The sequence below is a fragment of the Saccostrea echinata genome, unplaced genomic scaffold (genome assembly GCF_033153115.1).
Source record: "Saccostrea echinata isolate AGI-Se365-2 ecotype Australia unplaced genomic scaffold, CSIRO_AGI_Sech_v1 ptg000002l, whole genome shotgun sequence".
Classification (NCBI taxonomy): domain Eukaryota; kingdom Metazoa; phylum Mollusca; class Bivalvia; order Ostreida; family Ostreidae; genus Saccostrea; species Saccostrea echinata.
This window is the reverse complement of record NW_026889751.1, coordinates 31,860,230-32,148,587: the sequence shown is the minus strand read 5'-3', so window position 1 is coordinate 32,148,587 and position 288,358 is coordinate 31,860,230. Positions and strand designations below refer to the sequence as shown.

The following is a 288,358-nucleotide window of genomic DNA, read 5'->3' as shown; positions in this document are numbered from 1 at the left end:
TAACGAACAGTATTCAAGCTCAAAAGTCCATTAAACAATACAAAATAGGAGCAGAGCAAACACGGACCTCCAAAACATCAGAGGTGGGATCAGGTGCCATTGAGGAGTGAGCATCCCCTGCCGACCGGTCACACCCGCCGTATGCTCCTTATCATGATCTGGAAATAACGGAAAAATCCGTCGACATTTCAGTGTGTAAATAATGGCCTAACAATTAGTATGAAAAACATCAGTCAGCATTTGACTCAATGATAAATTGTACTTCCTGACAAGGTCATTCTATCGACCATAGAACTTACGAAATGATGACTTTAAACGAGACTGCTGATATTCTTGTTTCATCAACTTTTTTGTCATTAATTTACCTCGTTTTAGAAATTGTACATACGTAGAGCATGCTCTTGCATATCAAATTAACTGAGACATATAATGAGTGGTGCTTCTCGCGTAATTACGCGATAATTAATTCCTCGCGTATATTTAGGAATCTACAGTATATTACACTATCGTGAACATCTTTTGTTCAATATTGCTTATCAAAATATTTCCACTTTTGGAGCGATAAAGAGTCAAAGATTTAGCATATGCACCTTACGGCCACTAATTACGTAATAAAGGATATTTTTTTCCACTCTATCAATCCAAATGGTTAAATGAATATTTTTTGCTCAGTAATTTTTCAGCATTTTTTTTTATCGTTGAAGAGTTAGAGATTGAAGTCTTTTGACCCGTCTGAGCCCTTAATTTGAGGGACCATCCCCTTTTTCTTCTGTTCGAATGAAAGGGTTTGTGGTTTAGATTTTTTTTTTTTTTGGTCAACAACTAATCAGAAATTTCTTTTCGTTTTCGAAATATGTGGAACATAAGTATTAAGGTTCCAGCCGTTTTTCAGAAGGTGAAAAGTTGTATTTTATTTGAAGCATTATTCTGAACATATTTTGTTCAATATTGTATATCAAAATATTTCCTCTTCTGGAGATACAAAGTTCAAAGATTTGGCATTTTGGTTCCTTGTGGCCCCTTATTACGATATATCATGAGAATTTTATAATATACTGGTGAACATTTCTGCTTCAGTACTTTATAACAAAATATTGATCCTTAAAGAGTTATAAATGAAAGTCTTTTTTGCCCCTTCTGAGCCCTTAATTAAAGGGGCCAGCCCCCTTTTCTTCTTTTCAAATGATAGGGCTATTGATTTCAAAGATTTTTTTGTTGAACAACTATTCAGAAATTTCTTTTTCGTTTTCGAGCTATGTTTAATAGAAATATTTAGGGGCCAGCCCTTCATGTCCTTAATGGGGCCGTTTTGCAAAAATTTAAAGGTCGCATATATTTTAGACCATAATTCACAACATAGGGTGAGTTAACCATGCATCGGACACATACCTTGCTTCGGACAACTTGAAGCAATAAACGTTCACTGAACCCGAGTCTCCCCGTGTTTTTACTTGTTTCGGTCCTAAAGGTGAAGATTTAAACTTTTTAATGATGCCGATTTTTATTTTCGTATTGTGATAAAAATACCACAAGAATGGCCTTGAAATTACGTCATATTTTGCATCATCATTTACGATTTTGCAATTTTTAGAGTTGTCTATCTTTTAAATAGACGTCAACGGAACGGGTCAGACCTAGGTAAAATTTATCAATGATTGATAATTTTACAGAAATTTTTCACAAATTTTACTTAAATGTTTGTATAATATTTTTTAGAGTTGTTTTTAACTAGCATGTTTATTTCACCGTACATCGGACACTAATTAACCATGCATCGGACACTTTCCGATGCATGGGTAATCACTTCCATTTTCATATAAAACCCAAGTGACAGCTGTTTTTTACGGAGATAGAAAATAGAAACTCTAAATTTTCAGTGAAAATAGAAATTATCGGTATATGTCGCCTAGAAGTGGACTTAACTTATTTCTTTAAACCATGTAAACTGGATGATGATAATTCACGCGACAAAGGCGCGAGTTGCCATATTACTAGCATTGTAAATCTTTTCTAAGGCGATGTGATGCAACTAAATATCTCTTCACATTTGTGGATCGAAATAGTCATTCAAATTTAATTAGAAGGTTAATTTTTAAATAGAAGATAAAAATGTTTCGATATCACTAATTTTAAAGCACCAAGATCAAGGTATGCTATTTTTCTGGTTTTAATATCGTATGTCCGATGCATGGTGAATATTGTCCGATCCATGGTGAATTCTGACTTATTTCGAAAAAATCGGTTTTTAATGGTATTTTCTCGATAAATAGGGCACGATTGTGTCAAAAATTTATACTTTAACCACATACTACACGTTAAGTTCCATTTTGATAACATTCGGTCGGTAGCGATATCGCTAGAACTTGTTGAAGTGCGAGGGTGTCCGATGCTTGGTGAATTCACCCTATTTCATTCGCAATCGCTTATTTATATATTATTTCTTTGCTGAGATATAAAGTTCAGAGATTTGGCATTCGGGTCCCTTATGGCCCCTCATTTCAAAATATATGATCAGAACTTTATAATATATTGTTGGAGATTATTAAGATGAACATTTCTGCTTCAGTATTGTTTAACAAAATATTGATCGTTAAAGATTTATCGAAAAAAGTCTTTTAGCCCTTCTGATCCCTTAATTTGAGGGATCAGTCCCTTTTTCCTCATATCTATAAAAAGATCTTGTATTTCTTAACACATTTTCTTCTTTATGTTTAAACAAAATGTTTACAGGTACGGAGATATGATAGCAAATTTGTCAAACTTTGCGAGATATTTGTGAGTCTATATTTTTCTGAGAATCCGGGAGAACAAAATTGGTTGTCAGAAAATAAAAGCAGGAAGTCGTTGGAAAAGAAAGACCCTAATAATTGCTGTGGCTATTTTATCCAGGATTTGTTACTCTAGATCTGCAAGAATGTATTTGAGGCAAAGTTATGTTTGATTCGCAAAACATTATTTTTACAAAACTTCCGCATCTTTGCTGGGCAGTATAGTGCTGGATAAATGCTAACAGTACATATAACAGCTAAACAGAGTTAACGTACAAAAATCACCCGCTTTCAGATAAATGCCTGTAATTTCACTCACATTAAACTTTTTCCCTTTTCTCTTCTTCATTAAACCTGGCTATCACGAGATGAATTTTTCATGGTTAAAAATATATACTAAGGAAGAATTTTGATTATGAAAGATATATTTTAACCTGTTAAAAATCGAACAAAAACCTATTATGCGTAGATTAAATGAGAACCTATAGTGATTTACTAAATTTTTGAGTTAGAAATCCTTCGGTTCATTTATGGTTTTGTGAAAATTTTATAAAAATATTTATTCAGATATCTTTTGTGTGTGTTATTTTAAGAATGCTCATAAAAAAATTCTTTTACCAGTAATATGAAGAAAAAAAAATCAGTATTTTTTTCCCGATGAATACAAGTTGTTATCGTATAATCTGGTAAAAACTAGGTTGCTTATTATTTAATGGATATCGAATAATGCAACCCTTCTTCTCAAAAATTAATATGGGACACTGATGCAATTTACAGCTCGAAAAAAAAAGTAGAAATTATTAAACTCTCATTAGACCCTTTTACATGAGTCCATTTATATACGGTATGCAAACTTTACAGATATAGTCACATTTTGAAGCGTGCTCTTTTTTGGCGCATGTGATTAGGGGTAAAGCAAGATTTACAAAATGTCATGAGTAATATATTCATTTTTTAAAATGTATATCTTGTCAGACCTTTTACAAATAAAAAAAAAATTGCTCCTAGTATATTTTCAACAATGTGACGTCGTAGAAAAATCACACACATCTGCATATATTGCAATTGTCTACATAATATTTCATTACAATGTTACGCTTGCATAGAACAATTGTTGTGTTGTGTCCATAGGTTAAAAAAACTGTAAGTAGCAATTGAACAAGAATTGTGAATATAAGGGGAACTGCAGGGTGAGTTGAAGAAACAAATCTTCCTCTTGGTACATGTGCATAAAATATGGAGTTGAAGGAGAATTAATACAATAAGTAAATGCGAGAGTCAATCTAAAAGTAATCCCTAACAAAAAAAAAAAAAACTATAGTTACAGTACAGCTCACGAGTATATTCCGGAAAACACCGGCCACGGTGGACCCTTGGTCCACGCTTTTGCGTGGACTTTGAAAAATGTCGGTGTCTTTGATGTTTCGTTTTAAGCGCTAAGCTGGCACACGGTGCGACACGGTGTGTACACGGTGGGACACGGTGCGTTTGCTCCGTGGAACTCCGTGCTGGTTAATCAACGTTAAGTGGTATGAAATGACTTTAATATAATTCATTGAAGATTTTAGAATAAAAAGCATTGAAATGCATATCATCCGCAGCGTGCATTTTCCTACTTTCGATATTGTACTGACGTGTCAATGAATTTAACAAAGACGGAATTTTACAATCCAGTCAGCAATCTTGTGTTATTTGGAAGATATCTTCTTAAAAATTATTTTGTTTGTAAAACAAAAGCTAAATTCTAAATTAAAAAAAAAAAATAAGAAAGGAATATTCTGCATTTGTACTGTGCTCAGGAAATCCATGTGGAATTGTCAATTGATTATCTTATCCGACGTACTTTTTTTAAAATTATAAATTACTGTAGAAACTGGTGTATATGTAAATAATTACTACATCAAATTACGACACAGGAAAAATATTGTTTAATTTAATTTGAATCGGATGAAAAAAAATAGTTATGAAAAGATTGACTTAAATTTCCGTCCCGTAATGGAACCCATATTGAGATGAGACCCGATGTAGTCTCTGTGTAATGAGTAAATCTCTGTCCAGCCCATCAGAAAATATGAAATGTTGATATTCAGGTATTGAAGATGCCCCACTTTTTCATCTGTGTCTGTAATTGTTCAGAATTATGTGTAAAATATAAACCTTAATATTTAACTTGCATTTTGTGTACAGATCGAAGCATTATGGGCACAACATTTCCACAAAACTTGTCGCCAAGAATAATCACAATATGTAAACAATAAGATGTGAAACGTTATTAATAATTATGCTCAACAATTGTCAATGACGTCCATATTGGAAAAAATTTCCAATGATACTATTCAATGAAAATGATATTTCTGCAATATGTTCTATGTTAAACAATGATGTAAAAACTAAAAAGCCAAACAGTTTTCTTCCGTAACGTGTATGGAAAAAAAAGTCTGCTTTAATTGTTAATAGGTTCACTGCCTAACTAAGCATATGCATAGGAGATATGAAAAACTAGATTGAAAATTTTATATTTTACTAGTACGTAGCGGAGATTTTTCAAACCATTAAATAAAAGCAAGCATACTGTATATGTGCTCTCCCTACATGTAATAACAGCCCCCCTTTCCATAATGAGTTTTATGGGTAATTTCTACACGGACATGTTAAAAAAAGAACAATATTTACATATGTCTATTTATTGTATTACCTGTCCTTTTTAAGGATTTATTCTAATCCTTTTCAAAAATAACATTTTAATGATAAATAAAATCAACGAAAGAGAGACAATTTTACGACATGGAGAGTTATGATTTTTTTTTTCTTCATTTCACCAGTAAGTTATGTTACAGTACATAACGACTTTATATAAAACCAGTTGATTAATATTCGAATAATATTCGTTTGTAACTGAAACTTGTTTTTTTTTTTTTTAAATAAGTTGCTGTACTAAAAATTCTCTAAACAATTAAATAAATAGTTGTTTATTTTTCAAGTTCCAATTAACTTCCCGACACGTGTAAGTTTCGAAGCCAGCTGAGGTGTATAGTATACACTCGCCTAGAGTTAATAATGTCCCAAGGGCCACAGCAACTGAATGTCCCAATATATTTTTCTTCTGAACAGGTGTGAAATATATTAGCCAAGGGCGACTCCATACATACACGAGAAGTTTCTGCATTTCATCGATATCCGGTATTTGATTGACAGGTGGAGCACGTGGATTCCGTGTGTGATGCGTTGAACTTGTACCTAAATTGCACCGATTCTATTTCGTTTCGATTAATAAAAACTGGAGGTGAACTATGATTTCTTAAAAAAAATAAAATAAGAGAGATACATTAGATGTATATGAGAGAAAAAAAAAAGAAGGATGAACCTGAAAGTAAAATATCTCTCTCTCTCTCTCGTATCTTAACATTATAAAATATGGAATTCAAAATAATTTTTAATTATTATGAAAAAAGTGAATAGTATATAATTTGTAAAAGAATTTTTAGAATGTTGCATTGGCAGTTCAAGCGATTTTTTTTTACTTTTCGTACTGATCGTAGAAGATTAAGTACGTAATAAAAAAGAATATCCAGATAGAAATACTGACACTTTACATATTCGACAGAAATAAACGTTCAAACATTGAATTTTTTTTACATTTATGTCTCTTAATGTCAAGTTTAATCAATGGATGCATACAACTGCTTGATTTTCATGTGAATTTGTCGATTGTACGACTACCAAACTGCGTATAAGATTTTGTAGTGAATGCTACGTGTTTTGCTTTTTTTTTTTTGCATGTACATATACTTTTTCTTCCTCACATGTAGCAACTTAGTATCTTCATTGATAAGTGGTCTACTTTTTTAAATTTTATTTCTGCAAAATAAGACTTAATTCATATACCATATGAATATCATAATATACTGACTCGACATTTTTTTTTCACTATTATTATTTAAGATGTAGTGATCAGATGATGCTAAATTAGTTATCTGATATCATAGGTATTATTTGTAAATGCCTTTACTGTCAATACCTTTAATACCATATTATTTCACAGAGAAAATAACAACTAAAATTATCGATCCGTATCTATGTTTGGCATTGAATAATTATTAAGTTCAAAGACAATGTACTTGGATTTGTACCTGCTCATTTATAGCATACGTCAGAAATGTATTAATTTGCACAATCGACATGTAGTTGTTTTTTTTTTCAAATGAATATGAAATATAACAGAAATCAAAATATATTTATTTAATTGATATATACATGTATACCGTCAACGGTGAACCAAAGTCTACAGTGAACGCCGCTGTTATGTTACGACCTTACATGTATGATAGTGAGATGTTTGAATTAAATAATTTTTCATTTACTATTTCTTTCTAGCAATTAAACCAACATACCTATGATTTCAATTCTAAAATTTATTTTTATAAACAAACCATTTTCTTCCGTAATTTTCTTGCACGGTGGAACACGGAGGGTCACCCGATGAAATGGTAATGTCCACGGTGTAACACGGTGCGTTTTTGGTGTAATCGCAATATACGCACACGGTGGAACTCCGTGTACACGGTGTAACACGGGGTATTTTCCACCGTGTGTTTTCCACGGTGGGGTGGAAGAAACTCGTGAGCTGTACTGTAACTGTAGTTTACTATAGTTAACTATAGTAAATCAAAGTGTCAAAATTATCACTATAGTAAATCAAAGTTTTCAAAGTGATCACTATAGTGTCAAAGTGATCACTATAGTAAATCAAAGTTTTCAAAGTGATCACTATAGTGACATAGTTATCATTATAGTAAATCAAAGTTATCACTATAGTAAATCAAAGTTTTCACCATAGTAAATCAAAGTTTGCACAGTGATCACTATAGTAAATCAAAGTTTTCATAGTTATCACTTTAGTAAATCAAAGTGTTAAAGTTATCACTATAGTAAATCAAAGTGTCAAAGTTATCACTTTAGTAAATCAAAGTTTTCAAAGTGTCAAAGTTATCACTATAATTAAGTATAGTTAACTATAGTAAACTATAGTTAACTATAGTATTTTTTGTTAGGGATATCACAACTGCTATAAAAGTTTAAATAATCAAATGTTGTCAACAAAATTTGACATACTAAAACCCCTGTCTGTTTTGATTTTTGCCATAAAATCTTTATTAGAAATACAAAATACTTTTAAAATATTAAGATAAACTACACATTAAGTTTTGACGGTCGCTGCACGGCAAGAATGTTACCAACGACGTTATGACGTTAGCTTTTTGGCATTCATTTACAGTTCATCCACTTATCTTTTTTAATCTTCTCACTTTTCTTTCTAAAATTCTTTACAGCTATTTTGCTATAAAAAAATTCTTGCTTTGAATTGTAGCATTAAATTATTTATTATTATTAATTATTATATAAATTATTGTAACAAAATATCCATTCTTTTTTGCGCAAATTTTATGTATCTTCAAATTCAAAATGAGTGTCTAATAGAAACGTCATGATGACGTCGGTACATTCTTGCCGTGAGGAGATAGACGAGCCTCAAAGTTAAGTTTATTCTAATATTTCATGAAGTATCGCATAAATCTGAATGAAATTTAAGGGCAAATGTCAAAAAAGTTAGAGGCATTAGTATATAAAGTTTTGTTGAAAATTTTCGAACGTAAGAGATTTTATAGCAGTGGTGACATTACCTTTGAGTTACCTTTCAGAATGCTTAGAAGGTACTATAAACTGATTTTCACCAGTTTCCTGAGAACATATCGCAAAAAGGACATTTACACAGCAGGGGTGAAGTTAAAGTTACAAAGTGAGTCAATATCATGCGTTTCTTTTAAGATAATTGTTTCATAAAGCTAAAGATTTATGAGAAATATGAATAAGGCGACGTTTTGAGATCTTAACTGCACGGTAAAAGCAAGAAAGACTGTAAAATGTAAGTGCCGGAAAAAGAAAAGTTGTATCTATGGCGTGGTTGTTATCGTCACTGTCAATAATGTCAAGGTATTGTGTCTATTATTTTTGCGTGAAACTTGTAAACATCATTGAATTGGAGCAATCAAAAGTGAGGAATACGTTCTGATCATCTTTTTTTAAAGATTTAATCAAAATCCTCGGTCATGCGACATGTATATCTATGGAATTGACACCATGGTAACTTTCTCAAACTTTCTGCACATGCGTGCCTTAAAGAGGAAGAAGTGAAACAATATTTTCGAGTTTGGGCAAACTAAAATTATTTTTATTTTTATTTTCTCCATAAAATTAGATTTTTAGGTTCTGAAACCTGTAATTTTCTTAAACCTAATACTTTCAAGAATTGAATAAAAATTGCATGTGTCTTGCAAAAATTCTGCTTTTGTCAATTTTCCCGTTTTTCCGTCACAGTGTATCTTTAACATTTGCGTACATTTTACACTTTTTAAGTAAATGGCTGAATGGCTGCATGTCAATGGCTTCTGAAACCTTAAGGATGACATTTACTCAGATATCAAAAAATTCCACTGATACATTGTAAGAATGAAAAACAACCTACTGGACATTGTAGACCAATAATTGTAGTATTATTATTCACTTTCAAATAACTAGGTCAATGACCTACATTTCATTCTAGTGGTCCCTGAGTATTTCTCGGAAAATACCTCAATTTTTCACACTATGTCTAATATTTTCTTTACTCACAAAATATTTAAAGCAACAAAACCCTTTAATAACGAAATATAATAGGAATGGAATAGCTTTGTTATATATACAGAAACAATTAGAGTTTGAGCCATAACCTTATTAATTATTACAGTCCGAATTTTCTCTATCAGTTTTTAAATTTTTACCCATTTGAATCAAATATTACAAAAAATCTGAATGATAAGAACTCTAAATTATTTATAGTCTTAGTTTACTTTTGTTGCCCTTATTCTGCTTGAATAAAAAGAATATGAAGTCAATGATCGAATAATGACTGAAATATGTTTTCTGGAGTGGTTTTTGTTCATGTTTTTGAAATTCTTGATTGCAAGTCATTCAATTATTTTAAAGAATACTTTAACACTCACAATATTTGCAAAAATATGTTTAAAAAACACAGAGAATCTTAACTTTGTGAATGACATTGCAAGAAAAAAATTGTGACAAAAATGAAAAAAAAAAATTCATTTAGTCCGAATTTCCTCTGCATCGCGAATATATTTCACATTTGTTTTTGCATATTTTCTACAAATAATAAAATATTTAAATCTTACAATTGATATTAAGTTATAACTTAGTTATTTTGTCCATTTAGAACAATTTTTTTATTTAACATATTGTACTTTATAGTATTCCGTTTTCGTCAGCTAAAAGTCAGAGTAAACCTCATCCTTAAATAACGACATTCAACTTGGCCGCTATTTTTTTTTTTTCTACATCAACTTTTAGATTCACTTTTAAGCATAATCTTAAAGTAACATAAATTCACCTTTTCCGTGAAATTTAAAGATAACGAATAGACGTCATGCTCAAAGTACAATTTCAAAATACAAATTGTGAGCAAACACCGGCCTCTGGAAAGATATGCAGGATCAGGTGCCAATAATTTTTGCTTAGGAAACTTTTATGTTAAAAGCAAGTCATGATTTTATGAAGTTTTCTGGTAAATTTCAAGAAAAAAAGGCCAGGTTCTTTGAAATGTGACTGAATACTACAGAGATCATCAAAACCAAAGATAATGTTAAATATTTCTATAATAAGATTTACCGTATCCCATTCTTGAAAAACCTGCCAGGTAGAATCCGTACGCAGTTTAAGCATCTGTAATGAAACATAATACTCGCTTAAAAATATCATAAGATAGAAATCACGAATTCATATAGCTTCTAGGTATTTATCCTTTACAAGCTTTACAAGTCCGCGTCTACGCTGCTCATCAGAATAACAAACCAATAGCAACTGAGAAATGAATCAGACCTGAACTGACAATATGATTCGGAGATTACACTCCTATTTATTTCAACATTTGTAAAAAAAAAAAATCGTTTTCGTCGTTTTTGTTGAGCAATTTTCTTTATTTTCGTGGTTTAGTCAAACCAAAAATTAAGGTGATCAAATTGTTAATTTAAATTTAAGCGATTCTAGTACAAAGAAAAATTTTATTTTAATTTTTTTCAAATAAAAGTTAAGCATTCAAATAAGATAAGAATGGTTCACTACTGCATGCAACTTCAGGAAAAAAATTAAAATCTTTATACAATCATCATTTTATTATCTTAACAAATTTTTAGTGCCTAACAATCTTAAATGGTTACGTACAAGTAAAAAAAACAATCTTCAACACCTGTAGGTGATGCTCATGAATATCTTTAATTTAAACACGTATACGTATCTCCGCTTGTAAAATAGATCCAGATCGTTTGAACGCTTTTCTTCAGATATTACAGTGGGTATCCATAGTGATAAAGACAATGACCTTCAACGTGTGTCGAGATTTAACGTGACATATATCACTTACCCTAAACCCAAACCGGCACTATGTCTAGAAATAATTATTAATATGGAGATAACGAACAGAAATCGGGCTCAGAAGACCATTAAAACAATACAAATCGGAAGAAGAGCAAACACACTCCACGAAAAACATCAGAGGTGAGATCAGGTGTGATGAAGGAGAAAGTATTCCCTGTCGACTGGTCACATCAGCCATGTTCTCCTTTTCATGATGTTTCAAACGTAAAAAAATATGTATTTTTTTTTTAAATGGCCTAACAATTAGTATGAAAAACGCCACTAAACATTCGACTTAATGATAAACTGTATTTGCTGACAAGGTCATGTATCGCCATATTACTTTCAAATGAGGACCTTATGATAGACTGTATTTACTGTCAAGGTCATGAATCGACTAATAACTTGCAAATGAGGACCATAAACGAGACTCTTTATTCTCTTTTTTCATCAACTTGTTTGTAGATAGCTTGATTCGGTTTAGAAATTGTTTGCACGTAGAACATGCCCTTGCGTATCGAATCAACTGGGAGCCATAATCCTCATATGCACTTGATAAAGGTGAAATGAAATATGAAAATAACAAACAATAATCAAGCTCTAAAGTCCATTGATTGAAATATGGAGATAACGAACAGTAATCCAATTCATACGTCCATTTAAACAAATGAAATTGGGAGGAATGAGCATCCCCTGCCGACCAGTCACACCTGCCGTTTGCTCCTTGTCTTGTTCCGGGAAAAAGACAATTTAGTGTATAAATATGTGCCTAACAATTAGTATGAAAAATATCAGGCAGCATTTGACTTAACGATAGATTGATTGTATTTTCTGACAAGATCATTGTATCGACCATATAACTTGACAAATGGTGACTTTAAACGAGACTTGACATCCTTGTTTCATCAACTTGTTGGTTAATAGCTTGTCTCGTTTTAGAAATTTTTCGTGCGTGAGCATGCTCTTACACATCGAAACAACTGGGAAACATAAACCCCGTAGGCAGGTGATAAGGGTTTATTGCTACGTAAATAAGGGAAGTTGACGATAATATAATTGAAGTTATCACGTTTATTATAAAGTTTTGTTGTTAGGTTACTAATGTCTTTTTTAGTAAAATATCCAGACATAAAACAGATGTGTCAGGATTTTGGTGTCTTTTATTTCAAGTTCACTGGGATAATTCAATCGAAAAATGAATGGAAGTAACTGTTAATGGATAATCCGCCGTCGATATATTAAATGTCGTGTTGAAGGTCACTGCTTCTCGTGTACAAGATTTTAAATAAATCCTGCTTTATTTGAATACAAAATAGGTCTGCTAATAACGGGGCGGAATTGATATCCATGGAAATTCTGACAGATTGTTGGAAGACCTGATCTCCAAAAGCTACAAAGATTTTGTCAATTACACAATTAGATACAAGCATCAAAAGTAATTTTACAAAATTTAAATATACATCGATCAACATTTTTTATCATTTCTTTTTCTTTTGAAGAATTTCATTAAAAACTACAATTTATTCCCTTTCCTCAATGTTTCATATGTATAATTCTTAACAAGATTTTGTATTGTAAAAGCTTGATCTGTTCCACTGTGAAAACGAATAGAATCATAGCACAAGTCACAGCATTAATAGTGATATGAATGTAACCGGTGCGTGCAGGTTTACAGAGAGCGATACATGTAACAGAGAGCATGCACATATATCAAAATGGTTACAAGATAAGTGTGGCAACTCAACAAAACCAAACTGGTGGTGGTTTTGCTCTAACATTTCGTACAGGAGCATACATGTGTAAGATAAATGAGAAAAGTTTCGAATTTGGAATTTGGAGGCTCATTTTTAAAAACATTACCGTGTATACATGAATATGACTTTAGAATTTCTTCTTTACTAAGAATTTATTTTATACTAAAGTGTGAATCTTAGAACAAATTTTGAGTGTTTTTAAGAATCCTAGCCTGGTATGTTTGAAATATACAATAAAATGTATACAGTAAAACACTTCTTTCCCCTTTTTTCAGCGGAGTCCAGTTTTATACTGTTTTTGTTTATGTATGAGATTCTCCATAATCTTTTCTAAATAGCTGTGACTTGATTTCCAATATTGAAATGTAGTTACATGAGTTTTAGTTTTAAGAGCCAAAACTCATGTAAGTTTAAGCCAGTTTGTTTTAATCTTAATACACCGGCACATTAAGATGTCGTGCAATATTTCAATGTTAGTGTAAATAGTAATGGTAGTCAAATAGAAAGTTTCGTAAATTATTTAGCCAAAAACTTTAAAGTTTGCATGTGCGCAAGTAATTTGTAATATAAAGGGGACACATTACAAATTATGTCGAAAAGAAAAAAAATATCTTTCATATATTTCCTGGATAACAACAATACTCGACACGAAATTTACTGTTTATTCAAATACATGTATTATCCTTATGATTATATTTCATATGTTTTGAATGTAAATCTCATGAGGTCGCTATTTACAAGTGTAAAGTAAGTAATGAGATATGTGGAGATAACGAACAGAATTCGAGCTCAAATGTCCATTAAACATTACTAAATAAGAGCAGAGCAAACACGGACCTCTAACACATCAGAGGTGGGATCAGGTGCCATGGAGGAGTGAGCATCCCCTACCGACCGGTCACACCCGCCGTGTGCTCCTTGTCATATGCAGGAAATAACGAAAAAATCAGTCGACAATCCAATGTGTAAATAATTGCCTAACAAATGGTATGAAAAAAAGTCAGTCAGCATTTGACCTTATGAAAGATTGTATTTGCTGACAAGGTCATTGTTTTGACCATAGAACTTAATGACTTTAAACGAGACTGCTGATATTCTTGTTTCATCAACTTGTTGGTTAAGAACTTACCTCGTTTTAGAAATTGTTCATACGTAGAGCAGGCTTTGGCGTATCGAATCAAGTGAGAGATATAAACCCCGTTTGCAGGTGATAAGGGTATATTGCTGCATAAGTAAGGGAAGTTGACGATTGAAAAGTTAAGTCATCACGTTTATCATAAAGTTTGGTTGTTAGATTACCATAAACGTCTTCTTCTAATAAAATATCCAAAAATAAAATAGATGTGTCAGACTTTCTGTTATCTTTTATCTCAAGCTAACCGGATATATCGTGTCGACATGAGAATGGAAAAAAACCATTGTTAATTGACAATACGTCGTCCATATATCTTAATGTCGACTTGAAGGCCACAGCAAGTGTTTTTTTTTTCTTTTCACGTTAAAGATTCTGAAGAAATTCTGCTTCATATGAATACAAAAATAGGTCTGCTAATAACGGAGCGCAATTGGTATCCATGGAAATTTCATTAGATTGTTGGAATACCCGGTCTCAAAAAACAACATGTACATATATTGTCAATCAGAAACTCGAGCATCTTTTAAATGTCAACTTCAGAGTACTTGTGTGTACAATCAGAATGTTTCTTGACAAAGTAATTTTGCAGATGACCAATGACAAGGTAAGTAAATTTACGAGTTCCATTTTTATTGAAAAAGCAGCTGTCATCGATGTTAGAAAGTCTGGACATTAATTTATCGTGGGAAATAGTGGTATATAAGGTTGAAAAGTCGTAATATTTTATGTTGTTGATTTTGGTAAAATTTTGCGATTTCAAATGTTCCAAAAGTTCCTTGGAATTTTTTAGCATCCACATCAGATTTACACCACTTCTCAAATATATTGTTGCACAGTACTCTTGAAGTTTCTCCTTCACTACTGTTAATATCTTAGTGAGGAGTAAATAAAGAGGCTTGGTTGAACATTTACTGGAACCCGCTTTCTATCTTTTTTGTGAGGATTTTTATGAAGTTTCGGAATCCAATATAGATATGGTAATTCAAATTCATTTTGGCTGCTGGGAATATTAAAAATATTCAAAACTGACATATGATTTTGAAGAATTTCCTCCTTAGAAAGGGAGCTATAGGTATAAGTTGGATTACCACTTGTAGAATTAAATCCTAGTTCCTCTAAAATACAATTATATAATGAGCCTTACAAACAATGTTGTTACCTGCTTTGTCAGCAGGGACCAGTACGTACTGATCGTGTAATCTACCTAATTCTTTTTTCACTTCTGTATTATTGAATACAGACGGATAGATGGTTCTCATATTGCCCCTCAATCGTTTAATGCGAGATTTTAACATATATCTAATACATTTAATCCATTCTGACAATGTGTCAAGGTCTCCTTTTTCATGTCTTACCCAACGCCTGACGTAATCCTCTACAGAATCCAAAATATGAATGACGCGTCGGTTGACAATGGTTTTCCTTGGGATGTCAATTTCAACTGTTACCCTAAAAAACGTGCACTATTTATATACTGTTAACAGATAACAAAATACTACTACGTATAGAAATAAGTACATTTTTTCTATAGAACAAAGCCTGTCTGTGTAAAAGCTGAATGCAAGTATTTTTACAACTCTCAAAAGGAAAACTTAACAAATATATATAACGTTATCTAATCTATACAAATATTTTAGAGTTTTGGCCACGTGTGGTCGTGAAAATAATGGAACCCCCCCCCCCTTCTCCATATTTCTTCATTTTCGGATAAATTGATAACATTAATTGAATTATTCTTGAAATTATCTTAATCAAAGAACTTGTACTTAATATACATAATGCATAAAATACATATACTAAGATATAAATACCCGCTGTGTTGCAGCACATTAAAGTTCATGTTCGAAGCATGTTTATGTCAATATACCGTTCATTTCGACTTCAGGGTCATGAATGAATTTCGCATATACTGTACTAGTGTAGATAAATTGCTTTTCCTTCTCACATGTTTCTGCATTTTGTGAAATGATGAACAAAATTCCTATGAACATTAATGTCATTTCTTAGATATTTCATATTCTAATCATGAAGATATCGATAAACTCTCTTACCTTCAATATGAACTGACTTAAACTAACTAATCTACACTAATCTTTTATTATGTATTATAAAATAGAGGGTTGGCCCTCTTTCGTAAACCCAACATTGCAAAAATATTGGAACAGAAATTGAATCTATGATACATATGAATAAATCTAATTGTTTCCCGGTTGTTCAAGAGGAAAGTTTTTAAAAGATTTTTTTTCTACAGGTTCCACTATAAAACTTCGACTCTTTTATGTGGCCCAATCATAGCCCAACCTGGGTCATGATTTGAACAAATCTGACTACACCTAACTGAGAATGCTTGCAAGTGAAACGGACTTATAAGGTTGTTCTTGAAAAAATAATTGAAAAAAAAAATTTCTTTTACATTCGAGTTTAAGGCTTTGGCATCCTATTTCCGTCACATCCAAACCCTAGGAACCATGATGTAAATCGGAAAGGTAACGTACAGTTATCAATCTCTTACAGTCCCTGAAACGTTCTACTTTCCCATTTTTCCGTTCGCTCGCCGTTCGTTCACCGTTCGTTCAGCGTGCGTTCACCGTTCGCTCTCCGTTCACAGTTTTGCGTTCAGCGTTCACCGTGCGCTCGCGTTCACCGTTCACGAAGCGTTCACCGTTCGCTCTTCGTTCGTTCACTTTGCGTTCACCTTGCGTTCAGCGTTCACTTATCGTTCAGTCTCCAGTGTCATTCGGAACTCCGAAGTGAAAGGACTTATCTTTTTTATGTAAGGATTTACAGGTTTTGAATTTAATAAACAACATACCGTGTTTAAAGAATCATTATTTCATGGGGAAAAAAAATTATCTACAATATTTATTTTTATTATTCTAACTTAGCTGTTAGGTTATTTATAAAATTTATCTGGAAAATAAATGTCGTTATAAGTGCATGTATGTACCTATGTAGAACGATGCTGAAAAATTAAATTTAAATACGGGCAAAATAGTGATACTTCAAGCACTGTAACATTTTGTTGTTATGTTAAAGACGACAAATCGTTAATGGATAGATAATAATCGAAGTCAATTAATTTACCAACTGCAGCAAAAATACGAAAATATTTATTTCTATCACATTTTTTTCAAATAATACAGTAATACATGTTAGAACTTGTTCTGAGAATGATAAACAGTACTGCGGATATCCAATTAATTAAATATCTTTAGAGCGAATTAAATTGATACTGTGGTTAAAAAAAATATTTGTTTAAAATGTTATACATTAAAGAATTTTTTTCTACTTTACATATATAAAGTCTTTAATTAGAGAGAGAGAAATGCCTTTATAACATGATTATCATTTATATAACCAAGGTGATTCTCCAGTAATGATATTTTTCACCGTAACTTTATATGTTTGTCATTCAATATTATTAAGAGCCCCCCCCCCCTTTCCCCTAAATCGGTTCCTTAGTTAGTATATCCAGTACATCTTAATTAACATTTAAGAAGATGTTAATGTGTTTTGTAGCACAAAAATTTCAGTCTCAAAACAAACAGGCATCTAAACAGAGTCATTAAACAATAGTAGTTCAAAATATACATGTGCCGGCGGTGATATTTTAAATTGGCAGGGAGTATGTTTCAAATTCAAGCGGCTTAATTATTCCAAGTATTTATTCCCAATGTATTTTATTCATTTATTTATTTCTTACAAATGAATCAGATCTAGAAAAAATAAGAAAAATGTTCAGTAAAACTTCTTAACACTTTGCCTTCGGTGTGACGAGATTTTCACACCTGCACAGTGCCGAATGATTTTGATTGACAGGTCAAGCACGTGGACTTTGTGTGAACTTGAAGCAGGAAAATATAAACCGATTATGACTGTAAAACAAATGGATTTGTTGATAAAAAATGGTTACTTTCACTGCCTAATATATTTAGAAAAAATTTAGAATTTTTGTTTGATATTTGAGGAAGGGGGGGGGCTAAAACTGAATATCTCTCTCTCTCTCTCTCTCTCTCTCTCTCTCTCTCTCTCTCTTTCTCTCATTTGTCTATTTAATAAAAACTATGACAGCATACTACTTAAATATCAAGTTGTGAAAATTTAATATATAACAAATAATATGATTGCCTCTTTGTATCATCTTGTCCGAGTATAATCACGGCCGGGAAATGTCTACAGATAGATGTAGAAATCTGCTCAATAAATCATCATAAAAAATAAAACTGACACATAAATATATTACTGCATTAAAATTTTAAACTACGAGTGTATTTATGCAATACGTCCACATATCTTTGTAAAATATTTTTTTTCTCACTATTTTACACGGAATCGCCTTCTATGGTTGTTACAACCGTTGTAATTCATTCTATAAGTCCGTAGTTTTCTCGTCTAAAATCCACATTATTTGTAATGGTTTTATATATCAAATAAGAATAAACATATTTATTTTACAACTAGATGAATTTCATCTGTTATACTACAGCGTTCGGTAACAATTACAATGTTTTACAGCGATAAAAATCGTGTCATCAAAAAGTTGAATTTAAACATCGTACATATGTGCAGAAAAAATTGTAAGAAACTCAAATAATTTTACTTAATGTGCATGTATCGTCTTTCTTAGGACAATTTTCATTGATTTGTTTATTTATTTATTTTTTATTTATATTTTTAGCACCAGGCATTCGAATACAATAGAATAGTTGCAATGCAAGGAAAAGATCAGAGGCATTCCGAATAAATCGTTCATCTTGCGTTCACCGTTCGTTCACCGTTCACTTTGCGCTCGCGTTTGCGCTCCGTTCGCGTTCTGCGTTCGCTCACCGTTCAGCGTTCACACATCGTTCACCAAGTTGCGTTCAGCGTTCACACATCGTTCACTCACCGTTCGCTCTGCGTTCGTTCAGCGTTCGTTCACCGTTCGTTCAGCGTTCACTCACCGTTCAAGTGGGAAAGTAGAACGTTTCAGGGACTGTAAATATAGTTGGCAAAACGAATCGAGAACAGGAAAAACCACGGACTCAGCTACGTTTAGGATCGAGGGCATGAGTTCACAGTCGTGATGCACGATATGGTAAAAATATCATTGTGACATCTTTAAAATTTTAACAAGCAACCAAAATCAATGTATTCTCATGAAGATGTGTAATAACCATTTGCGTACAGTTATTTATTTTATCAATTATTTATAAAAGCAGAATTTCTTCATTCGAAAATAATACTGCAAAGTAATAAGAAGCAAAAAATCTTGTGTCATAAATGACGTCACTAGCCTTGATTTGATTGAATGTATGTCGTTTTACTTCCCTTTCGAGAATTTTTCTCTCATATAGAAACGTCACCATATATCGATGAAGGGCTTCAAATTTAGACCTTTACTCGGCACTCAGGGCCAAGGAGCAGTGAGCGTTCTTTATCGTGCCAACGCCTAACGTGACACGGGGTCTCGGTTTTTAGGTCTCATCCGATGGACTCGCAACTTTCACTTCAAAGTGCCGAGCGCTTGGCTAAGAAACAGTTGCTACCTATTTTTATCGACTTAGGTCAGTCGCGGCTGAGATTCGAACTCACGACCTCCCGATCACGGAGCGAGCGCTCTAACGACTGAGCTACCGTGATCAAGCCTTAACTTGAAACAGTATATGATCTAGAGGAGTGGATCCATTGACTTAATAGTTAAATGATTGATTGTATGTTGCTCTACTTCCCATTCGAGAATTTTTCATTCATATAGAGACATCACCATATACCGGTGAAGGGCTTCAAATTTTGACATTTACTCGGCACTCAGGGCCATTGAGCAGTGAGGGATCTTTATCGTGCCAACTCCTGCCGTGACACGGGGCCTCGGTTTTTAAGGTCTCATCCGAAGGACCCGCAGCTTTCACTTCAAAGTGCCGAGCGCATGACGAAGGAACAGTTGCTGCCCATTTTCTTTTTATCGACTTAGGTCAGTCGCGGCTGAGATTCGAACTTACGACCTCCCGATCACGGAGCGAGCGCTCTAACGACTGAGCTACCGTGAACGGTCTTAATAGTTAAAGATGCTTAATGAAATATGAAATCATAGTAAATTCTAATCTAATCAATAAAACTAAAACAAAATCATCTAGACAATAAAAAAAGATCTTCATAAATATTATGAATTCTGTGGAAGATTACGCCAGGCGGTGGGCCAAATATGAATGAGAAGAGCTTGACTCTTTGTCAGAATGGATGAAAAATATCAGATGGATGTCGAAATCTTGCATTTAGCAATTGAGGGGCAATTTGAAAACCATCCTTCCTCAATGCATAAGTGAAATAAGAGGCATGTACTGCCCCGACCCCCACCCCATTCCCCCAACATTGTCTTTATTTGTAAGGTTCATTATTTGAATTGTATTTTATAGGAACTAGGATACAGAGTAATTCTGCAAGTGTTAATCCAACTTATACCCGTAGCTCCCTTTCTAAGGAGAAAACTCTTTAAAACAAAAAGTCAGTTTTGATTTATTCTAAACAATTAAAATAAATGTGAATTACCATATCTTTATTGGATTCCAAAACTACTTAAAAATCCTTATAATTGCAAAGAAAGATACATAGCGGGTTCCAGTAAATGGTCTACCATGCCTCTTTCTTTATCCCTCACTAAAAATATTTACAGTAGCAAAAGAGAAACTTCAGGAGTACTGAACAACAGTATATTCGAGAGGTGTTGCAAATCAGATGTGGATACTTAGAAACTCCAAGGGACTTTTAGAAAATTTGAAATCACATTATTTTTAAAAAAATCAATAACATCAAAATTTAAGGTACGACTTTTCAACACTTTATAAAACCATTACCCACGATACATTTAATTCCAGGTTTTTGACATTATTGACAGCCGTTTTTTCAATGAAAATGCAACTCGTATACATACTTACCATGTCACTGGTCATTTGCAAAATTATTTTGATACAAAACATCTGAATTGTCCACACAAGTATTCTAAAGTTGATATTAAAAAGATACTTGAGTTTCTGATTGACAATATCTACGTCCTTATGGGACTCTGATACCATTTCTAACTAGAATAAAATTAAACATTATTAATTTTAAAACATTTCATTAGACTCCGTTCACAAAAACCCATTTATATACGGCATACCGATGTTACATATATGCATATAATTTGCAGCGTGTTGTATTTTGACGCATGTGAATGGGTGATACGCAAGATTTACACATGAGAATTAGTCCTAGTTTGAAATTAACTTCTAATTAGACCTTTTACAAAGACAGGTAAGTCAATTTGCTCCCGGTGAATTTTCAACCATGTAAAGTCGCGGAAAAATTACACAGTATATCTATTTTTATTTTCTACATAATATTTCATCATAACAATGTTAAAAATTGCATCATTCATTACATAGAACATTCTTCTCTTTTTCGTCGATTAGTTAAAATAAAAGTGCCATGGAAGATTGCTAGGGAAACCCTTATCTTAAGGTAGAGACCGATAGCAATCACGTGATAGATAGAATTCACATATTAGCACGTGCTGTTTTTCCGGATTCCTTAACGCCGCCAGATAATTATTCTCATTTACACATTATTGTCTATTGATACAAGATGGCCGACGAGGCAGACGATTCGGCCTCGCTAAAATTTCCTCGTTTAAAAGGCAAGTTTTCTACCCAGATTAAATCTTGGCGGTCGTATAGATTGAAACATTTTAATAAGAAACGAAATATAAGTGAAATCAAAGAAGACCATGAGTATACTCTTGATGAAAATACGCCTTGTCCACCAGCTCCACATTCGGCGCCGGTATATATAACTAGTGTGCCTGACGTGGCTTTGAATATAGACGTCAAAAACAATGACACTGAAGATATTAAATGGTATGATGGGAGGAGAGTGATTGAGATCAGACACCTTGCAGATCAAATGTATTGTTCGCAATGTCAGGCACATCTCCATCTGTCAGATATATCAGGTGAATAATTACAATTTTTTGATATAGAACAGAACAGAACATTTATTTTCAAATTTAGAGCCCATAACAGACAAGTATGAATTTATTACAATAATAAGGAAAAGTTATGCCAATGAATAGTATAACAGTTTGTAAATGGCATTGCTCATTTCAACAATAATATTGTACTATTTCAGTTAAAAGGAATACAATATATAGAAGTGTATGGCTACTATAACATGTTATCATTTATGAATTTGCCAACAAAATTAAGAGTTTCCTTGTCTTTAGTATTGAGTATAAACCAAAAAAGTTTTTGTTCATCATCTAATGCTGAGAAATTTGGATAATATGATATACATGTGCAGTATGTTATGTGGTGATATAAATTTGTGTATTAATTTACAATGTATTTTATGTATTTAAATGTAACCAAATATTTCAACTTATAATCCATGTACATATACAATCTGATGAAATATGGTTTAAATGGTGCACATGCAGTTTTCAGAAATCCCATTTGTAAATATAAATATATTTGTTATTGTATTCAATTTTAAACAGATAAAATAAAAACTCAAATAAATACATGTATAATACTACCAGGTGAAACAAGATATGGACTAGGCAGTGTGTTCAACATTCTCTGCAGAAATAACCTTTGTGGCCATTTAAATAAAGTTTCATCTGGAAAGAGGAACAGCAAGGGCGCTTTTGATATTAACACCAAAGTAGCCATTGGTTTGTATTTCAGACTGAATTTGTTTCCCTTCTTTTTTTCTTTTTTCATTTCAATAAATTTACTCTTTTACATGTATCAGGGAAAATCCAGAATTTTTTTCCAGATTGGGGGGGGGGGGGGGGTAGTACAGTAGTAACTCAGGTTTGTAATTAACTTGAAATTTAATGAGGACTTTAAGAAATTTAATTGTATTAACCCTGACCATTCTGGATAACTTTAAAAGTAAAGATTTTACAGAAAGAACCTGTGGGGATTAGATGAGTCAAATGCCCATGCCAAATTTGCAGCTAGGCAGGTATGCATATCGGAAATATTTCAGTTGTACAAATTGACATCTAGGCATTTAAATGTATACATTGCTTGTGAAAATGATGATATCTAGATTCTAAACAAGGTAAACACTTGATCTTGTATTTTCCGCCACAGAAACAGTCTAACACGGGAAGTGATCGACTTCTATTATCTGTATATTGAGTGCATTGTTATGTAGGCATATGGCTCAGCTTATCCCCGATTTTTTATGCTTCATTATTAACAATTACTATCAATAGTAGTATGTATATTTTATGTTTTTAAGGACATGCTAGTCTTGTGGGGATACATACAGGAAAAATAATTGACTATGATGTAAGGAACAAAAAGTGCAGCACATGCCAATATTACTCTGGAAGGATATGACTCAACTAGCTGCGTATGATGGCAAAGATGAATTCAATGTTTACATTGACCCTCGTCAGCCGATAAGCCAAAAGGCAAGCGAAATAACAGGTTTGAAGTACTGTTTCCAAAAGAATCAAATGTATCTTAATGGAGAAGAGGTCAACAGCATCAACATCCACCATGCGTTGTTAGATTTCTTGGATTTTCTTAAATCAAAGAAGTGTCCTGTTCTTGTCGGCCATAATATTATTTCATATGACATTCCAATTTTGTTGAAACTACTGGAGGAGTTTGGACTCCTAGCCTCATTTTTACAATTAATCTGTGGGTGCATAGACACTTTGAAACTAGCCAGAAAAGTTTTCCCCAAAAGTCAGATTAATAACTACAAACAGACCACTCTAGTCAAGACATTTCTTGGTTTTGAATATGATTCACATAATGCCTTAGAAGATGTGAAAAGTTTACATCGACTATTTGAAGAGAAACTTTACAGTCATTGCAAAGATTCTGATGTATTTCCCTTTCATGTGAGGAAGTTGGAGAGCAGCTTCACAGAAGTGATTCAAGAAAAGAAAATTTCAAAGACTGTTGCAAGACGAATTGCAAATTCTGGACTGGGGTTGAAACACTTACAACTTGCTTTTAAGAGGGATCCAAATGTCGGGGTCAAAAGTATTCTCCAGGAACGAGGTTTTAGAGGAAAGACCATTCATGCCATCAAAACCATCCTTGAGGACATGTGTACTGAGGAATGAAAGTGTTAAGAGGTCATAAATGTATTATTACAGCGAGTATGCAATGTTGATTCCCATACTAACTAATAAAGAAAAATATTTGTTTATATTTACATGTATATCTGTACAAATAATCATTCAAAAAAGGATTTAGTGTATGAGATATTGTATTATTAATATTTACATCATTGTACATTTCATTGATGAAACAGCCACTGCTCAAGAAATATGTAGTGGTGAAATGCTTAGCAGTATTCACTGACTGCATGCATGATAAACAGCGATAGTTTTCTTAAGAAATAAAGGAGATAATATTTAATGGATGTAAATATTTCAAGTTTAGGTCAATTTCGTAAAATAATATACATGTAATATTTTGTTCATTTTTATGTTTTTGATGTTATCTGATTATATCAAATTATACCTAAAATTGGAAAAACTTGTAAAGTACCTTGATGATGTTTGATATATTGGTACAATTGTAACTAGTTTTAATTTTTGATTGTGAAATATGTGACCATGGCAACTTGCATATTATCGAATGTATTCACTTAAAATGTTTGAACCATATATTGAGTTTAATATTTGTACATAATCATATATGACAGTTTATGGTGAGATGGGATGTTTCTCTATGATATATAGTATTCCAGAATGATTTCATATTGGATAAATTTAAATTGTTCTCTGGTCCAGAAAATAAAACTATGTGAATCCCTATATTTAAATATAAACTATATAAATGAATTTTGACACAATACAGTTATGACTTTTTAGAACTGTGGATTGATTCTGTTTATAAAACTTCATATTCACTGGATTTTTCTTATATTTGGAACAATCAAGAGATTGTTATTGAAAAGTATATATATATATATATATATATATATATATATATATATATATATATATATATATATATATATATATATATATATATATATATATATATATATATATATATATATATATATATATAGTTTTTTATATATATATATATATATATATATATATATATATATATATATATATATATATATATAATTCAAATAATTTAAGCCATATCTTGGATATGAAAAAAGTTTATATCTTTTTTTGAATATTAGTGCAAAAAGGTCAACAAGGGCAATATGTGTCTAGAATATATAATTATTTGCCTTTGTGATGTAAAATGTAATTAAGAAGATGATATTACAAAGAATTTGCACATTTTCTGCAAAAACCTTTGGTGAATTCTTGATAATCTCTTTAAGTAACTGTAATCTTCAAAAGTGCATCCTTTGTAAAGGAAGGGGGTAGGGTAAGGTGTAAGATAATAAACTTGTGACACGTTGAAATTAAACCCCATTATGTAGTATGATTTTTTCCTGAAATTTAAGATACTTATTGACTAACTATAATATGCAATAAAAAAAGAAATTTGATGGGTAATTTTTTCACAGTGGAAGCAGAAGTGCGAGTCTTTGAGCAATGAATAGGCAATATTTTAACGTAATTTGACCATGCATCTTGGTGAATGTAATTCTGTTTTTCACTTACAATGCTTGATAAATTTAAGATTGATGTCAAATATTAATTCATATAGACAGATGTTTGAATTCATATAAGGCAAATAATAATTGATATAACAATAAAAATTTTATAGCCCTTTTCATATCTTTTTCTTATATTATTTTACCCTGCCTTTTTAGGCCTTCGGTGGATGATGAAGGCTATGTTAAAATTATCAAATTTCTCTTAAGCTAACCCGATGACCTACCTTGAATTTTTAATATGATTCAGAACAAAGTCTCAATACAAACATATATAAAATCCAGAAAATTTCAATGGTTAGTTTTTTTGTTGACAACCTATCAATCTCTACCTTAAAAGCAAGTCACGATTTTGTTAATGACGTTTTTTGTTTAACTTCAATTTAAAAAATAGTCCAGGCCTTTTGAAATGTGACTGAATACTACAGAGTTAAATTATCATCAAAACCGAAGATAGTGTATTTAATGATATGTATTTAATGATAATATTTTAATATTTTCAGTAACATTTACCACATTCTTTTCTTAAAATACTTGCGAGGCAGAATCAATATGCAGTTTGAGTACATGTACATGTATCAGTAATGAAAATGTAATACTCGAATTATATACTAGTCTAGACAGAAGTCACGAATTCTTATAGCTTCTAGGTATTTAACCACTACATAAATGTACATGTAAGCTTACAAGTCATCCTCTACGCTGGTAAAAGTAACAAGCCAGTTACAACTGGGGACATATTTCAGCTTCAATTTGTAAATTAATATTTCAATACTCTTATACTATTTATTATTGTATTATTTCCAGGAGGTTAAAATCGTCTTAATATAGGCATGACAATTCAGCTCTCTTAAGGTTGTACTATTAATCTGTTTAATTCTAATTCTATATTGAATAGTCAGACTTTAGAATTTCTTATCCAACTGATCTTATTGCTTCTTTACTGTGAAATATATGGAGATAACGAACAGTATTCAAGCTCAAAAGTCCATTAAACAATACAAAATAGGAGCAGAGCAAACACGGACCTCTAAACATCAGAGGTGGGATCAGGTGCCATGGAGGAATGAGCATCCCCTGCCGACCGGTCACACCCGCCGTGTGCTCCTTGTCATGATCGGGAAATAACGGAAAAATCCGTTGACAATTCAGTGTGTAAATAATGGCCTAACAATTAGTGTGAAAAACGTCAGTCAGCATTTGACTCAATGATAAATTGTATTTGCTGACAAATACTTCTTTAGCCTGTAGCGGAATAAAATACATGCATGTCGGGAAAACACTCAACTCAAGAATTTGATGAACACAAAAAAAAACTACAGACATGGATCATAAATCACTGGGAGGAGAGATTAAAAAAACAGTTTCAACATACCTTTGGGCCATTATAAATTTTCCAGTATTAAATTTGTATTACTTGCTTGATAACTATCTGATCGCATTCTAACTAAGCAAAGATGCTCATGGATGTAATAAAAACTAAATATCGATTGAAATGTAAAAAGAAATCCAATCTTGACCACTGTAAATGATGCTTATAAATATTATCAATCTTTAATTGAACACGTGTACATATCTCCGCGTGTAAAATATATCCAGATCGTTTGAAAGCTTTTACTTCAAAAATTATACCCGGGGTATCCAGAGTGACACAGACTACGACCTCAACGTGTGTAGAGATTTTTTTGTGACATATACGACTTACCTTAATCCCGAACCGGCTATATATATGCTTAAAAAAATGTACTATGGAGAATATGAACAGTAATTAGACTCAAACGTCAAATGAAACAATACAAATCGGGAACAGAGCAGACAGGGACCTTTAAAACATCAGATGTGGGATCAGGTGCCATGGGAGAGTAAGCATTCCCTGTCGACCGGTCACACCCGCCGTGTACTCATTTTCATGATCGGGCAAACGTAATAAGACAATTCAAAGTGTAAATAATTGTCTAACAATTAGTATGAAAAAAACGGCAGTCAGCATTCGACTTAATGATAGATTGTATTTGTTGACAAATCATTGTAGCCACCATAGATCTTGCCATGACATTAAACGAGATTGTTGTTATCTCTGTTTCATCAACTTGATTGTCAATACCGTATAAGCAGAAATTGTAGCGAAAATTCAAATTTTGGCACATCTAGCGAGGGTGTTAGGATCGCTTAAGCTAAATATCGCTAACATTTTGTTCCGCATTTGAGGTAACAGTTATCTATTTATACACCATAAAATCGCAAAAAATTTTTCTCGTTGAAAGTTATATCTGATTTTGAAAGACAAATCGTCAAATTTGCGTCCCGCTAAAGATTCCACTTATACGGTATCTTGCTCAAGTGCAAAAACGGACCTCTGAAAACAAAGGTGGAATCAAGTGCCATGAATGTGCTATGGAAGAGTAGGCACCCTTGTCGATCGTCACATTGGTCTTTTTCATGATCGGGTAAATAGAGTAATCCATAGTCGATTCAGTATGGAAATAATGGTTACCAACTGAAATGCATGAAATATGCCAGTCAACATTCCACCTAACTGTGTTGTATTTGCCAACACAACCTGAAATTTCGCTGACTTTTAACAAGATTGTGGAAACCTTTGTAGCAACAACTTAGTTGTAAGTATTTGACAAGATTTCAGGTGAACAAGAGCGTTTTATCGTCAATGAAATACTCTAAAACCTCTATGATGTAATGTTTTTAATTGGTTTTTAGATAAAATCTAAATGATTCTGTTTTGTTTGAAATTAATGTCATTGACCTCTGTGAAAGAATGTCATTTTTTAAATGAACTCTTTTCCAGAGTACCTGTCTCCAAGACATATTTTACTGGTCACTTTTTCCCTTCAAAATCAGAATCAAGATACAGGGCATACTTTCTATTTGTAAGAAAATATTTTTATAAAATTAAATACCGGTATTAAGCATTTCTTTAAAATATAAGTTCCATGAAATATATGGAGATAACGAACAGTATTCAAGCTCAAAAATCCATTAAACAATACAAATTTTGGAGCAGAGCAAACACGGACCTCAAAAACATCAGAGGTGGGATCAGATGCCATGGAGGAGTGAGCATCCCCTGCCGACCGGTCGCACCCGCCGTGTGCTCTTTGTCATCATCGGGAAATAACGGAAAAATCCGTTGACAATTCAGTGTTTACATAATGGTCTAACAATTAGTATGAAAAAAATCAGTCAGCATTTGACTCAATGATAAATTTTATTTGCTTACAAGGTCATTGTATCGACCATAGAACTTACGAAATGATGACTTTAACGAGACAGCTGATATTCTTGTTTCATCAACTTGTTTGTCAATAATTTACCTCGTTTTAGAAATTGTACATACGTAATGCATGCTCTTGCATATCGAATCAACTGAGAGATATAAATCCCGTATGCAGGCGACGAAGGTATATTGCTGCATAAGTAAGGGAAGTTGACGATTGAGTTTATCATAAAGCTTGGTTATTAGATTACCATTAACGTCTTTCTCAAGTAAAATATCTAAATAGGAAACAGATGTGTCAGACTCTGTGGTATCTTTTATCGCAAGCTCACCAGGATATTTCGTATCGACAGATGAATGGAAATAACCATTGTTAATTGACAACACGTCGTCGATATATCTAAATGTCGAGTTGAAGGCCACAGCAACTGTTTTCTTCATTTCACGTATAAGATTTTGGACAAATTCTGCTTCATATGAATACAAAAATGGTCTGTTAATAACGGGGCGCAATAGGTACCCATGGGAATTTCAATAGATTGTTGGAAGACCTGGTCTCTTTGTTGAGAACAACTGCGTACATAATACCATAAAAATATAATGAGAAATCCCGCATAAGAAGTACTTTTATGAAAAGGGAAATTGATAGACTAATCGCACAATTCTTTATTTCCAAACAGGATATATCTGAAAACTGCACCAATAGTATTGTTCAAATTTTTTATAGTTAATAAATTCCATTTTTGGACTTCCTCCCACCGATTTCTTTTACCATACAGATGAAACCCATAGCTGCGAGACCATTTGTAATTTTGGTTATACAAGACATCCCCATGTGGAAAGAAGAAACAATGATGTTCGAATACATGTATATGCTGTGGATATTTTATGGAAAGCTTCCTTGCTATTGTTACTGAGTTAGCTCCCCAAATGTTTGGATCGTAGGAACTGTAACTATCAATCCAGATATTAATAAATGTAGTATTTTTTGCTGCAAATATCATTGCGCTAGCCACTGATCCAGCATGCGCCGTTGCCATAGTGAAATCCTTGTTTCTGAATTCATTTAGCGATCTAAGAACATAATGGTCTGTGTCAAGGTATATGCCACCATATTCTATTAAAAAAAAAGTTCGATGCAAAATGAAAAAAAAAAACTTTTAAATTTGAGCCAGTAGAATCTAATAAATTTGAGGTTTTTTTCTGTAAAATAAGGAAAACTTAATCAGACTTGATAAAATGTACCTTTTAATATTCTGAGTCTCAAGATATCGGGACTTGTGCTGCACCCATTTGATCCTCTTTCCTGAAATTTCGGTGGATGGTATTATTTTTACATACACAATATTTCTTACAATTTTTGAAAGTATACCCCACCATTTTCCAGAAGGTAAAACATCATAATAAAGAAAAAAAAGGGTTTTGGTTTTTGTGTGTGCTATAAAGACTAACAAAATAAATGAACTCAAATTCCTGCTTTCCAATCCATATATAATGAACGATGTTTGGAACAGGGAGATGGTCTGTGCAGATTTTCGTAATGACTCTTTTAAGGCATTCATCTGGAAATGTAAAGACAGAAGTAGTTTTTAAATGCTTCTTTGTTTCTAGATACACGTCATTGTTGGAGCATCCAGGAATCAGTTGTTCTCCTTCTTCATTCGACATAGTAAAAGTGGTTTCATTTACATCCATGCAATGAACAGTGCTTTGAAATCCCCAGTCCAACCCACCAATTGGTGTAAAATCTGAAAGAATTAAGTAATTACAGTGTATATGCAACGCACACGAATTGATTTTTTTAATGTTTGCATTTTCCTTTATATTTATTTCTTCCTCTTTAAATAGCTTTGATTTTGTCCGGCGTGATTTTTTTGGTCTTTTTTCAATTAACTACATTTTTATTTTGTTATTTTTTATTTTTTACTTAAACTAAACAATATTTAGATTCGAGTATAGCAGACCATATATTTATTGATTAATAAGTGCGTATCATGTATGTATAAATAAATTTCTATAAAACTCTACAAGACCTAGAAGACTCAATCACTTACTGTTAAAGAACTTGGTTTTTTCCCCTCTGTGAATAAGATCATTCTTTTTAGATTCAATGTCACAGGAGTCCTCTCTAAATGCAAACTTTCTTAATTTCCTTTTGGCCGATGAATTTAGATTTTTCGTTGTTTCATTGTCAAGCTTGACCGTTTTTTCTTTCACATTTGGTTGGTTGTTGAGAGGTTGGTTTGTTGGAGTGTATCTCATTACCTATAGCTCTAAATCCTCCACCAAATACATAAAGATCAAAACACAAACAAATCCAAAAAGCATGGAAAGTATGCTAAAAAGAAAATATTTATGCTTGCCAAGTAAATTTGTACTTCATATCCTTATAAGGGATGATAATTACATAGGTCATACATAAAGCTGTACCTATTCAGCTTGTTTTTTTGATCTAATAAAAGCTCATTTGAGAAAATTCTTCATTTTATACAGATCATCACAGTAGCTCAGTCGGTAGAGCTCTCCCTGTGTGATCGAAAGGCCGTGGATTTAAACCCGGGCCGCGACTGACCTAAGTCGATAAAAAAAATATGTAGCAACTGTTATTTCGCCAAACGCTCTGCACTTTGACGTGAAAGTGCGGGTCTTTCGGATGAGACCTAAATAAATCGAGGCCCTCTTTCACGACAGGCGTTGACACGATTATTCTCTCACTGCTCAATGACCCTGAATACCGAGTAAAGGTCTAAATTTAAAGCTCTTCACCGGTATATGGTGACCTCTCTATATGAGTGAAAATTCTCAAACCGGACGTAAAACAATATGCAATAAATCTATCAATTTATATTAAACGTTGAAAAAAATGAGTAGACCCATATGTAGAAATAATTAAGGTAAGGTTTGCGAACCCCTCCAATTTTTTTGTTTAAATTGTACATATGTTATATATCAATTTAGCAAAAATAGCATCATCATTTAACATGATTTCAACAGATATTGCCCGTCCCGTATTTTAAGTAAAAACGCCAAATTTGAGGTATTTGACCTATTACATTTAAATTACTTTCAATGAAAAAAATTATTAAGTTTATAAACTATCATATTAGAATAATAAAAATGGCATGAATAATTGTCTTAAATCTATTAAATATATATTAAATTTTTATTACTGTTATTTAAAATGTAAAAAAAAAAATGGGGAAAAAAAGGATTTTTCAATTTTCCCTAATAAAGTGAAACCGTTACCATGGCAACAAACAAGTAAAAATCACCATTTTCTATATCTACGAAAATCAAACAACTTGTTAACTGGATTATTTTCATTACAATGAACTAAAAAAAGGTAAGTCTCCAACTCTGTTTCCATGTAAACAGAGGCTATACAACAGGTTTTGTACTTAAAAATAAGATATTTTGCATTTTAAAAGTAAACATTGATACGATTTTAATTAAAATGGCACGAATAATTGTCTTAAATCTATTAAATATATATTAAATTTTTATTATTGTTATTCAAAATGTAAAAAAAAAAAAAAAGGGAAAAAAAAGGATTTTTCAATTTTCCCTAATAAAGTGAAACCGTTGCCATGGCAACAAACAAGTAAAAATCAGATATTTTGCATTTTAAAAGTAAACATTGATACGATTTTAAGACAGTGTCCTCGTCAAACTAAATTTTATATGAAATTGGGTTTTTTGGCAGAAAATTGACCACAATAACACTCCCTCAATGCTACAAAATAATTAGTCAGTTTATGGAACGACCCTGGGTATACATGTCCTACTTAAAGCACCTTTACAATATTATTGATCAAATAGTCAATGGAATTATGTTTCAACACCTTTTAGAAATACATGTATTTATAAACATGCTTGAGGTGTATACATGTACATGTATTTGTTCATCATGGTTTCTTGGTATGCTGCTGTTTGAAAACAAGTTAAAGTAAACCAATAAAAGCTTTTTGACCTCATGTTGATTTAATCATTCCAAAACATTTCAACTACATGTAGTAAATTGTAGGTATTCTTAGCTAATTTCTTTACTCTATGACTGGTGAGGCTTTACATGCTATCATTTGAATGAATTGAGATCCCTTGCATCGTTCACTACATAGAACAACAATCGTCTGTTGTGTCGATAGGTTAAAATAAAACTCAAAGTAGCATTTGAACAAGAAATTGTAAATATAAGGTGACCTGCAGGGAGAGTTGAAGAAATGAAAAAAAGGTGAAGATAACAAAGAGTGATCGATCTCATAAAAACTTTAAATATAAATCCAGAAGTTGGATCAGGTGCCTAGGAGGAGTAAGCATCCCATGTTGACAGGTCACCCTCAGTGAGCCCTATGTATTGATCAGGTAGACGGAACATTTCAAATTTAGTATAAAAGCAAAGGTCTAACAATTGGTAGGAAACAAGTCAGCCAAAATACGACTCAGTGATAGGTTTAAGGTTATTACAAGAAACATATTGAGGCGAGCGTTAAAAATTGGCCGCAAACCAATTGTTCCTTTTATGAGGCAACAAACTGAAATGCGTGATCTGCAATTAATATATCTTATATTAATCTGTTAATTTATCCCGGTGAAATAAACAGTGCATGCGACATTGCAGGCGCGGATTTTATTTTTCAACAACTTAATTTTCTTCACAAACATTTGGGAGTCCTCTCTCTCTCTCTCTCTCTCTCTCTCTCTCTCTCTCTCTCTCCAAAGGACCAAAGGAAACCCCCACAACCCCCTCTAGATCCACTACTGCAGTTTCTTTGTTTTGGTGTTGAGTTGTGGCGGGAAAATGCTTGGCACATTGTAAAACGCGCTTTATCATCGTCTGCTGGAGCAAAAATCTCGTAATATTCTGTCTTTTTAGAAATTAAAATTTAATCACATTTTTAAGAAAATTCCCATAGGAAATGTGTATAAACGTCATTTTAAAACAAATACGATAATTCCTGTTTAAATAGAGAAAGTAATATTGATTATATATATATATATATTTATGTATCTCGGTCTTTGCTTTAGATAATGCCCAATACGTGTGCTAATATTCTCCACAATATCAGAGTTCGTCAATCAGGATTCGATCCGATAAAACCTTTACCCAATTATTTATTCAATTTTAATGTTAAAATTATTTTGTTACACATTTAGACACTCTTTATTAATATTTTACATGAATGTTAAATACTTTTATATTTTTAACTCCGCAGAAACGCACGACTACTTCGAACTTTCATATCAAATAACCGACCGCCTCCAGGCGGCCGGTAATAACGATATTAGAATTTACGGAATTCTGACTTTTAACGGGGTTGTTGAAATCCCTGTCACATCAACTTATGTGTTGAGTAGCCTGCCTCGGTCTAAAAACTGGTCGTACCCTGAGCATGCTCCCGAGTAGCGAGTAGCGAATAAGTTGGGAGACATAAACACCATATGCAGCTGATAGCGGAATATTACTACATAGATAAGGAAAGTTGACGATGGAAAGGCTGATGTCATCTCGTTTTTCATACAATTTAGATGTTAGAAACAATCTTCATCTTTGTACATGTGCACGAAAATATGGAGTTGAAGGAAAATTAGGGCAAAAAGTACATACTAGAGTACATACTAGGGTACATACTACAGTACATACTACAGTACATACTAGAGTACATACTAGAGTACATACTACAGTACATACTAGGGTACATACTAGGGTACATACTACAGTACATACTAGAGTACATACTAGAGTACATACTAGAGTACATACTAGAGTACATACTAGGGTACATACTAGAGTACATACTAGGGTACATACTAGGGTACATACTAGAGTACATACTAGAGTACATACTAGAGTACATACTACAGTACATACTAGGGTACATACTACAGTACATACTAGAGTACATACTACAGTACATACTACAGTACATACTACAGTACATACTACAGTACATACTACAGTACATACTACAGTACATACTAGAGTACATACTACAGTACATACTACAGTACATACTAGAGTACATACTACAGTACATACTAGGGTACATACTAGAGTACATACTACAGTACATACTAGAGTACATACTACAGTACATACTAGAGTACATACTACAGTACATACTAGGGTACATACTAGAGTACATACTAGAGTACATACTAGAGTACATACTACAGTACATACTAGAGTACATACTACAGTACATACTAGAGTACATACTAGAGTACATACTACAGTACATACTACAGTACATACTACAGTACATACTACAGTACATACTAGAGTACATATTAGAGTACATACTACAGTACATACTACAGTACATACTACAGTACATACTAGGGTACATACTAGGGTACATACTAGAGTACATACTAGGGTACATACTACAGTACATACTACAGTACATACTAGAGTACATACTAGAGTACATACTAGAGTACATACTAGGGTACATACTAGGGTACATACTACAGTACATACTAGAGTACATACTAGAGTACATACTAGAGTACATACTAGGGTACATACTAGAGTACATACTAGGGTACATACTAGGGTACATACTAGAGTACATACTACAGTACATACTAGAGTACATACTACAGTACATACTAGGGTACATACTACAGTACATACTAGAGTACATACTACAGTACATACTAGGGTACATACTAGAGTACATACTACAGTACATACTAGAGTACATACTACAGTACATACTAGGGTACATACTACAGTACATACTAGAGTACATACTACAGTACATACTAGAGTACATACTACAGTACATACTAGAGTACATACTAGAGTACATACTAGAGTACATACTAGGGTACATACTACAGTACATACTACAGTACATACCAGAGTACATACTAGAGTACATACTAGAGTACATACTAGAGTACATACTAGGGTACATACTAGAGTACATACTAGGGTACATACTAGGGTACATACTAGAGTACATACTAGGGTACATACTAGGGTACATACTAGGGTACATACTAGAGTACATACTAGGGTACATACTAGGGTACATACTAGAGTACATACTTGAGTACATACTAGGGTACATACTAGGGTACATACTAGAGTACATACTAGGGTACATACTAGAGTACATACTAGAGTACATACTAGAGTACATACTAGAGTACATACTAGAGTACATACTAGGGTACATACTAGAGTACATACTAGGGTACATACTAGAGTACATACTACAGTACATACTAGAGTACATACTAGAGTACATACTACAGTACATACTAGAGTACATACTAGAGTACATACTACAGTACATACTACAGTACATACTACAGTACATACTAGAGTACATACTACAGTACATACTACAGTACATACTACAGTACATACTACAGTACATACTACAGTACATACTACAGTACATACTACAGTACATACTACAGTACATACTACAGTACATACTACAGTACATACTAGGGTACATACTAGAGTACATACTAGAATACATACTACAGTACATACTAGAGTACATACTACAGTACATACTAGAGTACATACTACAGTACATACTAGGGTACATACTAGAGTACATACTACAGTACATACTAGAGTACATACTAGAGTACATACTAGAGTACATACTAGAGTACATACTAGAGTACATACTAGAGTACATACTAGGGTACATACTAGAGTACATACTAGAGTACATACTAGAGTACATACTAGAGTACATACTAGAGTACATACTAGGGTACATACTAGGGTACATACTAGAGTACATACTAGAGTACATACTAGAGTACATACTAGGGTACATACTAGGGTACATACTAGAGTACATACTAGGGTACATACTAGAGTACATACTAGGGTACATACTAGGGTACATACTAGAGTACATACTAGAGTACATACTAGAGTACATACTAGAGTACATACTAGAGTACATACTAGGGTACATACTACAGTACATACTAGAGTACATACTACAGTACATACTACAGTACATACTACAGTACATACTACAGTACATACTACAGTACATACTAGAGTACATACTACAGTACATACTACAGTACATACTACAGTACATACTACAGTACATACTACAGTACATACTAGAGTACATACTACAGTACATACTAGGGTACATACTAGAGTACATACTACAGTACATACTAGAGTACATACTAGAGTACATACTACAGTACATACTAGAGTACATACTAGAGTACATACTAGAGTACATACTAGAGTACATACTAGAGTACATACTAGGGTACATACTACAGTACATACTAGAGTACATACTACAGTACATACTAGAGTACATACTAGAGTACATACTACAGTACATACTAGAGTACATACTACAGTACATACTACAGTACATACTACAGTACATACTACAGTACATACTACAGTACATACTACAGTACATACTAGAATACATACTACAGTACATACTAGAGTACATACTAGGGTACATACTACAGTACATACTAGGGTACATACTACAGTACATACTAGAGTACATACTACAGTACATACTAGAGTACATACTAGAGTACATACTACAGTACATACTAGAGTACATACTACAGTACATACTACAGTACATACTACAGTACATACTACAGTACATACTACAGTACATACTACAGTACATACTACAGTACATACTACAGTACATACTACAGTACATACTACAGTACATACTACAGTACATACTACAGTACATACTACAGTACATACTACAGTACATACTACAGTACATACTACAGTACATACTACAGTACATACTACAGTACATACTACAGTACATACTAGAGTACATACTACAGTACATACTAGAGTACATACTAGAGTACATACTACAGTACATACTAGAGTACATACTACAGTACATACTAGAGTACATACTACAGTACATACTAGAGTACATACTACAGTACATACTACAGTACATACTACAGTACATACTAGAGTACATACTACAGTACATACTAGGGTACATACTACAGTACATACTAGAATACATACTACAGTACATACTAGAGTACATACTAGGGTACATACTACAGTACATACTAGAGTACATACTACAGTACATACTAGGGTACATACTACAGTACATACTAGAGTACATACTAGAGTACATACTAGAGTACATACTAGAGTACATACTACAGTACATACTAGAGTACATACTACAGTACATACTACAGTACATACTACAGTACATACTACAGTACATACTAGAGTACATACTAGAGTACATACTACAGTACATACTACAGTACATACTAGAGTACATACTACAGTACATACTACAGTACATACTACAGTACATACTACAGTACATACTAGAGTACATACTAGAGTACATACTAGGGTACATACTACAGTACATACTAGAGTACATACTACAGTACATACTAGAGTACATACTAGAGTACATACTACAGTACATACTACAGTACATACTACAGTACATACTACAGTACATACTAGAGTACATACTACAGTACATACTAGAGTACATACTACAGTACATACTAGAGTACATACTAGAGTACATACTACAGTACATACTAGAGTACATACTACAGTACATACTAGAGTACATACTACAGTACATACTAGAGTACATACTACAGTACATACTAGAGTACATACTACAGTACATACTAGAGTACATACTACAGTACATACTAGGGTACATACTACAGTACATACTAGAATACATACTACAGTACATACTAGAGTACATACTAGGGTACATACTACAGTACATACTAGAGTACATACTACAGTACATACTAGGGTACATACTACAGTACATACTAGAGTACATACTAGAGTACATACTAGAGTACATACTAGAGTACATACTACAGTACATACTAGAGTACATACTACAGTACATACTACAGTACATACTACAGTACATACTACAGTACATACTAGAGTACATACTAGAGTACATACTACAGTACATACTAGAGTACATACTACAGTACATACTACAGTACATACTACAGTACATACTACAGTACATACTAGAGTACATACTAGAGTACATACTAGGGTACATACTACAGTACATACTAGAGTACATACTACAGTACATACTAGAGTACATACTAGAGTACATACTACAGTACATACTACAGTACATACTACAGTACATACTACAGTACATACTAGAGTACATACTAGAGTACATACTAGAGTACATACTACAGTACATACTAGAGTACATACTAGAGTACATACTAGAGTACATACTAGAGTACATACTACAGTACATACTAGAGTACATACTACAGTACATACTACAGTACATACTACAGTACATACTACAGTACATACTAGAGTACATACTAGAGTACATACTACAGTACATACTAGGGTACATACTACAGTACATACTAGGGTACATACTACAGTACATACTACAGTACATACTAGAGTACATACTACAGTACATACTACAGTACATACTACAGTACATACTACAGTACATACTACAGTACATACTACAGTACATACTAGAGTACATACTAGAGTACATACTACAGTACATACTAGAGTACATACTACAGTACATACTAGAGTACATACTACAGTACATACTAGAGTACATACTAGAGTACATACTACAGTACATACTAGGGTACATACTACAGTACATACTACAGTACATACTACAGTACATACTAGAGTACATACTAGGGTACATACTACAGTACATACTACAGTACATACTAGAGTACATACTACAGTACATACTACAGTACATACTAGAGTACATACTAGAGTACATACTACAGTACATACTAGAGTACATACTACAGTACATACTACAATACATACTAGGGTACATACTACAGTACATACTAGAGTACATACTAGAGTACATACTAGAGTACATACTAGAGTACACACTAGAGTACATACTAGAGTACATACTACAGTACATACTACAGTACATACTACAGTACATACTAGAGTACATACTAGAGTACATACTACAGTACATACTAGAGTACATACTACAGTACATACTACAGTACATACTACAGTACATACTACAGTACATACTACAGTACATACTACAGTACATACTACAGTACATACTACAGTACATACTACAGTACATACTAGAGTACATACTACAGTACATACTACAGTACATACTACAGTACATACTACAGTACATACTAGAGTACATACTACAGTACATACTACAGTACATACTACAGTACATACTACAGTACATACTAGAGTACATACTACAGTACATACTACAGTACATACTACAGTACATACTAGAGTACATACTACAGTACATACTACAGTACTTACTACAGTACATACTACAGTACATACTAGAGTACATACTAGAGTACATACTACAGTACATACTAGGGTACATACTACAGTACATACTAGGGTACATACTAGAGTACATACTACAGTACATACTAGGGTACATACTACAGTACATACTAGAGTACATACTAGAGTACATACTACAGTACATACTAGGGTACATACTACAGTACATACTAGAGTACATACTAGAGTACATACTAGAGTACATACTAGAGTACACACTAGAGTACATACTAGAGTACATACTACAGTACATACTACAGTACATACTACAGTACATACTAGAGTACATACTACAGTACATACTAGAGTACATACTAGGGTACATACTAGGCTACATACTAGAGTACATACTAGAGTACATACTAGAGTACATACTAGGGTACATACTACAGTACATACTAGAGTACATACTAGGGTACATACTAGGGTACATACTAGGCTACATACTAGAGTACATACTAGAGTACATACTTGAGTCGATCCAAAAGTAATGACATAATTGCTATAAAAGCTTAAATAATCAAATGTTATCAACAAAATTTGACGTATTAAATTCCCTGTTTATTTGCCGCAAGGCAATAATGTCACCAACGTCGTTATGACGTTACTTTTTGGCACTCATTTTTAGTTCATCTATTTAACCTCTCACATGCTTCTTTTAATCTTTATTGACATTTAGCTATAAAGCTTCTTGCTTTGAATTGCAGAACAAATTTTTTTTGAACTTTGTCCAAGTAAAATTTTTAAATCTATTCTTTTTGTGCAATTTGTATGCATCTTCAAATTCAAAATGAGTGTCTAAGAGAAACGTCATAACGACGTCGACACATTCTTGCCGTACGGCGATAGACGGGCCTCAACTATGAGTTTATTCTAATATTTTATGAAGGATCGCATATATCTGAATGAAATTTAAGGGAAAAAATCAAAATAGATAGATGTCTTAGTATATAAAGTTTTGCTGAAAACTTTCGCTCATTCGATCATTATAGATTTTATAGCAATTGTGACATTACTTTTGGGATAACCCTCGTATTTTTAGAATGCACGGCAGGTGCCTGCTATTATAAACTGAATCATGTGAACATATCGTAAAAAGTACATTTACACAGCCGGGGTGAAGTTAATATTTGCGTAAAATTTACGCTTTTAAAGTAAAGTCGGAATGGGTGCATGTCAATGAGCTTATGAAACATTAATTAACGACATTCAACTTGGCCGCTTTTTTTTCTACATCAACATCTAGATTTAACTTTTAAGCATAATCTTAAAGTACCATAAACTCACATTATCTGTGAAATGTGAAGGTAACTAATAGTAGTCATGCCCAAAGTACAATTTTAAAATACAAATTGTAAGCAAACACAGACCTCTGGAAAGAAATGCAGGATCAAGTGCCATGGAAAATCGCTAGGGAAACCTTTATGTTAAAAGCAAGTCATGATTTTATGACGTTTTCTGGTACATTTCAAGAAAAGAAGGCCAGGTCTTTTGAAATGTGACTTAATACTACAGAGATAAATAATCATCAAAACTGAAGATGTTAAATATTTCTTTAACAAAATTTACCACATCCTATTGCTGAAAAGCCTGCAAGGAGAGTCCGTACGCAGATTGAGTATCTGTAACGAATCATAATACTCGCATTATAAACAAGGTAAGATAGAAATTAAGAATTCATATAGCTTCTAGGTATATATCCACTACATAAATGTAGAAACATGCAAAACATTTGTCTCAAGATACGTCGCCATTTCAGGACCTACCGTGTGGAACGAGGTACCTCCTTACATACGAGCTATCAGCGATTTTAACGTTTTTAAGAGACGTTTAAAAGCTTTTTATTTTACAAGTGCATTTAATTGACGTTTTAATTATAGGTTAACTATATAACTTTGTTTTAACTACAGTTAAAATAGTTTTTATGCTTATCTTATTTAGTTGTGTAACATTGTTTAGGTCTTTTTAATTGCATGTACATATACAGCGCCATTGATTGCATTTTATCTGTAAAATTGTGCGCTTTATAAATGTTACATGTAATTATAAAATAAAAAATAAAATAAAGAAATAAATGTACTTTTAAGCTTTTCAAGTTCTCGTCTACGATGATCAGAGTAACAAACCAATAGCAGCTGAGTAATGAATCAGAGATTGCACTCCTATTTATTTCAACTTTTGTAAAAAGGAAATAGTTTTTCATCGTTTTTGTTGAGCAATTTTCAATGTTTTTGTCGTTTAGCCATACCACGAATAAAGGTGATCAAAGTATTCATTGAAAATCAAACCACCCTCCAAAGCGATATTCATGCCAAGAACTGTTTTACTTTAAAGTTTGTTTTTTTAATAAAAGTAAAAAAAAAACTCAAATAAGAAAGTTCCACTACTGCATTTAACTTCAGAAAAGGATTTTTTTTATTCAATCATTATCTTATAGAATTTTTAATGCATTTGTATCTTAAATAGTTCCGAACAAGTATTTATATCCTATGAAAATAGTCAACATTTGTAATCCAAGGTGTTAAGCTTACTTATGAATGTAATAATTAGAGGTTTGAGTTTTGATTTATTTACTAAAGATACCCGCTTTTAATCAGATTTCATAAGGCAGGCAATAAGTGTACTTGTAATTACAGGTTTTTTTGAATAGGAAAAAAAGAACAATAAAAGCTTCACACTGAATCTAGATAACTACATAAAGGTTTCTAATTAATTTTAAAAGTCACCACAAAGATACACAACACATATATCTCTTTTTTCTTGTATGGTTGAGAGGTTGAGCATTTACCGGACTCTTGATTAATTTACAGAGAATTCTGAGAATTTGCAAAAAATAAACATGTATTTATCATTTAAAAAATGAATTTTGCAAAATAATTATAATTAAGTTAATTCTATGCTTAAAAAATTTTGTAATCTATTCAAGAAGAACAAAAATATTGTAATTTAATTGTAATTTAAAAAGAAATGCTTTTTAATGTAATTGACTCACATCCCTTCAGCACGGTATCTTTTTTTAAAAAATCAAATTGCTATCTCTTTAGCCTTTAGCCAGATATTAACACATGTTTATCAGGAAAACACTCCATTTAAGATATTGATGAACATAATAACTACAAAAATGGATTATAAATCACTGAGAGGTAGATATTAACAAAAAAGTTTCAACGAACTTTTCCACCATCATTAATTTGCCAGTATTAAATTTGTATTGCTTGCTTGATAACGATCTGATCGCATACTAACTAAGTAAAGATACTCGTTGATATGAGAAAACTAAAATCAGAGGTTGGATCAGGTGCCATGGAGGAGTAAGCATCCCCTTTTGACCAAGCAAACGAAATAATCCGTAGACAGTTCAGTGTTTAAATAATTGCCTAACAATTAGCATGAGAATCGTCAGTCAGCATTCGACTTCATCGAATGATTGAATCTACAATGATATATTGTATTTGCTGACAAGATCATTGTACCGACAATAGAACTTGGGAAATGATGATTTTCAATGGGATTGTTGATATCCCTGTTTCATGAACTTGTTTTTCAATAGTTTGCCTCGTTTTAGAAATTGATATTGTTCGTACATGTACTAAGAGCATGCTCTTGGGTATCAAAATCACGTATCAACTCGTAGACATAAACCCCATATGCAGGTGATAAGGGTAATTGCTACATAAGTAAGGGAAGTAGAAGTCATCACGTTTATTATTATTAAGTTTTATTGTTAGGTTACCATAAACGTCCTTTTCTTTTTCTAGTAAAATATCCAAATATAAAACAGATGTGTCAGACTCTGGTAACTTTTATTTCACGTTCACTGGGATATATTGAGTCGACAAATGAATGGAAGTAAATATTGTTAATTGATAATATGTCGTCGAATAAATTCTGCTTTATAGGAATACAAAATTAGGTCTGCTAATAAAGGGGCACAATTTTTACTCTTGGGTATTCCGATTGATTGTTGGAAGACCTGATCTCCAATAACTACGTAGTTATTGCCAATCAGAAACTCAAGCATTGTGTTTACAATAAATTTTTTAACAAAATAATTTCGCAAATGACCAGTGACAAGGTAGGTAAATCTACGAGTTCCATTTTTATTGAAAAAGCAGCTGTCCATGATATCAAAAAGCATGGACTTTAATTTGAGGAATAATTTTATAAAGTGTTGAAAAGTCATACGTTTTATGTTATTGATTTTGTTAAATTTTATGATTTCAAATTTTCTAACAGTTCCTTGGGTTTTTTAAGTATCCACATCTGATTTACTTCATCTCGAATATATTGTTGTACAGTAGTCCTGGAGTTTCTCCTTCACTGCTGTTAATATTTTAGTAAGGAGTAAAGAAAGATGTCTAGTAGAACATTTACGGGACCCCGCTATGTATTTTTCTTTGTAAGAATTTTTATGAAGTTTAGGAATCCAGTATAGGTATGGTAATTCAAATTCATTTGATTGTTTGGAATATTAATTTTTTTAAAAAGGACATATGATTTTGAAGAATTTTCTCCTTAGAAAGGGAACTATGGGTATAAGTTGTATTATGACTTGCAGAATTAAATCCCAGTTCCTTTGCAAATCGCTAGGCATTTTGAAGTGAAAGTTGCAGATCCTTTGGATGAGACATTAAAAACCGATGCCCTGCGTTGCCGTGATAAAGATTCCTCACTGCTTATGGCCCGAGTGTCGAGTAAAGTTCTAAATTTGAGGTCTTTCATCGGTATATGGTGACCTCTCTATATGATTTACAGTAAAGGGACGTAAAACAGCATAAAATCAAATCACGAGATTCTTTGAGATTTATTCCATATAAATATTAAGTACTCACACTATTTCCGTTTTTAATAAAAACATAAGTTACGAATCGTCTAGGAGGAATAAAGTTATCGTACAATGATTTACACAGCAACGCTTGAGACATTTTATTCCCAGTAAAATTGTTTTGGACTGACTATTCATTATAAGATATTGATAAAAATATGCATGATTCATGGATAAGAAATCATTGAGAGAGAGAGAGAGAGACAAGAAAAAAGTTTCAACAAACATTTCTTCCATTATAAATTAGTTCTTCCGGTATTAAATTTCTTGCTTTATTGGTTACGGTGAGTGTACTTTATTTCTAACCGACCAGTTTTGTACATAGTTTACATATATGTATCTGTGAATTAATGTGTTTTGTAAGACACCTTATGGATTCAAACCACCAGTTTTATGTAATACTTCATTTTTCCTAACATGACAATTTGCTTCCTTTTTTTCCAGTTTTTCTGTTCATGTATCTTTTAACATAATGTGTCTTGATATCATTGTAGTTTAAAGGCATGCGTAGTACAAAGTAGCCATAAGATGAAGTTTAAAAGAATCGCCAAAGAAACACAACTGTCATAAATTGGTCTTGATTGAAACTCTTCATAACCTCAATCCTTTTTCACAAATAGTACAGATCTTATCAATAAGGGGTGAGAGGGATGAAAAGTACTTCTTGTAACTAATGTTGACAAAGGGTTATCAGTGTTTGTATGTTTCTAGCTGCCATGACCTTTAAAATTCGACCATTTGTGCCTGATCAAAAAGGGGGGTGTCCTTTTTACAGAACTGAAGGACTAATTCAAGTGTTCCTGCTGTAGAGTAAATCCCAGATGTGTACGTACGTGCGTATAATACATGGCCGTTGGAACCGGGTTGGGTACTGATCATGTAATCTATCTAATTTTTTTTTTCACTTCTGGATTATTGAATTCAGAAGGATAGATGGTTCTCATATTGCCCCTCAGTCTTTTAATTATTATGTTTCAGATAAATGAAGCCTGTATACATTCATACAAAAGAGTTTTCATTCTGTGGTATTTTATACGTAAACGTAGTCTGATCTGAGATCTAAAATAAAATTAATTGAAATAAAAAAAACTACTCATGCGTTGTTTGCAAACTGAATTGTCTGCGGGTTTTTCCGTTTTTCCAGGTCATGGCGGGGGCACACAGCAGTTGTCTGCTCATCAGGGAATGCTCACTCCTCCATGGCTCCTGATTCCACCTCTGATGTTTCTGGAGGTCCACGTTTGCCATGTTCAAGATCTGTATTGTCCGAATGGACTTTGAGCTTGAATACTGTTCGTTATCTCCATATTTCATGTATTGAGGTAAAATTGCCAAGCGCGTAGTTTTTTTTTTTTTTTTTTTAATTTTTTTAAAACACACAAATTATAGGAATTAAATGCTGTCAAAATAATTTTTGAGTCGTCTTGATGCTGTAACTCTGGTAAAATATACATGTATTTAAAATCAAGACTTGCTAATTGAAAATATGCTTTATATCATTCATTATCTAATGTAAAGAAAAAACAAAGACAAGAAACGTTGGGAAATCATTTCAGCTTTTATTTCGAAAGACATATATAAAACTAAAGCTTTTTAACATTCCATAACACTGTATTATAATTGTTTAAATAATTTAATTAAATTTGGAAATATATTAGGACACATGTATATAAAAACAAACAAAACAACTAGAGGACGGAGGTGCACTTCATTTTTATTATAGACATTCTTTACAAAAATATTACATTGCACTAGTGTCCAAACCAATGACATTTGATGAAACTGGAAGGTTTTTTCCTTCAATACTATGCGGCAAATATCTAAAACTGTCGTGGGTGAATTCAGCTATCGTTGATATTGTATATGTATCATTACTTCGTGATATATAGAGGACATCTACATTGTATTGTTTTATATTTGCTTTATCCAACGAGTTGAAATAATGTAGAATTTTTTAATAAATGTGATAATTTTAAAGGGGCTTTTTCAGAATTGTGCTTAAAGAGGAAAATCGAATGATATAAAAATTCATAATTGTCTGAATTAGTATAATATGCTGTATGAAATATGAATTTAACAAACAGTAATCAATTAGCAAGTTCAAATGTAAATCTAGCTCCTTGAAAGGTGAATATTAGCTCGGTAAGCCTCAAAATGTGAATTATGACATACATGTAAAGACTGATTTGATGAAAGTAGCCTTGTTGACTTTGACATGCCAAAGGAAAGATATTTTTAGATAAAAAATATGAAAACTTTGGAATTAGATTATTCTTTTAAGACATATGACAAATATGTTGAGGATTTATTTCTTCAGTTTTTTTGACTGGACGTTCCAATAATAAGGTCCAAGGAATAGGAATACCCATTTAGGATTTTCATGCGACGGCAGACCTGTAAGCCTATATGTAGATCTATATGGTAGTAATATGGTTATAGCATCAAGTGATGAAGCAAAATCGCTAGTTCTAGCGATTTTTTATCTTCATTTTAAAAAAAAATCATACATAATATATTTATAACCAATCCAACATTTGATTTTTTCAGCAGATAAATCACTCTTCTTTTTTTCAAATCCCGTGTACAGAAAAATAAATACATTATCGCAAAAATAATGATCACCAAATTTGTTAACGGTCAGGAGGTAGAATTGGTTATATTTATGATACATCATTCTTGAACGCTTGTATTGGAGTTGAATCTGCTGTTCGGTGTCTCTTAGTGAAGAATTTTGCGGTGCAAAGCCGGAACACGGACATGGCGAACTCGAATATCTCTCCTACAGTGATGGCTGATAGTCCAAGCCAAAGGCCTAGCTGTCCCCCGACGTCAGAAATCAGGTTCTGGGACTGCAAATTCATTTATAACTACTAAATAACAATCACTTTATAATGTAACAAAAGAAAAAAATCAGAAAATAATTAAAGAATTAGCCAACACAAACATCAAACTGCATGCATAATATGACTGCAAAGTAACTGCAAATCAGTAGGCATTAATTAAATCAAGATTCATGATATTATAAAAATTTAAAAAGATTTTTGTTTAAATAGTCATAATTGTTGTTAGGATTTTGAGTGCTATAAATGTCTATACAAACCTCATACGCCTTTTGGGATTCGATGCTTTCATACATCATCTCGCCAAAAAAGATTTCCAGTTTAACAAGGTTATTATCCCTGCAAAGTCCAAATAACTTTTATATGTTCAATATTTATAAACATTCGAATTCTAAAAAATTTTTGCTCCATCCTCCTTTGAAAAAAACTGTCTCTTTGAGAAAGCTCTAAATTCTGGGTACTAAAGAGCTCTAATTGTATGGTAGTTTTATGTAGTTAGAATGATATGACTTTAGAAGTAAGATAGAATAAAAAGGATTCTACTGTTGATGACACATTTTATAATGGATTTTTGTATTTTTACATCATATTAGACCAAGAGTAGATACCTGAATTCATTCTAATACTTATAATTATTATCATATTATTGAAATATTATTTCATTTTTATTATTTCCATTAATACTTATTAATTTGCATAAAGTAAACTTAATATAAACAACAGTGATTTGTGTTGACAAATAGTTCATTGTCTTTAAACATTTTTCCTAGGAAAATTAGGCATGTACCCTATGTTGAAAATAATTTATGTACACGTTTTTATTTGATATATTTTTCTCAAAGTCTCAAAAGCATTTTTCAATGGTGTTTAGAGCTTTCTTAAGAAAGTTGCAGAGGACTGTTAATTACCATTTGCATAATAAACACTGCCATTCGTATTTTCATTGTCAGTAAAATAAAAATTAAATTTTGAAAATGATATATGAGTATGTATAAATTGTTGTTGCAAAACTCAGCTGGGTAAACAAAAAAACGATATTTTGGTGGCTGAAAGAAACACTGCAAAGGACTTTTTTATCATTTTATAAACATACATTTTACTTTTCTGTCCCCCGCTCATGAACTCGCTTGTGGTTATTTTCATACGGCTCTCTAGGTAGTCCTGCTCAAGAAAAAAGAGAAGAAGAGATGAAATATTTGTGTTAAAAAAATTAGGTTATGCTGTTATTTGAGGATTTCTACGATAAATTTTATTGCAATGTCCTCTATTAAAAAAAATCACAATTCGCATACAAAAAGGGAATCGGAAAAGGTTACTTGTATTTTGTAAACTATGTGTTCCGTCTATCTGATCAATACATAGTGGTAACGGCGGTTGTGGCCGGTCAACAGGGGAGGCTTACGCCTCCTAGGCACCTGATTCCAACTCCGGAATTTCCAGGGGTCCTTGGTTTATGCTCTATTTACACGTTTGTATTCTTTATAGATTTTTTTTTAGATCGAACACTATTCGTTATCTTCACTTTTTTTCATTTCATTCATGATGGAATTTTTTAGTTTTTTTTTTTACTAAAACAAACAACAAAAATGTGGTTTTGGAAATATTTATTAGAAAATCTTGGCGCTTCTCTGATTTCTAGGAACAAAGTGGCTCGTATCAAGTAAGCTTCGATCTTAAAAGAAAATTAAGGAAAAACAAAGAAAATCATCATTAACCTTTGATTCGATATGAAAGATCATGGATCAATTAAAAATGGCAAAAATTGATTTTCTAAAACAGTGATTCCTGTGAGACTTCGTTAATGCATTTCTTTCTTTGTACTTTGCCGTGGAAGGCCTAGATTCTTTTAAGCTTAGAAATGAGATAACTTTAATTTCTAAAGTAATAATTACTTGATTTGTTAATAGTTTTTAAATTGAAAGGCAGCAAAATCCTTGTAGTTATCAAAAATAAATATATCTTTCAGATTGTACAATTACTCCTCATGGTGAAAGGTTTGTTTGCTTGTTTGTTTTTTGTTTGTTTGTGTTTTTTTTTTTTTTTTTTTTTTTTTTTTTTTTTTTTTTTTTTGTTCCTTTTGCGTACATTTCAAAACAGAATTTAAGAATTTTGATATTGTGAATTTTGAAATGGTTTATTCGAATGTACAAATGGTTATTCTCATTAAACTAGTGAGCAGTAATTAATCGTTCAAGAGCACCATGCTTTTGTTTCCTTTGTTTTAATTTGGATTGATGATTGTTTTTAGAGTAGACTTACATTATAGGCTTCAGATGGCCAGGCGGAAGCAGTTACCATGGTTTCGTACTTATTTTCTCTAAGAAAAAGACAAATTTTGGAAAATTATTGTTTGAATTATTTTACAAATTGAATGCTACACTATGATCAATATAGCTGTCATAATCCAAAAAGATATTGCACAAAATCCGAATAGATATACTGCAATTGCACAAAAATGATAAGCATTTTTGTAAAGACATATTTTTTAATATAAAGATCACAAAATTATGGTGATTAGCTGCATGATAGATGGATATTTTTTCAATAATGTCGTAGTATAATTGAAATAAATTATTCTTTGACTCATTTTCATTTATCTATAAAAATTGGTAGAGTGATAAGAGCAATAAATGATAATAATATCAGATAACAGTTCAAAATAAATATAGAACAATATTTCTGTGATACTTACTGGCAGGTGCTCGGGCATCTCTCCTCACAGGTGTCCCAGGACTTTACTGACTTCATGGTACAAACCCCTATAGGAACAACAGAGAAACATTATGAAAAATGAACAAAAAATGAGGGAGACTTATTGAGAGAAATGCATAGCTTTGATTTATTGTGACATGGGATTAATTCAGAGAGCATTGGACAAATTGAGAGGAATATCTAAGAAAATATGCTTTACATGTATATAATTAAAACATAGAATGCGGGATTCGCTTCGGAGTTAAAATTGGTAAAACATGCAATGTTTTGGCGAATTGTTAGGGCAACAATACAAAGAAAATTTAGTAAAACGTGAATATACGTGTATATGATCTAAAACTAATATTACGTCATGATTCGTATTGAAATAACTCTGCTTTTAATTCTCTTTTGTTTAGAAAATTTCTGTGACAAATTCTCCTCGAATTTAAAATTCTTCATGTGTTTTTAACATTTTCAAGGTATTTTAATGATGTTGAAGATGAATGTATTTCAGAATGTAAATTTTGATATTGTCATTGTTTTTATATACACTTCATGTAAAAAAAACAGGTACCGGAAGAACTCACACAATATAATGATCAATTTTCATTTGTCAAAAGCGCTCGCTCCGTGATCGGGAGGTCGTGAGTTCAAATCTCGGCCGCGACAGACCTAAGTCGATAAAAATGGGTAGCAATTGTTCCTTCGACATGCGCTCGGCACTTTGAAGTGAAAGTTGCAGATCCTTCCGATGAGACCTTAAAAACCGAGGCCCCGTATCACGGCAGGCGTTGACACGATAAAAATCCCTCACTGCTCGATGGTCCTGAGTGCCGAGTATAGGTCAAAATTTGAAGCCCTTTACCGGTATATGGGGACGTCTCTATATGAGTGAAAAAATTCTCGAATGGGGCGTAAAACAACATACAATCAATCAATCATTTGTCAGAAAATGGCATCAAAAAAAGCAATTACAGTAAAGTTCATTTGAAGTGATATTTACATAAATGCTATCTCCCCCTGCCCCCATCCCAACTCCCCACCCCCAAGTAAATTTTGAGATATAAATAAAATGAAAGATATTAATCATCCCGTGGTTTACTGAATAAATAAAAAACAATCACTTCTCAAGTGAATTTATAAATCATATAGACAAACATCGCCAATTGATGTTCTTATTTTAAAACTATCACGTGACGTCTTACAGTAATATTCCTGACGTCGTTTAAATTATCATGGGCGTCGGAAACGGGGGGGGGGGGAGGAGGGCTAGGGAGGCTTAGCTCCCTCTCCCCACTTTTTTTCTTTTACAAAGATAGACATAATAAAGGCATTGAAAATTAAAGTTTACCCCACAACTTTGTTGTAGTCGTTATTGGTGGTCACCCCCCCCCCTTTCAATTTGCTTCCGATACCTATGTTTATATTCAGATGTTCTAGCTCTGGCTTAACATTAGCCAGTTAGCATAATATTACGAGTGTATTTCTTTTTATTTCACAAAAAACACAATCATTATATAAATTCAAAATTGTAAAACAAAAATGAAGTTTCACTTAACCGAAGATTGACATGACAAATTGTATCATCCCCTTTTTACGACGATTTTACTTTATTTTAAAATTTAGACATTAAAATTCATTTACGAATGCTCAATACATCAATAAGTTTAATTGATGAATCTTGAAATGAAGTATATGGAGATAACGAACAGTATTCAAGCTAGAAAGTCCATTCAAACAATACAAATCAGGAACAGAGCAAACACTGACCTCTAAAACATCAGATGTGGAATCAGGTGCCATGGAGGAGTTAGTATCCCAATATTGAAAGAATCGCTTTAAAAAAATTGATGATTTTTGAAAGGATGACGAAAACTTGATAGTGCATCAATCTCAATCCCAATGATCTTTGTAACATCGTTACACATTACTTACATTAACATCATCTGTGCTGATGCTACAAGTATTCACTTTTATTGTAATTATTTATATTAATTATATACCCTCGAGCGAGCCCTCAATCTATGTACCATATCCGTTCTTTTATTTTTGCTCTTCAAATTTTAAAAATAGATATACAGTAAGTTGTCAACCATATCTTTTGTTCAGCTCATATAACAACTTTGAGTAATTTCAAAACAAAAATGTTCATTTTAAAATTTAAAAACTCATAAAAACTATTTTCAAGGGATCAGAATTGAAGAAATTCTTTTTATCCATTTCTTTTTTTATTCATTTTTTTTTCTTCAGAAGTTTCCACCTTGTATAAAATTATATGTATTTGTCACAAAATGTTTTATTATCAAAATAAACACCTGCAACTCTATAAAATTAATTTAACATTTTCTTACATGAAATCTACATTTTGAAATAGGAAATCCCAATTTTCTAACTGCCGTATTGATTTGATAAGTATTATGAATTCTTAGAAGATTTCACCAGACAATAGGCCAAATATGAAAAAGAAGACCTTGACATTTTGTCAGAATGAATTGAAAGTAATAAATGATGTTGTAATCTAGCATTAAACGATTGAAGGGCAATATGAAAAACATCTATGCTTCTGTCTTCCACAATGAAAATTTGATAGATTACACGATCAGTATGCATGTATTGGTCCAGGCTGAGAAAGCAGGTAACAACATTGTCTTTGTTTGTAGGGCTCATTATTTTAATTGCATTTTAGAGGAACTAGGATTTAATTCTGCAAGTAATTATCCAGGTTATACCCATCCCTTTCTAAGGAGGAAATTTTTCTAAACCACATATTAGTTTTAAATATTTCTAATACTTCCAATAATCAAAATGAATCTGAATTACCAAACTTTTACTGGATTCCAAAACTCCATAAAAATCCTTACAAACAAAGATACATAGCGGGTTCCAGTAAATGTTTTACCAAGCCTCTTTTTTTACTCCTCACAAATATATTTACAGCAGTGAAGGAGAAACTTCAGGAGTACTGTACAACAGAATATTTGAGAAGTGTTGAAAATCAGATGTGAATACTTAAAAACTCCAACGAACGTTTGGAAAATTTGAAAGCACAAAATTTTTTACAAAAATCAATAACATCAAAACGTACGACTTTAAACGTTTTATATAATCACTCCCCACGGAAAAATTAAAGTCCAGGCCTTTTGACATCATACACGGCTACTTTTTAAATTAAAATGGAAATCGTAAATGTACTTACCTTATCATTGTTCATTTGCAAAATTATTTTGTTAAAAACACTTTGATTGTACACACAACTTCTCCAAAGTTGCTGGAGTTTCTGATTGACAAAATATATGTAGTTTTTGGAGATCTAGCAACAATCTATTTTTATTTCTATAGAAAAACTTCTACATGACAAGAAAGAAATGCTTGCTGTGGCCTTCAACTCGATATTTAGATATATCGACGACGCATTATCAATTAACAATAGTTACTTCCATTCATATATCGATTTAATATATACCAGTGAAATTGACACAAAAGACACCACAGAATCTGACACGTCTGTTTCAGATTTTAGATATTTTACTAGAAAAAAACGTTAATAGTAACCTAACAAGAAAACTTTATGATAAACGCGATGACTTCAACTTTTCTATCGTCAACTTCCCTTACTTATGTAACAAGATACCCTTATCACCTGCATATGGGATTCATGTCTCCCAGTTGATTCGATACTTTAGAGCATGCTCTACGTACAATCAATTTTTTAAACGATGCAATCTATTAAACAACAGGTTGATGGAATAAGGATATCAACAGTCTCGCTTGAAATCATCATTTCGCAAGTTCTATTGTCGATACAATGACTTTATCAGCAAATGCAATCTATCATTAGATCAAATCTTGACTGAAGTTTTCCATACTAATTGTTAGGCCATTATATACAAACTGCAAATTTTAGGGATTTTTCCGTTTACACGATCATGACAGGGAGCACAGTTGGGTGTGACCGGTCGGCAGGGGATGCTTACTCCTCCATGGCACCTGATCAAGCCTGTCATGTTTTTGGAGGTCCGTGTTTGCTCTGCTTCCGATTTGTATAGTTTAAATGGACTATGAGCTTGAATACTGATCATTATCTCCATATTTCCTTTTACTCTATTTTGTGTCTAAAATGATCACTTGGTTATCATTGACTTTTTAATATGGTTTAGGCAAACATTTTGGAACACTGGGTTAAAATATTTCGAATATTTCATCAATAGTTGCTTAGAGATCAGTACCTTGATTCGATTACACGTCATCAGAGAAGTATAGTGGTGGCCTGGGGTATGTATTGGGAAAAAGAAGCTGGAAGGATGCGTTTATGTAAAAATAAATGATAATAATATTCACTTTTTCTAACTTCATGTAACTTATTGTCTTGTCTGCCTATATACTTGTACTGTGTATTGTATTTTTTGTTTGTTTGTTTTTTTTTGTTTTTTTTGTTTTTTTTGTTTGTTTGTTTAACGTCCCTCTCGAAAACTTTTTCACTCAATTGAAGACGCCACCACTTGCCTGTGGAGGACTCCATATTTAGACCTCTACTCGGCACTCGGGGCCATTGAGCAGTGAGGGAGTTTTTTCGTGCCAGCACCTAATGAGACATGGAACCTCGGTTTATACGGTCTCATCCGAAGGACCGGTCTCCACGTCCCGCAGTGGGATTCGAACCCGCGATGTAAGGATCAACTCCTTACTCTTTAACTATGTAGCAAACGTTCTACGCGGGTACATGTATGTGCAGGCTAAAATCAGATATTCTAACTTGCTTGTACAATAAGACGTCATAGTAAGCTGTATGATGTGATCTTTAGAAATAACGATTTCATAAATATTTATATTTAAAGAATTATTTCAGGTCCTAGAAATAAACTGAAACATGCAAAATATAAAATAAACTAAATCATGATATTTTTGGATGGTATACATAACGAAGTATTTGTCACGGGGTTTAAATCCCTAACCTATGACGCCATGGCTTTTGATCACATATTCACCGATCGCGAGTGAAAATGAAACAAGACGAGAATTTATATAAACAAATAAATAAAATCGGAGTTAAAAGAAGATACAGTGAATATCACGTGTGATTCATGAGAAATTAATATTTAAGAATCAGGTATGCTGATTTATTTTCATCAATTTTACTTATATTAAAGACAATGTTTTGAGAGCACGATCAGCGTTTTCTCTGTCGTCCTCAACAACAGAGATAAAAGTTCAAGTTGGTAAGCTAGGTTTCATGCAAAGTGTGAAATATGTATTTCTGTGTCATGAGAGTAGGATTCTAGCAGTACTTTTCATTACCCAGAATTGCTTTTACATAATTATTTTTACAAAAAAAATGAATTATCAACGGGTTAGTGTTGAACTTTTTACTTTTCGTTGAGACATATTTTTTTTCAATTTATAGATGTCAAGTGATGATGTCGTAGAGGATTGCTTCTTTAAGCTAAATCTCATTGACGTTTATACAGTGGATACTAAATGTTAATGTTTTATCCGAGGTTTTTCCGATTTATCAATCTTACATTTTTCAAAAAGGTGTGAATTCTTGATAAATGATCTAAGTGTTGCCTTAAGATACCTGCGTAAACAATGCGCCACGCGGGCGAGTATTCTTGTATTGAATTAGTTGTATATAATTACTTAGAATATTAACACAAAGGTAGATTGCTTACTTTAAAATTAATTTAAGTAATCTCACGAAATTATACATACTTATGCTTTCGTCATCGTAATTACAGATGTTAGTGACATTCTTTGGAACGATGAAGTTTGAGCATGCGCAGTTGCAATAATCTATCAGCTTCTGTTGATAGCAGGATTTTAGGCAGGTGCGTCTATGGTAGCTGAATCCATATCTTTTCATATATTCATCCACGTTTGTGGGATTTTTAGAACAGTTTCCATGTTGGGGTTCCAAGCGACTGATATATACCTAAAGAGACAAGGGAAAACGTTCAAAAATCTATTAAATAACAAAATAAAATAAGTATATCCTCGTTTCTTAACACTTTTAATCATCTACATCATTTAAATTTAATAAAAAAATTTAATCAGGTCCTTAATTAGCTTATAAATACTATGATTTTCCAAGCAATTCATAAATATTGTTTTGTTCATACAATAAATTATCAAAAGATTAATTCTGGAGTCGTTCTTCAAAGATATTTACCCTTTTCAGCGCTACAGAGGTGGCCATCCCTGGAGCTATAGTGAATCCATCGTCTTCCGGAAAAGGATATGTCCCCCGTTCATGTATTGATACACGAATTCCGGCATCTGGTGCAAGGGCAGATATGTACTCATCCTGCTGGATGTTGAATTCAAGTGTCATTCCTGAATTTGAAAATAGTATAAGCATAGGATAATTGTTCTCTCTCTCTCTCTCTCTCTCTCTCTCTCTCTCTCTCTCTCTCTCTCTCTCTGGCTTTTTTGACCGGTTTTTAGAAATTTTTAAAATGTTTATAGATATATACTGAATCATCATACCATTAATCTAGGATAAGCATTAAACAAATTAAATATTAGCGAGAGACAAGCTTTTTAGAGAGTAGCGTGTAAGAACAAAGGAAATTCGGAATGAAATCTATAAATTCGTCGGGCAAATTGGTGTATGAAACCTTTCCAGAATTCTTTTGCTATCATGATTTCATGCGAACATGTCCTATATATAAGAGACCTTCAAGTATTGTAAAGATTTTGCAAGGAGCGTCAAAGAAACAGAAGATAATTGTATTTGCTCTAAGATGCCATTCGTTAAAAAAAAAAATATTTAGACTCCGTTATGGAAAAGCAACTTATAGTCTAAATTCTGTCTAGTGCAGTTTGAAGTTTAAGCGGCGAAATAAAGTAACAAGTAAAAGCTGTGTAAAGGTTCATGATTGTACAACTGCGCTCGCCTGAACAGACACATCGTGAAAAGTATTGCAGTGTAAGCTTCATTTGTATTTTTCTTTTAAATTATATGATTTCAAAGTTCGTCCATTTATAGATATTGTGCACTTAGTGTTTTGATACATACTTAATCATGAAAGACGTTCATTCAGTGTCAAATTACTATCAGGAGAAATCATTAAGATAAGAATTATTTAAGTCGTTTTACTTGCATACTGAACAGTGTAAACAAATTAAATTACTTAGGGTGCCGTATCCAAAAAGGTCAAAGGGAAGTCAAATCTAACACTTTTTTTTTTAATTTTCGATTGACTACTTTTATTTTCAAAGGGGTGAGAGATCATTTCAAAACATTAAAGGCAGGCAGTGCAATTAATAAATTTAGGGATTTAATCTTCTATTAATGGATGATGGTATGTTGTGTCTATCCATTATTCATTTAATTTAGTGTCAGTGATTATTGTAAATCAATGTCAGAAGGCAAGAACGTTAAACCCGATGATCTGAACATATTTCAGAAAGTTTAATTGATGTTTACAGAAGCTTTTTGAAGGGTTTGTATTCGGACGTTATTTAATTGTCTCATTAATTAAGTGTGGTATAGAGTTTCTCTTTTCTGTTTAACTTGACGATTTTTCTCAATTATTCGATAAGTTTATGTCAATAATTTACCATGCCAATGTATTAATCGCATATTCTACTAGGTTTTTTCTTATTGTATTCCATTCAATAGTTTTGCTCAAACAAACTCGAAACAGTTTATTGACAGTTTTACACAAAGAAAAAATATTTTTTCTTGGCTAAAATGAAACCAATTAACGATATCAGATCCAATAATCAAATTAATACTATAATTATCTTCAAAGAAATGCCCAGTCAAAATACAGAACAAAGTATGTTCTAATGAAGTCTCGTGTCGAGTTTATGTTTCTAATTAAAACAAATAGTTCACTGATGTTGGGTTTAGGTTTCAAAGAATTAACTGTATTTACTTTCTTAATCATTTTCCATTTGAGTTCGTGCTTGTAATGCAGTTTCACTTGTGATCAATGTTTCAGTATAACCTCAAATTGACAATAAACGTCACACATTATTTCATACACGCAAATCATATAATTGTTTTCATTGTATTTGAATTGTTACTGCGAAATCATTACATTTTTGCCTATCAATAGATCTAAAAAAAAAATCGAAAGCAGTATGAAGTTATCTATTATATTCAGTATACGTACGAATATGAAAATGTTGAGTACATGCAAACCCATTAGTAGACCAACATAAAATGTTTACGGAATATTACTATGCATTGATGTACCGCTATGGTACTAGTACTTATACGCGATATTCCTACACAAAAGTAGACTTGCATTTGTGTGTATACAATACAAAAAAGGCTCTCGTTATTCTTTATTAATCAAGTTATGGTATTACATATATTGAAAATTAAGGAATAAATTACTATTTTGCTCAAAGCGCGTTCGGCATTCCACCGTTCGTTTAGCATTCACTTTCCGTTTACATTGTCGCTCTCGTGACGCAGTCATTAGAGGGGCTTGTTCTAGTCTCTCGAAGTCCCTTCGAGAATTTTTACTCAAAAGACACGCCACCAATTGCCTGTGGAGGACCGCAAATTTCGATCTGTACTCAGCACTTACGGCCTTTAAGCAGGGGGATCTTTTTTGTGTCAGCACCTACTGCGACACTGGACCTCGGTTAATGCTGTCTCATACGAAGAACCATATTGGATTCAAACTCGGACCCTTACTTACTCCGCGACTCTAGAGCACTCGGGCAACGTCTTTCGAAGTTAGAAGTTGATCCTTATATCCCTAATCGAATTTCATAGTGGAAAGTAGACACCCGACCTTTAAATCGTGCACCCGTGTCGTAGTACATGCTATAGAGAAAACGATCCCTCACTGCTCAATGGTCATAAGAGCCGAGTACAGGTCCATAATTGCAACTTACAACGCGGCAACTGGTGGTGTACCACTATGAGTAAAAAATTATCGAATTGAAAAACAACCTTTCGAGTTACGCTTTCTGTGATTTTCCTCCGTTCTTCGATGCTGATCTATGAAAAAATTTCGTTCACCTTTATCAGCGTTTGTTCACCTCTCGCTGCCTGTTTGCTAACCGCTTTCAAATATTGTTCATGTTGGGTACTTGAACGTTTTAGAGACTAGTTAAATATATACATTATTTTCTTACCCATCAATGGACCCGCATAGTACGTGTACAGTGGTGGATTTGGGTCTTTAATGGAATTGAACGTGTAGCAGTTTCCGTATTTACTGTTGTGCAAATAAGTGAAATTCCTTAAAAAATATATAGTTTAAAAGAAATATAATATAATTTAATAAAACCAATGGGGAAAAATATCAACACATAATTTGAAATAAATATACGTTGTTACGTGAATCCTGCTCACAATTTATGGAAATCTACGTTTCAAGATGATAATGATCTGATTTAGGAAACAAAATATTTACATTATTATCTAAGTACATGTTTCTGTGAATATTTCAAAAAGGTATGAATATGGAAATTAAACTTATTGGTAAGACTCCTTACTCCGGCGCGCACTGGTATCCAGCGAATACACAGGAAGTGATCATGTCTGCCTTTTGATGACCGAATTCTTCTATAACGTCATCATCCTCAAGCAAAGCTCTAGAGGCATATGCTACTCCCGCGTTTATCTCGGAGCTGGAGGTTTTGTAGAACGCAGCCGCAACAGATTCATTCTTTAGCCCGTCCCACATACTGTAAAAACAAAAAAAAAAAAAAAAAAAAAAATAAACCTTTAGATTATTTACAGAGTCTTTCATAAGTCCGTATATGAAAAAAACTTATGTACTGTAAAAAAAAATAATCCGTAGATTGTATCAATTTATTCTATATTTGGCTATATCTATAAAGCATCAGATCAAGAGATTACAAAACGTTGCCATTTATTCTAGATCTTTTTCCAAGATACTCATCTCCGGCAATTGTATTCAGGCCCTCTCTTCACAAACCGTGGTTTTTATAGGGAATACATTTTTGTGAAGTAATGAATGTATCAAAGGTGATGAAAACTATATTACAAAATCTTCACACAAGGCAGAAAAAAGCAAAGTCCAAAAGGTAATACACAGATCTTGCTCCAATTTGTTCCAACTAAAAGCACATTTGACCTTTAGCTTTATCATAAGGTCGCTCTTAAAATAAACCTTTTTTATCTTCCATGTAATTGGAATTTGACGTCACTGGACATTTCGTTAATTTCCATGTGAATGAAATAGGTGAAGATAACGAACAGGATTGATCTCAATAAACCTACAAACAATACAAATCTGTAAACAGGGCAAAAAATACGGACCTTTGGAAACACCAGAGATGCGATTACAACGCACTTTGAAAAATTACGCACTTTGAAAAAAATTTTCAAAGTGCGTTAATTTTGGGACAACGTTAACGCACTTTGAAAAAAAATATTTCTTTTCAAAGTGCGTTAATATCGACCATATTAACGCACTTTGAAAAAAAAATGTGCACGGCTTGGTCAATATTCTTGCAAATTTTAGATATGATAAATAATTATTTGAACCTGGTTGGATAACTTTTCGGTGGTGACGTCAGGATCTGAGATTTAAATATATTTTTAGGAGTTGTCTTGTTTCCAAAGGTTCTCGTAAATGTTTTAAAAGGGAAATGGGTCTTAGAAATAATGGAGGAATGATTGTTTAATAGCACAGTTTCGTTTCTTTTTTTTTCTTTTCTTTTTTAAATTTTATCCCGTCTCTAATAAGTTCGGTAGATGTAGGTGTCGATAAGTGACTTAAAGCATCGCATTTTTCTTAGGGAAAAGGGAGCAATTATGATTTTTCCATACCATGAAAATTCTCTCTCTCTCTCTCTCTCTCTCTCTCTCTCTCTCTCTCTCTCTGATCTATTTTTCTATCATATCCATCTATCTATCTATTATGAATATATATGACACAATGGTTGACCCATTTATTTGATAGTAAGAAAATAAACCTTAACCACATTACTCACTCGACTGAAATTTTTACCTCGTTCACTAGTAACTTTTTCTCAAAAAAGTTATGCAGTCAGATTACTTCTAAATCTGTAATTTGATATCATAAAAACGCTAGACATGTCAAATAGCATGTTTTAATTACCATGTTAATGTATTTTTTTATCTGAGGAATCATTATGGATACATTTTGAATAAAGGTTATGCGGCTCTCTTCTTTAATATAATAGGGTGCGTATTTTTTTTTTTTTTTCAGGAAAGCTTATTTCAATTTTTTCATCTATTTTACGTTAACTCAGATTTATTGAGAGAAATAATATCAATGCCATACCAGTTATGTAAATACATATATTTGTGTAGGAAAGATAGAGAGTTGGGCTGAGGGACTTTCTACCTGTCTTCTCTTTGTTCTCGATGAGGGTAGATCAATTCATCAGTTTTTCGGAAGAAATATTACAAATTAATGCTATCTATTATTAAAATATAAGTCCAGAATTTTTGTTTTATACGTATTTTTTCAAAGTGCGTTAAGTGTCTCCATGGTAGAAAATGTTGATGTACACTCTTAACGCACTTTGAAAAAAATTTTCAAAGTGCGTTGATTTTGTCCAAATTTTAACGCACTTTGAAAAATTTTTTCAAAGTGCGTTGATTTTGTCCCAATTTTAACGCACTTTGAAATTTTTTTTCAAAGTGCGTAATTTTTTCAAAGTGCGTTGCCACATCTGTTATGCGATCAGGTGCCTAGGAGGAGTAATCATTCCCTGTCGACAGGTCACATCCGCCGTGAGCCATACGTACTGATCAGGTAGACCGAATAATAAGTAGTCGAATTTAGTATAAAATAAAGGCTTATTGACTTGAAATATGCCAGTCAAAATACGACCCATATCTTGCTTTTTCACACAAGTAAATAGATTAATATATGGATTTTATAAAACCCAGAAAAAAATGTCTAAATCATACAACACCTGAAGCCATGCTCCTGGACCAGGGCGGTCAGATTGGAGGAATTCGTGTGGGGGTCTGGACCTACGAGAGAAAAATATAACAATTACTGTCAACAGAGATCATGCATACAACATTGCCTGACTGTTCAACAAATTTCACATCTATTTGATGAAACTAACGTAACTATACGGTGCATTGCAATGGATGCCAAAAAACACTTGTCGAAATATTGAACAAAGTAAGAAATACATTTTTTATAATTATTGTAAATAACCCTTGTTATTGCAGCCCGGAGGACCGGGCTGCTCTATACATATAAGTTTAAGTGTTGGTATATGGGGATTGAGGTGGGAGAAGTTATTCAGAATTAAAGGTTTTCTAAACATTAAAAAGATTGTTAATCAGAATGTTCTTTCCCTTTATAAATTACGAGATACCCAATATATTTACTTCTATAAAGTGAATCTGTAAAAATATATATGTTTTTCATATTTAATATATAAAGTTGCTTATCATTTACTATCGAAAAAACGACAGGTCCCTTTTTTTAGAACATCGAATTCTACTTATCGCATAAAAACGTAAAAATGTACTTTACACAGTTCGTGTTTTATATTCTTAAAGTGAAAGATGTTTTTGAAAATAGGTGATGCATGTGTCTGGTTTCAAATTATATTTTATGCAGCCAACATTTACTTGAGGAATTGATAAAGTTTAAAAGGGTATCGTTTTTGTTCGATTTTCATCCGACTATAAGTTTTCAAAATATTCTCGACTATCGTCTCCATCATTTAGACGCATGCCTTTTTCACACATATCGAAGCGGTTTGATGATAAAGACTCATTTCCATTGTTTACTTTATTTATTTCCCGGGCGACAATTGATGGTTACATCAATGTTTTCTTGTTTTTATATTAAGTAACCATAGCAAAAACATCCTTTGATTAAAGAATACTGACATTATTGTAAATTCCTTATTCTACGCGAGTACTTAATATCGCAAAATGGCCCAAGGGCGTAAAATCGCCAGAACAATAATTCGCGGATGTGTGATTAATCTAGAAATTTTACGCACATTAAAGCACAAAAAAAAAATAAAAGCGAGTAATTTTACTTCGCGACTGGTGCTTCTCGCGTAATTACGCGATAATTTATTCCTCGCGTATAATTAGGAATCTACAGTACTCACCACTAGGACCCGGTGGCTGATCTTGGAGTCGGTCCATTGCTCCCTTATATAAGGTATCATCAGTCTTTAAATCAAACTTTTCTGTCAGTCCAGAAAAAACCGAGTCCCTCAGTTTAGATTTCTTCAACGGATTCCTGTTACATACAGTGACGCTAGGAAAAGCCAACACAGATGCTGATTTAAGTTCAATTTTCACTTCCACTGGATAACTGAAATATTTATCAAAAAGCCAGTAACACTGAATACCCAACCAAGACATCATTGCAAGCACAAGGATCAACCAAAGAATCTTTTTCACTATAGTGTTGGCTTTTACAATTCTGGCAATAGCTGTGAAACTGGTTTCGTTGATAAAGTTTTCTGTTCTTTCCTTTAAGGTGACACTGTTGATACTATCTAGATTTCTTTTCACAAGTTCTCCAAATTTTGGTTTTTTGCCTGCGAATGCCTCCATGGGTATGGGGTCTGTTTCGTTTACTTCGGGAGGGGGTAAATCTTTGGTCACTTTTTTCTTTATCACTCTTGGTTTTCGCATGACGTCCATTTTTACGATATGTCGGGAATGTTCTGTTTGTTCCGCTGATCGTTTTTTGTAAAAATAATGTTTTATATCACGTGAGTTTGAGAAGAATAACGGGTGGTCCGGGATTTTCTGTTGAGTAATTTCATCCTGATTGGTAATTCCCTATCGCTCTAATGTTCTGCAATGGTGTTTACCCTCCAGAAATAGGTAAACATCACTTTATTATCTCGACTAATATCATCGGATTGCTTCATACCCCATTAATTTGTGGTTAATTGATATTTCAAACTCCGTGGAAGACAAACCTTGAGCAGAAACCACAGTTTGGAGATAATGTCCACATTAGAGTTAATCGATATTGACCTGGGCTTTTTATTTTCTTAGAATATGTTAAAATTTATGGCTTTAAGTTTCTTCTTTGGATCACATGACTTTTTTGGAACAGATATGCTATCAAAAACATTTTTAAAAAATCAAATAGAAAGATCAGTGTCTGTTTTATGACCGTGATTTTACATTTATCTAGAGAATCAGTTTTCATAGATCGCTAGCATCAACCACAAATTGGAAACAGAGGAGGCATTTACTGGTGATTGATAAAGTGTTACTTAAAGGACTATAAAGCAAAACTAAAATCAAGTTAGCAAATTCGAGTTTTCGAACACGCATAACATTCAAATAAATGACTTTGCATTTTGCAAAAACGATTTAAGAACAGTCGGGTCTGATTAAGTTAATAATTCAATACTGTGAATAAAATTCTTTTATACAATGTGTGATGTATAAAGGTAAAATTAGATGAATAGAATCCGTCATTTTTATCAATGTAGATTATATAACATTATAGGGGAAAACAACAGCAAGGAAGCTACAACTTATCTTTAAGCTATATTAAAATCGCTGGGGGGGGGGGGGGGGGGGCTCAGATTTTACAACTCAAAACAGCTCATCAGTTAAGGACAATTAAGGGATGAAATGAAAGCATATTTTTTATAAAAAGGAAAAGAAAAATATCCATACAAGACATGGACTTTTTTTGCGAATACGTTTCCATATTTGATGCATTTACGACAAAAATAGACATCCTTTACATACAAATGCTAATATATAGACAGAAATCTTCACTACATTTACATTTTATATATCATTTTAATCAGAAGATATTCAATTTATTATTTTCAATGAAGGAAAATATTGCTTTTATTCAGCATTAGAATTATACTTTGAATCTGTTTAAAGTTGCCATACGTGTAGTTTTATAAATGTAAAAAACTGATTATGTCTCAGATGCATCTCTTTAAGTTTTCTAGGAATAGATAGAAAAGGAGTATAAGAGAAAACTCCACATTTTCATTCAATTACTTTGCAGTTTCAAATTTCAATTATTTGTAATATCACTCCAGCGTTGTTCATTTAAATAAAGAAAATATTATAATTTTTAAGAATTGTTATATTTAAGGGAGTAAATGTCAATTTCATTACTCAAACGTCTGGTTTGTGTTTTGCAGAGTTACAGTTTTATAGGAATTTGGTTTCTTGCAAGTTAATTTTAAACCATGGGTTTGCCTTTAAAAAATTATTCTGACAAGATTTGCAAAACTCTCCTCTATAAGTTTTCATAAGATAGGATGGTTATTCAACACCCTTTTTGTTTTAATTGTTTGTTTGTTTATTTAACATCTGCTCTAATTTTCATTATTTCAAATCGGCGGAATATTTTTTCCCTCAGAGGCAAAATTGATAATTATCCAGTTAGAAAAAGAAATAAGCATGGCTTTGTTTTCTTATATTGCAAAGAAAATAAATGAATTAATAATGTATTAAAAATTTTATTTCCTGATGAAAACATTACACATCGAAACATCAACAGCAATTGAAAATTGCCACTAGTAAAGCAACATGTATCCTATGAACACACCTCAGGCAATTGCATCATGAATTATTTGTCGTAATAGTGGCTACATGTACCATGACATAGAATTTACCACAAGTAAACTCATATAATTATTTGGAAATCAATGAAACTCGTTCGAATTTAAAAGTCATGACTTAAGTTCACATTTCTCCATAATCAATAAAGCTTAGCTTCAAAATCGAAACATTGTTTTTAATCTGAAGGAGAGAGAGAAAAAAGCATTTTGTTTATTTAATTAACAGAATCGTAAACACGCCATTAGAGTAAGGATTGTTTCTAACATTATCCCAGAGAGAACGTGAAAAAGGCAAATCATCCTTGTTAGATAGTGTACCTGCACTGGAAAATACTTTAACGGTTTCCTCTGATATTTACACTTGATATTAATCCTCTAAAATTGATGGTTTCCTGAAAATTTATTCAGTTGACAGAGATGAAGTGATGTAAAAACTTGAATGGTATGACTGTTGATTATATTACTCAGATTGGTAAAAGTCATTGAATTGATAACAAAATCGATGTAAGTACTAAGAGTGGATTGTTTCTGGTTGAAGAATCTGTCATAAATATAAATGATTTATGTCAGTTTGAAAGGTAAATTAAGAGGACAAGTATAGGGTAGAGTCAATTAATACTAGTCTCTACTGTAATGCAAATAGCCTTCAATGGAGATAAAGATCTTTGTAATAGACTTGTTTTCATATCCGTTTTCATGTCATTATAAAAGTCTTTTCGATATTGCTTGATGTTAAATACAATACACAGAAGAATTAATATAGTTCATGTAAGCAGTTCTCCAACTTTACACCCAAAATAATTCATTGAAACTATACACATAAATTCCATTATAAATAAATGCTAACAAGTATTAGTAATTCTTGCAAAAGAGCGTTTCTTTTTATTTAACTGTGAAATTGTGAATTAAAAAATCTAGCTTTGTAAAATTTTCCTACTGACGATCTTGAGTGAAAACGCTAAGAAAACCTTGCTTAGTATTTTTTTCTTCAAAATAAAGTCTTCATTGACTTCTTTGAAACTTCTGGGGGGTTTTTTCTAGGCAAAACTCTATCTTCATTTAGAATAAAACATACAATATCAAGATATTCCCTCAGATATGTTGAAAAAAAACTAGTATCATTTTCTCCCTTATCTGCTTAGTTACTAATCGTAAATAAATCCTGTATTTTTATCTTTACTTTTTAATTCAGACATACTCCAGTATTTAAGATACATGTACTTAACTTAGATATTTATATACAGCATGGTGACATGTCGACTTTTCCACACTTTACACTGTGTTGCAGCGACAATTCTAATTCTTAAATAAGTATTATCAACATAAAAATGTTGTTTAATATTTTCAAGGAAACCTTCAAACAAAAAATGTCCATTGTTTTATCTGCAAAAGTTTATTACTGATGTTTTTGTCAATACTACAGTATAAAGTTGACGATATACACTAATTTCACATTATTTAATATTTCAATTAGTGTTTAAAAGACTGAAAGATTTTAAGTCTATAAATCTCGAATGGAACATAAAATGATAAAGCTATCTGGGACACATGCAATAATCATAATTAACTCTTTGTCGTATACAGAGTTGATTAATGGATGCGTCATTTTCCCAATAGGATTGACGATGTTAATAGTCGGCACAGATTGTTTCTTGTTCACTGAATTTACATAAATATTAACGATTTATGTCAGTTTAAAAGGCAAACCAAAGATACGAGTAATGGGTAAAGACAATTAATACTATATGATACTACAGTATTGCATTAAGGTTTCATTAGCGATACAGATCTATTAACGACTTTTCTAGCATTCAAATCTTTCATACTGCATGGAGAGAAAAAAATAACATAAAATGGAAATTTTTCACGAAAATTGCTCAACGTTTTAGCTCAAAAAATACTTAATATGCTCTATTTAAAATGACTGATTTGATTATTAAAACGATTTTTTTTTTTTGAAAAGCCTTTAGACAATCTTGTACAATTGTTTTGCAAAATTGTGAAAAAAATTATTCAATCATTGAATAAAAACATTGGAAAAAACCTGTTACTGTAATTTTCTCATCAGAAAGGTCTATATTGACCAAGTTGAAATTTTTACAAGGCCTACATGTTAATCACTTGTATTTCATGTATACGTTTCAGCACATTTTACATGTACATTTACGTTTTTAAATATATGGTTTAGCATTTGTGTAAAAACATATGCTTCAATACGTACGGAGCGTTTACCAAACGTTGACTTTTACAATCAGCACATGCGAACATGGTGACGTCACATTTAAAAAAAAAACGTACGACTAACACCATTTTTTTTTTTTTTTTTTTTTTTTGCAATTAACTTTCTTTTTTACATTTAAAAAATAGAGTAATATATAAGTATGCATTTTTAACAGAGTAATTTATTTTGCGAGATTTTACAAACAACTACAGTTGTTGGTCTTGGTCGTAAGTGCTTTTGTAAAACAAACTCCATATGGACTTTATATTGGATTTTCATAAACATGTTGAAAAACACATTTTCATAAGGCGTAATAAAAAAAAATATTTTTGTTTACGGTTACCCGACCGACCCTATATTTAATCGCCGACTCAATTTTTTTTTCGTCGTAAAAATCCCGAAGTCACTCGCCGGTCAGTTTAACTTTTACATGCATCTTAATCAGTCAAGCATTTGAAGTCGAAATTGAAAGTACTAGAAACAAAAAAAAAGCACCACACAATGGTAAAACTGTTTTGCATTTCAACCAATTCATGTGAATTTGTGTATAAAAAAAATCAATAAAATAAATAAAAAATCCTACCTACCGACCCTATTTTATTTCAGCATGTAACAGTAAACAAACATATCTTTTTGTCTGGTCTAATGCAATGTTTGTTATGGTTTTATAGAAAGTAAGAGAAATGCATAACAACTTGCAACTAAAAGACTTTAGACATGACTCTACTTTCACACTTGTCAGCGTTGTGAAAAAAAAGAAAATAAATTATAGAGCAATCATTTTCAGCTAGATTTTTTAAATATCTTCAGGGATTAAATTCAGAATAATTATTTTTTCATATTTTGAATTATAGAAACAGAATAAAGACATATCAAACGGTTAATATTTTGCTTTACTTTGTTTTACACTAAAATTTTCAATATTGAAAAAAAAATATTGTCCTAGGAAAGAATAAAGTATTTTATAATTTTGCTCTTCTTGAACCCCTAAAATGTGAATGTCAGTAATTTCTTCACATTTAGATATTGATATCACATGTTGGTATCGATGGTCGACAAGCTTCAAATTGTAATTTTCAGAAACATATCTAGAGATACATGTAATATACATGTATATATATATATATATATATATATTACATGTACTTTTAGTGTTTAGAACACTATATTATATATGCGGGAGCTTGCCTATTCCCTCAGAATGGTATGCTATTGTTTACAAAAGGTATATAATGTCTATTAAGTATTATAAGCTGAAAAAGTTATAATATAATCATTTTGTTGTAAAGTAGGGTGAGTTCACCTCGATCGGACACATACCTTGCTTCGGACAACTTTAAGCAATAATCTTGCACCCAACATGGATGTCTCTGTGTTTGGACTTATTTTTGTCATAAAGCCGAAGATTATAACTTTTTAATGATGCCGATTTTTGTTATCATGTTGTGATCAATATAAATACCAGGAAAATGGCCTTGAAGTGACGTCATATTTGTCATCATCAAAGGGGAATAACCAGAATTTTATGATTTTGCAATTTTTTAGTGTTGTCTTTCTTACATTAGACTTCAAGGGAACCGGTCTTGGGTGAATTTATAGAAAATTTCAAGACATGTTACTTAAAAGTTTGTATTAATTTTCTTAGAGCTGTTTTTAATTGGAATGTTGTCGCCCTCGTGGCGCTTTGGTAGAGCGTCTGCTCTAGGGTCGCGGGTTCGAATCCCACTTTGGGACGTGGAGACCGGTCCTTCGGATGAGACCGTATAAACCGAGGTCCCGTGTCGCAGAAGATGCTGGCACAAAAAAGATCCATCACTGCTCAATGGCCCTGAAAGCCGAGTTTGCAGCTCTCCACCGGCAAGTAGTGGCGTCTCCGTATGGGTGAAAAATTCTCGAGAGGGACGTTAAACAACAAACAAAATAACAAACTCAGGGGCGTAGCTGCCTATACGCAAATACGCAAGTGCGTACACATCATTTTCAAAAAGGGGGGGGGGGGAGAAAGAGAGAGGGGTATTCGAAGAAAAAATCTCCGTTCTGTATCATCCAACAAATATCCGTGTTTGTGTCATACTGTTTCGATTTGAATTTTATCACAATTATATAATAAAATTTGAAATCCTTCATTAAATCATTTGCCAAATCCAAATAAATCATTCATTAATTTTTAATTGTTCTTTAATACACTGATAATTTTTTTTAAAGATCTTTTAGAAATTAAATTTCAAACACATCGTTGAATGCTTTGATCTACTAGTATATGATTTATATTACGATATTTGTTGTTAATAATTAACATTTAGTATACGTGTTTTTGAACGTTAAAAAAGAGTATATGATTTGATTTGAACATATTTTATTGTCCATAAACATTACAACTAGGATTGTGCAAAAGTTCTTAAAACTTAATACACCCTTTCCCTACATATGAATTATACCAAACATATTTACACATATGGGTTTCAGCTTAAAATGAATAAAACACAGAAAAGCCTAATAATCAGAGAAATACACAAGCTGTATAGAATTTGCAAGAAGTAATTATTGCATCAACCAAAAACGACCTTACTTTTTAATAAATAAAGAGTATATGATACCAATATCATGGCCGTAGGAAAGTCCGATATATAGATTTCTATAGTAAACATAGATACTTTATGCTTTTGCCCCCTCAATAAAAGCGTCTGATCCCCCCCCCCCTTTTTTTTTTTTTTTTTTTTTTTTTTTTTTTTGCTTGTCAAGGAATTTTTGGTAGTTGATGACCTTTTATTTATTTTATATATATATATATACATTTTTTTTTGCTTGTCAGGAAATTTTTGGTAGCGCCCTCTGAACTGTCAACTGAAAATGTATGGTCGGTCCCCCCCCCCCTCCCCAAACTGAATTTGCTTCCTACGGGCCTGAATATATCGGTTAAATATTTAGCCTAAACTACACGTACAATAAGATTCCATGGAAGTATTAACTTTGCGTTAAAACAATAAATATTAATATAATTTCTTTTATTTTCTAAACAAAAGCTAAATGACAATATTTATATTTTGCAAGAAAATGAATGAAATATTTGGTAATACTCGGAGCTTCTGGGCCCTCACCAGCAGACACGTAGTATCGGGGGGGGGGGGGGTCAGGGGGGTGGCTTGCCCCCACTTATTTCCATACCCAACATTTTACTATTGAAAATGTTTATTGAAAGGGTGCCCCCTTTTTTGTTGTAGTATAGTTAAATGATGGTAATTTGGTAATGTATTAATAAAATTTTGATTTGTGAAAGTTGGACCCCCCCCTCCCCCCGGTCTCTGCGTACACTTTATTTCAATGCTGGCTACGCGCCTGAAACTAGTATGTTCATTTCATGATGCATCGGACAGAAATTAACCATGCATCGGACATTGTCCGTTGCATGGATAACTACCTTATTGTATAGAGATAAATGCATGATACCAAAACTGACAGCTGTTTTTGCAGAAATAAGAAAAATATAAACTTAACGTATTCAGTAAAAATACGACAGGTTATCGATATATGAGAACTAGAAGTGGGCTCTCTTTATTTCTCCAAACTCTAAGATCTATGATCCCACCTAGTTCCGAAACCAAGGGGCTAGTTGCCGTATTAGAGGCATTGCAAGACCTATTTAAGGCTATGTGATGCAACTATCATCTCTCCATATTTGTGGATCGATAAATTCATCAAATTAAAAGAGAGAGTTAGTTTTTAAATTAAGCATAACAATATTTTCATGTGACTAATTGATAAGCAATTTAGGCATTTTAAAGGCAACCGCAATAAAAGTAGGACGTTTTCCCTGTTCAATATACCGTATGTCCGACGCATGGTGAATTCTGGCTCCTTAAAAAAAAATCGTTTTTTAATAATATTTTCTCAATGAATATCATAAAATTGTGTTACAAATTCATATTTTAATCACTTAATACATGTTTAGCTCCATTTTTATAAATTAATTCGGTCGTTAGGGATATCGCTAGAACTTGTTAAAGTACGAAGGTGTCAGATGCGTGGTGAACTCCTCCTATTTTTAATTATATGCACAACGTATTAATTCAAAAGGGAGTATGGATTATTGTTTAATGAATATAAGAGTTATCTCCTTTTACGCAGCACTGTGTATAATATTGGATTGTGCATGAATGATTTTATGATATTCTCAAAATTGTTGTTATATGTTTCAGGGCAATATTAATTAACTGTATAATAAACAAGTCAACAGTACGAACCCTAACAAGCGTTTTAATTCATTCGTCATCATATGCAGAAACCCTGTTACATATACATAATAAATAGTACATAAATATCACCTAATAATTCAATTATTAGGTCTGTTCACCTCTTTGTGGAAAACAACCTCTTGAAATGCTAAGATTTTGGTTGGTCTAGAGTAGTACAACCATTTTTTTTAACACCTGATTAAAGAGCCATAACTTCGATTCGTAAAACCAGAAATAATTCTTGTTCTCTTGACGACATTACATGACACGGGACATCAGAATTAAACAGCACAAAATATGACTGCCAATGACAATAAAATTTAAACTTTTACAATATCTTAAACCAAGTTTTAATTACCATCCGCTAAAACATGCGTATCGCAGGCATTCCAAATTTCAAGTTCCTATTTAATGACAGATGATAAAACTTTTATCAAAAGACATGAGAATAACAACTAGAGTCATATTTCTATCAGTAAAATGAATAAGTTTAGATTTTAATTTTTCATTCAAAGTTTCATAATAATGGGATTTAAAGTGACAAAAAGTTGTGTAGATTAACGAGAACAATTGCACAAATGTAGAAAAGAATATGAAATTATATGATATTTGAATATCATAGAAAGTTTGTAAATTCTTAATATTAATATTTTAGAAATTTAATATTCGAATCATTCACGATCAAAATAAGTAAATATATATATATATATATATATATATATATATATATACATACATATATATATATATATATATATATATATATATATATATATATATATATATATACCAATTAAAGCATCCAATTGTTATTATTATATTGTTTTTATTTTAATATTTTTTTTAATTTAATTATTATAATTTTTTTTTTGGGTATCATCTGACCTCAGTCAATTTTATTTTTGTTTTGTATGTTTTTTTCCTCCCAGTTGAAGCTGTAAATTGAAATATTCTTAAATAAAAGACGAAAAATAAATGAATAAATTGGGGGTTGGGGGTTGGAGAAAATTATAAAATGACTGATCATAGTTGAGAAAACTCATTTCCAATTCCTGTTAACCTTTTCGATATAGATCTTTAGATCTTGAAACAGGTGCAGCATTAAACAGAGACCAGAATATGCATGCATTAAATTTACAAGGTAAGAGGCGTGTAATATTACCCCGGATATTGAAACACAATGTTAATGTTATAGGAGCATTGTTACAATAACGTTTAGTATATTATAGCGTAATTTAATCCCCGAATAATATTTACATGTATCTGTCAAAAACGCATAATATACCCCAAAGGTCATTAGATACCATGACAGTAAGAGCAAAGTGCAATACCTTAGTTAAATTACCAATATACAGACTACAAAGTTCATTTAATTTTGTACATAGAACTAAATTAAGATATTTAAGATACACTTTACAAAACTTTCCTGTATATTACAAATCTTAAGGGTGCCTACATATAATCTCAATAAACTGATACTGATTAATAAAGGCTAATCCAAAATTCAAGAACAGGAAAGATGTACATGTATTGCTTGAAGTGCATTTGAAATTTCATTCCCTACGTGACAATGTTCACAAATTCTAACATATGACGCCAATCCATTCATTGAAAGAACATGGAAATGTAAATACCGGTTTTCATTTCTCACTATCGCGAAATAAAAGACGTAAACGACAATTTGTTGATGAATTTATTATAAAGTGGGTGATAATATAATAAATATGGTCACGTATTCCTTAACTTGTGTAATACATGTTAAACAATTAAACTTTCCTAAAGAAAAAAAAGGTTCTTCTTATGTTGCACTAAATTATAGACTCTTTGAAATCTTGTAAAGAAAAATCTTTTGAATTTTTCTAATTCTCAGAATTGTACCAGAAAATCTACACGCAGTACAGTTTTGAATGCGAATCTCTAAACCCGATGCTAAATATTCAACCTCTGAGAAGGTATTCTCAACACTCATATACAGGTATTTAAAAAAAATACAATTTTGTATTTTTTTTTTATTTTTATTTAAACATATTTTATTGAAACATGATCAATAGGATTGGACACAAGTTTTACCAACTTAGAATTGTCCTCTCCAACACAAACAAAATGACATATACATATACACGTGATGTACAACCAACAAATGTACAATACAAAAAAAAGTGCAGGGAAATAAGAAAAGAGTGGGGGGGGGGGGTGCAAAAAAAGAAAGGAAAGGGGTTGTAATAGATACAGAATGGTTACGCTGGGTATTCATAAAAATCTTTTCGATTTTTTAATATATTTGTGTACGGCTTTAACTATGTTCATATTATTTTGTTGTCCCAAGTTTGAGTCCCCAAATAGAATTATGTCAAGGTCTATTGTTCCTTTGTTATTTCTTATAGTGTGAAATAATTCTAATCTTACTTCAGCATAATTCTTACAATACAAAAAAAAAACAATTTTGTATTGAATACAAACGCCAAGAAATCCTAGTTTTTGCTTATACAATGTTTGAGAATCCACCACTATGATATTAATGCAAATCAAGCCTTACCTACAGTTATATATTGTGTTAATAGTATCAAAAGCCTCGTTAATAACCTGAACACAAACTGTCGGTATATGCTAAATAAGCCATTTCAAGGAGTAAAAAAAGGACAAGAACAGCTCCCTAATACTAGTATTTTATGAACACTTATGAAATACTTGAAGATTAATTATTTTTTCACAATGTAAGAATCACCCTTATACTCGATAAATATCCATGCATTGAGGAGAGAGGTCGTAGTTCTTAACACCCTTTCTTACTTATCTCTCTGATTTGAAGGATTTTATATGTATTAAGTTGATTGCATTCTGATATAAACTTATTCAGTGGAACAACCCTCTGACATTAAAAATCTCACTCTTATTTTGCTGAAGATCATATAATAAACAAAATTTTCGAATTTTTTTTAAGCTTCTTTATTTTGTTGGTGTAATCTGTTCATGATAAAATTATTAAAAATTAATATTTATTTTGGCGGGACTTTCTATATTCATGTTTTGCATTACATTTTAGCGTAAATATAAATTTAAAGAAATGGGGAGTGTGACAAAATAAGCCTGGTTTCATAGAAAAACTTCATGTTAATAATATGTTTTTGCAGTAATAAAACTTTTACAAGCTTTTTATACAAATTTTAATAACATTTTTAGTATCCCATGTTCTTAAGCGACATAAAAGATAGATAAAAAAGTGATATTGAAGACATAAAAAAATCTTTGATCGTCGATGCAGAACTTGATTAGAATATGAAATTAAATGAAATTGGCAAAAGAAATTGCATAATTGCATAATTTTTGCACGGTCGGTTTGTTTGAAACACCTGTGAAATTTCTTACTTCACACTTAATTGCAATTACATTTAAGATGTTTCAAGCTTTTATATGGCAAAAAAAAAAAAAAAAAAAAAAAAAAAAAAAAAAAAAAAAAAAAAAAAAAAGCCAGAATAGATGAAATTATAAGAGATTTATTAACAAGAATATACTGCTCCTAAATTACTCATATTAATTGACATAAATATCTTATACTTTAATCCTTCCACAACACATAATAAATAGCACAATATCCGACATTTATTATATAACACAATATCCGATAGTTAATAAATAACACAATATCCGATAGTTAATAAATAACACAATATCCGATAGTTAATAAATAACACAATATCCGACAGTTAATAAATAACACAATATCCAACAGCGATTAGATGAAATAGATAAAGATAATGAATAGTGATCAATCTCAAAACAAACAATACAAATTTGTGAACAGGGCATAAACACGGACAGCTGTAAACTTTCAGAGGCGGGATAAGCTGCCTAAGATGAGTACGCATCCCCCGTCGACCAGTTACACCCGTGTGAGCCCAATGTATTGATCATATGGACGGAATATTCCGTATAGTCAAATTTAGAATGAAAATAAAGGTCTTACAATTACTCTGGAATATGGAACTCCAAAATAACTGTACGACCCATTGGTTCGTTCTACGTGCTAACAAGGTCATTATGGTGACCATAGAATTTACGAAGTGCTGACTGTAAACGGGGAGGTTGAAATCCCTGTAACATCAATAACATCAACTAATTTTTCAGTAATTTGCCTTGTTTTAAAATAAAATCGTACTCAGAGCATGCTCTTGAGTATCGAATAATATGGGAGATGTAAACACCGTTTGCATTTGTTTCATATTTGAATATTTCACTAGAAAAAGACGTTAATGGTAATCTAACAACCAAGCTTTAAGTGATGACTTTAACTTTTCAATCGTCAACTTCCCTTATTTATGCAGCAATATACTTTCATAACCTGCATACGGGGTTTATATCTTTCAACTGATTCGATACGCAAGAGCATGCTCTACGTATGAACAATTTCTAAAATGAGATGTTATTGACAAACAAGTTGATGAAATAAGAATATCAGCTGTCTCGTTTAAAGTCATTTGGTAAGTTCTAAGGTCGATACAATGACCTTGTCAGCAAATACAATTTTTCATTAAGTCAAATGCAGAATGACGTTTTTCATACTAATTGTTAGGCATTATTTACATACGGAATTGTCGACGGATTTTTCCGCTATTTCCCGATCATGACAAGGAGCACACGGCGGGTGTGACCGGTCGGCAGGGGTTGCTCACTCCTCCATGGCACCTGATCTCACCTCAGGACTGGGTTGCTCAAGACTTTGGTTAATTTTGACCACTGGTTAAGTTAGCCGGTGGTTAAATTCTATATCCACTGGCCAACTAACCACTGGTCAAATATCTGTTGCTCAAAATAAAATTAGCCCCTGGTTAGTTAACCACAGGTTAAATGATTTAACCAGTGGTTAGTATTCCACAATGCATTACATTTGTCCACTTGTCAACCAAAAAAAAAAATGGCTAACATTGTAAATACGAGTAAAAAGTGAGAAATTATAATGCTACAACTGTATTGAAGAAAAGGAGAAACGCCTATAGATGTAACAGTTATCAACACTAAACAAACGGTTCAAGTCACAAAAAGTCATGAAAGCACAGGTTTGGCTAAAATTAAACTATGCTATAAATTCAAGTGGAGGATCAAGAAGACCATACAGTGGTATAGGAGAATTAACGCCACGGCCAAGGTGGATAGTAGGCTGTGTAAAGACTGATGGTGAACACCATAGCCCTCATCATATCGGCTTGGGGTAAAAAGCTGAGTGGAGTGGAGTGGAGTCTTGTGGAGTCATGGAGTGGAGTCTGTATCATAACAGTACAGAAAGTTCAGAAAGTTATAAAAACAATTTGATTTCTCTTACATACAATCATTCCCTTGTTACATGGTTTTGGGTTAGTGTGTGAAGAATGAAAAAAAGTAAATAATGACCTTTAAATGTCACACAGGGACAAAGACTCTGCCATTCAATAACAATGCACATAGACAAAGCTATGTCTTGTTGACAGCTTTCATATTAAACTGATAAACAGCAATTACTGGTTGAAATTTTTTTTATGAACTTTTACTACTAAAGTGCAAAGTGACCTCTTTGATGTTTGATGTTATTATTTATTTTTCCTGTATATCATTACATTGTTTGTATTTTATTTCCCTGTTTAAATTAAAGGTGTGTGTGGTGGTGGGGGGGCTACAGAAGATTCAATGTCCATCAGATTTAGCAGTTAATGGAATCCAAGACTAATTATAAAATATATAAAGGAAAATATTTATTGAAATATACTCAACTACTCATATTGTTATAAATGTATCTAAAACTTTGTACAGTACACATTGTACTTTAGTATAACTAGTGATGCAGCATTAACTAACTTGAATTTTTATCTTTGTGTGTTTGGTAGGGTTTAATGCTTTAATTCCTGTCTATGATTAATTTCACCAATATCTGAACAAACATAGGCTTATTTAATAAATGTTACTCAAAAGAGATATATATGTTGAGGTATTGCTGTATTTGTATAATACATCAATGTACTGTATCACATGCAGTCTGTATCACATGCAGTCTATCAACCACTGAAAACAATGATGTAGGTTCACTGGTGTAGGTTCACTGATGGAATTTATTTAATTGGAGAATGGGAACGTTAAAAAATGTCAATCCCCATAATGATGTGCTGAAAGGTTTTGGTTACTCATTGTTTTAAAAAGGATACTAAAGCAGGATGCTGTCAACTTGGTTCTAGTATTACAATCACATAGTTATCTGCAATGGACACATCTTTCAATGCCTCTTTATAATTACATTAAAATTTATTTAAGTTTGTCTTTGATGTTGCTGAGGCAGCGAATATTCCCCATACTTGGTACAATATATAAGTACCTTAATAAACTAAAGCTTCATTCCAAAAAAAAACCCTTACAACATATGATAGCAGTCTTACGGCAATTTTTGTTACAATTTTGAAAAAAAATGTCGAAGAAGTTTTTCCTGCAAAAATCCTATGCTGATGCTGTGCGAGGTAAGGGCAAGCAAATAATTTTGTTTTTGTATTAAAAATAAAATTTTGTTTTTTACTTAAAATGTTTATCAATTCATTTAGTTAGTTAGTTATTAATTAATTAATTTATTAAATTATTTATTTATCCTTCAAACTATCTATCTATCTATTGATTCAAAGATGATTATTTTCATATGAAATGATATACTCTGTATCTGAAACTATTGAAATAAATATTAATTTTTATTATTTCAGGTTCACACGTGTCAGAAGAAAATGCTTTGGAAAGTGATGGATTTCCGGGGGAAAGTGTATTGAAACCAAAATATATGTGCTTTTCATACACCAATCTTAGCAGTTCAGGATCGTCAGAAGATTTGCCAGTCCTGGTCAAGAGCAAAAAATCATTAAAAAGAAAAGGGAAAAAACATGGAAGTCCTTCAAAGAAGATCTGTTTTCGAGATGAAATAATTGAAATCTCAGATTCTTCTCCAGAAAAGTCACCAAGAAAAACGGCTTGTTCACCTTTGAAAACAGCAAGAAGGAGGCTTACTCATCCAGACACAGAGGAAAGCCACAATGATGTTCACATTTTATCTTCCTCATCTGACAATGAAAAGTCTCCAGAGAAACCTGTTTCAAGCATTTCCATAGCATCAGCAAAGAGGAAGCACACTAGTGTTGATTCAGATTCCAACTCTCTTCCTGACATAGATGAAAGGTCTGAAGTTCCATTATCTGGTTCAGTTGAGGATTTTTATCAAAGCGATCCATTAATGCCTATTTACAAAAGACTTTCAAAAGGTATTGAAACAAAAGAAGTGAATAAAGTGTTACTACAGCATTGGGATGAAAATTCTATGGCCAAGAACATTCCCTCACAAATAAATGAAAATGTCTCCTTTTTATACAGTGTCAAATTCATCGGTCACTGGAAGAATACTCTGTGTGACGGAATGGGCTCTTGGAAACAAATGGGAAAACAAGTTTCACTTATAAATATTTCTGAAATTGATTTTGAAATTTCACATGATGTGAAAGAAGTTTTGAAAGAAAATGTGGTGCTAAAATCCATTCGACATAAATATGTGAATAATACATCCCCTGACCTACACAGAGTAATTTTACACATGGAAACAGAAGATGGGACTGTGCTAGACCTCGTTTTTGCACAATACTACTTTGAAAATGAACCACATTCTTTTATACCAAATCCACACAAAAACAGTAAACAGCTGGAAAAATATCAGCGAACTAGTGAGAGCACTAAAATGAGGATTCAAACTTTAGTTGATGAAAATAAACGCCCAAAAGACATTTTTCATACCATAATAGAAGAGCAAGGAGGCATAGAACACACACCAGGTGGATTATTTCTTCCTCGAGATAGACAACAAATCAAAAATATTTCAAAAATGAAAAAATCAAGTACAAGCAATTTCGATTCACTTGCAGAACTAATGGACTTTGCAAAATCACAGGAGTAAATGAAAGATGTATTTGTACGTGAAGTAAGATGTGCTCCTGAATTTACTGTGTTTTTAGCATCAAATCGCCAGCTTAAAGAAATGGAGAAATATTGTACGAATGCAAAGAATTTCTCAATACTGGGCATTGACACTACCTTTAATATAGGTGCTTTTTATGTCACAGTAACAACTTATCGAAATACAGTGTTAATGAGTAAAAATGGAAATGAACCAGTCATGATTGGACCAATTTTGATACACCAGAAGAAAAACTTTGATAGTTATTTTAAACTTTCTTCCTCAATTCTGCAAATATGCCCAGAAATGAAAAATCTAAAGGCGTTCGGAACTGATGGAGATAAAAATTTGTCCGATGCCTTTGAAGTTTGTTTCACATCCACAAAACATTTATTGTGTGACATCCACATGCAAGATAACATAGAGAGAAAACTTAAAGATCTAGGAATAACAAAAAGCAAAGCCAGGGAGTATATTGATGATATTTTTGGAAAAAGAACTGGGGAAGTCAAAATAAAGGGATTAGTGGACTGCATGAGTTCTGAAGAATTTGACCATAAATTGCAAAATCTGTATGAAAAATGGAAGTCATTACACCAAAATGGAAACTTATTCTTAAAATATTTTGTTGAATTCAAAGCAGATTTGATAAAAAATTGTATGTCTGCAGAGTTGCGAAGTCTTTCAGGACTAGGTTTTCCACCAAAACCCTATAACCAAAATGCCAATGAATGCATGAACTCGGTCATCAAAAGTGACCTAAAAAAGGATGGTCATCACTCAAAAATCAATGAAAAGGAAGTCGTTTTAGCCTTGGAGAAAACTGTAAAAAGGCAAGAGGCAGAAGTCAAATTGTCTTTAATTGGAAAGGGGGAGTATCGTTTAAAGAAAGAATACCAACATCTTCAAGTACCAGACAACATATATTGGAGAAAAACACCACTACAAAGAGAGGCAGTTTTTACAAAGTTAGTATATTATTTAATATGTATTTTGTCTCGTTAATCTGTCATATTTATCATTCCTCTTTCTTAAAAAACATTTTTACTTAATATTTAACAGGATGCTGAAAGAGCCATTACTAGCTCTGGGAGAGGACTTCACATGCCATACTGGTGAATTAGAAGATCTTCAAGAAAATTCATCACTTCCCATTTCAGCAGAGAACAGTCAAATTACAAATATTCCATTTCAAATTTTGAAAATTATATTTGAGGAAGCTCAAACTATTATAAATTCTGTGAATGGAATTGTTGAAATGCCAGGATACAAAGACAGATCATCTTTATTTATATTGAACGTTGCACATCCGAAGGATCCATATAAAGTATGCAAACTGAAAACTACAAGCTTTTTTACCTGCGAAAATAGATGTCATCGGTTTCCCAGTTATAAATTGTGCAGTCATACGATTGCTGCTGCAAACTACTGTGACATTCTTAAAGACTTTATCAAAATTTACAATGAAAAGTATAAATCTTTAGGTACTAGTATAACTAAAATGGCGCTAGCAAATATGCCAAAAAGTAGAGGTCAAAAGCCAAAAGGAACCTCAGTAAGAAAGGGTCAGAATAATAAATGTAGTACTGAAATTATTGAATTTGAAACACCACATACACCTTCGCTTGATCAACCATTTCATCTCACATTTTTGGCTGGAATTGTGAGCTGGATGTGGACAGTGTTTTTCTGATAGACAAAGGTCACCACCAAATGATCTTATATTAAAACGCTTTGATCATAGAAAATATTTAAGTCCAAACTCTAAAACCTATAAAACAACACCAACATTGCAAAATACATATTATCATTTAAATTCAGACTGTTGTAGAAGAAAATGTCCTTTGTTTGAAATTTCTAGAGACGTCATTGTACATAGAGAAATCATGTCTCAGTTAACTGCAGACCATAAAGATGTGTTACAAAAGTTAAATGTATCCTTTCAGTAAAATGGACTTACTTGTACACTGAACACTGAAAAAAGTGAGTAAAGTGTTTTGCTTATCTAAAATACAGTTTTCATCCTTTAGAATTTACAATATAAATAAGCATTTTTACCAAAACCCATATTTGTTGATAGAATTATAATCAATGGACACTCTTGAATATGATACATTAGGTAATATGAACATATTGAGACAGCCATGTCAAAGTTGAAAAAGTGACTTTAATTGTGCTGAATTTGTGATTCTATTTTGTGTGTGTTATATTTTAACACATTGTGAAAGATTTTTTTTTCTCTTAATTTATTTTTTCTCTATTAAGTATTGTAACTTTTAAGGAACATTTATTATTTAAGTGATATGATAAATTTATATATAATGTTATTAGTGAATTTTAGAACAAAAAATTGCAAATAAATGATACAGATCCTGTGAAAAGTATATATTTATGATGTATTTTTTTTTATTTCCAATTTATTGAAACCAGATTGTTAACCAATTTTTTTATTACTCATGCCCAGGTAAACTTTTCTGCTTACAGAAACAAAACCAGTTATGTTTCATAGCAAGTTTGTTTTACTGAGTAAGCATTTCAAATGCAGTAATTAAATCTGTCAAGACTTTTCGCCTATTAGGATAAAAGTGCGTGCACAGTTCACTCAGTCTGTTTTCTAAAACAAAAAGCCAAAACACACAAGCCATCCCCATTGTTGACATTTGAAGGTCGTTAGTTATTCCCTCACTTATTCGGTTGTCAATATGGGTCATACAGATTAAAAGTGCATTAAAATCTGAGTGATCACAGAAATAACTGTAACTCTTGCAGACAGAAATAAGAGAGGGAAGGAGGGAGAATTGTGGACAGTGACAGAAAATGAATCTTTTCAGCTCTAATCTGTTACAATTCCATGACTCCACGCCACTCTAAATCTTTTTTTATAGCATTTCCCCAAATTTAACCAGAAAAGGGGTGATGTAAAAATATTTACACAAAATGAGTAATAAATACTATAAAATGACAATCAAATCATCAAATATCAACAAAGAGGGTGCCTTGCACTTTGAAAGTAAAAAAAAAAATGTACGAGGGTCATTCAATAAATAATGCAAAAGGTCATCTTAAAGTAAGAAAAGTACTTAATACATTACTCTCAATATATTAAATCCTTCAAAGCATTCCCTTTTATCCTTTACACATGTCTAAGGTCTTTGTACCCGTGGCCAGAAAACCTCAGCATACTTATCTTTAGGGATGCCCCAAAGACACTGATAAAATCAACTTCTTATAACATATCTGATATTGTACAATCTTCCTTTTATTGTTTTCATACATTTTTGGAATAAAGAGATCTCTCAATGGCTGAGACCTAGCCAATATGGGGGATGACACAGTTCTGTAAATTTTCTTTTCTTCAGGATTTCATTTATTTACCTATGCTAATTTGCAGCAGCATTGTCAGGTACAAGAAAATTACCCTGGATACCAATATTTAGACTTAATTCATTTGCAGGAAATCTGTTTAACTTTCCTTAGTACAATTGGAACATTAAAGTTACCACTGATAGTCCTTTCTTGGGGTGTTCGTGTATGTCTTAGTGGACATCTTGAAAAAAAAAGAAAGTTAATAAAACATGTTTGGAGCTCTTGCTTCTCTTTACAATAATAAGACCACAGATTTTTCTTTGATTTCACATTTTAATACTTATCTTCCTTTTTGGTTAAAAAAGTACTCCTATGTTTTGTCATCAATCACACAAGTTTAACAAATCTTCAATTTGTTAAATATTCTTTTCTAAATAAACCGTTGGCACATTTAACGCATGTTTTTGTCTGGCATTTGTAAGAAAATAAGGCACCTATCTGATAAAAATATTATTACATTCATTTCCGTTGTCGGAATTTTATCAAATGTCGGGATGATAAAATGTTTAGAGTCTAAGCAATGTCTTAGAGAACATTTTTAAACAGTTAGTGACCATGCTTTATTTGAAAGAGAATTTCTTTGCAAGGATAATAGGAAAAATCATGAGGTTTTCACTTTTCCATGATTGGGAGCTCTTTAATAGAACTTTTCAACTGTGAAAAAATAAAATTTAATACTTCTATATTTATTATGATATACTGTATGTTGAATCATTTATTAAATAATTCTCGCACATGCACAGATCCTGGATTTATTTCCAGGGTGATTCCCACATCAACTCTAACAAAATGTCTAACATGGAAATTAAATGACTCCATTTCTTCTTTACTATTTAGGAGGGGTCCATGCGTTTCCAGAGGGTATGGTAGGTTGGAGTTTAAAGAAATTTTTTTAATAGAAATTCAATAAATGAAAATCCTGCCCCCTCCATATCCAAATATGTGGTAGTTAAAAATAAATCATGCTTCTTAATAATTCACTTCTCAGTGCAGCTGTTAGCTAAAAAAAACTCTAATGATCGCTATTTATCTGTCTGATATTAAAGCTGTCAACACCTCTAAATAGGTTTGTTGGTTTGGGATAGGATTTAAGCCTAGTTTCATGTCGTTTATGCATCACCTAGTCTTTGTTATGAGAACATTTTTAGGTGATCCTCTGCTGACATTTAAAGGTCATAATTTTTTTGTTTGTTTTTCTTAATGAATCTTTTGTTTCTTATTTCATTCTTTTTACACAAATCCAAAATCTCATTGCAAGGAAATGATTGTATGTTAGGGAAATCAAATTGTTTTTATAACTTTCTGTACTGTTATGATACAGACTCCACTCCATGACTCCACAAGACTCCACTCCACTCCACTCCACTCCACTCAGCTTTTTACCCCAAGCCTCATTATATCTAGTGTCAAAGGAAATGCATGCTGACTCGCCACATCTCTTCGGAATTATTCCTATTCAATACTTGGATATACTTTCAAGGTAAGTACATCAATTTGCATTGTCTCATACTTAAACAATAACTGATTGAACACTTTCATACCCGTTATCACCATGTAAACGTCTCGTCTGCTATGGATCCGAGGAAATTCGCACTGGTTGCATTCTCGCTTTAAATGCCTTGCCAGAAGGAACTAGTTTCAATGTTTTAAGTCAAACACTTAAAAAGAAAAAAAAACTATCATCGCATTTATATCTGTCTTTGTAACACGGATGGTTGATAGTCACTACTATTTGCACGTTTGTAAATAAAAGAAAGGTCATGGTCGAATACATAGATAAAGTGAGTTCGTCACTAAGGCATTTCGCTCCGTATCAATACCCCGTGTAACTACAATGCATGAATGCATTATCCAACGTGTATTACATGAATACCACACCTTTCAATAAGCATCAATATTTAGAGAAAATAAAGGACTATATATAGGTATCTATAAATATCAAATGTGCAAATCATTTTCTATAATTATCTTTCATTTATTTATAATCATAGAGGGACCTAGTGAAAATGAATGTAAAATGAAAGAAAAAGTTAGCAAGCTCACATACCCCACACTCCCCCAAAACTCAACAATGCAACACGTAATGAATGGCACAGTGCAATGAGTGCATTTTAAATACACACTATAATTCAAAGAGGGACATTACTTGCAAAAACTCATCACATTAAAACATCTTGCATATAAGGACATTCAAATCTTTGTATGTTACAAATTTAATTGGGCTGAATTCGAAGTTTCTAGATAAATAATGGAATCAAAATTTCTTGGTAATATACAAATCTATACATTATGTCTGAAATACCTACAAAGTTTCAGGAAATTCAGTGCAAAAGTTATGCTGACAAACTGTTATTTAAATTCTTCAGTGATTTCGATTTGTTAATGAGTGTAAGTCCATTTCCAATACATGACAATTTACACATTTAAATAATTGATGGAAACAAAATTATGATGTAGTCAAATGAATTTGTTTATATACTGTACTTATGAAAGCACCAATTTGAGGGGGTGGGGTGGGGGTGGGGGTGAGAACTATCCAAGATTGTGTGTGTGGGTGTGTGTTAAATCATTAAAATTTTGATCTCAAAATCAATAGGGGTCTTTTAAGGTCATAAAATAGTTCACATAAAATTTCATTACAAAAGCTGATTTCAGTGGATTTCCTTATTACCTAGATGGAAAATTACTTCAATAATAGGCAAAACTCTTAAGGCAAAAATAATGGAATCGGAATTTCCTAGTAATATGCACATCTACACACCGTGTACTAAATATCTGCAAAGTTTAACCAAATTCTGTGCAGCGGTTTAAGAGGAGTTGCACTAACAAACTGTTCATCTTTATATTCAAGATATGGCCAAAAATCTAAGTTGAAAAGTGCCGAAATTCCCAGAAAAATAAGGAATCGGTATTTCCTGGTAATATGCACATCTACATATTGTGTGCTAAATATCTGCAAAGATTGATGAAATTCTGTGCAGTGATTTATGAGGAGTTGCGCTGACAAAAAAACAGAATAACTGACTGACTGACGGACGAGTCAAAAACATAATACCTCACGTAACATGTTGCGTGGGGTATAATCAAAGGAAAAAGTAAACTATTTAATGCAGAAGGCAAGAAGCATTGCTCAACAAAATGGGGCCAATGAAAAAAATCATTGTGTAGCGAATGATAATTAATATTGTAAAAAAAAAAAAATAAAAATGGTGAAATAAAAAAAGCAAGACATTCAATAATGTATTTTAATAATTAATGTTTGTTTACCAAACTAATATATTAATTTACTTGTATCTGTTTGTAAGCCTATATACAAATGACAAACAATTTTATTCATTTTTACATACATATATATATTTATATTTATCATCATTTTTTTTTTCTATCAGCAGGGAATTGCCACTTGATGACATCCTTTGCAATAATTTTAGCCTTGAAAGAACCCATTCGAAACACTTGCGGATGCTGAAGACATGAAATCCTATATCTTTGATAGTGTTGTTATCCCCTCTTCTATATTGCTGCAAAGCCATTTCTACCTGACTTATAAATAACTGTGTCTTTGTTATAGTACTCAGCAAAATTAAATTCATGATTACAATGCATATAAACCTTTGTTTCTTTTGTTATCCTCCAAAATTTACTAAAAACAATAACAAGGTAGTCATGATTATCCACTGGATAAGAGACTTAACCCACCTCTGTGGAATGGCTAACTTTGGCCAATATTTAACCACTGGACAGCAAAGTTAACCAGTGGATAAATTCTGAGCAACAGAATTTAACCAATGGTTAAAAGTTAACCGCTGGATAAGAGATTTAACCAGTGGTTAGCGCTAACCAAGGTTTTGAGCAACCCAGTCCAGATGTCTTAGAGGTCCGTGTTTGCTCTGCTCCAGAATTTGTATTGTTTAATGAACATTTGAGCTTGAATACTGTTCGTTATCTCCACATATTTCATGCAGTTGATAGTGGAATATTATTACATAAATAAGAAAACTTGACGATGATAAAGCTGAAAACATCTTGTTTGTCATGCAATTTAGTTGTTAGTTGGCCCTTATCGCCTTTAGTCAGTATAAGTTCAAACATGAAACGGATTTGGCAGACACTGTGGTGTCTTTAGAAAAAACATTTTGAAATGAAAGAAAAATAAAGTGAAGATGACGAACAAATTTTAATCTCATAAATCCTTCAAACAATATATATTTATATATCCAGTATATACCGGTATATGATAATGTGTCCAACATCCAATTCAAAGATATCGCCATTCATTGCGTCGTCATGACTTATATGTCCATTTCCTGGTGAATTGTTTTCCATTTGTGATGACGTATATAACATCATTCATATAAAAATATGAAGGTGTCAGTTATATAACAAATTTATAGAGGAATTTCATGTAGTCCTTGGACTACGGTACACGTGAAGGTTATCACAATATCATGCCCTAAATGTTTTCAGACAGACGGGATCTGATTGGCTAATTATGTAATAAACAATATTATACAAGATGTCACCTTTTCCTGCGACAAATAAAATATCATTTAATGTATTTACTTTAGAACATAAGAATTTTTCGTCGGTGTGCGCATATTTCCTTCCCAATATATGACAAATACACAATCTGATGACCCAAACACTGTAACGGAAGAAAATAATGAACGGTGATCAATCTCATAAATCTCAAAAATCCTAATAATGAACAGCAAAAACACAGACCCCTGGAAACACCAGAGGTGGGTGAGGTGCTCAGAAGTAAGCATCGCCTGCCCCCCGGTCACACCCACCATGTGTTCTCTGTACATATAATCTGAGTAATCCATATTGAAAATGAGTTCAAAAACAATAACTTAACATTTGATATAAAACATATCAGTCAAGATACGACCCAACGATAAGTTATATTTGCAAATAACGTCATTTTCATGACCTCAGAATTTTGCGAAATGTTGATTTTAAAAGAGATTGTTAAAATCCCAGTAACATGAACTCGTTTGTCAGTAGTCTGCCATGGATTATAAATTGGATCGTATTCATAATTTCTTTTGATGTTACCCTTAAGTTGGGGACATAAATTCCAGGAGCAGACGATAGTGTAATACTACTTAACAAACAAGTTGATGAAATAAGAATATCAGCAATCTCGTTTAAAGTCGTCATTTGTTAAGTTCTATGGTCGATACAATGACCTTGTCAGCAAATACAATTTTTCATTAAGTCAAATGCTGACTGACGTTTTTCATACTAATTGTTAGGCCATTATTTACACACTGAATTGTTGACGGATGTTTCCGTTATTTCCTTGTCATGACAAGGAGCACACGGCGGGTGTGACCGGTCAGCAGGGGATGCTCACTCCTCTATGGCACCTGTTCCCACCTCTGATGTTTTAGAGGTTTTTGTTTGCTCTGCTCCAAAATTTGTATTGTTTAATGGACTTTTGAGCTTGAATACTGTTTGTTATCTCCATACATTTCTATGTATAAGAAAAGTTAAAAATGGAAAAGCAGAAGTTATCCTCTTTGTTATATAGATTAGTTGGTCGTTGATATCTATGGTCAGTAAGATATAAAAAATATGAAATTGATTTGCCAGACTCTGTAGTGTCTTTCATTAAGAGTTCAATGGGATATATCAATTTGAAATATGATTGAAAATAACTACTGTTAATATTAAAACTTCGTGGATATAAATATAAATACTTTTGAGCTTGAATACTGTTCGTTATCTTCATACATTTTATGTGGACTCTTAAAAATTCCAAGAAATTTTTAGAAAATTTGAAATCACAAAATTTCACCAAAGTCAATAGCACCAAAACGTACGACTTTTCAACACTTTACACAACCATTCCCCTACAATAAAAATTAAAGTCCAGGCTTTTTGACATTATAGACAGCTGCTTTTGCAATGAAAACGGAATCCGTCATTTTACTTACCTTGTCATCGGTCATTTGCAAAATTATTTTGTTAAAAAACATTTTGATTGTACACACAGGTATTCCGAAATTGATATTAAGAAGATGTTTGAGTTTCCGATCGGCAATATCTATGTAGTTTTTGAACCCCGTTATTAGCAAACCTATTTTTCATATGAAGCACCGTTTATTTAAAAAAAAAAACAATTAACTATACATTGTATTCATTTTCATTCCTACGTTGGTTTGATTCATGTATATCCCTCTGAATTCGAAATAAAAGATACAACAGTCTGAAATTTTTGTTTCATATTTGGATATTTCAATAGAAAAAGTGGTTAATAGAAACCTAACAACAAAACTTTATGATAAACGCGATGGCTTCAATTTTTCTATCGTCAGCTTCCCTTATTTATGTAGTAATATACTTTTTATCACCTGCTTATGAAGTTTATATCTCCCAGTTGATTCGATAATCACAAGTATGTTCCATGAACGAACAATATCTAAAACGATTCAAGCTATTGACAAATTATTTGAGGAAACAAAAAGATGAACAGTTTTGGTCAACATTTCGCAAATTTTGTGTTTGATACAATGACCTTGTCAGCAAATACAATCTATCATTAAATCGAATGTTTAAAGGAATTAAGTCGACGTTTTTCGTACAGATTGTTCGGTCATTATTTTCACACTAAATTGTCTTCGGATTTTCCCCCGTTTTCCAGATTATGACAAGGAGCACTCGGTAGCTTTGACCGGTCGACAGGGGAATGCATACTCCTCCATGGCATTTGATCCTACCCTTGATGTTTTTAGAGTTCCGTGTTTTCTCTGCTTCATATTTGTATTGTTTCAAGGAACTTTTGAGCTTGATTACTGTTCGTTATCTTCATATTTCATCAAAAGAAATAATTGTTTAAAGAGTTAAAAATTCATACGTTTTGATGTTACTGATTTTGAGAAAACATTGTGATTTGATATTTTCTAAAAGTTCTTTGGAGTTTCTGAAAATTCATATTTTATTTGCAACATGTATTTAATATCTTTTAACACAGTAGGACTCGAAGTTTCTCTTTCACAACAATTTATATAATTTTATGTTCCTTTGATTTTTTTTATAAGTACGAAGCCAAGTCAACTGAGCTGGATTTTTTGATGGAGTAAGACAAAATTAACAGCAACATTGAAAATGAAAAAAAAAAGTGATTTATTCAAGTAAAGGTCAAAAAGCAAAAGTATACATTATTATGGGGTCAGAAGCTACTAGAATAAACTTCTGTAGAATGATTGAAATCTTTGGCATCATATTATACCACTGACTCCCTAAAATTAAACATTCCATAAATCAGGCACTGACACATGTATGCCTGCCATCAAAAATGATTGACATATGAAATGATATTTATAACAATTTTAAATATGAACATCTAGATTTGTTTCTGTTTTGCGCTATTTTACAGAGATATGACTACAGACATTATCCATTGCATCGTTTGTAAATTACTAAATTTTGACGTGCTCCGTGGTCCCATATTCGCATTTTGAATTTGAATTTCAATTAAGTTTGAAATACTATACCTTGATATATTTGAAAGTAGATGAGTGAACAGCTTAAGGCGAGCGAAATGCCTAATGTGCGACATATATGAAAGTGACAAATTAAGACTCAATTATAACAATTTTTTTTATATTTCATCTAACATTAAAGTATACTTTATATAAAATCTCCACAATTTGCAAAAATCTCACAAAGATTGAAATTATTAATTTGCCTATGGATTAGAATACACACACAAAATAGGGCAAAAAAGGAGGATCATTTGTCATATTTTAACACAATTTTTCAATATGAATGGGTCTCTGCTCCATCTTTCTGAAACGAAATATGTGGAGATAAAGAACAGTATTCAAGTTCAAAAGTCCATTAAACAATACAAAATAGAAGCAGAGCAAACACGGACCTCCAAAACATCAGAGATGGGATTAGGTGCCATGGAGGAGTGAAAGTTCATCCTCAGAGTTTGCGTAAAAATATTCGAGGGCTGTCCGGTAAAATCGTGGACACTGCCTTTTTATCGAAAGACAATACACACACTGAGCTGAAATTTTTAGCAAATGCTTATTTAACATATTTAAGTACATCTTAATATTTTTAATAAATTATAGACAAAAATTAGGATTTTATTATACTATCATGTGCATGGTCCTACGGCGCAGGGTTTTATAGAATATTCGAATATTATTTCGAAATAAAAGTAATAAATAGATAAAATTGGTCCCTCAATTTTTTATGGAGGAATTACGGGGAACTCGAATTTGTGCGTCAGTAAAATTCCCGGAATTTAAGTGGGACAAATCAACTTTTTTAAGCAAAGATGAAAGGTGACGTTGCTTTAGATATTTTGATGTTATCATCCGTGCGCCGTAAGGCGATACCACATATAACATAAACCCCCAAATTTTCTTTATTTGAACCTATAACTCTTTACAATTTGCTATATATATTGATGAAAATGTACTGAAGAGAAAGGAAAGTTTTAGAAAGCGGTGATTATTATTTTTCACTCTAGACTACTTGTCCACGATTTACCGCACAACCTTCGTATATTTTTGAATAACAAAATCATGGAGCAAAGACCCACTATATCTTAAAAATACACTTTTTGACACAATATTCGTATCTTTCCAAGAAATTCTTGAAGTTCATTAGTCAAGGGTCATATCACAAATATGATTCAAATGCAATTATTCATCGGGCGTTGTGTAGATTAGTGGTTAACGTGTTAGTCTCAAAGGAAAATGATACTCAGGATTTCTATTGCTAGGGTTTGGACCCCAAGAATACAACATTATTTTTTAAATAATAGAATAATTTTTCCTCAGAATTTTTGTTTGTCAAAATTTCATAAATTTCTATAATGAAACTTTACTCTAAATACGAAATTCACAAATTGAGAATGATTTTTATATATCTGAAGCTAGAAGCCTTCTGTAGCCCTTGTTCGCCCATCTCCTTTAAATTCAAATCATTTGAATGAAAAAGATAAAGATATCGAACAGTGATCGAAATCAATAAATCCTACAAACAATGCAAATCTGAGAACAGGGCATGAAACACAGACTCTCAGAAATTCAGAGGTGGGATCAGGTGCCTAGAAGGAGTAAACATCCCCTGTCAACCGGCCACACCCACTGTGAGCCCTATGTATTAGCATGTCTATCAAATTTTGATATAATATGACGTTAGGTAAAAAAAATTGATGACAGAAGTCCGCGAACGTTTTGAACAGCCCTCGTATACAACGTGATGTAATTATCTATTAACAGAATTTATATTATATTAGACGTTTGCCCTTATATGGATCAATCACTGTATTAACGTAAAAATATAAAGGACAGTATGTCCTTATATAGGTACATTATTTATATACATGTATTTATTTAAATATTTAGTTGACGTTTGTGCTTTTTATAGCTAGAATTAATTATAACACACTAATTTGTATGACGAAGATATCATTAAGTATTGTATAATATAAACAACAGTTGTCTTTCTTTATTTGGGCTTGTCGAGGATTTCACAACGAAAAATGACACTGTTAGTGATCATTGTACATACGCAATTCAACAGTAATCAATGTTCTAACTTAGTGCTTCAAATGAATCATTTCCACACAAAGAACTCAAAATGATATAGTGGCTGTAAGGAACTAACTGTAAATACGTGGGACGAACAAAGATCTTTTTATTCCTTCGCAATCGAAGATTCGGGGGCTTTTTCTTTTTGGTCTGTTCGTCTGTCTGTATGTCTGTTAATCTGTTTGTCTTTAACCTTGCCCATAACCTATGAATGGTTGGTGCAAGGGCTTTCATATTTCACATATGTATTCCTTGTGACAAGACCTTTCTTTGAGAACCAACGTATTTGACCTCCTGACCTTAACCTTGGAGTTTAATCTACCTTTGCAAAAATTTATTTAAACTTGAACCTTGCCTATGACTTTTGAACGGTTAGAGATGGGGCTTTTATATTCCAGATCTTTCTTTGGGTACCAACATTTTTTTTTCCCTTTTGACATAGACCTTTGAGTTTGACCTACTTTTGCAAACTTTAACCTTGGCCATAACTTTTGAATGGTGGTTGCTAGGACTTTATTGTATCACATGTGTATTAATTATGAAAAGATCTTTCTTTGCGTACCAACATTTTTGACCTCATGACCTTGACTTTGGATTTTGACCAAGAAAAACATTGCTTATAACTTTTCAATGGTTGCTGCTAAATGTATGGTTTTCATATATCACTTATGCAATCCTTGTGACATTTCCTTTAATACCATTATTTTTTGACCTCATGATACTGACCTTGAGGTATGACCTTCTTTTGATGAAAACCTTTAATATTGACCATATTTTCTGTCGGTACTAGGACTATTAAATTTCATATGTTTATTTCCTGTGACAAGACCTTTCTTCGGGTATTAACATTTTGAACTCCTGACCTTGGAGTTTGATCTACATTTGAAAAACTATAACCTTGACCTTGACCTGCCATATGAGGGCATCAGTGTTTTCCAAACAAATCTTGTTTTAAATAGGAAACGTTATAAATTGTTCTTATTAAAGTGTAAATATAAAATATTGATCACAAAGGATAGATAAAGCCTTGATACATGGACAGGTTTTTTTTTTCTTCAAGTTCACACATTTTGTGAGAAATGAAAAGTGAAAAAAGAGTTAATTTATGTCACTGGCCTTGATATTTCGTGTCAAAATTTTAATGTCAAAACATTTATCTGAACTGTTGACACAAAAGAACTGTAAATTTTTTGTGCAGTACGCCTTAATTACCTCGATCCGCTTAAAAAATACACTTGTTCTTTATCAATAGAAACACACATATTCCTGAATAATCGAATATCACATTCTGTTACGTTGTATCATGAATACATAGAAGGTGGGAGTATTTAAAACTACCGAAAGGAGAGAGGAAAATTGAAATGAAATTTTAAAATTGCATGAAAACTTTTGCAATTCTTTTAATTGAAATTCATTTGAAATTAATTTAACTCATATTAAAGAAAGATATAGAACATGAAATTATTATTATTTATCTTTTTATTAGAGATAAATCTTTTGATATTCAATTTCACCACAAATTATGAATAAAATACATCTGTTAGCCCCCATTTCGTATATGATCCTCATGTCAAATAACTACATGTATTATTTTATCCGTAAAGGGAAAAAAATTCTTAACTGTAATTTTTGCATAAAGCTTCTACAAGATTTTTTGTTCATACAAAATTTAAAAACAAATCCATGCCGATGTTTTTATGACAGTTGTTTCTATAAAAGTAAATTACATAATGGAAACAGTCAAACAGCCTTTTATAATTATGAATAATAAACAGATGATAAGGGAAGTAACTCAGAAATAAAGAACTATTTTGGTATATCTGTGCCTTGTTTCTATATTTGCATTTTCAGCCAAAATATCTACTAGTAGATGTCATAGAAAATGATGATACAATAATGTATATTATACATAATCTTTATGAAATAAATGGGTTTTGGAGAAATTTTATGGTGAAATATTATACTAAAGACAGGAACCTTAATCTACAGTTTTTTTTTTTCATTCTTTTTTACATTGGTAAGAACTTTTGAATGAGAGAAGACATAGCTTTCATACTTTACATGTATATTACCTATGACAATTAACGCCTCTCAGAAAGGTATATCAGTTTTGACTTCATGACCTTGATCTATACGTTTTAAGGACGCACAAACAAGACGGTTAAAATATGCCATAAAGTCATTGCATCCAAACCACTAAGACACCAAGAGCGGGGGACCACAATTCTTTGAATTTACTTGTTTTATATGTTAAGCGTCCGCGTGCGAGTTGGTTTCTCACAACTGGGTTTACATAAAACACACAAAATCGGAAGTCCAGAATTGATTCTTTTTCATTGAAACCTCTGAATTCTGTCAATTTCTTTCTAAATTTCTAGAAAATATGCCAAATTACTAAATATTTAGTATTTACTACCTTCATTTCCAAAGAAAAATGAATTCAAAAAATCTCTCGAATGATGTCATTTTTATGACTTTACAACCTTTTTTATTCTTATTTTTTATTTTTATTTATTTATTTATTTATTGAATAGTTAGGCAGGTACTTGAATAATATTTGGACGGTAGAAAGAGAAAAAAATGGAATGGTCTAATAGAAAAACCTTTCGCCTTTGATTCTAAAACTGAATGAATTTAAGAGTGATGAACTCCTCATCTGCCTACGCAATAAAATTTTTTTACACAGACTTTTTCTAAAAAAAACTTTCGACATCGTAGGATTTTGAAGTCGTAATGGATTTGAAAAACAAAGTTGTCTCTCTTCATTCGCATTCACGATTACACAAGACCTGGTACCAGGATCATGTAACAGATTTCAAAAGACATAAGACAAAATCTCACCAATCTATAAGACGTTTATTTAAAGTCATTGGAAACTTAACTAATATCCAGCAATTGGTGATGTAAATAACACTGTTTGACTTCTACGTAATTATATAGATCATTGCTTTAGTCTACGCTGTGCCCTCTGACTGTCTGTTTAAGCTCTAGCACTGGTTCTCTGCCCTTGATTTTAGTCACTGCCGCTAGGAAATACGGGGACGGGAAACCAGCCTAGATCAAGCCCACGGATCAGGAAACACACCCCTAAAGGGTCAAAATATTTATGTTGTGTTGATAAAAAGTCCAAAAGTGATTTTCAATATTGCATTATCAAACTGCAGACTTCGAGATTAAATTGACAACTGATATATACAGTCTAAAACTGCTATCTGATCCAAGTCCTGAATTCTACAGTCAAGGCTTCAAAGAATGATAAAAGACCAGAAAATATTTAGACTTTTCAAGTCTATTTAAAAAAAAGTATTATTGTATTATTTTCTTGTAGGAAAAATTGCAAGAAAAAATAATCTTTGAGATCAGTCATCCTGTCTCCTACATGCATTGGTAAACTATTGTAATGTATAATGCAAGAATTCCTATCAAGAAATTAAAGGGTACCACAAGCTCATAAAAATATACATATATATTCCTAAAGCTCTATTTGTGCTTATAATCATAATTAAATGAAATCAATTATATTTTAAGGAGGCTGGGGGGTCAACAAAGTAACCATCAGATATAACTTAATTTTTTAGGTATGATATCTTAAGCTGTCAACTTTCATTTGGCAAAGAAAAAAATCATAAATTTTAGTTTTAAAATTTGATCATTTTTGTATATTTTTATATGGAGCTCTTCTTCTAAAGGAGATCAATATAGTCTGAAAATGGCACCAACCCCCCAGCCTTCTTAATTACAATGATCCTTGATCACATTAAAATTAAAATTTTGGAAGGTATAGGCCCAATGTACTGTGGAAAATGTCTAATCCAACAACTGTGCAATCCGTTTCACTGTGAACCCCAACCTTTATTTTCATTCCCTTTTTCCCACTTTTCATATTCTCTTCACTGTTTAATCCGACACCCTGTCTATTCTGACAAAAAATTCGTCTCCCGATGTTCGTCGACCGATTAGACAGGTTTCACTGTATCATGCTTTATTCATTACACTATGTCAGCATGCATGAAAATTATGTCTACACAATATAAAGTAGTGTGAGAATGTTTGAATGTGAGTGTTTTGATATAAAACACGAATAAAGAGGATTAGCTTCTTTTATTACAGATTCATATCATTGATATTCAAATCTTATAACTGCCTGTGACATAAGACCTAACAAAAATTCCACTGCTAACAAAACATAAAATTGACTAGAAACAAATAAACGAACACACACACAAAAACGAACAAACAGCAACATAAGTTAACCACAAAATGTCAAAACATTCAGGTTTAAAAGAAAAACTTTGATTAAAACATATAACAACTTCATGCATTCCTTTTTTTTTTATTGCGGGATTTGCAAATAAAATGCCTGTTTGCCTTTGGTGATGGAAGCTGTTTTGTTGTTTATATCATGCAATAATTTTTTGGATATTTGGGGGAATTTACACTGTATTTTATTGTTTTTTTTAATTTCGATAGTGGATCGGGAGAGATCACGTCACTTTCAAGGATTTTTATACCAGCAACTTGTACTAATGCTCCCTCTCCCTCCCTCTCTCTTTCTCTCTCTCTCTCCTAAGGAAAAATGCAAAGGAAACATCGCAAGGAAACCAGAATTATAATTTAGTAAGGAATTAAGCCAAAAAAAAAAAGGCGATCGAGGGAAAAAATTCAAGGATTTAAGCGAGGATGACAACTTTAGTCACTGCCCCGCAGTGTTACCCTGACTGTGCCCTGCCTTGCCCCCCCCCCCCTTCACTGTCCCCTGTTATTGACTGCGTTGTTATGTATACCTTCCCTGTTCTACGGTTCCCCCTTCGCCTCCCCCTTCGCTATCACCCTTGCTGCCTTACTCTGTCGCTCCCTCGCTTTGTCTCCTCATTTTTGCTCTCTTGCGTCCTCCCCACGGGGCAAGGAAACAAAGCAGCGAGAAATCCTATCAGTACATTATACCACGGTTTGTACAGTTTAATTTGGTGTTGAAACATTTTACATCACAACTCAATTAGGAATTACATTAACACATTCCTTAATTCGCCTACTCTCTCCACACGGGAAATCATTGTGCAACACTGTGCAATTTTAAACAGAGCTTTTCAAACCTAATAAGGAGTAGATATATACATGAATTGCTTTTCAGAAAACTTTTTCCTTTGGCGAGAGCTCTCCGTTTTGTGAAGTGTTTTTGTTAATTCCTTTTAGAAAACTATATCAAATTGTTTTGACACTTTAAAATGACCTTAAATTTTAAAAGACGGACGTCATGATTTGTTTTTTTGTTCCTTTTTGTTGATTGTCTTTCTTCCTGGATTTGAAAAGCCGTATATCACAACCTCCTCTATATGACTATGGGGAAAAATGACAACTCAATTCGCTGAAAAGCAAAATCTAATTCACTTTGATTAATGCAATTGTATATGAATGATCGAGGGCCGATACATGGGAGCGCTTAACACATGCCTTCCTCCGTCATACTTCATAGCCATATTATTTTGAAAATGATGTATTTTATATCTCTTTAAATTGATTGAAAGGAGCGATCTTTTATACTTCGTTTTTCTTTTTTGCTGACATAATGGTTCATTAATAATAAAAAAATAACAAGATTAAAAGCAGACACCTATTTAAATGGAAATACGGGGGTAAGACTGAGCAGTTTTCAAAACGGAGTCGATATGATGAAATAGAATTTAAATTTACAAAACACAGAAGAAATAAATTCCATATTTCATCAGAAATGTTTTAAACCTACATGTTTTGTAAACATGCACTTTAAGAAGAGCTGGAATTTTATTTTTAAAATCTCTTTTCAAAGAGCATTAAAAATCCGATGAAGGTTATTAAGTCAAATTTTTAAAGAAATAAACTCCGATGAATTTACTTTATTAAAATTTTAAAAGAGTATTACATATCTTCAACTAAGTTTACAGCACGTACTACGTCCGTCTTATTGACGTGAACTCCCATGTTGAATAATCTATCTTTCATTTATTAAAGGGTATCACTTATCGACTGGCACTGATGCAGACCCGTTGTGCAGTGTAATATGCCCTTTTGATAGGCGTGAACTCACATAACTTTATGATTTTAAGTGATATATTGAATTTCATCTTACTGATATATACACACCGAGGGGGGTGTGATGTTTCGCCGCCCGTGTAATATGAACTCCAGAGTTAAAATGTAATAATTTTCACATTGTGAAACATGAACAGCCCTATAAACTGACACAGTCATGGTGAATACACACACATTCCTATATTATGACGGAACTGCCCCAAATTAAGATTGAAGACTGAAATCGTTTGTTGTGGTTTAATGGTATTTTTAAAATACAAATCGACATACTTTACATGCCCCCGTATCCTGGGCTATAAATCTGGATCCCATAAGAATGTCACCATTTCAATTCCGTTTGAATAATTAATAATTGCTTGTTTCGGGGGCAGTGAAAAGTGCATTTAAATATTTCCCAAGTTACTGTAACCTTCAGCGTAACACTCCAATGAATTTGATTTTTTTTATCCGATAGGAGGGTGCGGAATTGCACCGAGAGTGCAAACACTACTTCAACAGTGAGTGTGGTCAAGATTTAAAAACATATGTATATACGTGTACGCATTGCAAAAAAAAAAAATAGTAATAATAAATAAATAAATAAATAATAATAAACAAAAACAAAATATCAATAACAGGATGCTACCTGGATCTTTATAAGAGCTGATTTCTTGTTATGCATCATCTTCTTTGCCCTCTATTTTGATACATGTAACTCTATAGCATCTCTCTCTCTCTCTCTCTCTCTCTCTTAATATCAATGAATTTTCTATTAACTTATCTATGACACAATCACAAAAACGGATCCTGATATTTTTTCGAGGGACTAGGGAACCTGAATATTATAGCAAGACAAAAAGTGATTCGGACGCTTATATGAGTGCGAAAGGAGGAGGGGAGAAAGAGGCTTCATGTAAGATTAATACCAGATGTCTTTTTCATGAAGTCTTAGAAAGGATCGTCTTTTCAAGGGGGGGGGGGGGGCAAAGTCACTTACGGCAACTTTTGCTAAATACTCTTCATGACAAATAAAATCGCGGAAGAGTGTCCCTCACTTCTATCCCCCACAAGATCTGCTATTTGGTCCAGCAATCTTAAAAATCAGTTGAAAGTTCAACAGACAAAATGAAATACGTTTCTCAAATATATATTGTCGAGCAATACGTCAGCCCTTTAACATAGATTACAATTATAGAAACGGCATACCAACAATAAAATCTAAAATAAGTTTCTAACGTTATATTTTGCTTACTTCCCATATTATTTTCAGACAATCAACCAATAAGCGACCTTTACCTAAAGAGTGAGGTCCGTATAATTGAGTAGGTAATATTGAAGTTGTACATGTTAATTGTTTTTTTCTATCATATTTTTCGCCGTGATATTCTTCATTGCGGTCTACAAATCCAATATAACACTCCATGTGATCACAAAGCACCTTTCTGAGAACTCTGTCCAGACGTAGAGAGAGTGTATTGTCATCTCAATAAAGGATAATAAAATGTATATCAATTTCTGTGGGGGAAAATACCCTACAAGCTACCGCGTAACGCACTTGTAGACATATCGGTTGATAATTAATAATCAAGACTCACTAATATTCACAATGCTTTATAAAGGTCATGCTTTTTAGCTTGTCCATTTTATTTATTTTTCATTATTTATAGTAACAATAAGAAAATCCCTCGAGCTTCCTATGTGTGAATCATGTACATGTATACGGAGGGATTCGATGACGTGGTGAGAAGAGCGCGTAGTCTGTTCCCTATATATATACCCCTTAGTATGCCGCGGAATTCTCCATTGCTCTAACGTTTTACAAAACATCGACATCTTAAAAAGCATCAGTTATCTGTAAGAACGGACTGCAAAGTGATTGGTGATTTAATAAACGTGCGCTGGCCCGCGAAGGCACACAACTTTAAAGGTGTTGGCGAGAAAACAAGCATTTCCATTTAAAGTTTGGATTTTTGACGTAAATATTGTAGGAAGTGAAATAAAACGAGAGAAAACTTAACAAATCTATTCTCAAGAAACTGGGGGTACTTGACCCGATTGTGATTTGATTGGTCGCCAGAGTTTCTAGTTTAGCTAGGAGTATAAAGGCTGTGACATTATTGTATCGCCATGTGAAGGGGCCATCATGCTACTACTGTCGCCATGGATTCAGTGCTGATGTGGTTCCTTGTTTTTATCATGCTTCTGGCCGTGCAAGTCAAATCTGTCCCGGTACAGAGTAACAAATCAGGACCCAAGTCACGAACGTTCAGCGGCCAAATCCAAAATCAAATACCCGAAGTGACAAAAATTGAATCCGAAAACATGGAAAGGCAAAGGGACGCTTATGTGTATAATCGTGTTCAGTTCACGCTGCCGTCTTCCTCCGACACAGAGTCCGTGCTTTCACAAACAAACACACACACAAAGTCTCCACGGAGACACCGACGGTCTTCCATTTTTTCAAGGTCAATTGTAGTCCAGGAAATCCGTCGGAATAGTCATCTAACGGATTGTACGGAGTGGGAGAATCGCCACTACTGCCATAACGGCGGAAAGTGTGCTTATATTCCCAAACTGGAGCTTAAAACCTGCAGGTCAGTATGTTATAATGTCAAAAAAATCTTCTAATCAAAAAAATTCTAATATGTCCTTGATTTGATGCCTTTGAACCGATTAAATTCATGCCGCTTTCTTTAAAATCATGTTGATTCATAACTCTGTAAGCAAGATTTAATAATATAACCCCTTTTGATTGCTATGAATTAAGACAAGAATTCTGAGACCCCGGGATTCTTTAATAATTTCCAATAAATGATTTAATGGATTCATGTTATCTAAACGAGATGACACCACAATGCTGCCCTATCCTTACAATTCCATTAGAAGTCATTAACGCAACATTAGTAAGTTCCTGGCACCATAGGGCGGGGTACCTTAAGATGCCCGACAAAGACTTCTGTCAACCTCGTTGTCTTTTCCGACATGCATCTCCATCGTTAGAGGCCATCACTTAAAATACTCTGCTGCCAGACTGAAATCTGTGTACAATATCAATGAGATAAATCAGAATTCGGTGACACAAAAAAATCAACTTGGGACAAGGAACTAAGACATGTAATTTTTACTGTATCTTTTTATAAATCTTAAATCAAGTGAGAATTTTACGAGTGCACCTACTTAATTGAAGGCATAAAAGTAATGAAGTGAAGTGGAAACATGGCAAAAAAAAACTTGTATACAGTAATTTTTTAACCACGTAGTTGTGAATGAGTACTTGACTATACTTATTAGTAATCAAGGGCTGTCAAAACATATGCAGTATTTTTTTACTTTCCAACCAATCATGCATAATACTAAAGCATGAAAAAAAAACGAAAATCCTTTAATTGTATTTCATCTTTGGATCATCTGGGGGAAAACCTTTTTTTATTTCAAAATATAAGAAAAAAAACTTGGCTTATGGTTTGAGCAGGTGTAAAGATAAAAAGAACTGTTGTTCATCTTCGATGTCAATCTGTTTACAAACAGGCACAATTTCTACTTAAAAAGTCCTTGTAAAACACTTAAAACAACGATCTTCTTTGTTCACTATAAATATTGTGCATGTGGTTACATAGGGGGAAAGTATATAGTCGATACAACACATTTCCCTTCGTTAACAATCCAAGTTTGTTGTCAATTCTAAAACTTGCCTAAAAATATTACGTGCATGTAGATATGCTTCATTAAATATTAATTGCGTATATATGATTGATAAAATTCTTCTTAAAATTACAGAACGGGCACATCATAAAACGCCGACATTCAGTTAGAAATAAAGAATTGATTTCAATCGTAAAAATACTAATCACACGGGGTCTATAAAATACAAGTGACATTTTTTTCTTTGTTTCCATCTTAATGGACCCAGAAGAACAATAATTAAATATTGATGGATTTTTCATTCGCTTTCAGGAAACCCTACATGAAAGAAATCATGAACCAATCCGAGGTTATAACACAATAGCAAATATGTTTTCAACTTCCTAAGGATATTTTTAAAGTCCATAACACAACACTAGCTATGAATCTTCTTAAAAGAGTGATTAAGTTTCCAGAGGTTTCTAAATTGTTTCTGTATGACTGGTGTATACGTGGGGGTGGTTTGTTTTAAGGGTCCATTCCCCCATCGAGCGGAGGACATGCTCTTCACGAAGATCAAAGAAAATCAACTGTTGTACACTCACATTTGTTTAAGTGCACGACTGTTAATTCTTTAATCTTTTAGAAAGACGGTTCATGGATTATCGTGGATAAGAAAGTTCAAGGTCGAACAAGACTGAGCCACCTGCACACTTTACGTGCGCTGTACTGACGTACATTTGTTTTTCTGTTAATTCAAAAGCACTTCATGTTTTGACGATTAATTTACAGAAAATGCAAAATATGACTTTTCTGCAAAGTTCATCAACAACACGGATTGGTTTATAGGTTGTAAACTTATAATATGAAATGTCACAAACTCAATAAATGGACACAAAAAGAGCGAATAACATATATAATACTGTAAAACACGCATAAAGCGAAGTGGCATGGACGACAATTTTGATTAGTTATAAACGTACACCGTTATATTTCTTGATATGATTTGGAAAATCACTTCGCCATAAGCTAGAATTTATTATAATTGTGTTCGCTTTAATTTATATAATAACATGACTCAAATGTATTGATGACGCCGTATCGTCATATTGAACTTTGCCTAAGGGTCTTTACATATAAGAAAAATAACTAATTATCAAGACTTTTAGATAAAAACCAAGGTTTAGGCGAGTATGTCACATGGGAAAATGAATATCTGAAGCTAACATACAATGCATGCAGATAAAATAATTTATGATAAAGTATCTGTTTACAGATTATAATCTTCAGTCTACCATTCTATATATCTCATTCTATTATTCTTAATCTTCAAAAATTCAAAGATCAGCCGAGATGCATGGGAAAATGGAATACACGGATTCCATTGTTGTCCTCGCGGCTGTTTAAGATTGTATAATATGCATTCTGACATAGCTGAAGTTTTCTTGTAAACCACTATTATGTAACGCGCCCGTCACAAGAAAAATCCCTCCGCTTTCTGCCGCTAACTTGACGTTAATTTATGAGCTGCTGACGGTTCACAATGTTTTTTTTCTTCCTCTGGTAATTGATTAAATAGTGTTTTTTTTCAGTTTTTTTTGACAAGACCACAATGCAACTGTTGCATTCCAGGAATGTGCAAAAAATGCAGTTGAACTCAGATTTTATTAGGCTTTTAGTGCACTCTTTCTAAATAATCTCGATGACTCGTATCAAAGTAGGTTCAAAATGCTTTATTTTTAAAATATACCTGTAAAGAGGTCTACAATTATATAAAGCATCACCACATAACAAAATGGAATTGTTTTACCAGGGACGTGTATACTATTAGTATATAGGTCCCTGGTTTTACCGAAACAAACAGGAATGAACTGGATTGTTCCCCATGGAAATACAAATTTTTATCATGGTGATCATAGAGGTCGCTTTTTCATCAGTATCAATTACACGCTTTAAAGCTCTACTTAAAAAAACCTAGTGCTGACTCTGTGGTAGGTCCTAAGCTTATGACGTCATAAGAAAATATGAAGACAAAGCGAAATAGATAATAAAATAATGACTTCTCGTTACGCCTGCGGAGAAATTGTTTTCAGATTGGCTTCTCTAATCCCCCTTTAACAAGAGCTTTAGTCGCTTTTCGGGAAGACGGGCCATTTTTTGTCCAGATATCGTTATCAACGAGATCCAAACTTGCGATTGCTTCAGCCAATTTGCTTCCTCTCCTTTAACATATGGTTCTCTTGAGCCGATTTTCTTCTTTTCTTTCAAACCACATGGAGTGGGGGATTTTTTCCCGGAATGTGTGTTTTGTGTACATTAAATAGCATGCTCCGTTGTAATAGAACATATAACACTGCTACCACTGGGCATGGGGAATGTTTTTGTATCATATGTCTTAGTACTGCCGATATTTGCATTAAAATACGTAAAACCCTAATAAATAGACAGTTTGGCAGGGCTGCATTAGGTCGGTTATTACAGAATAATTGTAATTGTGTATTTGCGTGACTAATTCAGTCTGCCGGAGAATGAAACTTATTCTTCATCACCACTTTTGTGGGTGGTCATTTTAATTAAGCCCAATATGTTAGGCGCAAGTCGAACCCAGCATCAAAGCACACTATTAATCATATCTCCGTTGTAATCTAGCAGGCGCTTAAAACATTTAACTGACATCGAGCAGCGAGTCACTCAGAAAATGCAGATTATGATATTAATACACGGTAATAATATTATTATCTTGGTAACAGTCGGGCTCTGTGTCCCGTCCTTAAGTAGCAATCTTCAAGATTCAACATTCTGGTCGTAAAACACATTCCGTATTTTAAGTTTCTCCAACAGCAGAAGTGTCAAATTGTACCTTATCTGCACATTAGCTGACATCCGGGGACTTAATCAGCGCCCTCTCCCGTCCTGATAATTTCCACGCGCAAACTTTGCCCCAAAAGTTTATCACTGGATAAGGGTAGGTTATGTAAGAACAATTTAAAAACGGGAACCTGGTGCATGCCTGAAATTAGTCAAATTCCAGACGTTTGATTGGGTGACAAGAGGGTCAGGCTATTCACCGCGTACTTAAGTTTTTTGAACCTTTAGATAAGGGCAAAGTACTATTTGGGGAAATATAATTAAAGAATTTTCTAAAGTGAATTAGCCGTTAGAAGTATGGCAGAATGAAGATAAGATTTCCGCTGGAAAAAAAGTCAAAGACGAAAAGCAGAATGATTCGCCATAATGAAAAGTATCATGAATGAAGATCAGTAGATTTGAAAATATTTTTGAAATTTTATGAAAAGCAAAAAAGAAATAAATCATTAAAGAAACCACGTCATCGTTATCCATAGAAAATAACTAATATGACAATTTTTTGGGCTAAAATACAGATGTTCGTCTACTGATTGATCGGAGAATTATAAACATCAATCGCTATCAATTACTTTTATATGTAGTTTTTATGGAATTCTATGTTATTATTTCGTTTCTCTTTAAATACAAGACTGCTTATATAAAGAACCTTTTATGAGGTGTCAGATTTAGCTTTCATAAACAAACTACTCGGATGTATATAAATAAAATAAAACATCCTAGCTCATAGCATGTCAGAAGACCCTATAAATTTTACAATGATATCGACTAAATACATGGGTTGTTTGTGAAATACTGTTACATAAGTTCACTCTAATTACCGGGGAGGAAGGTGTTTAAGTAGAGTTCACAAGTCGCACGAGTTAATGATGAAATATCAGAACAGTTCTCTTCATCTGCAGGAAGAAGACATTTAAAAGCCTGATTCTACACTTTGATAATTTTCAAACGTGTCCTAATGCACACGTTAGTCTAAAAACTAAACACGGTTTGGCACAGAGACATAAATATTTGACTTATTTTTTTACTGGGGTCATTTGTAGGTCAAATCGTTCTGACATGAAAGAAAAACACAAAAAGGGGGAAAAGAAAGAAAGAACAAAAACAAAACAAAAAATAAACAAACAAACAAATAAAATAAATACTGTGTCCTTAAAATTTTTCCAAAGACGGAAAAGTTCCTGTGTAGAAGAACGGTATTCTGAATTTTATCAATCAAGGTACATGTACAAAAAGATATTCCTTTAATCCTTCTCGTGCACTTGAAGAACAGCTGTATGCACTGACGCAAGCCAAATTCTGTACGTGATTACAGGAACCGGAATTCTGATACTTAATATTTATGTAATTAACATTTTATACAAAAAATAAATAACGGAACCATTTTTAACATTTTAGTCAAAATATAGACATATATATGCTAAATTATAAGAAAGAAAATACTAATTATATTTTAATGTATACTGAAATTATAATAGTTTTCCTAGAACGAATTTTGCATTGTTTATATAATACTAATATATCGTTAATAATTATTTTTCTTGTGACAGATGAACACATGTAAATAAGTATCAGTTCCCCTCATTTCAAAACTTAACTATGTTTAAGGGACAAATTATCATAACAGTGTTGTTAAATTCATTAAAGTCTATTTTCGGATTTAAAAAGACAAAACAAATGACATACAAAAATGAAATTTAGCATAGATTTCATATAACCAAAATATTTACATTCTTGAATTTTGTTTGCCACTATGGTTCATAGAGCTCTGATGCATATATTTATATTTTCAAACAAAAGGGACATTCCAGTTGCGAATGAGAAAATCTTGATAAAATGTTTGTTTTTTTGTTTTTTTTTTCAAGTGGTGTAAGTTTCTATTGTCATTCAATTATTTTGAAAAGTTTGCGTCCAGTTCCTCTGATTAGAAACCCTGGATCATTCTTACTTACATTTAAAACATGCATAAAACAAGAATTATTCATCTTGAAAAATAAAAAAAAATCTGCACTCCCAAGTAAAACCTGCATAATTAACAACTTTGAATCATCCGCATAAAATTTTGATAAAAAAGATGAGTTGGGGGTTGCTCTTTTTTAGCGTCCTGTTAGTCACGATAAATCGGCGGGGATCTCTTGAAAATTCTGATAATTAGGTGACTAAGGAGGTGTACCTCTCAAAGATCACAAAGAATCGGAGGCTCCGACCCAAACTCCCAACAGATGAGGGGGAACCTGAAGATGCCACTTACACAAAATATAATTAAAAAACTCTTGAGAAATTTGCTCAGTTTCCAAATATATCCAACGTCTTTAACGAAAACAAGCAATGCCCTCTGTTTCTCATTTGATTTAACTTTATAGTATTTTGTTTTATTGTGTTTTAATGGAAGTGTTTTGGATTTTAGGATAGAACAGTTAATAAAAACGTAGAAGAAAAATTTCAATTTATGACTAATCAGATTAATAATAATACTTGATTATTATTTTTTATTCACTAATTACCAATATTTCTGGTTTATTTATTTTCAGATGTCCTATGAGTTACACGGGGTCTCGATGTGAGATATTTGACCTTCAATTCTTCATGAGTCAAATGACCGCCTTTAACCCTGTAAGTATTTATAGTGGAAAATGTACTTTGCGCTCAATTATACTGTCCAAATTTGTTAATTTCAAAATATAAGTTACCGGTAGACGAAATAGTACAACAATCTTTTTTTTAAAATTATTACAGAATAGTAGCATTTTTAAAAAACTTACAAATAAGTATCATAGTAAAGAGAAATTGAATTTTTAACCTAAACTGATGGAAAAACCTTGCAGTTGGCGTAATTTTATAACAACTTGTGAATTATAACATGCCAAGGACTTATTGAAACGGAGAAACTTAAAATCAGAAATTCTATTTCTTTTAACAAAACTTGATCAGCCCGGCATTTATTATCTCTCTCTCTCTCTCTCTGAGTACAGATAAAAATGATGGAAAAACAATTTATTAATTTAATTATTTTAAGGGTAAAATTTTCTGGGCGAGTGATTCCTCTAAATCATTACATTACAGAGTATTAAAGATGAGCAGAATATTAACAAAATCATACCTGGATCCGACTTTTTACTCTTGTTGATCAAACAGGGGGTGGGGGTGGGTGGGGGTGGGTAATACTAAATACTAATTATATATAAAGACATTCCAAACCCGAAATGACCAACCGTTGTGATATTCCTCACTTCAATTTCATGTTTCCTTTCTGCCAAAATCTTGATCTCTGAATTGTTGTAAAGATTACCCTACAGTTGACTTTTTTGAGAGTTATTAAGTTTTGGACGGACGTTCATCGAAGTGTTTGTAACACTTTATCAGAATTCCCATAAAGAAATAAAATAATTTTTTAGTCAGCTGACGTAAACTCGAAGAACCTTATCAATAGTTCTCCATTTCGTTTGAAAATAAATCTGACATATTCAGTGAGGGAGTGTAATTTATTAGATTTATGTCGTCATTATTAAGGAATAGCGCCATAAAGAACGGTCTGCAAGCAGAAAAAATCACTATCTCTTATCAAAGATCAGAACAAAAACAAATATTAATTATACCCCAGTGAATAATTGTTATCTCGGTTTACCTTACATAAAATAATACCTTGTTATTATATTTCATCAAAGAATCAAGTGAGTGGCTTAATAACGATTGTCTTGCATTCATTTATTAACTTTGCGTGTCTAATTAATTTTTAAATCAGAGTGATGATCAACCGTGAGGTGTAAATGAAATCTATCCTTTGGAACACATTTGTATGGAACAACCGATAATTAGCAACATTCGTACAACCTACTTAATACAGTATCGCCATAGAGACACACTTCCGGTGAAACTCTTGCTTCATTATTCATTATTACGACACATTATCCGAGTCTTGCTGTTTAGTTTTTCATCCTTAAAATTCCTCTTTTTGAATCACATTAAGCCAGATTCGTTGAATTGTACACATTAACTTTACTTCTGAAACCCAAGAAAACGTTCAGTTTATAAATTTATAGAAAATAAATGAAATCATTACTTTATTTTGTTCTTTTTCTTTCAGTTTATGTTTACTGGTTAAAGAGAATACAGGAAAAGACAAACAGATTTGTGATAGCGCTGGACATAATCTGATGCACGTACAACGAGAGTGCGCGTGTCCATCATCGAACTAGGTCATCCGACAATCGAACACGACCAGAAAGAAAATATCTTCACCCAACGATTTGAACGGTGACCGATCTTCCATTTTTACCTTGCCATAAACTCTGTGCATTTTTTCCATATGTTAGCCACTATGGAATACAACCACGTGCAAAACATTAACTTCAAAGGTGTTTTGCGGAGAGGAACACGGTAGAAACAGATTTGAGCTCGTGCAAGTTGAACGAAAGATCAGCATGTGTGCCTCGGTGGTTTCGTGGTTGCAAGTCATTAACCCGGCCTGTATGAAAACAGGAATATTCTAATTACTTAAAACAAAACAGATACTTCAATCGCGAACAATAAACCCTTCCGAATCCAAAGAAGATTGCAGGGAATCCCGTGTCTGTACCTATATTACTTCGCCTGTTAATCCGACTAGAACTACGTACAAGCTATTAAGTCAAGGGGCTACTAATAAGAAAACCAGCCATCGGAGTCAACGTTTTGGATATTATGATTTATTGAAATAGAAGAAATTAGTTTTTTGGCAGAGGATACAAAGCAAAGAGCATTTCTCTACAAAGCTTGGTTTCATCTCCAAGCAGACAATTATATACTCCTGTTGGTCTTGAAAGACCTCTCGAATTAAGGGGAAGAAGTTCAGTGTTTGACAAATACAGAACACGCAGATACTTGATTTTAATTAACTTTCTACAGGATTACGGAAAATCTTTCATAACTAAATTAATCACTATTTTGGTTACATGTTAAGCGTTTATTTAAGAGATTTTTGCTGTTTGTTTCGAACCACCTCTAAAGGCGTGTTCGAATCGTCATTTCAATGTCTGTGATAAAGCCCTCAAATGAATATGAATGGTTGAAAGGTTGAAAAATTTCATCATCCCCAAGTTAAATTGGTGTTCATGTGTGTGAGATTCGAATTCAATGTCCATTCATTTCATTCTAAATTAAGAGAGGTATATCCATATTCATAAATTTTAATATTCATTAATCTTAAAATGCTCTAAAGGAGGGCATTAACTCTATCAAATACCGGTGTAAAATAAATACGTAGAATATATTTATTTGGCTAGATTTATAGGCCATCGTTTAAAAAAATATAAATATATATTGTATATTGCGACATTGTCCACTCAGACATTCAATAGATTTTGAAAAAAAAAAACACCCTTTATGTAAAATATCTATTTGGGGATGTAACTCCATTTAATTGATAAAAAAAAATAAAATAAAATGAATACGAAAACAAAACGGATATTGACCAACATTTTCTTTATTTGTCTTCAAAGACGAAGTACAAAACATTTTTTTTTTCTTCCAAAAAATCATTTAATAATGGCAACATTAAGAACGAAAGGTAAGTTGAAAAAAAAATAACACGATAATAAAATTGACAAAATAACATGAATTCAGTGGATCCTTTCAAAAATTCGATTTTGTATATGATTAATTGTTCATTACACATTTTTTCATCCCGAATCAGTGTAAATGTATGGCGAAATTACATCATATCAATATACATGTTGGTTAAGTATGACATACAATGAATGGTTGTTAATTTATTATCTGTATATAATTTATTAGGAATGTAAATGATGTGTCTGTATGTGTGTTTGTTTGTTTATTTGTTAGTGTGTATGTGATTTTGTTTGTGTCAGAGAGAAATAACTATTATTGTTCCCAGATTTTTGTTGAATATCTTAAGTACGTTTCAGCATAGCTGGAAAACTTTGAGCAAATTTACTTGAGTAATATCAATAAAGGATAGTTTATACTATGTATACATTTTAGTTTTCTTTTTACTTATGTCAGGAAATTCAGATTTCGTTAATACAAGTTTCACAAGGCAGAGGAGAAAAAGGGGCAAGGCTTTGGGCAAAGCATATCGGAGTCGACCCTTTCGTAGAATTTTCTGATGAAACTTGGATATCCGAGTAAATTAAAGTAAAGAGAACTTGTACAGAATCTTTAGAAATATCAAAGAGCCTCTTGTTTGGGTTGCACAACTGCTCAATCAGAAAACCATAAATGTCTGTATGAAAATGGCGCCACTGTCGATCGTCTTATGGTGTGGAAAAACATTACTTCCCCTAATAAAATTCAAAATTTATATACTGTTTAAAGAAATCTCAAAATTTTTAAGGTGCTTTTCAAAAAGTACCAAATATTTTCCATAACATATTGAATAAATTGGATGAACAGGAACAAACTTTACCCATACTTTATCGCCAAAGCTCAAACAAGCCAAGAAACATTTTTGTTGTCTATACTCCAACAGCTAAAATTTCATGCTTTGAAGATTTAAGCACAATATAATCATTATGCTGATGATTTTAATCTCAAGGTCTTCGATCACAGCACCAAATACCGAAGAGAGAGATTACATAGTTTTCATCTATGATATACCAAGGCCAGAAGGGCCACGGAATGCCTTATCTTCCCGGCAGCTACTGGCATTCTTCAAGTACAATCATAAAATTTCAAAAATAGAAGACTTGCTGGGGTTCATCAGTTTTTATGATCACGCTTTGGTTGTCCTGATATGATTAATAAGATGCTTACCTACAGAAAATCTTGTAAGACATGGTGTCTAGAATAAATTCTTAGATCTACGTCTTGTACGACAAAGATAACAAATATGAATTGTTAGATCCGCGCTTTGAACATGACGGTTAAGCAAAACATCAAACAAATGTGAACTTGAAACTTTATTTCAAAAATACGTACTACATCACATGTACAGTTTTAACTCTATACAACCCTATTTTCTAACCGGTTACAAGTAGCTACATTTTTAAACTTTTCTTTCAAAATAACTATATAGATCTATATATTATTTATATACACATTCTGCCATTCGTGAAAAAAGAGTAAGAGTAATGTTCAGACTCCAATAAAATAAAAACAATGCCCTGTTTTAAATACTAGTACTTTGACAGATGTAAAAAATTCTTTTAATTGGATGTGAAAAAACAGATAATTCCTTGAAAAAAAGTTATTCCAGCAACAAAAAATACACCTGTGTATATAAGAGTACACTGTTATAACTGAGAGTTTTAGAATAGGAATATTCAGTGTTAGTCTCTTTAATGTAGTAGAGTGTTACAAACCACAAATGTATACACTGTAACAAGAGTGTGTAGGAGAAAAAAAAATCACTCAACTCCCTCAACTAAACGAATACACGGTTTTTCTGCTAATATTTTTTTTCATTTGTTTCTTTATGCATGTACTTTCCATATTATTCCTAGTCTGATGGCCTGGGGCTATTCATAAAAAAATTTAAGAGGACAGAAAACCCGTATTCTATTCATCCTTATTACTTATCTATACAAATGATGGCCCCCTCCATCCTAAGGCATGTTATGTACAAAGGAAACGCAATTTACAGTGATTCAATAAAGAGTTAAGCTTCAGAAAAAAAAACAGTAAGAAAACAAAGGAAAAAATCCTTCAGCAACCGTAAGATAAACCAGCTGAGCTTTTTCTTCTGGTCAATAAAACAATAAACAGAGACTAATATTTACATACTGCCTTCCTCCATGTTTTGCTCAATTTTTGGACGCCAGTTACAGACGACCTATGATCATTGCATTCACAAGTGCCCCTGACTCGAGGGTCTGCAGACTTTCGCTTTTTGGCGGCAAAATGAGCAGAGAGTTAGCCGTCTTCATGCTCAGTAGCCGACTACTCATCTGGTTACCAGTGCTGGTGGCACGTGGTATCGGGTCGTCTGGTTGCCACTGAAGAACCGCGCGGTGGTACTCTGGACGAGGGTCCAAATAGACCCGCTCTTCAACCTTTAGATTGAAAAAGAACATAACAAAAAAAAAATTAAAAATTTCATCTAATAGATGTAATTCCATTATCACATAAATATATTGCGTAATCTCAGAGGCGGATCCAGAATTTTTTTGGCCAAGGGGGATCCACATCACCAGACTCGGAAGTTTTTGGACAAGCATAAAAATCCTAAATAACTTGCCCTACCTAACCTGAAAATCCTATTTCGTGGGGAAAAGGGGGGGGGGTAAGAGTTAGACACTTTCCTAAGTCATTCTTTTTCTTCAGATACATAACCCTTTTTAAGAAAGGTCCGTGTTTCCTTGAAGTATCATTTTCTTTTTCACCTTTACATGGAAAATTAATAAAGCTACACAATTCAACGAGGAGGGGGGGGGGTCGTTGGTCTCAACCCCCCTCTACAAAAGGTGCATTAAAAAATGCATGGTGGGTTGTATATGCCATAGAAACGTGTGCTAGGGGCGACTACACATGCGTGAAATTCAGGTAACTGCGCGAGACTTGTTATCTTCAGAAGATTGTTTCGGTATGTGATAAGATAATAATCATTATTTTTGGTGTGATCATATCGTAAATCTAGGGACAACAGCGTTCTTTACATCTTCAGGTATTCAAATCTTTGATAACGAAGAAATATGTTCGAACACCGTTAAAGAATCCAAGGGCTGACTAAAATAGCCGCATTCATTTTTTATGATGCCAAATAAAAAAGCCATACATATCTATAGTCTACATTTATCAAAAGAATGGTTCTATCGGAAGCAATGTAAATATTTAGTGATCAGATAACGGTGTGATTCGGTGGAAAGTAATTAGCATGTGTTCAGCTAAGAAACGCAGGAGAAATCAGAAGACCAGAGAGAGAGAGAGAGAGAGAGAGAGAGAGAGAGAGAGAGAGAGAGATCAAATGAGCAACGGTGAATTAATTTCAAGAATGTAATAACAGAATTTAGTCGGCTTAAACACCTTTAGCCATATTTTTTATACACGATTTTCTCTCCATTTTTCTTGTGTTTTGTGGTACTATAAATACGACGTTTTTCCCAGTAGTAAATTAAATGTAAGTTGCAGTCCAAAAACAAAATAAAATTCATTATCTGTTGATAATTGTAACAACATCCACCTCAATTTGCCATTTTCAAACTGGCGACGCAATGTTTACTTTGGCTACAATTAATTGAAAAAAAAAAAAAAAAAGATTGTAGGAGGAAAAAACATTAAAATATTTTGATATTTTTTTTTCAATTTACTTTCTGTGAAAATCTTGGTATAAATGTACTTCAATATTGTTGATATTAATTTATATCACGCTTTCCCAGACGGCATACATCACCGAACATTTATAATTGTGTGGGCAGTCCTGCTTCAAACAGGCATCTCTGGACTTCAATTCATCTTTAATGAAACTTTTTCTCTTTGATCAGAAATTCTGAGCTACATAAATAAATATGTTGCATTAATACTTTAATTTTCTTTCAAAACATTTACATTGATGAAAGCAGGAACATTTTCAGGATACCGTTTGATTCTTGTGACCACTGCTTTATCCCTCTTGGTTTCTATACAATCTATTTAACTACAGGCCTCAGAACCACAAATTTTAAGCGATCGAACACTTATGTCAAAATTTCAGTCATTCAGAAATGAATATTTATTATATTAAATTGGCACTTGAAAATTAAAATTAACAACATGAAAGGGAAACAATTTTTAAAAACATGTAAAATTCTATGTGTTTTCTATAATAAAACTCCAAGAAAATGAAAGAATTCTTGTTTAAGGTATTTACACCCTCATGTGACGTCCCAGGTTTGCAAAAAAAAAAACCAAAAAAAAAAAACAAAAACAAAAACAAAAAACAAAAAACAAAAAAAAACAAAAAAAAAAACAAAAACAAAAAAAAAAAAAAAAAAAAAACGAAAAAACTTTCATTGATTCAACTTCTTTTGATAAAATGTTGTTTACATAGGTGTAATAAAAAATATAGATTAGAAATTTTTCAAAAATGGATAATTTCTATAATTAATCATTTAAAAATTTTACAAAAGGCAAAAACTCTTCATTTTTTAATTCATGCATTTTCTTTATACCTCTATTGTAAATGGTCTCCCTGATATCCATAAAGTATCAATTAACTGGAGCATTTAATATGATAGCTATGTCATTTGATACAGATTTTAATTTGATTATTAATTATTTCAGACTATATTAACTTAAAATTAATGCAGTTTTTCTACTTTGAACCTAAAAAGTCATCTTGAGTAAAATAAAAATGCTTCTTGGTCTCGATACACCCCACCCCCTCCCCCACCCCACTTCCCAAATCTGATGTGTCTAAAAAAGCGAAAGCGAAAAGTGAAATATTACTGTAATGCATCTGTAGATTGATTCTGTTGTCAACTAACAAAAAGTGCATGATTTCATTACTTTCACAATCGATGCTTCCTTACATGAAGTCAAGATTCGTGCTCAGCAAATAGACACCTATAAGTTTCTTACATTGTATATTCTGAATTCAGAATCGTCTATAACCTTTATGAAGCCTATTAAGAATGTTATCTGTTTGCTTTGAGATTATGAGTGCAAAAATGTTATAGAAAAATTCGAGCAACTTCAATTGCTATATGCGTTATCTACATTAATTATATACTGAAATTTTATTATTTTTTTTCTTTTTATATGTCTTAAGTCATAGCAAAGCTATAAAGTAAACAAAGAAAAATGTTAAACACACCCTAATTATTATGAAATGAAAAATAGTGCAATTGCTAGGAAATAGGTGGCTCCTCAGCAAATAAATACAACTTACAAGAAACACCCTCTTGGAAAAGGTTAACATTATTGTCAACTGATCTAAAAAAAAAATATGATGATTTATAATACATTTGCACAGCAAAATTGTAACAGTTCCATAAAAAAAATTCCAGAGTTCTCCAGAGTTCATAAGTTGAAAAAAAGATGGTTTTTTCTGATCAAATGAGTCCCTGAACGTCTCTACCTGACTTAATTTAATCAAAACTTTTGCAAAGAGCATATCCACTTTGTACGCATGTGAGAGCAGGAACTTTACGATACAATGATGTTCTGTATAGAAGGAACCGTGCCAGCAAAACCGCAAAATAAGTCCCAAATATTCTTATAGCTGGATTCAAATCCATACTTATGGTACGCTAAACCATACTGATTTTGGCTCCATTTCGATTATAAGTATTGGATACTTAAAGGTGATGAATACAAAGTACATGCATATAGGCCTTGTGACTTTTACCATACCAGGCCTTTGTTTTTATACTAATTTAACTACGGATTATTTTGTCTACCTGATCAGTACATGGGGCTAACTGCGAGTGTGACCGGTCGACAGGGAATGATTACTCCTCCTAGGCACCTGATCCCACTTCTGGAATTTCCAGGGGTCCGTGTTTTATGCCTTGTTCACAGATTTGTATTGTTTTCTTTTTTGTTCGATCACTGTCGTTAACTTTACCTATTTCATATGAATGCTGACTGGAGTATTCCAAGTAACGCACGTGTCGCCTGCTTTGTAGCTTCATTAAAGATGTAAATAAATTTTTCAGTAGTCAGCTCTTTAATTGCTACTAGCATTACAATTTATGCATTTGCCAGCAGAAAAAAAATCCTCGGATGGTATATTAAGACTGCAATAGTTCTGACAAATCAAAGAAAAATATGGTTCCCAACCCTAAAATGAATAATCATGATCATTATGGAATTGAAATTATTAGAACTATTATTTATCATTTTGTCAATTCGTGTTCCAACAGTCCTCTACATGACATTTAAATTTAGTCTGTCTTTACTGCAATTGTTAGTCTACACGATCCATCGATGAATACCGATCCCGATGTATTTTTATAGTACACATGTATTTAACGTTTAAATATCAGTTTGTGCAGTATCTGTATATCATAAAGTTTCAAAGTACAGTTGCATAAGCTCATAAACATGTACATTTACAAATGCTAATTATCAAAACCCTGCTTCCCAAAATTCAAAAGACATAAGTTGAATTAAACCGTTAGGAGTATTTTTGGCAAAAGTAGGTCAAAAGTTAAGTAGACTGTAACACTGTTTACTGTTTAAAAATGTTTATGACAAATCGTGCACATGCTAAGAGCCTCTTAGACATATCTCTTCATTGTCAAAAATAATAAAATTATTATGCTGTTTATTGATCGGCACTATGAACTATTTTGGAAAGTAGGTCAAAGGTCAAGTTCAAGGGTCATAAGGTCAGTAACCAAGTTATTTTACAGAGTTATAGTGCCGAGCCACAGATGTGCAAAAATATCAAATCCATTAGGCATACCTCTTACAGTTCTCGAGATATAAGGTGTGACAGACCGACAGACAAACCGGTATACAGACAGACAGAGGGTGAAGTGATCGCTATGTGACGCTCTGCAGGCGACTCGACAAAAGCACATTGCATTGAATTGCAATTGTATGAAGTATGTTTTAGATTTAAATTTTAGTATTGTTTTCATTGGATATATAACCAAATCAAGGATGGTTAAGAGTGGTTGCAAATGGAAAATAAGTACCAATCCCAGAAATGCTTTTTCTTCAGACTCTGACGTCATAGATCCTATGCCTGATCTGTGCGTCTTTAAGTACATTAATTTGATTCTGCTCACTGCCAATAGGCATTCTACGGCACAGTGTACAAAGTCTTTGGTAAATAGATTTATTGGATAAAGATGTGGACATTTTTGTCTATTCATGTGATTTTTGAGTCCCTCATATTCCCTTCTGTATCATATTAACGGCGAGCAAACTCAAGCTGCAAAATTTAATTTTTAAAGTCTCATCCGATAGACCTGTGACTCACTTCTAATACCGGCGATTGGCAAAGGAACAGTCACTACCTGTGTTAAGGATAAATAACAAAAAATCGATGTATGGGTTGGTTATGCTTTATGACCGGTTTTGATTAGAAATGCCACAAACAAATACCTAAAATATCAAGAAGGGGGGGGTGTGTGTTTTTTTTTTGTTTGTTTGTTTGTTTTTTTTTTTTGTTTGTTTTTGTTTTTGTTTTTTTTTTGGTGTTCAAATTTGAGACTGTGTGCCATTTTCTGTATAAATTCATACAATTTTTTGCACTCATTTAATGACATTATTACAGAATCTTACAAAATTTCTACATTTAGTTTGATAAACATTATACAAACTATCTACACGAACATAAATCTATTAGACTTACTGCTGATTTCTAAAAAAAAAGTTTGTGTTATTTATTCTTAAGGTTTTGCCAAAGGTCAAGATGTCAAAAACTTTATTTTTACATAGCTCCAAAACTATGTGAAGTATAAGGTTAAAACTTTTACAGTTTATAAATATATTACTGATTAACAGATAGAAAGTATCAGTTGAAAACAAATATTTAAAAAAAATATTTTTTGAGAAAAAAAAAAATTTAAAAATCTGCATATTTAAAAAAAAATGCACCTGCTTAATTCTGTACCTTTAGTGAAAACCATCATTGCATAAATAATATATGTTTATCAATGAAGGGCAAGTTGGACGTGAATGGTCTCTGAAAGGCTGTTATTGAAAGCATGACATGTATAAAGACAAGACCCCTATAAAATCCGCCATTTGCAATGTACTTTCGGTTTCAAATCTTAACATTTGGACAAAATAAACAGGGAAAACAACTTTCCAGAGGCTATCGAAGTCCAACTTGCCCTTCATTTATAAACATATATTGTTTCTGCAATGATGGCTTTCACTAAAAGTACGGAATTAATTAGGTGTATTTTTTAAAAATATATGCTTTTTTGAAGAATTTTTCTCGATAAATATTTTTTTAAGTATTTGTTATCAAGACTTTTCGTGATACTTTCTATCTGTTAATCAATGATATATTTATAAACTGTAAACGTTTTAACTTTATAAACCACATAGTTTTGAAGCTATTGTAAAAAAAAAACATTTGGACATGTTGACCTTTGGCAAAAAACCTTAAACTAGCCGTCTTAGGTTTGACGCGGCGCCGGATAGAGAGTCCAACCCCTGCCTCCCGACCACGAAGCGAAATCACTGTGTCCTTGTTATAAATTGACAAAGGGCCCAAAGACGCATCAACTGAAAACGTTTGATGATCCTTCGATTCATAATGTCCAAAATATGCATCTTTAACAATTTGAAAATGATTAGCTTCAAATTCAAACATAGGTAATCATTGATTACAGAGCTCACCTCAATGAATGTTATCTTTAAGTAAGGCAAAGTATCACACAAAACTTATAATCTAGTAGTGTGCATTCCTAAATACTATAGTATAACATTTATGCAATTTTATCTGATAGGGCTTGCAGTTACTTGGGAATGGACTTATTTAAAATCTTTAAACCAGTCACTCATCCAGAAAAAGTAAGTCAAATCCAGCATCTGAAGCAAGTTTGAGAGTGTTCATCCCTTGATGCATCATCCATGCAAGTTTGGTCTAGGTAGGACTTGAAGTTACGCTGGAATGAGTCTGCTCCAAAAACTTAAACTTGGTCACTCACCTGGAAAAATGTGGTTAAATCTAGCATCAGAAGCAGCTCTGGTAGTGTGCATCCCTTGGTGCACCATCCATAAAGTTTGGTTAAGATAGCCCTTATAGTGCCTTGGTAACGGACATGCACCAAAAAATTAACCTGGTCACTCATATAGAAAATGAAGGTCAAATCCAACATCTGACAACTCTTGTAGTACGTATCCCTTGATGTATCATCTATGCAAGTTTGGTTCAGGTGGGCCTGATAGTTTCTTGATAATGAACCTGCTCCAAAATCACTCATCTGGAAAATGTAGGACAAATCCCGCATCCAAAGCAACTCTGGTAGTGTGCATCAATAAATGTATCTTCAGTGCAAAGTTGGTTAGATTAGGGCTTAAAGTCACCTTAGAATGAACATGCTCTCAAAACTTTAACCTGTTCACTTATCCGGAAAATGAAGGTCAGATCCAGCATCCGAAGCAGGTCAAGTAGTGTGCATCCTTAGATTCAGCATCCAAGACTCTTTGGTCAATACAGGACTTATAATTACTTAGAAATGAGACCTACTCCAAAAACTTTAACCTGCTCAAAAAACATTAACCTGGTCATTCTTTAGCTGAAATTACAGCATCTGAAACCTTGAATAGTACAATGAAACATACTAGAAGCATCGTCCATGCATCTCTGATTAATATAGGGGATAGAAGTACTTGAAAAGAAATCTGCTCTAAAAACTTTAACCTGGAACGCCGACGCCAAGAGTATTACATACCCCCCCCCCCCCCAACTTCTTTGAGGTGAGCTAAAAAGTAGGTCCGAGTGACCTACGTTTGGGTAATGAAATTCCAAGGCACTAAGATTTATCCACTGACAAGGTTCGATGAGCTTAGACCTTGTTTTATCTAAAATTAAAAGATTTGACAATAGATAATGCCAAAATTCAAAAAGTAGGTCACTGTGACCTATTTTTGAATTGACACACCACTTGGCTTGCTGACCCTAAATGTCTTTAAATTTTACACGTTAAAAGACTTAAAAATGATAAGCAATTAAATGAAGGAATTAGGTCACTGTGACCTTCATTTAAGTTGACATACACCCAAGGCGCTCCAAAAGACATCAACTGAGAAGGATTGGTGATCCTAAGCCTACTAGTATTTAAAATATTTAACCAAAATATTTGAAAAATATTCGCTGTGTAATTCGGAAAGTAAGTCACTGTTACTTACTTTAGCCTGACACACTCCAAGGCCAAAATATGCATCAACTTACAAGGTTTAACGATCTTATGCTTCTTAGTATCCAATACATGCCTCTTAAAGAATTCGAAAATACTCTTACTTGGCCTTCAATTTGACATTTAGACCTATCGACGACGTTATATCAGCTATAATCATTTTCATTCGATATATCCCAGTGGACTTGAAATACGTGTAAAAGATACCACAGAGTCTGACACATTTGGATGTTTTACTGATTATAGACGATATTTTGCTAGAAACATTGATGGTAAACTAAGAACTATACTTTATAATAAATGTAATGACTTCAACTTGTCTATCACCTGCATCCCAAATTTAGGTAGCAATATACCTTTATCATCTTCATATGGAGTTTATGTCTCGCAGTTAATTCGATACGAAAGAGCATGTTCTACGTAAGAACAATTTCTAAAACAAGAATGGCTACTGATAAATAAGTTGATGATACAAGGATATGAGCAGTCCCGATTAAAGTCAACTTTTCTCAAATTCTGTATGGTCGATTTAATGACCTTGTTTGCAAATTTAATCTATCGTTAGGTTGATTATTGACTGAAGTCTTTCATACAAATGGTTAGGCCATTATTTCACCCTAAATTTCTTACGCCGTTTCTTGTTCAACCGATCATGACAAAAGGGGGGGGGGGGCATAGCGGGTGTGACCGATCAACATGGAATACTTACTCCTCAATGGCACCTGACCCAGCCTGTTTTCAAAGGTCAACGTTTGCTCTGTTCACAATATCTATTGTCTGATTGGACTTCCAGCATAAATATTGTTCGTTATCTTCACATTTTATATTTTGAAATTCAAAAAGTAGGTTAATGTGACCTACTTTTGGGTCAACATATCTTAATCAACTGAACAAGACTTGATAATCCCAGTTCTCGTAGTGGGCAAAACAAAATATCATCGAAGGTAAACCTCAAAGAGACATTGAGACCACGCCCTTTGCCCTAGGGCGATGCATTCAACAATGTTTAATCTACAGTACATCCAAATCATTCTTCATAAGTCTGGTGATAATCTTCCCTGAGGATCATGAGATTTTTATAGCAACCTTTACTTTTTTCAAACATACATCCCTTATTATCTCCCCTTTGTTAAAGGGCAATTTCTTTTTTTCATAAAACGAAAACCTTTAGCCCAAAGATTCACTTAGGCAAAATTTGATAAATATTGACCACGGGATTCTTGAGATATGGTCCACTTTCAAAACAGTTTACGCACCGCATACCGCGCGGATTAGCTCTTTGAGTCTTCGACTCTGAAGAGCTAAGGATTCGAAATTGTTTCACACAAACACATAGCTAGAGAAAAGGATGGGCGGTGGACACCAACTCATCTGTCTTTGAACAGTTAATCTAAGAAAGTTATTATTTTTTGTTCAAGCTAATCAATAAACCCAGTGTTATTACCGTCTTCCTTGGAAGACGGTACACAGATTTGAAGTATTTTACAGTCTTCGGACTATGCACTTCCTCTCTTTTGTGATTGGTAGAAATTGCATGATGAGAAACTTTTCAATTATTTCATTGGTTGAAATGCTGTTCAAGGCAAGGGAGATAATTTTCTGATGATCTAATTTTCGTACGACTTAACAATTTTTCAAGATTTTCAATCGTAAAAAATAATGACAAAACGAACAGTGGAAATTGGCAGAAATAAATTCGAAATAACATGCTAGTTTTTTTTTACAGCAATTACCAAAAAACGTTTCTATATTTTCATTGTTTACTGAATTGATCTTTGTTGCATGCAAGCTTTACAGCATGTATGTATTCTTTTTCTCCATTTGTTTTGCACTGTCTTTCTCGGCCGATTCGTATCTCATTACGTATCAAAAAGGTGACGGAATCAGCCGAGGTTTGCCGAATGATCTCGGCAGCAGAGTCGAAGTTTACGGAGACAGCCGAGCATCTGTTAACCTTTCACTTGGTAGGGCTTTTGTCAGAAAAAAACTAATGAAGAAATACAAAGCCAAGAAATTTTCAAGAATTATACGGCCTGATAGGTTCATGTCAATTTACTGTTTAAGGTTGTTGCTAAAGACGGTAAGCTTTTTGAAAAAGCTCTACTTGTAAATCATAATGTATCACTGAAAAAAAGAGTTAATTTATGGTTTGACAATTATCCTACGAAAACGTGTGAAAATGTTAGCATTATTAGTAGATCGACTGCAACATTTTGACAGAAACTTTCAGTCAGAGCTTACGGTGTAACCACGTGCACGTGCACCAAGGAAATGTTTACTTTTACAATAAATGCTTCAATCGCGCCCACCTCCTTCCTCCAACCCTACCATAATATCCAGCTACGACTAATAAAATATCATCTTGTCCTTATGATTGTTGACTTTCAATCCTCCAGGTCCAAATTCAATGTGACTTTTCTGATGTAATGGCAAACAATACAGAAGAGAGAATAAATTTGATCGATTGAAAGTCATAACTGCCTTAACAAGATTTGCAATTTTTTTTAACATCTCATTGCCAAGTTTGCCATTATGGCTGAGTTTGCAAAGCGTTTGCCTAGAGTGCAAACGATGCAAGTTCGACTCCTGAAGAAGTCAACACTCAGACCAACGCCTCTTGATACAGCAAGCGCCAGTACAAGGAGTAGGCACGGCATTGGTGTAAGCTTAAAGCATACGAAAGTCCAAAAAAACTGAATCGATTCGAGTGAAAAATGATCTTACAGCCTTGTGATATTGGCCTCTGAAAAAATGCCCTTGAATTGAAATAAAGAGTAAGCATACATACTGAAGTTTGAATTCATTTCAATGGTTAAAAAACTTAAAGGTCTAAAACTTTACAACATTTCATGGCCAAGTGACCTTTACCCGTGGAAATGACCTAGAATCATTATCCTGATACACCACTAGGTCATGACAACAACATACCAAAGTTAAACAGGATTCCAAAGTTAAGTCAAGATTTGCTACAAACAGGTAGATGCATTGTATAATTAACAACCAGACACCGTTGGCAAAAATCAATGTGTTCTCAAATTCAAAAGCGAAATGAATCTATAAATCAAAGTTTCTGCTTATACATTGCATTCAGCAATTCGCTTTTTAAAAGAGCTCACATGAATTTGAAATTACAGCTAGAAGGAACCATTCAACTTTTTCACTTCGGGATATTTACACCAACAATGAAGACAAAATATTAAGTGCGGAGCTCAGTGAATTTTGCTCGACTTTTTCTATGCTAATATTTGCTCTAATATAAAATAAACTGTCAGCACCCGCCACTGTTTGATATAAGTTACCACAAATTGTCCATATAAAGATTCAACTGTAATGTCGTAAACATCACTCACCTTGGCTTTAATTATTGTCCGATGTGGAAAAGGATTTCCCGCCATTTTGTTAAGAGCAGGTATGACGTAGAGATTACAGGTCACAATGGCGGAAACTGGATTTCCGGGTAATCCAAAGAATAGCTTTTTCCCTTGTTCGTGGTTGATGGTCGCAAAAGCAGTCGGTTTTCTAAAAGAAATTAAGTTTCATTTTGTAAGAATCAACTCACCTCCCTAAATTTCATGGTCAATTTCAAACAGTGATCATACTTCCAAAACAACCAATGTCATTTACATATAAATATAATAATTTAATCGTCCTTGATAGATAGAATCGGAAATATCCATGATTTTTTTCCAAAACTTTGACAAATAAAACAAAAAGTTACATAACTGCTAAATTTTAAATTCAACATATTAAATTGTGACGAATTTATGAAGATCATTTTATGGGGAAAAAAAGAAGAAAAGAAAATTGGTGCCCAGCATAAAGCATCCGCTCTGATCTCCTTATGAAGATTTTGTTATTAAGCAAGTTAAAACATGTAAAATGCAAACACGCCGAAAATAGCTGAGCCTTTCTAGCACAGAAGAATATTTCAATTTCTGCTCACCATTAAAAAATAATTTAAGCACAATGGGAAAGTTTCTGTATTTCTAAACTTTATGAACAAAAAGTTCAGTGAGAATTTAATGTTAACATGAGCAGGGCCAGTTTTAATTAATTATCACTTATCTTTTGTGGAGAGTTTGTAACGAAAAATATATTTCTAGAGCAAATGAAATTAGGTTTAAAAAATGTCAACGTAATACAGGTTTCCATATTTTCCAGAATTTAATTATTCATGACTTTGACATTTGGTCATGTCTTGATTTGACTCCTCTAGTCTGTATGCTGAACATAATGCTATATTTATAATAGTAAGTACAGCGAGCTCTATAGAATAACGTGTAAGAACAAAGGAAGTTCGAACTGGAATATGTGCATTTTTGGTTGAAACCTTTCCAGAATTCTTTCGTTACCACAATTCCATGCCATAATGCCAAATACAAGAGACCTGCAGTTACAGCGAAGATTTAACTCTTACAGAGGTCTTAAAAGAAACAAAAACTGCATCCATTCTATAAAGCCTTGCACTATTTATACTCACGTCACAGTATACCGTGTCTTGTGCAGTTAGTTTGAAGAGGCGGATCAAAGTTAAAAGTAAGTTAAAAGTGTAGGTTAGCCCCTATGTAAAGGTTTCTAAAAAAACAACTGCCCTCTCCCACCGTAAAACATATTATTGACCGTAAGTACCCTCTTTTAACAACACGCGGATGAAATGAACGAATTTCATGGCACTTTTATACAGTAACAGTGATCTGACCTTTGATCTAGAAAATAAGTAAACTAAAACCTACGCTGTAATGTTCATTATCATCATTTGCTTGTGATTTTTAAACTTATAAGCTACAGTGGTTTTCCTTGATAAATACTTTTTGTCTTTAAACATTTTTTCTTCAGGGAGAATGACAGGTACCCTATGTTGAAACATAGGTAATCAAAGATTACGAAGCTCACCTCGACGAATGTTATCTATAAGTAAGGCAAATTTCACATCATATTTTTTTTCTAGTTAGGGTACATCCCAAGATCAATATCCATGCAAGTTTGGTTTAAGTAGGACTTATAGTTACTTGGAAATAGACCTGCTCAAAAAACTGTTTACTAATCAAGAAAATTTTGGTCAGTTCCAACATCCAAAGCAAGTCTGGAAGTTTCATCCTTGAATGCACCATCTATGCAAGTTTAATCATAACAGGCCATAATTTTATATAGCTAATCCAAAAAAAAAATTATCCTGGTCACTCATCTAGAAAATGTAAGTCAGATTCAGAATCCAAAGAAAGTCTGGAAGTGTTCATCCCTAGATACAGCATCCATGCTAATTTAGTTAAAATATTGCTAAAATTCACTCATATGGAAAATCTAAGTCTGATCCAGCATCCGAAGCAGGTTTGTTAGTGTACATCCCTAGATGCATCATCCATGAAAGTTTGGTCCAGGTAGGGCTTATAGTCACTTGGGAATGAGACTGCTCCAAAATCTAAATCTGGTCTCATATGTGGAAAATCTAAATCAGATCCAGCATCTGAATCAAGTGTGGTAATGTCCATCCCTAGATGCATCATCCATGCAAGTTTGGTCCAGGTAGGACTTATAGTTACTTGGGAATGGACCTGCTCCAAAAACTTTAACCTGGTCACTCATCTGGAAAATCTAGGTAAGATCCAGCATCCGAATCAAGTGTGGCAGTGTCCATCCCTAGACGCATCATTCATGCAAGTTTGGTCCAGAAAGGGCTTATAGTTACTTGGGAATGGACCTGCTCCAAAAACTTTAACCTGGTCACTCATCTGGAAAATCTAGGTCAGATCCAGCATCCAAAGCAGGCATGGTAGTGTCCATCCCTAGATGCATCATCCATGCAAGTTTGGTCCAGGTAGGGCTTAGAGTTACTTGGGAATGGACCTGCTCCAAAAACTTTAACCTGGTCACTCATCTGCAAAATCTAAGTCAGATCCAGCATCCGAAGCAGGTGTGGTAGTGTCCATCCCTAGATGCATCATCCATGCAAGTTTGGTCTAGGTAGGGCTTATAGTTACTTGGGAATGGACCTGCTCCAAAAACTTTAACCTGGTCACTCATCTGGAAAATCTAGGTCAGATCCAGCATCCGAAGCAAGTGTGGAAGTGTCCATCCCTAGATGCATCATCCATGCTAGTTTGGTCCAGGTAGGGCTTATAGTTACTTGGGAATGGACCTGCTCCAAAAACTTTAACCGGGACGCCGACGCTAACGCCGACGCCGGGGGTATAGCATAAGCTCATCTCGACTTCGTCGAGGTGAGCTAAAAATGACCTTTAACCTTTGAAAGACTTGTTTTTCCAAGTCCAAATAATGTTTCTCATTCATTGTAAATGTATAGACAGACAATCTTTCGTACATGATCTTAATCCTAACATTTCAATACCGAACTAAACACCCTAACCTTTCCGTAAATGAGGAAAACCTTAACCTATCCGTGATGTTCACCTTAACATTTGCATGCGTGAAATAAACTTTAACCTTTCCATAGATGACTATAAAAACTTTACCTTTTAGTACATGACCTTAACTTTGACCTTTCCGTACATTTAACTGAAACCTTTCCGTAAATGAACTTACACTTTAACTTTAACCTTTCCGCATATGACATATCTTTAATTAACCTTTCCGTATATGACGTGAACATTAACCTTTCCATATCCGATCTTAACGTAAACCTTTCTGTACACGACCTTATCTTTCACCTTTTCATATATGACCTTAACTTTAACCTTTACGTTTATTATATTAACCTTAAAAGTTTACATTTACGTACAAGTACCTGTTCGTAAATGATTTAAACCTTCCGCAGATGACTAAAAAACCTTAACCTTTCCGTTAAACCTTAACTTAAATAATTCTGTACATGATTACCTTAACATTTCCATAATTTCGTTACACAGTATTTAGAGTCGACAGCCTTTGACATTGGCCTTTACAAAGTGAAGCCGAAATCAATTTGTGTTCTTCTAATTTTACAATTACGTTTCCGATGCCTCGTCAAACCTAAGACGTATAAGAGAGTCCTTCGTCAATAGACCAGCATTAGAAGCGAAAGTCACAGGTCTTTCGGTCATGACCTTAAAACGTAGGCTATGTGACACCGTAGGAGTTGGAACGATAAAGAACCCTCACTGTGCAATGGCCCAGAGTACCTAGTAAAGGTCTAAATGTGAAGGCCTTTCACCGGTATTTCGTGACGCCTCGTATGAAAAATTCTCCCAAAGGATGTAAAGCAACAATCAATCTTGAAAAAGGGTTTTAAGTATTTTAAATATTCTGCAACCTTTGTTTTTATTAGTAAAAATGACCTTTGAACGCTACTTTGTATTGCCCCTGAGTTCTCGCTAATCTGTGGTCATCCACACACTCCCCCGCGTTGTGGAATTTGCATACCTCCCTCCTTTACTGTTATACCATAATTACATTATGGGTCAGATATGGAGGGTCGAGGACTCCCTCAGTACACCACCCCAGTGGCTAATATTGTTAAATGTTTTCTCCTTCTTTAAAACTTCATCTAGAAACAAGTCCCCCATCCAGTGATCTTGACCTTTGATCTCCAGTATGAACACAAAAAAAAAACTTTTAGGGGAACCTGCCTTTCGGTTAAGTTCCCATAGCATTCATGATCAGAAACCAGTTTTCCAAGTTTTACAAAGATGACTTCATTTTTCATTCAATATCTTGCGAAGAAAACCCTTGAATATTGAAAGTCTACTGTTCAATCCTATTTATTTAAAAAAAAAATCATTATTTCAAAAATAGTCTTTTTATTGAACAGTTTTCTGTGGAATCCTTTCCTTGAAGCTAATAATCGATGTTTCATTTTGTTCCCACCATTCAATATTTGAAAATTAAAAGTGCAATTTTTGCTTTAGTGCATGACCTCCACCCATGCAAGACCGAGAAAATACAAATATCATGCGTCTTTTTTACTTCTTAGTACTTATTTTATTCTCTCTCTCTCTCTCTCTCTCTCTCTCTAGTATACATGTACAAAGCAAAGAAATGATGAAGATAAAGAATTTCCCCTACATTTTCTAAGAGAGGCATATTTTTTTTTCAACCTCGTCACTGATTCATTGATCAAGTCAAATACAAAGCAATCGCACACTTGTTATTTTGAAAAATAAGCTAAAAGTCAATAACCTAGATTTAAGTAGGTGCGCACTGAAAAATTGTGAGAAACAAAATCTAAAGACGCAAGGCACAACCTAAGAGTGATTGTTGCATGTTGAGAGAAAACAGAGGTGTGCTGTCTCTTCATAATTAGGCTATCTGCATCTGCACAAGTTCTGAAACAACCAGGTCTTCTTCATGAGAAACCTGGAATCAAACAGATCCTCGACTCCAAAACTGTTTTCTTTCTCAAATAAAAAAGGCAGTTTATGGTTTGTATCTGATATGGTCCGTGGATAGACGTTATATTGTAATTTTGCAATGTTATGTTCAGAAAATCTTGGTTGTGGAAATTGTGACCACTAATGTGCAGATTTTTAACAAAATACGTAGTGTTTAAATGAATAGTACGAACTGCAAGTCATTCAGTACAAGCGGAACATGTGAAATATCAATTATAGGGCTGCAGCTTCCCTGTTTTGAAAAACGTTTGCTAATGAAGCGGAACGAGTCCGCTACACGGCGCTGTAGGTCCACGGCGGGCAATGGCGGCCTTTCTGAAGACTTGAGCAAAGGAGAGATGCTTTTCTCATTTCTCTGTCCATTTGACGTGTAACACGAGTGATTAAGTTATGGTTGTATTAAAATCTTTTGCAGTTGTATGGTAAAACTATCTGGATGGTTCACAGAGTGTTTTGTTCGTAATATATACTCTATGCATTGCATTTCCAGCTGTCAAAATCTTCTATTATTATTATTTTCGATGCACGAAAAGTCCATCAAAAAATCTTACAGTCTGGTCATCCATTATAAAATTTACAAGGAATTCACGTTAATACATCCAAATTAATATATATATATATATATATATATATATATATATATATATATATATATATATATATATATATATATATATATATATATATATATATATATATATATATATATATATATACAAAGGGGCAGATTCCTGTTGAACATTTACAATAATAAACATCAATAACAAACGACCTTTCCTCGACTTCTGGCCTATAACAGCTGACTACACATTGGTTTATCTCATTGAAGTTTAAGATCACTTTGCATCTTGAGATTATAAATTTACACAGTGCAATAAAAACTAACCGAGCAAAAACAGCTCAATATGTAAAAAGGAACGAAAAAGTTATGCGTTTCGAAATTACTCAAAGCGATAGAAAATTACACTCGTTTCTCGAGGAATTCCTTGGATTCAATTTTCGTGTCCATTCGTTATATTGCATATATATTTATTTAAGGACATACATGTAGGATACTCAAAAAAATATATATAATTATCGAAAATTTGTGAAGTGAATTGCATTGGCTTAATGAATGCTAAAGCACATATTTATCAAGAAAATTTCCCATAAATCCAACTTTATTTCTCATTTTCACCAAATTCATACTTTTACACCTATACTGAAATTGGAATTAATGCAAAAACATGAAAATTCACAGCATTGTTGTTTATAAATTTAGTCTAATTTTACCACGTAACAAACCAATTTGAATTTGAAATACAAGAGAAGCTTTGATATATTCCCCAATTCTGTTGAACTTTGGGTATCCTATGACCTAAAAATTCAGTAATTCTGACAATTAATGAGAGTTGATATGGAAACTGAATTATAGAATTGACCAAAAACTAAAATGTTGAATTAACACAGTGTTTTCTTATTTCAATATCTGTAATCAATGATATAGGTCCATAGAGATACTGATTAGCTCCAGGTTAAATGTAATAACGTATCATTTCATCATTTTTGACAAGTACGAAATTCTTCATATCAGGCATATGTTATGGTTTTGTAGATGAAAGATGACGTTTGCAAAAACTCTCATTTTGTGATCATATAAGTTTCCGTATTCAATTAGTTCCATGAGAGAACATAATTTTTAGGACGAGGAACGTTTCTCTACACAGTATTTTAAATTAATTCCGTATTTTTAAATAAAAAGCTTTCCCCTAAGCATATTTTTTTCCTGGCTTTTTTTTTTTTTTTTTTTTTTTTTTTTTTTGCTTTATAATTAGAAATAGATGTTTATTTAAAAAAAAACAACTTAATTCCCGGGAAGATCTTGCACCTTAACTAAAAAATAATTAAGAAATTCTTAAAATTTTATTATCGCAACAAGAAACCGATCGAAGGCGGAACAACCAATTCTAGATATTCAAATATTTGCATAAGAATGTCGCTTTCCCGCTGTTTGTGGGTTTTCCTTTTCTCTTCCTGCCCGCGGCCTGAGAACATTATAGGTCCACACCGAATTCTTTCCCCTTAAAATACAGTGCATCCAGGCCCATTTCATGCTTAAAATAAATAAAAAGGCGTTCCGAACATCATCACCCGAAGCATTTAAATTCCTACCAAATGGAGGAATGCGCGAATTGTTTCTGAAATGGTTCCTGCAGCAGTATTCTCGTGCTGTTTAGCACATCTAATGACTTTTACATCGCAACGAGAAAAAAACGGGAGTTCGGTGCACTTAGAGAATTATAGAAGTGCAGTGTGTTTTGTTTACAGGTGTTCTGTAAACTGCGTAATCTGAGACCTGTTTGTAAATAAGCTGTGTTTATTGTGGTAAACCCTCACTTCTCCTTCACCTCCTGTCGGACGTGCATGCCTGGTGACTGTTATGAATGGAACAAATGTTGTCTCATTCAGCGTTACCAAAATAATTAACGACTGCGTGCTCAAAAAAGTAAATACGCTTAATTGTCAACATGTCAATGCATATTAAACTGGCCGGTGAAAAGTTCTATATTATCTGGGAATCGAACCAATATTCTCTTGTACGATGACAGGTCGATTCTGATAACTTGGCAAAATACCTTCGCACCACGTGACAAAATTACCGCTGATCAAAGGTTGTGCATCGCATACGTTTGTGCCAAAACTTTTACTGGAAAAAGATTTACACTTAATTTGTGTTGCAAAAATTAAAAGAAAAAAATCATTATTTAAAGCCGAAAAGTTTTCTATATCGCAGTATTTTCCTTGTTTGCTTCCAAGCGCATTGACCCAAGCAATAAACATTTTTAATATTCTTTAAAAACAGCAAAGTGTGATAAATTTGATCATTATAACAAAAATCCATGCACCTAACGTTTGTGGAAGATAACCATTAGATAAAGCTAGAGAATGCTAGCGACCCGCCTATCTGCTGACACCAAGTATTGCTAATATAATCTAATTAGGTGTCGGTTGAAGAAGTCAAAATAACTTGCGTTCTTGTTCACCTTCTAACCACGCCCCCTGGGACCTAAAAGCACGTGAAAGTTCCCGGAGTGTGCGATAGCCGAGTTTAAGAAGGCAGTACACGTGTCAACAGTCTACAAGGTAAATGTGGAACCTGAAAGACTATTGACGTCATTACTACTCGTTCGTACGTCACATGCCCCAGACAAAAAAAGCTGGAACCCAAAACACCATCCCAATTCGTCGGCGATTAACGTCAATATTGACATTTTCGAAGACGGCCTCATCATTTTCATTATTTAGGTATCATTTGATTAGGCACTTCAACCAATGGGAACAAATATAAATTATTTTGTTTTAATTGCCTTGAAATCTAGCTGGCAAGAAAAACCTACCCGGGTTTCATAAATACTCGGCCAAAATGAATATTCGCTTCAAGGTCCATCAACACATGCTTCAGAAGATCCTTTAACAGAAAAATAGTTTGCTTTGAGTTCTCTTTTTGAAAAAAAAAATAAATCAGGTTTAATATTCAAAAATTATATAAACAAATATAATTTGTGCTGGATAACTTTAGTCATGCTTTTAACAACTTCATTTATTTTTACCTTTTCGCCCATGGATACACCACCAGACGTCACAATGACGTCACACTTGCATAACGACTCTGTCAGTTTTAAAAGTAGAGCGGCTGTGCTGAAAAATTAAATAGAATCATTTAAACACAAATGAAAATTCATTTAATCAACGTTTTTTAGTCTTAGGAATCATTATTGTTTAAATTGTCTTTGTGAGACAATATACTAAGTGTTTTGAAAGCGAATTCTTAACATAATGTTGGCAGCGATATCTAAAATGTTAGCGAATGTAAATGTACAGCCTTTGAGGTGGTCGGGTATTCTTCGTTTGAAAAATAATATTTCATGTACTGTTAAGACGTTAAATTTGGTAATAAACCCCGTTTAAACGCCTATGAGATCATTTTGCAGAATAACGTCGCGTTGTAACGCACGATGTAACACAAAACACAAAGACATATCAAAAGCCCCTGAAATTTTCTACCCGAGGGCTCAGGGTTCCTCGCCAATTAGCTCTCCGTTTACTAGGGAATCCAGATAGGGCCACGTAGGTCACTATCGCACCGTTGCGCCATTGAATTTTGGGTCGATGGCGTGATGATGCAATAATGCGATGGCGATGCAATGTTTGATAAGGATAATGCGACTGTGCGATAACGCGTTGATCATGATGCAATTGCGCAATTATGTGATGACGAACGATGGTGCGATGGAGCGATAGCGCGACGATGTTATCTTTCAAACTTGGTGTTGATTGTTTATTCTTTTTTTAACGTCCTTTTGAGAATTTATCACTCCTATGTTTAGTTGCAGAACTGTAGCTCCCCGGATAAATATATTGACAGACCGGGGAGCTACAGTGCCATTCATAGATAGAGAAAATTATATATTTATTGCACATAACATACTGCCTTCGATTCTGGATTTATTTCTCCAAATTCTTACCTCAACTGCACAAAAGCTATATTTCACAAATAATATCTTAGACCACTATCAACTACTCTCGTAGTTGACATCTGTCCGAAGCGCAGTGAACCGAATTGTCTTGCAACCCAAAATGGCTATTCAAATAGGCGAAATTTTCAATGGTCTCCATTTCAGGCCTAGGAGGGCTAAACTCAACGGTTATGGGGAATGTTTTGTTGTGTAAATAGTAAAAGAATATGTTACGAACACACTTATAGTAATATTGTGAGATGAGTTTAAATATACGAAGAAATAAATCCAGATTCGATCGCAATTTTTGTGATCACTAAATATACATTTTTTTATTGGTGGCACTGTAGCTCTCCGGTCTGTCAATATTTGTTGGAGAACTACAGTTCTGCAGGTATGCTACATGTACGTTTGGACAACACCACTTATCGATGGAAGGCTACAAATTTGTATTCGGCAAGCACGGCTATTGAGCAATGGGGATCTTTTTCGTGCCAGCATATACTACGACACAAGCCCTTGGTCTATACAGTTTGATCCGAAGGACAAGTCCCCACGTTCCGCAGTGGGATTAGGACCCTCGACCTAAGGATTGACCCTATCACCGCGTCTCCGCAGGTAGGTTAAGGCTTCCCGTAGAATATCACAGTGCACTCTGTGCCTTCTCATCTCTGAACTACCAAAATATGACGTCATAATGGAAAATGACGTCAAGTCACTGCAAACTTGAGGTGTTATGACGGGGAGAGTGTCATGAACTTTACACTTTATTTCAAACTGCATGTAAAATGCTAGATAGCTATTGCAAAATTCACGGGTCGTTAAAGGTTTTTTAAGTCTTATATGTCCGAATATTTTAAAAATACACCGCTTACCTACCCTTGATTGAAATTCAGCATGTTCAAAATGATTATGAAAAATATACTTTTGAAATGTACTCTGTTTTATACCCGTTGTTGGAGGTAGAATTTATTTTGTGTGTATAAAAGAGTCTGGCGCAGGTGATTAATGAGGATTAATCTGAGAATTTTTGTGGAAATCTGTAAGAAGAGGTTGTTCTCTAACTGAATCTTGCTTGGGAAAAATGTGTGTTGGCTTTGTTTTAATACAGATTACGATATTGTGTGGAAAATACCCTCAAATTTGTAGGTAAGTTGAATTTCTCAGGAAATATTTTGTATCTAAGTAATACTATGACTTTTCCCAAGCACATTTCGGATACACAAGGGTACGATGAGTTTATTTATATAACAAAATGTAAATAATTATTCTGTTAATCAGCTGCGCCGAAGCGATTTATGTGGAACACTTCAAAAAATTATAAATGACCGTCACGTGATCAACAAAGTCATGTGATATCATAACAAATATGTTAATATATAGCCGAGGATACCCTCTATGTAAATTGGGAGTACTTAAGTTCAATACTTCTAAATTAAAACCAGAACAGACCTTGCAATGACATATTATGTTTTGAGCGCATTTTAAAGCTTCGGGAAGCCTTAACATAGCTGCGTCTACAAACTAGCGCTCTAACCACTGCAGCATAAGTTAATTCGTTAAAGATGTCATTGACTGTTCCGTACAAACTGTGCCATTACTTTCGTAAGAAGTTTGACATCTGAGTATTATATTTTCCCATAATTTCCTAACAATACTTATTCGTTCTGCATTCATCTCCTTCTTTTCGCGCTTAGCATCGACTCCACGATTCGTTCGCCGTTCTCTCAATGTAAGCTCTCCGCTTGTTTACCGTTCGTTCACCGAGTTTTTGCCTCTCTGGTTAGACAAAGTTCAAAGTTCTTGGCTTTTAATAATCATAAACATAGCTCATTTACATGACATATTAAGAAAAATAATTTCTTTGAAAAAAAATTTAAATGTATCCGTATCTGAAACTGGAAAAAAAAATAAGTACAATCGTTTACTTCTCAAAAAGACATTCATTACAGCTGCAATTACTCATTTAAATTATCCAATACTTGAACAGTTTAAATACATATAATTATTATAAAGTACATTTCAAAGTTTTCTTTTAAATGCACTTTACTAGTTGATTTAACTTCGCAAAGTACAAATCCAACTGGGACTTTTTTATATTCTTACTTTATCATGCAGACAAATTTGATGTTATTAAATAACCATAGCCCCTGAAAACTTGTTAAAATGTTGGGCAAGTCTTTCGTTTGTTTGTTTTACGTCTCTTCAAGAATATTTCACATTGATATGCCACCACTTGCCGGTGGGGGGCTGCAAATTTATATCTTTACTCGGCACTTATGACCTGCGTACAGCGACACGGGACCTCGGTTTATACGGTCTCATCCGAAGGATGTTGATTCGATCCCTTGACGTAAGGATCACCTCCTTACTCCGCGACTCTAACCACAGCAAGTCATTTATAGAATTTCGGTCTTTCTTTCTACAGTTAAACTTTGGAATCGCAAACATCGATATCTCCGATACCATGGATATGTTGGATGAGAGTTGGAAGTCTTAATAACATTTGCTTTGTGTGTTTTAATCTCAATATTCCGAATCCTCAGAATTCTCAAAGTTATTTCTTGACCAATCGAGAATTCCACGAAAGAGTTGTTCAAAAGTTCGGTAAGTTTTCAAAAGCTGTGGTTAATTTTAACACTTACGTATCTTCCGCTATGCCGAGGTCCACGACAGGGAATCCGTGCTCTTGTAATTGTGCAATAAGCGTGGTTCTATTACTGTCTCTTATTTTTCCCTCTTGTAGGGCTTCATCAGGTTCAAGCAACTGAAAACAATGTACTAATTAGAAAGTTACTATCCAGACTTGATAATTTCACGAAAATATATTCTAATTTTATCATGCAGTCATAAACACTTTTTAACAATGTGTTTCTGTAACATATATGTAAACCTACTACAATGAAATATATGGAGATAATGAACAGTATTCAAGCTCAAAAGTCCATTAAACAATACAAAATAGGAGCAGAGCAAACACGGACCTCTAAACATCAGAGGTGGGATCAGGTGCCATGGAGGAGTGAGCATCCCCTGCCGACCGGTCACACCCGCCGTGTGCTCCTTGTCATGATCGGGAAATAACGGAAAAATCCGTCGACAATTCAGTGTGTAAATAATGGCCTAACAATTAGTATGAAAAAAAGTCAGTCAGCATTTGACTCAATGATAAATTGTATTTGCTGACAAGGTCATTGTATCGACCATAGAACTTACGAAATGATGACTTTAAACGAGACAACTGATATTCTTGTTTCATCAACTTGTTTGTCAATAATTTACCTCGTTTTAGAAATTGTTCATACGTAGAGCATGCTCTTGCGTATCGAATCAACTGAGAGATATATACCCCGTATGCAGGTGATGAAGGTATATTGCTGCATAAGTAAGGGAAGTTGACGATTGAAAAGTTAAAGTCATCACGTTTATCATAAAGCTTGGTTGTTAGATCACCATTAACGTCTTTTTCAAGTAAAATATCCAAATATGAAACAGATGTGTCAGACTCTGTGGTATCTTTTATCTCAAGCTCACCAGGATATATCGTATCGACATAAGAATGAAAATAGCACAATTATCACTATTTCAACCACCCTCTCACAAATTGATGAGTAAAGACCTTTATATAGAGAGTTATTTATCACACAGGGATATGTCATTGTATTTATGATAGCTTAGTCGCACATCAAGATGATTACTTCTAGCCAACCCCTCCCCTACTCCTTTTCAGGGCGCTAGCAACTGTTTTGAGGGGTAGAAGTGCGCAGACTCGGACTCGATGTCACTGTTAGGAGTTCTGGGAGATTTTTTCTTCCATCGTAATTTTTCCTATTTCCTTTTCCTATTTAGAAATTGATATGGCAGTAACCCATTCATTTTAAAAAAGAAAATTTTATTTTTCTGAGTCCTACCTCATTTCCGGTTGACATGACCCCAATAACAGGAAGCTTGTAGCAGAAGACCTTTGTCGCCCCCACTGTTGCTAGGATACCCAACTCAGATGGACCAATCTTCTGATATTTCTCTAAAACTTTTTCACCTTTGGCAATGTCAGAACCAACAGGACTACAATTAAAAACCAATTGAAAACAATGGTTGACTGTTTGCTTTAATCACACATTCTTGGTTGAAGGCTACAAAATTAGACCTGTATTCAGCACTTATGCCCATGCATTGAGCAGTGATGGATTTTTTTGTGTGCCAACACCCACTGCAATATGAACCTCGGTTTAAAAAGGTCTAATCCGAAGGACCAGTCTTCACGTCCCGTAGTGGGATCAAAGTTGGGGTATTCTCCTTACTCCGTGACTCTATCAAGAACAAAACTGTATCACGAAGGCGCCTTTCAATCAATTAAAATCAACTTCAAGCTAACCGATTATAACAAATACCCCCGCTCTTAAAGGGGATATTCCTGTAAATATCTCTGACCTGATATTAACATTTGAGTTAATTTTTTTTATTCATAAAATATCCCCTATCCCCCACCCCACAGCTCACCTCCTCCCCCTTTCATATAAAATAACCTTGACATTTCAACATTCACAACACCAGGGCATTGTTGCGAACCAGATCAGTTTATTTTGCTTTCGTTCATACAGCTACCACACTTACCGGATATCCTGTCCCCTTTTGGGGACCTCCATTATCTTGATTTCCAGTTCCGTTCGGCCGTCGTCTTCCTCTCTGACTAAGATAGTGTCCTCCACTTGTACCACGGCATCAGCGCCGACCGGAAGTGGGGCCCCCGTGTTGATTCGGACACAAAAGCCCGACGTCACAATACCTTTAGGCTGCAATGGTTTTGTTCCTCTTTTAAATGTAGAGCTAGAGGGAGAGCATTGCGCTCTCATTTTTTTATTTTTAACATTTATTTATTTATTTTTTGAAAAAGAAAACGGGGGTTAAAGTTGACATGATCACCTACTTTTTCAAATTTTCAGCATTTTCTATCCAAACTTTAATGAAAAATATTCATTTAATTAAACAACTTTACCCCTCCCTATGAAATAGATTTAATCTACTTCAAGATATATTTGGTATTTGATAACCATTCCCCTCTTTCTACCCCTTTTTCTGGCTGTGAAACTTCTAAGGAAGGAGCAGTGCTTCTTATTGTTTTACACAAAAATAAAAAGCTTCAATAACAATATTTGTACTACCACAATCTTCGCAAACCAAGGGTTTTTGGTCCATTATGTTCCCAAAAAAATCGTTGGGAAATTGTGCCTTTTAAACTTTGACCGCTATTTCATTCGTTCCAAACTAGCTAAATCATTGGAACTAATGAAATCGCATTACATCCATTAAATACACACAATTTGCTCCTCCTTGTTGCTACATGTATACATGTACTCTCATAAACAATGATTTTATATACTCTACTCATTTTATCTATAATCTAGTCTGTTGATAAATTTAAAAAAAAAACTACTTGAAACTCTATAATTTCTGCTCTTTTTCACACCTACATTGCTTGTTTTTAAAGGTTGCAATTTGAAAGCTGATACCTGAATGGTTAGAATTTAGATTCAAATTTTCGTACACCTAGAAGCTGTCGCTGATGTCTCTCTCAGTTTTGTAGCGTAATCGTTATAAATTGATATGCATCAACTGTCTCGGCACAAAGTCTCGAGAAAAAAAATCTTCATTTACATATTGTACATTTTGTGCAAAACTTACAACAAGGTCACACGAGGAAGCAAGTATGGATCAAAGTACTCGTAGTACTGTAAGCTGGGGTCATTAAACAAAATAATAAATACTAGGGACTTTAGTGACATCTTTTATGAAAAAAAAATCTAAGAAAAAAAGTCTTATGGAAACTATATTTAAAAAATTTAAAATCGTTAATATATTATCAAATTTATTCTGGAACCTTATACCACAGTCTGAATTAATCAGGGTCTTGTAGGATTTGTGAATAGTTACTTTAAATGAAACATCGGATATTAATTTTTTGAAGATCATCCTCCTAACAGTCACAAAAGATATGCTCTGGAGCTGGGCAATTTGATGACGGATTTGAAAAATATATTGTCACTGGTTAGTTTATAATTACCCATTACGTCACGTGTAACCACAAGCCCAACTTTTAAATAGCAACTTATGTCAAGGATTTGTGTAGAGTTCCGAAATCACAAAACCTTGACATTGTGAGGATGATAAAAATAAGAACTTCAGTGAATCTTACATGATTTTTTTTTTTTTTTAAATCTACTGAAAAAAAAAATCAATGTGGATGTAAATGATTTACCAAATTTATTTTTTCGACGTAATACCACGGACCGAATTAATCAGGATCAGAGTTAACTTGGCACCGCCAAATGTATACAAACGGATCAGTCTGGTTTCCTGACCCGTTTTTCTTAGTCTTTGTAGAGAACCAGATTGACAACATTGACCATCAAAAAACCTTACGCATACAAAAGACTGCAATTTTCAAAATCATTACTTTTGATGTTTATTTATATAGAAAAATCTTCCTTTCATTTATATTTAGTATTATCTCAAAATCATTACTTTGATGTTTATTTATATAGAAAAATCTTCCTTTCATTTTTTGTTGTTATATTTAGTATTATCTCAAAAAGCGGTTGAGAGTAAGTACTATATTTTTACACCTAAATTTATTTAGGCAGCTGTGCGGTCAACTTCCATCTTGAACAGGCTGACAATAGCCGGCATTTGTTCTTTGAGCAATGAGACCGGCTAAAAACCTTATACATGTGCGCATATGAACATTATTTGTTTTAAAAAAGACTGAAATTTTGAAAACCAAACTTACTGATATTGAATATCTGTGTACAAATATCGCTTTATTATGGTTGATTTATTTAGAATTTGTAATTTCTCAACAGTGTTTGAGATTTTTACACTTAATTTAATTTGGAAGCTGTTAGTCAACTTCCGGTTTGAACACTAGCTGAAAATAGCCGGTTATGGCTCTACGAGCAATGATCCCTGCTAAAAATAGGATCTAGACAACAAAAGTCTAAAATAGGTAGCCAGTTCAGTTATTTAATTGTTCAATGCAAAGTCGGGTCTATTAGGTAATCTTTTTGTCGTCGGGTATAAACATCGTTTTGGAAGAAGACGTTTTGTTTAAATATCCAGCAAAATTATATAATGTTGATGTTCTGATTTGCAAAGGTGGTCGGTTTTATGATTTTGGTGATTGAAAAGCACAAGTTCTGGTGAAACTATATAAATTTTTAATTTCCGGATTAACAACACCGTGAGAAAAAGATATTATCTAATGACTAACTGAAAAGCACCAGGTAGAAACACGGAAAGTCGGCGTAGATCTTACGACTAAACTGAACGCACTCACAATCTCCGTGAGAGAACTGTTGTTGTTTCAAGGACTAAACGGAACGCACCAGGAATACACCATTCTCCCGCGCAAACAAATTTCCATTCATAATATTGGAATCAAGGAAAGAATTCCCCTGGGATTCGGTACTACGCCGCGGTTATACAACACGTAATTGTAGAGAAGACAGTAATATACGCTCTGTAAGGTCAATAGAAAATTGCTGATACCAGTTATTTTCTCTTCAGAATTACAGGATGCCTCTCTGAGAATTACAAATCATATTTCATGAGTCAAAATTACATTAAAGTGTTTGAACTTGTCATGAACCATTCTTTTAAATATTTAATATTTAATGAAAGCAAAGGAAAATAAATGAGATTTTCAGCGATGCTTCATCAAAAAGCATATTTTTGTGCACACATCTCTTAGGAATTGTTTTGAAAACAAGTTGATGTAGAGTCGTAGAAAAATCACCAGAGGAAGATATTTGAAGTAAGACATGATCAGTCAATTTTACGAATGCATACGAAAACAAAAAAGAAAAGAAAAACTGAAAATCCATCTAACATATTTCAATATTCAATGAAGATTATTAGATATGTCTTTACTTTTAAGTATACGCATTTGACATCCAAATTAAACAAAATTCCAGTATGAAATTATAAAAATAACTAAAATAACATATCTAAATAAGAGTAACGAAATAAAAATGCAACTTCTACAAGTATAAGAGATGTTGGGGGAAAAAAACTTTTCATACGACAGCGATTCCCAACTTTTATTTTCGGAAAGCATGCATGAAAGATTCTATATTTCTAATTTAAAAAAAAAAAGGGGGGGGGAAAAAGCATGTAAAATTTTGTCACATTCTAATGACATAAGCGACGGTCCTTTTCAATGATTAAATGGTGTTACTCAAATACACCTGGGATAAGATCATTTTTCATGGATCGTAATGGATGAAAACTAATCAATAATTAATGCATTTTTCGTCCCTATTCACTTATTAAGGGTAAAATATGTACATTATACATATAATTAACGCCCCCATAGGAAAGAAATGAAGCAATTCTGAATATTCCATTAAAAAATCAAATCAAACTTATATCAAATTCTTAATGAAGCTATGAATGCATAGCTAGCTCTTCCTCCCAATGAACAGCAGGGCTCAACATTCTGCAAAATATCCGCTTGTCCATTGGACAAATTGCCAGGAAATATTACTTGTCTGATGTCAATTTTAACTTGTCCGCGGACTCTGAACAAATGCAGTGAAATTTGAGTGAAAATTCAAGAAAGTAATTTAATATTGACTTGCAAAAATGCTTCGTTATTAAATGTAATAAAATACAGCAACACGGTCTGTAACCTTCTCCTTGACAACATCAAGTGAGGTGCGACAGCCCTATTTGATGTTTACAATTTCTGTAAAGAATGAATTAAACTGGGATTTTGTTTTTCTATTTACAATATTCCATAATGGTAAAAAAAGAACTTGTTCCGATCGGACAAGTGTGTCTAGAGATTTACTTGTCTGATCACAAAATAAACTGGACACGAACGATCGGACAAACGTTAATGTGGAGCCCCGAGTACATCAGTGATTCTAACGAAAAACAGTTTTCTTTAGTAAAAAATATTTGATTTTATCTTTTTAAGTTCTTGCTTTTTGTGTTTGGAAAGTAAAACTTTGAAAAAAAATTCAAGAAGTTTGCGAAATTCTTCGTAATTGATACATCCTTACTCACAGGTAGAAAAACCGGGTTACTGTTAAAAATAGATAACTTGGTCAATCAGTTATAAATCGTTCATCAGTGAATCACACACAAACATCAGAAACAAATATAATATCATTAATTGATGCAAGATGTGGATAAACGTACTTAACAGAATAAGTTTTATGATAATCTGATGTCAAAACGTGTTCAAAGTTTACACAAGGGTGTAATAAAAATCATTCTATTACTATTAACCCCTAGGCTTATTCATTTTAGGTTGTTCATTGAGGTTCTGCCACATTTTTTGTTCAAATAAAGTGATATCATCCGTAATTTTACTCATTGGGTCTACTTAATTGGCAGACAAGTGTTTTATTTTATTTCAGTTTTTTTTTAATTAGTTTATGTTATAACTACCCTGAAAATTGTAAAAGTTAAAGCCTTAGATCAAATCTCATGGGAAAAAGAATATACATGTATTTAATTAAAATGTAGCTTTGTGAAGTCTGGCTATATAAGGAATCAAAACACGTCGTCAGAAATTCTTCCAGGTATGAAAAGGATTAAAATCAGGTTTCATCCGATACAAAAGTGGTCATCCAACAAGCTGTATCTGTTCGTTGAAAGGGTGACACTTATGGATAACGGGGGTCTTTGATAATACATATAAATGAATTTAACCTTAACCCATGCTTGTGTGATGTACCTACATGTACATGCATCATGCGCGTCGTAATTTTTAAACGAACCTGAAATTTTTGATTTTGATTTTCTGTTTGATCCTCAAAAATACGCATACATTGTAAGTGTGAGTACAGATCTCAACACTTTAAATAATTTCTGTATTTTTTTCTAACTAATCCTTGGATTTCAAATATTACAAGATACATGCAGAATCACGTAACTTTGGCTAAGATGACAATACATACATTTATGTGAGCCAAGTTTTAATAAACACAACATTAGACCACATCTTTAAACCAAGATATATGTACTTGAAAAAAATTAGTTATGTTTCGATGGTTTCCAACAAAACCTTTTATTTATCTTACCACTGAGCCTGCGGTGGAATCGCCAACCACGAATCTATTTCCGGCACCGTCTGAGGCTGTGCAAAAAAGAACCAATGTTAATAAACTCATTCGACATGAAAATCCTTTTAAAAAATAAAAAGATAATGGTAACGATCTCTGTTTGACAAAAAAATGATATTCCTGAAAATGAGAAAAGTTTGACATTCACGTTTGAAATCGAAATTATAATGACACTTTGATAAAATGACGCTTTGACATAATAACACTTTGAATTTAATTTTATAACTTTCTACAAACAGAAAATTTTCAAGAAACTTTGGCTTTGATTTTTTAACTTTCAAAGTTTAAAATTTATTGTCAGGGCTAAAAAAGTAAGAAAAAAAGAATTTCGAATTTTTTGAAGCACAAGAATATATCTACATGTATATTCAAGCTTTTTTACTCCCTTCTCCACCTCTTTTTTATATCGTATGAGATAAACTTCATGTAGAGAATCTTCATAATATCGACATGACTTACCTAATACAGCATAACCATCTTTAATGGAGGCAGGAAATGGGGGAAGTGGATCCACGGCAAAAACGTCCTCAGCAAGAAATCTTCCCAAACACTCTGAAACAAACAGACCAAAATGTCTACAGAAATCTTCCCAAACACTCTGAAACAAACAAAACAAAATGTCTACAGAAATCTTCCCAAACACTCTGAAACAAAGAGAACAAAATGTCTACAGAAATCTTCCCAAACACTCTGAAACAAACAGACCAAAATGTCTACAGAAATCTTTCCAAACACTCTGAAACATGTGAAGCAAAAATACTATCAGTCTGAACCATACTTTATTTCCGAACTCTCTGAAACAGATACAGTCAGATCCCCCCCCCCAACCCATCCCCCTTTTTTCAATTGATCTGAAAGATTGAAATAAATTTCACTAACAGCAAATTATTTCTCTAAACACCCTTTTATAAAAAAAATAAAGAGTAAGCTTATTCACCCCCCCCCCCCCCCCCGCCCACGCTACAATTCAAATTTTTATTACTACAATACGAAGGATGCAAAAACTTTTTCCGAAATAATCTTTTGCGAACCGTGAACGAGAGGATTGACTGAGATAGATACCCATAGTCTAAACAGTTTAAGGCAGAATTAAAAGCCACGAAATAAGGAAAATTTAATTCCCACCCCATCAAAACTTTAATACATACATCCAACGATCGAGGTGACTCTAGAGGTACCGACAAATAGATTGTAAATTCTTTAAATAATTATAGAAATGCAAAATCATTGTTTATAATAGAAATGATTAAATTTCCCATGCAATAAAAACAGTTTGATAGTATACAATTTTTGGATTACACAAGCTTCATACATGCCATTACTCTCCTAACAATAGAATTAAGTGCATATCAACCAGTCGTTCAAAATTTTCTACTGATTACTTTTGTTATACTTGGAGAAGGAAACCATTCCCTACACAATGCAAATGCTTCCTTAAAATATCGAAATCAGATTGAAAGTGATGGTTTCCAGCGAGGAGTCTAAGTTTAAATCAGTGCAATACGGGCCGCACAGAAAGTAGCTTTATAAATAGCGTGATCTTTAATATGATTTACACAAACAAAATATCATTAAGATATTATCAGACCATTTTACAGCATTTCCTAAAATACGGCGCGTTTGAAGTGTTTTCATAAGTAACATCTGTAATTGATTTCAATATCATTACAAACCAGCAAAAGAAGGAACGAAAATAAAACAAATGTTTGCACTGGGAAACTCTCTCTCTCTCTCTCTCTCTCTCTCTCTCTCTCTCTCTCTTGTATGTATACTTTAAAGAAGTATCTAAAAGCTAAGTATAAGACATGACATATATTTGAAATCTGAACCTCTAAGGCCGACTTCCTCGGAAGGCAACGAATGTGCATGCTCCATAACAATGCTAAGTGCATCTTCGACAGAGATCATTGGGTAAGTAGACTTTCGAGGTCGATAGGCAACTTTATCTCCTGAAAGATATAAAATGAGACACAAAAGTTGTCAAAACAAACCAAGCCAATCTCTATAAGATTGTGCCATAATCATAAACACTTTTGTTACCATGGTGATGATGACCATGGTGAGAGTGATGTCGGTCGCCATGTTGATGGTCACCATGGTGATGATGGCCGTGATGTTGGTTTCCATGGTGATGCATTTCGTTTTGTTTATTTCCATGGTGATGAGTGTGTTCTCCGTGTTTTCTACTTTCAGGAAAGTCGTGATGGTGACCCGTGTGTTGCCCGTGATCTTTTTGTGCAGCATGGCCGGATTTGAACTGTAACGACACATTTTTACGGTTCATCATTAGCATCCTTCTGCACACTCATGTAATTTTTAGCTTCGATAAAACTGATTTTCTAAAAGACATCTAAATTATAACTTAAATACAAACACATTTCAGGATACATGTAGATGTGATACCTTGCGGTGGAAAATTTTAAAGATATCTTTTTTAACCTGACAATTCTTAAAGGAATACCAGTAAATCATTTAGCGCGAGTTATCTCTCTTATCTGAGGGCTAATGAACCTTAATTTGAAAAGTTTGATTTTCTTTCTGTCTGTGTCCTTGGAATTGTTTTAATACACTTTATGAATTATATAAAGTATAAATATCTCAGCTTCTTTTATACTAGCTTTTTATACTGCTAGCCCCACATCGAAAGGTTTCACTTCAAAATTCAATTATCGAAGAATTATCTAAAGATAGAATTTAAATTAAAAAAATAAAAAAAATAATTAATTAAACAAAAATAATGTAAATTCAAGGGATTCTGCATAAACGTACTCCATTTGTCCAATATTAATATTGTAGATATGAGCCTATATAAATTATAATTTGTTTTTCTACATATTTCCTATATATAGAAATAAGCATTCATCGAGATGTATACATACGTCATTGAAAAATTCGTAATAATTTTATAATCGTTTATACAATGTCAAACATCTAATAGGTTATTGATTCCATTGGTTACCCATTTCTTACTTCAGACTTCTATAAGGAGATTGTACTTTTTTCTCCCCCTAGATTTAAAATTTAGACACCTGGAAGGTTTTTTTCCATATAGTGACCCTTTTTTTTTCTATCATACACAAGACAATTTCCATATACCACAATATAAGTCGATCCTGCAAATGGCAAGCTTAACGCTGAGGTAATTTGATTGTTTTTTTCTTTAGGCAAAATAAGCTACATTGTATCACTTTAATAAAACAGGCATAACTCAAAATAATGTGTTAATTATATAGAACCATTATGCAATGTCTTTGTGTGTTGCTTTTTTCAAAATACTTAATACACCATTTTATGATATCATGTTGAGGGCAAACTTTTACTGCATTTTTTTTATGAAATATAAATGAGATTTAATGTCAACCATATTCCTATAAGAACTACAGTCAGAAATTAAAGTGCCTGATATTTATTGAAATAGGGTTGGGAATTCCGCTTAAAAATCCTCCTCAATCAGGAATTTGATTTTTTTTTTTAACACAAGAGATGTATAATTTCTTGTGTAAATGGAATTAAAAGATAAGACAATCTTTTAGAATGAATTCGAAATCGTGTATGATTTGAAATCAAATTCAGTCCTAAAAATCACTCAGCAGTTCCTTTAACTGCATCTAATTTTGTTAATTATTAAAAAAAAAACATAGAATTAATACAAACCTTCAAAATTTTCACAAAAGATTGCTATCGAAACAAGCATTCTGAGAGTATTGCTTGAGCAATTTTAGTCCCCTACCGGCAAGTGAAATATGATTCTCCTTAAAAATCAAAAAGGTCGAAATTCCGTCAAAAATCATTGGATCGGAAAAAAATGAAAATTCGATCTATAACTCATTAAGATGTACTCTCTTACCAAAATTCAGCTCAATACTTATAAGCATTTAGAAGAAAAGTGCCGAAAACTAAGTGGGACGGACTGCCAGACAGACAGTTTGACAGCTAGATAGACAGGACGGATGGACGGATGAACGTCCTCCTCAGACGAGGAGTAATCCTCTAATCTCCTCAGATTTCAATGGTAGGAGATAAAATCAAACTAAATAACAAAAAAAAAACGTATCTGTTTGAATCTCTGGTTAGCAGGCCCGTAGCAACGGTTTCAAAAGTTTTTTGGGGGGGAAGGGGGGGGGGACTTGCCAGTGCTCGACCTTACAACATCAAAAAGTAGGGGGCAGCCAGTATCTAAAGGAAAATTTAGTATAATAGCAAAATACTGTACTCAGAACCCCCCCCCCCCCCCGTGTTCTACGGGCCTGGTTAGTGGTGGATAAACCACGTGCAAATCAGCATTTTTATTCAATTATTATTAAGGAAACCCTTACTTGTTTTTGTTTTGTTTGTTTGATATTTTTTTTTTTTTTTGAAAATCATTCTGAATGTATGTGTAAGGATATTTCTCATAAAAAAACATGCATGAATTTTAAAACTTTTTATATTTTCCTGATGACGCCACTTCAGGAAAGGTGATTACCCACTTGATTTCTTTCAGAAAAGGTAAAAAGGTTAAATACACTTATATCGTCTTTAAGTAAGTGTATTTCTTGACAGAGACAACCCCCCCCCCCTCCAACCCAACCCCCAGTTATATACTCCTGATAACAACCACAATGTCCTAGAGTCAATATTCCGACATCACTGTCATTACATGTAAAACAGTTTTACGTAACGTTACTGCACTGACACGAAACATTTATACGTAACGTTACTGCACTAACACGATTCAGTTATACGTAACGTTACAGCACAGACAAGTTACAGTTAAACATAAGGTTACTGCACTGACACGATACAGTTATACGTTACAGCACAGACACGTTATAGTTATACGTAACGTTACTGCACTGACACGAAACATTTATACGTAACGCTACTGCACTAACACGATTCAGTTATACGTAACGTTACAGCACAGACAAGTTACAGTTAAACGTAACGTTACTGCCTGACACGAAACATTTATACGTAACGTAACTGCACTAACACGATACATTTATACGTTAAGTTACATCACAGATTACAGTTATACGTTACGTTACAGCACAGACAAGTTACAGTTATACGTTGCGTTCATTACAACACAATTTTACGTTTACCTAAAGCAGAGCACGGAAAAGTTACAGTTATACGTTACGTTACAGCACAGAAACGTTATAGTTATACGTTACGTTAAAGCACAGAAAAGTTACATTTATACGTTACGTTACAGCACAGACACGTTATAGTTATACATTAGGTTCGTTATAACACAATTTCACGTACATCTAACGTTATTATTCATTTCTACTGTTGAACTGTAAACCTCTATTGTCATCCTAATAACATCGCGCAAATCTCATTCTGTGAAAAAACTTTTGTTTGAATAAAAAAAAGAGCAAACTGAGACCAAAATTAAGATTTATAAAATGTAAAGATTATCTGTTGTCGTTTTGGAAGAAATAAAAGAATTAAATTAAAATGACCTTATAAAACTTATTACTGGCTAGTTCTTCATTATCAATCTTGAAAAAAAAAATTAAAATATTTTTTGTAAAGTTTAATAGATGAAAAAGGTGAAAGTATCTAACATTGGCCAATTTCATCAATCTTATAAAAAATACAAATCGAGAACAGGGCATACCACTGATCTCTGGAATCACCAGATGGGATCAGGTGCCTAGGAGGAGTTAGCTTCCCCTGTTGACCGGCCACATCCGCCGTGAATTTGAATTCTCTTTTCCTATAAAGGCTTGCTTTTTTTAATTAACTCAGATGTTGTTGACATATTGGAAAAAATGAAAAGAAGTCAAAAGAAAGCCTGTAGACTAGACAGAAAAACGTCTCACTAACTCCCTTGAGCCTTTAACTAAGATGTTAACAACTGTGAAACTCTCCCCAGTTTTCATTTAATATACATGCAATGCAATGAAAATCGAAAGAAAAGTATTTAAAGTACGTGTTATAAGAATTGATGTTCCGTTGGACTGGTATTTGTGATCAAACAGTTAATGTGAATTTATATCGGTATGCAAAGCTTATATGATAACTTATTGATGAAATCGACGATATCTACATTTTTGCCATTGTACTAGACTTTACAATCAATTCCGTCACGTGTTTTCCCCTTCAGATTTGCTGGAAAGCGTAAGACTTATGTGCCCTTTTATTAGAAAATAAATATTTCAAAGTCGGCCTTGCTAGTTTTTATGAATATATAACAAAGAGTTTTCTAACTACGTGTACATCGATTTACTTATTGGGGGAGGGGGGAGCAAAATTTATCATACTTTTTTGTAACATTTGTGTAAGCCTGAATATAAAATTTAAATATTTCATTGCTATATACATGTATTTTCTTTTTGGTTTGTACTTTGTGTGTGTGAGAGAGGGAGATTTCCTTCAGCTTTCCAGCTCTGTTCCTATTCTATTCATATTCTAAATAAAAAATATACATGTATTTAATTTTATACAGCAGCCTGTATAGTTAAAATTTATCAATGACTCGATGCAAAAATGAAGAACGTAGCTCCCTATGCATTTATATTCAAAGTAATTCCTCGAGATCTCCATAAGCATATGACATACGCAAACAGCTTAAATATGACCATAGCCTGATCTTATTAAGAATTACAATGAAAGCGGAACAGGACGGGCAATATGTCGGATACACGCGAAATCTCCATACGTCGTACGCGGGTTCATCGAGTGCAGACTGGAAAGAAGAAAACAAGATGAAGTTCCCCTGGGACCAACTCCCTTAAAGCTGGAGGTCACAAGGGAGTCTTACACAATGTCTGTAAGATACCCCATCTTGATCCGTAACTTAGAGTTATATCACTTAAACGAAGTCACGGAAAGACGTCGTTAACTACGTTTATTTACATATTAACGCAATCATGTTTCTTTTGGGCCATACACCTAGTAGTAATTCTGCATACAGTCTAGTGAAAAACAGGGAAATATTTTGCTTGCCATTGTAATTTTAAATCTAACCATTTACTTATTATCATTTTTTAAATTATTTTCCCGCCCGAATATAAATTTTCGCTAATCATAATTATTAGTTTGTTTTTCGTGTTATATTTGGACTAATCTTGTTAAATTCATTGTTTCTTTTGATCTGTACGCATACTAGTGATTCTGCAGTTTAGGGATCAACAGAAATATTTTTATTATCATTATATTATTACATGTACATTTCACTCCTTAATTAATATATAAATTTTCCCGCTCCATGGAGAATCAATCTTCGATGATATTATCATAATGATTGGATGCTTGTTTTCTAAATCTTATTTTCTATTGGACAACATTGATATAAATCTGTTTTGACCAGAAATAAAATTTGTGGCGATCAGCAGTAACCAAAAATCTCGAAATACTTTTTTTAACGTAACCTGCCGCGAGTTTACATGTAATTCTGCTACCACGGGTTTATGTGTAATTCTGCTACCACGAGTTTAAGTGTAATTCCGCTACCACAAGTTTACGTGTAATTCTAATACCACGAGTTTATGTGTAATTGTAATACCACGGGTTTACATGTAATTCTGCTACCACGAGTTTACGTGTAATTTTGCTATCACGAGTTTACATGTAATTCTGCTACCACGAGTTTACATGTAATTCTGCTACCACAAGTTTACGTGTAATTCTGCTACCACAAGTTTACATGTAATTCTGCTACCACGAGTTTACATGTAATTCTGTTACCACGAGTTTACATGTAATTCTGCTATCACGAGTTTACATGTAATTCTGCTATCACGAGTTTATATGTAATTCTCCTACCACGAGTTTACGTGTAATTCTGCTACCACGAGTTTACGTGTCATTCTGTTACCACGAGTTTACATGTAATTCTGATACCACAAATTTACGTGTAATTCTGCTATCACAAGTTTACAAGTAATTCTGCTATCACAAGTTTACATGTAATTCTGCTATCACAAGTTTACATGTAATTCTGCTATCACAAGTTTACATGCAATTCTGCTATCACAAGTTTACATGTAATTCTGCTATCACAAGTTTACATATAATTCTGCTACCACAAGTTTACATGTAATTCTGCTACCACAAGTTTACATGTAATTCTGCTACCACGAGTTTACATGTAATTCTGATACCACAAGTTTACGTGTAATTCTGATTCCACAAGTTTACGTGTAATTCTGATACCACGAGTTTACATGTAATTCTGCTACCACGGGTTTACATGTAATTCTAATACCACGAGTTTATGTGTAATTCTGCTATCACAAGTTTACATGTAATTCTGATACCACAAGTTTACATGTAATTCTACTATCACAAGTTTACATATAATTCTGCTACCACAAGTTTACATGTAATTCTGCTACCAAAGTTTACATGTAATTCTGCTACCACGAGTTTACATGTAATTCTGCTATCACAAGTTTACGTGTAATTCTGATACCACAAGTTTACGTGTAATTCTGATACCACGGGTTTACATGTAATTCTGCTACCACAAGTTTACATGTAATTCTAATACCACGAGTTTATGTGTAATTCTGCTATCACAAGTTTACATGTAATTCTGATACCACAAGTTTACATGTAATTCTGCTATCACAAGTTTACATGTAATTCTGCTACCACGAGTTTACATGTAATTCTGCTATCACAAGTTTACAAGTAATTCTGATGCCACGAGTTAACATGTAATTCTGTTACCACGAGTTTACATGTAATTCTGCTATCACAAGTTTACATGTAATTCTGCTATCACGAGTTTACATGTAATTCTGCTAAACTGGGCCAAGGGTTTGTAAAGGTGGTAGATGATATATTAAAGTTACAAAAAGAAAAAAAAGAAAGAAAAAATTAATTCAGGTCATATCAAAAGCCCAGAGTGATACCTGAATTTAAGGAATTCTTGTAACAGGTGATTTTACAGAAGATCGAAGGTTCAAACAAGAATTTCATTTCTTTGGTTCAGGCGTGGAAACCAAGAGACATTATATACTAGTATCTGTTGAAGACTGGCGTATTTTAATTACATGTACATCTAAAAAACTAGATAAAATAACTTCATCATACTTTGAATTCATGACAATGTTTGGTAAAGCGCAAAGTAAAAATAAATAAAATTTAACTTTATGAACGACCCAAGAAAGTGCAAGGCGACATGATCAATAAAATGTTCTAATTTGACTGATAGAAAAAATGCGATATTAACATTCTATAGAAAAAAAGGAAATCAAATTAAAACACTTCCTCCGGGGAATTTTTGTTTTTATTGCACATAATAGATTCTTGCGTACAAGTTCAATTTTTAATGAATGAACAATATCTTCAGCTCTGACGGGTTTATGAAACCGACAAATAAATGTCATGGAAATATTTCTCAGCTAGAACAGTAATGAGAAATTGCATAACACCGAAATGCTTTTAGAATGTGGGCTTTTCCCCCTTGCCTTATTCCCCAGCGTTGCGGTTGCACTCTTGGTGACATATTTCATTATGGGTAGGAAACACGAATGACCTTTAACTTAGACAAACGGCGAGGCAAACAATCTCGTTGTCAATCGACTTCATTTCTAAAAATTCGCTAGAGCAAATCTTTCCAAGAAAAACTTAAGAAAATACATTGTAATCAAATCTAAATTATTTTCTAATGCGCTTATAGCTCAGTTCATTTACAGACTATAATCTTGTTCACGATTTATGAAGGGTGAGCACGATAAAATTTAATTAGAAAAATCCAATAATACTTTTACTTCTCACCTTAATTTCTCTAGTGTGGGTTACTAAAGCCAAAGAACAAAATTTTTTTGCTAAAATTTCCCTTTTCTAAACTTTTAATCAGCAGTACGTTACTAGTATATCAAGTGATTTAATGCTGCCATACAAGTAGAAAACCTATATACACAGGTCACATTTTAATTAAGGTTCATCACCCCTTTCTCTATTAACTCAAAGAAAATTTAGCAAAACTTTCAGCCCCCCCACCCCATTCATCCACCCACCCCCACCCTTTCAAAAAAATTCTAATTTATAATTTAAATGCTAATAATTTCAGGACGCCCTGCAAAATTTGACAGAAATTAGCTTTTAACTTGACATATATATAAAGGAATGATATTTATTTACCCAAAGTGGAGCTATCTCTCTTATCATAGGGCCGATAAACCTTAATGACACAAAAATTTCCCATGGTTTTATCGAATTCTGATATCGTAATAAAATATTTTGAGAAGATGTCTTATTCCTGTTTTCATTTAACGGTTTGCTTGAAGAGCACACTCAACCAAGCAAACTTAAAATATTCTTCATTGTTATAACTTAAAAAATTCTAAAATAATATCATACTTTTTTTCCCAATTGATCCAATTTGTCATGATTGTCGTTCTCTGCAGGATATTATAGAAGTATTACATGTGCTATATCGACCCCAGCAATGAGCATGTCCTAAGTTAGATTCCATACATTTTAGGACCCCCCCCCCCCCTCTCCCAGGGAACACGGAACTTTACTTGCATACGGAGCTAATAAAAACCTTTATACCCAATTTACAAGATGTCATGGCCACCCATATGATATACTGTCGTCGGTTCAATATTGGTACATATGTGTAAATCTCATGTTGCTGAAAGTATCGTACATTTTTATTATTATATGATACTTTTAAGTTAACTTTATTAAATTTTCTGTACAGTCTGTACACTAATGCTAGAAGACTTGACATTAAGAAACATAAAAAATGTGTTACATTCATCGTTCAAATATGTGAAATTACACAAGTTTTGTATCATTCATACGACCCGTGACTCTCAGTTCGACTGAATATTTAGATTTTGGTTTTCAGATTTAAGAACTTTTATAATTGAATGCATATCCTTAGTTAATATGAGTATAGATACAAAAAAAAAACAGATCAATTAAATACCTTTAATTGAATTAATGCAAATTGTTAGAATAAACATCAGAACGCATACATTGCTGTTAAAATACCGGTAGATTTGACAATAAATTGATACATGTACAGTGCGTACTGTTTTTCTAGTTTATAACATTTTTGGCAATTTCAGGATCGTAACAATTCAATACTGACACATACTGACGCATACTGACACATACTGACAAGTATTGACACGTTCTGACACATACTGAAACATTTATAATACATACATGTATCAGAAACAGCATCTGTCAATCAGAACCACTGACTTGCAGATTCAGGAGTGTAACAATGTACGGTATTTTAACAATATAACCACATCATTATATCAGACTTAATTAATCAAAAAGCAATATAGTTAATGCAACATCTATAGATAATTATATCAAATATTTCCAAAAAAATATCCAAATGAAAAAAAAAATCAAAATAAAATTATTTGATTTAATTGCATATCAATTAACAAACAGAAAAAATTTATAAAGGTTCAGGCAATGTTAAGGCGGGTAAAACAAATGTTCATCCAATCTGATTAAATCAAATATTTGATTCGCTACATCACACAATGTGTGGCGATCAACCTTAGCAGATCTAAAAATCTACATTTTCTAGATACTGAAAACTAAAAATCTAGTTGTAGTTGTACATAAGTAAAATGATGTTCACCGGAAAATAATCAAATGATATATGAAGCTCATTTATTTTGCATATAAAAATAAATGGACGGTTAATTAGCTTCAAATTCAAAGACAGTATTGGTCCAATAAATATTAGGTTACACTTTTGTCAACAGACACGATATATACGTATGCATGACAAGATTTACATGTACGTTGGTCAGTGATACAGAAGCATAATTCGTTCATTTCTTTCACAAAATTAGGTCATAAAATTATCAGTGAAGGTATCAGGATAAAGCAGCAGCGTTTATTTATTCATTTGATTGCTAAGAAACTCTTTCCCAAATAATTTACTTCATTTTTAAAGAGTTATGACACCAAATACTATAATATTTTGATCAAAACAAAAGTGTGGCACAAAACATTATTTTCGTAAATATTAAAATAAATATGGCACACAAACTATCACTTTCGTTAACATTTAAAAAAATTATGGCACAATTTTTTTTTTTAGTTTGAGTAAATATGAATTAGATAACACTGGTAATTGAGGCACTTCTACCTATTATGACTATCAATGACGTCACTGCTGATCGAAGGTCGGTAACCTAGGAATGGAAGAATCGTTTCCGGTTGGTTCAGACTCAGTAATCCATTCCATGATCTTCTGATTTGCCTCGGCTTCCGTGATTGGTTCAGGAAGTAGGCTTGGTGAGAGGCCTATAACCTGACTAGAACTTTCCGAAAATATGTCTCCGTCCTGGGAGACGGAAGCAAACATGACTGACTGCGCCACCTGTGAGACATTGACAGTAGGATTCTCTCCCTTTTCTTGAACACCACTGTTCAAACTTGACAAAGAATTCTGGACATTGCCTTTCTCTGTCTGTTGACTAGAGATTTGATTCTTGTTCCCTTTTTCATTATGTGACCCGTTTCCTTTGAGTACCTGGTAATCATCGGTTGTAGGACTTTCTCGAAATGTTCCCACTGGAATTTTGCGCGGCCGTTCTAGAGATAATCCATCCCAGCTATCCTGGTCCAGTGATGGTCGCCATATGCTGTCTTTGGGAACGTGAAGTCCCGTGATCTGCACCCGCCATCTCGTCAGGTCGCTGAGAAATAACTTAAATATGAGCATCACTTTACAATTATGGCGGTCCTGTTTATGTTGCATGCCTCGGCATCCTGAAAAATCAGACGAAAAAATTATTACATCAACTTACTAAATGTATGAATAAAAATCTTAAGCAATAGTACAAAGTTGGATTTTAAATTTTCGACATAAAATTCCGAGTTGTGTGGGGTTTTTTTTCAATAATTAGAGGGATTATGGTAGCCGACAATAGTTCATTGCACCTGAGGCACCCGGTTACATGTAATATAAATAACAGTAATTTTTCGACCTTTGTGTGCCTTTAGGTGTTAACTATTTATACATCAGAAAGATGAAGGGGAGCACGAGTTGCCCGATCGTTTACCCAGGACAAAATGTCAAAAATGGTTTACCTGTAATCTTACGCAAGCCATGAGCTACAATATATGTATATATATATGTATCAATAATGTTTAGAAATACTATACCTGGGATACATTTGCCACGCCCCCCGCACTTCCGCACACAGTTGCCATGACCTGGACACCACATGTACCAACTGACCACATATTCGTCCCGAACTAACTTCCGGTCTATCTTGGATTTCCGGGCCTGTCCCTCCTCTGTGTATTCAAAATAGTCGTCTAAGCTGTTCCGTGCCTGTTTTTGAGTTCCTCGCTTCCATGTCAACTTTGTGTTTTCCTTCACACCCTTCTGGCGACACAAAGTGACGTAATTTTTTTTAACGGCTCTTTTCCCTTTGTTGAGATATATACCTTGTATAAGGGGATGTTCTTTTAGAAATTCTCCCACTTTTACACCAACTTCAACAAAGTTTACCTCACCATACATTGATGACTTGTGAAGCTTGGCGCCTAAAAATCCAAATCTCTTGTCCATCCGTTTCCTTATCCTTCGGGTCTGTGACATGCTCCGTTTAACAATTTTAGCAGGTGGACTCATTATATCAGCCTCGTTGTCAAAATCGTAGATATTGGAATCATCTGTTTGAGTTTCCTGGTCGTCATGAGTGACGTCATCTTCGCTTTCGTCTGCGTAGGGTATAGTAGACTCTCCGTCAGAATGGTCTCTTTGAGACGATATATCGATGTCATCATCGGAATCGGACTCAAAAAAGTCCATCCGGTTCTTCTCTATCGGTTCGAAACACGACGAAATGTCCTTTCCCATGATCCTTTGCGCAACATTCTTCGCTTCGTCCACTGATGGGATTTTAGGAATTGCAAATGAGGGCGGCACAGGTCTTTCTAACATTGATATACTCGCTTCATGGGTTCTAACATTTATCAAACTATTTGCTGGACTTTCCACTCGAATGCTCTGCACACTTGGAGGTCCAGCAACAAGGAATTCGTCATTTGTCAGATCTGGCAAACTTCCCATAAAATCAAGACTCCTTATCGAACCCAGAGACGAAAGAGGGCGCTCAGTAAGAGCTTCCTCTTGGACTTCCGTTTCCCGCTCAGGAAATGACGTATTTTTACTAGAAGTTGTGTCATCAACCGTGTTGTTAATGACACTCTCTACACCCATGCCATAAACATCACGCCGATTTTGGTCGGCGGGGGCGTACGAGTCGCGTTTTTTCGACAACTCAGTCGTAAAAGTTTCCTTCCGGTCTAAGTTGATAACAGATATTGTGTTGGATTTAGGTGAGTACTTTATTTTTCTTTGAGGTCGTGTTCGATAAAATGGAGTTTTCTGAATTCGATTATCCAACGATTTCTCCACCTCCCGCCGACAAACACCTATTGTTTCGTTTTGGGAGCCTTTTCCCTTCACCTAGGAAATTTAAAATGTCTCATTATTAATTCCTTTAAAAAAAATCTTACAAGCCAGGCTTTAATCTTTTATAAAACAAATGTTTAAAGCATTCTTTTCATTGTCATTTGTCTATTCTCATTAAAAAAAATACATGTTTATATTTATCTTGTAAAATAAAATACTGAGAAAGGTAAGTTTTATCATAATGTCAAACGGTTTGAAATGAAGAGAAAACTGAGAGTCACGAGAACTTATGGAGTTCTATAAGTTTGGCACTACATAAACAAAATAAAAATCCTGAAGCACCAAAAGAAGACTTCCAGTTATTGACAAAAAGTCCTAAATAGAGAACACCGACTTCACTGTTTGAGTGATTATCTCACAGGTCTGTTATTAAAATTTTAGTAAATTAATCATCATTTCTTCTATAAATTCAAGTGTTATGAGAACAGAAATCCCTGATGAAACTGTAGCTCTACTGGTTTGTACTCATTATAAAAGAAAAGTCTGTGGCATCTGGATTTGAAAGTTGTACAGGTGTAGCTATGGCAAAACTGATAAATATGATCCTTCAGTTGGTTTAATTTACTAGTGTGCCAATTAAAATTGTAGGAAAACTGTAGGAGGAGTAGTATTTTGATTTTTTTTCAGACAACAGAAAGACAAGATGGACACCAGCTTACAATCACATAAGTTATTCTTGTCTAGGCCTTTGACCAGTAGAGCTAGAAATGTTAAAATTCTTTCACATGTTTTAGATACTTCAAAGCATTTAAACATAAACTTATCACTGACAATAATAATAAAAATATGTTATAATAATGATAAAATATGTTACAATGCAAACTTTTTTTTACTGTTGTACATACTTTCAAAGTATTTCAATAAATGTTACGGACAAGTTTTTTTTTCAAAGTATCTTAAATGTTAAAGTTTGTTTGCACTAGGGAAAACAGTACAGATTCTGAAGAATTCATTATAAACTGTTCTCAGAAAAAAATCTTAATCATTGAAATTCATACTTTTCTTTTCTGAAGATTGTTTATAGTTTATTCTGCTATCTTATTTGGAGGCAATCCCCTTTTTTCTGTGAAATATACAAAAAGAAGTCTTTTTTGAGATTGAACAGTCATAAAAGAATTCCACTATTACTGTGCTATGAGTGAGATTACTAACAGAACAATCTCTAAGTCTTGAAACAGTATCAATGGGTCTGAAGATTATGGCCACTTGTCATGTAAGGGATAGAATTGCTTAATATAGTGATTTTATACAGAAAATAACACTGGACAGGGTTAAAATTGATTGCAAATAGCAGCAAGTCCCTAAATTCAAAGGGCCACCACTGTTGCCAAGTCTCTACTCCTTTCGTTGTGAAAGAAGTAGTCTAAGAGACAAATGTTTAGGAATAAGGAATCTTCATGTTTCCTTTTACAGAACACAAAACCAATTGAAATGTCCTTTAAAATCCAAACAATCTTTTGCAGAGACTGAAAGCCATTGTCCAGTTCTGGCAAAACATAGTGTTTCTAATACAAATACATAACTTTTATAACATGTATGCAGCACAATTCAAATATATAACAGAATTAGCTTAAGGGTGACCAACAATATGGTTTTAACCTTTAGCACACACATTTTATAATATGCTTCACCAACTGAGCTATAAATTATATGTAAAGGTACACATGTAACCCACTCGCTAGTGCTATCAGGAATGTGGCCTCACTCTTGAGAACAACCACTCTACATCCCTACAATTTGTTTTTGGAATCTATTTTTTTTTTTGGTGTTCAGCAGGAATGTTCCTTTTTTACAGTCACAATTCCCTGTAATCACAATTTCTGTACACTCCTCAATAGACAATTATGCAGATTTCTTTTATTCATTTCATTTTCTTGTTTATTTGTAGTGTATAAAACTTTCTATACTGACAAACCAGCATGCAGACTTAAACATTAATGTAGGGGACAATACACATTTTCTCCTTGATATATATAAGAAATAGAACATAGCAAGGTTCAGTTTACAGCCAAATTTTTCATTGGTTCTAACCTACAACATTTGACTGGGTCAAGAGAGACAATGCATCTTGAATCCTATTACAATATCATGTACTGTTAATGTCCTTTTCATTCTCAGGATATCAATTTTACAAAAGAATTTCAAACAAACACCCTGTTTGAATGAAGAAGGATTAATTTTTTAACTGGCTATCATATAGCCACTTTCTGCTGGTCAATTTCTTTCAGCTTATGACAATACAATTTTGATATTTTTATACAATTTTACAAATACACGCCTTTTCATCAGCTTTGTCTAGGGCTGCATTCCCGGTCTTATGCTAAGTAACTAGCTTACCTCCTGGACAAGATATCATCTACTGAACACACCTATAAATTATGTTTGTTTTCACAGGGCTATACTAGATGTTCATTCAACTTTGTAGCACTATCTAGCAATACGTAGCTTCTATGACCTTGGATATAGCCCTGTCTTGCCTACAATAATTCCATTACAACAATGGACTTACTGCAGTAGGAATCTCCACTCCCCTTGACTGAAGGTCAGTGTGGGTAGTCTGAATTTCCTCTGTTTTGTCCCTGAGTAGATCAATAGCATGGGGAATCCCTGGACAAACAAATCGTAGACATTCCTGTAAATATAACCCATGTGTATATTATTGTGCAGACATTCCTGTAAATATAACCCATGTGTATGATATTGTGTAGACATTCCTGTAAGTATAACTCCTGTGTATGATATTGTGTAGACATTCTTGTAAATATAACCCATGTGTTTGATATTGTGTAGACATTCTTGTAAATATAACTCATGTGTATGATATTGTGTAGACATTCCTGTAATAATAACCCATATGTATGATATTGTGTAGACATTCCTGTAAATAAAGCCTGTATATGTCATGTGTATGATAATGTGTAGACATTCCTGTAAATATAACTCATGTGTATGATATTGTGTAGACATTCCTGTAAATATAATCCATCTATGATATTATGTAGACATTCCTGTAAATATTACTTGTGTATGATATTGTGTAGACATTCCTGTAAACATAACTCATGTGTATGATATTGTGTATACATTCCTGTAAATATAACCCCTGTGTATAATATTGTGTAGACATTCCTGTAAATATAACTCATGTGTATGATATTGTGTAGACATTTCTGTAAACAAAGCTAGTACATGTCATGTGTTTGATATTGTGTAGACATTCCTGTAAACAAAGCTAGTACATGTCATGTGTTTGATATCGTGGCTTAAAGTAGTGACTTATTCTGTATAAAACAAAGTGATGAAGATGAATGATGCAGTTCCAAAACTAGTTCTTCCAAATACTTCAGCCTCCCCATCCCTCCTTATCAGGTAATATCAAAAGTCAGGGAAGGTGACATTCTAAAAATAAAAGGGTGTCTAGGGTTCCTTCTTCACTGGAGTAGAGGGGACAATGCCAGAATACCCAGAATTATGTTATTTAAGCCGGGGGAATTCCCCAGCCCCAAGATCTTAAGGACAACCCCGAAAGTTCATCAAAAACATTGCTGTGTTTTTATAATCACATCAAATTCAGACGAGTATTAAAAGTGCATCTGAGTTGTCTACTTCCAGTACAGGGCTTAAAAAGTTTCCAGTGATTCAAAATGGCTACCTACATAATATTGTACTCAAATGAAAATGAAAGACAAAATATTTTGTATACTGAAAGATCATAAATGATTGGGTTAAATGGGCATCCACATTGAAATGGTCTGTATACAAATGCAAACAGGATATTAACCTATCCATTAAAAGAAATCCATATAATTTAGAGGTGTCCAAAGAGGACTACCTTTATTCAAGTGGAATATTTAGTGAGACACGGTTTAAGTAATTTGTCCTTAAGAATTTTTATATACATGTACATGTTTGTGTAGTAAATAAGTAATTTGGCAACCCTATGCCAAGAAAGATATACATAGCTATCTCCTCACAAATAATGCCAAATTGAATTCTCTCAAAAAAAAAACTCTGCCTATATGATAATACTATCTTAAGATGAGAACAGGGCAATTTGGAAAAGTTATATCCAGAAACAAAATGCAGTATCTCATATTAAAGCTTGGATTTGTATTTAAATACTGACTGTACATTTTATAATTATAATAATATAAATTATAATTTTAACTAAATTAAACTAAAGAAATTTAGTTTTTTAAGTGAACTGAGCAACTGAGCTGGTCACAAATTTGATTATTATGTACTACTGACCTCGGAAGCTTTGGCACTTCCTGGCAGATTGATTATGAGTGTACCGCCTCGTATTCCACAGACCAACCTAAAAAAGGAATTTAATAAATCAACTTACAATCACTGTAGATGAATTTCTAAGACTGTTATTGATGAGAAATTTAGTATCAATATCCCAATTAACAATTTAAAAACTATAGATTCATTAAAAAAAAATTAATGCACATATAGTCAAACATGGATTTAATAGTCTTTTCCTATCTGGGCTTAGAAGGTAATTAAACACAGATTTATTATTATAGTAAGTAACATTCCGCATACTTTAACCTAACACACTAACATTTATTTAATTTTACATATATACTCCTCTCCAATTTTCCTCAGGTTTCATGAATGTTAAGACATTCTCACTTTGAAAAACATACATTTCAATGTACCCAGGTATGGCTTATCAGGTGTTAGTCATGTGACTTTAAAGGACTTACCTGGGTGCCTTCATTATAGAGCAGTCATGGTTCTAAAATTTTTCAGGTCGGGTCAGTTCTGTTAATTTCAGTACGGTTTCCTTTTTTTTTTCGGTAAGGTTATTTACATCTTAATTTCATGAATTTAACTTGAAAAATCCTTATTTGATAGTTAAATTCACCTTTAAAACAAATCTTAACCATTTTACATCTTGACGTAGTTGTTTAGGAATACAAGGCCGTGGCTATTAGCTACAACCTGACCATTCCTGCTGGTTTTGATAATTATCTAATCCTTTCGTGACAAGTGTTTTGGCATGGAATGAAGTAGAATTCAGTTGTGATGTTTATCACTGTTTTATCACTATCATTTTTTTTTTTATTTCGACGCCATCTTTTGTATAAAACAGATTCTTATATATAAACCAGACCCAAAAGGAAATCCAGAAAAGTGGAACCGAAACCAAACCGAACAACTTGGACCACAGTTTTTGGTTATTTTGGGAAACTGTGACAGCCCTAGCCTTCAATGCCAATGAATTGTGACCCCCTAAGGACTTACCTGGACAGCATAGCTAATGGAGTGACCTCTAGAGACTGTTTCAATGAATGGTGACCCCTTAAGAACTTACCTGGACAGCATAGCTAATGGTGTGACCTCTAGAGACTGTTTCAACATGGCCAAGGTCATACCTAAGGCTTCTTTCTCAAGGACTGACTTGGTGGCCTACAAAGAAGAAAATTTGCATATATACCGGGGTAATCCAGAATTGAAATGAAAGTGCTTTTTAGTGCTTTAAGGAAGATAACTTTTATTACTCTTGAAAAATGATTGGGAAATTTTTTTTGGAGAAAAACCTACTTTGTTTCAGCCACAACAACATGAACAAATGCACTATTTCTAACAGTAACTAATTTGCAAATACAATACACTATATTTTCTTGGTCCCTTCAATAATAAAAAAAATAAAGCGTTAATACACCATCTTACCTCGGGTGTGACATCTCGGGGGGAGAACCCTGTCCCTCCTGTGGTCAATATGAGGTCCATTCTCCGTTTATCACTCCACTCGACCAGCGTAGACTTGATCTGTTCCTCCTCATCCGGGACAATCTTAGTCACCATCACACGGCCCGGGATTCTGTAAATCATAGCTAAATCATTACATAGTCACCACCACACGGCCCGGGATTCTGTAAATCAGGGTTACATCATTACATTTCTATACTGCATAACCCAAGGAAGCAGATACCTAGGTTGAATTGGCTTCATTTCTTTTTTTTCTAATGACAAATGTAAACTTAAGACATGTTCCTTCTCAGGAGAAACATACAGGGTTACACGTGTATATGGGTCTCACAGCACAGTTGTCAGAAACTGATCATGACAGGAAAACAATAAAAAATTGCCTGGACTGATAAAACTCTTGGATACGTCAGTCCAGATGAATGATAAACTTTTTAAAAAAATTGCAGAGCAATCAAAATAAAGAACACAGATGAACAGACCCTTCTTCTGACTGACAAACTCTGTCAGTCCACATGTCTGAGATTTTTTTTTAGAAAATTTAAACAACTCTTGAGAACATCTAATACTTTAAATATACTTATAAAAGAAGACAGCATGAATCATATTTTTATTAGTGCTTTTGCATTGCTTTTTATCCACGAATTGGAGTATATTTAGAACTAAAACGAGTTGTTTTTAAAATTCAAGTGCGCTATTTATGATTGCACTTATCAGTGGAAGAAAACAAACTCAATTTGGACTGCACTCATTAATGTATGTTAAGAGTATACTTACACTTTTTTGTCCTGAATTAATACAAACAGGTTCTTACAGCTTTCATCAATCGCCTCATTTCTGTAGCACCTGTCACTGACTGAAAACAAAGGAAATACTCCTTATACATGTTATATGTACGTGATTTCACTAATTCTGACACTTATACGATAACAATAGCACATCTAATTTAAATTTGTAAACCGCTCAATGGAAGAAAGATTTTAAAGGTAAAAATCTGACAACTCCCAGATAATCACAGAGACCCGATAGATACAGATGAAGTTTGCAGAATTCCCATTTACATCCAAAATCATAAACAGTGGAGTATCAGTATTTGGGAAATTAATTACCCAAACACATTCTGGACAAAACATTAGTTGACAAGAGAATTTTCATTTATATCTTCAAATAATAAAAGGTACAATTCAGAAATTTGCTTTTGAAGAAAACAGGTTTCCAGATTAATGAGGCTTCTCTTTATTTTAAAACCATAATGTAAACATTTTTTTTTAGTCCACACTGTGCAGTTGACTACAGGTGCTTTGTCTCAATGATTCTGAACCCTAGACTATCAGGCTGCGGGGCCTTAAAACTTAGACGAGCTCACTTTTGATCTCAGTCTCACTTGTAAGTGGAAAAGTGAGACAGAGATCAAAAATGAGCTTGTCTAAGTTTTATGGCCCTGGAGCCTGGACATGCAGTCAAATTAGGGAAGTCGAGTAGATAACGAGATATTTTTCATGCTGATGCATGGTTTGCACTGGTATGTTTCACTTCAATTCTGTTCATGCTCAGATGGATTGCACTGCGGGTTTTGTTAACTAAATATTAAAATAGCACAATATGAAAATTTTGTATTGAATTTTGTTAAGCAAACTTTCATATGCACATGAATGATTTAATACATTGACTGTTTTTTGTCACTGTAAGGTTTATTTTAAATACTGCATGACCATGCCCAATTCATTTAATATTACTCTAATAAAAATTTCCATCTAATAAACCTGCACTTATTAAAAATTAATTCAGCGTACATGTAGCTTGATTATAGTTTGATCTACAAATTAACCTAGATATACGTCACTATAAAATGAAATCAAGAGAAAATATTCTTTTAATATGTACTGAAGGTTAACACACAGATACATGTAAATTATACAATATGTTATTGGCATGTTATGGCAGTGTGAGTTTACAGGTTTAATTAACACAATGGTATATAATTATATGTATGTTCAAATCTAGCATCACCAGCACATCAACATTTTTACTGGCAGTCCAAAGGGCAAGTGCACTCAAACTTTTGAGTTGTCCAAATGCAAATCTCCGATGCCCAAAAACTTAGACAGAATAAAGTAACTAATCATGATTATTATTGTAAATGTTAGGATTAGAAAAAGTGTGACCAAATACTGTTCTATTGAATTCGGCTAGTTGAGTTGAAAAAAAAAATGATTTGCTGCTGACACTAGATTTGTGCACATATATGTATATTATCCATTCCTGTCAATAAAACTCAGAGCTGTAAACTCAGTTTGGACTAGTACTGCACATTGATCCTATAGAATGCTTTGCAACAACTTCACAATCCTTTGGCAAGTATATCTACTTAATTTTGAATCCTGACTATAACATCACAGTCTATGCAGACCTTCCAAATGTCTCATGTGTTTGAAGAGGTGAATAAGAGTTAAGAGTGAATGATTCACAATTGTGATCGCCCCAATGGTAACTCCATCAACATATATATATATATATATATATATATATATATATATATATATATATATATATATATATATATATATATATATATATATATATATATATATATATATATATCTTTTTATGTCTTTCTCCTATCAATCATGCAACTCTTTCTCTCTTGTGTGTATGTATATTGTATTACATGTATATGACTATATATAAATGTCAATTTACAATGTACTTTCTTTTTGCCCAATGAGGGCCCTTAATTGGTAAATAAACTAATTGAATTATATTAATGCTCTTATATGGAACTTATTATAAATATAAGATGTACTCATGTATGATGGAAAAATAAAAATTAAATCAAGACAGTTTGTTTTGCTTTCAGTGAGAAACATCACAGAACAAATAAACTCATTCATTGCAAAACTGAATCGATGCAGCACCAAACATCCTTGATTGGTTATGTTGGTACTGCTTATCTAAATAACTTGTATAAACTGGAGCTTGAACCTGAAATTTCTCGATTTGCTTGCTTTAGCTTAGTTCTGTGTAATTTAGCATTATTTTAATGTATATCAAGTATACTTACATGTAGATACGAATCATTTGAAGGAGAAATTTAATGATTGTTGAGACTTTGTTTGGAATTTTTAATCAATAACTTCTGTAAATGACCATGCCAAAACTTTTAGTCCTGTAAATGCAGCTCTGTTATGGGAAAAAGTGTCTGTGTTAAAGTGAGACGCAGTAGCCCCATGTATGCCCATATACAGCTATGTACAATGTGCAGTAAACAGCTGAACAGCGTGCGCAATCTACTTTCGTTTTTGTTCAGATATTTTTCCCTTGGGCACCCATCCATGACAGTTTATCTGGCCAGTTCCTGACTTATATTCACTCATGACCCACTTTCTGGGAGGCATACCTGTAAGAATACCAATCTGTATCTCCGTCATCTTCTTCCCCGCTCCCGAAGAATCCATGTTTAAACTTCCCAAATTACGGAATGTTGAGCCCGATTTATTAAAGCAGAGACAACGATTAAAACGATTAACCCCATTAAAGATTTAAAACTTATGATGTCCGAAAAAGTACTATGTCCGTGACACTAAAATAAGAGGCCCATGGGCCAAATCGCTCACCAGAGCTCTCATCTGTTCTTCAGAAGTTTTCCCTCTCTATTACCTATTTTGAGTGTGATATTGCACCCGGCCCTTCAAAAACAAAATATCAAAAATATCATTTTTGAAATAAATTCAGCATTCATCTGTTAGATTTTGATTATCAAACACTTCAAAGATGCACTAAAATGGTTCCCATTTAATTTATGAAAAATTTTCCGGCTCAGAGAGGGAACACATTTACACTGAATCAATTACGTAGCCCCTCTACAGACCCTCCTCCGCACCCCGCAACATATAGATCCGTCCCATAAAACATTTTGACCCTATGTTGTGGTCCCACCCTAGCCTCAAGGGGTTAAGATATATCCAAACTTGAATTCATCACTTTGAAATGCATCAATATGACTAATATGTGGTACTGATGCTCCCTTTGGAAAAGATTTGATTTTTTTTTTCCTGTAGCCTTCACGTACATACATGTACATGCATAATTTAGAATTTAATCTCAAATTTTTGCCCCGTATCCTAACCGCGGGGTCAATGTATAAAAAGGTAATTGCAGCTAAGCGATGTTTGCATTTTAATATCATTTAGTAGACCTGCTACTCTTGAGAAAGATTTCTTCCCTTCACATGCACATAAGTGTCTTGTAAATCTCAGAGAAAACTCTGATACCGAAAATCTGAGTTAGACGTGCTCTATTTATACCCTATAAAATATTATTAATCGTGATCTTTTTTCCCCTTTTTTTTTAATAGGAAATTTTTCATATCCTTTCCTTTTATGACCCCGCCCTATCCTTGGAGGCGACGATTTCTATAATTTGAAATATAAATCTATACTATAACAGTAACGTGGGCATGGTAACAAATAATTATGACTAACCACGGCTTTGCTGATTCCTAAAACAATTTTCCACTACATTCCCACGTAAAACTTTATTCCCCTATTGAGGCCCAGTTGCTACCCCAAATTCCATGATTGAAGAAACTTGAACCTACACAAAACGACGATATATCGTTTCCCACTTATCATAACTAAACATGACAAAATTGTTCTTCTGAAGAAGAATCTAAAAGATTTTTAGCTATATATTCACGTGTAAAATATTATTCTCCTATGGCCTCACGCTAGCGCTGTACCTGGAGTCATGTGATTTGAATTATATTGAATTTACCCAATATCATGAAGCCTGCGTATTATAAGTTTCATTGTTTTCGGTCCACAAGTTCTTGAGAAGAAAGTTTTTACCAATTTTTTCACAAATTCTTAGTTATCTCTCTTTGAAAGAATGCATGACTATTTATTGAATAAACGAATCCCCATCACTGAAGGATACACTATGGATAGTTTGGTTGAAATTGGTAAGTAGTTCTGGAGAAGAGGTCCATACTCTACTTTTTTTTTTTTACAGATGACAGGACATACTGACGAGGACACTTTTCGATCAAAAAGCTCCCTTGAACCTTTGGCTCTGGTGAGCTGACAATATTGATTCCAAAGACAATTGTGGGTATAGCCCTACATTCTACTGATTTGAAATCGGCATTTCTTTTGAATTTTCTAATATATGCTTTTGCTGCCTTGGACAACATCTTGTTAAATCAGGTAATTAATAAGATAATTAAATAAGATCTTCAAAACGTGTATACCCCTTGGGAATCAAAGCCATTAATCAGATAAACTGTGAAAATAAAAAAAAAAAATCGATCGTATATGAGACCGCCCAAGGACGGTGTTTGAAAGCTTAGACCGATTCAAATGAAATGTTTTTCTCATCTTTAAGCGTAGCTCAAGTAAAGGCACATTTCCAATATCACTACCTCCACAGTGAATAATTAAAATTTCAGGCGATGGTTCATACCTCGATAGTAACTGAATGCGGGCCGAGGGAACAACTTCCTCCATGTTAGATCACCCTTGCCCTGCCCAAGGACGTGATAATTTAGTCGTCTAAGTCCCAGATGAAAGGCTTGCGCGTTGGAAAGCCCGGTTGGTAATGGATGACCCAAATATCCATATACTTTGTCCCTGCCCTATGTGATAAATTATATTTCACTTAGTTCTAATATATTAAGTTTAATATAAGTCTATATATAAGTCTGATATAAGTTTTATAAGCATGATAAATCCATCTACCGTTTTTCATTATAATTTCGGATTCAGAATGCCCTTTAGAAAAGAAGTCCGAGGCAGCCCCAATTTGGAACGAGTGGGAAGTGTAACGTGAGTTTGAAAGACCTAAAATATTTAGGCACCTATTGCTTATTTGTAAATTGATAACGGGAAAGTGGGCTGTCGTCTACGTGAATAAAAAGCTGACCATTTATTTTTGGTCTGACAGACAAATATCTTTGCAAATGAAAGAGGGGCATATAACTGGCATAGATCACTCGTTCAACTGAATTGCTGAAGCATTTCCTGTTTGGTCAGTCTTGGAATATGTAACTACTGTTATTTTTTTTAATACTTTCTTATTTAATGACTGATTGAATAAAATGTGTATACTGTTAATGCCCACAATATGGCGAATATCACCTGTTTTATTGCATGTAAATTTACCGACTCTCAAAAAGGCATGGTACGCTAGGAAAAAGGCAGAGCAAAATAGGTATGTTTCAAAGTTAGAGGAGCACACTTAACTTGAAATTGGTGTGAGCTTTTTCAAAATGATTTCGGAAATCGGTAAACAACGGTCTTCTGATTTGCGGGAACGTGTTATACCCTCTAATAATTTCCTAACCAGGAAGCATTGTATATAGTCATTGACATATTGGTACCTATCAATTTGCATTTAAAACTTATCCAGATAAATAAGCTGATATTGTACTTTAGATGCTGTACGCTAAATCACGAAGGGTCAAGTGAGTGATGAATATACACAAGTGAGAGAGGGAAGGACTCCAAATCTAGACCTTAGTCATTCCTGAAAGTAAAAAATATCTACTTGAGTACTGCAGTTTCGTGTTTGGGGCGTTAAATGATCTATGTCAGATCTAATATAAAAAACAAGAGGCCCATGGGCAACAATGCTTACCTGAATCAATATGGCCTTGGTCTTCTTCATCTGAAGATTTTTTCTTATATATTCCTATGTACAACTTTCATTCCCCATTGTGGCCCCACCCTACCCCCAGGGGTCATGATTTGAACAAATTTGAATCTACACTACTTGTACCTGAGGATACTTCCATATCAATATGACTAATCATGGCTTTGCTGTTCTTGAGAAGAAGATTTTTCAAGATTTTCCCTATATATTCCTATATAAAATTTGATCCCCTATTGTGCCCCCACCCTACTCCCGGGATTTTAAAACACAAGAATCTATACTATCTGAGGATGCTTTTATATCAATATGACTAATCATGGCTTTGCTGTTCTTGAGACGATTTTCAAGATTTTTTGCTCTATATATTCCCATGTAAAAATGTGATCCCCTATTGTGCCCCCACCCTACCCACGTGGGTCATAATTTGAACAAACTTGAATCTACACTATATGAGGATGCTTTCGTATCAAAATGACTTTTCAAGGGTTTGCTTTTCTTGAGAAGAAGATTTTTCAAGATTTTTTTCCTATATATTTCTTCTTTGAACCCCTATTTTGCCCCCAACCTTAATCCGGGGGTCATGACTTGAACAATATTGAATTAACACTATATAATGAAGCTAGGACTCACATAAGTTTCTTTTTTTTTTTTTTTTTTTTTTTTTTTTTTTTTTTTTTGGTTTCACGCAGTTTAATCGGGTACAAGTGAACTTATTTCATTGCTATAATAATTTGATTTATTTTGTAATGAAAATAAATTGTACTATAAAACAAAATAACATTTTTTTTTCTCATTACGTTTTCTTTACCCAGGAGAAATTATGTATATCCGAGTAGCAGTTTTGCTTAGCGATACTCGAATCGTTCGACGGTTTCAAAACCGGGTACTCGTTGCCACCACTACTTTAAATTGATGAGAAACATGTCGGTCACCATACGGCCAAACGATTCCTTGTATTTTCAAACATAACCATTTTAACGACCATAAAATTTGCGATATCCTGACGTTAAACGAGAACACCTTGTACCATCGACTTTCGTGTTACTTAGTAGACTGCGTTTAAAAATTGATTGTTCTCCGAACATGCTCTTGCATTGAGTAACGAATCAGCTGGTAGACAACACCATATACAGGTGATTGTGGAATATTACTGCATAAAGGAGAAAGTGGTCTATAAATGTTCATGATTACATTATGTCCTGTATTTAAAATTTATTGTTTAATTTTCCTTTAAAAGAACCCTGGTAAAATACAATGTACACTATAGTTTACTTCAGTTAACTTTTATTTAGTAACAAAATTTCAACGTCTTTTTCTAAGGTTAATCCAATTTTAACTGTGTTTAACTACTGTGAAAACACTAATATTCGCTGGGGGTTAATTGTCATTGTTTACCTGGTATGAAGAGACCCACGATCTCGTATTCTCCACGAAATGCCAAAACTTCATACATGTACTACAGTATAATTTTCTCCTTTAACAGGGAAATCAAATCTCGTACCAGTAAAACTTCCTCAAACCACGAAAATTCCACCCCAGGCCCCGGGATCATGAAACATCTTAAGCTTAAGTAATCTTTATGTTGTACTCAATTTTTGTAAAAGTTAAGCAGAACAAAATTAAAATATTTTTTCAATATTGCTTTACAAAACATTTGATGTCTGCAAAGGGTGTATTCGGGTTTTCAAAAGCTTTGGCCTATAGAAGAGAAAAAAGTTTCCCGGAAAAAGTAATATTCAAAAATCAATGTTCATTTAATTTAGATGTTTTCTACCATTTATTTGTCTAAATTTTTCAAATTTGCATTTTAAACCTAAACTTTATTATTTGCAACTTTAAAATTAACCCCCGAAGTTGGCCTAAAGAGCATTTTGTCCCTTAAAGCACCGATTTTTGCGTGAATTTTGGTCCTGAAGTCCTATAGGAAAGACCTGCTCCTAAATAAAATTATGATATTTTGATAGGTTATGGTGTAAGGAATAATCAAAGATAAGATACTTTAGGGGCACCCCGGCTTTAGGGTCGAAAATCACAAAAAACTACAAAATAAGGAAGACCTGTTTTTGACAAACCTGCATGGTTCACATTTATGACAACCGTATTCATAATCAGGATTGATCAATTGGTATACAGCTGAGTATTAACACGGAGGATATTTTTTAGAGTCGTGGATCGAATCCACCTGGTACCACACTTTATAGATTTAAATTCTCGACTTTTCAAAGACTATTTTAATTTTATTTATAGGTTTTGGTGTATTTCCCTGCAATTATCTATCTTTTATGCATGTTCATTCTTGATATAAAAGACACTAATGAGAGAGCAAATCGTGAATTTCATTGTAGCTAAAACACAGTCAAGCGGAACTATACCTAAGTATAACGCACTTTCTTCGAGGAAAAGAAATTAAAAGAATTATCTACTCTGTGTTATTCGATACAGGTATTCTCACCTGAAATGAACTGCGATGGGTTTCTATATTACATATATTCCTTAGAATTTAATCACCTTGCTTTTACTCCGTCTGCACTACTGGTGCTTGTCTGGGTTATTGCACTGGAAAGTACGTTACTTATTGCTTATATTATTTGAGCTTAATATATTTAGAACTACATACATGTACTTTTGTTCTGTGTCAATGTTCTAAACTCAGATCCCAAGGTTTGAAACAGAAGGGCTACATATCAGTATCTGCTCTTCATTGGATTTCATTTATATACTGAAACGCAAAAAAAAAAAAAAAAAACGCAACAAGCAGTAATCTTCAAATATTTTTTATGCAATGATTTTCAAAAATGAATACAGTAAGGTAAAACTCGATTCAAAAACATCAAAGATTTGAAAAAATGTAAAATGATTATCTTTTAGCTTTAGAAAGTAAGACATGAATGTTAAAACACCCCACCCTGGCCATTCAATTACAGCGTGCAAGTCTGCCATGTGCAACAGTTGCAGCTTGATTTCTTTGATGCAATAGGTTCATCAATCTCGAGATCTGAGCGAAAGAAATATCCTTTGCCATTTTTAAACGCCTGTTTCTCAGATGATGAGGTCGAATTTTCTCTAGCCAAGCGCAGTGAAGCAACACTTGGACTTCCGGTCCAAGGACTGTCATTCATGCTAATGATACCCAAGAACCTGTTGAGGCATGATGTGGTGCATATTTGCATCTGCAACTCTCCATCACCTTTATTGTGAGATTTTCCAGATGGAGCAATGGAAATGCGTACTTAATTTTATAAGCTGAACACGACTCGTAAATAGGCATACGCCATTTTCGATATCATATCTACGATACATCAACACCAGGGTATACTCTTCGCATTCGTTACACCTGACTGCTTTATTGTCTTGCGTGGAATGTCGAACCGTGTTCGTGCTGGTTATCTTGCATTACCTTTGTTTACATTTTATTGTAGTTACGTGTATCTGTGTTTGTATACTGCACTGACCTGTACAAATATAATTGTAAGTTTCTTTTGTATCTTACTTTCCTGCATTAGACGAGGTATTACAGCTATTTTTGTCGCTACCGAGTGCTGTATAGCATACGTCCGTCTACACCGGTGTCGACTGATTATACTGAACAGTGCCCAAGTCCGGCCCTTTATATAGGGGTCCTCAGATATAGCGAGAATCCGAACAAAAATGGCGGATACATTGCTTTTACGAATCATGTTCAGCTTTAAGTCATTTTTAGGAAGCCTTAGTATCGCTTTCGGAAAAGAAAGGATAATTTGATTTTCGGAACATTGCTGCATTACCTATGATGAACAGATACAAATCCCTAAATTAAAATCCCATATTATTGCCAAATGTTTTGTTAAACATGCAAATTTTGATTTCTGTTAAGCGGACTCATACTTAACTTCCGGTAAAAAATCATATTCCGGGATAAAAATCATTCAACTGTTAAATTACCGATATTTACAAAGTTGAAGATGTCCTTACTTTTTAGATACAAAATTATATCCTATATATAATCTTTCCCTCTAAACGAGGATGTTGCGTTTCTTTTGCGTTTCAGTATATATTTTGTATACATTAATGACAAGTTTGCTATATCCATGTAACTGTGTTGTAAAATAAACATACATGTATACTAGCATCAACCATAGAATTTAGTCTATAGACATAACCATTATACACAATGAAAAATAAACAAAAATATCAAATATTTTTAGATAACAAACTCAAAATGTGTTGACAATATCATGCTTCATAGTTAATATCTATGAAAAGATTCCTCCTATCTATACATACTGGAATGATTTATGAGAAACAAAAAAGTATATGTAGGTAGCCTACACTCATGACGAAAATCGACAAGCTTTTTGTAAAGAATAAAACCAATCCCGGTCCTATAAGTCAGATAATCATTTATATAGAAGTGTTCCTTTAGAGATTGATGCAATAATTAAACATTTAACAGACGGTCGAAAATTTGACTAAAGTCTGTTTCATGAAAAGATACATTTTAAAAGAAACCAAAAAAATATCAATATTTGTATTTTTTTTTTCAAGAAGTAAATTCTAATATACATTCACATACTCATATATATATTTATTCTCATTCAATTCATATTTAAATTAAAAAAATGTTATTGAACTCCTTTAAACATTTGAAATATTTGTAATATGCGACGTACAATAAAACGTATGCAGACTATTCTCTTCTGCAAAGAGGGATTTCCCTAACGTTAAGATTTCCATCAAATACAAATTTCCAATTTGCAACTATAACGGTATCAATGGATGATCAAACATCATGTTGGAATTGATGTTAATTATTTTTGTAAGACTTTGACTATATACATTGTAAGCGCTTATGATGATATATATTTACATGTACATCGTAATGTCTCAAATACTCACAGAATTGAACTTTATCTCAGGACTTCCGCGTACTTACATCACAGCATGTTGTTATATCATCAAAAAGCTTTTGTACACGGAAAAAAAAATTCTGTGTGAAGTTGTTTCTTGATACAAAGAGGACACTTAAAAGTATTTTAAAAAACTCATGCTCGGAACGGAAGGGGTGGGGGTCTGGGATTTTCAAATTAAATTTATTTAGTTAAATAACCAGAAATAACCATTGACAACAACATATTCAAGAAGTGGTTTAACCAGACGCGGATACTTAAAAAATCAAGGAACTTTCAGAAAATATGAAATCACAAAATGTTACCAATATTAAAAGCATCAAAACGGGAGAGTTTTCTACACTTTATGCAACCATTTTCCAAGATGAATTAAGGACCATGCTTTTTGACACCATGGACAATTGCTTTTTCAATAAAAGTGGAACTTGTAAAGAACTAAGTACGTTACGTATTATTCGAAGGCCCACAATTTTTCGTTTTTTTATATACACGTTTGAAAAAATATAATTACTATGTACAAGTAGAAGAAGATTCGTAGTTTTGATATATGCATAACAAAATTTCGCAAGTACGTTGATTAGAGGTATTCACAGGATTTAAACATCCGTTCTTTCCGGAAATTACTATTTTTTCCACTATTTTTACAACAAATTCCCAAAATTGAAGTAGTGCACACCCCTCGAGCAAAATAAAACATATATATTTGAAAATAATTTGATAAAAGACAAGCAAAAATAATGGAAAGAATTTGCTCGAGGAATGTGCAGCATGTTAATTTTGACAATTCATGACTATTTCCGGTGGCGGATACCAAGTTAGTCGAGAGGCGAGTTCTTATCTAGGAGCAATAATAATGGTGTATTTCGTGCAATAATGTTAAAGAACTAAATTTATCATTGAATGACCATAGTTATATTGCTCATACAAATATATTTGTCATGAAAATAGCATAAAAACTGCAAAAAATGTTTTATAGAAACGATATTTTTTTTATACAACTAAGCCTTACACTTGATAAATGTTGCCAGCAAGAAGGTAAGAGATCAATTTAATATACTAAAGCAATAAAATAAAAATGTTCAGCTGACAAATGAAATCACTAAAAGTATTATTGCAGAAAAGAAAATGCTTAAATCCTAGCCTTTATTTTATCTTGCTACTGAAACGGCATAGTTGACGTCTGCATGTATGTAAATAAATTAAGCAGTAAACTCAAAGATGACGTCACAATAGGTCCCCTTGCAACTTATTTTTTTTTGGAAAGGGGGGGGGTGGATAAATTCCCAATCTTTTGGATGCTGTTGGTCAGGACTGATCAGATTAATTAATATTCTGAAGTCTTGTATTTTCAGTCATTTATACAAGTGCACGGTTGATGTTTAATATATTTTTAGATTTTATAATACACGCACAATATAGGCGTGTTGCATCTGCATCTACATATTGTAGACATTGCCGTTAATATTATGCAAAGCCATATAAAAACAAAGGCTCATATTTCACCTAGTAAAAGAGCCACAGCGCATTTGATAGGCATTTTCGCCTACTCTACTAGTGATTTCTTAAATTCATTGTTTAACCAAAATGTTGTCATACAATCTTAGTTTATACATGCGTAAAACCATATCACACAATAATGATATTTCAATATTAATAGTTTCCTCATATGATAAATATGAAAATTATCCAGTTTGTATGGAGTATATAGTAAATATTGAGGTATCCACCTAAAGATGACAAACTCAGTTGCCAAAGACTACCCATAACCAAAAAAAAAAAAAAACAAAACAAAAAAAAAAAAAAACAAAAAACAAAAAAACCAACAACTTTTGAATGATTTTATTTGGAAATGACTGCGCTTCTAATTTTGGTTAAAGGTGGTCTTCATATTGAAAATGATGAAAATATATATTCAATTTTTCTTCTCATATAATCGTAAGATTTAGCAATCTGTCTTAAATTTATTTCTTCAACGTCATTGACTTCGTTGGCGCAGCGGTATGATTGCTGGAATGTAAATATAGTGATACCGAGTTCGAGTCCCACATTTTTCCATTTATGCTTTCTTAAATTTGTTTTTCTTTGTGTATCTTTTCTACGTTTTCTTTATTACGTTTTATGATATACATAATTTCAGAAAGTGATAATATACACATTACACTTTGAAAGTATCTCGGGAAAAAACAGTCCTAGGCTATTTTATTAAAGTTTGTAAATTCATAGCTACTTGTTTTATTTTTATTGATTTTATAAATCTTTTGTCTCAGAATTTGAGTATTGAACAAATTAAATGATTGTCACTTGACATACTTGCAACTACGAAAATATAACACTCGTCCTCAAATCATATTACATAGTTTGATCTTGAATTGAATAGGTATATCTATAAATAGAATCAGGTGATTTCCTTTTAAATTCTTGAGTCAGCCGTGTCGTCGGAGAGGCAGCTATGACTCTTTATTTTTTACCCGTATATTCTACTTAAGATCATTCCACATATACCAGAGATGTAATTTCTTGTCTGTCGAAGATCCAGTGAAGTTAAAAGAAGACTGGAATGAGAAAGCGACAGAAAGGTTCAAAAAGGAATTTCGGACAAAAAAAAATAAATAAATAAAAGCTGTATCGGATGATGGGTTCACTTTTCACAAGGTTACCTGTCTAGAAAATTCTTTCATCCCATTACGGCAGTGTAAGCAGGGTTTGACACTAAGGCACGCCCGACCGACCCAGTCTAGTAAATGAGTGGTCCGGTCGTGTAAAATGTACGGGAACTAGACCGTTTGGTCGTGTTGATAAAATAACTGTCCCATTCAATGTTCAAATAAATAATCTAATAACTTTAAAAGAAATTTTCTTTCTCCAAAGCCATCGTTGTATGAAGGACAATCGCTATTTTAGCCACGGCTGTAATTGACAAGTCACAGTCGAAACTACTGTCGTTCAGTATCAATATGGTTAAAATAGTTACGTATAGTACAGTTTTAAATTTATTGATATTTACGATAATGATTTTATTTAATTAATTTTCTTTAAGGATTATGATACTGTCCTGATGAACCAAACTCAATTTGCTGGGAACTATCGAACAACTGACACTTGCAAAAGACAATGTCTTTCTTAATATGGTTTCAGAAGTTACCTCATTAAAATTCTCGATTATAAGAAGTAAATTTGCAACTTTGGTCAGGGCTAGTGCTTTTATGGTCAGGGCTAGTAAATATTATCGGAAGTAGCTCGATTGGTCTACTACTTAAAAAAGTTAATGTCGAACCCTGGTAAGTGTATCACACAATCTAATACAAGTACTGTGAAACAAAATTATCTGTCAGTGTGGACAAGTCTGAAAACAAGTTATTTATCAGGCACGAAGAATCAGGGACGCAGGGCCCCTTCCCACTTTTTTCCGAACTTTGAAAATGTTCATTGAAAGACTAACCCACCCCCACCCCCTCTATTTGCTAGCTGTAGCATAGGTAAAGTTTAGGAATTTAGTGTATTGGGGGAAAATTGGTTGTGAAAAAAGAATGAAAAAAAGTTTGAACCTACAGGGCCTCGGTTTTTAAGGTCTCATCCGAAAGACCCGCAACTTTCACTTCAAAGTGCCGAGCGCTTGACGAAGGAACAGTTGCTACCTATTTTTTAGTTTTTTATCGACTTAGGTCGGTCGCGGCCGTGATTTGAACACACCACCTTCGATCACAGCGCGAGAGCTCTACCTGAAATGGATTGAAAAGCAGGCGTAAGTGCCTATAATCATTCTCTCCATAGGTTTGGTATCAAAGGCTCACAATACTTACTTAAAGATAGGCTCTCATATTGAGCGAAACTTTAAGCAACAAAGTCGAAACTTCAAGCAACAGTATTTATTTATAATTATATTTAAGTATTTAAAAAAAGATCGTAAAAGTGTTTTTCAAAAAAAGTAAATGTTTATACATGTTTATTTTATTTATTTATTTATTTAGTTATTTTTTTATTTGTTTATTCATTATTATTTTTTTTTTTTTTTGAGAAGCTATACTAAGTTGGTGAAAAAGCCTCAGTAAGTTGCTAAAGAAAATTCGATAGAAGGTTGCCCATGCCAACTATCCAAAGAAGTGCTACAGCTTGTTTGGGGGGGGGGGGGGGTACTTGATTCGTGCATTTGAGAAGGACCATCTGGTGACATATAAAATTATTAATCGAATGACAGTAATTTTTCAGTTTTTTTTTTTTTTTTTAAACTTTTTCAGATGACAAGACAGAAACGTTTAAAACACATTTTGTTTAAATAAATTCGTGAATGACGTCGCGAGAATGGGCTGGGAAATTTGCCCTTTCAATGTTATCTATTAATTAAAATTTCAAATATTTTTCGAAAATATCTTTAATGCCTTCTCATAAACTTTTATAGGGAATCTGACATTTATAAAATAGTGTTAAAAGTTTTAATGCAATCTTAAAAACAAACCAAGTAATTCGCATAAAAAATAGTCTAGCTTTTAAAAATCAAACTCTTGCTTGAATTAGAATAATCGGATACTTATAATAAACGTACTATTAAATATACGTTACGCATTTCGCTCTTACTCCCCCCCCCCTTTCTCTCTCGTTTTAAAATCATATAAATTAATCTTTTATTTGTACGTATATTGTCGGACCCAAAAACCAAACTGTTTGTCTCACTCTGGGGCCGTTATTTAACCGTTCGATGGGTCAACAAAACGCATTTTGCCAGAGAACCTAGTCAATAAATGTTTTGTTATACCTTTGTATCTTGTGCAAGCTTCCATGATGTAAATTTACTTAAATCACACTGCGGTTAAAATTGGTCAATTCCGTCACTGTCGAACACCAACGATTGTAAATTAAATTTAGCTGATCCCGCCCACAATTTTAACGTAAGCAGTCCAATTTCTCATCGACAGGTCAAATATCTTACTCCGCGGCCAAACTTCGATTTTTTTTATGACCGCTCAGTACAACATTAGGAATGTGTATAGATTTATATAGAAACCAATTTTTAAAGGTATATATAACAAAATTTTGTGTTGTACTCTGGAAATCTTCAGAATAAACTCTGAAATACTGTAGGAAGCAAATATCAAAAGCGATTTGTGCATATGTGTATAAATGATAGAGGCTGTATTCGAATGATTAAAATTCTGTATCAGACAAGGGCGGTCTGTGAGAAAATGGATTATCTGTAAAAATCTGAACAGAAACTTTGAGTTGCTAAAGTCATGGAAAAAAGAAAGGTGCTTCACAGTTGCTGATCTTGTAAATGCATAGTTACGCGGTAAGATAGAAAAGAAATAAAACATGGACAAACAAAATTAAATTATACTGGTACGATTGTTAGCAATATAAAATAGAATTGATGGAGAAACGTTTTTAATAAGTGGCTATTGGACCAAACTGTGTGAAATGTAAAGGGAGATTTTTTTTTAAAACACCATTACGCAATGTTTTTTGACGTTATACTGTGGCTCCAGGGATACCAAACATGTTGATTTTAAAAATTAAGTAAATTGATTTCTGTTAAATCGGATGGAATGAAACTTCACATATCAACAAAATAACTATTTCATATAAGAAAATGTTTCTTTTTTAATATTTCTTGAAAGTAATATAACGAACTTTCCAACAACCCTCGTATTTGTGTAGTGTCGCTAGGTTGAAGTCATAACGTCATGGTGTTATTTTCCAAAGAAACTATCTATATTCAGACAGCGTTGTAGGAAAATTGAGTTGAGATAATTTAAAAAATTAAGCTGAATTAAAAAGAGGACATCTTAGACATGCTTCAAAAAAAATCTTCGACAGATTTGGGGACAGGGCCGATTTTGGTACATAACGTACTTTCTTCTTTACCTACCTTGTCATTGGTCATCTGCAAAATTATTTTTTTACAAACATTGATTTTACACATAAGTACTCCGAGGTTTATATTTCTGATTGATAGTTTATAATACAGTGGCGCCGCGTTAATCCGGACGCCAATTATCCGGACGCTTCATCATCCGGACGATATTTTTGGGGAACCGATTTTTTCCACGTTATTTTGTCTCATTAATCCGGAAATTCGCGTTCCGTATCCGCCGGACGGTCAATTTCTACTACAAAACATAATAGTTCATTGAAAAATGACTCGTTTATCCGGAGGGTAATTTTTCAAGAAACGACATTTTCACACCTATCTTGCATTCGTGTTAATTGTAAAAACATTGGTCATGCAGTCATTTTGAAGGCGGTTACCTGTGACCTACAAACAATAGCGTCTATAATTAGCGTGTGTTTACCCCAATTCAATCACACATTTACATCTTTATTATGAAGCTCAAAGAATTTAGCTGACCCTGTGCATAAATTAAATAATAATCCGTTCAAAAACATATTGCTAACCGTATATACATCGGTAAATTCGGAATTTTGGAGTGTTGTAAATAAAATGAACAATAACTAACGAGCGATTTCGTAATGCTCTTTATCATGTCGATTGCGTTTGTTTGAAATACGATGTTCCACTTCTAAAAAACGTAAATATATTTGAAACGCTTTTTTCCCCACAAGACAGTGTAGAAAGGTACATAATTGAAGAAATATCTCTATTTAATGTACTACCGTTTACAAACGTCCATTACATATAAAACTGGCGTTACGTACAGAAGTTGATTACGTTTTTCAAGGTATTTTTTAATGATCGAAATTCACTTATCGGCAGTAGAAAAAAATAATATTGATAATCATGAAGATGGCTTGTGTTTACGAATGTTTTTTATACTTTGTTTGAGTTAGTTTGCAGTGTTCAGTTAATTTTATAGTAACCCTGTGTAATGAATATACGGGAATATACAGGGTTAATTTATATTTGAACATTTTCAATGATGATGCTGAACAGTTCTGTCATATCATATGAGCTTCAATAATTATAATATATGGCAAAATAAAACATCAGTAGATCAAAATTTGCTCAACCCATGAAGTCGCATGCCAACGAGAAGGCGAATTAAAAAAGGAGGTCTCGGCATAAAATTGCCCATCCATTTTTTTATTGTGCAAATTACATTTTAATATATTTTTTCATTAATCAATTACTGCTTTTAAAACAATCAACCAAAATACAATTTAAAAGTTTTTTTTTCTTTGCTGTCACATTTGAAACAAGAATGTGCATATATATACATGCATAGAGAGTGCTTTTTGCGATGTGAATCAATTATCCGGACGATTCATTTATCCAGACGATTTCGTTGGGGACAGAGGCGTCTGGATAAACGAGGCGCCACTTATGTAGTTTTCGGTGATCAGGATTTCTAACAATTCTGTTCGAATTACTATAGGTACTTAATGCACTCGTTATAAGCAGACCTGTTTTTGTAGTCATATGAAGTAGAAATTATTCAAAAAACTTCTTCATGAAAAGAAGAAGTCTCTTGCTGTGGCAACTAAAATTTATGATAAACGTGATGTATTCAATTTTTGTATCGTTAACTTCCGTCATTTATGTAGCAATATACAAACTGTACCACAATTACCTGCATATGCAGTTTATGTCTACACGTTGATTCAATACACAAGAACAATTTTTTTAAACGATGCAAGCCATTGATAAAAAAGTTGATGATACAAAGATAAGAACAGTTTCCTTTAAGGTCAACATTTCACAAATTCAAAGGTCGCTACAATGACCTTGTCAGCAAATACAATCTATTGTAAATTGAATGCTGAATGACTTTTTTCAAACAAATTGTTAAGTCATTATTTAATTTCACACTAAATTGTCTTTTCGTTTACCCGATCATGACAAGGAGCACACGACGGGTGTGACCGCTTGACAGGGGATGCTTACTTTACCTTGTAAATAATATACGGTACCAATTTTGATGCACCAGATTTGTGCTTCCAAACAATTTTATGAAAAACAAGATATCGCAGTTTTAATAATGTTTCTGTTTACTCAGTTACATGTATATTGATAGTATGGTTTAAAAATTGTTGCCACTGGAAAGTTTTCTATGATAGATTGTGTATACACTTTGCCTGTTTGAATTGCAGTTTCCCATAGCCATAAAATTGCATTCATATGAACTGGATAAATTCCATGTTATACATTTGTAGGGGAGTGAGGAGTGTAAAAGTTCCATCCGTCCCTCAATTCTAAGTTTTGACCTAGAAGGTATGGACAGGTACCTTATTTTGAATTTAGTCATTTTTTGACATACTCCATCATGCAGGTTCTCTTTCTAAGAAAAACCCCACCGTTTGCTTTAAGGGTGTTTTGTTTTCCGCTTTGAAACTTTTTCCTTGACCATTTGCTCATGAAATATATGGACAAACGTTCTTTCTGGATTTTCTCTTGCTTAAAGGTAGTTCATTTTCTTTTATGAGATCCGGGATTATAGTTTATGATTTTTGGATGCTCACTCCTCCATGGCACTGATCCCACCTCTGATGTCTTAGTGGTCCGTGTTTGCTCTGCCTCTATTTTGTAATGTTTAGTGGACTTTTGAACTCGAATACTGTTCGTTATCTCCATATATTTCAATCTTCTGTTAACCCGATCAACTCAAAAGGCTCACGGTGAGTGTGACCGGTCTATAGAGGATGCTAGACTGGTTCCCTGGGTCATCCTTGCCAAGCCTAGTGTCTCGGAGTATACAAAGCATAACAGGGACAGGGAACCAGGCTATAGAGGATGCTTACTCCTCCATGGCACCTAACGCCACATTTAATGTTTACAGGAACCCGTTTTTGCTCTGCTTTCAACTCGAAATGTTTAATTGCCATTATGAGCATAGTCACTGTTGGTTTTCTTCAGCTTTTACCAACTTGTACAATTGAATTGATTCGGTAGGCTTAACCTGCTCTGCAATCCATGAAGCTAATGTTTTTGTATATTCGTATCAAATTATATAATACATTTGAGTTGATCCTAGATTTCCAGTTAGAGATTGTAGATTTTAAAAGATATATCAAGGGAAAGGAAACTTACAATACTTGTCGTTAGTATAAATTTACAGCTGTGAGAGCGAAAGTGTAAAAAAGATCTGACACTGTTATATCTCTGTTTCCGTCTCCTAGTAATATAATTTTTTCCAACCTTGATAAACATGCCCCCTAATTTACATGATTGCTATATAATAAGAAAACAATGACTGCATTTGATGGTCAGTTATTTTTTGGGTAAAGAGCAACATGGATGTATCAAACCTTCCGTTGTTGGTTAACACATTTGTTTATTTTGTTATTTTTGTTTGTGGATTTGCGATTTCCATACCACTGGGAGTTTCTCGTGTAAGTATCCATTTCAAGTAATTTACAAGGTAAAGTGTGCAGTAAATTTCGTTAAACGTCTAAAGCTGAAACATGTTCATTTATGGGTGAATTTATAATTTAGTCGTTTTAATTCCATGTTGCTAGAATTTCACGAATTGGTACAAGGAAACAATTCGCAATGGTTTTAAAATCACGCTTAAGACATGTGTTTTGCGACAAGTACTTTATTGTATGATCTGATGCCTCTATTCACAATTTAATTTCACGGAGATATGACAAGTATTGAAAAAAGTGAAAATGAACTATTGTATAAAATTTCCAATCTACAGTACTTAGTATATTTCTCAGGAACATTTATATATTTCTTTTCATATTAATTCACATTTAGCTGTTATGAAGTCTAGAATAAAACATGTGAGATAACGAACAGTGGTCGGTCAATCACACAAAGGCAGTAAGAAAAACAAATCGTGAACAAAACAGGGATTCCTGGAAACATCAGAGGTGAGATTAGGTACCTAGGATGAATATACATCCCCAGTCGACCTGTCACACCCACCGTAAGTCCTCTGTATTAATAAGGAAATCCTTGATGAGTGAAAATCCATGATCTGCTCCTAAGAACCCTATGAAAAAATTCAAAAATTAAAAAAAATTAAAAAAGAGTAACAAATATTGTAGGCCTACCAACATAAAAACACCGATTCGATACACTGGCATGTAGACTGATTTAAAATATTGCAAAATAGTGCCCATTATTTCTTTTTTTATTTACATCTACTAAATATTATTTCCTTACTTCTTCTGAAAACCATTGTCGTTTATCAGTCAGTAAACGCCAATAAGCAAGCCACCTGGAAAGATTTCTTGAGCAACGGCTCTTCCATCAATTATGCATGCAATGAATACACATCCACAATACAATATTTAGCATATTTAATTTTACTTTAAATGTTTTTTTACAGATATAAATATAACAATAAAATGTCTTTCTTTGTTTGTTAGTACGGGAATTAACGGCGCAGTTATTGCAGAAAAAATTACATAACCCGCTTAAGCTGCGACATTAATTCCCGTACTAATAACCAAAGAAAGCATTTTTCTGTTTAAAACTTGTCAAGACATCAAACTCCTTTAACGTATACCATTCTTTTTATTTCATTGTATTTCCTTTTGCAGATTAATTCAGAGAAATGTTTGCTGTACTCCACGCTCAAACCTCGCGGTCCAACTAAATACACGTATTTATTGGTATTTAGCAACGCATCCAACTGTGAATTTCCGATCTATAGTGGTGTAATATTTTGCATCTTTTACGCCCTTGGGATGGCGATTTACAACTCATACACCATTTATAAATCCCAGAAGGACTCATCCATTGTGTGAGTCTCTCTCTCTCTCTCTCCTAACTTTAAGGAGGACTAAAAGTTTTATTTCATGTGTTTTTAAATTTTGTTTTATTCTTTTAGAACTATGATTTCACAATCGAAATAATGATATAAATTGTATACCATTTTATTGTTTTTCTATTGTTTTTATAGAAAAAAAATATAAAAAATATTTTGATTTCAGATGCGGCACTTAAATGATTAAGAATGTTTATTATATTTTAAATATCTAATTATAAAAATGTGAAGAAAATTCAGAAAACGAATTCAATTTTTTTTTTGTTTTTTTTTATTTCAATAAAAAGGAAAAACATAAATGGAAAAAAATAAACAAATAACTTAAAACGCAACTGTTGATATTCTTGCAACATCAACCTTTTTGTTAGTAGCTTGCCTCGTTTTAGAACTGTTCATATGTAGAACATGCTCTTGCGTATCAAATCATTCGAATAAACTGGGAGACAGAAACTCCATTTGCAGGTGAAAATGGTATATTGCTTCGTATACATTAATAAGGGAGGTTGACGATGGAAAAATTGAAATAAAATTCTCGCTTAGAATGTCCTCCTAAATAATATTTCATTTCAATCTGTAGTCTCTTATGTTAGTGCAGACGTACATGAATCATACAAATTTTAGCTTCACATGAGTTTTCAGTAGTATCTTTTACGGGGTTCAAGTTCTGTGTGATGTCGTTTTTATGCCCTTTTAAGACAACTATTTTAGGTCCCAAATGTATATACGAGGGCTGATACATGTATGACATATGATATGGATTTCAGTATGTAGTATTCTATTTATCATATATTCAAAATACGAGTTCACATAAAGTCATTTAAGAATGTTTCATACATGTTTATGAACTTTTTCTTTGAAATTGCACAGAGCCAATTTCTTTGAAAACATATTAAGTCCACAAATGTCTGCAAAGAATTATTTAACCGGTATACTCGTATTTAAATAAAATCAACTTAATTAACTTTTAAACGTTATACAAACCTTACTTCCGGTTTTATACGTATTTTCGCGCGTCGGTCCGGTACGTGATATGGATTTTTGGACCGGCCCTTGATATGGGATATTTTGACGTCAGCCGTAACGCACAGTGCAGAATCGGTGTATTTACTATTTAGTATATGAGACGATTTTCTAGGCCTCAGATATTTTTAATGGTCTCAGATAGGGTTAATGCCATTTAGATGGCATAAATGAAATCCTACTTTGTTCTCGGGCCAGAGATGTGCTTCATCAGTTTTTATGATTCTGTATTGAAACCCTATTTTATATTTAGGTCCAAGATGTGGGTGGTCCCATTTATAATGCTTAACTCATTGGTAACAGTTATTATGCTTGTCGCCTCCTGCATGATCAGTGTTGGTTTTAAAGAAATTTGTGACTCAATGACGAAAGGAAAATACAAGTACTATCCCAGGTAAGAGTAAAACTCTCTCTCTCTCTCTCTCTCTCTCTCTCTCTCTCAATGAATCCACTGGAGTAAGATTTGATTTAACCGATTTTTTATTCAACAGAATATAATATGGCAACAGGTAATAACGTACTTTTATTGCACGATTAGATGTCCGGATTATAGCGAGGCGAGACTGTGTATTTTGTAGAAGGCTAGAGTATTTTCATCTTCCAAACAAAGACGTAGGCAGGCTAACCCTTTTTATTCGGTGCTAACTTGGAATCTATATTTTTCAGTTGTATAGAGGCAGAAAACCAGAAGCTTGAGTCGCCGATAACAAAAGAAATAAGTTCTACAGGGCGCTTCTATACCTTGATAAATGTTTCTCAGGTAATCGAGCCTACTAAACAGTATTAACTAAATCAGATTTTAAAAGAATTGGCTTTCCCAGCAATATGTTGAGAAAGAGATTGATGATAAATTAACAACTGTACTGTATGGTGAATTGAGAACTTCAACATTTCTTTTGTCAACTCCCTTATTTATGTAGCAAAATCTTTATTACCTGCATAAGGTGTTTATGTCAGCAAGTATATTCAATACACAAGAGCATGAACAATTTCTAAACCAATGTCGGATACCAACAAATATGATGTTCATGATACAACCTTAAGGTCAGACGATACGTTCCTCAAATATCTGTTTTGTATACCTTCGAATTATGTGGAAAATATTCAAAATTTAAATTACCTTCTGATTTCTAAACTGGTTTCTAATTGTCTTAAAAAATGAAACACCAAAAAATGTGTTATTGGCTAATTAAGTTTTTTTCCAAAAGGATTTTATAGGAAAAACATCCTCTGGTATCTTGCACAAATGCCTGGTAAGGTACCTCAATTTTGTGCGAGTAAACATGTTAAAGTAGCAATACTTCTATGACAAAATCTTAGAAAAAATTATACATTATTGAGGAACGTATCGTCTGTCCTTAAGGGTATAAAAAATCTCGTTTAATTAAACAAGAAATGTAAAGATAACGAACAGTATATCGTGCTGAAATTCACCTTAAGAACCCCAAAATTGTAAGTAAAGGTAACATGGAAAAACATCAGAGATTGGATCAGGTGCTATTGGAGAAGAAAACATCCACTGTCTACCGAACACACCCGCCATGTTCCCTTTGTCATGATTTGGTACTAGAATATGGAAGAATCAATAGTGAAATCAGTATGAAAATGGTGGCCTTACAATTTGAATAAAAGACGTCAGACAACATTTGACCGTACGACAGACTGAATTTGCGAGCAGCGTCATTGTTTCGACCATAGAATGTGCAAAATGTTGACTATAAAAGAAGTAAAGCTATCTTTGTATCGTTGACTTATTTGTCAGTAATCTAACTCTTTAAAAATTGTTTGTACGAAAAACATGCTCATACCTATCGTATTGGAGATATTCTGTGTGAATATATTAGAGAAGTGCAGGGGCGGATCCAGGAATTATTTTGAAGGGGGAGGGGTCCACCCCCGTCAAACAATTTCCAACCAAAAGTTTATTGACAAGTTAAAAAAAAGAAAACCCTAAATTCCTTTCATAAACGTATCAAACCCGAAAGTCTGTATGTTGAATTGCCTACTTTGTATAAATTGTGATAAAGACTAATAAATACATCATATGTTTGGGTTAAATAAAGTTCTCGTGAAATATTTACTATACAAGTCAAATTTAGTCTTGCCCCCAGCACTTAAGGACAAAACTGGAGTTTACTGTCATATATATAAACATTTGATTGAAAAAAAATTGCCGTTGCCATTAAATTTTAGCCAAAAACAACCTTGTGTATAATTTTCTGTAGTATGCCATACTCCAATAACACTTTTGATGGTTCTCTAAATTTTCAGCTGAGGATTAAAAGGAGGGGGTGCATTCAAGTCCAGTCTACTTAAAATAATTTTGTATAACATGAAAAACCACTTATTATTAATAAAACAATTGTGAGTATCTGTTGCTTTGTATTTTTACCCCCCCCCCCCTTTTTGTTAACAAAAAGCCTAGATCTACCCATGAATTTAAACTTATTTGTTTCTACCTACACGCAACTTAACAAAAAGGACTGGTACATTAGTCAACTTAATTTTACTAGTGGAACAAAAAAGAAGCGCTTTATGTGAAATTAAACAGCCTTTAATATTTTTTTCAATATTTAACCGAGAATCATTTTTTGTGAAGAACAATAATGAAGCTGCCCCCAAATTTTTTTTCTCTTCTATTTCAGATTGCATCATGGATTTGTACCATTTGCTGGCTGATTATTGTTCTTTCTGGAATTATCCAGTTTGTACTCAATAGGCGCCTGAAAACTCGGGAAAGAGCGAAATCCGATACCGGTAACAGAGCCATCGAAGGACAGACGAGATGGTGAAGAATCTACGACGTGTATGCATGTACATTATCACACATGACTAAAACTTGTTGACATCATAATCCGATAGGGTCATACAGTGAGACATTCATTGAATGAGTACCTAATTATAACTCACAGCTCAAAGGACAACTATTATTTTTACAAGTACTAACTTAAATGTATTAATTATTGGCAGACCTTTAACGCTACCATGCGTATCATAAATTCTTGACCTCTGTAGGTATAGGCCCACATTTGAAATTAAGGTATTTTTTTAAATCTCCGATCAGCTGATATATCAATAAATTTTGTATATATATATTACTCAAGTACTTTATTCATTTACTATATTTTTTTTTCTTTTATTTTTCTTCATTTTTTTCCATTATTATTACTATGATAATTATACGTGTTATCCAACGAAGGTAAATGTTACAGAAGCCGGTAGGTGCCAGGTAGAAAAATATTTTATCTGGCGGCCGCCAGATAACTTTCTGGCGGCCGCCAGATAAATAACTGGCGGCCGCCAAATGATTTTCTGGCGGCCGCCAGATAATTTATCTGGCGGCCGCCAGATCTTTTTATCTGGCGGCCGCCAGAAAATTATTTGGCAGCCGCCAGATAACTTTCTGGCGGCCGCCAGTTATTTATCTGGCGGCCGCCAGATAATTATTTGGCGGCCGCCAGATAAAATATTTTTTCTACCTGGCACCAACCGGCTTCCGTAATACGTACATTTATAATTGAAATTTTATTTAAGGAAACGGATAAATATAAGTTGTTAATACTTGTGTCCGATTCCTGTGTGAACCATAAATTGTGCATTTTTTTGATGTTTTATTGAGATGAATTAAAGATTTTTGTGTCCATATTTTTAAAGTGAGCATGATAGTATTATCTTTTCTTTACTCTGACATAAATTATAGATGAAATTGTCTATGTCATTTACTATAAAAGTAAATTTCAAGGTTGGGATCATGATATTCATATACTGTATATGTTTAAAGATAAGTTTTTTAGAGCACGTTCCCACAAATTTTTTTCAACGTAATACTTTTGACCTACAAGTTTGGGTTCCGGAATGAATTCAATTGTTTTGTCAATGCTGTACCAGCACTCATCTTTGACTGCGAGTGGCCAATGAAAGGTGCAAGTTTTTAAAGTTCTTCCTACTCTGCGCAGGTGACATACTTCCCCTTCATCACAATCAATCACTTTGCCAGGATGTGTCTTGTTCTAGTAATTAACAAGCACATACATGTATTTATTGGCTAAATCTGATTGTAATGCATCATTAGGATCGAAATCGAGAATACTCTTTTCGTCAATAGTTGAAGTTTCTGATTTTTCCTGTACTTCATCTTCTATTTCACTTGAGTTTGTTTTCTCATTTGTCATGAATCTCCTCTTCTTTGATCGTTAGCACTTCCTCTGTGACTGTGTTTCGCATCATTCTCATTCATATTGCCATCAAACGATCCTTTTCAATGCTCTTTGACATGTCCTGTTCACTTTAATTTGTTCCGTTTTTTCATCTTTCGCTCCGAATACCTCCTCATTTCCTCCTTGTTTTTCATCTCTGCATTTCACTACAATATATATCAACTAACAAACCTAGACGCCCAGATATCCATTCCATTCCTGTTACTTTCATTTCCTTCTCTTGGTTCCTGATCAGTCTCTTTTCTTTCTTGGTGGTCCACTGAAACCAAGTAGTTTCTACGGTATTGTCAGTTTCTGTTGGACGATGAATTCGAACATCCTTGAATTTGGGGCATTTTTCATACATACAGTCAATTTGATTACTGTTACATGTATGCATCTTAGCTTTTAGTATTTCCCTCGATCTTTTTGAGGGAAGACATTTCAAATGGTGAAGTGAATCTAGGAGAAATTGCATGGTCTCGTGTAGCTTGCAAACATATGTATCTCTACCTGAATCTTTGGGTTGGTGAACCCAAAAAGGTGCAATCTAAGGTCAAATAACTTATCATTATATCAGTATTATCAAACAAGAATTTTTCTAGATCGAATACAACTTGTATATTTGTAGTAGATGTATATTTTAATAAATAATTTAATAAATGATAAATAAATATAATTAATTTAAAATAGTTAAATAAATAAATAAAATATAAAGTCTTTCTATTACTAATAAAGTATTAAGTTATACCACCCATCCCTTTAGATCCACCTACACATTTCATACCTACACTCATTCATTGGTTGTACACTTGCATTCCATTGGTTAAGAAGTTTTACATTGTCCAGAGGGTGAATATTACTCAGATTTAAATATCATAGTCATGTAGACATGCAGAAGTTTTTCTGATGAATTACTGAATTTATTGAAATCTACAGTATTGTGATTATTTTATTCCTGACATTAAATTCCTGGACAGAGACAGAAATGTAAGTACTCATATTTTAACCTTTTAATCTAATTAATTAGAATAAAATATACATGAGAAACTAAGAATTTTTTACTTGGTAAAAATTATGTGTATAGAATATGTTATACTTATGATTAAATCAGATATGGATAAATCCTGATATTGCTATTAAGTTTAATATATCTAGATCCTAATAAATGTATATGGATAAATATTTTCATAAGAAATATTTTGGTATTTCTTTGTAAATACATAGTTATTGTAAAGAGTATATCTTTAGGAATTTATTATTAATTATATAGTGTATCATCATATTTGAAAGACCCATACAGTTTGTCAGATGGACTTGGTTCCATAAACCGGTATGCATTGGTATTTTGTTATTTTATTATATAAGAAAGATAACTCTTCACGATTGTGGAAAGTGATTTTAAAGATTAAGCTTGTAAGAGTTATTTCCCTTTACACATGTAGAGCGTATTAAATTCCATAGAGTGAAATATTTATTTACAACACTATTTGTATAATGATTCCTAAGTATATCTCCCATTATATTTTATTGTACGATTCTAATGTTATTGTAAGTTTTATATTAATTTCAGAGCCAGTTATGTTGTGATATGATGAATAGATAATTTTTGCAAGACTAAATGCTCTTCGACTTATTTCAACAAATTCATGTCGGGATTTCTCGTTACATATTGTTAATGCCGATAACATGGTGAATGTCACCTGTTTTATTGCATGTAAATTCACTAAGGAGACGGCAGAGCAAATTAGGTATGCCTCAAAATTAGAGGAGTACACTTAACTTGAAATTGGTGTGAGCTTTTTCAAAAATGTTTTTGGTGATTGGTAAACGATAGTCAACTGATTTGTGTGAACGTGTTTTACCCTCGAATAATTTTCTAACCAGGAAGCATTGTGTAAAGTCAACTTATACCAGATACATGTGAATAAGATGATATTGTGTATTGTTTGGTAATTTTTTAATTGTTAGGAAAACAAATAGGTTCATAAATTTTGATGATATATCAAGTATGAAGATAAAAAAGTTGCTCCAAAAAGCATTCACGAAAGAAATGAAATCAATTTTTCAATTCTTAAATGTTTTCCACACTCCAGCGTTAAATTAACTTCAATGTTTTTTTTTCTTTTCCTTTCATTCATTATTGCAACACATTCATGAATCACACCGGATTGTACATACGAACGAGAAATTTAGAACCAAAATTGAATCCGGATAGACATTGTTTGTTTTTATATGTTATGCAATTTAATTAATATACCTGTTGAATATATGATATGAATAAATATGTGAGACATTGTATTTAGATATAAGGCACCCTGCGTGGTGCTATATGGGCTAATAATATATTTTATTATAGAGGGAGCTTAGTCAGGGCCCCAACTCTGGTAGCCGACCTGTATATCATCTTTAATGTAATAGGTCTGGAAAATAAATGTGAAAAAAAGATGATATTGTGCTGTTTATATATATATATATATATATATATATATATATATATATATATATATATATATATATATATATATATATATATATATATATATATATATATATTATATATATGATTATTTTGTAATGAAAATAAATTGTATTATAATTTAAAATAACATATTTCGACATTAACTGTGCGTCTCTTTTTTAAAAAGCATTTAAAAACAAGTACTTTGGATGCTTTTTATTTCTCTGTAGCCCGTATAAGCATTTTTTCTAGGTCTATGCCAGTTTTTCTACAGCTGAATCTTAATGGAATGTTGTAAAATGACACCCTACCAGTGTTAAACGTCATTTTTAACCCCTTAATCGTTTGGACATTCCATATAAAATTTACGATAAAATTTAATAGAACTCACAAAATGGGGTAAAAATTGCAGTTTTTACTGAACAATTGTTTTCTATCACGAATGAACTAACGTGATTTTCGGATGACAAAAATGTTCATATAACAAAAAAATTTTTCTCAGATACACCCAGGTAGAAAATACGTCATGTTCGAGGTTGCGCCGCCTGGGCATACCATTGCTTACAAAAACGTTAATAATTCATTTAAAAAAATAAAACCCATGATATATAGTTTATTTTATAGATAGGAAAGATTATGAGTTTTAGGCGTTTGAAAATTCTTTGATGTATCTCAAGCGGTTTTAATTTTATGACGCTAGTCCACGACCTTTTTGAAAACCCCTCTTAGTTAACTTTTATTTTGTATCAAAATTTCAACTTCTTTTGCTAGTATATAAACTGTTAATAAAATTTTTAACTGTGATTAATTTCAGTTTTAACTCTTGTGAAATCACTAATTTTCGTTGGGGGGTTAATTGTCATTGTGTTTATAGTATGAAAAGACCCACGATCTCTCATTCCCCTTGAAATGTCAAAATTTCATACTGCAGTATAATTTTCTTCTTTACCCACGAAATCTAATCTACTTGTACCGGTAAAATTAGATAGGAGGATGCACAAGAGACAAAATTATATTAATTAAGCTCAATTTTGTGCAAAGAAAATGTACAAAGGCATAAAATCAATAAATAAATGCTTACATAAACATTATTTTATCAAAGGAAAACAGCAATAAGTAACAAGAAGCTGAGCTAAGGGGACATTAACTGGTCCACACGGTGCAATATTCCAATGATACATATATATATATATATATATGGTGTAAGTACAATAACATAATAATGAAAATCATATACTGCTGAAGAAATTCAAAACATTGCTTGAGTTCATGTCTTGAGTAAGATATATGTACAAGATAATGTACATCTGTATGGATTAACATCAAAAAGCAACGAGAGACAGTGCTATATTGTACAGGACATATCAAATCCACTCTTGCTTATATGCAGCAGATGACATACTGATAAATATGAAAACCAATTCTATAAATGAAAAATAAAAAATCTTGAAAACAAGAATTAGTATAATTAGACACCTATACCTCATGAGCTCAGCATCTGACAAGTATGCAAGGAATATTATAGCTTAACATCCTTTGCATGTTTTACACGCAGTCTAGTGAAAAGCGACATGTTTTGTTGGCACCGAAGTGCATGGTTTTAACATGTTATTATGATGGAGTGTACCAAAGGCTTCGTTTTTTGAGGTTGGTAGTTAAAGGGAAAAAGATACATATTAAAAGAAACCAAACAAATTATCGATATTTGTTATTTTGTTTTCAAGAGTTAATTTTAATATACATTCATATAATTATATTCGTTCTCATTCAATTCATTTTTAAATTTAAAAAATGTTATTCAACCCCTTTAAATATTTGAAATCTGTTAAAGAAATATTTGTAGTATGTGACGTACAATAAAATGTACGCAGACTATTCTGTTCTGCAAAGAGGGATTTCCCTAACGTTAAGATTTTCATCAAATAGACCAATTTGCAAGTATAACGATATCAATGGATGTGAGAACATTTGTTTCTGTAGGTGAATGTTGAAATTGATGTTACTTGCTTTTGTAAGACTTTGACTATATAAGCGCTTATGATGATATACATTTACATCGTAATGTCTAGAATACTCACAGAATTGAACTTTATCCCAGGACTTCCCCTTACTTAGATCACAGTATGTGATAACACTAAAAAGGTTTTGTACACGGAAGAAAAATCTGTGTGAAGTTGTTTCTTGATACAAAGAGGACACATAACAGTATTTTACAAAACTCGTGCTCAGAACGGAAGGGGAGGGGGTCTGGGATTTTCAGAGTAAATTTATTTAATTAAATAACCAGAAACAACCATAGACCACCTCCTTTGAAAAAAAAGAACACCTCAAACGTTGGTAAGGAATATTTTTCTATGGAGAACATTGACAATTGTTTTGCGATCATTTTCACTTAAAAGAATACATTTCAACAACATATTCAAGAAGTGGTTTAACCAGACGCGGATACTTAAAAAGTTCAAGGAAGTTTTAGAAAATATGAAATCACAAAATGGTACCAATATTATAAGCATCAAAACGAGTTTTTTTTTTTTTTTTTTTTTTTTTTTTTTTTTTTTTTTTTTAATACACTTTATGCAACCATTTTCCAAGATAAATTAAAGACCAGGCTTTTTGACACCATGGACATCTGCATTTTCAATGAAAGTGGAACTTGTAAATTTACCTACCTTGTCATTGGTCATCTGCAAAATAATTTTTTACAAACACTGATTTTACACATAAGTACTCCGAGGTTTATATTTCTGATGACAATATCTAATACATGTATGTAGTATGTAGTTTTCGGTGATCAGGTCTTCCAACAATTTTCTTGGAATTGCTATAGGTACTTAATGCATTCGTTATAAGCAGACCTGTTTTTATAGTCATATGAAGCAGAAATTATTTAAAAAACTTATTCATGAAAAGAAGTCTCTTCACAAGTATGTTAAGGCAGTACCCAGATCCTTTTTTGGCGAATTTAGACTTTTTTCGTAAAATTTAATATTGATAAATCGAAAAAGCAATAAATAAAACATTTACTGTTATTATCCATTGTGTAGACGTCATTGAGTCCTATGCTAAAAGAAGCACTCCACTACGACGTCATCACGTGACATCTATAAATAGAAAGCTTGCCTTAACTAAAAAGTGAAACGTTCAACACTACCCCGGGGATAATTCATTTTTTTTTTTTGGTGTGTGAAAATAATTATGTAAAAACATCACTTGGTCATGAAAAGTGCTGCTAGAATCCTACTCTTCCGACAAAGAAAAAAATTATTCCAAAGTTTCGCATGAAACCTCATCAAAATTTTTACATTCTGTACATACGATCAAGGAATTGTCATCAATTCATGTTAACCACACGATTCTAGCAGTACTTTCCAAGTATTATAGAATACAAGCTTTCGATATAAACAAAAAATTATGTTTCAAAGTATGCGGCGTAGTGATGAACGTTTGCATTTTTGTTATTATAGAACGACAGAGCTCGAGGAAAGGCTAATCGGGATTTCAAAACAGTTCTGCGTTCATTTTAAGAAAACATGATAAAAATAATTTAGCAAACCTGATTCTTAATCTTTAATTCTTTATAAATGACACTTGACATTCACGGTATATGCTTTAAAACTCCCATTTCATATATTTGTTTATATGAATTCTCGTCACGTAAGTTTCACATGCAAATATTTGATCAATAGTTATGAAATCATAGGTTTAGTATTTAACCCCTGCAATAAATACTTAGCTATTTATACCACCCAAAAACGACAAGATTTAGTTTATATTATGTTTTTGAATGATTTAAATTATTTATTGGACCTGAAATTAAACTTTAAATACAGATATGAAGAAATCATTATCGCTAAAGTTCACGTCATAAAGCTTACTATGACGTCATATTATATAGGCATGTAGGGTATCTGGGCGTAGCCTTAACATACCCGCGTTGCTGTGGCAACTAAAATTTATGATAAACGTGATGTATTCAATTTTTGTATCGTTAACTTCCGTCATTTATGTAGCAATATACAAACTGTACCACAATCATCCACATATGCAGTTTATCTCTCCATATATAATATATATATAGTATATATATATATAATATATAGCTATTGACAAATGAGTTGATGATATAGATATGAACAGTTTCTTTTAAAGTCAACATTTTACAAATTTAATGGTCGCTACAATGATCTTGTTAGCAAGTACAATTTATTGTAAATAGAATGTTGAATGACTTTTTTCAAACAAATTGTTAGGTCTTTATTTAATTTCACACTAAATTGTCTTTTCGTTTACCCGATCATAACAAGGAGCACACGACGGGTGTGACCGCTTGACAGGGGATGCTTACTTTACCATGTAAATAATATACGGTACCAATTTTGATGCACCAGATGCGCAATTCGACAAATTATGTCTCTTCAGTGATGCTCAAGTCGAAACATGGGAAATCCGAAATATTTATATCAATAAAAAAAAAAAAAAACTTTGAAGAGCTCAATAAAGGAGGTGCCAAAGACTGGAGTCGAAGGATCAGAGCTATGCATGAGGGAGATAATCCTTAATTTTGAAATAAATCTCTAAATTTTACCGCTAGCACCGAACCATGGCATGTGATACCTCCTCTGATGTTTTTAGAGGTCCATGTTTAGTCCGTGTTTACTCTGCTTTTGAATAATTTTAGCATAGTGTGATGCCTGCAGACAGTACAATAGGTTTAGTTTTTGTACCTTAGGCAAATAAAAAAAGAAAAAGATAATAAACGTATGTACAATTTCTAAAACGAGGTAAATTATTGACAAACAAGTTGATGAAAAAAGAATATCAGCTATCTCGTTTAAAGTCATTATTTCGTAAGTTCTATGGTCGATACAATGACCTTGTCAGCAAATACAATTTATCATTGAGTCAAATGCTGACTGACGTTTTTCATACTAATTGTTAGGCCATTATTTACACCCTGAATTGTCGACGGATTTTTCCGTTATTTCCCGATCATGACAAGGAGCACACGGCGGGTATGACCGGTCGGCAGGGGATGCTCACTCCTCCATGGCACCTGATCCCGCCTCTGATGTTTAGAGGTCCGTGTTTGCTCTGCTCCTATTTTGTATTGTTTAATGGACTTTTGAGCTTGAATACTGTTCGTTATCTCCATATATTTCATTTTAAAAGAAACATAAAATATTTAAGATTATATTTCTATGAATTAAGATATATAGTTTTGTTCCTTGGAATTCTGCTCATATTCATAAACAGCGTTTAAAATCGTTAAATTTATTTATTTTTTATTCATTTTAAATACAATGGGTATATTAAAATACTAAATAAGACAAAATGTATGCAGAATTTCAAATTATCAATTTGTTCAAGCCCCCCCCCCCCCATATTTTTTTCGTGTACAGGTATCTGAAAACATTTTTTTTTTGGTAAGATTGCAGAAATATTCATAAATAGATGTGCAAATCTTTGTTTCCTTGGGTGGATCTGTATAAATTCAAGTGGAACTTGTGCTTATAAGATATCTGTGTATCACAGGATTTCTTTGAACTTCGGTCTCAGGGTGTAACATTATCAAAATTATAAAGGCGGAAAATAACATCTGAATAAGGATGTTTTTCGAAATTAAACACTTTGTTTTTAAGAGCATACCATCATAGGTGTATTTTATAAGTGTTCCAATGAATAAAATTCAATGTAAAAATATTTGAGCGAGTAAAAGAATAAATAAAAGTGTAGCTTTATTGGTATTAGTATCTCCCATTAAAGTATTGTTAGTATAGAAATAAGCTGTCCACAGGGGCTAATTAACCATAATTTGTTTTGTCTACTAGCTAGGAAAAAATACATTAAAGTGGTGAATTAATACAATCTTTTTTCGTAATACAATGGATATAAATACGCAGATAGGCTTCTTTTTATCAAAAAAGTTTTTTCTAACATGAAAACAGCCCAAGTTACAATTAGCCCAATGAATGAAAGATAAAATACATTTGTTTTGAATTTCGATAAAATATGAATTTATTATGAGTAAAAATTAAAGCAAGACAATTAAGAAGTGCTTTTGAATCGTCTTTAAATAAAACTATATTGATTAGAATTTAAATGATTTATTATATTTACTGGAATTTATTTTAAAATATAATAAATTACTAACTTTTTACCCTAATTTTTACACTTTTCTATTCGAAATAAAATGTACACTATTAATGCCAAAAAAATAAAGATTCTTTCATGTATAGTTTTTCCACAGAATATATTGATTTATAAATAAACTGAGGTGTCAATTTTTTTAACTGAAAAAGCGAAGACATTTGTGCATCCAAACAATTTTACAAAAATAAGATATCGCAGTTCTAAAAATGTTTCTGTTGACTTAATTATATTGGTATCGTGGTTTAAAAATTCTTGCCACTGGAAAGTTTTATATGATAGATTGTGTATACACTTTGCCTGTTTGAATTGCAGTTCCCCATAGTCATAAAGTTGCATTCATATGAACTGGATAAATTGCATGTTATACATTTGTAGGGGAGTGATGAGTGTAAAAGTTCCTTCCGTTCTTCAGTTCTAAGTTTTGATTTTGGAGGTATGGACAGGTACCTTATTTTGAATTTAGTTATTCTTTGACATACTCGATCATGCAGGTTCTCTTTCTATGCAAAAATCCCCACCGTTTCCTTTGAGGGTGTTTTGTTTTCCGCTTTGAAACTTTTTTCCTGGACCATTTGCTCATGAAATATATGGACTAACAGTCTTTCTGAATTTTCTGAACCCGATCAACTCAAAAGGCTCACGGCAAGAGTGACCGGTCTATAGAGGATGCTAGACTGGTTCCCTGGCTCATCCTTGCCAAGCCTAGTGTCTCGGAGTATAAGAGGCATAACAGGGACAGGGAACCAGGCTATAGAGGATGCTTACTCCTCCATGGCACCTAACGCCATGTTTTCAGAATATGATTTTGCTCTGCTCTCAATTCGAAATGATTAATTGCTATTATGAGCATAGTCACTGATGGTTTTCTTCAGCTTTTACTAACTTGTACAATTGAATTGATTTGATAGGTTAACCTGCTTTGCAATCCATGAAGTCAATTTCTTTTTATATATAATCGTATTTATAAAATTATAGAATGCATTTGGTTGGATCCTAGATCTCTAGTTAGAGATTGTAGATTTAAAATGATATATCAGAGAAAACTTACAATACTTGTCGTTAGTACAAATTTACAGCGGTGAGAGCAAAAATATAAACAAATCTAACACTGGTATATCTCTGTATCCGTCTCATAGTAATATAATTCTTTTTCCAATCTTGATAAACACGCCCCCTAATTTACATGATTGCTATATATGATAAGAAAGCAATGACTGCACTTGATGATCAGTTATTTTTGGGGTAAAGAGCAAAATGGATGTAACAAACCTCCCGTTGTTGGTTAACACATTTGTTTATTTTGTTATTTTTGTTTGTGGATTTGCGATTTCCATACCATTAGGAGTTTCACGTGTAAGTATCCATTTCAGATAATTTACAAGGTAAAGTGTGCAGTAAATTCCGTTAAACGTGTAAAGCTGAAATATATTCATTTATAGATGAATTCAAATTCAAGCCTATATAATTTAGTTGTTGTAATTCCATGTTGCTAAGATTTCGATTGCAAGGGATGCAATTCGCAATGGTGTTAATTTCACGCTAAAGACCTGTGTTTTGCGACAAGTACTTTACTGTATGATCTGATGCCTCTATTCACATATTAATTTTACGGAGACAAGTATTGAAGACAGTGAAAATAAAACTATTGTATTCATTTTACAATCTATAGTATTTGGTATACTGCTGAGGAACAGTTGCAATTTTCTTTACAGAGTCATACTCACGTTCCCTATGCTTAGGATATAAAATTTGCAACTTCTGAATTTTTTTTCAGAATACCTTGTTTATCTTTTTTTTATCTTAAATTTTGGGTCTTCTTTTCATCTGTGTCCTATGTCCCATTTTCTGCTTGAGATTCTTAAATCTTGTCTTCTACATATCAGTTGTTCATGATGAAGTTTTAGAATCTTTCTAAGCTAAAATTTAATTTTTCCCCCACAAATTTCAAGATTGGACCTAAATTTTTATTGTGATGTTTCTTTTCATACAAATTCACATTTGGCTGTTATAAATAATGAAAAGTGTGAAGATAAGGAACAGGGATTAATCACACAAATCCAGTAAAACATACAATTCGTAAACAAGGACAAAAGCAGGGATCCCTGGAAACATCAGAGGTGGGATTAGGTGCCTAGGATGAGTATACATCCCCAGTCGACCGGATACGCCCGCGTAAGTCCTCTGTGTTAATCAGGGATTATATCCCTGACTAATGAAAGCCTTTATCTGCTCCTAAGAATTCTATGAAAAAATTTAAAAAGGCTTACAAATAGTGTACAAACATAAAAACACCGATTCGATATACTGGCATGTAAAGTTTTTTTTAAAGTAGTGCATAATAAATCCCATTTACTTCTTTTGAACTTGTCAAGACATCCAGCTCCTAGCTTTAACGTACCCCATTCTTATTATTTCATTGTATTCTTTTTACAGATTAATTCAGAGGGTTGTTTGCTATACGCCACGCTCAAACCTCCCGGCTCAAGTAATTATATGTATTTTTTGGTATTTAGCAACGAATCCAACTGTGAATTTCCGATCTTTAGTGGTGTAATATTTTGCATCCTTTACGCACTTGGGATGGCGATTTACAACTCATGTACCATTTATAAATCCCAGAAGGACCCATCCATTGCGTGAGTCTCTCTCTCTCTCTCTCCCCCCCCTCTCTCTCTCTCTCTCTCAACTTTAAGGAGAACTAAATTTTTTATTTAAGTGTCTTTCAAATTTTGTTTTTTTAAAACTATGATTTCACAATATGGAAACTGATATAAATTGTAAATCATTTTATTGTTTTTATAGAGAAAAATATATGTAATATAAATAAAAATATATACTAGTATATATATAAATTATATATTTTGTTTGCAGATGCGGCACTTAAATGATTAAAAATGTTCATTATATTTTAAATATCTAATGTAAAACAAATATGAAGAAAATTCAAACGGATTCAATTTTTGTTTACTTATTTTTATAAAAAGAAAAACAAATAAACAATAACTTTAAACGCGACTGTTAATATTCTTGTAACATTATCCTTTTTGTTAATAGCTTGCCTCGTTTTAGAACGTGTTCATACTAAGTATGTAAAACATATTCTTGCGTATCGAATCAACTGGGAGACAGAAATTCCATTTGCATGTGAAAATGGTATATTGCTACAAATATATTAATAAGGGAGGTTGACGATAGAAAAGATGAAATAAAATTCTCGCTTAGTATTCCCTCCTAAAGAATATTTCATTTCAATCTGTCAGTCTCTTATACAGACTAACATGAGTCATATATGTCAGCTTCACACGAGTTTTCAGTAGTACATGTATCTTTTACGGGGTTCAAGTCGTGGGTGAAGTCATTTTTATGCTGTTTTAAGACAACTATTTTAGTTCCCAAATGTATATATACGAGGGCTGATACATGTGTGACATTTGATATGGATTTCAGTATGTAATATTCTATTTATCATATATTTAAAATACTTAAGAGTCATTCTCTGTAAGCATCAAAATGGGCTGGAAATAGACTCTCACCGATTTTGTTCAAACTTGGTGACATAATTACACTATAAGCCCATTTTAAAAAAATAGTATTGCAATTGATCAATTGGCATTGTTTCCATGGCAACAGGTAACCTATGTTTGCACATATGTGGGAAATAACAACAAAGGTCATTTCACCACATTAATATTTATTTGATGAATTTAAATGACTGTTATTAATTTTTATCTTTAAAATTATTTGTGAATTTATTTTCTAAACAAGAAAACTGCAAAAAAAAGTTTTGGACCTGCCAAGAAATGCAAGGTAATGTCAAAAAATGCTACTAAAAAGGTGGGGAAAACATAACAGTGTACCTAAAAAACGCAGGCACTAGTGGAATATTTTGATGCTCCTAATTTTACCCTTAACAATTATTAAAAACATATCAAAAAATGGGAGTGGTAATATTTGATTTAAGAAAATAAATCAATTGTAAAGTTTGTAAAAATCTCTGAAATTACATACTTTTTCACCAAGAGTTGTTTCCCTTTTCGGAAATCTTCAGCCAAATTTCAAGAAAATGAAAGTGAAAGTAGAGAGCAGAACATGATTCAGAGGAGTTAATTTTGTCTGTTTTGGATATTTTCAGTCATTTTAAACCTACTTTGTATAGTATTTCGTATTACTGGAAGTTAAATGTTTGGTCAGGCCTTGCTGTGCCTGAGAAATAAATGTGTTTGGTCGTGAAAAGCCTGAAAATGGATTTCACCTTACTGAAATTCCAAGTGTGACACGTACCGATGCACTGCATGAACAATAGAAGCATTGGACACAAAATGTTTATAAGAAAGCAACATCAGTTACATGGATTCCAGAGCTACAATTAAGTTGCGTTTGGTGATAAGGCCGTGATGTTGATTTGAAAGATACCTGGCAGTAATAAGATTACTAGGCAAGTATCAAAGTACAAAAACCTGTAAAAATTATTTACCTTTGTCAATATTTACTCTTAACTCATGCGTTTGTGAATTATAAGTAAATTAATTAATAACAGTGTATGGATATCTATAAGAAAGAAAAAGCAAAGTATCAAAAAAAAAACATCAATGGCATTTGAATTCAATTGTTTAAAAAAAATAATTAATAAGGCCTAATCGTGTTGATGAAAGTTTTCAACCTGCATATAATAATTTAATATATATATCTGACTGTTGCTGAAAATTATGTTATCCATACAGCATATATGATAAAATCTACATTGGTTTTAAAGTTACATCAAATTTTAGTGTGTGTTTGCATAAAGGGGGAGGAGGCGCGGTTAACAATATATTATAGTTACTGTCTTGCATTCATTCAATCATTGACTGTTTTTACATGTTGATCCAGGTAGAATGTAAACACATGTAAAATCATCACATTGCTAAACAAAACACAACATTGCAGGTTTTGTAGGTTTCAGTGTGTTCAGGGCTTAATTTTGTTTGTTTGTATGGATTTTTTTTTGGAGGGGGGGGGGGTAGTGTCATGTGCTATTTCATTTAAGAACTAATTATATAAAATTAGAAAAAAAACTTTTCAATTTGTTTTATCATCTCTAATTACATTATATAATTGCAACTACGTAAGAAAGTTTAAAATATAGAAAGAAATTTTCATTATTAAAACAGTACTACTTCACACTTAATAGAATTCTGTAATTAATGAGATATCCTTATAAAATTTGATATAAAGAATCAAAATATAAATTTTTGTATCTCGGTAATGCAAAAGCTGAAATGTTCATTTTAACTTCAAATAATCTTGTGTATAGAGCAGGGCCTGGGAAGGGGCCGCGCCATGCGCCATATGCGCATACTGTCAAAAAATGGCGCAATGAAATAATGGTGCGCAGCGCCATGCGGCGCGCCCCGCAAAATGCGGGTATGCATGATTTATTACTTTGTAAGTTCATCGCAGTCCGCGCTATCAATATTCTTCACCGAAGTTAGATGGAATCTGTGATGTATTTTATAATAAAATCGGAACCATCATTCGGCATATTCACATCCACTGGCAAAGAAACAGGGTTTTTTTCATGTCGTTCGATTCGTAAGTGTCAAGTCGTTTTCGATAGTTGACCACAGCTTTACGAAAGTCAAGCACATGGAAAATTTATATACCTTACAATGATAAACCTTTTCAACGAAGTCCACTTATTTTGGCCTGTCCCGTGATCTCTAAATCGGCATAGTTAAAAAATGGTGCTTTTGGTTTAAATGTAATTTTTCTAAATGCTAGTTGGTTAGAATCTAGATGACGATTGTCTGAAGTTCTTAGAAACGGAAAAATCATTTGCACTTATCTAGTCAATGTCATATGACTTGTCAATTCCTATCGCATTTTTCTTTTTAATTTTCTTATATTTTGTTGTCAGAGATATATGCATTATCATATAGCATCATACTATGATTTATTTTAGAATGGCCCAAATATATTTCCCCTCGGCCCCTTAAATTTCAAAATGGCCCCAGCATTTTATGAACAGTGGGGCCATTGGCCCCACCTGTTGCTTGACCTTCCCAGGCACTGATAGAGTGTAGTGGAGATTTGCTTTTGTTTAAAATATGGAAAAGAAAGGGGTGTGTGATTGAAGCTATATTTTTATATAATTAAATTGATGCATGCAGTTGTCAATGTTTGCTGCATTATTTGCATTTAATGGCTCTGGGTTTTTGTTGTTGTTGTTGTTGTTTTTTTTTTTTTTTTGCTTTTTTTTAAGTGTTTATGTATGTAAATGCTAATTGATGTATATGTGTTGTTTTTTTTAGGGAACAGTGCACAAAATTGCTGGAATACTCATTTGGAACTGAGAAATTTATGCTTAATATGGTGAATTTACAGAGAAATAATCAAAACCGAGAAAAATTTGCAATGACATTATGCGATTGCACAAGTGAAATCATCTAAAATGCAGAATCCGGACAGATGAAAAGAGAGATTTTTTTTTTATATTGAAGATTCACAAAATAATTTTTTTTCATGAAATTATGCAACCATTGTTGACAATAAGCATAACAGGGATGCTACTTGATGCCTAATTAGAAGTGAAGGATTGTTTTAGTCGTATTATTTTATAGTAAATACATATTTGTTAAAAAGTACCCTCTAGTTCATGAGAGTAATTTTTCATTAAAGTCAGAATTTCATATTGTTCTGTTTCTTGTTTCTTGGCATGCCAGCAAGAATATGTAGTTTTTTTAACATAACTTTGATAATTTTAACTAAGGCCAAAAAAAAATAATTAGTCTTGTTTCCCGCTACCTGTCTGGCCTTTTTTTGCGCCCAATGCTAAAGTTTTAGTTTTGGAAGAAAAAAATAGGGAATTTCATCATTCTATCACCGTAATTGGTTTCCGTGTTAACACAAAACAAGCATTTCATGAAATTCTATGTTTCAAAATGGACTTTCAAAATATACCACTTGAGTTGTGCATCAAAAGACATGAAATTTAATTTTAAAAGACAATATTGACCTGTGACATGTTTAATTTGATCTTGTATTAGTTCCTATCCAAAAAAAAAAGCTGTCGGAAAAAAGTAAAATAATTTTCCTACCTATTTTTTTCCGGCTGGTAGCAGGAAACAAGACTATCATTTTTTTGGCCTAAAATCAAAATACATGTACAATGTGTCTCTAACAAGACTACTAGTTTGTTATTATAATTAAAAAAAAGAGAAGCTCCTTGACTCAAAAATTTATTCTTATAAATAAAATGGTTCTTGATTTAGTTTACTCATGTACCAAGTGATATTGAAGTCTGACTAAACCTACAGGGAGGATAGTTTCAGACCTGCCTACCCTTCCGCTTTTGACGTAATTCTTCCGCTTTTTACCATAAAATTACGCTGTTACGCCATGGAAATTTAATTTTACGCTTTTAAATATTTTTCCTAGACAAGTAAATGAAAGGCTAACTTGGGAGTTAAAGTAAAAAAAAAACAAAACTATTGAATGATATGTGCAATAAGTAAAGTCAGTTTTAATTTTCAATTCAGTTTATTCTTACATTGCTTTAGAAGAACATAGAGACAAGTAAATGTAGGGAAAACGAAATAGCGCGATAATGCAGAATTTGTTTTAACATGGAAATAAAACTCTAAATTTTGTGATTTTCTAGAAATTTTCCTAAAGTTCATTAGGCATGTAAGTAAAATAAGTTTGATACGACTGCATTTAGGATACCAGTTTTACAACACATGGACTTTTTGTCAATAAATGATTTGAAAAAGAAACATTCATGCTTGCTTTGTTCAACGATGTATAACCGTCACGGTAGCTCAGTCAGTAGAGCGCTCGCTCCGTGATCGGAATGTCGTGAGTTCGCATCTCGGCCGCGACTGAACTAAATCGATAAAAATAGGTAGCAACTGTTCCTTCGCCAAGCGCTCCGCGCTTTGAAGTGAAAGTTGCGGGTCTTTCGGGTGAGACCTTAAAAACCGAGGCCCCATGTTACGGTAGGCTATTACACGATGAAGAACCCTCACTGCTCAATAGCCCTAAGTGCCGAGTAAAGGTCTATATTTGAAGCCCTTTAGCGGTATATGGTGACGTCTCTATATTAGTGAAAATATAGTATCATCCAAAACATCAAACTAGGGAAACATAAAGGATTACACCTTCACCTCTGAAATTCTGCCAAAATGAGTATTGAAATTACACCCTCGCAATGAAAAGGGTAGGCAGGTCTGTAGTTTCTGGCCAGTAGAAAAATTGATCAAGTTAGGTCAAAGTCAGGAATAATGATTTCAGAGTCGTACATTAGCATGGTTGAAGTTCTGTCTTCAAGTTGTATGAAATTCAAGGTAGCAAGGTCAATGCAAAATAAGGTCAAGGTCAATGTCAGAGTCAATGAGTACAATCAACATCAGGAAATGTAATAGCAATGCAGTGAAAAGGGAGGGTCAACATCACAAAATTTAGAAATGTTTGAATTGTGATTACCAAAATTAATCAGTGTTTGATGATAGACAATTATATCTTCAACAGTTTCTTTTTACATGAGCAAAAATGTAAACTGATGGAGGGCAGAAAGGAGAATGGAACAACAAAGATGAAGATGACAAATTATATAACTTGTCATGTGCATTTTTGGTTGTTCCATTCTCCTTTCTGCCTTCCATCCAACCATATTTTGTATTGCAAAATATGAGGCACATAAAATTGACTTTCAAGGGGGGGGGGGGGGTTACTGCAAAAACGGATGGGAAAGGGAATTTCCATTGAATTTTATATGGACAGTTATTGCTTATACATCCATTTATTGTTTGTTTCCATGGAAACAACATAGTGCAAAACCACTCCTGTTGCAGTAATTTTGATATATTTGTATTTTAGTAAGTGTTCTTCTGTGTATGTGAGGGTAAGTGCGTGATTAGAAGTTGATCAAGCACTGAGTCTCTAGTTTTGTATTTTGATAATATCAATATAATAGGGACTGTTCCTGAACTATGATAATGTGGTTGCCAAAGCAACTGTTTTTTTAATGAATTTCTATTTTATTTTTATTTTATTTTTCTATTTTAATGCAACTGAAATGACAAGGTTAATTAGCATGATTTATTTTATTGAAGAAGAAACATAACATTCAACGATGTGTACATTGATAATATCAATAATAATAGGGATTGTTCCTGAACTATTTGGTTGCCATAGCAACTGGTTTTTTTAATTATGAATTGTAATGAAGTGAAATGATAAAGTTGATTAATTTGATTTATTTATTGATTCAGAAGAAGAAATATAATGCAATGTGGCTATGGTTATTTTATATTGTTAATATCAATAATTATTTGAATAGTTCCTGAACTATTTGGTTGCCATAGCAACATGGTATTTTTTTTTAAATTTCAGATTTCTATTTTGTTTAAATGTTGAGTGAAATGAAAAGGTAAATTAAAGAGTTATTTTTTCATTAAGGATTTAATGAAAGCAGATATGTACAAAAAACCAGTCAAATATAGATTCTACAAATTAATCCAAATTCTCCATAGCAACCATTTTTGTTTTCATTTTATTTTATTTTAAGAAATATTACCACTCTAGAAATTTTATATTTTGTTTAGTATGGAATGAACTTTTACATGATGGTGGTCATTTGCTATGGAGTGCCTGCATTTTTTTGCTATTTTTTGTAGAAAATGCCCAAAATCTGCATTTTTCAAAATTTGTTAAATTTGTAAAAATTGACACTTTTCATTGAAAGATCATTCATTTATGACCAACTACTGAATTAATACACTAATTGCGGTAGTTACTCCTATAAATAATACATCAGAATAGGTAACTGTCAATCCTGTATGAAATGTGTAGAAAATAAAAAAATAAGATGAAGTTGGTATAATTTTAGTAGAATGCTGCTCGTTTATGAGCTAAAAATGGCGGTTTCGGTAACCATGGCAACCGGTACTCAAATTTGTCTGTTGACCCCAAATATGATCTATACATGGCGTTTCTACATTACATGCAAAATATCAGCCAAATCTGTGATGTACCATTTCCAACCTTTTTCTAAATTCTTTGATGCTTACAGAGAATGACTCTTAATATGCGACTTCACATTAAGTCATTGAAGAATGTTTCGTGCATTTTTATGACCTTTTTCTTAAAAATCTTATAGAGCCAATTTTAGGTCTTTGAAAACATATTAAGTCCACAAATGTTTGTAAAGTACTATTTTACAGGTATATCGTTATACATGTACTCGTATTTAAATAAAATCAAGTTAACTTTTAAACTTTATACAAACCTTACTTCCGGTTTCATATGGATTTTCGCGCGCCGGACAGATACTTGATATGGATTTTCGCGCGCCGGACAGATACTTGATATGGATTTTCGCGCGCCGGACAGATACTTGATATGGATTTTCGCGCGCCGGACAGATACTTGATATGGATTTTCGGACTGGTCCTTTATATAGGTTACTTTGACGTCAGCCGTAACTCACAGTGCAGAATCGCTGTATTTACTACTAAGTATATGATAAGACCATTTTTTGGGCCTCAGGCCATCATTAAAAATATCTTTGTTTCCCCTAACCCGACCCTAAAATTCCAAGTTGAGTAGGTAGGTAGGTAAATTATTATTTTTTTTCTGACAGCAGTTTTGAAAATACATTCTGAAAATTGAATAATATCTGTATAAATAAGAAAGAACAAAAGAAACCGATTTTTAAACCGAATATCATACAAATGAAATAAACATGTATGGCAAATTAACTCACAAATATTATTCATTTGAACTTAATTTTAATTTTATTGAAATTGAATTTTTACAAAAAGACAAGATTCGCAAATACTCAACCATCGGCCATCCGAGTATATTTTTTTAAAACCTACTATCATCTTCGAGTGCTTACACAGATAAAATGTCAAGGGCCTCACGTGGTACAGTAATTCTAGTGTTTCGTTTTGGAGTCACGACGTAATTCAGGAGCTTATTCTAAGTCACAGGTCCCGACGTGGGGCGTGGAAGCTGGTCAGTCAAATGAGACCGTAAAAAACGTAGGGCCGTGCAGTGTCACAGTATACATGTAGATGTTGGCACGATAAAGATCCCTTACTGATGCCTTACATGTTTGATCAATGACCATTAGTGCCGAGAAAAAGTCTAAATTAGGAGCCCTCCACCAGGCAGGTGTTCAAATGTTGTCGACCCAGCAATTTTTAAAGGTATTTTAAAGCAAAGAAACAACCTATTTTCAAGGGCCCAACTAAAGAAAAGAAAAAATAAAAAATACACGACGTCTCAGGAACCCGTACCATAAGCCAACTTAAAAGATTTCAACACTATTTGAAAAGAGAGTACCTGTATAGACAATACTTAATTCAACCAAACGATATCTAAAGTGATTAAAGTTTCATATATCTAATGATATAGTCACGAAGTTTACCCCATAAATAAAAGAAATGAAGAAAGACATCCGAATTTTATTTATCAAGATGAAATAATTATACAAAGATATATTTACAAATCCTATGATCCTATATAGTGAAAAATAGAATGAAGTGTTTTTAGATCAAAACGAATGAAATGCAGTGAAATATATTGATATGCATACACAAAGTGAGCCCCTCATCTGCTCGTGAGGCAGGCTTTGTCATGCTAACTATGTACGTTAATTTTGGAAGACACATTTGTAAATACCATCTTAACACTCCTTAGTCATGGTATATTTAATTCACGAAATGTTTCAAGAGTGTAGGATTCTAATAAGTTAAAGATGTATATTAAGATTGATATATCGCCGTTGTTTATAACACTAAATAATCCTCTGTGGCCACATGTTGTGGGTGCCAAATGGGAGTAAAACAAAAGTCGCCATTCTGATAAAAAACGAATTTTGATGAAATTGTATTTTATAAAGTTGATAAACAATAAAAATAAATATTTGAACAATCTTATTAAAAAAACTTTTCAGTCGGCACGATTTAAGTGGGTCGGTCGCGTTAGGGGAAACAAACCTATTTTTTATTTTGGCCTCAGATATTTTTTTTATGGTCTCAGATGGGGTAAATGTCATTTAGCATGGATAAATGAAACCTTACTTTGTTCTAGGGTCAGAGACATGGTTCATCCTTTTTATGATTCTGTATTAAAACCCTATTTTATATTTAGGTCCAAGATGTGTGTGATCCCATTTATAATGCTTAACTCATTGGTGACAATTATTATGCTTGTCGCCTCCTGCATGATCAGTGTTGGTTTTAAAGAGATTTGTGACTCTATGACGAAAGGAAAATACGAATACTTTCCCAGGTAAGAGTAAATCTCTCTCTCTCTCTCTCTCTCTCTCTCTCTCTCTCTCTGAATCCAATGGAGTAAGATTTGATTTAACCGATATTTTATTCAAGAGAATATGTATTAATATTAATATTAAAGCATCCCTAACAAAAAACTACTATAAATAATAGGGATGTCAAATCGGTCAATATTTGATAATCGGTTACTCGGACAGTTTTCCGATCGAGTACCCGGGTACTCGGAAAAGTGCATACACATGTAAAAGATTGTTGATTTCATTGAGACATGTTTACTCCATCGATGTTTTCTTTCATTTATAATGCATGTTGCATGTACATAAACATCGGGCCCAATGAAAACGAGTTTTGGTACTTATTTTATTTATCAAACAAATGCAAAAGACATGATCAAATAATATATATACATGTATAATAAAAAATGCTTTACAGTTCTTGTTTAGGAAGACAATGTGATCAACGGAAGAGAAGGACGCAACTTTGTAATGATTAAACTAGCGAAGGAATGGGCGTTGTCGTGATCGCGAGTTGTATATTATTTACATTTTCAAATGTTTCTCTGTGATAGCTCTGAAAGTTAAGTATGTTGATCTCTCGATATTAACAACTTTGCCCGTTATGCATAAATATTCCACATTTTCAACTGCCGTTGATATCCTGACATACCCAATAAACTAAAAAGTGATTCCTTATCCTATGCACGGGTGACTTTCAATATTTTTCTAATCTTCGGTTATTTTTAAATATATCTTCACTTTTGAATTGGTAGTGGTATTGCTATATACACTGTATGTCCGATTTCGCTACCATATTCTAATTAAATAATCTGAGGATAATTAATGGATCAGAATTAAACAATGTTTATTGAAAACAAATAATTGAAACCATCTAAAAATTAGGGCTACAAGAGGTGAGGACAATTGTTTACAGTGTCCAGTGATTGATCACGGTAATTACTGTATATACATGTACACAGCCACAGGCGATAACGGGTATTACGTGGTGTAGGTAATTACTGTAAAGACATGGCCAATGCATATTTAAATCACAATTTTTGATGTCGTTAATAAATATATGCACTTCGAAATCTGAAAAAATCTATATGCGAGTAACCGAGTACCGATTTTAGTATTCGATACTCGGACGTTCGATCGAGTACCCGGTTAACCGGGTACTCGTTGACATCCCTAATAAATAACTATAGTTTACTATAGTATCAAAGTTTTTTCACCATAGTAAATCAAAGTATTTTTACTATGGATTTCAGAGCGTTATATATTTTGTTCTTCAATTCATACCTGCAAATTTTTTATATTAAATTGAAATATTATTTGTATATTCACACATTATTTCCAAAAATTTACATTACTGTTATCGAATTTTAGAGATTTTAAGCTTTGAAATCTCAAAAAAAGTTCCAGAGTAAAGTTTTATAGTAAATCAAAGTGTCAAAGTTTTCACTATAGTTAACTATAGTAAATTTTTGTTAGGGATATTAGAGTCATTAAGATAATAAGGTGCTTTATTTTGCACGATTAGATGTCCGGATTATAGCAAGGCAAGACTGTGTAGAAGGCTAAATCTATTTTCTCTTCCAAACAAAGACGTAGGGAGGCTAACCCGTCCATCTTTTATACGGTGCTAACTAGGAATCTATATTTTTCAGTTGTATAGAGGCAGAAAACCAGAAGCTTGTGATACCGATAACAAAGAAAATAAGTTCTACAGGGCGCTTCTATACCTTGATAAATGTTTCTCAGGTAATCCAGCCTACTAAACAGTACTGACTAAATCAGATTTTAAAGAATTGGCTTTCCTAGTAATATGTTGAGAAAGAGATTGATGATAAATTAACAACAATACAGAACATCAGCATTTCTGTTGTCAACTCCCTTATTTATGTAGTAGTATCTTTATCACCTGCTTAAGGTGTTTATGTCAGCCAAAATATTCAATACGCAAGAGCATGAACAATTTCTAAGCCGATGCCGGCTATCAACAAATAACTGTTCCTGAAACAACCTTAAGGGTATAAAAAATCTCGTTTAATTAAACAGGAAATGTGAAGAAAACGAACAGTAATAATGCTGAAAATCAACTAAAGAACTCCGAAATTGTAAGTAAAGGTAACATGGACAACTGAAAACATCAGAGGTCGGATCTGGTGCTATTGGAGAAGTAAGCATCGCCTGTCGACCGGACACACACGCCATGTTCCCTTTGTTATGATCGGGTACTAGTATACTGAAGAATCCATAGTCAAATCAATTTGAAAGTGGTGGCCTTACAATTTGTATAAAAGACGTCAGTCAACATTCGACCCAACGACATATTAAATTTGAAAGCAGCGTCATTGTTTCGACCATACATTGTGCAAAATGTTGACTATAAAAAAGTTAAGATACCCTTTCCTTCTTTAAAATTGTTGTACGAAAAACATGCTCATGCCAATCGTATTTGAATATATAAGAGAAGTGCAGGCGCGGATCCAGGATTTTTTTTATTTGGGGGGGGGGGGGGTTGGACACCCCAGTCATACAATTTCCAACTCAGAAATTTATTGACAAGCAAATAAAAACTGCTTTCTTAAATAAATGTATCAAACCCGTTATATTGTACCTTGCATTGCCTACTTTGTATAAATTGCAATGAAGCCTGGTAAATACCTCACATGTGTGGGTAAAATAAAGTTCTCATGAAATATATACTATGGAAGTCAAATTCAGACTTGCCCCAGCACTTAAGGACAAATTTAAAAAAAAATGTTTTCAGCTGGGGACTAAAATGAAGGGATGCATGTGCATTTAATCCAGTCTGCTTTAATTAGTTTTTTTTAATATTAAAAGTAAAACAATTGTGAGTATCTGTTGCTATGTATTTTTTAAATCCCCCCTTTCTGTTAACTAAAATGACTAGATTTACCCGTGTCTTTACCTACACGCAACTTAACAAAAACGACTGGTACGTTAGTCAACTTAATATTACTAGATGAACAAAAAAGAAGCACTTTGCTTGAGATTAAACAGCCTTGAGTTTTATTTTCAATATTTAACCGAGTATCATTTTTTGTGAATAACAATAATGAAGTTGCTCCAAAATGTTTTTTTCTCTCTTCTATTTCAGACTGCATCATGGATTTGTACCATTTGCTGGCTGATTCTGGTTCTCTCTGGAATTATCCAGTTTGTACTCAATAGGCGCCTGGAAACTCGGGAAAGTGCGGAATCCGATACAGGTAACAGAGCTCTCATAGGACCGACGAAGTGGTGAAGAATCAACGACATGTATGCATGTACATTATCACATACGACAAAAACTTAAAAAAAAAACAACACTAAATAAAAGTCATAATCCCATGAAGTCATACTTTGAGACATCCATTGAATGAGTACATTATTATAACTCACAGCTAAAAGGAAAACTTTTATTTTTACAAGTACTAACTTAAATGTATTGTTGGCAGAACTCCAACTAATATGCGTGTCATAAGTTCTTGACCCTTGTAGGTATAGACAGGCCCACATTTGGAATTAAGGTATTTTTACATCTCTGATCAGCTGATTTATAAATACATCTTGTACATATATTACTCAAATACTTATTTATTTACTATTCATTTTTTTTTCTTTTATTTTTCTTCACTTTTTTTTTATTATTTTTACTACTATAATTATATCTATTATCCAAGGAGGGCAAGTGTACATTTTTAATTGAAAGTTTATTTAAGGAAACGGATTAATATAAGTTTGTAAAAACACGTTACCTAATCCTGTGTGTACTTTTTATTGTGTATATTTTTGATGTTTTATTGAGATGAAATAAAATTTAAACTAAATATAGGGTAATTTTTGCATCCATATTTTATAAGTGAGCATGAAAGTATTATCTGTTCTTTACTGTGACATAAATGAAAGGTGAAATTGTCTCTGTCATTTACTATAAAAGTAAATTTCAAGATTGAGATCAAGATGTTCATAAATGGACTTTTGCGAGAAGCGCCGACTTTTACAGTTGACGGCTTACTATGACATTGAAACCTGCATTATGTACGTAGGTACGGAATTGATAATAGATAAGAAAACATTAATATTGGTTGTAGGTATGTTGTTATAGGCGCGAACATGATTTACCGGTATACAATCAACACAAGGGATGATGGGAGGCCGAATAACGTAACTTAAAATGCGTTATTCGTGAGGAATAGTATCTCCTTTCAATTTCATTTGCTGAAGAAATTAAATAAAGAAGAAAAAACATTCCGAAAGGAAAACTTGGCAGGAATTGGTCAAGCTGGAAAGGGAGGGGGTTGAGGATAGGGTAGCTGCAGTTCCCTTCCTAGACAACGTAATATGTGCTTTGAACAGCCCATTAGTTCGTTTTAATTAATTGTTCAGCTAAATATTTTTATCGCAAAGGAGCTTCCGTATATTGTCCTAGTGTAAAAGTAAGCCGGCGACTGTAAAAGTCAGCGCTTTTCGCAAAAGTCCTATTAGAGTATTCTCACAGATTTTCTTCAACGTAATACTTTTGACTTACAAGTTTGGGTTCCAGATTGAATCAATTATTTTGTCCATGGTATACCAGCACTCATCTTTGACAGCGAGTGGCCAATAAAACGTGCTAATTTTTAAATTTCTTCCTACTCTGTGCATGCATGTGGCATATACTTTTTCTTCATCACAATCAATCATTTTGCCGGGATAGGGCTTTACAATTTACAATTAATTTACAAGCACACACTTATTATCGAAATCTGATAGTAATGCATAATTTGGATCGAAATCGAGAATATCCTTTTCGTCAATATTTGCAGTGTCTGTTCTCTCATGTACTTCATCTTCTGCTTCGCTTGATTTTGTTTCCTCCTTTGTCAGGTCTCCTCTTTTTAGATTGCTAGCACTTTCTCCGTGACTATGTTCCGCATATTTCTCACTCATATTGCCATCAAACGATGCTTTTCAATGCTTTTTGACATGTCCTGTTCACTTCATCTTTTGCTTCGAATACCTCTTCTTTTTCTCTTTATTTTACATCTCTGCATTTCACTACAATATGTATCAACTAACAAACCTGGACGTCCAGATATCCATTCCATTCCTGTTACTGTCATTTCCTTCTCTTGATTCCTGATCCGTCTCTTTTCTTTCTTGGTGGTCCACTGAAACCAAGTAGTTTCTACGGTATAGCCAGTTTCTGTTTGAAGATGAATTCGAACATCCTTGCATTTTGGGCATCTTTCATACATACAGTCAATTGGATTACTGTTACATGTATGCATGTTTACTATTTCCTGCAATCTTTTTGAGGGAAGATATTTCAAATGGTGAAGTGAATCTAGGAAAAATTGCATGGTTTCGTGTAGCTTGTAAACATATGTACCTATCTGAATTTTTGGGTTGGTTAACCCAAAAAGATGCAATCTAAGGTCAAATAATTTATCATTATATCAGAATTATCAAGTAAGAATTTTTCACGAATCCTTTCGATACTATCTGTTATAAATCTCCCCTGTCTTTTAATTCCTTTCTTAGTTAGTGTTTCCTTTATTTCTGCTGTAATTAAATGTTTTGGGTTACAGCAAAGACATGGCAATAGTTTATATATATTATATATTATGCAAGGAATATCATAGCTTCACATCCTTTGCACGTATTACACAGGCAGTCTAGTGAAAAGCGACATGTATTGTTGGCACTGAAGTGCATGATTTTAACATGTTGATATAATGAAGTGTACCAAAGGCTTCGTTTTTTGAGGTTGGTAGTTAAAGGGAAAAATACATTTTCAAGGAAATAAAAAAAAAAACCCAAATCGATATATTTATTTTTCAAGACGTATATTTTAATATACAGTTATACATGTATATTCATTATCATTCATTCAATTCATTTTTAAATTTAAAAAATGTTATTAAACCCCTTCAAACATTTGAAATCTGTAAAAGAAATATTTCTAGTAAGTGACACGCGATAAAACGTATGCAGACTATTCTCTTCTGAAGGTTTTCATCAAACATACCAATTTGCAGCTATAACGGGTATCAATGGGTGTGCGAACATCTGTTTCCGTAGGTGAATGTTGGAATTGATGTCAATTCTTTTGTAAGGCTTTGACTGTATAAGCGCTTATAATGATATCTATTAACATCCTAATGTCTAGAACACTCACAGAATTGAACTTTATCCCAGGACTTCCGCGTACTTTGGTCACAGGATGTAACAGTATCAAAATTTTTGGTACTCGGAAAAAGAATTTCTGAATGAAGTTGTTTCTTGATACAAAGAGGATGCTTAACAGCATTTTACAAAACTCGTGCTCAGAACGGAAGGGGTGGGGGTCTGAGATTCTCAGAGTAAATTTATTTAGTAAAATAACCAGAAATTGACCATATACCACCTACTTTGAAAAAACTCAATCCTTTGTTTCTCAACCCCTGTTCCTTTGAACACCTCAATCTAAATTGACATTGGGAATTGTTTTAAGAACATTTTCACTTCTAGAATACTGTACAACAACCTATTCGAGAAGTGGTTAAATCAAGGAAATTTTAGAAAGTTTGAAATCACTAAATTTCACCCAAATCAATAGCATCAAAACTTAAGACTTGTCTACACTTTATACAAACATTCAAAGAAACAAACACAAATTAAAGATCAGGCTTTTTGAAATCATAAACAACTATTTTTTCAATAAAAATGGAATTCGTAAATATACTTACCTATTCATTGATCATCTGCATTAGTCTTATAAAGCATAATTATTTCAAAAACTGCTACACGAAAAGAAGAGTTCTCTTGCTGTGATAATGATAATGATGAATGTGATGAATTCAACTTTTCTATCGTTAACTTCCCTTATTTATATGACAATTTACCACAATCACCGGCATATAGGATATATGTCTCCCATTTGATTCGAACTTTTCCTTATTTATGTAGTAATATCCCACTATCACCAACATATATTGCTTACATCTCCCAACGTATTGGATACTCAAGAGCGTGCTTTTTTAAATAGAGGCAGGCTACTGACAGATAAGTTGATGTTAAAGGGAATTTTACAACCTCGTTTAAAGTCAGGATTTTGTAAATTCTATGGTCGTTATAATGACTTTCTGTAGCTAGCAAATATGACCTATCATTGGGTCGTAGTTTGGCTGACATGTTTCACACCAATTATTAGGCCTTTGTTTTTATACTGAATTTGACTACGGAAAGTTCCGTCTACCTGATCAATACATATATAGGCTCACAGTGGGTGTGACCGGTCAACAGGGGATGCTTACTCCTTCTATGCACCTGTTCCCACCTATGGGATTTTCAGGAATCTATGTTTTATGCCCTCTTCACAGATTTGTATTGCTTATAGTTTTTTTTTTTTTTTTTAGATTATCTGTTCGTTATCTTCAACTTTTTCATTTCATATGCAAGAGCATGTTCTACGTACGAACAATTTCTAAAAAGAAGCAAGCTATTGACAAATAAGTTGATGATACAAGAATATGAAAAGTTTTGATTCGCAAATTCAATTGTCGCTACAATGACCTTGTTAGCAAATACAATCTATTGTAAGTCGAATTTTGAATGAAATTTTTCATACACTGAATTGTCTACGGATTTTTCCGCGTTCGCCCGATCATGACAATGAGCACAAGGTGGGTGCTTACTCAAAATAAATAGAGTTTAATTAAGAAATAAGGTATCATTTTTAAACTTCTATCGTGTTGGTCACGAGATCAAGTTCCAAAGGGCTTTATGGTAAATTTGATCTCGTACCAACCCGTATTTATATGTATATCCCGATAGATGTTTTAAAATGATACCTTATTACTTATATTTACATTTGTGATTTATTTTTTTAATATTTGCCTGATCAAAATCTTTAACGCGTGAAATGTTTTATTTTTCAATCTCAACGGCACGTGTTTGATCCATTGAGTGCGCTTCGACCCTTTATGACGTCACTGAGAAATTATGTCGAATATTTATGACGTGAGGAACCCGTGTTTATACCGGTATAAATACGCATTGCTTTTAATAGTGTTATATAAAAGAAAACATTGGCAAATGTAAATATATGGACTTTCGAGTATGATTATAGTTTGTTATCTTCTTATTTCATGAAGGAAATCTTCTTGTACATCTCAGCCCTCTCCTAACAAAAAAGGTTCTTCCAGTCTGGAAAAGATTTTAGATTTTTTATTTTAAATTTGCTATAGTAAAAAAATTCTGAGTATCCATTTTTGGTGAATGTGAAACCCCCTCCCCATGGAAAAAATCCTGAATCAGCGCATAAAACAAATTATTGCCAAATGCCAGTTACAGTAATGATATTGTATATAATAAAAGTTTTAATCAATTTCAAATCAGAAATGTTTCAACAAGTTAAGTGTAAATCCGTTTGATCCAGCAGTATAGTTAAAAAATGACCTATTTTGTCTGCAATAGAATTATTTAAGCATAATGTGATACTGTTCAGTGAACGAGAGACTTCGTATTTTACACCAGGAAGATAATTGAAGGAAAAGATACTTTTCTGATTTATCATAAAAATCTTTAAGCAATATTCGTAAATATTCCTAAAAAGACAAACATTCTATTATATATTAAGGAATATCCATTCTATTCATGAAATATGGAGATAACGAACAGTGTTCAAGCTCATAGTCCATTTAAACAATACAAATCGGGAGCAGAACATACATGGACCTCCAAAAACATCAGAGGCGGGATCAGGTCCCATTAAGGAGTATGCATCCCCTGTCGACCGATCATCCGCCGTTTGCTCCTTGCCATGATCGGGTAAACGTAAAAATCCGTTGAAATTCCAGTGTGTCAATACTGGCCTAACAATTTGTATGAAAAACGTCAGTCAGCATTTGACCTAATGATAGATTGTATTTGCTAATAAGGTCATTAATAAATAAAGGAATTGTTCTTAAATTTGTTTAATTTAATTTGTTTTATCATTTTGTCAAGTATCTTTAGATTCAAAAGGAAATAGAAAGGGTATTGAATAAAATAGGTGAAGATAAGATAAGCCTCCATTGTCGGCTGATAAAGCGAAAGGGATAAAATTCTTTTCGTTTCTATGTGCCGATATAATTTCGGGTAGAGTTCGACATTTTTAGCTCATCTGAGATGTTAGCTCAAATGAGCTTTTCTGCTCACAGTTTGTTTGTCGTCCCTTTGTAAACCTTTCACATTTATTTTCAGCTTCTTCTCATAAACTTCTTGGCCATTTTCAACCAAACTTGCCACAAAGCATTCATGGATAAAGGGATTGAAGTTTGTTCAATTGAAGGGCTATACGCTTTTTCAAGGGAAGATAATTAAGAATTAATGTAAATTTAGTGGCATCCTTTAAAAAAAAATCTTCTTCTCAAGAACCACTGTGAAAGAAAAGTTGAAACTTATGAAAGCTTCATTATAAAGTGTAGATTTCAATTTATTCAGATCCTGACCCCCGGGGGAAGGGTTGGGCTACAAAAGGTGATCAAAGTTTACATAGAAATATATAGGAATGTTTTTTTCAAGATCTTCTTCTCTACTGGGCCAGAAGAGTTTATTATTATGCGAAAGCTTCATTACTTAGTGTAGATTCAAGTTTGTTCAAAGCATGCCCCCCACGGGAAGGTTGGGATCCACAATGTTCGATCAAAGTTTTACGTAGGAATATATGCAGAAAATCTTTAAAATCTTCTCAAGAACAAGCCCATAATTAGTGTTTATTATATGGAAGCATCCTCAAGTAGTGTAGATTCGATTTTCTTCAAATCATGACTCCCAGGGTTAGGGTGAGGCCACAATGGGCGATCAAAGTTTTATATAAGAATGTATAGGAAATTTCTTCAAAATCTTCTCAAGAACAGAAAAGCAATGATTAGTCATATTTATATGGATGCATTGCCATGCATTGTCATGCGACATGTACCGATGGACGACAATATGTGCAGTGAGAGTAGGTAAAAATGGTCGCCGGCAGGACGACAATATGTGCAGTGAGGGTAGGTAAACAATGTCGCCGGCAGGACGACAATATGTACCATCACAATCGCGCTGCATGAAATAGCAAACGAGACACGTCAGTGTGATTTACACACATTCACAAAACTTTAAAGAAAAAAATCTTTAAGCATCAATATCCGTGGAGCGACAATATGTGCAGTGAGGGTAGGCACATAATGTCGCCAGCGACAATATGTACATGTGTAGCTTTCCAGCGGGTGACAATATATATATACCGATGGACGACAGTATGTGCAGTGAGTTTAGGTACGTATTGTAGCCGACGACAATATGTACAAAACGACAATATGTACCGTCACAAGGACGTTTAGTTTCAGATACTAAGGTGTTATTATGTGTATCCAAAGCATTTGGAGGTCATTAATTGTCCATCTTTCACTTATTAAAGGACTAATTTTTAGTGTCTGAGACTTACGACCTTGGGTATTCAAAAATTAAGAGGTTCTGAATTGTCTTTCATTTACCAAAGGGCTATATTTATGTCTGTGATTTAGGTGTTTATTGTCAAAAGCACTGAGATTTTTTTTTGTATTTGTTCATAATTTTAGCAGAAAAAACTATAATTAACTATTTTATCAAAGTTTTCACTTTAGTAAATCAAAGTTTTTACTTTTTACTGTAGTAAATCAAAGTACTTTTACTATGGATTTCTTATTGTTATATTTCATGTTCTCCAATTCATAAATGCACATTTTTCATATCGAATGAAAATATATCTTACTAGATCAAAGATCAAGTTCACAAAACTATATAAAATCATTGCTGGATCATATTTTCTCTCCCCTTGAGCCTATCTGACTCATGCTTCACAAAAAAGAGTGGTCTTGGTTGAAGGTTATGCAATGACCTTGGTCCAGAGGTCAATTTTATGGCAGATCTCTGTGCAAAAACTTTGTAGTGAGCGTATTTAGTCCCATGTGGCTTCATTTGACAAACAATGTGCCCATAGAGTGCTGAGAGTCATGTGCAGCAAGAAATGGGCAAGACAATTTGAGATCTGGTTGATATTAATGGATCCGTTTCCAGTAAGACTTCTTTTCTTTACTGGATTGCCGGGAGCTTACAGTAATATGACTATGCGACATATTTTGTCTGCTTTTGAAATATTTTAGCATAGTGTAATACATCAGACAGTAGGCCCCTACAATAGGTTTAGTTTTGTACGCTAAGCAGATAATGAAAGGAAAAAGATGAAGCTTCCTAAAATAAACATGAAATTTTTTTTGTAAATATGTCTCAGAAGTACAATATATGATTTTGTGTCTGGGAAATCTGTTCGCATACAAAAATACTATTAAAATCGTTAAATTTATTTATTTTTAAATACAAAGGATATGTTAAAGAACTTGAGTAGATATGACAAAAAACTATGTATAGTTAAATATCAATTCGTTCTATTCCGCGAAATGTATTTTCTTTCACATGTATCTGAAAACATTAGTTTTAATGGTAATTTTTCAGAAATAGCCATAAATAATGGCATCACTAGAACTGCAAATAGTTTTTTTCCCTGTGGGTGAACTGTATAAACTCAAGTGGAAATCATGCTTATAACATTGTCCCTATATTTAAATCTCTATTTCTGATGATATATGTTTACATCCGCTTGATGTCTATTACAGTCAAAGAACTACACTTTCTGTGTATCCCCAGACTCTCTGAACTTCGGACACAGGACGTAACAGTATCAAACTAATAAAGGCGGAAAATAACTTTCTGAATAAGATTGCTTTTTAACCATGATATTGATTTTCAAAATGAAACACTTCGTTTTTGAGGGAATACCATCATAGCTGGATTTTATTATAAGTGTTACAATGAATAAAGTTCAATGTAAAAATGTTTGAGCGAGTTAAAAAAAATAAAATTGTAGCTGTATTGGCTATTGGTATCTCTCGTCTCCCGTAAAAGCATTGTAAGGTACAGAAATATCGTGTACACAGTTTGTCTATACTAGCTAGGAGAAAATAAATTAAAGTGTCCTCAGCAGCTTATCATATATCTAAGGTAAATGCAAACTTTTCTCGCATAGCAAAGATTATAAATGCCCTGAAAGGTTTGTTTTTATCAAAAAAAAAAAAAAAAAAAAAAAAAAAAAAAAAAATTCCCAACTTGACAGCGGACTCAATTACAATTAATACAATGATTGACTTAAAAAAACATTTGTTTTGACTATTGATCAAATGAAAAGTTGTAATGAGTAAAAATTCAGGCAAGGCAAGTTATTGGTTCTAAATCTTCTTACAGATAAAACTATATTCTTTATTGATAAGAATGTATACTATATTCACTGGATTTGTTTAAAAATATCAGAATGAATTACTAATCAAAAACCCATATTTTACGAATTTGAAATTTAAATTTACACAATTAATGCAAGAAAAATGAAGAAAATTATTTAAAAAAAGATATTCTTTACAGAATAATACATTGATTTAAAAGAGATTTAATTTTGTACCCAAAAACCGAATAAAATTGTGCATTAAAATTAATTCTTTGAAAAAATAAAATAGTGTAGTTTTAATAATGTATCAGTTTCCATAGCTGTATTGATATTATGGTTAACAAATTGTTGTCCATGACAGATTTGTTTACAGAAAGTTTCCCTACAGCCATTAAATTGAGCACTCGTAGGAATTTGATAAACTGCATGTTATAGATTTGTAGGGGAGTGCTGAGTGTAAAAGTCCATTCCTCCGTTGAATTCTAAGTTTTGACCTTGAAGCTATTGACAGGTACCTCATTTTGAATTGAGTTATTCTATGACATACTTGATCATGCAGGTCCTCTTTCGGTAAAAAAAAAAAATACCATTTACTTTAAAGGATGTTTCTATTTTCCTTTTTTGACCATTCTTATTTTTTGGAGCATGAAAATATTTTAAAAAATTGTATCGTTTGCTGATGAATCATATGGATTTATCTTCTTTCTGTGTCTTCTCTTCACCGGTCAACACGAGATGCTTACTCCTCCTTGGCACCTGATCCCACCTCTGGTATTTCCGAGGGTCTGTGTTTTAGCCCTACTCAAAAGATTGTATTGTTTGTAGATTTTTTGAGATCGATTACTGTCCATCATCTTCACCTTTTTCATTATAAGTAATTCCTTTCTTTGATGAGATCTGAGTTTATATATTTCAGTTTCCATTTTATAATGTAATTCCTCTGATAATGAATTTACATAATACGATCAACTCATGAGAGAAAATGATACTCAGACTCCAGTCCAATATGTAGGGAATTATATTAACGCTGTGCACTGGATAACATAACTGAAATATAGGGAATCATATTTTGTCTGTATTGCTAAATTATCATCCGATATTTCATAAATATCTCATAAATAATGGTCCATTGTCTCTTCCAATTACCATAAAGAATTTTAAGGAGGGTTCTTGTTAAAATTTTTAACAATTTCTTGTAGTTCATCCTTCTATTTTTCAGATTATCAGACAATCGTCTTTGTTAAATCTCCTTTAATTTTTCACCCAGGTTTATACATGTAATTTTTTAAAACAAATTTTCTCTTTCTTTTTGGAGAAAGTCTACTGACAAAAAAGTTGATGATGCAAGGGTGAAATTAATTAGAGTAAACAATATGCAAATTGGCCTGGCTTGCAAATACAACCTGTCGTAAGGACGACTATTTACCGATGAAACAAATTGTTATTTAATTATTTTTATAATAAATTGTCTACTAAATACTCTATTTACCCGATCAAAACAAAAGGCTCACGGTGAGTGTGATCGGTCAACAGGGGGTGTGTACTTACTCCTCTATGGCACCTGATCCCACCTTTAATGTTTTCAGGATTCCGGTTTTGTTCTTCTCTCAACTTGAAATGTTTAATTGCTTATGAGCATATTTAAGGTTTTTTCAGCATACATGCACGTATATTTGACATTAATTAGGTAGGTTATGCCTGCTCTCCAATCCATGAATTTAATGTTTATATATATATATTGAATAAAATTATAGTATACACTTGGTAGATCCTAGATTTCCAGTTAGAGCTTGAAGATTTTAATAATGTGTCAATGGAAACTTACAATACTTACAATACTTGTAGTGAGTATTAATTCACAGCTGTAAAAACGAATCTGATTCTGATACATCCCTGTATCCGTCGCATAGTAATATTTGTTTCTAAATCTTGATAAACACGCCCCAAAATTAATACGATTCCTATATGATAAGAGAGCAGTGACTGTATTCGATGGTCGGTTATTTTTTTGGATTACGAGCGATATGAATGTATCAATCTTTCAATTGTTGGTTAACACATTTGTTTATTTCGTTATTTTTGTTTGTGGATTTGCGATAATAGTACCCATGGTAGGTTCACGTGTAAGTATCCGATTCAGATAATTTACACCTGTACAGTATGGACGAAATTTGAATTTTCGTTAAAAGCTGAAGGATGTTCATTTATAGGTTAATTTAGATTAAAGTCGTATAATGTTAGTCGTTTTAATTCCATTTAGCTAAAATTTCACGATTTGATACAGGGATACAAATCGCAATGCCTTTTAATTTCATGCTAAAGCTTGTGCTTTGCGACAGGTACTTTAGTACTTCACTGTATATGATCTGTAACTGTATTTAATTTACTATTTAATTTCAAGGAGATATGACAAGTCGTGGAAATAGTGAAATTAAACTATTGTGTTAATTTCCCAATATATAGTACTTAGTATATTGTAAAAGAAACATGTACACTTCAGTCTATTAATATGATGGAACACATGCATATGAAAATTACAATTACTTTCATAGGCATTTAGACTTTATATTGAATTCCTGAATGAAATATGAAGATAACGAACAGTATTCAATCTCGAAAGTCCAATGAAACGATACAAATTTCAAGAAGAGCAAACACGGACCTCAAAATTTAGAGGTGGGAGCAGGTGCCAAGGAATAAGTTTCACACCCTGAATAGTATGCACCATAGATTCGAAAAACACGCAGACATATTGAATGTTTAAATCCATTTACCTTTTACCGGATGGAGGTAAAGAAAGACAATTTACCAACAAATGGATGTAAAAATTGGCGTTTTGTCTTTTCATGTATTCAGTACTTATATGCAAGGGTGCAAATTTGAAGATTAGAATTTTAGCGAGCTACTACAAAATCGCTATAAGCCAAAGTCAGCACCCCGCCAAAACTCTCCGCTACATATTCTATTTATCGCAAAAACAGGATTCGGCTAAATCGAGATCATTCCTAAATACTTTGATTATATATCTATAGCTAGCAAATTCAGGGCGGGTGTGACCGGTCTAGAGCTGATGCTCACTTCTCCATGACACTTGATCCAACCTCAGTTTTCAGAGGTCCGTATTTGCTCCTCTCACAGTTTGTATTGTTTGATTGGCCTTTGAGCATGCTTACTGTTCGTTAATTGTTATGTTCGCATTTCACAACCTAAAACGCTTCGCAACTACATTTTAAATCGAAAGAGTAAGAGAGTTGTTTTGAAACATACTCCGATCGCGGCGGCCATAATGTAATCCAGTATGTGAAATAATAGTATCACCATTGCAGTGTGTTTGTTCACAGTTTTATTAAAAGTTTCTTTTTTCTAGGCTAAGGAAACCTTTTGTTGGTTTTTATCCCTGTTCAATACACTCAAGTTTTATTCTGACAAAGATTCCTTTTATATATTTTTTTCTTATTTCTTCTTAGCTTTTTTACGCAGCAGTTAACTTTTTTTAAACAGTTTCTGTAGAATCATTCTTGTTCCTCAATGATTCAAAATATTTTATTTCTTCCTCAGGTATTTTAATAATTCTTTTATTTGTTTTTCTTAATTCACAGGATGACACTGCTCCTTTCAGTCAACTGAATGGTCACTGAAAGGTCTGGAAAGGTGACTGAATGGCAGAGCTCTTTCATTCAGTCACCTTTCAGCAATCTTTCAGTCACCTTTCAGTTAACTGCATGGATGACAAAGTTTCATCCTGTGATTTCTTTTAAATGGAAAAATAGTGAAATGAAAGACCTCTTACGCTCAGCAAGAGTTGTTAAAAAAATGAGTAAATACAATTCAGCATTCTCAGTTACATGCTGGATTATATAGATTATATGGATTATATAGATTATATAGATTATATGGATTATATGGATTATATAGATTATTTAGATTATATGGATTATATATGGATTATATGGTAAAAAAGCATACTATTCGTTCACTTCTCGTATTGTGTTTTGTACAATAATTATATAGGACTCATCCTTAGGAAGTGCCCTTTTCGAATTTTGTAGTTTTAATTACTATACAAGGAGATCCATCCAGGAAATGTTCCTTTAATGCTTAAATGTTAATCCTATAATAATCCTATAATATATCTACGAGTGTGTACATTATTTTCTTTCTGAATCTGTATTTATCTTTGTATACAGTGGCCGTATTCTTCAATGTGAAAAAAGTTATATCTATCTATCTATCTATCTATCTATCTACCTATATATATATATATATATATATATATATATATATATATATATATATATATATATATATATATATATATATATATATATATATATATATATATATATATATATATAAATAAATATATATATATATATATATATATATATATATATATATATATATATATATATATAACATTGCTATGACGTCATGCCTTTGTTCTTGCAGTCTAAAAATTTACCTGTAGCCGTCTGATAATAATAATTAGCAGTCCAATAATATATTATCGGACGTCAGTGATAACAAAATCGGACAGTAATTAAAAAACAACAACTAGAGTGAAATCAAGGTTTAATCTGTCCGGAAACCCAAAAAAAAATTAGGAAGAAAAAAGTCAGTGAAAGCGAACGCGAGGAAATTAAGTTGTTAAAAATAGCAAATCCAAGAAGAAACTGGAGTTTTAACCTTCCTCAAAAGTAACACTTTCCATTCGGTTTTTTGCAAAGCATTTTCGATACAGCACTGTGAATAAGCCAATTTAAATCCATTTCTGATAAAGAACCAGTCTGCGAATCTCTTCATTTAACGAGGCTTGTTCGCCAGTGACCGCACAAAACCCAAGATCCAATCAAAATTTTAGATAAAAATCATTTTTACTTTAAATGCATTTTGAAGATATTTACTTTAAATGTATTTTGAAGATATCATCCAACACTGTATCTGTATCAATGTCAAACGCACTTAATAAAAAAAAAATATTCCGAATCATAAAAAAAATCCTTCATCACCTTACCACTGTCCATAGTTCCTGCTAAACCAAACGACTGCCATTGAATGAATGAAACAAAAGAGTTCACTCGCTGATTTTACTGTCTAAAGAAAAAAAACTTTCTCTTTTCTTTTGTCTATTAGATGGTTTAAGGTAGAAAACTATTGATGCCTGAACTCCTATTGTGTAATTATCGGACTCCTCCAGGTAACTTTTGGACATTTAAATAGCAATGTTTTAAGGTAGTATGGGATACCTCCACGTTATGACGTATTTCCGTTTGAAGTATTGTTTTGATTTGCATGAGTGCTTATTACCGGGTCAAAATTTGTAGATACACCGTTGAAAAGAACACTCTGAAGCCTATTTCAATGCAAGTTCTCACAAGTCGGCATTTTAAGTAAAAACAGACAAAAAAAATCGCAAGTATATAAATTTACTTATAATTGTACAACGGACATTTAAAAAAGCAAACCCCTATAAAAGGTAGTTTCAACATTGCTGCTTTTGAACACTTTTAAGCAAAAGCTGTATTTCAATTGTTTGAGTAACTGTACAGCACCTTGTGTGCGGTGAGGCATGGATAAGTGCGATTACTTCACATTGTGCTGAATTATCACCAATCAATTATCACGTTAACCAGAGCTGGACTTTTTTGTTATTTAATTCAAGAAGTAACTGTTTGGTCACAAATCAGCTAGCTGTTGTATATAGTCCCAAAACGTTCAGATGAATGCAATTGCTCTAAACAAGACACGTCCTGGAAAGCGATTGTCCATGCATTGTTTTCAAAACCGCTCAAAGTTGAAAACTACAAAGTGCGATTTTTTTATGGTTGGGAAAAAATGCTCATCATTTCTAAAATAGCACCCAGGTTTTTTCAACCCTTGGAAAATAAAGAAGGATAACTCTTCCGCTCGGATCTTTTAATTCAAAAAATTTTAAATGCATTTTATATTTTCCATTTATATATATATTTTCAATTTGTTTATTTCACTTTGCTAACATATTAAGATACATCTTATTGTAGACTTTCATGAAATGTTATCCGTCTGTTTTCACGAAATAAAGTTTTCCCAGTTTTTTACGCTTATTTTTGTTGAAAATTAAAAAAAAAATACTAAGACATATTTCTTGTCATTTTTGTTTTTATAAACACTTTATATTAGCAAACACCTGCCTATAATATTAAGCTTATGAAAAAAGAATTATGCAAGAAAAAAAATCGTTTTTGTATTTCTCATTAAAATAATAAAAAAATTATTAAAATTACACTTTCATATACTGAAAGGTGGGGGTATTTCAAATCCTTCTAATTTGGGTACATAAATATGTAGGAGAAGTTTCGTTTGGTATCCCATACCACCTTAAGTAAGATATATGCCTCATACAATTCTTATGTAAAATTATCAGACTATCAGGGCATCAAACAGTCTGATAATTTTACATATAGAACAGTATTCGGCTTATATCCATTACATATAGGTTTATATTGTCTCTGTTTGTTACCATGTCGGTGTGGGCGTGGGTGGGTATGTTTAACGCCCCTTTCGAGAACTTTTTATTCATATTTAGGCCTATACTCAGCACTAAGGGTCTTTGAGCATTGAGGAATCTTTTTCGTATCATCATCTACTGTGACACGGGATCTAGGTTTTTACGGTCTTATCCGACCGGCCGGTCCCGCAGTGGGATTCGAATCCCGCGAAGTAAGTACATGTATCAACGCCATGTTTGGCGACTCTAGAGCAAACGCTATAATCACCGCGTCACGAGGGCGACCAGTTACCATGGTAAATTTCAAGTTGGAGATCTCGCCGTTCAAATTGTCTATAGTTAATGCATATTGTTAAATTTTAGCTATACATCTATCAAAACAAATGAACTGTTTATAACCTTTCTAGCTGGAAAAAAGTGTATTGATGACAACATCAAACAACTGATGCCTATAAAATAATGATTATATTTATTTATATATATACTTTTTTAAAACTAATTACTTATTTTTAAAATTTAAATATCTGTATTAAAGTGATCCGTCACTTTGAAATATAAAGAGGAACATTCTTGGCATTCAAACATCTGGGGTTTTTTATTTCTTATTTGAAAAAGTTCGGGATATTTTATGAATTGCAAAATTGAAGTTTGACCAATCAGAGTAGCTTTTGAAGTACTAGTAATATTTACTGCTCACTGTAGTAGAACAGGCCTCCAAAACATTTAACTTTCCAGGCGGGGGTGGGGTGGGGTGGGGGGTGGGGGTGGGGGAATAAGGAATACACACAAGGTAAATGACGCAAAAGTTTCGAAAAGAAAAACTTGTCAAATTTTAAACATGCATTAAGTGTTATCCCTGAAGTTTGTAACCGTGGCTATAAATAAAAAGTTCACCTGGCCGTACATGTACCACCTATAATCGATTAACATCGAAGTTATCTCAGCAAAGATTGGCCTTCAGATTTTAAATCTGAAATATTGTGCTATGTAGAACCCTAGCTTTAAGTTTATTATTAGATTCTTTACCTGTGTATAACAATTCTTGTGATGAACATTTGAGTAATCAATTCTGGTGTCGAATTTATGTGTGTCAAGTAGTATTGCTCCAATTTTCATCGGGCTCGATATTGCGTAATCTTGTATATTCCACATGGATACGCCCCCTAATATGCATGAGGGTTTTCTGATAACAGAGCGATGGCTGTGTTTGACGTTCAGTTGTTTGTAAACACACTTCTTTATTTCTTTATTTTTGTTTGTGGATTTGCAATATCAATACCACTGGGAGTTACAGGCGTAAGTACACAATTTAATAAGCAAGCATACATGTATATTCATTTTTTGAGAGAGAAAAACTTTAAATTTACGTTCAACTGATAAAAATGCAACTTGTGCATATACATGTATGTGTTTTACATTTGAAACTGAGAGACTTGTTCATTCAAAAAACTGCAACAATCACCTTAATGAAAATAATATGATATTCACCAAAAAAAAAAAAATAAAAAATAAAAATAAAATAAAAAAAATAAATAAATAAATAAATAAATAAGCTAGGCTTATAAGTTTTAGTATTCAGAATTTAAACTGACAATTGAGTTCCTAAATGAATTTCATACCATAAATAGTTTGCTCCGTACATGCATATAACACATGCATATAGTAGTATAATACATGTATAATATAGAATATAAATGAGTGTACATTTTAAGATGCAAGAAATGCAAGAAACACGAAACTTTTTCTACATGAATAATCTACCTTTAAAATTTTTGGGAACTACATGTATAAACGAGTAGAGAATCTAAATATGTAAAAGAAATTGATAATAAGTTTTTATACCCGGTTCACTATTCGTATTGTTCATACAGGATTAATTTCTGATGTGATTGAGCACTTTTTGTTGTATTCATCTTTTTCTCCTTTTTTCATTAGCGTAACTACAATCATGATAAGAAACAACGCATTTTATAGCGTAGTAAATTTATGAAGAGTATACTAGCCAAGGGCCCTGATCCTGTACTCTCCTCACATACTGTATACAGGGAAATTTTCGCCCCCGTTTTATTTTCACCCCTTTTGCCCTACTGACAGGTGGGCGAATTTAAAAAGGGGCGAATTCAAAGAACACAGTATATTTTCTAAAACAGAATTGTGACTGGGCAAATTTATAAAGGGGTAAAATTGTTTGCCAGTTTGAAAGGGCAAAAATAACATGGGGCGAAAATGAAACTGTATACAGTACACTAACTGCATGCCTTTGGTCCCCCTAACTGGCCTATAGTGCTATCAAAAGTCGTGATTTTTCTTTTTCGAGTTGTGATTGAGTCGTGATTTTTTTTCTCGAGTTGGGATTGGAGTTAATTGATATTGTTCGACTAATCAGCAAGTGTTTTTGTAAATGACGATACATGTATCTCCATTCGGGATACTGTAGTCTGGGAATGAAAAAAGACAGGTAAACATAACATGTCATTTTATAAATAGCTATGGTGTCATCCAGCTTTGAGCTGATGTGCACATAATCTAACACATAAACAGGAATCTATATTGCAGATATAGATTTGCACCCTGAAACCAAAAAAAAAAAAAAAAAAAATCACTCGATACCAGCTTTTTCATTCTTCAATTACTTTGATATTTAAAAACGCTCTTTAATTCTGTCGAAGACACAAGCTGTGCGTATGTTAAAAGACTTAAACGATTGCACAATACCACCATAAGTCAGAGAGTAGCGTATCCGAAATCCTAGGCTAGCAAAGATGCATTAACAAGCGAAAACAACTTTTCTTGTCTTGATTTTTTCATCTTTCCTTCCTGTTCCGGAATTTCTTTCAGTTAAGTTCGCACGAACTTCAGATCTTGATGATTATACACTTTTTTTGGTTGCTTATTTTGGTATTTATTTCCCTTCCGTTCAAACATTTTCATATTGAATTTCCACGACAAACTTATCTTCTGTATGCCATTTTCCCGTTTTTCAATATATATAAAACTAAGGAAAACCTGCATCTATCTATGAAACACCCATTATAGAAATAAAAACAAACAGTCAAGCAAGAGAACCGCAGAACAAAGACAAGAACATACAAACAATCAAGAGAACCTCTTAATAAAAACACCAATGCAAAGAATATATACTTTTTAAAATTAGTGCAAAAAATGTCATCATTTATTTTTTTTCTTAGTAGTACGTACCTTCATCAAACCCTTTGACATTTATGTTACTTTATTTTTTTTTTTTACAGATTGAGAATTCTGGAGGTTGTTTGCTGTACGCCACCCTCAATCCTTACAACTCCACATACTATACACTGTTATATAGCAAGAAATCAAACTGTGACTTCCCGATCTATATTGGTGTGTTTGTCTGTATCTTTTACGCCCTAGGGATGGGGATTTACAACACCTACGCTATTTATAAATCCCAGAAGGACCCCTCCATAGCGTGAGTCCTGTCTTTTTCTCGTGTCAACTGAAAAGAAGTTTCAATGCATCAAATTTTATCAGCTTTCTTTCCCTTTATATAAAGATGTGCAAAGATTTAAATATTTAATGCAGAAATAAACAGGGTTGCAAGGTATTCGTACATCATCTGGAAAGAGAGGATAAAGTCTGCCACTTGTGATTCATATTTGGATGGGTTTTTTTTTCAGCTATAGATGTTCATAGTAAATTATGACAAACGAGATGACTTAAATTTTCCCTATTTGTGATGTAATATTCGACTAAGTCCTACATATGCATGGTGTTTAAGTCTCCAAATGAATCGGAATACCAAAGCATGTTTTGAGTACAATCAATTTAAATTCGAGGCAGGCTAATGAGAAAGAAGTTGATGTTGCATTTTTAATCAGTTTAAACTCTGCCTTTCGCATATTCTACTGTTAAAACGACCTAATTTGCAATTACAACCTATATTGGATCGCTTGTTTTTTGACTGACATGTTTTATAACAATTGTTATTCCTTTTTTGAAATACATATGTAGTAGTGTTTCCAAAATGTACTAATTTGTACTCCTGATTACTTCATTTACCTGATCTATACAGAAGACTAGTGGTTGGTGTAACTTGTCAGCAATGGATACTTACTGATCCAATAACTGGCTTTCCAGGAGTCTGTGTATTTGCCCTGTTGATATTTAGTATTATTTACAGGAGTCTATGTATTTGCCCTGTTGATATTTAGTATAATTTACAGGAGTCTATGTATTTGCCCTGTTGATATTTAGTATTATTTACAGGAGTCTGTGTATTTGCCCTGTTGATATTTAGTATTATTTACAGGAGTCTGTGTATTTGCCCTGTTGATATTTAGTATTATTTACAGGAGTCTGCGTATTTGCCCTGTTGATATTTAGTATTATTTACAGGAGTCTGTGTATTTGCCCTGTTGATATTTAGTATTATTTACAGGAGTCTGTGTATTTGCCCTGTTGATATTTAGTATTATTTACAGGAGTCTGTGTATTTGCCCTGTTGATATTTAGTATTATTTGCAGGACTTACAGGAGTCTGTGTATTTGCCCTGTTGATAATTAGTATTATTTACAGGAGTCTGCGTATTTGCCCTGTTGATATTTAGTATTATTTACAGGATTAACAAGAGTCTGTGTATTTGTCCTGTTGATATTTAGTATTATTTACAGGATGTACAGGAGTCTGTGTATTTGCCCTGTTGATATTTAGTATTATTTGCAGGACTTACAGGAGTCTGCGTATTTGCCCTGTTGATATTTAGTATTATTTACAGGATTAACAAGAGTCTGTGTATTTGCCCTGTTGATATTTAGTATTATTTACAGGAGTCTGTGTATTTGCCCTGTTGATATTTAGTATTATTTACAGGAGTCTGTGTATTTGCCCTGTTGATATTTAGTATTATTTGCAGGACTTACAGGAGTCTGCGTATTTGCCCTGTTGATATTTAGTATTATTTACAGGAGTCTGTGTATTTGCCCTGTTGATATTTAGTATTATTTACAGGAGTCTGTGTATTTGCCCTGTTGATATTTAGTATTATTTACAGGATTAACAAGAGTCTGTGTATTTGTCCTGTTGATATTTAGTATTATTTACAGGAGTCTGCGTATTTGCCCTGTTGATATTTAGTATTATTTACAGGAGTCTGTGTATTTGCCCTGTTGATATTTAGTATTATTTGCAGGACTTATAGGAGTCTTCGTATTTGCCCTGTTGATATTTAGTATTATTTACAGGATTAACAAGAGTCTGTGTATTTGTCCTGTTGATATTTAGTATTATTTACAGGAGTCTGCGTATTTGCCCTGTTGATATTTAGTATTATTTACAGGAGTCTGTGTATTTGCCCTGTTGATATTTAGTATTATTTGCAGGACTTACAGGAGTCTGCGTATTTGCCCTGTTGATATTTAGTATTATTTACAGGATTAACAAGAGTCTGTGTATTTGTCCTGTTGATATTTAGTATTATTTACAGGAGTCTGCGTATTTGCCCTGTTGATATTTAGTATTATTTACAGGAGTCTGTGTATTTGCCCTGTTGATATTTAGTATTATTTACAGGATTAACAGGAGTCTGCGTATTTGCCCTGTTGATATTTAGTATTATTTACAGGAGTCTGTGTATTTGCCCTGTTGATATTTAGTATTATTTACAGGAGTCTGTGTATTTGCCCTGTTGATATTTAGTATTATTTACAGGATTAACAAGAGTCTGTGTATTTGTCCTGTTGATATTTAGTATTATTTACAGGAGTCTGCGTATTTGCCCTGTTGATATTTAGTATTATTTACAGGAGTCTGTGTATTTGCCCTGTTGATATTTAGTATTATTTGCAGGACTTACAGGAGTCTGCGTATTTGCCCTGTTGATATTTAGTATTATTTACAGGATTAACAAGAGTCTGTGTATTTGTCCTGTTGATATTTAGTATTATTTACAGGAGTCTGCGTATTTGCCCTGTTGATATTTAGTATTATTTACAGGAGTCTGTGTATTTGCCCTGTTGATATTTAGTATTATTTACAGGATTTCAAGGAGTCTGTGTATTTGCCCTGTTGATATTTAGTATTATTTACAGGAGTCTGTGTATTTGTCCTGTTGATATTAAGTATTATTTACAGGATTAACAGGAGTCTGTGTATTTGCCCTGTTGATATTTAGTATTATTTACAGGATTTCCAGGAGTCTGCGTATTTGTCCTGTTGATATTTAGTATTATTTAAAGGATTAACAGGAGTCTGTGTATTTGTTTAGTATCATTTACAGGATTTACAAGATTGATCAGTATCATTTGACAAATTATTTTGTTAAAAAATTAACATTCTGAAGTTGATATTAAAAAGATGCGGTACCAATTGCACCCCTTTATTAGTAGACCTATTTTGTATTCATGTGAAGCAGAATTTGTTCAAAGACTTATACATAAGAAGAAGACAACACTTGCTGTGGCCTTCAACTTGACATTTAGATATACTGACGACGTATAATGGTAACAATATTTTTTTCATTCTTATGTAGATTTGTATTGTTTTAATGGACTTTTGAACATGATTACTATTCGTTATCTCCATATTTCATTTAGATCCCAGGTGTGGGTTATGTGGTTTACGATGCTGTATGAAGACTTTCATGTCCGAGATCTGGTAATTTCCGTTTATCATGCTGTAAACCTCTCTTCTGTTTTCAAGTCACAGGTGTGGGTAATTAATGCCATTCATCGTGCTGTATTAAGTTTTTCTTTTGTTTTTATGTCTCAAATATGGGATTTGCAGTTTATCATGGCATCTTAAGACTTTTTGACCTCAGGTCCCAGATGTGGATGATGTCGTTCATTATGCTGTATTATGACCCTGTATTCTGTTTTTAGGTCCCAGATGTGGGTGATGCCGTCATCATGCTGTATTAAGACCCTGTATTCTGTTTTTAGGTCCCAGATGTGGGTAATGCCGTTCATTATGATAAACTCTTTGGTGACTGCTGTTATGTTTGTCGCCTCCTGTATGGTTAGCGTTGGATTTAAAGATATCTGTGACTCTCTGACGAATGGCAAATATAAGTATTATCCCAGGTAAGCACAAGGTAATAGTTAAATCTATACAATCTGTTGTGCTGTTCACAGAGAAAAATATATCCACAGGTTCACTGTTACACCTGTTATATATAATTCAATAAATTTAATGAATAAACGGTGAAAATTCACTTATGGTTATATAAATTAAAATAAAACTTTCGATTTTTTTTTTAAATAAATAATCTAACATAAATATTTAAAGAGTTGTTTTCCTTTTGCTAAGGGTTTTTGTCAAATATATGTTAATTATTATGATTTTGTTGATTAAAAAGGTTTTAAAACATATTTATTCTTAATTTTTTTAAGAAGACGCACGAGAATCCAGTTGGGTAAAAGCTAGATTTGTGGATCCAACAATCCCCCTATTATTTCGGATATAACGATTGCTATAATTGTAAAGGAGAGACAATTTATTACTTTTAGATAATAAATAAATCATTCAACGATTCAATGATTAAAACACGATCTTATCATATGACAGTTATTTTTTAAGGTATGGTGTAAACAATGCAAGAAATAATCACTCAGTTATTAAAATACAATAATTAAAAAATGAAATAGAGGATATTCAATGTTTTGTACTTGGATATGGAATTTATTTCACGAGTAGAACAGGATTTTTTTTAATATTTTCACGACTGCGAAGCACGAGTGAAAATATTTTTAAAAATCCAGTCTCACGAGTGAAATAAATTCCATATCCAACTACAAAATATTTAATTTTCTGTTTCCATATTAACTACAAAATATTGAATTTTCTGTATATGACATTTTTTAAAAATATTTTTCCCTTTGCCTTTGTCTCTTCGTCACACAGTGTCAAAGGCTGTGGCATCATAGTTGAGCGGTTGAGACGTCATATATATAGCTAACATTGTAAACATTATTTGGAGAAACTTTGACAGTTTAAGTTTCTGTCAGGATGGTCTAACTTATAACAGGTCACGGAGTATTTTATACAGCATTCTTTGTGGGCCGGGAAAAGGAAAATAAAGAGTTTTGCAGCATTTCTGATATTCTTTCACATTGTGACAGAATATCAATTTCGTATCCTTTCATACTGTGACAGAATATCACTTTTATTCAATAAATAAATTACAGTATTTCACTGTTGAAAATGTAATAAACTAGTCTATAACTATTTGTTCAAATTAATTTTGATAATACTTTAACAAAAGTATAAAAATAGCAAAAAAAAAAAAAAAAAAAAAAAGATCTCGGAAAAATAATACAAACACCCACCCCTGTTAATGAAAGGTACGATCTGTTAATTTTTACAACTATAAGTTATTTCAAAGGCTACGATGTACCATTTTATACAGTAACCTGTTAAAGTACTCTACTTAGTAAGATTTTAATTTATTATTTTCTTTTGTATATGCGTGTGAAGGCGTTCGATATATACCATCAGTAATCCACAGTATATGTGGAAGAAATGTACATACATGTAATTTGTAGGATTAAAAGAAAATAATCAGATTATATTTGTTTTAAAACAATACTTGCTGTATCTCTATTTGCTTAAAGCTGTGTAAAGGCAGAAAACCAGAAACTTGTGGACCAGACAACAAAAAAGATCAGCTCTACGGGACATTTCTACACTTTTATAAATGTAACTCAGGTAAGCTCTGAACCTTCATAAATGTTTCCCAGATGAAATATGGAGATAACAAATAGTAATCAAGCTCAAAGTCCATTGAAGCAATACAAATCGGGAGCAGAGCAAACACGGACATCTAAAAGCATCAGAGGTGGAATCAGGTACCACGAAGGAGTAAGCATCCCCTGTCGACCGGTCACACCCACCGTGCGTTCATTGTCATGATCGTACAAACGGAAATATCCGTATGCAATTCAGTGTTTAAAAAATGACTTAACAATTAGTATGAAACTTTACACCTATATAAATATTATTCAGGTAAGCTCTGATCCTGCATAAATATTTCTCAGGTACGTTCTACACCTTTCATGTTATTCAAGTAAGTTCTGCACATTTATATATGTCACTCTGTAAGTTCTACACCATTATAATTGAACCTCAGGTGAATTCTACAGCTTAATAAATGGTATTCAGGTAAGCTCTACACCTTTATAAATTTTACTCAGGTTAGTTCTGCACCTTTATAAGTGTTACTCAGCTAGGTTAGTTTGAAGGAAACCTCTATACTTTAAATTCACAAATGTAAATCAAGAATCAATTAAGTTCTACGGACATTTCTACACCTTTATTAATGTTCTTAAGGTAAGCTCTACATCTTGCAAAAAGATAAAATCTTTCGTAAGCTGAATGTTGACTGAATTTTTCCATACAAATTGTTAGGACATTATTTAGACACTGAATTGTCTACTGTTTTTTTTTTCGTTTGCCCGATCATGACAAGGAGCACATGGCTTGTGTGACCAGTTGACAGGGGATGCTTAATCCTCCATGGCACCTGATCCCACCTCTGATGTTTTAGAGGTCCGTGTGCTCTTCCCCAATTTGTATTGTTTCAATGGACTTTTGAGCTTGATTACTGTTCGTCATCTTCACGTTTCATATTTACTTTTAAAAACATGTAGCTGTTACTCATGCAAGATCCAGGAAACAATCAGAAAAGTTCTACACATATATAAAATGTTACTCAGGAGAGCTTAAAGGCTTTATAAATATGCTACGCAGGTTAATTCTACACCTTTATAATTCATGTAAGCGAAATGTCCACGCCTTTAAGTATACATTTTAATAAATTTGTTACTTTATGTGAAATTCTACACTAATTCATAAACTTAACTTAGTTAACTTCTGTACAACATTCATCTACATTTTCTAAAACAATTTGAAAACAAAATTTATTTATTTATTTATATTTGGTCATTTCAGTACAAAAAAAGTTCGTGAAATGTATTTAATTTTTAAAAGTCTTATGATAATGTTTTTATGGTTTTAATACTCCATTAACAATTTTTGGGCTTTTCTAACAGTCAATGTGATTAAAATCAGATCTTGTTACGCTCCGAAATTCTGATGGTCGCTGTACAGCGACCATTGTACGACAGAATTTCGGAGCGTAACAAAGATCTGATTTTAATCAGATTGGATAAAAAAAACTATATTATGGTAAATGTCTACTTCCATTTGCGATGGAATTAAACAGCCTTTCACTTCATTTTTTATCATGATGTCCTGAGTGGAAGTAGTTAAAATGCATACATTAGCAATTTTTCTCATTTTTCAGACTGCATCGTGGATATGTACCCTTGGCTGGTTAGCGTTGGTTATTTCTGGAATCGTACGGTTTGCTCTCAATAGACGTCTGAGAACACAGACAAGTGCGCCATCAGATATGACAAATATAGCCAGCATAGAACCGACGGCATAGTGAAGAAACTACGTCATAATACAACAACGTCATCAAAAACTACATTTGTACAATCACTTTCATCATCATTTATCAATGTCATACAGTGAGATAGTTATTGTGTATATACAGCTGAAGAGACGTCTAACATTTTACACGATTCCTGATTTGAATGAATTTTCAATGCATTCATTTGCTAATATTATCTTAAAATTCTATATTTGTAAATTTGTTTTTTCTGTAATTTTTTCCCATGTTATATTTTTGCATTTACACATATAAAGGGAATGGAAACTTCTCAGCTTTTGTTATAGGTGGCTACAATTTGCAATCTTCGCATATTTTGCCAAGGACACAACTTCTTTTTTTTTTTTTTTTTAATTTTTGGTGAGAGATTAGAAAATATCTTAAAAACGAAATACTTACAACATCTTTTGTATGTGAAGCCTGATTTTAACGGACAGGTAATAAATGCTAAACTAAATATAGATAATGTTTCATATTTGGATGTTTTATTGATTATTAGTCGATAAAGAACCGACAAACAACTAAATTGTTTAACAAACGAGATGACTGCAGCTTTTCCATCGTCAACTTTCATTTTTTTTATGTAGTAATATTCCATCAACAGGCAACATTTCTTTCAACGAGACTGTTGATATTTTTGTTTCATTAACTTGCTTGTCAATAGCTAGCCTCGTTTTATAAACTGTTCATATGTAGAATATGTTCTTGCGTATCGAATCAACTGGGAGACATAAACTCCATATGCAGGTGATAAGGGTATATTGCTACATAAATAAGGAAAGTTGACGATAGAAATGTTAAAATCATCAAGTTTATCATAAAGCGTTGATGTTAGGATATCATATTTTGTAATGTCTTTTTCTAGTAAAATATATGCAAATATGAAACAGATGTGTCAGACTCTGCTGTATCTTTTATTTCTAGTTCAAAGGGATGTGTCGAATCAACATATGAATGAAAATGAATATTGTTAATTGATGAAATGTCTTCGATATATCTAAATGTTGAAATGAAGGCCACAGCAAGAGACTTATTCTTTTCATGTTTTTGAATAACTTCTGCTTCATATGAATACAAAAATAGATCTGCTAATAACGGGGTGGAATGATTTCGAAAGATAGTTAGATCTCCAAAAACTACACTATATAGATATTGTCAATCAGAAACTCAAGCATCTTTATATTATGAACTTCGGAACAGATTTGAGCAAAAAATCAGTAAAAAGTGTTTTTCTTTCTAATTAATCGTTCAAAATTTTTGTTATTGTATAACTTTATTCTTAATATAACTTCTTTACTAGTGTGAATAGAAGAAAAATCTAAATAACAAAGCATATATAAATAAATGTTATCCCCTAAAATGTTACGAAACGAAAAATAGAGGGTATTCGGGTTAGCCAATAACATTATATTTATCTTTGTTTGGTAAAGCGTTTGCGGTATATGATCTTTTATGCAAAAAGCCTTTGAAATAGACATAGGCAACACATATTTAGCAAACAATATTTTTTTTAATTCTTTATGTCAAGAAAAATATTAAAGATAATGACCTTGACCTGACTTCCTAAAATAATTAAGACTGTCAAATATAATCTAACTGAAACCATCACTTAGTTATATTGTTCTTGAACCTGTGAAAAATTCATTAATTTCTAAATACAATAAATATTTAAGAAGAATCCATCGCTCTGTGTGTTACATGTATCTTACCGAAAATGAATTCAACATTAATTTTTGCCATGCATGTTATCAAAATAAAGACATTAATTCTAATAATGAGCAGAGCAAGTTGTATCAAGAAACACAGTTTTTTTCTAAAGTTTAACCCTAATAACCTTTTGAAAAATTTTAAAGTTACTAGTACTCGGTATTCAAGAGATTTATATCATAGAAATTTCAAGAAAATTATTACCCTTATGAGCCACCGTATTCAGTACTCTGCTCTTTGATTTACAATTAATACGGAACTTCCTTATAAGTCATGAGAATCTTTAAAAGTGTGAAAAAGGAAAGTTTATACTTTGTTCTGTAATATAATGCATGAGAGTGTTCTTTCCATGGTACATTTTATGATGGAGTTCTACAAACGAATTAGTTCAACGAACGACTGAACCAAAACACACAGAATTCAAGATGGCGGTAGCAGACGTACAGCTTGTCGTTAACACAGTGTTTTACGTTGCTGTTTTTGTTGGTGGCTTTGCAGTGTCAATACCAATCGGTGTTGTTAATGTAAGAGTCATAATTATCTTAATTTTTTATAATCAGTAAATATATAAGCAAAATAAAATATAGGCAAGGCACGGAAGTAAGTTGACATGCTTGGGGGGAATATTCCAGTAGTTGTACAGTTGAATAACTGAATGTGTAAATTTTGTTGAAGGAAGTGACACTTAAATTTGGTCCCTACTTGTTTTATCCCCTGGTAATGGTTATTTTGAGCAGTGTGGTGTTTTGATTTTTTTTTTAAAAGTGATAACTTTTGTGCTCCCCTGTACAATGACCACAAATGTCATTAGGGCTGAAAGCAAAACGTCAAAACACCCTGTCAAACAAAATACATGTAGTGTCAAGCAGGGATAGGGAGACCAAATGTTTGATAACTTAACCAGGTCTAGGCGGCCTCTGTTTTTGGAGGATAGATTTTATCCTCTGAAAACAGAGGATAGCGGTCTTGCCACCTACCGGAATTTTCAAAACTAAGGGCAGATAACTCTTAACCAAACAAATAACAGCAACTCTTGCATTTATGAACCGTACGCTGATTTCGAAATCAGAACAAATAAAAGGTACAATTTCCTATGATGATGGATAAATCCAGATATTAAATCAATATATCTATATTTTTGTAATTGCCGTCAATCAGTTATTCGGTATACAGCTTGGAAAAAAAATATTGCTTTTACCTGCCTGCAACTGGGGGTTAATTATAACCTCGCTGATTTTCCAGTACCGTAATTATGTGATAAGCAGTTTAGAAATTTTGATGAACAATTTTTTTTGAAAAATTAAGTTTAATCATGTATTATTTCTTTCATTTGATAATTCTTTAGCACATCACTTTTAATATTTTATTTGTTTATGTATAAACATGGCTGTATGAATATATGTTAATTTCTTAGTAAACATGTCAAATTATTTATTTTATTTACTTATGCTATTCAAATTATTCATTTATTTTTATAATTATTCATTCAATCCATTTATACTTTTATTTACTTAAATTATAAGGCAGAGTATATTTTGCGTTTTAAATACACTTAAAATGCGTTTCATTTTGTGTTTCCTTTTTCTGAATTAAAAGAAAATATAAAAGAAATATTAAAGTCCTCTTTTATTTGTATAAATAGAGAAAAATCATAAAAAATAAAACAAAATAACAAGAAATATTCAGTAATAATGGAGCACAAAAAGTGCTAACTTTGAAAATAAATTGCAAAATATCTAGACATAGAATCTCAAATCGCCACATACAATCGGTAGTTCAATGTTTGAACTTTTATTTGTATGTACTCTGGTGCTTGCACTTTTTGATTAAAGGTAGGCACGAGGTGTTTGAAAATTACCTGTGTTATCCTCTGAAATCGGAGGATAAACTATCCCACAATGCAACGGGGTTTCCATATATGGTAAAAATTTTGGCTGCCATATTGAATTTAGCTATCCTCCAAAAACGGAGGCCGCCCAGACCTGTTAACAACAGAAAAAAGAATGCCTGAGCTCTAGACAACACATGGGACTCTGTTCTTTAATAAATTATATGTGTAATAGAGAACAGAGTGGATAAGATGCCCCTGTGGACAGCAATTAAATCGGGGGGGGGGGGGGATTGGTCAAATGCTTGACAACTCTTTTTTATGTCCACAAGGACACTTTGTTTTGAACTATAAAATGTGACATATCAAATCCTACTTGCTAATAAATGAAACTTAATGTTAGAAGTCTCCCTTAGTTGATAATTAATATTTTACGGGTGCATACCTGCCAACTACTGCTAACATGGCTAAGGTGTCAATTGTTGGGTCATAGCATGTGACATCATTTTTCAACCTCTTTTTCATTATAAATTTATGATACAAGATTAGGTTCTACTAACTGTTTTTCATCACTTTACTCTTTTAACATGTTTGAATTTTAATTTTATATCGTCTTTTTTATGATACCACCTTCTCGGGTGCTCCTTATACATAGGGATTTCCTGAACTTAACTAAACTGATAATATTTCTTTATTTCTCGATAAGTTTTATCATGTAATGATTAAATGTTTAAAGGTAAGTAATCATTTTATAATTATCATCATTTGGAAAGGATACAAAAATTAATATGCATTATTTATGTAAGCTTTTAATGCTGCATGTATTTAATGTGTACTCATAATCCAGATTTGCAGTTTTAAACTATTTTTCTAGAAGGCTTTATTTATCATATAAATGTACATGTACACATGTAATACATATTTAGTGTTTACACATGTAATACATATTTAGTGTTTTATTTTGCCTCCCATTAATACATGCCCTGATAAGGTATTCAAATGGTTAAGGAAAGATTAAACTTCTGCATAAAGTTAAAGAGGGTTTCAGCTAACATACCTCCCCCCCCCCCTCCCCCCAAGGGGAACAATGTGAATTTGCGGATGTGACCAGTGTTTGAAATAACTATGCATCTGACCACTGAGATGCATTAATTTTGCACTGAGTTAACAAATTTGCTTGTATCAATGCCTGGCTGGATGTTAAAATTTCCACTGATTAAAATTGACTTATTGACTCAAGGTTGATATCTGTCACATGTGAACAAATAATGCTGATAGGGTAGTTAAGCCAAGGTGCAGAACTCAGCAGTCTACATGTCAATTAATGGGATCCAAGTTATAAAATTCATTTTTAAAAGGCGATTATTTTCTCAGGACTAGAAGATCTTGGGCAGGGCTGACAATTTCACTAGCAGTCAGTTCTGCATGCTAATTTCACAGTGAGTTTCAAACACTGGTGTGTCTCTTAAATTGAAGGTCTCTTGACACGTATGCAGGTGTAATAGCTATTGTCTTGAAATTTACAATATTACTTTAGGTCTCTTTGCTGTTCCAGCTGTAGGGGGTTTATGCTCACACATGGGGGCTATATCACTGAGGTAAAAGGATGTCTGGTATGAGACAAAATCACAGCTGATCTTAAAAAGCTGCATAAATTAGTCTCACAAAATCAGGCAATGATTTTATGATCAGGAAATTTTTACTGAATTTTACAAACATTTTTCTAAGGCAATGGGATAAAGTTTATTTATTCCTAAATCTTTTCAATGTGATTTGACTAATATCAGAGTAAAGTGTTAGAGATCATTTGTGGCTTTGGGTTGAGGTTCATGACAAATCTCATTCTGTGGATCTTACAACAATTAAATTTTGATTTTTTTAAAATTTCAAACCAGCATTTTTATCAATTGAGGCTGTCAATTTGGCCAGTAGTTGGTTTTTAGGGAAGTTGCTGTAATATAAGGAGATATTGTAAAATTTTGTGCATCCTTGTCTCTTGATCAAAGTAGCCATGCTAATAAAATACAGAAATCATTTACTTGCATATTATTCTGTATTTATCATGATAAATGCTTCTTTTTTTAGATGAACAATGGTGGATATTGTTTCCTGTATGCCACATATGAGAAGGAGGAATGTGTGTCTTACAGCAACTCGGGGAATTGTAACTTCCCCATCTACTTTGCCGTGTTTGCGTGCATATTTTATGGCTTAGCACAGACATGTTACAATGTGTATGCTGTATACAAGTCAACACGAGACCCCACTGTTGGGTGAGTGGTTTATAAAACAAGTCAAATACAACATATTTAGTTACAAATTAATATAATTTCTTCCAAGTGATAACAAAGGTTTATCTGTGATAAACATTTATTACAACAGTATTTATTCATTAAGTCTGCTCAAAGAAATCCAACAGAGTAAAGATAATACTTTTAAAGAACAAAATGTAGTCACTTGTAACTTGAGCTTTATATTTCATAGTCATCACTGACTGATAAGGCATTATTTTTCTCAGATCGCAGATGTGGGTGATGCCGTTCATTCTGTTGAACTCTCTTGTGGCAGCTGTGATGATGGTCGTGGCTTGTATGATAAGTGTAGGCTTCGACAACACGTGTCAGTCATACAGAGAAATCTCAAAACAAGACAGGTAATTGTATAAGTGTAGACTTCCACAACACGTGTCAATCTTACAGAGAAATCTCAAAACAAGACAGATAACTGTGTGATAAGTGTAGACTACCACAACACATGTCAATCCTACAGAGAAATCTCAAAACAAGACAGATAACTGTGTGATAAGTGTAGACTTCCACAACACATGTCAATCCTACAGAGAAATCTCAAAACAAGACAGATAACTGTATGATAAGTGTAGACTTCCACAACACATGTCAATCCTACAGAGAAATCTCAAAACAAGACAGATAACTGTATGATAAGTGTAGACTACCACAACACATGTCAATCTTACAGAGAAATCTCAAAACAAGACAGATAACTGTGTGATAAGTGTAGAATTCCACAACACATGTCAATCTTACAGAGAAATCTCAAAACAAGACAGATAACTGTGTGATAAGTGTAGACTTCCACAACACATGTCAATCCTACAGAGAAATCTCAAAACAAGACAGGTAACTGTGTGATAAGTGTAGACTACCACAACACGTGTCAATCCTACAGAGAAATCTTAAAACAAGACAGGTAACTGTGTGATAAGTGTAGAATTCCACAACACGTGTCAATCCTACAGAGAAATCTTAAAACAAGACAGGTAACTGTGTGATAAGTGTAGACTTCCACAACACATGTCAATCCTACAGAGAAATCTCAAAACAAGACAGATAACTGTATGATAAGTGTAGACTACCACAACACATGTCAATCTTACAGAGAAATCTCAAAACAAGACAGGTAACTGTGTGATAAGTGTAGACTTCCACAACACGTGTCAATCCTACAGAGAAATCTTAAAACAAGACAGGTAACTGTGTGATAAGTGTAGACTTCCACAACACATGTCAATCCTACAGAGAAATCTCCAAACAAGACAGATAACTGTATGATAAGAGTAGACTACCACAACACATGTCAATCCTACAGAGAAATCTCCAAACAAGACAGATAACTGTGTGATAAGTGTAGACTACCACAACACATGTCAATCATACAGAGAAATCTCAAAACAAGATAGATAACTGTGTGATAAGTGTAGACTTCCACATCACGTGTCAATCCTACAGAGAAATCTTAAAACAAGACAGGTAATTGTATAAGTGTAGACTACCACAACACATGTCAATCCTACAGAGAAATCTCAAAACAAGACAGATAACTGTGTGATAAGTGTAGACTACCACAACACATGTCAATCCTACAGAGAAATCTTAAATCAAGACAGATAACTGTATGATAAGTGTAGGCATGTCAATCCTACAGAGAAATCTTAAAACAAGACAGGTAATTGTATAAGTGTAGACTACCACAACACATGTCAATCCTACAGAGAAATCTCAAAACAAGACAGATAACTGTGTGATAAGTGTAGACTACCACAACACATGTCAATCCTACAGAGAAATCTCAAAACAAGACAGATAACTGTGTGATAAGTGTAGAATTCCACAACACATGTCAATCCTACAGAGAAATCTCAAAACAAGACAGATAACTGTGTGATAAGTGTAGACTACCACAACACGTGTCAATCCTACAGAGAAATCTCAAAACAAGACAGATAACTGTGTGATAAGTGTAGACTTCCACAACACGTGTCAATCCTACAGAGAAATCTCAAAACAAGACAGATAACTGTGTGATAAGTGTAGACTTCCACAACACATGTCAATCCTACAGAGAAATCTCAAAACAAGACAGATAACTGTGTGATAAGTGTAGACTACCACAAAACATGTCAATCCTACAGAGAAATCTCAAAAACAAGACAGATAACTGTGTGATAAGTGTAGACTTCCACAACACGTGTCAATCCTACAGAGAAATCTCAAAACAAGACAGATAACTGTGTGATAAGTGTAGACTTCCACAACACATGTCAATCCTACAGAGAAATCTCAAAACAAGACAGATAACTGTATGATAAGTGTAGACTTCCACAACACATGTCAATCCTACAGAGAAATCTCAAAAACAAGACAGATAACTGTGTGATAAGTGTAGGCATGTCAATCCTACAGAGAAATCTCAAAACAAGACAGATAACTGTGTGATAAGTGTAGACTACCACAACACATGTCAATCCTACAGAGAAATCTTAAAACAAGACAGGTAATTGTATAAGTGTAGACTACCACAACACGTGTCAATCCTACAGAGAAATCTCAAAACAAGACAGATAACTGTGTGTTAAGTGTAGACTTCCACAACACATGTCAATCCTACAGAGAAATCTTAAATCAAGACAGATAACTGTATGATAAGTGTAGGCATGTCAATCATACAGAGAAATCTCGAAACAAGACAGTTAACTCTTGTCAGTTTTACGAAAAGAACAAGTAATGCTCATGTCATTTGTACTCTAAAAAAGACAGATAACTCTTGTTAGTCATGTAAAGAAATATGTTAACAGCATAAAGACATCTCTAAACTATGCACCTCAGCCTTAAATAGATTTACCATCAATTATCTAACACTAATTAAGATCAAGGTAAAATATGGCAGAATTTAAGGCATAAATTTGCTTTGTTTACTGATGTAAACGAATACTTCATGGGATAAAATTCCAAATGCTATTTTAAATGTTATTTTTACCAAGTGCAGTGTAAAACTGTCCCCTCCAGCTTTTCACAGTCAAGCCTAGTTTTACATGTATTTATGTTTCCTGGCCATTGAGCAGGATTTATGAAGCATCTAGATTAACAGCTGCTGAACTCTCTGGAAAAAAAATATTGACAGACTAGAGAGCTATGGAGCCACCAACAGAAAAAGCTTTATTTTTTTATTGGGTGGTACTGTAGCTCTGGCCCCAGGATCATGAAACATCTTAAGCTTAAGTCAAAATCTTTATTTTGTACTAAATTTTTGTAGAAGTCAAGCAGAACAAAATTAAAATATTGTTCAATATTGCTTTACAAAAGTGTTGTTATCTGCAAATTTAGAGATTAATTCAATAATTAATGAACATTTTATAGGGGATTGAAAATTTGACTTAAGTCTAAGTCTGTTTCATGATCCTGGGGCCTGATCTTCAGTCCCAATTGTTTCAGACAAGTGAGCTACAGATCTGCAGCTGTAAATTCTGTTCTCCACAACTTCTGACTGGAATGTAAAGTATCCAGATTATTAGTGTCCAGATAAATGAGGCTCAGCTATAATTCTGAATGTTAATTTTTTCTTTTACTTCTTGTCAATTTTTAGTTGTGCCACAGCAGAAAAGAAGCATGTCAGATCAGCATGCAGTGGACCTGAAGAAGAAAAAGAATACGACTCGGGGAGTTTTTATAAACTCTTCCACGTGGCAGAGGTACCATTGCATAAATGATGGTTAATTCTCCTTATTAAATCATATTGCTTATTAAATTTCTTGCTATTGAGTTGATTTAATTTGATAAATAATTTAGAAAAAGAGATAAGGATTAATCAGCAGGTGTACATCTTTCTTGGTGATGTTAATACACATGTTGGTAACTTGGTATACTGTCAATATTAAATTTTCATAAAACCATATTTCCACGTGATTGCTGTTTGGTATTTATAAGCAAAACAAAATTTTCATGAATGTTGGTTACTGCTCTATGTTATCTTTAATAGTAGAATTATACATGAACACAAGAATTAAATTTTTGCAAGCAGAAGGTTTTGCTTAATTACACAGAAATAAAGTTCCCACCAATCAAAAGTGATTTACAAAACTGTAATGTTTTTTTCTATTTTCCCTTAACTAAATCTATTACATACAGGTAGCTGCCTGGTTGTGTTGGTTGATCTGGGTTGCCCTGGTTGTCTCTGGTATTGTCCGAGCCATTCGTAACCGACGGCAGCGAACCAAAGGAAAAGCAGAAGACAAGGAAAACTTTGCTGGAAAGAACCCAACTGCTTAATGAACAGAAATGAACAACTTAAATAACATACTAGAGGAATGAATCTAACTGCTTAATGAACAGAAGTGAAGGAAAAGAACCTACACATTTCTGTTATTTTGTTTACACCTTTTTTGATATCTTTGTTTTTTTTGTTAAGTTTTCCAACAAAAGTTCTGGCACATTGTCCATGAGTTGAAGATATCTCCCCTCACTATAATGATATTTTGTGTCAAACTTTTTTTTGCCATTTATTTCAGTGTCATTGTTTTTCTAGTTTAAACCATTTGATAACTAATTCATACTTATGACAATGGTTGCCTATAGGAAAAACTGTGTTGGTGTTGCATTTTTTTTTTGTTTAACCTGTATTGATTTTAAGTTTGACAGATCTGATTTTATTTCCCTATAGAGATCTGTGTAGATGTACAAACTATATTTATCTGTTGCGTAGCATTATTATATATGTATGATCATGACATGATTGTCTTATTTTCAAATATCCTTTACCAAACCTTTATACAGTTGTCTGAACACACTTTTCCCCCCACTGCCTGAAAACACTGACAACGAAAGATAAATTGTTATAATAGGAATACTAAATAAGCTTTAATCAGATTTAATCAGATTCCCCATGTTTGTACATATTTTTTTTACTCTTGTAATGTAGCCATATAATATGTAACTATGTAGATGATAATATATACAATACAGTCAGACCTGTAATGAGCAATCTTTCAAGGGAAATTTTGAAAAGATCACATGGTATGTTGTTAATAAATACAGGGGGTTGCCAAAACAGGTTTGACTGAAACAATTTTTTATATTGTTTTGTGGAAATGGTGAATAAAGACCAAACACTAAGTGTGGTTATGATGCTAATCTGCTATATCAAAATCTGATAAATTATGGCAATATGTAGACTACTAGATCACAGAATGCTCATACTGAAAGTTTCTAATGTAAGTGAGTACTTGATTTTAAGAAATGACTGGTAGCCGTCAGATCGCAAGATCATGAAGTTTGCATGTGGACTGTTGACTAAGAGACTGTACATGTATTTCAGCAATATAAAAAATTGTATTTTGCAAATGATGCTTCTTAGATATTCAAATTGAACATCCTTAATAGCAGACTGGTAAAGATTTCTTATGGTTATCTTTTTTTGTGACACAGATGAATTATAACTGTTTTTGTAATTCGTTTGTTTTTAAGTTTTGTAAAAGTGTCTGACACATGGTTCACAAGTTGAAGTTATTTTCAATGCAATGATATTTTGTGTGTGACATTTTTTTTCCAATCTTTTATTCAGTTATTTCAACATTAGTGCTTTTCTAATGCTAACCATTTGATAAACTGGTCATAAGCATGACAATGGTTGCTTCAGAAACAAAAACTTTGTGACCAAGATGCCAATTATTTTGTTTTGAATTGCAATCTGTATTGAATATACATGTATAAATTTGACAGATCTGATTTTATTCGCCTATAGAGATCTAATATTTCTTCCATCCTGTGTTGATTTATGAGCTACTTTTATTTGATAATCGGCTCTATCAATAAGCTTTACATACATGTAATCATGAAATGAATCTCTTAGTTTCAAACTTTGCCAAATCTTAATACAGTTGTCACTTAACACAGTTTTAACACATTTTTCCCAACTTTCTAAAATAAAAATGACAACGAAAGATTAATATTTAAAGTGTAAATACCAGATAAGCTTTTTTCAGATATGGCATGTTTGTACATATTTCTTTTTATACTTTTGTAAAGAAGTCATATTGTGTAGTCGTTAAATCTAGGCATGCACAGTCAAACCCATATTGTACAACATAAAAGAATATCTTAAAGAGATCAAATAAGAAGCTGATAAATACAGTACGATCAGTTAGAAAGATTTGACTATATCTAATTCATTTGTTTTGTAGTTTTGGTGAATTTAGCTCCCAAATTTGTGTATCCTACTAATTTTATGATTATATAACTTAGGGCAAGGTGTTGGACCACTAAATTATATAGGTAATTCCCACCTCACAGATTCAAAATATCTGTAACTAATTTACATGTATTTCACTGTTTAAAAAACAATATTTACAATAATTTATTCCTCCACTACAGTTTCTTAACAAATTATTTTTATAGTATAGATGTTTATAAATTAATGTAATAGAATTCATTATACATGTATTGTCATTATTTGTTATCTTAAATACAATATGTGTTGTGAGAATTTGTGATAATTTATGCAATATAAATTACTAAATACATTTTGTGCAATGTTACCCAGTATTACACTTCTGTTAAAAATAAAAATTAATTGAGCATAAAAAGACCTTTCTAGGGGATTGGTGAAGTTTTTGTTTGACCTGATTTTTGTTTAAACTGTATACAGTTATGAATTACTACTCTCATACCAGTATAACTTAAATTACTGGCTATATTTGAGAAAAAGTATGCCTATGCTTTTTATGTATAAAAATATTAATTATTTTTCTAAGTTTTTCTTTCCTTTTGTACTCTTTTAAAACTGAAGTCTTATTTTAACACATTATTCAAATTTGAGTCCAAACATAGATCAGGGTCAATTTCACTGTATTTTTTGATTTGTTTGTCTATACAAAATCAAATTATGGTGATAATATGCACAATGGATTTTGCCAAAGAGAATGTAATATTCTATAGATAAATTAAGTTTACTTACAGTACAGTGAAGGAAAGTTTGTGTATTTTACAGCATTAGAATTGCTATAACTGCTGTTTATGTGTACCTAAGCTGATCAGATGAAATGTGAGACAGTTAGCAATACTGATGTACTTGTACATGTAATACAGGAGAAGTACTCTAATATATCCTTTTGAAGAAAAGTAAGAGAATTTCTGATAGTATATGGGTATAACATTTTAATTTAATGATAACTTTTTTAAAGGAAATAATAAATATTGCTACTACTAAATACCCCTAAAAATGATTGCATCATACATTTTTCCTTTGGAGGATCACAAACTTATTTGAATTTTTTAGTAAATTTTAAAACTTGTTGATGAATGCTTCATATTGTTCAGTCAGTTTTTTGGTAGAATATTTCATTGTTTATATTTTTATATTTCATGCAAGCAAATCTGTATTTAACACAATATAAACTGTTTTGATGTTTGCAAAGTTTATGCTGTTTTTTACTACTCTTTTTGGACAATGTATTCAAGACAAGGCATTCCTATCTTGTTTACATTTCATTGCATAAACCATCGTTTTTTGGAGGTTTTCCATTATATTATATAGAAGAAAAATTGTTCTTACAGACTGTAGGTCTTTAACCTGCATATGAACACATTTTCAGAATTACATTTGTTCACAACCATAACTTGTCACATCAATGGTTGGACACTCTTTTCGTTATTGGGAAATCTGAGTGTAATTTTTTCTTACTAGGTCAAATGAAAAAAGGTGAAGATAAAAAAAGTGATGATCTCAAAAAATCTACTAATAATACAAATCTGTGAATAAATGTAAGATTGATTTTATGTTGTTTTACATCCCATCCGAGAATATTTCACTTGTATGAGGACGTCACCACATACAATGTTCCGTTGAAGGGCTTTAAATATAGACCTATACTCAGCACTCAGGGCCATTGAACAGTGAGGGTTCTTTATCATGCCAACGCTTTTCGTGAGATGGGGCCTCGGTTTTTAAGGTCTCATCCTAAAACCCCCTGATTTCCACTTTAGTGCAGGGCGCTTGATGAAGAACAGTCCCTATCTATGTTCATATCTTAGATTTGACACAGTGTGCACGTGGCGAACGAGAATAGAGACTGGGATTCCCGATAATCAATTTAACGCCTTACCACTAGGCAACTGTGACTGATTTGTATAAATGTTCGACATTTAACATTGCATAGGTTAGTGACTCTAGAATTGAAAATCACGGATCTTTCGGATGAGACCTTAAAGATCTTCCAATCATGGAACAAAAGCTCTACAGAGTGAGCTACCATGACTGTGGAAAACGTAGGAAAAAAATCTTTAAAATTCTTCTGTGTAAGAACATCAAAGCCATGATTAGTAATATTGATATGGAAGCATCTGGAGGTAGTGTAAATTAAAGTTTGCCCCCCCCCCCCCATTCAATACTGAACTGATTTCTGCCTCTTCCTAGCCAATGAGCGATGTGGCCGATGGGCCTCTTCTTGTTTTGTTTTGTTTTGTTTTTTTTTTGTGAAGAGAATTTTTTTTAATATAAACTGAAGAGAAAAAATTCTCTTTCCTATTAAGGAAGCTCTAAACACTAATGAAAAATGCTTTTTGGACTTTGAGAAAAAATTATCATATATAGGTGAACATATTCAGTGTATCTAATTCATTTTCAACATAGGGTACCTGCCTTATTTCTGCAGAAAAAATGTTCAAAGACAGTGAACTATTTGTGAACAGATATCACTGTTGTTTACTTGCATCTAGAAATTTTATGGAAATAAGTAGATTCCCATTTATTCTATTTTTCTTACAAGGGCAGATCACTCTAACTCAATAAAACTACCCTTCAAATAGAACTCTTTAGTGTGCAGTGTTTAGAGCTTCCTTAAGACAACAAAAAGATTATTTATGATCAGCATTACAGCAACAGAACGCATCTGCCTTTTTTTCATATTGATCAGAAAAAGGTTGCCAGCATTTTGATGTCTAAAGCACATCACAGGTTCATCATCCAAATTGCAAAACATGTGCCGATGTTTATGGGTTTGGTGATTTGATTTCTCCCACATTAAACCTACCATTAGATCGTCGAATTGTCTTGTCAGGTTGTGATAATCCTCCTCAGTAAGAGAAGTCTCACTATCAATATCCAGATGAGAGGAATAATTTTTTCTTGGCATGGTTTCTTAAACTTTCAAGGAGATTTCTTAAGTTATCACTGCTGACTGACGTACATTTTCTAATTCAGAAACTTTGTACTGGTCACTAAAGCCAGGTGGTAGAGCCTTCGCTTCGGGCATTGGGAGGCCTCAGGGTTCAATTCTTATTTGCCGCCCGTGTCATAAACCTAGGACGTAAACAAATTAAAAGGTAGAGATCATTGCTTTGTCAAGCGCCCAGCATTAGAAGTGAAAAGTACGGGTCTTTTGGATGAGCCATCAAAAAACGAGGCCCCATGTCACGGTATAGGCGCTTCAAAAAATCCTGAAAAAGGCAATTGCAAAGATCAGTATCTTTGCAATTTGTTTTAAGTAGGACAAATAGTTACTTGGGAATGGGTCTGCTCCAGAAACTTTTACCTGTTCTCTTATCCATAAAATGTAAGCAAGTCTGGTGATATTCATCCCTTGTGGCATCATCAGTGCAAGTTTCATCATAGCAGGCCAGAAGATTATAAAACTACTCGAAAAAATACCTAGATCAAGTCATTTGGAGAATGTAGATCAGATCCAGGATCCAAAGCAAGTCTGTTAGTGTCCATCCCTAGATACATATCCATGCTAGTTTGGTTTATAATTAGGTAGGGCATATATTCACTCATCTGGGAAAAAAGTAAGACCCGACATCCGAAGCAGATCAGATAGTGTGCATCCCTAGATGCAACATGCATGCAAGTTTGAGTTAGGTAGGTCTTAAAGTTATAGAGAATAGACCTGCTCGAAAAATTTTATTCTGCTCATTCATCAGAGATATGTAGGTCAGATACAGTATCTGAAGCAACTCTGGTGATGGCCATCCCTAACTGCATCATCCATTTAAGTTTGGTCAAAGTAGATAATAGTTGCTTGGGAGTGGCCCTGCTAAAAAGTTGGCGACTCATCGGGAAAATGTAGGTCAGACCCGAGCAATTGAGCAGGATTTAAGAAGCACCCAGGACTGTAGCTCTCTGAAAAAATAATGACAGACTGGAGCGCTACAGTGCCACCCATAGAAAAAAATGTATGCTTACTGGGCACAAAACTTAAGATTTTTTATTCATTTCTTCAAATTCTTACCTCAGCTACATAAAAGTTCAATTTTAATGAAATTCTGCTGTTGCACAACTGAAATTGACAAGAAAAATAAAACATTAACTGTTATTAATAGACAAGCCTCATTACTCTGCAGGCCCAGGAGGGATATTAACAAAGGTAATGGGGAATATTTTGTTGTAGTAATAGTAAAGAAAATGTCAGAAACACATGGTAAGAAATATTTTGAGATGGCAGTTTAAATGTTCAGAGGAATATATCAAGAAGCAGCACACTTCTTGTGTGCAGTAAATATATGCTTTTTTCACTGGGTGGCACTGTACTCTCTGGACTTCCATCCCAGTTTTTTTCAGACTGGTGAGCTACAGATCTGTAGCTACCAGATTACTGGAATGCATCATTTATAATTGGTATAAAGAATAAATGTAAATTCTGTTTTCAAAAAAAAATTTGACTGGAAAGTGAAGTGGTGTCCAGATTAATGGTGTCCAGAGTAATGAGGCTTGTCTATTATTAACAGTTAATGTTTTATTTTTCTTGTCAATTTCAGTTGTGCCACAGCAGAAAAAAAACATGTGAGATCAGCATGCAGTGGTCCTGAAGAAGAAAAAGAATACGACACAGGCAGTTTTTATAAACTCTTCCACGTTGCAAAGGTATTGCATAAATGATTTAGGTTTCATTCCCCATATTTCATCGAATTGCTTGTTAACTTTCTTGCTGTTGATTTGTTTTAATATGATAAATATCTTTTTTTAAAAAAAGGAGTAGGAGAATTGATAAATATTTTTTTTTAAAAAAATGAGTAGGACTAAACAGCAGGATTCGTATGCATAAAAATTCTAAGAATTTCCTTAAGTATATGCTTAAATTTCTTAAGCATATTCTTAGCTGAGTAACATGCTTAATTTCCGTTGCATAAAAATTCTAAGCAACATGCTTAGCGATTCTTAGCTAAGCATATCGCAATCTGCTTAAGTACACTGTTGCCATGTCAATAAAGTCACTTTTGCTTTCACTTAAATGTAAACAAACACATGTCATGATGAAGAAGCAAAGAAATAATATTATGAAAAATATCATTCATATTTATTTAATGATTCACCTTCCTGTTATAACTATTTTTTTTATATTTTGATCGATTTAATTGATCAAAATATTTTGTTTGATATCGATGACATGTTTATATTATCATCTACTCAGACAGAGAGAGAGAGGGAGAGAGAAACAATGAACAAACTGTGGTGGATGTAGAGAAAAAATGGCATAATTGAGAGGGAGAGCGAATCAAATTAATTTTGAAATTGAAATTATTTTTTATAGAATTAGAGGACATAGTAAACACTTTTCCACGATGTATGTAATCTCGTGTAGTATTTGGCACTTTTTCTGAATACGAATTCATTAAATATCTCTCTCTCTCAAGTTACTTAAATAAATCCACAATTGGGGTGTCGATTGAATGATTGTATAAAGTATGTGTAACATGGGACACATGTAAATCAAATTCTTCTGAAAATGTAAGAATAATTTAACATAACTAGATGTAAATCGCACTCGTGAACTCAAAAAGGGCTTTTCTGACTACACTGCATTGTCACAGGTGCTGGACGTTGACAAAACTACGCAACAATCAAATGACGTCATATTTTTTTTCCGGTTTAATAATAAATTGCTAGCATCTTGTAAAGTATATAAATGCCATATAATAAAGTATATACATGCAGATTGTAATTGACTCATTGATTTAATTACCTCTTCATATTTTTTATTTCATTTTTTTGTAAATTTCCTTTAATTATTTTTGTTCCTCTACCTCTTTGAAATATCTTAAGTAATATGCTTAAGAACTTAAGTAAAAAAAGATTATACTTAACTTTAAGCATATGCTGAGCATATACTTAAGAGTTGAGAAGTTTTATGCAACATGCTAAGCAATATGCTAAGTAAAATTCCAATCTGCTAAGCAGGAAACAGTACTTAAGTATATGCTTAAGGACTTAAAAGAATTTTTATGCATACGAACCCAGGTGTACATCCTGTAAATGATCTTTCCTGATACAAATATACATGTTGATATACTGTAGATCACTAAATTTTCATGAGACGTTAGTTTTGCAAGATTGTCATTTCGTTTTTATGAAGGTGAATTTCATGAGGAAAAGCAAAATGGTAAAAATCAGCCTAAATCATAAAATTCACCTGGCTTGGTATATTTTTTAAAAGTTTATATTACACTTTTAGCACCATGCTAACATATTCTGAAATTTATTTTCATCTGTAAACCTTTACTGAGTGTGATTTGTCCATATTTGTAATTTTATTGAAGTATCAACTAATATTTTCCAAGTGTCATTTCTTTTTTGCAAGAAAATACAACAGGTTATTGAGTAAATGTAATATCAGTTCACTCTGTGCTCCCTTAGAAACATTTCTGAAGAAAAAAGAGGGTAAATGAATGAAGATTAAACAATTTTACCATGTTTACTCTAGTTGTGTACTTTTTTTGGGAAATTTGGAAGGTATTTCATTCTCCAAGTCTAAGGGAAAAAAATCAAAGAATTATCCACTTTTCTAAAACTGTGACATGATATTAAGTCTCCTCCAAAGAAAAAAATTGTTTGCATCATCTGTCCTTAATAGTAGATATGCAAGAATGAAATTTTCGCGAACAGACGGTTTCACATAATTATGAAAAAATAAAGTTTTTGTGAATAAAAAGCGATTAACAGTACTTTCACATTTTCTCTATTTTACATTATTTAACTAAATTTCTCATGTATAGGTAGCTGCCTGATTGTGTTGGTTGATCTGGGTTGCCCTGGTTGTATCCGGTATTGTCCGAGCCATTCGTAATCGGCGACAGCGAACCAAAGGAAAATCTGAGGACAAGGAAAACTTTGCTGGGAAGAACCCGACTGCTTAATTATTCAAAGTGAACAACCTTAATAGGAAACTGGGAAAGATTTCTTATGGTTATTTTTTTTTTTTTTTGGTTACACAGATATTTTATACTTATTTTTGTATTTCATTATTTGTTTTTATGTTTTGAAAAAGTGTCTGACACATGGTCCACAAATTGAAGTTTTTTTTCTCACTGCAATGATATTTTGTGTGCGACATTTTTTGTTTCCAATTTTTTATTAAGTTATTTCAACATCAGTGCTTTTCTAATGCTAACCATTTGATAAACTGGTCATAGACATGACAATGGTACAGAAACAAAAACTTTGTGATCATGTTGCCAATTATTTTGTTTTGAATTGTATTGAATATATAAGTTTGACAGATCTGATTTTATTTGCCTACAGAGATCTAATGTTTCTTCCATCCTGTGTTGATTTATGAGCTACTTTTATTTGACAATCAGCTCTATCAATAAGCTTAACATACATGTAATCATGAAACGAATCTCTTAGTTTCAAACTTTGCCAAATCTTAATACAGTTTTCGCTAAACACACTTTTTTACACAATTTTCCCAACTTTCTAAAATAAACCTGACAACGAAAGATTGATATTTAAAATGTAAATACTAGATAAGCTTTTTTAAGCTAGGAAGTGGAGTGTTGAATTGTTACCTTTATACCAAAGATACCAAATAGTTTGATACATCTGTTTCATATTTGGATATTTTACTAGAAAAAGACGTTAATTGAAACCTAACAACAAAACTTTATGATAAACGTGATGACAGACTTTTCAATCGTCAACTTGCCTTACTTATGCAGCAATATATCCTAGTCACCTGGGGTTTATATCTTCGATACGCAATAGCATGCTCCTAGGACGAACAATTTCTAAAACGAGGTAAGCTATTGACAAACAAGTTGATGAAACAAAGATGTCAACCGTCTCGTTTGAAGTCATCATTTTGTAAGTACTATGGTCGATACAATGACCTTGTCAGCAAAAACAATCTCTCATTAAGTATGACTGACTTTTTCATACTAACTGTTAGACCATCATTTAAACATTAAATTGTTTACGGATTTTTCTGTTTGCCTCATCATGACAATGAGCACGCAGCAATGTTAAGGCTTCCCGAAGCTTTAAATGTGTTCAAAACATAAAACTGCATAGCAAGGTCGATTTTTTTATTTGTAAGTTATGTACTTAAGTACGGCCAATTTATATAGAGTTTTCTAGGCTATATATAAACGTATCTGTTACGATATCACATGGCCTCGTTGATCAGGTGACGGTCATTTCTGCTTTTTTTAAGTGTTTCACATAAATCGCTTCGGCGCAGCTGATTAACACAATTATTATTAACTTTTTGTCACATAAATAAACTCGTCGCATCCTTGTGAACCCGAAATGTGCTTGGGAAAAGTAATACTATTACTCTGGTACAAAATATTTCACAATAAATTCAACTTACCGACAAATTTGAGCGTATTTTCCACTCAATATCGTCATACGTATTAAAACAGAGCCATCACACATTATTCCCAAGCAAGATTCAGTTAGAGGGGAAACTCCTCTTACAGATTTCCACAAAAGATCTCAAATAAATCCTCATTAATCACCTGCGCCAGGCTCTTTTATACACACATTATAAATTCTACTACTATCCCAGAGTATAAAAAAGGGTAAATATCAAACATATATTTTCGTATATATTTTGAACACGCTGATTTTTAAACAAGAGTAATAAAGCAAAGTTATCTAAAATATTCGGATATATAAGATTTTTTTTAAAAAAGATTAAAACACGTTTAATTTATACTACCTTTCTGACACTTTATATGCAGATTGAAATAAGATGTAAAGTTTATGACACTCTCCCCACATAACAGCTCAAGTTTGCAGTGACTTGACGTCATTTTCAATTATGACCTCATAGATTTGTAGTTCACACAAGTGAAGACACAGAGTACACTGCGATATTCTCTGGGAAGCCGTAACGTACCTGCGCATGCGGTGGGTGTGACCGGTCGACAGGGGATACTTACTCTTCCATGGCACCTGATCCCACCTCTGATGTTTTTAGAGGTCCGTGGTTGCTATGCTCTGCTCCAAATTTGTATTGTTTCAATTGTTTTGATGGACTTTGAGATTGATTACTGTTCGTTATCTACATATTTCATTTTACCGTGCACGGTAGCTCAGTCAGTAGAGCGCTCGCTCCGTGATCGGGAGGTTGTGAGTTCGAATCTCGACCGCGACTGACCTAAGTCGATAAAAAATGGGTAGCAACTGTTCCTTCGCCATGCGCTCGGTACTTTGGAGTGAAAGTTGCGGGTCCTTCGGATGAGACCTTAAAAACCGAGGCCCCGTGTCACGGCAGGCGTTGGCACGATAAAGATCACTCAGTGCTCAATGGCCCTGAGTGCAGAGTGAAGGTCAAAATTTGAAGTCCTTCACCGGTATATGGTGACGTCTCTATATGAGTGAAAGATTCTCGAATGGAACGTAAAACAACATACAATCAATCAATCATATTTCATTTTACTTTGATTTCACCCACGGTTTCAATGACAGTGTTATAAGATTTGCGTTTAGAGGTAAAAGTTTAAACCTACTCTTAGCAAAAGTCTTGAGGATTCTCTCTATAAAATTAATGTCAACAAGCTTTCTATTGATGCTAATATCCTTTCATCCCTTTGATTATCTCTAGAAATGTTGGAGGAGTTTCGGGAGATGGGAAAAGAGTTGATGTGAGCCTGAGAGTTTTAGTTTATATTTAGAAATTTTATTGTTTGATTTGTTTTACGCATATACTTTGAGTTACCCAATAAAGACTTGAAACGAACATGTAAAGGACTAGTTTTCTTGAAGTAAAATCCCATTAGTCACAAAAGATTAAAACTTTGGTAAATTTCTTAAGTGGTTATTGAATCAACTAATAAATGAATTTATGCGGCAAAAAATCAATTGAACTTTATAAGTGTAATGAACAACCTTGAATAATCGCTCTGTTTGAAGAGGCAGATCGAAGTTAATTGTGTATAACGTGTAAAGGCTTTTGTTAATATTCGGCTGCGCTCCACTTAATCATTGTCAAATATTCTATAAGAATGCAACCATTTAAATAGCCTAGCTTTTTAAACATCTGACAGGTCTGTCACGTAATACGATCTAAATACATAGCAACAAACTGTGTTTGGATATATCAACTAGGTACATGATTATCGTCTCCTAAACACCAGGTAGGATACATATTAATAATGCAATCCTAACTCGATATCTATAATCTTATTTTTTAAATATGTTCCTTTATCATCAAAACCTACCTTTTCACTTAAGCACATTTTTAGTACTATATTCAGAAATCTTTTTCAGTGGCTTGTCCTGCGTCTCTATATCCCTAATCTGACTTATTATTTGGTTTTTTTTTTAATTATAGCAGTATGTTAATGAATTGTACTCAAATGTTCACAGCTGCCTTTGAATTTTCAATTTATAGTCCTATTAACTCAATTTTCGAAGATCTTTTTTCTTATCATTTGATAATGAATATTCTTCAAGAGTAAATCCCGATTTTTTTTTATTTTCAAGATGCAAAACGTCTGATTATGAACCCCCTTAATAGTGCCACGGACGTAATACGATGTGACCTGTGTGAGGTCGCTGTGGTACAGATATACTGCAATGCATGTCTCGTCAACCTGTGTAAGGCCTGTGTAGGAGTACACATGTGTTCCGATGAATCCAAAACACATGATTTTGTCCCGTTCAAGCTTCGAAAATCCACTGCCGTCTACCCTGGATGCACATTTCATCACAAAAAACGATGTGAAAAATACTGTTATCAATGTGACATTCCTATCTGTTCGTACTGTTTGTTATCTTACCGACACCAGGTTCATAAAGTATCAGACATCTTGCAAGTTGTGGAAGAAAAAAAGAAAGAAATCATCAAAAAACAAACCGAATTGAAAGAAAGAATTTACCCAACCTACCAGGACATTGCCTTTGATATACAAAACAGAATGAGTCAATTAGAAAAAGAATATGGAGATCTCTCATCAGCCATAACCAAACATGGAGAGGACTGGCACAGAGAAATTGACAAACTTGTCAAGAACCTAAAAGCTCAAGCTGACGAGATGAAAAACACACAGTTACACATTTTACATAAACATCTGAATGAAATAAACATTAAGATTCATGACATAATGAAAGAAATTGAGTTATGTAAATGTGCTTTAGACTCTAATGACATATTAATACTGTCCGATGTTAAATTCAATGTAGAAAAGTATAAAAACCTTCCGAAAAATATTCTGCCATCTTCACCAATATTTATGGCACAAAAAGTCCAGGGGGAAAAACTGATTAAAGTATTTGGCACGTTATCATCAAGTTCTGTAACTTCAGATAAACTTGGCTACAGCATGAATCCACCAGAGAAATCATCAGAAGCTGGATCCTCTCCTCCAGTCAAACAGCTGCTTGATAAACCAGAGACTGTCACCACTATTTACAGTGAGTATAAAGGGAAAAAAAAACACACAATTTATACGAACTACCAAAACTTTGTCTTTGATGTACAAAGCAGAATAAGTCAGTAAGAATTTCTAAAGAATCGTAAAACACGGTGAATATATGAAGCGAGAAATTCGCTAAAAAACTAACGTAAAATCCTAGAAATAGAGTGTCCCAAGAAATATATTTGTTCCCTACTACAGCATCATTAAAGATATCGAAAAAGCTTACGTGTGGTGATCTATTCTTGTGCATACTCTTATTATAGACTATGCATTTGCACATGGAGAGGACTGGGACAGAGAAATTGACAAACTTGTCAAGAACCCTAAAGCTCAAGCTGATGAGTTGAAAAACACACAGTTGCAAATTTTATAGAAACATCTGAATGAAATAAACATTAAGATTTATGACATAAGGAATGCCTTACCTCTCAAACTTCAAAAGACACAAATTTGATGAATGGTTCGGAGTAGTCTAGTCTTGAACAGTATGTCAAAAGTTAAGGTAAAGAGGACTGTATCGCTGTTAGTTTATGAAATGTCTCATGACAAAGGGTGCACATGCTGAATAGCACAGACTAATTAACCTCTCAACTTGCTGTGTATCGGCACTACGAACTATTTTGAAAGGTATATAAAAGGTCACTTCCAAAGGTCACGAGTTTGATTACTCTGATGTTTTTCAAAAGCCATTGTGAATTGTGTCAATTAAAACATGAGCAAAATATACCTTTTACAGTTCACAAGATATTAAATCTGTGATCCTTAAGTGTCGCTCTGCTCTTCAAGTGACACAAATTTGCATAAAACATCTTGGCATGGTTAAACAACAAAGAACTGTAAAAAAAGCTGTAAAAGACCCCATTTCAAATCTAACATATCAAATGAAAATTAGGCTGATCTATAATTTAATGAACAGTTTCTTTTTGTGCAGAGAAGGGGGATGATTTTCCAAAAACACTTCGATTCGAATCTAGAGATATTGCTGATATAGTGGATGTTCTAAAAACGATAGGAGATATGTATCCAAATGAGTCTGATGCTTCGCTAGCTCATCATCTACTGCAATCACTAAACATTGACGAATTTAAAAGCAGATTAAAATCTTTAGAGAGCAGGGTTTTTTTAGTGGATCCCAGTAATCTTTGCGATAGTAATGCTGGAGACGGTCGTGTGTGCATTTTTAAAGTAGAAGTAAAACCATCCAATAAACAACTTATTGTGCAGGAGGTAAAATTTGTTAAATAACTTTTTGTGCTGAATGCAAAGTTGTCTTAAAAATTGTAATGGCTTTACTCTTAATATGCAATGATATATAATATATATATATATATATATATATATATATATATATATATATATATATATATATATATATATATATATATATAAGAAACATACACACGATATATTTTGTGGCATTAATCAACAAATGCCTATGAAATTGGACTTAATATGCCTTTATTTTATCGATGTTGCATTTGTAGAAATCTGATTTCAGCCTACTGACTAATTTCATTTAATTCATGATTCTTTAAAACACAGCTGAAAAGTACCTTAGAGCAATTGAAAAGCACAACGCACTTGGCAAGATCATTCCTGGTAAGCAGCCATTCTGCGTCTGTTATAGATGCAAAACTAGCTGTTTACAAACAATTCAAATACCTGTTCCAAGAAAATAGCTTTAGAGTCTTCCATGAATTAGATTCAAACAAGGAATTTCTTTTATACTGTACTAAGTACACGATCGATTCTTTTCGAGGTGCGGTTGAAAAACTTGTGAATAGCATTTCGATGCAAGAGCTTGAAGACATTGTGGGAAAAGCCACAATTAAGTCGTTTTCATGGGAAGAGATACAAAAGAATTGCCAAAATCTAGGAATTGTTTGTGAGGGTCACAACATCGGATCTGTCCATGATGGGAGTTATTCAAGTCGTTCTCCATGGTTTATTCGTAGGTTAAAAGAAAAACTTATTTCAAAAACATTCGAGAAAGTTGGTGAAGAGTTTACTAACGAGGTTTTGGTTGGTATTTTGAAACACTTTCAAAAGAGGCTCGAAGTACAGACTTTAGGCAAATCTAACATTTTTAAAGATATCACAGTCAAGGGAATTGGAACACATGTGATGAGCGCCTTTGTTCTTGGCCAGGTTGTAGAACTTTTGAACCCATTACAAGCGATGATATTGGCTGATGAAACATATGGAAAGGAAACAGTTGTACCGTCTGTAAATATCAACTCCGTGGAATGGCGAAACAAAATAGGAAAAGAAATATATGACAACATACAAGCAAAAAATGTAGAAATCATCGATGAAGTAGTTTACAAAATGAAGCTTATTTGTGATAAGACTGAAACGGATTTAATGAGATTGAGTAAACAACTGGCAACCGCAAGCAGAAAGATACCCATTAGAGACCAAATGAAACGTAGGTTACTATAATCTATTTAAGCTAATGGTTTATTTTTCGATATGATAATAACCTAGTATTTCAGGATTTACAATGAAAAATTCCTTTGGATTAAAGAAATATTTTGTTCATTAAAACAAAATGCTATAGAATATAAGCCATAGGCCAGGTTGAATATGGGCAATCAACTTAACGGAAAGGTGAATTTAGCCATTATTCACGTTTCCATACCTTTCAGCGAACATTGCGTTGACTGAATAAAATAAAGAAATAACAAACAGTATACAGTGTATATCATTTTAATCCATTCGACTTCCAAGGAACCTTTATAATATATATTCTTCGTAAAAAAAAATCCCTGGAAAACCTTGATTTCTTTGTTGTGCAATAAAGCATAACATTGGCAGACAGGCGGTGATGACTCCACCATTGTAACTAATCCCACCTCTGTTTCGAGAGGTAAATATTTGCTCTTCCAAGAATTTGTATTGTTTAAATGGACTTTTGAGCGTGGTTACTGTTTGTTAATTTCATATTTCAGTATATAGTTATATACTTTAATTCAAAAGAAATGACAAGAAATTGTTGAGCATCGCAAATCATTAGAAAATACCCTTGTTTAATTTCATATTTCCATGCTTTTCAATTTTATAGTTATAGATGAATGGATGCTCCGTGAATTTCGAATAGAGAATATTGAAAGATGCCCATCCGTTCTTCACTTTATAGCAGGAAGAAAGAAAGATTCAATCGTTATGAAAGTATTTTTACAAAACTCTGAAGCCCAATCAGAAATATTTTGTAGGGATCATGTAGTAAATGTACCTGATAATGCTATATTTGAATTTATTGATGTAACCTTGAAATCAGATACCAAAACGAGCTTTAAAACTATTATGCAAAGAGAAGAAAAGGGCTTTCGTATGAGGAGTGAGACAAAAAAGCGCATGAAAGACATTTTAAAAAATAAAAAAGACGAACTGTTTGCAAAGCATTCAAATTTAGTCTCAATAAGCATGAGCCCAGTAAACTATTCTGGAGACGATGTCATTCATAAAGAGTGTATAGTTTTATATTGCCTCGATGCAGATCTTATTCCATTTGGAGAAGAGCCTTTACCTAAATCTCTTGAAGAGTTTGAATGCAACATTCTAGAAGATTTTATTCAGTTTGGAAGATGTGAGAATTGTAAAGCCTTAGATCATGGATGTAGCGTTGGGAGATACGGAGAACTTTCATCGGGATCTTTGGGATTTTTTGCAAAGAAACGATCACATTCATCCCACAATGGATTTCTTACTGCTGCCCATGTGGCATTAACAGACGATGTTATTGCTTCACTGAATGAAAGAAAACTTTCTGATTATTCTTTTCAAAATGAAATTTATCAAATTGTTCATCCGTCCTTTGAAGACAGTGCTTCTAACAATATCACTGGACAGGTGGAAGATTCGTTTTTTGGAAATTACAATTGTGTTGGAATAGACGCAGCTTTTATCAAAACTGATGCCCTGATCCATAAAAGTATGTAAAACAAGTCCTGCTTTTAAAGCATCACATTGACCTTGTTTGAAGTCTTCATGTATTTTAAATCACAGTGGTATTTTATATATTTCTTTCTCATTTTCAGATGAAATGTATTATTCATCCTTCAGTTTCGACATAGATTCCGATGAAGAGTATGATGTCACCAAGAAGGGAAGGACAACTGGCGAAACAAAGGGAATTTTAAAAGATTGTACATTTCTGATCCGTAGGCCTTTTCCAGACCGTGCTGGAGTTTATCTTACGTTAGACAACTGCTATACAGTTTATGATTCAAATTCGCAAATTTTCTTTTTACCCGGAGATTCCGGCGCTACCGCGTATGTTATAAATAAAACAGATAATACTCGACAACCTCTGGGTCTAGCATTCGGTAAAATGACAAACTTTCCAATAACCTTCGTTTGTCCCATTGACAAAATTGCTGATGTCTTAAACCTTTCTATTCTTCAACCTGCGGAACCAATGGAAATTCCTTAGTTTGAACTTATGCTACGAATATCCAGTGATGACATATATACGTGTAGTAAAACTAAATTATCAGAGAATTATCAAAATGGTTCTTCCTGTTGTGCACATTGTTTTAGGAAGCTAGCATAAAACACCAAGTTTACTGTATGTGAACGAACCATGTACTTTGTATTAAATACAGTGTGTACCATGCTATCATACGCTACTTATAAATCATCTTTTTGACTCGCGATTTATAATTTACACATATCACTTGTTATTTTTCCCTAGTATATGTTTTTTGTATAGAGGAAGCTTTTATTCAATTTAATTTAAAACGACTTCTAAGGAGGAAATTCTTCTAAATCACATTTCAGTGTTTAATACTTTTAATATTCCAGTCAACCAAGGTGAGATCGATCTACCTTAACTACACTGGGTTCCCAAACTTCATAAAGCTTATTACAAACAAAGAAGCACTGGCGGGTCTAGTAAATGCTCAACCAAACCCTTCTTTTTACTCTGCGCAAATATATATATCAGAATTTGTTGTACAGTGCTTATGAAGTTTTTCATTACTGTAATTATTTGAGTTTGTTTGTTTGTTGTTTAACGTCCCTCTCGAGAATTTTTCACTCATATGGAGACGCCACCACTTGCCGGTGGAGAGCTGCAAATTTTGTCCTATACTCGGCACTTACGGCAATTGAGCAGTGAGGGATCTTTATTCGTGCCAGCACCTATTGCAACACGGGACCTCGGTTTATACGGTCTCATCCGAAGGTCCTGTCTCCACGTCCCACAGTGGGATTCGAACCTGCGACGTAAGGATCAACTCCTTACTCCGCAACTCTAGAGCAGACTCTCTAACCACTGCGCCACGCGGGCGACATGTAATTATTTTAGTGAAGATAAAGAAAGAGGCTTGGGTATAAAATTAATGTTTGTTTATTGTTTGACGTCCCTCTCGTGAATATATCACATATATGGAGACGCTAACAATTGCCGGTTGAGGGCTGTAAATTTAGACCTTTACTTGGCACTCAGGGCCATCGAGCAGTGAGGGATCTTTTTTATACCAGCACCTATAAAGGACCGGTTTCCACGTCCCGCAGTGGGATTTCGAACCCGCGACGTAAGGGACAACTCCTTACTCTGCGACTCTAGTAGAATTAATGTATGACATTATAATGTAACGCTTCTAAATAAAATGAAAATCGATTGTACCAGGATTCCTTATTATGTAAAATGCTGTCAAGTTCGATATTTATTAAATAAATGTGATAAACAGAATGATAGAATGGTTGTTGTGGAATGAAATGAAAGACGTCTTAATCGTATAGTGGTTTATTTGAGACTTGTTATTATCTATAGAAACATAATGTAAAGTATTATGACGTCACAACAAAGTTAAACTTACATAAACTCGCGGATAATCCATGACACTCCGGGCACCAAAATAAATAGTAAAATTTTAAAAAGCTCATATTAAATTAACAGTTCCAGTGAAATAAAAAGCAAGTTCATAATCACTAAATTAAGAGGTCCATTCACGGATTCTTTCTTTGGCTTTTGGTTTTGATATTCAGTCCTCTTCTGTTCAGACACGTTATATTTCAGGTTTTGTATCAGAGTCTCAGTTTTCGAGTGTTTATTACGTAGTTCTGTGTTAGCTTTCTCCAGCTCCATGTTCCGAGTCTGTAGGTTGTCATTTTGTTTCTTTATCTCTGCCATGTCCCTGAGATTCTTTTTTTTTGTGACTTATCTTTCTCCTTCTCCTCGGCCTCTTTAAGTTTTTCTATTAGCTGAGTTTTCTCCCTTAGTTCCTCATCACGAGTCTTTACGGCGAACCTATAATCTCTCTCCCTGCTATCTACGGAGCCCTGTAAAGTTTGCAGCTGATTTTCCAATCTCTGTACGTTGATCTTTAGATCACTTATTTCCCTTCGAGTGTAATCACATACTGACTGAAGACTGTTGTTTTTAGCCTTGAGATGCTCCGAGTCAGAGGTGGCGGTTTTGAGTATGTCAACTTGGCCCCTTAATTCCTGAATCTCCTTATGCAGACGTCCGTTTTCGTACGCCAGTTTATTTTTCTGTTCCACCATTTCCTTCATCACATTCTCTACACGAGTCTGAAAATCCTTTTGTTCGTCGAATTGTGACACTCTCTCTAACAGGGTGGCATTCTCATGCTCCAACGCGTTCCTCCTTTGTGTCTGTGTCTTCAGCTCTGATTTTAATTTTTGTATCTCGTTAGTCAACTTGTTACGTTCTTCTTGCATGGAGTCCACGGTCCGACTTATCGGAGAGATAGGCCTACCTGTATTCAGTAAAACACTTGTAGGTCGATGTTCAACGTTCAGTACTGTGGTTTCTGACTTCTTGCTCGTTTCTACAATGTTGACACTTGTTGATTTGGTGGGCTCGTCTTTGTCCCTTGTTAGTTTCATGTCGCATATACTTGTGTGGTGTTTTTTCTGACACTTTTTACACCTGTTGCGGGATTTACAATCTGAGGCGCGGTGGTTTCCCAAGCAGTTGAAACATAATTTCTTCCGTTTTAAGATGTCGAATCTTGCACTTACGTCTGTAACATTCTTACAATCCCCTGGAAAATGATTCTCTGTGCAACAATAAATGCATGGGCGGCTCTTCATCTCTGTTTTTTCAACATGAGGAGTTGATTCTCTCGTTTTCTGGTTATGTGAATAACGAACGTTGTGTTGTTTCTGTGAAGCACTGGTAAAAACACTGCTGTTGCGTGAAATCCATCGCTGTTTTCAATCTGGCCTGATTCAAGGATTTTGACTTCTTTGTTGATAGCTTTACGAAGATTTTGTAGTGAAATGTTGTCACCATCGTACTCACGTGCAATGTTTTTCCTAATTTCAATTGGTAGCTTGTTGATTATGACTGGAATAAGTGATGCTCCAAACATCTCTTGTCTTTGCCCTAGACACTCTAAGCTCCTGACAATGGATTCCAAGAAGTCTCCATAAGTTCTTAAACTAATGGCATCATTTCTGGGGGCAGGAAGTTCGATGAATGCTCTCATATGAGCGTTAATAATTTTCTGTGGCTGACCAAATCGTTCTTTGAGCAAGTCTATTGCCATTTCATAATTAGCATTTGTAAGCGGAAATCCTGCTATTGTTTGTGCCGCTCTGTCGCGTAATTGAGCTTTGAGATAGCTAAACTTTTGAATTGGCGTCAAAGTATGATTGCAATGAATTGTTGATTCGTAAGAATCCCAAAATGTATTCCATTCTAATACATCTCCGTAAAAATGCGGAAGATCTAGCTTTGGTAATCTGTGATTATTCATAGCGTATTGGGATGTTAATTACAAAACATTTTCCTGGCTACTTTGTGCATTGAGATCAGAGGCAGGATAATTGTTCAAAATATTCTCACAAGCCGTTTCACCTGAGTTAATTGTAGCTGACGTGTTAACGTTATTAGCATGAATATCTGTGGTGGGTATAAAACACTCGGCATTGGCGTTCAAAGTTTTACATGGAATTTTTTCTGTAAATTTCTCAGTTTCCCTAATTTTACAATCTAATTCATACATGTACTCATCTGTATTTGCGATTTCTGTTTCGATGTCCTCTTCAGAAAGGATATCCAATATGCGGTCGTTCAATTCTTGTAGGGTCTGCCTTTTCAGCGCGAGAGACTTTCTAATTATGTTGATTTCCTCGGTAATTTCTTCACTGGCTGGATTTTCCTTCAAGTCCAAAAACCGTCCAAATAGCTTTGTAACTGTTGATCTGTTGCCGGCTCGTATAGCTTTTAGTCTTCCTTCCATTGTATGTACTACGTAGAATTCCGTCGGTCACGGCACCAAAATGTTGTGGAATGAAATGAAAGACGTCTTAATCGTATAGTGGTTTATTTGAGACTTGTTATTATCTATAGAAACATAACGTAAAGTATTATGACGTCACAACAAAGTTAATCTTACATAAACTCGCGGATAATCCATGACAATGGTGAATTGAAGTAGTGACTGTTTTGAAGTTTTAATTTTATAAATAATTTTCAACGACCTATGAATATATGAAAACAAATATTTTCTCTGATCTATGGTTTAATAGACTTGGCAGGTAGTCAGTATTCCTTATACATCATACTCAAGTGATGAGTGTTAAAAACATACTCATAGCACAGATATTAATTCAAGTCAATTGAATTCAAAATATAAACAAATGATTTCAATAATAGTCTTAATATATTAAAAAAAACATATTTCTGTAGTGGTACATTTTTGGGGGGTGGGGGTGGGGGTTCCAGTTACTAGTTAACAGTTGTCATGCTAAAATATTTTTTAACTATTTCAAATTCACATTGGTTTTTATGGACTCATCCTAAAGATACTTGACTTTCACTTCTGTTGCTGGGCTCTTGGTGAAAGGAACAGTCACTACTTATGCTAACGTCTAAGGTATGATGCGGTATCGAGAATTAATATCAAACCAGATACCTCTGAATCACGATTTCTGCGATCGAGTGGAATGGTTGTTGAAGAGTTATACGTTTTGATGCCATTGCTTTTGGCATTTTTTTAGTTTTCAAATCTTTTAAAGCTCATGGAGATTTTAGTATCCATATCTAATCAGAACTACGTTTTCAATACATTGTTGCACAGTGTTTGCTGAAGTATCTTTTTCATCTTTCACTGTTGTGAATATTTTATTGATGAAACAAAGAGACATGGTAGAATTTTAACCGTATCCCGTCTTTTCTCCATTGTAAACCCATGGTGTGGTATGTTCCTGGACAGAATTTATAATACATTTAGAATTTTGCTGTCAATTGAGATTAAGGGTTCTATAAAACTTGGATGCTTTAAATTGAATGATATAAGTTTCTCTTTGTTAACTTAGATCATTTCAACATAATGACGTGCCTAGCAGGAACACTTAAGCTGAAGGTCGGAAAGAGAAGGAAAACATGAACACGTAAGGGGATTTGGTCAACGTTCAAGAACTGTAGAGTCCTTCTTGCAATTAAAGAATTTAGAAGCAGTATTGGAAGAGTATTTGTAAGAAATCCAAGATGTGGACTTAATTCAATTTGTAATACAAATGTGAACCTTAACGTGGTTGAAATTAGTACTCATTTTACAGAGTCAGTGTTTTTGTTGGCAAATTTTTAAAAACGTATTATATTGCAACCTAATCGTATTTTTTTTCAATTTAAGTAAGAAGATTTAAAAATGGAAAATGAAACCCACAATGAAATAATAGTAAAAAGATTTGTGTACTTTTTATTACCTTGGTTGCTAGTAAAAATATATATTTTACCTCTGCAAACTGAGATAGACTTTATAACATTATAATTTCAATAGCAATCTGAATACTTTTCTAAATCTTCAGAATAAAGAAATGCACATATTAAGATGAAACTTTCTGCTCTCTGATAAAAACTATACTCAAGTGGGGTAAGCGGAGTAAGCATTTCCTGTCAACAAATCACACCCTTCTAAATCCTCAGTATTGATCAAATAATGGGAATAATCCGTGTGAACTTTAGGTTAGAAAACAAAGACCTACACCATGGTATAAAAAAATGAGTAAAAATTTCGACCCAACGGTAGGCTGTCTTTTAGTTAAAAATAAGCTTAGAAAAACGACTGATTTTAGCCAAGCGAGGTAGTGAAATATCTTAAGCACCGTCTTATTTTGCCGGAGAAAAGACTGGTTTAAAAATGAAGTCATAAACAAATAATGAAAATCAATTAGTAAAAATTTCACATTTTTTCAAAAGATTGCACCATTTGCATTGTCATGTTCAAGGTTAAAAAAATAGTTGTGAGCAATTTTTTTTTCAACAAGTTGTCTCTTTATAAATTCTTGTAGTTTCCAAATCTTAAGTGTGCCGTCTTTTTATGTCATTTGAGTCACTAAGTTGACCTATTACGATTTGTTTTCGTCTAAGGACGTACGTGCGTCTTGCACCTCCATCGGTCGTAACCATTTGAACACGTTTGACTTTTTCTCGTTAACCAGTCAAACAGTTTCAAACACACTGAGTATATAGCATTCATGGGTAAAGGAAAATAAAAATTTTAAATCGCTTGGTTCCTTTCTCCTTGGAGCCTGAGGGGTGGAGCTAAACCCATAAAAATATGCAATATTTACAATCCTTCTACTTTGATCCTGTACACCAGGCAGTCAAACTGTAACAGTAGCATGAATTTGAGAAGCATTGAACTCTCTGCTAAAATTGTGATATACACTGACACAGGGTCTAGTATTAGAGTGAGGCTCTATTGGTCAAAAACCTAAAATGCATACATTCTATAGAAATCTTCTCTGATCCCAGTGTTAGTTTAGCAAACAAATTAAATGCATTGTAATGATGGGAAAAGATGCTCAAATCTTTCATATTTCTAGCCCCAGGGTCAGAGGTTCTGGTGTAAGGACGGGACTCTGTTGATTATATTGTGAAAAATTCATTTCTTCTTTGACAATCTTCTTTTCTGCTCCTGGGTACCACGCACACAAACTAAGAGCATAGATATGATAAACAGGGATGCCTGTACCTAAATTGGGAAATAGCAGAGCCAGAACCAGGGCTGGGCTCTTTTGAATGTTTTGTAAAAATACATATATATATTCTTAAAAGTACCCCCTTTCCCATGTATATTTAGCTGGAAAATTTATTGCTTGGGTATGGTGCACAGGGGTGCTTTTAGGCTCCTGGCTCATCGGTGCAGATGTTAGGGCAGGACTCTATTGATCATAGATTGGAAATGTTTTTATAATTAGCAAGAATGTTTTTACAAGATTTAATGAAATTCACGATTACTGGTTTATAGATACTGTGTTAGGACAGAGCTAAATCGATCTACTCTACTACGCTACTAAACCCTATTTATTAACAGTTTAAAATTTTGAATTCTGATGTTGAAAAATAATAACTATGAAATGAATCTGAACCACCGGGAGACACGTGCGGTGAGTCTGGTCTACAGTGGCGATATCACCACAGTACACCACATTAACTGTTGCGATTTAAATTCTACTTCTTAACTAAAAGATAAAAAGTCACTTGACAGTAGATTAACAGGTTATATAATTTAAAGTCATATGATTTTATTACACACGGGACCGCTCAGTCTCATTATAACAAGGTAAGATAATTTCGAAGAATGCAGTCTTTATATGAACTACAATGAAAAAATTAATTTGTATGAAAAAATAGATATTAAACGACATTTTCTGAATTTTTAGCACTAAGGCGTATATAGCATACATGATAATAAATCTTTTTTTTAAGTTTCAGACATGTGTAAGTATTTTTCTTTCAAAATTAAATTCATGCTCTTTTTTTTGTTGCTATGGATTTTTTTCATAACAGCAGACATTAAATATGGGATTTTTAGAAAATCTTGTCTGATCTTAAATCTGGCTTTAGATTTTTGAACTGACAAAAATTGCATTATGTAGGACTGGTAAGTCCTATATCAAGGGATGCAAAAACCATATACCGGGGATTTAGTTTAATGCTTCGACATTATTGCTACAATAGAACAGAACCTTTAGAAGAAGACCATGTCTAATATCTAGTTTTATACAATATCTAATAGAGTTTATAAGACGATTCCATCTAAAAATCCTGAAGAGGATTTATTTGGCAAATTTCTAAAGAGTTGAAAGATTTGACATATTCATCTCTTTTAATAAAGAGGCCAAGTTTCGTCTCTGCTTTGTGGATGGATTAATATGGATGAAAAAAATAAGCTTTCAATCAAGGAGGTAAAGATAACCTGATTAGTAGATAAAATGTTTATATAATCTGAAGTCATATGATTTGAGTACATAGAGAAGTTTTAACCAGATAGTCTTATTATTACAAAGTGTTACAAGGTATAATATGTCCAAACCAGTTGTCTTTATATTATCTACAATAAAACATTATTATTTCTTTTTAAAAAAGATATATTGCTTAAACATTAGAATCAAATTTCGTAGAAACGCATCTATGGCTCATTCTGTAAATTAAAATACTAAATGTTCTATATGTAAAAATGTTTGACAAAAAGTAAAGATCATGAGCAGTGGTTCTTTTAAAAAGTCAATTAAAACACAAATTATAACCATAGCCATTTGGAACCTCAGAAAACGCAGGTGGGATCAGGTGCCATGGAGGAGAAAGAATTCCCTGCCGACCGATCACACTTGGCGTGTGTAACGTGTCTAGACGTCCGTAACGGTTAAGACTAGGATCTTTGGATTTGGTGTAATTGAACTAACAAAAAAATCATTTTCCTCTTCAAAATGATTCCACCCAATCCACCCAGATGGCTGAATCTATTGTTGCAAGACTCAAGACTAGGCATTCCATCCAAATAACCATTTCTCTGAAATTCATTGTCCCTTCTCCTTTTGTAAGCCATATAAGGTATATAAGCTACACTCGCTGATATACCTATATCCTTTTTAGGTCACGTGGTATAAACCTTAAGATTTCTATACCCCCAACTAAAATCTATGTTTTCCCAAATGCCGACTTGCATTTTCTAATAAGTTGGAGGCACAGTTAGCACACATTCCTAATATTACTGATAAACTTCCATTTAAATACAATTTTCAGCCACGCTTTACAATTTTCTTTTGGCTTAATAACTGAAAAAACCCTAGTTATTTTAAGCAATCCGATAAATATCTTTTATTTTATATAACATGATTATGTACACTCAATAGCAACAATTACAAAAATTATATGACCACAACAAACTTAAATCCAAAAGAAATTATTTATTCTTGTGTGCTCATACTTCGACAGTCCATCGAGATGTGTCAATCTTATATATCAAATAAACAATTATCCACAAAAATAAGTTGTACCTAAAATACTTCATTCAAAGTGTATTAATTTTCTATTAAAACTTTCTAAAAAACTTGTAATTTTTTCTGTTACCATATGCATTTAAAAAGTGACATGTAAAAATCGAGAGCTAATTTCGACGGTTACGTCATCGGTCGATATGCATTTTTTGCACATAATAGTATGTACGTATCGTTAAATTTATTGCAATTTAATCTGAAATTAATTCTAACAAAGGTAGAATTAGCATTTGATTGGCTAAATGTCATTCTTCAATACAATGGTGGCACATCGTACTGCCTCGCTGCTCCCAAAACTGAATAGGCCTATTTGCCATTTTGTATTAAGAAGTAGGCATAGGGAGGGCAGTTGGTCTGTATTTCGATAACTTCTTTTTATTAAGAAAACAAATTTATTACATTTTCAACAGTGAAATACTGTAATTTATTTACTGAATAAAAGTGATATTCTGACACAGTGTGAAAGGATATCAAAATGGTATTCTCAGAATATCAGAAGTGCGGCAAAACTTACTATTTTCCATCCCTTCACGAAAAGTGTTTAAAAAAAATCTCTGGTCTATCATAAGATAGAGTTAATAAGCCATCCTGACAGAGACTAATAGTTAAACTGCCAAAGTTTTTTTTCAAATATGTCGTTTAAAATCCATGTTTACAACTTTTATCAATCTCGCAATGGTTTAGCTATGACGAGTTCAACCGTTCAACTATGACGTTACAGCCTATGACACTGTGTTACGAAAAAGACAGAGGCAACGGAAATCTAACTCACATTCTCACCTTCCGCCAAAACCCTGTATATCTACAGTATAATATAATTATATATACTCTAACAAAGTCCCGAAAGACTTTATTCAGGTATCACTTAATTACACTACCTTAAACGTTTGGCTCTTTATTCGTAAGACTTTATTCAGGTATCACTTAATTACACTACCTTAGACGTCTGGCTCTATTCTTTTATGCTATCTTCACACTTCAGCCGCCAGTAACAGACTAACTAATCAACCCGACTGTCTCAATATATATATATATATATATATATATATATATATATATATATATATATATATATATATATATATATATATATATATATATATATATATATATATATATATATATATATATATATATATATATATATATTTAAGGAATCACTGTCTAGTTAGTAGAGTATGCCAGGGCATCAACGATAGTTGGAAACGTGGGATAATTTGCATAACGGGCAAACACAAAGACAGCCCCACAAGAATTACATGCATATTAAACCTTCTTAGCTCCTAACCTTTCGCTCGGCGAAATTTACATTCCAGTAGAATGATAAAAAAATCAATTCAACTAACTTTCAAAGAGTTATCACAGAGAAAACAAATAGAAATGGATATATATATATATATATATATATATATATATATATATATATATATATATATATATATATATATATATATATATATATATATATATACCCTTCAGGTTACATGACCTGCTGAGAACAGAAGTGAACAATGCCAAGAAAACGGAAGACATTATCATGTACCTACCGAGAACCGAAGGGGTAATTTGACCTTGATTACAGTTCCGCTTGCAAATTTTCCTGTTTTTATATATAAATATAATGTGTTTAATATTTTTATAAATTAAAGAGGAAAACATCAAGTTGTGGGCCCCCGTAATAGTGCCACTGATGTGATGCGATGTGACCTGTGTAAAACCGCCGTGGTACAAATGCACTGTGATACATGTCTTGTCAATCTGTGTAGGGCCTGTGTGGAAGAACACAAGAACTCTGATGCAACCAAGACTCACAAGCTCTCTGAAAGGGGCTCTTTGGTTAAAAAAGTATCAGGTACCAAAATTTTGTATACTACTACTGTTGGAAAAACAATAGAAAATGAAATACTTTTCTCCCTGAAATAAGACGTTATCGGCAATCACAAAATAAAAAAAAAAATCTTGTAATTAAATGAAATCAGATACAATTAAAGATTTTACTGTGATCAAAATTGTATTTTAGCTTACCTGAACTGAAAACTCAAGTAAGCTTTCCTGATCATCTGTTGTCCCTAGTCTGTCTGTCTAGCTCTTTGCTAGCTGTTCGTCTGTCTGTCTGTCTATCTGTCTGTCTGTCTGTTTGTGTGATCTAAAATGAGCAATAATATAATGAAAGAACTGTTTCTGAAAATTATAAAACATGTTTTATTTTTTGGATGAAGGGTTGGGCTCATGTTTTAAATTTTTTTTTGCCTCAGATATAAAATGATAAACCCATTTTCTGCAACATTTACAATATTGCAAAGCTTTTTTTTAATACCTGGATTCTCAGAGGAAACTTTTTGAAATTGGATATGGAAGTCTCTAATTTATATGGATGTTTGAAATGAAACATCTGGTCTTGGTTAATTAAGTGGTATATGGGCAGGACCATTTTATGGGTAAGTGTACTGGAAGGTTCAGGAAAGGAAATATTAATTGACCAGAATAAAACAGCCTGTATTCATTACGCCTGAAAAACAATGCAGATTACATTTATGTTTATCTTGACATTTTATTTGAAAAAGAATTATATGAATAGGAAATAAATACATTTTTTTTTTAAATTAAAGAGGCAAAACTAACTTTGGACCCTCAAATCAGTGCCCAGGATGTGTTACGATGTGATAGTTGCGAGACTAATGAGATACAGTTACACTGCAAAACATGCCTTGTCTATCTATGCACAGTACACGTAGGGGAACACATAATTTCTGATAAAGCTAGAGACCATAAGATCGTCATACGTCAGTCGAGGAAATTCACCCCCTCCACAAGTAAGTTATGCCTTTTGAGAGTTTTCATGCAAATGAGCTAATGAACACAGAAAGAAATATAGATTTTTTACAGAAAATGTTAAAACTAATGGTAAAGCCAATTCATTGTATGAAAAATAGTTAAGTAAATGCCCTTTAGTTCTCAAAGAAATAAAGCACATCGGCAAAACAGGCAAAAAGGCATATCATTTCTAATTTTACAGAAACATAGTATCATGAAAACTAAAATATTCCAAAGCAGTTTATATGCCATTAGTTTATTGTTAAGTTACGTTTGTTGAATTTTAAACACAGTATACATTAATGTACATGTATGACCCTCGGTATTTTTATTTAAATTCTGCTCAAATGAAACCGACATTGTGCATAGAATTTTTGCACACTTTATTAATCGCATTATTGTTTGACATTAATAAATGTACCTATTTTATTTCCACGGTTTGCCCATGCACCAGCCATATGGAAAATAAATGATGTTTACTTAATTCAAGAGTAAATGATCACCTGACCGTTTCTCATGAATATTCCTTTCTTTATTAGTCTTAAAAACAATTCAATTATTGTCAGTGTTCATATATATAAATTCAGTACATGAATTAATAATGTTAATCACATTCTCATAGAGTAGTATATTATATACATTTACTCCTACAACGGAAATAATTGTATTGACTTTTTTGATTAAGCTTAAGTCTGAACGTGCTTTTAAAGTTTGGTAAGTGACATGTTATAATTTCTAATTTGCTTATTGGTATTTTGGAAGTGCAATTACGACTTAGACACGTACAAGTTTTTATATATAGGAGTCAGCAGTTTATCAATTAAGCAATGCTAAAGAAAACAAAATATTACAATCGTCGACATATTGTCTATCAACAACGGTAATTTCCATTCTTATGTCGATACGAAATATTCCGGTGAGCTTGAGATAAAAGATACCACAGAGTCTGACACATCTGTTTCATATTTGGATATTTTACTTGAAAAAGACGTTAATGGTAATCTAAGAACCAAGCTTTATGATAAACGTGATGACTTTAACTTTTCAATCGTCAACTCCCTTACTTATGCAGCAATATTCCTTCATCACCTGCATACGGGGTTTATATCTCTCAGTTGATTCGATACTCAAGAGCATGCTCTACGTATGTACAATTTCTAAAAGGAGGTAAATTATTGACAAACAAGTTGATGAAACAAGAATTTCAGCAGTCTCGTTTAAAGTTATCATTTCTTAAGTTCTATGGTCGATACAATGATCTTGTCAGCAAATACAATTTATCATTGAGTCAAATGCTGACTGACGTTTTTCATACTAATTGTTAGGCTATTATTTACACACTGAATTGTCGATGGATTTTTCCGTTATTTCCCGATCATGACAAGGAGCACACGGCGGGTGTGACCGGTCGGCAAGGGATGCTCACTCCTCCATGGCACCTGATCCCACCTCTGATGTTTTGGGGGTCTGTGTTTGCTCTGCTCCTATTTTTGTATTGTTTAATGGACTTTTGAGCTTGAATACTGTTCGTTATTTCCAAATATTTCATTTGCAATTTTTTTAACTTATGAAATTCAACAGAAATGTTTCAGAAGCGAATGACATAACGTCACTTCGACTCTCAAGGCGACTGATTCCTTATATCAAATTGTAGGGTAGGTTTTGGTGATTGAGGGGGGGGGGTTAGGGGGTCGTACTAGAAATCAAGTGTGGCACATCAACCAATGTGAATTATGCAACTTGTTGTTGGTTTTACTAAATAAAGGGACAGAACAGATTTTTTAAAATCGCTACGTTCGCGAAGTTCAATGGTTGTTATTTACATTACTTAATTTATAACGAGCGCCTCGAGCACCGCTCACACTGAATACTGTAACAGCAACGTGTATGTACGACTGAAATTTTCGTTTTAGAAAAAATAGGGGATACACTTCAGTAAAATATCTTCCGAAATTAAGTTATTCCCTTCAGATGGTAAAACAACATATTCTAATTTCTGTGCATTTGTTCTTTTATTTATGCATTCTTATTAATACTGCTGACTGCATAATTTTCCGTATACGCATTCCTTTTGTACAGAACAAGGGATGGAATGTCCTGTGACACTGTGCTTTGAACCTACAGAGGTTGCTGATGTCGTGGCTGTCCTGAGGACGATAGATAATATACATCGAGAGGAATCTGATGTTTCCTTGACTCATCATTTACTGCAATCATTACACTTTGACGAATTTAGAAGCAGATTAAAATCCCTGGAGAGTAGAGTTGTCTTAGTGGATGTCAGTAATCTGTGCGAGGATATTTATGCTGGAGACGGTCGTGTGTGCATCTACAGAGTAGAAGTAAAACCTTCCAACAGAAAACTTACAGTTTATGAGGTAAAGTTCGTTAATAAATAGAATAATCATATTAGACACAAGATAAATTTGTATAAATTATGATGTAAATTAGAAACTAGGGATAAAATTTTTATTTCATTTCTTTTACACTTATTATTTATTTCAAACTCATTTCACTGATTCTTTTTTTATACAGCAGCCCAAAGTTTCCTTGGATCAATTTAGAAGAATACATCATTTGCCAAAATCATTTCTTGTAACCAGCAATTCTGAATCGGTGATAGACACCAAACTAGCTGTTGACGAACAATACCATTACATGCTTGAAGAAAACAAAGTTAGAATCTTCCACGAATCAGATTCAAACAAGAAAATTCTTCTTTTCTGTACAAAGTATACGATAGATTCTTTCAAAGATCGGGTTGAAAAAGTTATTAAAAGCATACCTATGGACGAGCTTCAAAACATCGTGAAAAAAGCTGCAGATATTGCGTTTTCAGAAAAAGAAATACAAAAAGGTTGTCAAAATATAAGAATTGTAAGTGAGAGACATTATATCGGATCAGTTCGTAATGAGAGTTATATCTGTCGTTCGCCATTCACAATTGGACGGATTAAAAAAGAATTAATTTCAGAGACACTTGAAAATGTTGGACAACAGTTTACAGATATGCTTTTGATTGGTTTTTTGAAGGACTTTCAAAAAATGCTTGAAGCAGAGTTTTCGCACATACCTTGTACAATTAATATTGGAGATAATTTTAAAATTAACCCACAAGGTATTTTTATGATTGCTAGTCTTTTAGGTTTTGTTGTACGAGTTTTGAACCCAGTACTTGGAATTATAATTTCCGTTGCTACAATTTTGCCAGTAGTGCTGACTTTTGTTCAGCCGGTGAATGTTAACTCAGTGCAATGGCGGAACAAAGTAGCAAATGAAATATATGTGAACATATCAGCAAAAAAAGCTGAGATTATTGCTGATGTATTGAGAAAATTAGAATTCATTTGTTATCAAACTGAGAAAGAACTGAGAGAAATCAATGTAAAACTTGGATCCGCTAGCAGAAGGATATCTTTGGTAGATTAAAAAATTGTAACTTAGTATATCCTAAAATCGTAAGCTAATACCTTACCATAAATTTACCAAATTTACCAAATGAATAATAATAATAATTAAAAATAATAATTAGATAATAATTAAGATAAAATAACTAATAACCAAATTTACCAAAAATTGTAATCAATACTTTACCATGGAATTATTTATTTTGTAGTAGTATTTAAGTTTCTAAGATCCCCTTTTTATAATTAACCTCTCTCTCCTTACGAAACATCTATCATATTCTAATTTTATTTATTGGTGATGGACTGCTAAGGGACTTCAGAATAACAAGTGTTAAGCTCTTTTTATGTACTTTATGTGTTAAGCTCTTTTTATTCAGATCCATAAAAAAATTCAATATTTTTAAAGAGATATGAAATTGTATATAATACACTGTATGTATAGGTGATTTGTGTTCTATATATCAAAACTAATATCACTTTATTCCATTAATGCATTGAATGTATAAAAGATATGTACGAGTACTTATTTGTATGCATATACAAATTTGAAATGATTTTGATGAACTTTCCGAAATGATGAATTCAAACGAGACTGTTGATATTCTTGATTTATCAACTTGTTTTTTAATAGCTTGCCACGTTTTACAATTTGTTCATACGTAGAGCATGCTCTTGTATATCGAATCAACTGGAAGACAAAACCCCTATATGCAGGTGATAAGGGTATATTGCAACATAAGTATGGAACGTTGAAGATTGAAAAAATGAAGTCATCACGTTCATCATAAACCTTTGTTGTTAGGTTGCCATTTGAGTCTTTTTCTAGTAAAATATCCAAATAAGAAACAGATGTGTCAGACTCTGTGGTGTCTTTTTTTTCAGGTTCACTGTGATATATCGAGTCGACATATGAATGACAGTTACGATTGTTAATTGATAATACGTTGTCGATATATCTAGATGTCGAGTTGAAGGCCACAGCAATTGTTTTCTTCTTCTCATGTAAAAGTTTTTGAGTAAATTCCGCTTCATATGAATACAAAAATAGGTCTGGTAATAAGATGGAGCAATTGGTCCCATGGGATTTCCAACAGATTGTTGAAGAGCTGATCTCCAAAAACTACATAGATATTTTCAATCAGAAACTCAAGTATCTTTTTAACATCAAGTTCAGAGTACTCGTGTGTACAATCAAAATGTTTTTCACAAAATAATTTTGAAATGACAAATGACAAAGTATTTTACGAGCTCCATTTTTATTTAAAAAGCAGCTGTCTTTGATGTTAAAAAGCCTGGATATTAATTTATAGAGGGGAATGGTTGTATAACGTGTTGAAAAGTCGTGCATTTGATGTTAGAGATCTTGTTAAAATTTTGTGCTTTCAAATTTTCTAAAATTTCCTTGGAGTTTTTAAGTATCTACATTTGATTTATAAGATTTCTCTAATACTAGTATACTGTTGCATAGTACTCCTGAAGTTTCTCCTTCATTACAGTAAATATTTTAGTAAGGCGTAAAGAAAGAGGCTCGGTAGAACATTTACTGGAACCCGGTATGTATCTTTGTTTGTAAGCGTTTTAAGGAGATTTGGAATCCAGTATAGATATGGTAATTTAAATTCATTTTGGATGTTGGGAATATAAAAAAATATTTAAAACTGACAAATGGTTTTGAGGAATTTTTTCCTTTTTGTCAGACCAGTACATACTGATCATGTAATATATCTAATTCTTATTTCACTTCTGCATTAAAGAAGACAGAAGGATAAATGGTTTTTATAACCCCCCCCCCAAAAAAAAAAATCGCTCAATGCACGATTTCAACATCCATCTGATACATTTAATACATTCAGAAGACAGTGTCAAGGTATTTTTTTTTCATATTTGCCCATCAAAAGCTCATGGTTAAACCTCTTTAAAAGGAATTTGGTGTGCCACATTGACAATATTTATATAGTCTTCGGAGACCAGATCTTGCAAGAAATGTTGGAATTCCGGTGGGAACTAATTGTACTCTTTCATCAGCCGACCTGTTTTTATGTTCCTTTGAAGATGAATTTATTCAAAACGTCTACATGAGAAGAAAATAAAAAAAAACACGTGTTGTGGCCCTCAATTCGATATTCAGATCAATCGACGACGTTTTATCAATTAACAATAGTTACTTCTATATTGATATATCCCAGTGAACTTGAAATAAAAGATGCCACAGAGCCTGCCACATCTGTTTCATATCTGGATGTTTTACTGACTATAGAAGATAACGACCAACTAACAAATATATTGTAAAACAAACGAAATGTCTTCAGTCTTTCCATCACCAACCGTCAATTAAAAATTATATATAAAAATAAAACACATTACTTGTGAATATTACAACTTCATTTTTTGGCAATTTTTTTTTTTTATCAATTCCATATATGACAAGAAAAACATGTGAATTTAGGGTGATTGTTGATTTTGGGCAAAGTTAATAGGGTGTGCATAGAACTGGAAGAGGGTTTTTTCTATACTGATATCACTTTTAATAGCAATTCTCTGTAACCACTTAAACTTCTTTGCCACGCATGGTCACCGATTTTGATGAAACTTTGCCCATTATTACAACTTGACACCAGAAACATATATCAAATAAAATTTCGTTGCTATGTGTCTTGGTTGCCATGGTAACAGCCAGAAAAGTTGAAAAAATTGAGATTTTCAGCTACTTTAATTCTTTATTAAGTCTTAATAAAGACTAAGAAAAACAAACAAACCATTCTCCCAAAAACATGACACCTTGTTGCCACTTATGCTTTAAAGAAACTATTTAGAATTAATCTCTAAGTAAGTGGTAACCATGGGTACATTTGGAATACATTTTAGATGCTGAAAAATGCTGAAAAACGCTCTGTAGTCACAAATGATAGATGTTACATGATCAAACTCAATCAACAACGTAAGAAAAACAATGAAAAATATTTGACCTAATGTAATTAGGCATTGGCAATATTATTCT

The 288,358-nt window shown here is 33.0% G+C and overlaps 12 protein-coding genes and 1 pseudogene across 14 annotated transcripts in view; 9 read left to right on the top strand and 4 right to left on the bottom strand.

Moving 5' to 3' along the window:
• LOC133178288 (uncharacterized) overlaps positions 1-11,430 on the bottom strand; it is a 13,527-nt gene extending 2,097 nt beyond the window's left edge. Inside the window, exon 1 of the mRNA XM_061313023.1 lies at positions 11,354-11,430. Coding sequence (XP_061169007.1) covers positions 11,354-11,430 — 77 coding nt within the window. The remainder of the gene's footprint in view (positions 1-11,353) is intronic.
• A 12,057-nt stretch (positions 11,431-23,487) lies between these two features.
• LOC133177736 (uncharacterized) lies at positions 23,488-24,240 on the top strand. Its single transcript, XM_061312648.1, has one exon. The coding sequence runs from the start codon at positions 23,608-23,610 to the stop codon at positions 24,226-24,228; it is 621 nt and encodes a 206-aa protein (XP_061168632.1). The 5' UTR covers positions 23,488-23,607; the 3' UTR covers positions 24,229-24,240.
• A 5,381-nt stretch (positions 24,241-29,621) lies between these two features.
• LOC133178287 (uncharacterized) lies at positions 29,622-31,233 on the bottom strand (annotated as a pseudogene).
• Positions 31,234-47,496: 16,263 nt separating this feature from the next.
• On the bottom strand, positions 47,497-64,350 carry LOC133202737 (amiloride-sensitive sodium channel subunit beta-like). Its single transcript, XM_061338612.1, has 11 exons — positions 63,782-64,350; positions 62,612-62,672; positions 60,191-60,382; positions 59,828-59,934; positions 56,895-57,058; positions 56,438-56,657; positions 50,727-50,793; positions 50,294-50,351; positions 49,128-49,195; positions 48,295-48,373; positions 47,497-48,043 (listed from the first exon to the last, which is right to left on the bottom strand). The coding sequence occupies exons 1-11, from the start codon at positions 64,323-64,325 to the stop codon at positions 47,855-47,857; spliced, it is 1,749 nt and encodes a 582-aa protein (XP_061194596.1). The 5' UTR covers positions 64,326-64,350; the 3' UTR covers positions 47,497-47,854.
• Positions 64,351-101,367: 37,017 nt separating this feature from the next.
• On the top strand, positions 101,368-112,065 carry LOC133177632 (uncharacterized). Its single transcript, XM_061312580.1, has 3 exons — positions 101,368-102,204; positions 108,628-108,709; positions 110,181-112,065. The coding sequence occupies exons 1-3, from the start codon at positions 101,771-101,773 to the stop codon at positions 110,196-110,198; spliced, it is 534 nt and encodes a 177-aa protein (XP_061168564.1). The 5' UTR covers positions 101,368-101,770; the 3' UTR covers positions 110,199-112,065.
• Positions 112,066-112,997: 932 nt separating this feature from the next.
• On the bottom strand, positions 112,998-168,386 carry LOC133177663 (gephyrin-like). Of its 2 annotated transcripts, XM_061312615.1 has the most exons (17): positions 168,327-168,386; positions 165,707-165,785; positions 164,894-165,044; positions 164,535-164,629; positions 163,460-163,526; positions 161,718-161,840; positions 146,827-147,043; positions 146,616-146,735; positions 145,246-145,338; positions 144,745-144,800; positions 139,271-139,449; positions 138,568-138,721; positions 137,302-137,423; positions 133,751-133,838; positions 133,538-133,608; positions 125,187-125,355; positions 112,998-114,084 (listed from the first exon to the last, which is right to left on the bottom strand). In XM_061312615.1, exons 1-17 carry the CDS (start codon positions 168,382-168,384, stop codon positions 113,854-113,856), a joined length of 2,073 nt encoding a protein of 690 aa, XP_061168599.1. In that variant the 5' UTR covers positions 168,385-168,386; the 3' UTR covers positions 112,998-113,853. The 2 variants fall into 2 exon arrangements, with proteins under 2 accessions (XP_061168599.1, XP_061168591.1); XM_061312607.1 differs by lacking the exons at positions 112,998-114,084; positions 125,187-125,355; positions 133,538-133,608; ... (6 more) ...; positions 146,616-146,735; positions 146,827-147,043 and adding exons at positions 155,660-157,491; positions 157,888-159,202.
• An 18,572-nt stretch (positions 168,387-186,958) lies between these two features.
• Positions 186,959-190,494, top strand: LOC133202726 (uncharacterized). The gene is made up of 4 exons (XM_061338602.1): positions 186,959-187,106; positions 188,404-188,544; positions 188,817-188,910; positions 190,422-190,494. The coding sequence occupies exons 1-4, from the start codon at positions 187,051-187,053 to the stop codon at positions 190,464-190,466; spliced, it is 336 nt and encodes a 111-aa protein (XP_061194586.1). The 5' UTR covers positions 186,959-187,050; the 3' UTR covers positions 190,467-190,494.
• Positions 190,495-202,211: 11,717 nt separating this feature from the next.
• On the top strand, positions 202,212-216,508 carry LOC133178285 (transmembrane protein 179B-like). The gene is made up of 5 exons (XM_061313022.1): positions 202,212-202,310; positions 203,391-203,593; positions 213,096-213,236; positions 214,905-214,998; positions 216,362-216,508. Exons 1-5 carry the CDS (start codon positions 202,212-202,214, stop codon positions 216,506-216,508), a joined length of 684 nt encoding a protein of 227 aa, XP_061169006.1.
• Positions 216,509-233,133: 16,625 nt separating this feature from the next.
• On the top strand, positions 233,134-242,675 carry LOC133202719 (transmembrane protein 179B-like). The gene is made up of 5 exons (XM_061338591.1): positions 233,134-233,273; positions 235,226-235,425; positions 238,893-239,033; positions 240,564-240,657; positions 242,255-242,675. Exons 1-5 carry the CDS (start codon positions 233,175-233,177, stop codon positions 242,396-242,398), a joined length of 678 nt encoding a protein of 225 aa, XP_061194575.1. The 5' UTR covers positions 233,134-233,174; the 3' UTR covers positions 242,399-242,675.
• Positions 242,676-244,500: 1,825 nt separating this feature from the next.
• On the top strand, positions 244,501-261,408 carry LOC133177607 (transmembrane protein 179-like). Of its 2 annotated transcripts, none has more exons than XM_061312579.1 (5): positions 244,501-244,635; positions 248,025-248,212; positions 248,458-248,592; positions 258,986-259,091; positions 261,221-261,408. In XM_061312579.1, exons 1-5 carry the CDS (start codon positions 244,537-244,539, stop codon positions 261,230-261,232), a joined length of 540 nt encoding a protein of 179 aa, XP_061168563.1. In that variant the 5' UTR covers positions 244,501-244,536; the 3' UTR covers positions 261,233-261,408. The 2 variants fall into 2 exon arrangements, with proteins under 2 accessions (XP_061168563.1, XP_061168562.1); XM_061312578.1 differs by lacking the exons at positions 258,986-259,091; positions 261,221-261,408 and adding exons at positions 251,823-251,928; positions 252,365-256,004.
• A 3,547-nt stretch (positions 261,409-264,955) lies between these two features.
• Positions 264,956-266,246, top strand: LOC133178284 (E3 ubiquitin-protein ligase TRIM9-like). The gene is made up of 2 exons (XM_061313021.1): positions 264,956-265,868; positions 266,137-266,246. Exons 1-2 carry the CDS (start codon positions 264,956-264,958, stop codon positions 266,244-266,246), a joined length of 1,023 nt encoding a protein of 340 aa, XP_061169005.1.
• Positions 266,247-267,664: 1,418 nt separating this feature from the next.
• On the top strand, positions 267,665-270,624 carry LOC133178283 (uncharacterized). Its single transcript, XM_061313020.1, has 3 exons — positions 267,665-268,301; positions 268,938-269,807; positions 269,914-270,624. Exons 1-3 carry the CDS (start codon positions 267,665-267,667, stop codon positions 270,306-270,308), a joined length of 1,902 nt encoding a protein of 633 aa, XP_061169004.1. The 3' UTR covers positions 270,309-270,624.
• Positions 270,625-284,040: 13,416 nt separating this feature from the next.
• On the top strand, positions 284,041-285,382 carry LOC133178282 (uncharacterized). Its single transcript, XM_061313019.1, has 2 exons — positions 284,041-284,331; positions 284,492-285,382. The coding sequence occupies exons 1-2, from the start codon at positions 284,041-284,043 to the stop codon at positions 285,380-285,382; spliced, it is 1,182 nt and encodes a 393-aa protein (XP_061169003.1).
• Positions 285,383-288,358: the final 2,976 nt, after the last annotated feature.

Bases quoted from the DNA above. Each gene is read 5' to 3' on its own strand.
- LOC133177607 (XM_061312578.1), top strand. From the start codon at position 244,537: ATGGCGGTAGCAGACGTACAGCTTGTCGTTAACACAGTGTTTTACGTT. The intron at 248,593-251,822 runs GTAATTGTATAA...GTCAATTTTTAG, and splicing joins GAAATCTCAAAACAAGACAG to TTGTGCCACAGCAGAAAAGA. The intron at 251,929-252,364 runs GTACCATTGCAT...TATTACATACAG, and splicing joins AACTCTTCCACGTGGCAGAG to GTAGCTGCCTGGTTGTGTTG.
- LOC133178282 (XM_061313019.1), top strand. From the start codon at position 284,041: ATGGAATGTCCTGTGACACTGTGCTTTGAACCTACAGAGGTTGCTGAT. The intron at 284,332-284,491 runs GTAAAGTTCGTT...TTTATACAGCAG, and splicing joins GAAAACTTACAGTTTATGAG to CCCAAAGTTTCCTTGGATCA.
- LOC133177663 (XM_061312607.1), bottom strand. From the start codon at position 168,384: ATGGATTCTTCGGGAGCGGGGAAGAAGATGACGGAGATACAGATTGGT. The intron at 165,045-165,706 runs GTAAGTATACTC...TATGATTTACAG, and splicing joins TTAATTCAGGACAAAAAAGT to AATCCCGGGCCGTGTGATGG. The intron at 159,203-161,717 runs GTAAGTCCATTG...TAAATTTCCTAG, and splicing joins GAGTGGAGATTCCTACTGCA to GTGAAGGGAAAAGGCTCCCA.
- LOC133177736 (XM_061312648.1), top strand. From the start codon at position 23,608: ATGTATCTTAATGGAGAAGAGGTCAACAGCATCAACATCCACCATGCG.
- LOC133178285 (XM_061313022.1), top strand. From the start codon at position 202,212: ATGGATGTAACAAACCTCCCGTTGTTGGTTAACACATTTGTTTATTTT. The intron at 202,311-203,390 runs GTAAGTATCCAT...TTCTTTTTACAG, and splicing joins TACCATTAGGAGTTTCACGT to ATTAATTCAGAGGGTTGTTT. The intron at 214,999-216,361 runs GTAATCCAGCCT...CTTCTATTTCAG, and splicing joins CCTTGATAAATGTTTCTCAG to ACTGCATCATGGATTTGTAC.
- LOC133178283 (XM_061313020.1), top strand. From the start codon at position 267,665: ATGCAAGAGCTTGAAGACATTGTGGGAAAAGCCACAATTAAGTCGTTT. The intron at 268,302-268,937 runs GTAGGTTACTAT...TCAATTTTATAG, and splicing joins CATTAGAGACCAAATGAAAC to TTATAGATGAATGGATGCTC. The intron at 269,808-269,913 runs GTATGTAAAACA...TCTCATTTTCAG, and splicing joins TGATGCCCTGATCCATAAAA to ATGAAATGTATTATTCATCC.
- LOC133202737 (XM_061338612.1), bottom strand. From the start codon at position 64,325: ATGGACGTCATGCGAAAACCAAGAGTGATAAAGAAAAAAGTGACCAAA. The intron at 59,935-60,190 runs GTAAGGAGTCTT...ATATTTTTTAAG, and splicing joins GGATACCAGTGCGCGCCGGA to GAATTTCACTTATTTGCACA. The intron at 49,196-50,293 runs GTAAGTCTACTC...TTTCTTGAGCAG, and splicing joins GGCCATCTGAAGCCTATAAT to GACTACCTAGAGAGCCGTAT.
- LOC133178284 (XM_061313021.1), top strand. From the start codon at position 264,956: ATGAACCCCCTTAATAGTGCCACGGACGTAATACGATGTGACCTGTGT. The intron at 265,869-266,136 runs GTGAGTATAAAG...CTCTTATTATAG, and splicing joins GACTGTCACCACTATTTACA to ACTATGCATTTGCACATGGA.
- LOC133202719 (XM_061338591.1), top strand. From the start codon at position 233,175: ATGGCTGTGTTTGACGTTCAGTTGTTTGTAAACACACTTCTTTATTTC. The intron at 233,274-235,225 runs GTAAGTACACAA...TTTTTTTTACAG, and splicing joins TACCACTGGGAGTTACAGGC to ATTGAGAATTCTGGAGGTTG. The intron at 235,426-238,892 runs GTGAGTCCTGTC...TTCTGTTTTTAG, and splicing joins CAGAAGGACCCCTCCATAGC to GTCCCAGATGTGGGTAATGC.
- LOC133177632 (XM_061312580.1), top strand. From the start codon at position 101,771: ATGGATTCAGTGCTGATGTGGTTCCTTGTTTTTATCATGCTTCTGGCC. The intron at 102,205-108,627 runs GTCAGTATGTTA...ATTTATTTTCAG, and splicing joins CTGGAGCTTAAAACCTGCAG to ATGTCCTATGAGTTACACGG.
- LOC133202726 (XM_061338602.1), top strand. From the start codon at position 187,051: ATGGCGATTTACAACTCATACACCATTTATAAATCCCAGAAGGACTCA. The intron at 188,545-188,816 runs GTAAGAGTAAAA...TATATTTTTCAG, and splicing joins AAATACAAGTACTATCCCAG to TTGTATAGAGGCAGAAAACC. The intron at 188,911-190,421 runs GTAATCGAGCCT...CTAAATTTTCAG, and splicing joins CCTTGATAAATGTTTCTCAG to CTGAGGATTAAAAGGAGGGG.